The sequence below is a fragment of the Opisthocomus hoazin genome, chromosome 8 (assembly GCF_030867145.1).
Source record: "Opisthocomus hoazin isolate bOpiHoa1 chromosome 8, bOpiHoa1.hap1, whole genome shotgun sequence".
In the NCBI taxonomy this organism is placed as follows: domain Eukaryota; kingdom Metazoa; phylum Chordata; class Aves; order Opisthocomiformes; family Opisthocomidae; genus Opisthocomus; species Opisthocomus hoazin.
In genome coordinates, this window is record NC_134421.1 from 67,214,675 (window position 1) to 67,477,190 (window position 262,516).

Genomic DNA, 262,516 nt, shown 5'->3' on the forward strand with positions numbered 1-262,516 from the left:
TGCAATAGCATTTGCCACATTGATAACTGGGAATGGCACGTGCTAAGCTCCTGAGCACACCGAGGCATGCATAGCATACGATATAATAATATAATCTTAAATTTCCACTATTCCTTCAGTCCTCCATTATATTTGATAACTGTCAGCCAAGCCCTGCCATACAGGCACATCTAGAACAGGAGAGCTGTTTAAGAATTCCTACAGCAGCAACAAGGTCATTTAAGACAAGAAATGAGAAAGGATTTCACGTTGATTGAAGACCAGTGGCTGGTTATGGGAGCAGACCGCAAACCCCATGGACAAGGTATAGGGACTCTGGTGAAGGGTGTTAGCATTTTGGCAGGGACTGGCCAATGTTGGATGGTCAACACAGGCAATAAATCATCAGAAGTACAGGGCCTGCCAAACTGGAGAGTCACCTTGGGGGGGAGACAAGACCCTGCAGAGACAGACTGAGCTGCTGAGCTGCTGAGCTAAGCCCTATTGTATTGCTGCCTCCATGGACCATGATGAGTTAGAAACCATGGTTCAGTACCTTTGTCAGAGCCCATCTTTGTCACCAAGCTGTCAACTGCAGCCCAACCCCCAGGCTGGGAAGGGAGCCTCCACCCAGACCTGGACCTAAACACAGCCAGGAGTACAAAAGCCCCAGGACCAGCTGCGAGGAACATGGCTTTGAAGCCCAGTGGGATCGACACTGTCCAAAGCAGGGAGAAGCCTTCACACCAAATCTTGATTCAGATGCTCATCTTGTGTTTTTATCCAAGAGCAATTTAATATTAAAGAGAACAAGCAGCACCCACACCCAGGACTGGCAGCTTCCAGATGAGCGCACGTATTCAGATGAAAATCCTGAAGATGCCAGACCTGGAGGATAACATACGCTGATGTGCTGCAACACGCATGAACGCATCATCAGGTCTCTATGCGCAGGGTATGTTGGACAAGCATAGACAACAAATACCCAACCTGTTGAGATATAGCCTGAGGCAGGAGACATCAGCACCACTGATGAGGTGTTTGACATCTGCCAGGAGCCTTCACAGTCTCTGCACAATTACACAGGTGAGTGCAAGGAGGAGATAATACTGTATTATCTCCATACAGTAGCTTGACATGGACCTGTTGAACCTTAAATGCCAGGTGCAGGGGCTGCTCTCCTTACAGCCATGCAGGTCATCTGGGGCCAGGGTATCTGGGGAGGGAAAAGATTTCCACACCCCTGTTCCACTGAATTCACCCACGTCATGCTTATGCAGGCAATGGTTCTTCACACCTCCAGCAAAGCTTCACCATTGACAAAGCGAATGCTGCTTGGGAAGCATCCATGGAACTGGACCTTCCTGCCCTGCAAAGCAGCACAGCAGCTGGACCCATGCCTGGGGCTGGAGGGGCTCGCTTGGCATGCAGGTGAAACCCCAGCTGCAGAGCACCTTTGCTGTATGGCTGGTCCCAGGATGCCAGGCAACGGGCAACTGCCCAAGACCTCAGACACCTCTTGTCCAACTGCACCCTTGCAAGTGCAATCATGCAGGTCCAGCCTTGCAGCTACAAATGACACACAACATACAGGTCCCTCCCCAAACGCTGCTGGAGCAGATGCTGTTTGCTATGAGAGGTCAGCACGTTGTCTCAGCTACCAGCTATCAGAGTCATGGAGCAAAAGCAAGTCCACTCTCTCCACACTTGCTTACACAGCTTCCAGACCACATTCAGAAAGGCACAATATCCTTCAGACAAAGGCAGCAAATATGAAGCCATCCTGCAGTGGACACAAACCTTGCCCACCGCGTCTTCCAGGAACACTACGTGTTGTGTCGCTTTTAACGTATTTCCTTCTGATCTGGTGGGTCTGACCTCATAGGAGGCTTTTTGAACCAGGTGCAAGTGTCCTAAAATGCATGTTATGAATTCAGATGCAGCCAGCTTGGAACATCTGAGTTCTACAGCAGCAGCTAAGACAGCCCTGGTGCGGCGATTTGGTGGTGCAGGTAGAGCTGTGGGCAGCCCAGGGACAGGCGACTGGGGTCCCAGATCCAGCCCTGGTCAGCGGAGCGAGGTTAGTGCTGCACTCAGAGCACCCGGGGCAAGTACCTAGTTCTGTGCACTGACTCAGGGGGTAAACAGGCCGGAGAAAGGGAAATGTAATCACACTGCTTTAATTAAAGACAATGGAAGATTTCCAGCCACATCGTTACAGCCCATGTGGAGACAAAAATCCCTGTTCTGCTAAAGGGATAAAATAAAATGCACTGTCACGCTGGGGAACAAGCTGATCTGAACTTTCTATTCCTCATCTGCTGTGTGCTTAATTCCCCTTGTTTTCTAATTGACTCCAGATTTTCTTTGGTTCCACAACTTTATCTTCGAAGCAGACTCTTTGTATTCTTTATAGAAATAGGCTTCAGGGTATATGATCAGGGCTGGCGGGGGGCTTCATACTGCTGATAAGTAATGATATTTTCTCTGCAGCAGGAGCCAGTGTCAAGACACTGATGAGTAAGGAGTGGAAGGCAGCAGCATATTTCCAGCCATAAAACAGGGGGACATTAAGCTCTAAGAAGTTACAGGCAGCTTTGGCAACACAGAGCTCGTTAACTCAATGGGTAGAAAATGCATTGCAGATGCAGCAGCCTTGCTGGCAATCCAGTGAGGAAGAGATGGTAAGGACCTGTGCAGGCAACGGGCAGTACCCAGCAGTGATGGAGGGCAGCCACGATGACCAAGGCTGTTTATCATGATAGACAGTAGGGAGAAAATGATCCTTCTCACAGGTACTGCTGGGTCCTCTGCCTGAAATGTTTGTCTGGGCACCAAGATGTCAAGAAAGAAAAGGGGGAGGAGACAAAATTTTTGGGACATGCTCAAAGACCTCAAAAACCACAGAGATCTGGGCTCCCAGAACACAAGGGATTTTCAGGGTGTACTCTAGCCACTGGGCTGAAGTTCACTTTTGGGATCTAAGTGGGTTTTTAGGTCTTCTCCTAGATGACTTGCATGCAAAGTCGAAGTCTGAAAAGCAGGTACTGGAACCCAGGTGTTACCTTCACGTTTTACCATTTTCTTCCATCCATTCCTTTTCTGTGGGGATGTTTGCTGATGTGCTGAGTTTTCTCTTTTTGAGGACATGTATTTGTAGGAAGAGCGAATGGCACTGCAGATTGGTTTTCCAAGTTTCACTCAGACTCCGTGATACAAGTGGCAATTCAGTAGGATAAGCTCATTCCTTTTTTCACTTTTTATGGATTTCATTAAGAAGCATGAACAAGCAAAAACCCCTCTAAGCAATCATATTACCAGCCTAATTTGCTAGACTTTCATTAAAGCAATTAAAGATAGAATGATGCAATGACCCAGTTCAGGACCCAATTAAGACTGAATCAATAAATCAGTAAGTTTAAATCACCACCATAAGGCCATAGATAATCAAAACAAGTTATGAGGCTGATGCTAAACAGAATCACTGTATTAACATTGCCACAGGAGAATTTAAAGAACAAAATACTTTCCAGTCGAGGTCCCCCGCTCACTGTGTTACAAACAACTTAGTGGTAATGGGCACAGCCTGGTACAGGTCCGTAGCCTGCTGCGGAGCATCTCCTGGGTTGACAGCCCTGCTGGGTCATGTGGTAGGTGTATGTAGCCCTGGGCATGGTGGCTTCCAGGCATGGGTGGACCCAGTGCATCTCTTCAGCCACATTTGGAGCTAAATCATCTCATTGATCTGTCACCAACTCTTTTGCATGGAAAAGTAGAGCCCCCAGGTGTCCCGCTAATAAATCACCTTTAACCACAGCTGTTGGCTCTTTCTTGAAGGTCTTTGTCTTTCTTCCAGTGGAATTGCTGAACAGTTGGTTCTGTCCATAGATTTAATATGGACCATCTGTAAACTCAAGGACGTGGCATCTGCTGCATAATGTGACTTTTCTACCCCAAATGATCCTCTAGCCAGAATCACGACAAGTGGGCCTTCAGGAAAGTATTAAGACTACTGACCTTATTTGCATATTTGCACAGACGCTCATCTTCTCCATGGAAAAAAAGAAGCAAAACAGAGGGTGAAGGTTAAAGTAAAAATCTGAATTCTTTAACTGACCTGTACGTTATCTGGACTTGTTCGCAAAGGCTTGGTCAATGCTGCAGTCTGTTGCTCTGGACTAGTGAAGCCCATGACTGGAGAGGTTGTGGAGTCTCCATCCTTGGAGATATGCAAGAGCCATCTGGACATGGTCTTGGGAAACCTGCTTTAGGTAATCCTGCTTGTCAAGCAGAGGATTTGGACCAGATGACCTCCAACAGGTCCCTACCAACCTCAACCATTCTGCGGTTCTGTCTTGCGATCCCTGCAAAGCACATCAGAAATGAGCATATAGGTACCACAAATACTTAGGGAGGGAAGAGGAGTTGGAAGTCCCTCAACACGTTTCCAAGGTTGTCAGTTGGCTTGGCAGTGGACTCCGATGTTGACATCTTTGGTGGCAGTGAAGTTAAACAGCGTCTTAAGAATTCAACCCTAGCCTGATCATAGCTGAATTCCTTCTCTAGATACAGTGACCAAAAAGTACCTGAAAGATTGTCCTCTTTCTTCTTTCCAGACTTGAAACATATGAAAAAATCCTATCATTTGAGTACTGAAAAGGCATATTAGCCTAGTCCCAAACCTTCAGTTTATGCCATGTTGTCCCTCTGCTTTGGTCTGGCAGAGTAAGTACCTGTGTTATATCTGTTGAGAACAGGAGTTTATCCATCAACTCAGATTGAAGGTCAGTATGGCTTCACCATGATTCCAACTTTGGTGGCACAATTTTTCTCTGTGGTGGATGAGATCAGGAATCACTTAGGTGCTACGCTGAGCTGTGGTGGATCAGAGACTGGGGAGGAAAGCTACATTTCAGATGCTACTTTGAGCAAATGCAAACTTGAAGTAGCTCTGCTATAGACATGATATGTGACTCTTCAGTATGGAGGGTACCTGCCCAGCCGGCCTCCAACAACAAGAAATATTTATTTGAGATTTATTATGCATTTCTAGTCACTGCTAGACTGCAAGCTGAGGCAGAGATGTGAACACAGGTCTTGCTTCTGCCCTAAAGAAAGAAAATTAAAAACATGCAAGAGCCTCTATGTCACCAAAGAAAGCACAAAGCTCATGAGTTTGATGGGAATGACAAATTGCCTCTCAGCTCTATTATTATGGTTATTAATTTCCCTAAACAAAACACTTTCATGAAGAAGGTAAATGAACAATTAATTGACTGTAACTTTATCAGAATATTGCAATTATAAAAAGAAAAATAACCATAGATGAACAAAGAAAATAAACTTTTGAATTCAGGATAAGTAAACAGAATTTGGAAGTCAGGAATTTATCCCAATGTAATCCAGAAAGCTCAAACACCAAACAACCTGGAAATATTCAGTTGAATACTTGCAGTGCTGATCCAGATGGTCCTTCTTCCCCACCCACACAGTTGTAAAAAATGGTTATTATCACACTAATTCGGCATTGTTGAGAGACCCCATCAAAACAAGGACTCAGATGTGCTGGGCAGGTCACATACCCACAGCGATGAAGGTTCACCTTCTCCCTGAGGGATGTCCAGAGCTGGAAGGAAGAGTAATATGATGGGAACAGCATGTCCCCTTGTTCCTACAGCAGCTTACAGTGCCCTGGGATTGCTCTAGGGCAGCGCAGGCCCATGTTCTCTTCTCATGGAGTCTCCAGAGGGTACCTCACAAGCTTATATCTGAAAATATGGTTTTGTGGATTCATGGACAAGCTGGGAGGTGTGTTTGACCTTAATGATAAAATTCAGTGTAGGTGTAACTGGAGAAAGGGTAGGACTGTCTACACTGTGAGGAAACAAGTGCTGTGGCTGAAAGCCCTGTGCAGAATGTCTCCTCCTCAGCATCACTGGCCGTGAGGAGCCCTGAGCCGCAGGGGGTCTATCCCTGCTCAGGCTGGATGGTCTTCAAAGTTGGGCACCTGCATATGCTCTGTTTCAACAGATTTCACTCATGCAAAACTACTTTTGACTGTGAAAGAAGAGCTGCCTGTAGCCTAGTGCTGCCCATCAGAGCCCTGGTTCTAATGAAGGACAGTGCTGAAGAGCAAAGCAGCTGAGAAATGGATTTGGTAGAGCATGAAGAAAGGCTGATGCATGGCATAAGCCAGCCCCTCAGTGCATACCAACGCTCAGAAAGCCTTCAAAGAGAGGACAGTCCCCTTCCCTCCAGTGCAAACATGGCTGTGGATCTTGGCAAAGTTGCAAGCATAATATTTTCTATAGCCCCCTCTCAGTCTCATCCCTTTGGCTTCTCTGTACTGACATTTTAACTCGTTTGTTTTGAACAACCAAGAATTTGTTGCTGAGCCTGTAACTGTGAAGAAAACTTACAAAGATCAACTAAATACTGACATGACATTGAAAATCCATCTTATAGCATCAGGATTTCAGTGGTTCTGTGGTGATCTGTCCCATCTCACTGGGAGCCAGGAAAGGCTTAGTGCACACTGGGTGACCACTGAGCCTACAGAGGAACCTCTGATTTTGAAATGAAGACATGAGAAGAAGGTTTTCCTGGCTAAGATTTTAATTTCATCGTGAAATGTGGGACAGGCCTTTAACTACCGTAAGTCTGCAGAATTTGAGCCAAACCAGGAGAGCTAACTTGCACAGGTGGCACCATGGTCCTGAATGTGAAGGGGTGGATAGAGTTCAGGCTTGGCTCATATGGGAAGACTGTGGAGTCTTTCTACAGGATCTACTACTCCTGACACTGCAAATCGTGTGTCTGTGCCTCAGTGACACACTCTGCCTCCAACCCACTCCCTGACGCCATTTTTGTACATGGATGTACTTTTCCAAGCTGTAGCTTCCTATGGATGTGCTTGTCCAGAGCATAAATGGAAGGTCATGTCATCTCTCTTGGTACAGCTCACCATCTAAACCTACTTCTGTGGCCACAGTTGCATACCACAGCTTTGAAGTAGTAATCAGATTGGTTCTGGTGGTTGTTTCTTCATTCACAATATAAAGCTATTTAAGTAATTTGCCTTTCTCTTTATATTGCTATGAGTTGTCCGTTATCACTGCTGTTCATTTCAGCTTTCTTATTGAACCAGATGCCTAAAACCACCTGTCTATGACCTCAAGCATGGGTCCACCTTTCTGCTGGGTCTCCAACAACTCTTGTCTGGGTGTAGTGATTTTGCCAACTATTTTTAAAGAGGAGGATATTCTTGTGTGCCAGTGAGTGAAAGCCAGTACAGCAGAAATGAAAGTGGGAAAAATTAAGGATAAGGCTGGGGGGGGGGGGGGGGGAGGGCGTGGAGCTGGTGGAAAGCAACCGTAATACACCCTGGGAACATGGTCTGGAGGAAAAGGAATTCAATGATGAAGCGCACACAACAGCCTTTGGAGGACACTGCTGACTGCAGAAGGACTCAGAAACACTACCAAAAGTCATGTGTCCTTTCATGATTCCCACCACAAGTAAATCACCAGGACCAGCTCAAAGGGGCAGCAGTCTCCAACAACTGCATCTCCTTCGCCCAGCCCCACACAGATCTTCTCAGCCCCCAGGAGACAGTCATGTCTCTGTATGTTGACACTCAGCATCACTCCCAACAGCAGCTTTAGGAAACACCTGAAGGACAAATCATCCTTTTTATCCATTTCTCTATGGAGTGAATTGGGGAGGAAAAGATCTCTCTGTCTTCCTTTGGGACATAAAGGGACATCGTTGTATAAAACACAACAGAGCAGCGCAGCAGCCATAGAAATTATTCACTCCCTTTCTTGCACATGGGTGGAAGCTCATGCACTTAAAATCATCAGACCTCAAGTCAGGGTGATTTAATTGGATTTATTGGAGGAAAACAATTAGTCATCCCTTTAAATTGTCATTATGATAGAAATCTCGATATGTATACATGATTGTCAAGGCAGAGAACCACTTGCAACGTAGCCCCATTAACAATTTGCAGTATTGCAAACTCATTATGCAGATAAAACTTTTGCAATGCCTTAATACATGCATGGAGTAAATACACATTCTCCCTTCTTTTTGGACATGGATGCTGTTATGAACTTGTATCAATCACAAGACCTGCAATAATAGGCACACTGACATTCCTTGATTAAGATTTAAGCCTTTGTAGAAAACATGCTTGCATTTCTGTAAAAGTCAACTGAGAGATGTTTTGCAGTTGGGGATATTTGGGGAGTAACTACTCTGGGCAGACTGGGCTTTTCTTTCATTGTTTGCTGACCCAGATGAAATGACTATCTAAAAAAAGGCCCAAACTGACCAAAATGCTGTTTCTCAGTTCGAGGACAACGTACAACACGATGCTGACATTGCGTTGACCAGAAACATGAGTCACACCGTATCTCCCACTGAGCTATAAGCTTCCACGCTCTTCACTCTGGGGGTCATGCTACAGCTTGATCTAGTAAGACATAGCATGCGTGATGCCATGCTGGGCTCAGGGAATGCAGATGAGCGATGGAGAAGCTTGGAAATACCCTGAGCAACCACCCTTGGAGCTCCCACCCACCAGGAACCACAGCGCATGTCCAACTCCTCAGCACCTTGTGCTGCCTCAGCAATCTGAACTCAGGCTGATTTATAACCATTATTAATGATGATTTTTTATGTGGCCATGTAGCGCTTCAGCAATGGCACAGCATCCTGGCTGAGCACGAGCCTTGAAGGTGGGCTCGACACTTCTTAGTGCTTTCAGCCACCACGAAGCAGGTCCCTTGCATGATTTCCAAGGGCTGATACTTGCTCCCTACACCACCAGCACGGTGCTTTATCTGTAGCCCCGCTGCTTTGCATGTCCTTGCCAGGAACCCAGAGCAATATCATAGCCCTTTCAGATGGCTCTGCTCTGAGTGTTGAGAACTTGAGGATCTTCCACACCAACACGGCAACCACTCAGGAGCTGGGACCAATGCCCTGCTGATGCCCACAAGAGGATTGGGCCGGAGCTACTACAAGTACCATCCTGCACCCTTCCTAGAAAGACCAGCACAAATGAATATAGGTCAATGACTAAGGGAAGAGAAGGCAAGGGCCTGATTTCCATTTAGAAGAAGGAAAAGACCCACACCAAATTCTTCTATAGATAAATGGCGGTACTGTGTGGAGGTTCAAGTGTGAATGCAAGTATTTAGGTGGTGATGCTTTGGAAAGGATGGGATAATTAGCTCAGCTCTCTGCCCTGTTTTGTGCAGGCAAATAATCACACCATCTTGGTCCCCAAAATGCAGTTCAATCTGCAATAGGTGAGAAAGAAATATCTTGTAGGAAGAGAAAAATACTAAGAATTGAGTGAACCAGTCTACAATTGGACTAAGAAAAGCAAACCAAAAGAAAAAAGAAAAAACAGAGACACACCAGTATGTTTCTTGGTAGTCCTGAGCATTAGCAATCCAGGGAAGGAATTTTTGACGAAGATCAAATTTTTAAGCATTGTATTCAAAAAGGGACCCTCCCCTCCCCGACTCCCTGTTTCTAGACAAGTGTGTGTGACTGCTGCATAGTTTTAAGGTGCTCTGGATGGTGACTCTTCCTGTACATGCTGCAGAGCATTCAACAGAAAGACAAACTACATTACCAGGCTTTGCAGGATCTTGTTTACAAAACATCAGCTTTTGCATTTACTCAAACTTAACGATGGATTTAGAGTTACAGATACATTGAGTCATTTAAAAGCAAAACGTAGAAGAAACCCCTCGAAGAAAAGGTTGGGTTAAATGTGCATAAAGAAAAGGCTTGGGAAATACAGAAACAGTGAACAGCAGTTTAATACATGCAGTGCAGTATCATGCATTTATTGGACATTTGATGTCATCATTAGTTCAGCAGTGTTTTTTCACAACGCTTGCGAGCGTACATGCCCTGATTCAGCTCTGGCGTGTGGAAAAAATGTAAGAGCTGTTCTTATGACCTTATCATTTATGAAGAGGAGGAGAAAAATAGCTACCTGGACAGACCAGTGGCACGGCTCGTGGTGGGGAAGGGGTCTTGAAAACCAGAGTCTGGGATAAAGAGCCATAATCCTCTGTTACAAAAACTATTTACACAGCTTTGACCCAACTGCGCCAAGTCAGACCAAAAAACCTGAACCAACTCCTCATCTCCCACTGGTGGGATCTGTGATTCCTGGGGCCGCAACAGGCACATATGTGTGTGTGCACACACGTGTGTCACGGAGACAGGACCACCCCGGCAGGCAGGATGGGAAGGCAGGACCCAGCTGCAGGGATGCAGGGAAAACTGAAAGGGATGATGTAAAACTTGCTGCTAAGCAAGAAATCCGGAATGACTAATTTACCAGGGGAAACTCTGTTCGTGCAACGTTTGTGAGCAGGTTGTTGTTTCCTCACTCACCCATTGATCACAGTGATTTCCCAACTAATCCTCCGTGCTCGGTTTTGATGCCGTTTTCCTTGGATACTGTAGTCTCCATGTGTGTTTCTGCTTTTTGCTTGGATGAGCATGATTCTTAGCATCAAGTTTCTGGTGCAAATAAGCATGATAACGAAGGCAAAACTCTCTTCCTGTGAATAATTTCTGGGATGCATTCAGGCCCCAATTCAGATGGATAAATATGCATGGGAGCAAGAATGCAAGTAATACCATTAAATGGGAATTTCCATGCACATAAAGGATGATACTTCTGTACCTCAGGGCTCAGCCTTGAAACTTATTTTGCCAGTCCATGAATCCCCTGACTCTTTGGAAAGAGTAAAAGCAATAGGCTACAGTCTACACCAATTTGTTGGCAAAATCAATCTCATATTTTTATGCAGTGCTCACCTAGTGCTGCTCTGGTCTGCAGCTTTTATCACAGAGGGAAATAATAACACAGGTTACCCTATATCCAATGTAGTTAAAGCCAAGTTCACATCAATGGACAGTATTGTCCCTGCTCACCAACAACTAAAAGCTATCTGGCTTTCCCCTGGGGGCTTATTTCACTAAAAAGAGGGTCACACTTAAGGAAGGGGCAGCCTTAGGGCTGGCTGCCACTGCATTTCTTGGGCACCTTGGAGGTCCATGCTCTGGTTTGCAGAGGGTTTGGGGAGAAAAGCCAGAGGTCAGGGGCTGTGTTGGCTCCTGGGGCTGTGAAAAGCTTTGGACAAGCCCCAGAGTCCCTCAGGGCCAGGCAGGGGCCCAGAACTTGTTATAGAAAAAATACTGTCAATAGCCATGGAGGTATGCAGGACACACGCACAGCGGAAACCCTTCTCTAATGCCTACTGCAGAACTACATGGAGATGTCTACCAGGGGGGTGACACCCCTTTTTGTGGTTTGATTCATATCAGGAACAAACCTCTATCATTGCTTGGTTTTATTTCAACACCACAACCATAACAGACACAAACGGCATAGGTAAAATCCTACTTTTTTTTCTGCACCCACTACTCTAATGGCACCTGTACAATAGCAACCAGGACAGAAGAGACATCACCAGCAGAGTAACACAGTCTCAGGAAAGCATCACTGCCAAGTTTTCCCCGTGCTCCTACTTCCCCACTAGCTGTGCTGCGGGGCCAATATCCATTTCGTGCTGCAGAGGGGGTGATCCAGCAGAAAGTTAGGATGCACTGGGAATGAAGTCACATGCAAAATCAGCAGCGGAAGCCCCTGCCACTGCAACACTGACTTTCAGCTCGCAGAGTTCATGGGCAGCCTGTCCTCACAACTTCTTCTGCAGGCTAAGGGGCCAGCTGGAGGTTTTCTGGATTTTTTGTTTTGTTTTGTGTTCCCAGCAAGAGCACTGCTGTTGGCATCAGAGATGGCCTCTGTGACTCTGGAGGTAAAAATCAACAATCAAAGCTGCAAGCAAAGAAAAAGAAGGGGAAGGAGCTGAGGAAAACAAGTTACAAAGCAAAAACACATTGGTGCCAGTAAAGTAAAGCAGAAAAGGGTAACAGACAGGTGAGCTCAGGCTGAAGTCCTCATGCGAAGAGCAAATCACACATTGTTATTAGGACGGTCCTTTGGGAAAGAGCCCAGAGAGATTTTTCTACTTGCTCCTTCATGGCAAGGCCATTTGGGGATTTGTTTTAAATCTTCTACTTCAGGGCTATAAGCCCTTTCCCCACATGCACACACTGTTTACTCCCGTCTTTGCATTCATTTGTGAGAGTGGCTGAGCAGCCAGTGAGACGGGGGCAGGGGAAGGACACGGAAGGGCACTGGAGCATCCCCAGCAAGCGATGCCGGAGTGTTTGCGTACCCAGACCTTGCTGCCAAGGGGCAAACAGCTCCCACCCCTTCTGTAAATGTGGCCTGGGTGCTGCCAAGTCATCCTGGTTAATGGATTTACCCAGATTTAAACTGAGAAGTTACAGTCAAGAGATACTTCAGGACTCAATGACAAGAGAGATCTCTAAGCATGTGGTGAACCCCCGGTCAGGTCTCCAGCTGTGTTTCACAGAAGAGCTTCCCACCACCCAAAATCGTAGAAGAAAGAAACTACTTTGCTTTTAAGTGCTTCTGTTTCTTGTCTTAAGATCCCAGCAGTTGACAGCAAGCCAAAGAGAATGACAATAAATTACACAACTACAGCAGAATACCATTTCCAGGAAGGAAAACAAACCACCCTAATTCCAAGTGTGGAAGGAAAGAATACCCCTCCCAACAAAAAACACATAAAGCATCCAGCGAGGAGGGGCAGCCTATGGGAACCGACCCCCAGCTGCAGGACAGCATGTCTGCCTTTGCTCCCGTCACTGCTCTTTATTTTGCAGATAGAAATCCATTTGCTTTTCTTTTTTTCTGCAAGATACATTTGGATGCTGCACTTTGACTAGTGGCCTCAGCAACTACATCAAGTTCAAACTGGACCTCAGGTTTCAGAAGAGGAGGCAAAGAGGGAACACTGAGCCCTAATCTTTGAAACAACTACAAAGACAAAAACATTCCCTAACCAAACCCTGCTTTTGGTTGCACGCTTGTAAATGGGGGTGACTCCACTGACTCCAAACCAGGGGACTACCTGTTAACACCCATGCAACTGGAGCAGAATAGGCCAGCTGTGCTTATGTGGGTTCAAAATTACGTGAATTTCTTGGGATAGGAGCCTCTCCTAAACTAAAGCTTCCTTAATCAGGCTGGTGAAATGAAGTTGGCTTAGAATGTGTCTAAATTGTACTATACTCATTTTCAGACACCTTTGCAGCAAAACATAAAAAGCCCCGAGGATAAACACTGATAAAGCTCTTCCTACTCTTTGTCAGTGGGGCAGAAATATGGGGTGGCAGTGGCCTGGGGATGGGGACAGGAGCGTAACTTGCAGCAAGGAGATCCCTTGCCCTTTGGTTGGCCCAGATCTCAGTCAGTAGTCCTCACCGGAGAAATTATATGGAGTTTTGCTACCACTCCCCAAGAGACCACTATCTGGCATCTTTCCTAAAATGAGAAGTTGAAGTTGAAGCCCTTCTGCATGAACATCTGTGCCAGCTGCAACACGGTGGAGGGCACCAGGGGCTCCCAGGAGCTCACTCAGATGTGCCACAACCCTCTGAAAATGGGGAGCAGCTTAATACCAAGGAAACTAGAGACTTCTTGGGTGCAACAGCTTTAAATGCCACCATAGGAGAGGCTATTTCAGAGTCAATGCTCACTGCTACCTGCTTTTCCAGCATTTAGTGCTCAGAATATGATGGGTGAAATCCCACTTCTGCTGGTTGAAGCCAACCAACAGAAGCTGAAGCAGGATTTTGAAGTCTCAATGAAAAATATATCTCTTATGGCTTTTCCCAGCACAGTCACTGTTGCCTGATACATTCAGGTGTGTCTTGACTGGCTTTCAGAATTTCTTGTGCAGGATAAATGAGGCCAGCGTTGCAATAAAGCATGCTGTGGGGAATGGCTTGTGCCTCTGGGTGGGGATGGACCTGTCCGGGGTGTGAGAGGCTCACAGTGACTGGGAAAGGATGCCTGCGTCTGTCGCCTGCCTCCCTTCTCTCCTCCTCAAAGGAAAGTCACAGCTGGGAATAGTGTAGAGGTAACCTGGAGCCCTTCAGCAAATCTTGGCAGATTTGCTCTCCTATTCTAAGTTGCTTTGATGCATGGTTGCACAACAGTCACAGCGGCTGTTCCTCAACAATGCACCAGCACATGGAGCCTGGGAAGTGGATTTATTTAGTAACTGAAAAAATGGGGGAATTGAGCTTGCTCTTGTATATGAGCTTCTGGGGAGAAGGGGGAGGCAGTGCTGCCCCAGACCTGCATGTGCCCATGCCTTTTGGCAAGGCCCTGCTTTCCCAGCTCAGCGCACCTTGGCAGTCCTCGTCCGGAGCTAAGCGTGATGGAGCAGCGCTGCACCAGCTCTTGTACTTTGTACCCAAGAACCTGCCTGTGCTTCACAGAGGGGTGCAAGCACCACCCCTCTCCCAGGGGGTGAAACCCAGGCACACAGAGATTAACATCCAAACTTTTCTACTTGGCTTCCGATACTCAGTTTTGGCCACTCTGGGAGGTGTTGAGCATCAGCAACGACAGGCAAAGCCCTGAGGAGTGGTGGGTGCTCAGCACCTCTGGCACAGAGCCCTCGGGCTGGATGCACCCCGTGCCAAAGGCCAGGCTGGGAGGAGGCTGGTGAATTACATGTCCTGCTCGAGGGCAGCACAACGAGGCAGTGGCAGAGGATGACTATGACTCCTGGTCCTGCGTCTTTGTTTTCTTTCACTCTGCTCGTAGCACACAGCGACTCGAAGGAAATTAAGAGCTGCAGGATGAGACTGTGCTCTGTCTTTTTGTTTGCTCAGCTCTGGCCAGCTCCTGACTGGCACCGTGTAGATGCCTTTCCTCTGAAACAAGGGTACTGCAGATCCCCAGCACTACAGGAAAGAGGCCAAGGACAGCATGGCCTCGCCATGGCTTTCAAGGAGGAGGAGGGCAGGAAAAGCAGCAGTTTCTTAATCTGAGCAGTAACAGCTCTGCTAAAGCCAGACAGACTTGCAGTCCCATTTGAGGGGAGAGAAATGGCATGCCATTGAAATCCTCCCATGTTGCAAAGTTAACCTACCTACAGAAATAACCTATCCTCTAGCAAACTGGAAGGAAGGACATTGCTGGAAGTACTTTTTAAAAGAAAAAAAAATTATAATGCTCAGAAAAGTATCTCTATTTAAATAATCCAGTTGAGATGTTTGCAATTAATGGAAAAAAAAATACAACATATACTGTTTGCCTACGCTGAGAAAGGAGTAAATCACTGGGGAAAAGAACGAGTGTTCATTAGTTAGAACATTGCTAGACTCACATATATATATATTTATATATATATGTACAGCACCAGAGACTGTTAGATCCATTCCCCCTGGAGTCATTGCAGTTTGTGATAAATGAAACTTTTCAGAATTGCAGTATAAAATATGGCCATAAAAAATCTTCTTTCTTCTAGTCCTTCGCTGAGCGTGCACCGCAGGGTGGGATCGTGCAGAGGCAACCTGCCAGCCCAGCTGCCTGCCCGCTCCTCGCCGACCGGGCTCTCACTTGCTCCCTGTGTGCACTGTGGTCACTGTGGTGGGTCTGGGTCTCCGGTCCCCTCCTACCGCAGAAATGCCTGAAGAAGCAGATGAAACAAAACTACAGAGAGTGGATGGAGACATACCTAAAAGGAAAGCCAGAAACACAGTTAGAAATGTTATTTTTGGAGGCGGGAATGTGGGCAAAGCTGCGTTTCTTTTGTAGCATGCTACAGAGTGGAGGGGACTGTAGCTGGAGACGGTGCTCCTGCTCTTCCCGCAGTGGTGGGTTGGCTGGGTACCTCCACGGGGCATCTTCTGCCCTCCTGGCCCACGGCTGTTTGCTTACTGCCACCACCGGCAGCTGCATACACACGTCGCGATGAATAAATGTCCAACTTTGATTCGTGTTCAACCAGACCGATTCCACATTTCTGGGGCTGGAGACAAAGAGTTGTGGGATTCAAAAATCCTTCCAGCATTGTACTTGCTCAGAAGAATTTTCCTCGTGGGCATGTTAAAGATGATTAAACTTCTCATCATGGCCATCTAGCTAGATGCACAGACTGTGCACCTGGACTAAAAAAGTTTCCCCAGGCATCCTGCAAAGCTGCTGATAAAAAAGTACAGTGGGTCAAATTTGTTGATGAGTTCCAAAAAACCTAGAGGGAATGTAAATTTGTGTGACTTGGACATCATTCTAGCAAAAGCTTATGTCACTCCAGGTTTTGCTGGTATGTCTCCAGGACTTTCAGCTAAGAGACATAGGTTGACGTAGGTTGAGAAGCTGGATGTAAAATTTACCCAGGCAGTGCTTTCTGAACTACTGAAAGACTTCTGACAGATACTTTTTGTGAAAAAAAGGGGGGTTAGCTCAATTAAAATGTTTATAGAAAGTGTTCACTTCCAATGAACTCCACAACTTTAAAAAACAAAACCTTCCAAAGCATAACCCCTGAAAACCCAAAGTAGGCTGGGTTTTGAATGACAGATTGAAGATTTTGCTATTCCAGCACAACGTCAGCAGTTTCTACAGAAATCATTAATGAAGATAAATAAAATAAATCCTTGCCAGAGCTTTCTGTGGATGAACTACCACTCTCCCAGTGGCTGCTAAGACCCCACAGCGGACACCCTTAGATTCTGCCAGCACGTGCAGCTCTCCATGCAGTCTGGCAGCCTTGTAGGCAGTGATGTGCAAAAGCAGCTCCGGTGCGAGAAAAGCTGCTGAGTGGAGACCCAGCTTGGTCACCTCATTCTGCTGAGATGCAGACTCAGAGTGGTTAGAAATACAGTCCATTTTTCCAGCCTGGTGAATAAAGGATGGATGAAACCTATATTAATATATTCTCAGACTGGAGTTCGATATGGCCCCTTGACTACTCAGGATCTTTTTGATGCTTGTTACGATTTTTACCTACTTTTCCATGCTTCAAGGTGGCATTTCAACCTCAGGGATAACTATGCTGTACCTACACTTGGCCACATCCCATTTCCCAGCAGTATCGACATTTGACATCTTGGCTTCATGCTGAAATTCATCTATTACCTAAAAAATACAGAGATCTAGGTCCTGTAATTAATCTAGACAGTCCAATCATGTCTAAACAGAATAAAGCAGGCATGGACTGAGAATCAGGCCAATACACTCGAGAAATCCCAACTGATTCACTTAGACTTTCCTGGCAGGTAGCATAATCCAGCCTGATGCATCACCTCTGCTCTGCCCTAATACACGGAACAGAATTACGATGCAGCCTGACATGAACTACTCTCAGGCGAAGACTGTATTTAATTGTCTTCAATGATGTGAAATTGCTGCATATGAAACTATTTGGAGAGCTCATTAAATGTCTATTAATAGCATTAGGCAGCATTACACTTTATAATGGTGGCACAGCTGTTTCATGCAACTTGCTGCACAGGATCTTTCTCGTGCAAGACATCTGTCCCCAGAGAAAACCGCTGAGAGAGAAAGAGACAGGAGAGAGACCTCAGAGGTTTCCTTTTTCCCAGCAGGAGGTATTTGGTAGAGTACCTTTTATATGTCAGCTCCCTCTTAATGTCACTCCTTGTATTTGCTGTTGGCTCTCCTTACTGGTTCTCTGGGCTCCAGCATCTCCTAACTCTTTAATTAATTTCTTTGAGGAAGGAAAGCTCTTCTGTATTGTCTGGCAAGCCCGACTTAACCTGGGATGCTTGGAAATATTTTGATATTTTTCTGCCTTATATTTCTGACACGAAAAAAAATCGCCTATCTTTACACATCTGGTTTTACCTTTCATATCCCGGCTGACTTCTCCATCACTGCAAAATGTGGCCGGGTTCTGAACAGGGATCTGCTGGATTCTGTAGCAGTTAAACAGACTTTGTTCTCTTCCCACCCTTCTTGTCCACAGATGTTTTTCCATTACTATTCAGACTACTCAATGCCATTAATTAACACCATATGAGATTAATCTAATGGATGGATGGAGGTTAATCGCCCACCATTGTAACAGCAAAGAATGCCATCAGATGCTCTAGACCTAACTGGGGTCCAGCTTAGCCATACTGCGGCAGGAACCAAAACAAAGGCTGTTTCTCCCCTGTAAGGGGTTTTCTGGATGGCTGCATTGCCAATGCATGGTTGGAAGCGAAGCGCTTTGCTGCAGGTCAGAACTGCATCTCTCCTTTGCAGGTGCCAGATGTGTGCCAGGAGTACAGCAATGCTTTTTCAGCAGTAGCTGTAGGATTTGGCTTTGCAAATCCGGGCAATGAGCATGAATCCCCATCAGGCCCGGGATGCAGAGTGGAGGGGCTCTGCTCTGGCTCAGCCATGGCACAGGCTGGGAAAAACCTCTCACACAGCACCCAGAGGGCAGATCCCACCACAGCCATGGGGGAAACTGTGCCCACGACAGCAAGAGAAACCCTGGCTTTCATCCAGAGCTGTGGGCACTGTGGCTGGTGGCATGTCCTTGTCAAGGAGGGGTGGTAGAGGCAGGTAGCGGCACCATCCAAAATCCACCCTGAATAGCAGGTGCTTTTAGTTCCAGAATAGTGCAGGGTATAGTCTAGAAATGACCACTTCAGTCCCCAGTGAAGTAAGCACTGACTTGCAATACCATAAGCTATTAGCATTCCTGTTTGGTGCTGCACCTTAAAATAATCTCCTCTAATTGTGAAGTTCACATCCCTCCATTTTGTGATATAAAAATCTCTACAGATGGACAGAAGGGAATAAAAGAATTGATCAGAAGCCAGAGACTAAATAGGCTTCACTGCAAAGGAAGCATTTGTGTCTTGCAAATGATCCCTTTGCTGCCATGTATTCAGAAAAAATACATATCCCAAACATCTGACTCCACTGGGCAGCTTGAAAATCTCAATTATAGCACATAACAAACAAGGCAGCAGGCCAAGTCCCACTGTGATGTACAGAGCCTGAGTCCTGCTAAGACAAACGAGCCTCTTCGTGCAGGAGCTTAATTGGGCCCAGGAAGAGGGGAGCTGGGTCAGACTGGCAGGATCAGTCTCCTCCATGGAAAATGGAAAAGGAAAGCAAGCCAATTATTACAGAAAAATGTCTTATCATAATACTGGAAATGAAAACATAAACACTTCGAGTAAACTTTTTCAGCTTTGAACCAAACACGAAATATTTTTGCTGTGGGGATCTGGGTCTTTTTCCCAAATGAAAGCCTTTTTTCTCCATAAGAAACAGTATTTTTCTCTCAAGAATGCACCAAGCCAAATACTCATCTTTTTAATGCATAAACTTTGTCCAGTTGAATCATTATTTTTTTTTTGGCCAGCTAAAAATGAGGGCCTCGGTCCCTTTTCAGCCCTTACTTTAAACACCTGCCTGCACAAAGCCGAACCTACTGGCAGCGAGGACTGCAGCCTGGGGGTGAAGGAGAAAATAGGGATCCCGCAAATTTGCTCAGCTGCCATGGCAGGAGCTTTGCTGGGATGTCAGCTACTCACAATCTTTCCGGGTGGCTGCGTCGGGAAGCGGCGCGGCGAGGCTGAGGGTGCTCGACACGCTGGTGCTCGCGCTGTCCAGGCTGCTGCCGAGGTGTAACCGCCTCATGTGTCGCACGACCGCTGTGGCGTTAAACGCTTGCTGGAGCAATAAAAACACAAGAAAGAAAGAAAGAATAAAAAAATTGGAGGTGGTTTTCTGCTCCTTTCCTGGCTGCTCAGAGTTCTCAGAAGTGAATGAGTCCATTATCTTTCAAACTTTTCCCAATTTCTAGTTTCTAAGCTAGAAACGGCAACATCAAACCACATGCATTTCTGCCCTGGTCCTGCTCCCCTTCTAGCACTCCACTGGGATGTGGCAGCCTACAAGGAAAGTAATATTTGACACATCCTTCCCTGTACCAACACAGAGGGTGTCTGCGTTGCTTCATGTCCCCCTGCAATGCTGATCCCAAATCCACATATAACCACGGGTGCTTTAGCTGTTAGCAGCCCCAGTCCCATCTCCCATGCTCATTATATTGATATACTCGGTGAGTAGCATCCTCTATAAAAGGCCCTGCAGGGGACATATAACCTAAGTCTAGATCAAGTATTTTGACCAAAATTTTGTGCCACAAAAGCATGCTGAAAGGGAGGCGTTCGCAGAGTTACGTGTCTAAGTGTCATCCCTGAGGATGGGCCACTTACTCTCCATTTGCTTTTCGCAAAGTTCTTCCGGATCTGAGCGCTGACTGACTCATGGATGTTTTTGTTGAGTGCTGTATCACCAGCGATCCTGAAACAGACAGACAAGTGTTAAGAGAACTGTTCCTCTCCTTGAATACTCTTTCTTCGTCTCCTGGTTGGTTCAAGGTGTGATTGCTCCTGCAGTGATGATGGTTTCATTCACACGAGGGCTCAAACTTCCCACCGCTGTTTGTGCTGGCAGCAGTGGTGGAAAATCTGAGGCCATAAAAGCAAGCGTAGATAAGGCTTGTGGGTCTGGCAGCTACAAAGTGGTACGACCTTATTTTGTTGGCGCACGGCTCCTTGCTGTCACCATTACAGCCCTAGATGAAAAGATTCAATCTTTTTTTTTCCCTTTACATCTAAAGATTTAACATCAACAGGCTGAGACTACTTCAGCCTCCGCCGTGCAGCAGCTTCCAGAGCCACTCCAACCTGTCTGATTTCCGTTTGCACTGGAGATTTTCCTGCCTCCCTGCAATGTACATAGCCATTCATCATGATTAATGTAGATTTACAGTGAAGCAGATACATGGACGCTCACTGAAGCAGCGCAGGCTGCACAAATAACTTACACTGAACAATACTTGACCTGATAACTTCACTGATCTTGCACAGTTTCTTAGACAGATAAAGACATTCAAATCTCCAGTAAACACAATTATTTCAAGGGAATTTTATTGATTCTTTTAACGCCTCAAGGCATGAGATCTGTTGGAAGACTAGGCACCATAGTGAACTGATGTTGGGCCATGTGCTGGGGTAATTAGTGCTATCTAATGTAGGTGAAGCCAGGAAGCACAGATTGCCTCCTACGTTGTACATGATGCTTTCAGAAACAAATTTTTTAGCCACAATGTAGAAACCCAATGTCCATTAGCAACAAAAAATTATAAGAAATTGAGAATCTATCAGACACAGAGCCTCCCAGTCTGTGGACCTCCAATAAAATAATTAGAGGGTCTGGGGTTCTCAGCAGTCTTTTCCCCCACTCCAGCTCTATCAAAATAATTTTCACAGATATTTGTCTAACCAGTCCTTAAATATCTCCAAAAGATGAAGACTCATCAGGCAACCCATTCCAGTGCCCCACTATCTCCCAGAAGATATGAAAAATAGTTTATTCCCTTTGTCTTTGAAGCAACCGTTCACATATTTGAAAACTGTTATCATGTCTTCTCTCCATTTTCTCTTCTCTAGACTAAACAAACTGATTCTTTCACTGCTTCTTCATAACTCATATTTCTAATCCTCTGATCTAGTGAGCTTCTCTGGACTTTCTCCAACGAGTCCACATCTTCCTTAGAAGGCGGTACCTGAAGTGTTCACTGGTTTCCAACTAAGGCAGCGGAATGGCAGCATTGCTTTGTGTTTCTTAAAAGATGAAACTCTGCTTACATACCCCAGCCTGCTGTTTCCATTTATGTGTCCCATGGATTCGAGACATCGCTTTCATTTTGCCCAGGTCGTTCAAAACTGTAACCCTGTTCTTCAAAGCTTTTCCTACCTTCATTTCAATGGCACATCTAAAAAGTGCTCTCTGGAACCAGTCTCCTCCGAATTGTTCCCCTCCTTCCTGTTGGCAACACTCACCCAAGATGTGAGAGAAATGAGATGAACTACTTGCTTTTGGGAGTAAGGTGAGAGACTAAAGCCCCATCTCCGAAGAGTGGAGACCCACCCATCCCATCCTGTGGCAACCGAGCTATCTATGTTGGGTTATTCAAGAGTACTGGAGCCAGCAGGACTGTGGGCAGGAAGGAGAAGGATTCCTACTCTGGGTAGCCCACCTCCAACCGGGAAGGGCACTTGGCTGACTGCTACTGCCACATAACCTCTAACTCCAGTAGACAGAAGAACTGATGCCATGAGCAAAGCATAGTTCCCAAATGGCACCTGACATCCTCTCTTGGGTCCCTGTGCTGTTGATAAACGAGAGGTGTTTGACTGAGAACTGGAAGATCTTCAGATCTTCCTCTGAAGAGGTTTCCTTCTGATCACCTCTCCCACTAACAGTTAGGCAAGTTGGTATGGATTTCCCAAATGAGGCCAGGCAGCTAAAAGCTTGGTGAGCAAGCATCTAGGTTAAGCACTGTGTTCACTGCTCCATCCTCTGTCCCTTGTAGGGAATACTACCAGGCCCAGCACAGACCCTGACGGATCCCATGCAGTATATACTCTCAGATGGACACAGAGCCCACCTGGCCTTGCACCCACCATATAGTGCATTTTTTGTATTTCTCTAGCATGAAATCATCATGTGAAGTAGCTCCTACAGCTTTACCGCAGCCACACCTACATGACCCAAATGCCATGACACAGAGCATCTCTTACTGCCTCCAGGTCACTTCTATGAAGAGATGACTCGGCAGCCTGAGAAGACCCTAGTTGTGTTGCGTGCCTTGCACAGCTTGTTAGCTTAGGTGCACAAGCATGTGCAGATTTGTGCACACTCGCCTTGCCCCCACTCAGCCTTTTGGTGCAGACAGGCCCTACAATCACTCCAAAATGTTGTGAGCGCTCTGCTCTCTCTGAGGACCACTCCTTGGTGAAGGCAGGTGTCCTCAGCATGAACCAGCTGGGAGTGCTGACCATCATACTACAAATCTGCCGAATTAAGCCAGATGCTTCATATGTGGACAGCTACAAGCCGAAGTATCTGTTCAGTAACTGATCGAAAAGACCAAGCTGCAAAGAGAAAATTTACTTACATTGGCAAGGAACTTTTTTCCTCCAAAGCTAATGAAGCATTTTGCTTTGTGAACAAGTTTGTTAACAAGCTGTATAAGCACAGATCATGTTTCCCTCTTGTCAAATTTTATTTTGGAAACACGGGTAGACCAAGTTCTTGGGGTATGACACCCTTGTCAGCTCTTCCGGAAGGTCTTTCCTGCCAGACTCTACGAGGATTTGCAAATCCATTTTTGCTGTATGAAACTTTTCATTGGGCATGTAGCTCAAATACAGGCTATGTATTTTTTTTGAGTTTAGGGATAGTTTTCTGAAATGCTGGTGGTTTCTATAAGAAACTGCTGGTTCCAATAATTCATAAACTGTCTTCTACCACCACTAACTGTATGTTGATTATGCAATTCTGGTAACTCCAGAAAAATAGTCTTGGTATTTGGATGTTTCCCAAACATGGAGAACAGTAGTTGTTTACTTTACAAGGGGATGAACACTGTGAAGCCCTCAAATACTACAGTGATGGGGATCATCCTACATCTAAAGTCTCCCCCAGCAGCATTAACACCTTGCAGATGCTAGTTTTCAGTCAGAGAAAAATAACAGCAGTGCTGGGGCTAATTTAGCACAGCAGGATCCGTTCAAACACATGCTGGTATGCGGAACGGTGTGGCCCAAAACACAGCCCTGGCTGCCAAAGCTGGTTGTAGGATCATTCTCCAAGACACCTTTGAGGAACTATTCTGTTAACGGTGCAATGCTGTAACATGAGGACTCTGCTTTTATACTGTATTTTGCCTTGGAAGATCTTCAAACTTTTATAAAATATTCATGACATAACAGTGTTTCTAGTATAGTTTTACTTCTACAAAAACAAAAGAAATGTTAACATCTATTTGCTGTTGGTGTTTTGCTGGAGATGTGGTGGTTTAAGGACACAGGTAAGAGAGGTGGAGGTGAGCAGGTAGAAGTCATACCTCTTGTATGGTCAGTGGTTAGAGTCTGAAAAATGAGATAAGCTTTTAGGCGCACAAACCCACCCCAAGATCAGTATAATGAGCATCATTACATCTGAGCTGAATGTACTTAATCATGAACTTTAGTTCCCATGCGGAGAAAATAAAGCATGGAATTTAACAGACATACTGGTTTTAGAACATGTTATAATCACCCTTCCACCTTCCCATAACTCTCCACGTCCACAGGCTATAAACCATCTTGCTTTTCCTTTTATGAAAAAAAAAGTATCTTAGCACTTTTCTTTCTTCCTCCCTTTCCAGCACAACATACCCTTCTCCTACAGGAATCAGCTCCATTTTCCCTGAGAAACAGCCATCTTCTCTCTCAGAGCTGATCAAACTGATGCATATCTAGTCAAACCCTGAGCAATAGTTCTTGGCTTCATAGTTAACTGTCAGCACTGAAGCTTGTTTTTACCAACGGTACCAGTTGGCCCAGTAAAAGGCATTACTTCTACCTACCACACATGTATACAAAAAGAAAATTAACAAGTTGGAATAATGTATGAACTGTTATCATGCTGAGCATCACCCAGAACTGAGCAAGGATTGATTAGCCTAACTGGAATCTGGCTTTTCTCTCGGGGTCCCTGTTTTGCAGCAACTGAAAGCAGCTACGTACTGACAATGGTTTGGGGAACCTTGTGTTGAAGCTGGTCTTACATCCAGTTGTACATATGTAAGTGTCTCAATACACAGAACTGGATACCAAGGGCCACAATCTGACAACTCTGCATCACAAATACTTCCACTGAAGCTAAGCAGGATATTTCTCATGAATAACCATAACAAATCTGGCCCCGCACATGAGAAGAGTCTAATCTAACGATCAAATATTATTTCATAGTACCTGATTTATTTTAGCTTTCTATCTGGGTTCAAAGCTATCACAGCAATTTATCTGGCCATACCACTTCTAAGCTTTGATAGAAACCTCCAACAAAGACAAAACCAGTAAATTTCCTTTTGGACGGTTCTTTGTTAACATACTGCAAGCATATGTCTCTCGCGTCCTCCCTGCCCACGAAGGCAGGCAGAGCCTTTAATCAGTATTTTGTGAACCTTCGTACTGAAGGCAGCCAACTCAAACGCTGTGCTGGCCAAACAGTGCTTGGAAATACTCTGGAGTATGATGACAGGAAACACGGAGCTAACTGTAATGGATAATACTGAAGGATCATAACTCTTCTATACATACACACAGACACATATATATACACACAGATACACGCATGCATGCCTATAAATATACACACACACATACTGTATCAGTGATGGTCCAAAATAAATAGAGTGCAGGGATGAACTCGATAAGAGTTTGATTTAATGTTGTAAACATCAGCAGTTCCCTTCAGGGAGCCCTTTTCACACTTCAAACAACATTGTCTGAGAACGGAGCTCTTTGTAAACTATGTGCTCTCCCTGGGTGGAAATTATTATCTGGATCATGCTCTCTGGCACATAATAAACACTCAGGGTCATGGTCACAACTTGCAGAGGCTCAATCCTTGCCAAAGCTTTGCAGTTCTTCAGCGTAGGTGGGGATGGACATCGGCACATCCCAAGTATCCGCTCTCCCTCTGCACAGGCAGTGGGGAAAGGCGAGGGCCACACTCGTACCCGTAGACACAGGTGTCCAATTCAGGTGCCACAATCTCCTTCTCCCCCATACAGTCTATACAGGGAGGCAATACATACATTTGATTTAAATGTCCCAAGTTGCCTTCGATGCCATAACCGCCTTCAGCACACAGCTCTAAATCCCATTTAAGGTCACTTGGAAAATGCGTGACAGAGCAAATAAATTCATGGCATGCCTTCCAATTCCCATACTAGTTTCCTAACTGTTGGACCTTCTCCTTGCCCTCTGAGAACTGTTTTCTTTGCCTCTGACCCAAACCTGGAGGCTGAATTTGGGGCTGCAGGACTCAGGCTGACCTGACCGGGAGTGCAGTGTGATCCTATAGCTGGAAAAAATAGGTCCTCAGGTTTCTGCTACTCGCCCTCAAAACTGCAACCTGAGCAACTGCCCTAAACAGGATGTGGGTTCTGACATGGCAATATATTTAATAAACTTAATTGCTGTGATTAATATGAGCTAGGGAAGCATTAAAATCTATCAAGCTGCAGCAAAATTACCGCACTCTTTTGTTACCTTCATTTTCTATGTCCTTTTTGAAAAGTCACAGTGGAACAAGTAAGCAAAACGTTGCAGCTTTGCAACACATCATAAACAGTGCAAACCTCAGTGAAAGATGCACTATAAAATAAATAACTTTTCCAATGGAAAACGTAAGTCACCTGTATATTAAACTGGAGAAATCTGTATAAATGGGCAGACTGTACAGTCTGGGGTGTAATCATTACACCAATAAGTCTTACATATTGTACTGTTTCAGCCACCACACTTCACTGCAATTATTAACCTCTTTTTCTGCCAACTCCGAGTTTAACATACCGTCCCCCTGCCAAGGCCATTTGATTATAAATAGCAAAAACATCACGTAAATGCAGGCATGTGGGGAGCAGATACAGCACAGAAAAGTGGGCCGTTGGGAAGAAGTATTTACTTTTTTTAGGGTCTGATCCTGCACGAACATTTAGTCATGTGAATAGCTGACTGTTCTTGAGCAGTTTCCCAAAATTCAAAGAGATAATTAACCTTAAAGGAACAGATGTAGTATCCTGCAAGATCCAGTTCTTGCAAGCCCTGTTTGGAAGTTTTTAATAAAAACATGCTAATTAAAATAAGAGGTATATTTTGGAATCAGATTGTTGTTCATAAATGTTATACATTGAAACAACAAAATCTCATGGCCAGATAGCCATCTCATGCACAGTTAACTATTTTTATCACAACCAGATTATAGCCTTTCTGTTAAGTATTCATGATTTCATACATTTCTTCCTAATATGTGGCCGAGCCAAATGATCTGATACTGCAGGAAAAGATTTCACAGCAGGAAGAAAAAGGAAAAGCTGGAAAATGTCACTACATGGAGCCACCTGATTGTATATACTAATTCTCTACCATTTACACAGCACCAGTGACTTGGATTGATGTTCTGTGTTCACCTGTGGAGACAAGGAGCCAAACCCCGACTCTCACCGAAGTCAGTGGCAAAACTCTCATTAACCTCAGAATCACAGAATGGTAGGGGTTGGAAGGGATCTCTGTGGGTCATCTAGTCCAACCCTCCTGATGAAGCAGGGTCACCTACAGCAGGCTGCACAGGATCTTGTCCAGGTGGGTCTTGAATATCTCCAGAGAAGGAGACTCCACAACCTCCCTGGGCAGCCTGTTCCAGCGCTCCGTCACCCTCAGAGGGAAGAAGTTCTTCCTCATGTTCAGATGGAAATCAGGATTTCACTTCATGCAAACTATAGGGTTCAAAGATGCTTCACCAGTTACTTTGCTCTACAGGACCAATCCTGCAGACAAAAAAAATAGATGCCACTAAGGCCTATACAAAGTATAAGACTGCAAGAGCATATTGTTTGTGCGACTACTTGAAGTCTGCTCTGACTATCTTTTCCCACTAAGCCAGTAGTCTTACATATCTCATTACTTCTCATCACACACAGAGAAGACAACGCTATGTAGACACTGTGGAAGGTGATGTTGCTAATGGGCTTGTATGCTGAACAATGTGTGCTCATGTGAAAAGGTGGCATGGGATGCCCCCGTTACAAAAGATGTGGTAGCCTCTCTTTGCTGGCTGAACACTTGCATCTTTATCTCCAACTACTGCAACACTGAACACAATCACAAGAGAAAGGAACTCAAGCCTGCACTTGTTGGAAACTGAAATATGCCCAGGCTGAGAGAAGGACACAGCTGACTATTGAGAGGAAGCACAGAGCTTTCCTCCTCCTCCACCGAAAAGGCCTTCCCCTCCTTCAAAGGGGAGGGAAGGATGCCATTGCAACAGATATGATGGCTAGAATGAGAAAAGAAGCAGTAAAAACCTCATTATTTCCTGGTGTAAGCAATCTGGGTGGAAAATGCTTCTTGAGCAATGGCTTGGCAAAAGGAGAACTTAGCGCTAACTCTGAAATAACAGATAATATCTGGGTGAGTAGCCTTGGATATCCAAAAAGCCATTTTGGTAGCATTTATCACTACAGGATCCAAATCCTCCAAAAAATCACTGCACTACTCTCCAGAGAGGTCCATAACTGCAACATTTATGCTACAGGAAGCTTTTCAGAGTGAGGAGGAATGAGATATTGAGTTTTGCTAAAGAGCTCACTGGGGAGGACAGAGATAGATCTGAAGCCCTATCTTTGGAAACCTCCATGCTTTGCTTTCACTGTACAACTGCCCTGCTGTAATCCACTGGCACATATTGTCTCTGTGTCAAAGGGAGATGGATTTGGGATGTGGGGTATAAACATGACGAATATTTTAACCCTCCCTATTGCGGTGCCATTTGCGTGTCTGACATCTCAGAAGCTGACCCTGAGCCACGCTTTACGTGGTTGGGACGTAGCCCTGCAACTGAACCACTGCCTTGCAAAGTCAGCCTGGCAGAAGCAGACCCTCTGCCACAGAAATGAGGGAAAATCCTTTTTTTGGGGGCTGTTTTTAAATGGAAGATCGGATTCTGCAGAAAATATAAAAAATTATGGAGCAGCCTGTGAGTTTCCACTGGCCCTTGGCCATGACATGAAAAAGAAAAAAATAATGAGAAAAAAAAAAAAGGAATTAAAACACATTTTATCATTTTGTTCCTTTAGGAGGGCCCAGAAGCTGTGTGTGTTACAAGTGCCACGTTTCTTTGTTGCACTCCAGCAGCCAACACAGATGTAGTGGGGGCCAAGAGCTGGATGCCTACGTTTTGTGTATCTTGGATGTAAGGCTTTGGAAAATCTGCCTCTCAGTTATACAAATGGTCACCTCATTCTCTGCTGCGAGTTGCATTCCCATTGTTTATTCTGTATTTCCAATATTGACTTTTGTAACTTGTTTAATTTCCTGAGGCTCAGGTCAGTATCATATAGTTGTTGTTTTTTTTTTTCACCTCACAAAAGCTGGATTTTGTTTCCCGAATTTCCTTTTTGTCACACAGACCATGCAGTTATTGATGGGACACTGGAAAAAGGGCTGGCCCAGGTCTTGACTTCTCCTCATCTCTCATCTGTATTGATGCCAGCCACTGATGCAGCTAAAAACCATCTGTAAAATGTTTCTCACTGTCATCAGCATGGAGGATGAAAAGCAACAACCTTGCTTTTCTCAATGATTTACATTGCTTTCTGCATCCCAAGCTTTTCCTGAGACTTTATAATTGTAAAGGCTGATCCTCAGTCCTACCCTCAGTCTGATTTGTAACCACAGCGACTGACAATCTGCAGTCAAACATCTGTACATCATTCACACTCTGAAGAAATCAGTGCCACTTCACTGTATTTCTATCACTTTCGTAGTCATAACTTACTGAAGGCCTTCATGAGTGTCAAATCGTTAATTAATGATGGGGGTAATTCATTAGCCTGTGTACTGGCACAACTTTATCAGCAAGTAAGACAGAATGGTAAAAAACTTTGAAAGGATTTACTTTCCATCTAGTCCCAGGACTGAGATCAGCAGTGAGGTGAGACAAGCCAATGACAGCCTGAGAGAGGAACATAAATCCCTTGAGGCCAGACCAAAGTATTTGTTCTGTAGCTACAGCCATAAGTCTACTCTGCTTTGAAATGAAACACAGTTTTAAGCTGGGTACCAATTTCTGTCACTGCAGAGCTAGAAAGGTCAAGGAACATGTCCAAACCCCATGTCTGCTGAGGAAGACCAGAGCATCACTGACAAAGCTCCCCAACCTCAGAGGGCTGAAGACTCCATCCTCGGAAGAAATGCCTCCAGCTCCCAGCAGAAAGCAGTGCTACCTTAAAGCTCACGGACAACTTCTGCGCTTTTCTTACCACACATTTTGTACTCAGCTACACTACTCTAGGCCAATCCCTGGGCTCAAATTGCATCACCAGAATGGCTTTGCGGACCATCAAGGTGTTGAGCTAGTTATGATGATGACCCAGTTTCTTCTCTGAGAAGCTATGGACACTCAGGAAAAACTTCTGTTCCCCTGCAAATGCACAGCCTAATGCTCTTGTCCAGCCAGTGCTCCAGAAACTGCAAAAGGAAATGGTATTTGTGGTAACTGTGGCAGCACAAAAACAGTCTAATGCACGCCCAGGGTGAAAATGTCATGCCATTGACTCCTTTCTGTTGCAGCTATTATAACAACCAAAATAATAGTGACGCTCAGTCACTCACGGTTGGCCAAAAGTACATGAGCCACTCTTGTTTCGGCTACATAATTCTTCGGTAACGTTGGTGGAGTCATTCATGTCCAAAGGCATTATCTAATTTAAAGCACTTAATAGAGGTCTGAATTACAAATACACTCAGATCAGCTACTTTTCTGTAGTTACTGCAGAGAGATAGGATTGCTGTAGCCAATTCAGACTCAGCTGATCCCTCTCTAGGGTTTCCTATCTCTTCCATTCAACAAGAGAGGCTAAACAGCATGTGAAACCAGCTCCTTGCTGCAAGCAGGAGGTGGACTACCATCTGTGAAGCACCGACGAAGACCTCCTGCTTCACAGGGTGCTCTTAAGTGCTCTGATATTACTTTGGCAAGGACCTCTTGAACAGGTTGATACCCAACTTTCTGCACACCTGCAGGATCTGACCTTTTGCCCCAAAATGTGATTTCTGAGTTCAACCATTTTGGCATATCGCACTGCTGCACTACAGTCAACATATGTAATAATTCAGCATTTCACTGAATCCTTGTACAGATACTCAACAGGTTGGTGCATGAGATTAAAGACCACCATGGTTTTCTGGGAAAAGCTGGAGGACAAAGGTGAGGGTTACAAGAATAGGAGCACATAATTATTTGGTAGAGCGTAGTACACTACGTGACGGAAAAAACACTTCCATCCAGGAATGTGAAATGATGCTCTCTGTCCTGAGGGGTTCACACAGCAGTGACTGTTGCTTACCAAGGGTGCCGTGCTGCTTGCTCACAGGTGTATCTTTTATTAGGGTCCTTCTCCATCAGATTCCGAATGAAGTCTTTAGCTATAAAAAAAAAAAAAGAGACAATAATCTAAACCAATAGGGTTGATGCCCAGTTCTGCTGCAGCCAACAGCATCGACCAGGCTACCAAATGCCATCTGGCCACAGCACTAAAAACTGTCCCTGGGTCATCTGCCATTTATTAGAATAGATATAACCAAAGTGAATTAGGACTAAATCCAAGCTATTTAGTAGGGCAGATAAAAGCTGAAGGCATTTACACCTGCAGGTATATTTAGGAGTGGGATGGATAATTCAGAGTCAGCAGAGTTCAAGCCTGCCTGTTCCTAGCTCCCCGGTCAGCCAAGTGCCTTTGATCATCTTAGTGGTCTGAATATGGCCACATCTCTTGGAGATGCCAGTAAACTGAGTGGGAAAGGCAAGGAGGAGGTCAGATGCCACAGTGAGAGAAGCTTCTCTTTGCTCACTCCAAGCAATCACACACATGGGCAGCTGTGAGGACATGGTCTGTATTTAAAAACAAGTTACCAAGGAAAATGGATTCCCGTGGGCATGAGGTAGTCTGTTTTTATTCGACAAGGGGAAGGGAGATCGCAGCATGGCGTGCATCCAGCATATCAGGAGAGAGTAGCTGAATGAGTCATGGCAAAGCCAAATATGGCATGAAAATCTCTGTGCTGATTTAGGTGATATAGTTTCTCCCCAAAATGCAAAGCTGTCTGCTAGCAGACCTTCATGCTTTCTCAGAAAACCCTTATGGGCTTAAAAAAACTTCTCATCACATATATTTTTAAGCAATCCTTCACAATGATATCTGGACTGCAGATGTAAGCAGCATGAAATGTTGTTCTATGCAGAGATAACAGGATATATAATCATCTTTAAAATAGAATATTTCTTTTTATATCTCAGCTGCCTTAATCAGTAGTACTAATGAATCAGAAAATTGCATTTCTAGGGATATTTTTGTTGGATAAAATGTTCCTAGAACTCATTTCTTCTCCCGCATGAACTGGCAGATGTTCCCCCAGGTTGGAAAGAGCAAGGACACTGAGCTTGCATGACATCTTGGAGACCACACAGCATGTTAGTGGCACATGCAGGGTGCAATGCTGAACATGCCCCTGCTGTCACCTATAGATGCTGATGCTGTCAGACCATAGAATCATGGAACGGTTTGGGTTGGAAGGGGCCTTAAAGATCATCTCATTCCAACACTCCTCCCAGGGGCAGGGACACCTTCTACTAGACCAGGTTGCTCAAAGCCTCACCATGAGCCGTGCTGGAACCAGAAGCCTTTAGGCACATTTGCCAGACTGACTAGAGCAGGCACAGGCAGGCAATATGGGTTAAATATCTTCTGCACTGGGTGGGGAATTGGGCAAGTACATGGGCAGCTGTCTGGATCTGACCACGCAGTCAGTACTCCCAGTTTCTGAATCTGCTTACCCAATCATCTGGAAGCCATTAATTTCTCGAGTTTGTCTTTGCTGTATACACTGCAGACTTGCTTCGGACCTGCAGTACAGTTCTGGTAACAGAGCTGAACTAGGTTGCCTTATTATTAAGAGAGACACATAAAACATCTGCATTTTATTTGGATATGATGGAGAAGTTAAACTGCTTTGTCTTCTTGGGAGAGTTTTCTGCTATCTTCATCTTCTGTTCCAGCTACGTTTTAGTTCTTTGTGTGTAACTGGACAAAATGGTACTTAATTTGCTCTCCTGCAGAAAAAACCTCCCAAAACTATTCGAGCTAAAAGAAATGCACATTCACAAAGATTTTCAGTTAAAATGAGTTCCACACATGATGGAGGGTGCATTCTCATGCCCAGAGGAGGGCACAGGCAGGCATGCATGCATGGTTGTTGCAATTAAATGAGCAGTAGCTTCTTACCAGACTCGGAGATGTCATCCCAATATGGAGAGTCAAACTCATACTCCGCCTTAAGGATCTGCTCAAAGAGTTTGGAGTCATTCTCGTCATAGAAGGGGGGATATCCACAGAGCCTAAAAGAGAACAAGAGAGACACGTCACCCTTGGACCTGTCTTGGCCAAGAAGGTGAGAAAGAGGGAGGGAGAAGAAGGAGAAGCTCTTGTTTAAGACTTGCCCTCTTTAGCTTTCAAGCAGGCAAGCACTGCCACAAGAGAAATCTGTTCAGGGACATGAAACCACCTCTCCTATACATGTGGTAAGAGGAGTTTTCATGGGCTACACCCTACATCCACACAGCACCAGTCCCCCCCATCCCTCAGCAAAACCATTCCCCATCCAAGAGTCTTCTCCATACTGGCTTCACTGCTCTGGTTGTCCTTCCGGACTGTTCTCACCCAACACCTTACACAAGCCACTTACAGCAGCTTTACTCTCTCCCAGCTGGTGGAGAGGCATTGCAATGGCTCTGCAGGCATGTGGGCACAGCAGAGCCCTGGGAACAAAGGACACACAAGAGGTGACAACACCTACCCAGTCACCTGCATGGCATCAGAACAGGCTTTGAGCACAGCCTGTGGTGCCTATATTGTGCAAGAGATCGTAGCTGTATAGGAAGGTTTCTTGTACATCTGGAGAGCCACTGGCCACCTGCATGGGCCTCTTTTCCAGCACAACAGGGAGGAAGAGCTGGTGCAAAGCAGGACAAGGAGCCCCACAGAGCGATCAGGCAGAGGGCAGGATGCATCTGCAGGTTGTGCTGGGCTCTGTTGTCCCCAGGCACAACGAGGAGGATGTCTGGGAGTCACTCCACCTCTGCAGCGGAGCTTGCACAGGCTTCACACTGCTGCGGAGATACGCGGAGAGCCTCTTCTTTCTCACTTCTGCAAGTGATTTTGCTGCCTACATCAAATTGTTTACCTTGCCTAAGGCTAACAACAGTCTTGTCCTGGTTTTCAGTATTTATAATCAGACTTCTCAGAAAACCCAGCCACTGGACAAGCAGGACACTGAACATTATTTGCCCAATTTGAGCTAAAGCACTCAGGGTGCATCCTCCCACTGCTGCAGCCAGCAGGATAGTCACTCGGCCGAGGCAGGGATCCTCCAGCCCTGCAGACATGGGAAAACCACATCCAGCACTGTGTTAAGCAAATGCAGCAACAAAACTCGTGTGTTGGAGATCCCTCACGTCCAGCCAATGCTGCATGCAGTAGTCTGTCCCTCTCTGTGTAGACATGCCAGCAAAGATACTCCTTCTTCAGGTTTTAGTACTAATATTCCAAAGTGCCAGATTTACCTCCGAGGCTGGTCCAAGGTTTTGCCATCCTTTTCATAGTTAAACAGGCTTTTCTGCTTCTATTGTCTTCTATAGAGGTGACACATTTTTTCTCTTATCTCTAGTCTATGGTGTAAATTATTCTTTCTCATACTTCACTGATATTGAAATGATCTTTTCCCTATAATTTTCTTAAACCCTGAGTCAATCAACCTCAGTAAAGCATTTAATTGGAGAGAGACAGTCATTACAAACAGACTGAAGATATAGCTGAAACACTACACTGTAGCAACAACAGAGCAAGGCAGGGAACTGTAAGAAATCAAATACTCAAGTTATTTATAATCCAAAGCCAGCCAGCTACCCTGGAGGTTATTTGAACCAACTCAACACTTGAGGGTGAAAGGAGCAATGTTTTGTTAGCTCTGAAGAGCCAATGTGCTTGATAAATAACGTAAATGCTGAGTGAGATGTTGGTCTGCATCAGACCCATGTTGACCTGGAAGATCTCTACTGAAATTGGCAGTATTATAATAAATCCACTGTTGTTGACCTGAATCAGAAATCTCTCTCTTTATCTTGCAAAGCCAGTAAGCCAGTCCTCGTTTTTGTCCCACTGGATGACTGCCATGATCCAAAGCAAGTAAGATAACCTTATGCCAGACAAGCATTTATGTTCAGAGCAGGTCTGCATACCCACTTCAAGGGCATATGCTTGTGCATGGGGTTTGATCCAGCAGCTCCTACATGAGGCCCAGTGGTGGAAGTGGCATATGAGAAGCACCATTAAAAACGGTACGTTTAAGCAAATGCCAAAAAGCCACTATGCACCTAGATAATGAAGGAAAAACATCTGGTAACCTAATGAAGAAATTGGATCCACAACCAGGATCCTGCTCTACAGGTATCTATGAAGAACATTTACATAACTTGCTTTAATGTAATAAATATCAGCGCTCAAGTCCCACAGTCTTCGGGGGGATGCACACAAATTCATTTTTTTTCACCCTCTTCTGTCACAACCCTCAAGATTTTGGGTGCTTTACTGAGGAGTTTGGATACACTGGAGTTGGCAGCACCAGCACTGCCAGTGCTAGGATGGCCAAGGGTAGAGATGCCCAGGCTGGAGGAAAATGGCTCCTCCAAAGGCACTTGGAGCCATTGCTCCATCCCTCTTCACTGGGGGACTCAGGGGGCTCCATGTAAGACGGCTGACAGCTCTGCATTAACTTCTTGCCTTCCTCAGCACTTTCCTTAAACAAAACCAAACTGCTCTGATAAAGCATTTTAAGGCGAGCAGACAGCCCTGCACATGCCAAGGCACTGGCAGGCTGCTCTGGAGAGAGAAATAACTCTCTTAAAATGTGCACTGTACTAATTACCTTGGCAATGGTACAAGAGCACAAGTTAGGGCTGCTGTGATTTATACACCCTTGTGGCAGCAAAAGGTAGGAGCAAACTGCTGAGCAGTACAGAGCTGGTGGGCTATAACCCTGCAAGTGGGGGAGCAGAGAGTCACGAACTCCAGCAAGAGCCTCAGGTTCTCCAGAGCCTTTAAATCTCTTCATTACACACATCCAGCTCTTCCTTTGCTCTTCTGCATGGCTTGAGTATCTACATATCTGGGGTATCCACCTCTGTGTCTGGGAGGTCACCACAGAGGTGGGTGCTGGGAGGGCTGAAGCATGAGGAGAGCCAGCATCGTGCAAGTGGACTCCAGGACTGCTGGGAGCAGGGCACAGGGCAGAAAACAGCCTTGTTTGGCACTGCTTTTCCCTTGTTAGTGAGAGCTTGAGAAGTGTTAGTCGCCACTACAGGTCATGGGCAGGGACATCCCTCCAAACCATGGAGGGATGGCTGAGTGCAGGGAAGGGCTGGTCCTGGCTCAGCCAGGGATGGGGACGAACCTCCCACAAAGGGGGACCCACGGTTCCTCCAGGAGGCAAATCATCGAGGACCTGTAACAGAAAGCATGTGAGAAGGGATTAAGCTCCTTAGGTCAGAGGAGGTGGCATGTGCGAGGGGGACATCAGGGCACCCTGGCAAAGAGAGGGGCTGGGAGTCAAAATACACGCTCTCTTGCTGTCCTTTCCCTTAAAATCAGAGTGTAGGAAGACAAAGAAGTTTTAATGCTACTGACTTTAATGTTTTAGCATTACTGGCTTTGCAGTAAGGGATGAGAAACCCCCAGTAAATTAGCTCAGCATTAAATTTACGGCTGGAGGAAATCTTGCTGGACTTCCAGTAACTGGGCCACCATCCAAAGTCCATAATAAGTTTTTATATAATTCTTACAGAATCAAAATCCCACCAACTACATTTCCATCTGCTGGGACATTTCTGTGTGAAAAAAATGACCTCACTATCAGAGGTTCTGCTGCTTTTCTTTAGATATACAGAAATACAAAAATAAAATGCCTCTGTCTTCAGTTTGAAAAAATCCTGCATGTCCTGGGGGACCTTCAGTCAGCTATTAGGTTGTCATCATTTTCTCGCAGTTTCACCAAATAAAAGCTTTTCAGAATTATTTAACAACCTTATCACATCAGCAACAGATTTTCTCTTAACCTCCTCTTCCCAGTTCTGCCTTAAGAAGAATGGAATGCAGATAAGAAAAACACGGGTGGATGTACAAAAGAAAGATACTGCCAGAAGTCATTTCTAGAAGCCACCGGGAGAGCACAAGAGGAATACCAGGAACATCTTCTCCTCACCAGGCAGAGAAAGCAAACTCCTGCAAGCTCTCATTACATATTTGGGATTATATTAAAGGTTAAATAACCCATTTGCATGGTCAGTGTACAGCCTGTAACACAAGAGGCACCAGGGTTAGTTTTATAAACAATTTTATAGTGAGATCAGAGCAAAAAATTCAGTAAGTGCTCAAAGACGTGAGATGTATGGTGTGGGAAGTAGTCCAAGTGCTATTTATAGGGGTAAACCCATGTATTTCTTCTTATTTTGGGAACAGACCCTCATACTGGCTGACATTTCTGCCCTCATGAAACTGTGGACAAAGTCATATTAGCATGAGGAGTGAAAAATAGAGTAAGAAGCAAGCAATGAGGACCAGTCATTTGGGGTTGTCTTCCCAGTGCTTAACTGCGCTATCCTGAGTAACCCAACATGCCCATGTACATTGTGCTCCACTAATTCTCCTTCCAGTACCAAACAAGAACATCTTTCCCCATTTTCTTGCTTAGGTGTGTGTGTGTTGCTCAGCAGGCGGGATGACTGACCAGCTTTTCCCAATGCATGACTCCAGGATGATGGTGGAAACTTCTTCTGGAATAACATACTTTGTACTGACCCTGGTTAATCCTTCCATACAAACATCACTGATGATTTCAGACACATCTGCTTAAAAATCAAAAGAAACTCAGCAGCAAAGAAGTACAGGAAAATGTATGATCCAAGATTTATCTCCAGATAATCGTTGTTTATAAATAATGGTAACAAACCAGTAATTCTCTTGCCCTACCAATTAACAGAACCAGAAGAAAACCCAGGGCAAAATGTGTTCAGCCTAGTACAGAAGAGGCAGGAGGTGTTGAGGGTAAGTAACCAGGGGCTGAGGCAGAGCATTCTGTGTCTTTTCCAGCTTTGGAACATGATTTTCTTTGTTTGCATAAATTAACTTCATCTTCTCTATATCAGGTATGCATGCGATCAGTATTTTAGCTCCCTAAGCTTTGCAACCCCTCATGTGATGCAGACAGGTCCAAAATCCAGCTGCTGGGAATCCAGTAAAGTCTCTTGCTTTTCTTATGTTTTATGCTTTTAAGCTGAATGGGTACCAAAACTACCTTGTGATAAGTGGAAAGCTGAGCCCAACAATGAGGCTGTTTCAAATTGAGAAATATTGCAACTGGAATAACAGGAAATTTCAGGCTGCTAAAATTAGTTTGTGTGAATAATGACTTCTCATGCAAAACAGGTTTTGATAAAAACTCCGCTGGTGCAGCATCTGCAATCTGGCTGTCATTAACAAGAAGCATTAGAGACTGGCACTGAAACAGAGGTATTCTTTCCTAAGACATCCTTCACCTTGCATATCACAGAAACAAATATTTGCCTAGAGCTTCGGTGCCACAGAAACAGTTTGTTCTTCCAGTGTCATAAAATGAAAGCTTTTACATGAGACTGAGCTTGCGTCTGGAGGCACTCAAACCACTTGCAGTAATAATAGCTCAAAGCATCTATAATTTCTGCCTGGCTTCTGTGTCGGATTCCCCTGAGTTTCCATCTTCTTAAACGACAACAGCCCATTCAGAGTGGCTGTGAGGATTCATGGGAGAGGTGGGGAGGTGATGGAGGGCGATGTGCTTGGATTGCCCTATGCACAAATATGTCTCTGACTGGTTTGGGCATGTGCAAGTAGCTCCAACTGTGCTGACTGTGGAACTGGAAATGGCATAGCCAGATGGGTGTGGTGATATATTGGAATTAATAACTCCTGCTCAGGGCAGGATCAACTACCAGCACTGCAGCAGGGTGGCTGTGCTGCTGGTGCGTGCGGCATCCCAGCACCGTGCCGCACCGTGAGCACGCTGGCTCTGCCGCCTCCGGCAGAGCGGCACTGCCGAGACAGCAAACCTAGATGTTAAACCTGTGGCTGTCACTAGTGGTATCGGACACCCCAGCAGGGCTACTTCCTTCCAGCTTAGGGAAGGGTGTCTCTTCCTCTCTGTCTTTACCGTACCCCTGACATCCATCTTACAAGGCCATGTCTGTAGTTTCTGGCTATTCCTGGAAGCAAGGATGAGATTCAGTTCAATATTAGGACATGTGAGATGAGAGCTGGGTTTCTAAGCTCCCACTGCAGTCAATAGAGATGGAGTCAACAGAGACTAGAGAGTAATGCAAATGTACCATAAAGCAGATGAAACCACACTGTGAAGGCAGGCGTCTGAGTATGGAGCAGGGTGTGCTCCACTAGCCTCACCATGGGCATCTGGTGCTACTCGACACAGTCCATGGTCTCCTGCGTGGCCTCCATCTGCCACTCCAGGAAGGTCTCCACAATGCACTACATTTGACAAATCCACGTGGCAGTCCTGGACACCTCAGAGTAGCACTAAACGCATAAGCTTAGGCAACTGAAGGGCACATCCCGGTAAAATGCCTACTTGTATCGACCCAGGCTGGGTTGAGGTGCCCACACATAGAGCCCAGTGCCACTGCAGAAGCTGTTGAGGGCACACGTCCCCATCTAGCAGGTACACTGTGGGGCTCTGTGGGGCTGGACTGTCCTGCAGCCACAGTTGAGACCAGGTGGGACACTGTAGGTGACTGAAGCTGCAGTAAGTACCTATATGAGCGTAACCAAAGTGAGCCCTGGAGTGCCGCTGACTGTTACAGGAGCTGAAGGATGTAGCTCACATGCAGAAATATTCAAGGAGGTGGTTTGATCTCAGACCCAATCCCACCCAAGCAGTAACAGTCTGGCAAACACATTATCACACTCTTTCTATGGCAACGCATTATTGTCATTCATTTTGACTGTACATAAAACAAATCCTTATTACACGAAGCACAGAAACCCTCAAATAGGTTTCTTTGTCCTGCAAACAGGAATTCATAGGGACTCATTCTTACTAAACTGATTTAAGCCTTCAGGGCTGGGAATTCCCCGCACAGTAAATGGAGAATTTAGATCTGAAGAGTGTCTATGCCTTGCTTGACAAGCCCAGCACATGCTGATTTGGAAAACAGAGCAGGAAACGACTGAGCTGAACCTTGCAGAATCTCACTTAGGAAGGGGGAAGGTTTATGGGTGAGATCGAAACCTTCTACCTATCAAAGATGTGTTCACAAAACAGGTATGGAGGACATATCATTCAGCACTGTCTCACCCGAGTTCCTCAGAAGGACCCATAAAAGCAACAAGTGAAATAACAACAGGTCTGCCAGTAAAAAAGACATCTAATGCATGAGCCAGGACTGGAAGGGACTGAAAACTTGGAGGAAAGCAGAGCCACCTTTATCTTCAGGCAACCAGGATGCAACAGTTCACAGCCCTCCTGTGGGCTGCCAGATGGACACATTTTTTCATGGTCGATATTTGACAATAAACTGAACCTAGGCAATGGTCGAGCCTGGAAGTGAAGCAGCGTACAGCTGTCTTCCACTTCCATCCTCCTTCTTCCTGCTCTCTGAAGCTCGTACTCAGCAAGGTACCACAAAAGCAACAGAAAATATTCTACCTGATTGTCCTGCAATGGCTGGCAAGGACAGAAAATATCAAATAACCCAACCCCTAGGCCTTCCATGCTCAGGTTCGCTTGTGGAAAATGGTAAGTTTGGGTCAGCACACACCATCCTCATGTAAAAGAGCACTACGGAATGATGTGCAAAGCAGCTTCTGAGGTATTCTGGCATGACTGCTGTCTTCCTCACTTCTGTAGAATGTCCTGCTGGGTTTTGCCACAAAGTCAGAATCAGCACTGTTGATTTTTGCTTTGTTATGCAACAGCTTTTTTGCATCCTGCTATTGATGGTTCCTCCAAGATAAATCCGTTCTCCTGCAAAGTTTTGTACTGAAGAAGTTTTCAAATATTAATGTAGATTGCAAAACCAGTCATAGAGCTAGGCAGGACTTTATTTTAAATAAATAAACATACATGCAAATAAATAAAGCCTTCCTATACTATCTGAATATAAAGAAGCCATTTGGGGTAGCATATAACTTATGCTCATGACTAAATGAAAATGTAAGGAATGAACATTGCGCAGAGTGGATAATACAGCAATGAGGTTTGTCCTGGCAAAAATAGTTCTACTACACCATCAAAAAGTTATTCATGTTGACAACCCATGAAATGTTTGCATAAGGAGACAGGGAACAAAGTAGGAATGCTTTAATGCTGCGCCTCATTGGAGCTGCTTTTTCCTTCAGTCTTGTATAACTGTGACAGTTGTGTAAAAGGGAAAAAATAAGAAAAAGGGAAAGCACTGGTAATGCTGGCATGAAAAGACATTTGTTTCTGTGGCAGTAAACAGCTACACAGCAGCTCTGTGCTCTCTTGCACAAAAGCAACGGGCTTGTTGTGCTCTGCGTGGTCACCCTGGGTCAGCCCATGGGGAAAGCCTGACCTCTGCCCAACACCCACATGAATCGCTCCTGCTTCAAAGTCTGCTAGGCTGTGCAGACGCAACCTATGGAATTGTTATCTGAACGACATGCATGGACTCACAGACCTGCACCCTGAGCACAGACTACCCCATCAAGACAGGCCCCTAAGCTAGAGGGAGTCTTCCTACAAGTTCACAGACAACAAGTTCTGCATTTCCTTCTCAATCCAAATATTAGCAGTGATTTCATATGCTCACGCACACAGAGCTGGATTCAGATGATGGTTCCCAGAAATGTATGGATGCTCTTCTCTGGACAGCGCCATTGACCGCTGGTACCAGGGTATCCCTGTGACCACAATGACCGGGACACCTCTCCAGTCCTTCCAAGTGTTGTCAATGGAACGGCAGTTTTTTGCCCAGACTTTTAACTTTTTTGGCCCAGACTAAGTCGGCAACTGTATGGTGGGAGAGCATGTTGCATGTCCCAAAGCTACCTGTGATTGAAAATCCAGCTGATACTCACAGGATGTATGCGATGACCCCGATGGACCAGCAGTCCACGGCTTTGCTGTAGGGTTTCTGGGCCAGCACTTCAGGAGCTGAAAATAAAAAGCCAAACAAGCACAGGTTATAAGACCAAATATTTGAATGTGGTCAACAGGTAGGATCTTGAAACTTGAAGCTTCCTGAGACCTTGTGTTGCCCTCCACGTACAACCCTTGCCTTTCCTGATGATTTTGAATCTCGTATTCTAACACAGAAGGAGAAGTCCCAGAGTGGAGCAAATTCCCCATTTTCAGACTCCAAGGACAGAAAAAAAAAACAAGCACAGAAAAATGCATGAGAGGCAGAGGGCCACCACTTCCCTGTCAGGGGAACTTAGGAGACTCAAAGGAAAATGAGGCCGAGCTTTGCAGCGGTGCTGAGATGCACATTCACCCTGACAGCCTTGCAGCTCTGCCGTGCCATGCCACAAAACAGGGAATTTCAAGAGGCAACTCGGAAAGTGCAGCGTGTCAGGGAGACGATAAGTTACATCTGCAGGAGAGGAAGGAGAGCTGTCACCACAGCTCCCAGCAGGTGCCTTCTGAATCCTGATGGATGTCAGAGTCAGGGAGTCATTAGTCCTTCTGCCTCTGGGAACACAGACACCTCAGAGGGAGAGATGAAAAGTAGCAGGAATTGGACACATGCACAAAGGAAAGCCTTCTGCCTCTGTAGCTTTCAGCCATCATAGTCTGAATTTTGCTAGAAGTGAAAATCTGGGCATTTATTGAAACTCTTGGTGGGTCTGCTTTCCTTTCTTACATCAGTGAGAGTTAAAAAGGTGCATTTTTTTTTTGTTTGGGAGACTGGAATATTATGGAGTATTATGTTTTCCCTGTTTGGACCTTTCAGTGCAAATGCTTAAACCTAAATTTTAAAACCCTGTGACTCTAATCTTTTTCATGTAAAGAAGCTTTTGCTTTTTTCAAACCAAAATGTCCACAACAATGCAAGAAATAACTGCTGGTGGCATTCCTAAAGCAGACTTGCCACACTGCGTTTTAGAAAGCACAGTATTTCCTCTGTGTACTTTGGAGTTCAAATGCTCCAAAAAAATCGTGAAGGGGCAAGTCCCAGCAAAAATATTTCTTTGCTGCTACACGTTGCTCTGCTGGGAGTCTTACCAACATAAAAGTAGTCAGCTACTTGAAGAACAGTGAGAAAAAACTGTGAAGCATGTAAATATATTAAAACTTGAGCCTCACATTTAGTTGCTACATATGCTTTGGTGTACTGGGGAGGACTCTTCAAAGAGTTATCTTCTTAAGCTAGACAAATAAAGGTCAAAACTGCCAGCAAGGAAGGAAACAGGAAGCAATAATGAGAAACAGAAAAAACTTTCTGGTGCTTGGGCATGAGAGCTTCTGGAAGGGATTGAAGGAAGATGGTGCACGAGTCAGATAAGGGCATCCAGGTTGCATTTCCACAAGCAGCAGAATGATGGAAAGGGTCAAGTCACACTAGGAGACACATTGTAAAAAGGAAGAAAATCCAGGTGAATGTGGGTAAAAATATAGCAGGCAGTCAGATTATGAAGACTCCTGAAGATTGGGATATACCCGTATCTGCAGCACAAGTTAAATATTACCCCCATCTTCAAGTCATCCAGAAAACTGGGACCACTGTATGTTTAAGAACTTAAAATGATGGTTCTGTTCATATGTTGTTAATCCTAAGACACTGTTGTAATGTATGAATACTCCAACACCTCTCCACTACGTGCCAAAGTAGGTTTCTTTCACAGAATCATAGAATGATAGAATGGTTTGGGTTGGAAGGGACCTTTCAAGACCGTCTAGTTCCAACCCCTCTGCAATGAGCAGGGACATCTACCACTAGATCAGGTTGCTCAGAGCCCGGTCCAACCTTGCCTTGAATGTCTCCAGGGATGAGGCATTTACCACCTCTCTGGGCAACCTGTGCCAGTGTTTCACAGCCCTCTTTGTAAAATAGTTCTTCCTTTTATTCAGTCTAAATCTACCCTCTTTTAATGGTTTAAGACCATTACTCCCTGTCCTATTACAACAGGCAGTACTTAGCATCAACAGCTCCTAACCTGTCCCCAGGTGTCTGACAGAAACCTGCACCCCAATTCCTGAGAAGCCCCTGACTCCTTCCAGAACATGGGCATGCTGCTGTAGTCTATCAAGATAAAGCTTAAAATGTTCTTCCCACAATAGTGGACAGAGCACTGGAAATATAAAAGTCATCTTCAGTTGGCGCCCAAAATGTAAATCTTTTCCCAATGGCTGGGTCAGGGTCTGTGTGTCAGCTTGGTGCTAGTCAGTCCAGCGGGGATGGATTTGAAGAAAACCTTGGGATAAAAGAATAAAACACTGGAGACCCATCCTGTCTGGCCTGCCACTGCCTCCCAGATAACCCAGCAAGCTGGGACACTCTGGCGAATTTACATTTCTCTTGTTCCTCAGAGGAACAAACTGGGGACGTTTATTTCTCAAAGTTGATCAAGACAACCTTCCCAGACAACTCCTGTGTTCCTTAATCTGACTCTTTCCTTCCTGTTTTATCAAAATTTGCCTCCAAGTTTTCCTCTAAAAAGAATCGTTTTTCCAAATGTACATCAAATAGGGTTTGCGAGACTCAGTTTCCTTTTTCATTCCATCCCTTGTGACTGAATTTTGTGACAAAGTATGCAGAAGAAGGGAGTTAATTTTCCCCTGTCCTTAGGTGATCAGATGTCTTCCAACTCTCCAGTCCTCCCAAATTCCCAATATTTTATTCACATATCTTTTCTACCTTTGACTGTCTGCTCCTGTTTGCACTATTTTCAAGACCGGTAAACATTATACATTTTATATCCCCTGAAGAAAATATCATGCAAATAGCTCCTGAGCACCACGGATCCTAGTGAGCTCCTGACATTATACAGATATGCCACATTAGCATACCAGAAAACAAACCTGAGATGAGGGGGTGTGAACTATATACAGATTCTTCCTCTTAAAACATCAAAAGCTGTGCTGGGGCATTTCTCTCTGTTTTAAAGGAGTGAAGAGCACTGATAACAGACAGTTGCTGCTGCACATGGTAGCTGTGAAGCAGGTAAGAACACCACAGGATCAAGCCCAAAGCAACCGTGAGCCTATTACCTCCCCTTTGGTAAACTTTAATGAAGAAAGGCAGGAGGTTTAAATAATTATTTTAAGGCCAAACAGCTGCTTTTGGTTTTTTGTTCCAAAGAGCAGACATGCAACAGGAACAGGAGAACACAGCTAAGCATCATCTGTCTCTGATCTATGGAAAAGACGGAAATATTTAATGAGCTGAAAAACAAGTCAGAGGAGCTCTCAGAAATGATGGTAGATCAGTGCCAAGAGGCAAAAGCGGAGATGCAATGAAAAAAATCCAAGAGCTGACGGCATTAAAGGATCAACACAGACAGCTGAGGAGACAAAACAGCAGTAAGAAGAAGGGGAAAGTCAAAGCTTCCCTACCCGGCGCTGGGGAAATGCCAGCTGAGCAACGGCTTCCAGCATCGCACCTCCCCAGGGAATCACTGAGGGCTCTAATGCCACACAACGAGCATCCAGAGACAGGGAAGACAACGAAGCAAACCTGGACTCTTCCTCCACATCCAGGAACTGTGTGTCAGGCCAGATCAGCACTGCTACCAGGAACACGTGGCAGGTAAAATGTTGGGTAATGGTCCCAGTGCCTCATCCCACTTGCAGGGTCCTGAAGGTGTGCTTCCCAGGGTACACCACTTCCAGGCCAGATGATCTGCTGTTTTACCCTTAGGGTTTTTTTTTTTGTTAAGTTTTGGTTTTAATAAGAGAAAAAAATTTAAAAGTTTGTTTCAAATGGAGGTTTTAAGAAAAGGTACACAACAGGAACATTTGGAAAATTTTCAGAGCACGATGCCGTTACCCCCAGTGGAACAGCTATGCTAATAAGCTCCCTAAAAACGCAGCCGCTGGACGTCAAAACCAGCGATCCATGTTCAAGCAAAGAGCTCAGGTGATGGGGATTGCTCTGATACTTTAAGCCTGCTGAACAAACAGTACAAGTCATGAGAGTGCCTGTTCTTCATACCAGCCTCATACTTAAAAGCAACTCTCTTTTGCTCCCATGGTGGTGCTTACTCCCAGCAGATCTTGCTGTCTCACAAGAACAGTCTGATGCTATTTTCTGTGGTTTATATGGCTTCCCACAAGCCGCATGCCAGAAGAAATGAGACATTTTGAATAAAGGGTGATAGCTTTGAAGATCCCCATAGGAGTGACAAATCAGCAGGCTACCGTAAATGTGGGAGGAATAAAAAGATCTAAATAGGGTTAAAATAATCAGGGACCTGCTTACATTGGGAAGGGACACAGCTCAACTGGCCCAGCAAATTGGCCCGGGGCAAGCCAGGACTAGTAGTTCAGCTGGTAACTGTTTTAGTGCCAGTTTCCATCACATAGGCAGGTTCTGCAAGTGAAGAAGGGGAAGCATGAGTGGGCTGCACAGACAAAAGATGGCCATGAAAGCTGAGAGCGCAGGTGAGGAACGGGTAGGGTTTGTAAGGGACACCAAGGGGAGATTGTGCCAGCCCTCTTGCTTAGGACTTGAAGGTACCACATCAAGAAGGACAGAGACGAACAACTCTGCACCATTGAGAAGGTGGTTGGATGCACAAAGGGCCAAACCAGCCCCTCTCCTGAAGCCAAAGATGGTGCAAGAGCAGTGTGAGCTCCCCTGCTGCCATATAAAGCATCTTCCTCTTGGTGTAAACAGGCTAAGAGGCATATGAAACAACTTCACCACAAGACTAAAGTCCCTCTTCCACTGCCTCCTGGGATGAAAACAACGTCTTTCTCCCATTCACACAGTCCTCCAGTGTTTATCTTGTTCTGGTTGGCCAAGACTTTGCAGTTTGATGCTGTTTCCAAAGGACAGCAGAGTTTTGGTGCAGCTCTGCTGGCTTCTTGTGCTCCTGTTGTCCCTATTTCATGTCACTGAGTCAGATTTAGATAGCTGTCATGGAACCACATGCAAGCAAACCTCATTTCAGGATACAGCAATGGAGCTGAGCGATCGCACTGCCACGAGCTTGTGCCTGAGCAAACCGTGGTGAGAGCAGTTCCCATGCTTTCTTTTTACTTTATTACTCATATTACTGCCTAAACAACTCCCAGGGTTGCTTTTTGCTAATAAGGATATTAAAAAGGCTTATTGAATATTTTCAAACCTTTGACACAAATGATACCAAATAACTCTAAATTCAACATGGAAATCTATTGCTTACTTAAATGCTCTGGCCTTGCGCAGGGCTCAGAGAAACGTACAGCTTTGGTATGATCTGAAATTACTACTGGGTTTCTGGTACAGCTGAAAGGTGTGAAATGACTTTACATAAAAGCACTACAGAAAATAAAAACAGTGAATGAGGTGGGGTGTACAGGGACCAACCACACATCCAGGGTCCAGCACAATTCCTACAACAGGGAAACACAAGAAAATTTTACTTGAAGTTGGGTTGGGACTCAGAGCAAGAATTTTAAATCTCAGTAGGATTAAGATATCAGCCAGCCACAAACACAATTCATAATTCAGCATTTCTGCGAAAGGAGATCAGATTGCCTGAGACAGGCTTTCTAACATTTTTTCCAAACTTTTCGATGCTCTTAGGTGTCTTGCAAGTCTAAGTATACATCTGCAGAAGTAAGCAAAGCTTTTGAGAGACCAACTCTCACGGAAAGTCAGCTAGTGAGACCTAATGCCCAAACAGCCAAAATCTCTTTAGCGGAATTTGTTGAGTGACTGGAGTCACGTCCTGGTGAGTGCCCAACTTGACACACCTCAAGGATGACTCATTTTCAGGCAGTTTTTAACACCCCCTTCATCAAAATCCAGTTCTTATAAATGGTCTCATGCTGAACAGCCCAAATCTATGAGGTTTCAAATGATAAAGCACTAACAGCTTATACAGATCTAGCCCATAACCACGCAGATCACTGAGAGTTTTGAAAACACCACTTGTTCTACAGTTTAGAGGACGGGATGGGATTCATGCAAGCCAATCCACACACCTAATTTGCAATGAAATGAAACACACAAGCTGGCTCATTTTACCCAATTTGGATGCTATCTAACAGTTGAGCATCTAGTCCCAACTAGACTCCTTCCGTAGCAAATGGAGAAAGATAAGAGTGGTAAACAGATAAGAAAATGGAAGGCCTTTTCATGAGCAGAGGTTGTATTATCAGATTCCCTCTTTGGTAAGTCAACATTTAGATTTCCATTTGAACAAAAATGCCTCATTGAAGTCTAATTGTGTTAAATTATCCTACCCATCATCTTTTCACCATAGGACCAAAATCTCTGACAAAACGCCTGAAAGAATGAGATCTCTGAACTGTTGACAGGAATTTAATCTGTAAGGCAGAACCTTAAAAAGCCAATGTGCTAATGCACTACTGATTATGCACATTTTAATTTGATAAGTAACACTTTGATTTTCAGAAAGAAAACTGATATTTATTAAGAAGATTAATTAAAAGTACACCCTCCTTTATCTGATGAATTTCTGAACCACATAAACAGGAATTTAGTGTCTTGGGTACCACCAGTTTTGGAGCTGAAACTAAGAAAAGCTGAGTTAAAAATTGAAACACACAGAGTTGAAAGTATATCCTAATCAGGAAAATCAGAAGTTATGAGAGGCCTTGCATACTTTCAAATAAAGGGCAGAAGACCTGAGTTAAGATCAAGTTTGCTGCCAAGTCAGAAGCTTGTCCATCACCTTGCACAGAGGGATCCAGCTGGTTCCGTTTCTGGACATAAAGAAGTATAAATAGTAGCAGATGCTAATGACTTCTTACCCAAGCCCTGGTGTCTTCGGCATGTGCCCAATTATTTTCCAGTAATTCAAACACAAAGTGGTTAAACTAACAAAAATAACTCAGTCCTCATAATATCTTAGAAAATGGGATATTCTACATATTTTTAAAGAAAGGCACCAGGAATTGCATTGTAAGTGATGGATCCCTGTTACTTCAATGCTAGGTAAAAAGGCTGGAAAAAGACCCCAGAAAAGTTGACAGAGGGGACACTTTATGGGCCAGCACTGTGTCCTGTGTCTCCCATGATCCATACAAGAACACGCATTCATGTTGTGCAATTTAGGGCTAAGGACTCTTACATTTATCTGAAGGCATTTTAGGCAGGTGCTGCAAATTGGAGAGATGCTGGAAGCCATGAATGCTTTTGGATGCGGACAAATTGCAGACCACATTGGCAAAAGCCATGTCATCAGGTATAACACCCTCAGAGGCCGATTTCTGAGCATCACCACACTGACTGACAACAAAAATTTTCTGTGCTTGGAAAATGTTGTCTGGACAACCAATCATATTTAAAAAAAAAAAAAAGCAGCACTAAAGAGGAGATGTCTTCTGTGCAAAAAAAAGAAATAGAACAAATATTTAAAGGGGTTTTTCTCTGTGAGAGAGGGGAAAAACTCCGGTCAGCACTTCAGAAATAACCGAAATAACAGAAATGACCTCTTGAACCATGATGAGTAAATCCTCTGTTTCGTAAGGTAACAACCGGCCTGGAGGCACTTCTGGAGCTATCAGCGCCCAGACCCTGAGTAATGAGAGCTCTCGAATCTCTCAAAGCACTACAATTAGTGTCACATGCTCCAAGAGCTTCATCTCCGAAATAGCAAGTTTTCTTATGTAAATTGCTACGCGGAGAGGCCATATGAGATCACTCAGTGCCCAGGCAGAGTCACACTCCCTCATTTTCATCAGTGCTTCAGCAAACATCATCTGAGCTTCCCTGTGTCTCGCAGACTTATTCTAGTCAGTGCCCATTTCAGAAGAAAATCAGACATGTTAATTAAGGACAGAAGAGCTGACAGCAAAAATTATGAAAATTGCTGTCTCAGCTCAATTCCTGCTAGTGCTTTGGAAGAAGATCTCCAGTCTGGTGTGATTACACAAGACAGCTATTCAGGCTGTACAGAGTGCATCCTGACTCATATGTCTTAAAATAAAGAAACGATGGGCTGATGGCTCACGATGGGAAACCAAAGACATCTGTTCCTTTTCCTGATGGTATCAGGATAGAGCGTGCTCATGCAGCCTGAAGATAATGCCTGGATAAAGGTACTCCTGGGACAAAACTGGATCACTGTGTCACAACCTCATCACCTATTTGAGTTCTCATACCATGGTGTCATCAGTGCTATGAAAAAGCAGGTGAGGTGGCAGCTGCAAAGCAAAATGCGCCTCTCTCTGACTGCTGGAAAACATCAGGTCTTTCCTGCTGGAAAGATAGGAGACAAATCTGTCCCTGGGGAAGCCACCGTCATTGTAGCTTCATGGATTTCATGGATACCCCAGAGATTATTTTTACTATATCTCAGCTGACTAGCTAGGTATCATAGGAGACACGGGCTTGCCGGATCCATCTCATGCAGGAAGTGAGCCTTTTAAATAGTGTTTGCTCAAGCAGAGCCTGTCATCACCTGCTGTATAATTCCCACATTCAGTTACGTTAACTTTTTTAAAAGGATGCTGGTAAACACTCTGCTAATCAGTAGCTGGGTACAATCACTACCGAATGGACAAAAGACTAAAGAATAAATGATAGAAAACAATTTGATACCACCCAGGAAGGCCCGAGGATCTAAAGAGCTTTTGCATACCGACATCTAGGAGTCAGTAACTTCATATGGTTGTAAAAGAGGATGACTGAACACATCTGAATAAATGTAGCTCTTTCATTTTACTGTCTTCTATCAGGGAAATGTGGCAAATATTGTCCTTTGTGATTAAAATAATGTTACATTAGGTAAAGCTTCTTGGTTTTATGGGTGCTTGCAGAATCTGCTATTCTTCATGTGCTCCTAATTTAGCTACAGGCAGTGTCTTTAAGAAAACTCATTTTGCAAATGATTAAAATCATGAAAGTGAATCCCACAAATCCCGAGCTGGATTGCAGGATGGGGACCTGAAGGAGAAGAGCACACAAGGCAGAGCAGCAGCAACTTCTGAAATCTCTATTTCTGATGAACATCTGTAAAATCTCATGTGCAGCATGTAGTGGCACTAGAAAACAAGTATTATTTCCTCTTTACTATGGGTCTGTATTGCGGCTGGGAAGACTGGATAGACAATATACCCAAATCTCTTACCCACATAGCCAGGAGTCCCACAGGCTGTGGACATCACATCTCCTTTACCCTCCATCTTTGACAATCCAAAGTCACTGATCATGATTTTTGACTCTTCATCTTGGCTGTAGTAAAGCAGGTTCTCAGGCTAGAAAGGAGAACAAGCAAGGTAGGTTTTGAATATTTAAGTCCAGTAACAACATATGATGGATAATGCATTGCATTTAATACAATCATTAGTTACATCATAGATTGATATAATTTGGTTCCCCTAAGTCCTAGAGAGCTGCTCTTACAATCTATATGGAGAACCTCTCCATACTCCTTTATGGCAACTAATGGACGAAGACGACACCTTGAGCTTTGAGTAACCTTCCTGGGATAACATACTTCACCTTTGGTGCCTCAAATAAGAACTAAGGCTTGTCCCTTACTTGTGAGATGTGTCTGACATATCACTTCAGAGTGATAAAACAGAAGGATTCATCTGAAGGCAGGTAAATACAGTAAATCCAGGTACTGTAATGAAAACATTTTATACAGCATTTTAAAAAAAAGAAAAAAGGAAAACAGTAGGTGTTAGAGAATTTTTGTGTTTTCCCCACTGGAAATACACTATTATGAGAGAGGAAATGCCTTTACAGTTAACAGACTTGCAGCAATGATGTTTTAGGTAGAACTGATTAGGAAAACATGCTACAGCACTAAGCACAGCAACTTGTTTATTCTGTGAGAAAAGTAGAATCACTCCACAAAGGCCTGTGACTTTATACTGACATCAGGCAGGTTGGAGACCCCAACCAAACTCCATCTGCTTCAGCGTAGTCCTCTGTCCATATGTTCGGAATGTGCTACTGCTACACGGCAAAACTCTTGCTAGGTGCTGAGAGAGCACACTTCTTTCCCTACTTCATATCTGGGCTCACAAAAAGTTCCAGCATCTGCTGGCACTCTGAGAGCCTGGTGGTAACAGGGTGCCATTGCACTACCCAGACCTTGGGGTCTTCGTCTATAAATGTGATCAATACCCAATGTTTCAGCATGACGCTGGTGTGGACTTTTGCCCAGAAAATGGTACAAATGCCCACCTGCATGCAACACATTTTGTCTATCAACCTGCTGTGTGCTCCAGGAAATGGTAAGAAGCAGCTGGGGCCATACGACATCATCAGACTCCTTGGGACAAATACAAGCTTGGATTTTAAGGAGAAGGAATTGCCCTGCAGCAGCACCAGCATCTATCTTCCCTCGTCCACCTTGTAACCTCCTGCTCTGGGGAAAGCGGGGACAAAGAAGCACCGAGGGGTGACATCACCTCCACCCTACTCTGAGGTTCCCGTTCAGCTTCAAGCGGAGGTTAAAGCACTTTCTGTCTCACCAGTGCTAGTATGAAGCTACATAGTGATGGCTTTATGCATGGGACACGATGAACATTAGAGGATCTACAAGTTGCATCCACGGCTGTAAGCCAGCTGGGATTGAGGCAAAAAGGGGAATGATTGTGCTTGTGAAAATAATTATAAAGTTATAAGTCCAGTGCTTTAATTGGCCATTATAACCCTGACTCTGTTTTCAGGCACTGCATGAGTCTTTTTTATGCCATAGTCTGCCCTTGGTTGGAGCTAGTCCTGGTTTTTACTAGTGCACTTCTGATCTGCTGAGGGGTTGGTAGAGCTGGTATTAAGGGAAAGATAATTATTTCCCAATGATTTCCGCTACTCACCTCAGGCCGCCACTTACTCATATTTAGGAAGGCCAAAAACCCAACCCATTAAAAACTAGAACGTGTTTAAAACATGTTTAAAAGAACTCTGGTTCTTCAAGCTGGTTAATTAAAAAAACATTAATGAGGTGGCTCTGCACTAAGTGGAGCTGCTCAAGCCTTTTGGTCCTTTTATATATCCTGAACTTCCCTGAACTTCATCTGCTGCCATCTCTTGTTTATCTGCTGCTGCGTTATTTTATTAGAGACTCAGAGCACAGATCTGCTTTTCCCAAGTACAGCAAGTGCTATTTTGGTATCTGAATAACATATAATTACAATAAATAATTGTTATAGATGTTTCAAGGGTTGTATTTTTGTAGAGTGGATTCTTTCCCAGAGTTTCATTTTGGGGGATCACAATTCGAAACTTGCATTTATCATGATATTTTGAGATCATAAAAAGCCTTATTGTATCCCTATTTTTGCCATCATGGTATGTTTGTGCTAACAGAAATTCACAGCAGGTGTTCCTCATATACCATATTTTAGGAGTCATTTTAACAACTGATATGGCACTAACAAAGACTTGCAAACAAAAAGAAAGAAAGAAAGAAAGAAAGAGAAAAAGAGCTAGTCTTTGCTCCAAAATACCATTGGGGAAGTTTGGTTTGATGTAAATTCAGTATGCCCTTACATAAAATCTGAAAGCAATTTGTAGATGAATTCACTCCCCAATTACCATATCTCCTATTTTATTATAGGAACTTTTTAATAAGATTAATCTCTTTTAAAGTGAGAACTACAGCCTTCCTTTAAATTATAAAGGCAGGAATATTAAAAGTTCATACAATTGAATATAGAATCATAGCGTCATAGAATGGTTTGGGTTGGAAGGGACCTTTAAAGGTCATCTGAATTAAGAGGACTCAGACCTCCCTCCAAAACCTCTGGTTGCAGAAAGAAGCCTGGAGTCATTTCCCACAAATGCAACTTAAGAGAAAACCGGTCATGTTAAAATACTAAACAACACTTCCATACTAAAATGCAGTGGAATTCTAACAAATACGAGAATATTTCTGTGTACTTCAACATAAGAGCAGAAAATGAGTGGGAACTGAGGGCAACACACGAATGCTGTAAGAGACGAGAGACCAACCAGAGAGTTGGGGCTGTTCAGCCTGGAGAAGAGAAGGCTCCAGAGAGACCTTACTGCGGCCTTTCAGTACTTAAAGGGGGCTTATAAGAAAGATGGGGATGGGGTTTTTAGCAAGGCCTGCAGTGATAGGACAAGGGGTAATGGTTCTAAACTAAGGAAGGGTAGATGTAGACTGGATATAAGGAACAAATTTTTTATTATGAAAGTGGTGAAACACTGGCACAGGTTGCCTAGAGAGGTGGTAGATGCTCCATCCCTGGAGACATTCAAAGTCAAGTTGGACAGGGCTCTGAGCAACCTGATCTAGTGGCAGATGTCCCTGCTCATTGCAGGGAAGTCAGACTAGATGAAGATCCCGTCCAACCCTAACTATGCTATGGTTCTATGAAACCAGTGAGGTTACGTTTCCACCACTACTACCTTTGCTAAGAGGACTTGCCAAAACTTGCAAACATGCAGTTTAATATTACACCAAATTAAAAATGCAATTACTTTAAAAATACATTTAATAAAAAATCAAATTTAAGAAGTAAAAAACCGAAAACTTCTTTGTAGCTCTTGACTCTATTAATGTTCATTATGCCTTCACATAATCTGACCTGTTTTGCCGAATTCCATTGTCATTACATGGGAACAATTCAAAGCCAAAACATCAACATTCAAAGCAACTCCTGTTTGAGCCATCCCTCAAAAAAGACCCCCACAGGTGTTATTTCATTCACTGAATTCTTAATTTCTGGCAATAATGTTTGGTACAATTAACCAGCTTAGGAAATGAAAGCACAGTTTTCTTTTGACATTTGTATCTTCTTCTAATGCTTTCTGCTAATTTCTTATTTAAGATACTGAAGATGAGGAGATTTAGCTATGTGTTATGAAATCCAAGCCTTTCTGCTTTTCTTAATGACAATTTAATATACAGGAAGGAAACAATACAGAAATAATATTTTGTAGCTTTTTTTGCAAGAAAACCTGAGAGTTTTTGATGTGATAACACAGTACCGCTGAAAGGAAAATTATCTAAAAATTACACTGGCACACCATGTTCCTTAGAAGAAATCGTGCTGTTAACAGTGTCTCCAAATACACCAGTCCAAACAGCACGATAGGAAATCATTCCACTTTCCCACACTATTTATTGTTACTGATTATTATTAAGTAAAAGTAAATATAGCACAGCAAATCTGCAAGATACTTTACAACAGTAAACACACCCCAGCTGAAATGAGAATCTTGCCTTAATGTAATGTTTTGGGTCTTAATGAACAACTTTTCCCACACATGATACGTGCAAAAGTCCCATTGACAGCATGGATTGCGAAGTTCTCATTAAAGCCAATCACGATGGAAGGATAGGGAGCCTTCAGAGCACCCCTCTTGTGGTAAAACCTTACTGAAACAGCCAGTCTCCGTGGAGGCTAGACTTACATGCATTAGACTCATGTAATTACACAACCTTCATTAACTCTGCCTGGAGGACCAAGTCATGCCACAGTCGTACCTTGAGGTCCCTGTGCACGATGCCCATTCGGTGCAGGTAGTAGACAGCATCCAGGACCTGCCGAATCAGTGTGCTGGCATCCTTCTCAGTGTAGAACCCTTTCTCAACGATGCGGTCGAAAAGCTCTCCCCCAGACACTCTGGAAAACATGACGGCATGCACAAGTGGGAGGACATGCTTTGTAATGTGCTTTCTACCTCTCTAAAGCATGGTCATGGACATGCATTAGCCCCAGGCAGTCCAAACACACGTTCGTCTGGAGCTCTGGGGACTCTCCCACTGTCCCAACAAGCATTTAGTTTTGGTTTCTTCATAGTCCAAGGACTGGTCGCTCCCTCAGACACCAGAAGAGTAGCAAGGGGCAAAGAAAAGAAGTAACAGAACAAAACCAGAAATAGTTATGCTATCATGGACAGTAAAATCCATCACACATCAGAGAGTGCTCAAAGACTCACTAGAACTTGCGGAGAGAAATCACAACTCTACCCCAGCAAGAGCCAGGGGAGCAGACACCAGTTTCCACACTGTCCCACCCTAGTGAACTTTGGACAGGTGAACTCGGTCTGCTGTCCCCGCTGGTGCTGGCCCACTGAGACTGTAAGTGTCCCTCCTGGTACGAGCCCTTGGAGTTCAGTTTTCACTCCACCTACCGAAGCTTGGATTTTGCCCTGTAGGAATGGTCGCATTCTCCTTTTCCCACCAGCAAGTAAAATGCATATGGTAGTTGCTGCCAGTACCTATCAAGTGTTAGTTCATTAAAGGACTCTGGGTCTCTGGCAATTTTATATGCTCTCAGGGGTCCCCCCTTTTACTCGTACATGTACGTTCATTTATCAGCAGCCACAAACTCATCAGGCAGAGCACGGCCTCTGCCTGGCACTGTTAGCAGACAGTTATTGATGAGGGTGTGCAGATTACCAGTGCAATTAATCACCAGATGGCACAGATGGGGAAAGGATTCCACAACTCAAAGAGGAAAGAAAATAAAACCTTGACATCCCACTATTTAATGTCTGCTATATTATGCTTTTCCTCTGCCCTACTAGAAATATCACGTTCTGAACCCAATCTTAAATAAAGAATGGACACATTAAAACTCCCTGGAGGAGCATCTGGGGAAACAAAAGAGGAAAGAAATGTCTGAGTAATTGAAATAATAAAAAATACCCTACTAGGATAAATAAAAGATTTCTATTTTAACAAGCAAAACCTATTAAAAAACAAAATGTATGTGATATGTTTCTTCAGCAAGTTGCACCACTTAGCATATCATAAATAGCACAGTAAAACTTTCTTTAAAAACAAACCTAATAAAGGGAAAATAATAAATGATTACAGTCATTAAATACATATGGACTAGCAGCTTGCCATTACATGAACACTAGGTAATTCAGCCACTCCAAGCAATAATCTGCTTGATTAATGCCATGAAGTCACTTCCTAGGGAGCTTTGGAGTTTGAATGGAAGAGAAGGCTGCCACTAAAAATGAACACATTCAACTTCGAAACTGAAAAGCAATCTGGGAAGAAAAAAATAAACCAGATAATCCCTCTATTAAGTGCTAGGCAAACAAACCGAACAGCTTGCTAAAACATTGGCATTAAATCGAAAATCTGCAGTAAGGGTGAAGTTCATCCAGCATCTGAAGTCCACCCAGGAGACCCCCTGGCCACACCAGCAGCCCTAGGGCTTGCTGCTTGCTGCCGGCAAAGAGGGGCTGGAGCAGCAGCGCCGGGCTGACGGCGGGGCGAGCAAAACGCCCTTGTACCACATGGAATGGGAGAGCCTGGGACTCACGGGACAGTGGGGAAGGAGCCATAACAGGTAGAGCCTGCACCAGCAGAAGTGCACCCTGAATATCGCTCAGGAAAACTTCAGTTAAACCCCTTTTTTTCCTACTTTCTCGCAATAGGAGTTGTATTTCTCATATATGTACATATATATATATACACATACATGTATACATACGTATGTACATATACATAGGGTGTTGCTCCAAGCCGCTCTCGGTCCTAGACCCTTTCCCCAACCCATTGCGTGCCTTGCCGAGGGAAAAGGGACACATCTCTGCCTCGCCATTCGCTGAAGGCAGATACAGTTTTATTGAATCTGGCTCTTACTAGCTGACTGTCTTTTTATATTTCCCCTGCAGTCCTTTTGTTTCCTGTGGATTGATTGCAATGAAAATTGAGCCCACGCAGTAATTAATATGACTGAATACAGCACATTTCCCCATGAAAATGCTGTGCGTGCTGTTTTGTAATTTCATAGTTAGTCTTGTTATATTCAAGAGATAGACACTGCTTTAGTAGATACTGATTTATATCGCGTGCTTTCCTTCACAAGGACTCTGACGTTTGCAGAGAGTATACTTCCACAACAATTTTTTCATTAAAATGACAAAATTTCCCTCCATGTCAGCTCACTCCCCATCCCCCTTAAGCTTCATTTTTAATTGAAAGCTTTTCTTAGTCAAATTTAGTCCAGTGGATCTACTGTACCCAGGCTCAATCTGTTTACAATTTTCATTCAACACATGGAAAATATTTGCAATCTCTTCAATGACGCATTGCAAACCAGAGCTTAATCCAACGACTCAGGAGGAGCAGCCGGTAAATTCGCAGCCACCTGCTTATTCAGAGTGTCAACAGCATCCCAGGTACACACAGAGAGAGGAGGGACCTGTGCTCTTATGTATTTGTGTGGTGACTCCATGTTATGGTCCATGGGATTTGCATTACATGTTTGCACTTACCTACAGAGTCTCCCTGATGTGGGCAAGTGTTGTGACTGGGGTTCACCTCCTGGGGATGCTTTGCAACTCAGCACCCGAGGCCACAGCTACTTTACATGTGGATCTTATGTCCATATGGCTTGTCTCCTCCAAAACAGGGTTAAATCAACCATAATGTCATTGAGCATGCTGCTCCCCGTATGGTGCTCAAGGCCTGACATAAGTCAAGGCTCTTCCAGGAGCAAAGCAGCAAGGGCAGCTGTGGGAGAGCATTTGAGCTCTAAACTCATGATGGAGACATGGCCTGTTTGTCTAAAGCTGGTCTTGATCTCAACTCCCTCCATCCTGCTGAGACGGAGCTTGGCATTCTGGTCTGAACAGACGTGGGCACTCACAAAGCACTGCTGCAATTTGTTTGTTCCAGTCTCTATTATTATGGGATAATTTTTTTTTTTTTTTAATTGCAGCACCAGCCTTGCCATCTCTATGGCAATTCCGAGCAGTGCACAGGAGGCAGAGTTGAAACTGCAGGCAGTAAGGGCAGAATTAGTTCTTTGTCTTACAGAAATTTAAGACAAAATTTTCTGACCAGAAAGAGAGGGTAGGAGGGATTTCTCATTAGTGCAAGAAGACTGTTCCTGTCTTGCAGCTGGCACTGGTTCATGGAGCTGGACACAATGTCCCAAACACCAGCACAAGGAACCTTTTTCCCCCGCTGATTTTGATCTTGGTGCCCTGCAAAGAAAAAGTCAAAGGAGGAGTAGCCAAGTGCAGCTACCTGAAAAGCATTTAACCTTGGGAACAGCTCAAGTGTCATGCTGCCATCCAGGGTAGCATTAGCCCTGACCAGGGACTCAGAGCTGGGCAATAATCAGCAAAGTGGACAGATTTGCCTCTTCTGCACAGATATCTGCTGGGACAAACTACAAACTGCAAGGCATGTGTGGCTCCCTCCCTTGGACTTTGCTCAACCCCTGAACAGTGACTCGCCCCTCGTTCACCAACGGGTGTGGGGAAAGCCCAGCGCTTGGAGGGGAGCTAAGTTGGGTGTCCACATCACACATGACATCTCTAGCATGTGCCCTGCCTGGCTCCAGGAATATGGGAATCACTTTCAAAACCATGCCCAGAAGAGTCATTTATTTTAAAATGAAAAATAAAACCCCAACCATAATCATAGAATCATAGAACGGTTTGGGTTGGAAGGGTCCTTAAAGGTCATCTTGTTCCAAACTCCCTGCCATGGGCAGGGACACCTTCCACCAGACCACGTTGCTCAAAGCCCCATCCAACCTGGCCTTGAACACTGTCAGGGAGGGGGCAGCCACAGCTTCTCTGGACAACCTGTTCCAGGGCCTCACCACCCACACAGTATAGAATTTCTTCCTTATATCTAATCGAAATCTCCCTCTTTCAGTTTAAAGCCATTACCCCTTGTCCTGTCACTCCCGGCCCTTGTAAAAAGTCCCTCTCCAGCTCTCTCGCAGGCCCCTTCAGGCACTGGAAGGCTGCTGTAAGGTCTCCCCAGAGCCTTCTCTTCTCCAAGCTGAACAATCCCAACTCTCTCAGCCTTTCCTCACAGCAGAGGTGCTCCAGCCCTCAGATCGTTTTTGTGGCCTCCTCTGGACCCCCTCCAACAGGTCCATGTCTGTCCTGTGCTGGGCGCTCCAGAGCTGGACGCAGGACTCCTGGTGGGGTCTCACCAAAGTGGAGCAGAGCAGCAGAATCCCCTCCGTCGACCTGCCTGCCATGCTGCTGGGGATACAGCCCAGGATATCGTTGGTCTTCTGGGCTGCGAGTGCACATTGCTGAATCATTTTGAGCTTCTCGCCAGCCAGGACGCCCAGGTCCTTCTCAGCCAGGCTGCTCTCAATCCATTCTCTGCCCAGCCTGTATTTGTGCTTGGGATTGCCCTGACCCATGTGCAGGACCTTGCACTTGGCCTTGCTGAACTTCAGGAGGTTCACACAGGCCCACCTCTCAAGCCTGACAAGGTCTTTCTGGATGGCATCCCTTCCCTCCAGTGTGTTGACTGCACCACACAGCTTGGTGTTGTCAGCAAACTTGCTGAGGGTGAACTCAATCCCACTGTTCATGTCGCCAACAAAGACATTAAACAGCGCCAGCCCCAATACCAACCCCTGAGGAATGCCACTCGTCACTGGTCTCCACCAGGGAATACGGTTCATATTTATAAATATTAAGTTTTCACTTCTACTACATCTTTTACCTGAGGTTATGTGCCTTTAGCTCAAGCCACTGACTATCAACATGAAGAAGGCCAGAATAAACATTATTTCTGTCTTCTCAGACTTGCCCCAATGAAACAACCTGGAATTCTAGCAATGTCCTGTTGCACAAGCCCTACCCCACTAAGACAGGTGTTTTGCCATCAAACTCCAGTTTGAAGAGGGGCAGTAGGACACAGCTTGACCAAATGAAAAAGCCATTATCTGCAGTTCCAATGGAGAGACAGATTGCACTCTGGTTCCAGGTGTTCCTGAGATAAAACCCTACAGATTTAGTGTTTCATTAAGGAGACCTCATATATCAATCTTGCAGATGATGCAGATCTTTCAGAGGATCTAGCCTGGTGCTGGAGTTTGCACTAAAATCCTACAGTCCTCTAGTCTGGGGTCAGCTACAAGAAGTTTGCTCAGCTCTAATGAACATCAACAAGGAAACAGAGATAGATGTTAAAAACAGAATCAGTGTATGTTGTTATATTTTTAATCTTTTTTTTTTCTTGACTGGATTTGGCGATTTTGCCTCTTGTTTCTTCCCAATTTGGTGTTTAAATGTAGATCCAAACCTCCAGCACAGGCCGCCACACTGAATGTCTCAGTTTAGGACAGGTTGCAAAACACTTTGAAAATGCCGACGGTTTGGTGTACATGGATGAGCTACCTCGTTGTTTGGGCTGTGTGTGTGCGCACTGTTGGCTGAACACCCTGCACAGACAGTAAAAAAGGACCCTGAAAGACCTCACAATCCTCATTAGAGGCAAAGGAGAGGTCACTCTACCAGTCTCCTAAGAATTATTAAGGCTCTGTTCAAGGGTTGGTGTCAGTCCTTGTCACTACACAGTTTCAATATTTTTGCAATTTCAAACTTATACACATAACTTGGGAGAGATGAGGAAACATTTCAGCATCAGTATTACACCCTTACTTTACATTCACCCATTTCACCATCTAATTCACCAGGAAGGAGCCAAACTGACAAACAAAAAGAAAACCGCTCTGTTGCAGGTAAGGAGAAATTATGTGATCAACCTTTTTCTGAGGCATCAGGAAAGCAGAACATACAAAGTTTCAAAGAAATGCTTTGTTTAAAGATGAGCGCCAAACGAAAGCTCTTTCATAATTTAAGAGTCCTAAACTCGTAAAGAAAGAGCCAATCTCTCTGGATTTCTGATGTTTTTGCCAGTAGTGTGAAACCTGAACCTGCGTGTTGCAGGTCCCTCTGCCAGACCACCACTGCAGCGGGGCTGCCTGGCAGGGGACAGCCCTACATATGTTAGCCTTCAGGTAAATAAATAACTGAATAAAAGAACAAATAAATGCTGGAATTAAAAAGGCATTAGTCATATATTGATATTAACGTCTTCATGGTATCCTGCCTTTCTCTTGCTGGTACCATCTGTGTGTGCAGATAAATCCTCTCATCTATTCACCCCCGCATCCCCCACTGTTATCAAGTGTAGGAAACTTTCTGTTTGTTTCAGGAGCTTGAAAAATAATACCCTTTGAAAAATCACTTTGACTTCTTTGCTATTTGGCAAAACATTGATGTTTTTTATTCTGTCTCTTTTGGAGTGCAGGCTGGAATTGCTCTGGATTGTTTACTGCTTGACAGTTTAATTGCTTTTTATCAAAAGTCTTATTGATGAACTCATCAGCAGCAGATTTCTGCAAATAATCCCATCAAAGCTATTCAGAGCTTGTAGGCTTTTCCCTCCAGAAGCCCGTGTAGTTCACCTGCTGCTTCACTGTTGTTCAAGCCATGATCCAGCCTCCATTGGACAAGTCATCAAAGCACCACCACGCTGCATTAGAAGAACCAGCGTGGAAAGGCAGAGACACCCCTAGGGCCTCACTAATACTGTTTGAACCTGCAGATTAGGCATGCCTAACGAAAAGAGGGCTGATTTCAGAAACTTGGAGCAGGAGGCATCCCAGGCCATATGAGAAAGAAGTTAAATATGAGTATTACCCTACAACTGTGAACAGCTTACCAATCAGAAGTTACACGTTCACAGTTTCCTACAATATAAATCAGAAAAAGCACAAAACTCAGCCCCCAGGGCACAAAGCTGGAAGTGTGAGGTGAGATAAGCAAGACCAAAGGGACCGTTCCTGGGAAGTTCTGGCTTAGAGTATGAGTTTTCTCTAATGAAGACATTCTTATTAATACAAATATTTCCACTTTTAAAATTTATTTTGTTTTTGATGGAGGGCTTTTCTGTTTGGCCTTAAGCTTCCTCTGCATTGTGAAAATGCATGAGAACCAGAAAGCAAACCTGGCCAGCTCGCTGTTTGAAAGGAAAGAGAAATTGGCTGCCCTCATCTCATTGTTCAAATGACGTAACACATAAAAAAACCCCGAGTAAACAGATTAATAGATTTTAGACCCAGAAAGGAACATTATGATTATTCAGTTTGACCTCTTGCAAATAGAAGCAAGCGATTAAAATTCTCCTTGTGCTGATAATCTAAGATGTTAACCAGGCAGGGACAGATATTGTTATAGAAATATTGTACATCCTACAAAGACTTGCCTTATTCAGTATACATATCAGAAAATTGCACTGGCTTTCTCATTTGCAGCACATCATAAAATATACAGCTGGAACAAGGAAAGGACTTTCCTTGTTATTGTAGCTTTAAATCACCCACCTTAAAACCTGATGGTAACATAAATATATGCTCCAAGGCCACGAAAGAAAGGACGCAGGATTAATTTTGGTTTATTTTTCCAGAATACAGGTGTGTGCATGTGGTAGAGAGGGATGGATGGGTGTTAGTACCCTCTCCTTTGATAGTGCAGTTCAACGCAACGTTGCTGTGGGATTTATTCTGGGGGGCTGATGGCTCCTCAGCCCTTCACCACCGCTGTGATGGTGGCTGCATCAGAGGGCTGTCCCCAACCCTAAGGGGTTGTTTTGGAAGAGTTTGGGCAAAAATGATGTAGTCATCTCTCAAACTGAGAACCAAACTGAACAAACTAAGACCTTTTTTTCCCTGCATTAAAAGTTTCATATGACATTTGCTGAGCAGCTGTAGTGAAGCTGTGCTTTGGAGAACAGACTTCTGTTTCCACTGGGACAAGACCGTTTAGTCTCCGGAAAGCTCAGCTCAGGGACATAATGTAGTTTGGCAGTTAAAATCTTCGGAGACAACATTTTCCTTCACAGAATCCCTACTGTAGAGATCTTTTGAGGTCCATGATTTTTTTGAGGTCAATGCTTGTCTTGTTTTATTAAAAATATTATTCCATATTCATATATTCAACTTTGTATTCTAAATTTCCCCTTATTCCACCAGTGGTAAAATCTGTGACAGCACTAATAGCAACGAAATGACAAAGGACCTCAAGTTTTTAAGTCTCTTGTGACTAAACCTTACTGACTGACAGCTTATGACAGCCCTTCAAATGCCAGCAGCCCACTTGTCTCCATGTACGCTTGTCCCCCCAGGCAGTGGCGCGTTGAGGAGACCTAGGACCTGCCAGCTACGGCAACACTCCCGCGGTGCTGCTATCACTATGTATGAGGCACGTATCTGTAGTAAAGCAACCTGTGCTGATAACCCCACCATGCAATCAAATCCTAAGGAATATTGTAGCAAACTTTCACATCTCTAGCACTCTTCTGAGGTCTACAAGCACCATGATGGGCAGAAGATGGGCACATCTTTTTTCCACTCTTCTGATCTGTTATAGTTTGATTGGCACCTCCACAGGAGCCAAGGAATCATCCAGTATTAGCAGCCTGAGCACACTCAGGTGAGCTCCTTGCCATTAAAAAAAAAAAAATCTATGAACATATACGTTGGTAATTCAGCCTGTTTTTCTTCATGGCTTTGCACTAAATGAAATGGCAAAGCTGAAGCTCAGCGATGGTGACCTCCACCTGTGCCCACCATGTCAGTTTTGATGTCACCACATGTGAATCCTTACACACAATGGATTCACCACAGGTATCACTGCGACAAAACCCCCAGCATTTTAAAAAATGTCATTAAAGCATGCACAGTATGCATCATATAACTCAAAAGGTTATTTTTAAAGAAGCAGTTACTTCCTGATTCATTCATTTCTTTATGTGAGATGTCGGCAAATCAGCCTGAGCACAATCACTCTTGCTTACTGTATATGTATATATATGTATACATTTATATACACGTTGTCTCAACCTTTCTCACTTTGCTTCTAGAAAACGGAAAAGTAGAGCTCTGTAGACAAGCCTCCATACAAAATACCTTTTCCGGTGTGTTCGGACTGGAACAATGTATTTCCTAACTGCTGTCATATTCCTCCAGCTCTCCATAAAACAGGTGGATAGCTAAAATCTGGAGAAGATTCCTCACCTGAGAGTAATTTAAAAGTAGGTCATGTTTCAGCACTAATAGGTTGGGTTTGTTTTCTTTTTGACTTGTTTTCCAATGGAAACCAAGCTCAACGTCCTGGAAGAACAGACCTAAAAATAATGAGAACTGATCTAACTGGAAATGGAAATGTAAATTATGCACTGTATAGTAAACATTTATGAAATACAAGATGAATGCAGCACTAAGAAATGTCCTAAATAGAAGAAAGGACCAGAAAAAAGCATAGTAAAGTCACTCTCAGCCAGAGCTCAAACAGCCCAGCTTTTCTGCGAATAACACTTAATAGAAATTTGCTTTTGTGTGTATATTCCTTTTTCTGAGTCTGATTTCCACATGCTTTCTCACAGGTAAGTTTGCAGGCAGACGTCATTGTGGAAACAGCCGATGTTAAGATAACACTGGGTGATACTAGTCTCAGTGCAGAAAGAGCTCTGAAGCTCCTTGCATCACCTCTATCTCACATAAATTCTACTTCTTTTTCAGCTTTTCTATAGGGTGTACAACACCTACAGACTTTGATCATCCCTCTGTACTAGGTGAACACAACCAAGGAAGATTTATTTTGAACCGAAGAAAGAAATGCAGTCAACTGGTCAAGATACGTTGTTGCAAAAATTAACTTGTCCAAGCAGTTGGTAGAAAACATACATTGGGAGCTAAACATGAAAACCAAACAGACCAGCTTAACTCTAAATGACATAGGTATCTTGTCTTATCAAATTGTTACAACAGCTACATATACATTCATGTGCTCTTCAACTTTTGAGAAAGCATGAAGAAATTTGCAGCGAATTGATAAAGAAAATCACAAGATTCTAGTTGTTTATAGTGAAGTATTTATTAAGAAATCTGCAAGTAACCAAAGCAAATACAAGTAAAAACCCATTTATGGAGCATGCACAATTTTAGGATATACAATATCTATAAAAATCAGGAAACAAATATTGGAGTTATCAAGCAGAGTTCTCTTTTTGCTCTGAGGCCTTGAAAAAAGCAAGCAGAAGGTTTGGGAGAAGACTGAGTGCAAAGGAGAAAACAATTTGTCCCTCTAAACCTCTGTGGTACACTCACACCTTCACTGTTTTTGACAAAGTTCATCTCACTCAGTCTTGTGAGTGTACAGAATAAGCACCCGTATGAGAGCTACCACCCCCGTCTCCTTCAGCCAACACAAGGAAGGAGGCATTTCTTGTGTGTGATGCTTCTAAGGGCACACGTCAGGGTGCGAGGAACAGAAATGTCCACTTCTGTGTTCATTTGGACAAATCCCAGCATGAAGACCTCTATGGGAAAGAGTCCCAAAGACACTTTGGCCAAAAGTATAGTAAAACTTGGGAAAATGCAGAGAAGAAAAACAAGCAGGGCTAGCAAACTTCTCCATGAAAAAAGAGATCAGATTTACAAAGAAAAGAGATGACAGAGGAGATACAATGGTGTTCTACAAAATCATGAGAAGGATGGAACATGGAAAAGGAGATATAAGGAATTACTTCTCAGCATAGACGGGGGATCTAACGGAATTAGCAGGTGGTGGATTTAAGACAAAAGCATCTGTCATTGAAAGAACAGATGAATCTTTGGTATGACCCAATAAAACTGTGCTCAAGTTCTTATGTTTGTGCTCATCAAATTAATTATTGAATTATTCACTCAGCTCTGGTCTGAATGTGCATACCTACATTAAGCAAGTCTTTCGATTCACTCACTTAAAATCAAATATGACAGATTCATAGATTTTGAAGCCGTTATGATAATCTAATCTGACCCCAGACAAAACAAAGACTGTATAATTTCTGCTTCAGATCCACAGCTCCTGGCTGGACAAAAGACTATCGTTTAGCAGTGTAGCCAGGCTTGACTTAAAAGATACCACTAATCCCTCGTCTGCTTTGTCCAGTGGTTAATTACACGCACTGACTAATTACATTGAGGTTTTTCCGATTATAATTTCTGATGTCCTGTCATTGGATCCCTTTCAACGCTGTCTGCAGACTCTTTAGCCATATTAAAGCAACCTTACTCTTTTCAGGTTTTGGTAACTTCATTTTTCTTGCTTCTATCTGAAGTTTCTCTCAAAAAATATTATATTTAACAGCTAGTTTCACAACCTCTGTGAAGAGATAACTAGAAGCTGAGTTCATATACATCAATACTGATTTCCATTTGGAAACTTAAATTACCATGTGAGTATCTTCACTCACATCTGCACCACTAATAATGTGGCCATTCCTGGACAGAATATGGACCAGTACTAAATATCTGCATTTCAATATTGAATAAAATATAATCTGAATAGAATATAGAGTCTCCAATTATCACTCTCTTCTGAGCAACATTCATTCAGTCTACTACATCTCAAGATGTTTATCTCACTGCCGTTCGATCAAAATATCCCTGTTTTCCGCAGCAGAGAGTGAATTTCTCCAATTTTGAGCGATGTAGAGAGACATCAAACTGAATTCTTACAGCTCAGTTGCAGTCTCAGCTAAATAAAACTTACGTGACTGTTTAGAGCAATATTATATCTTTAGCCAGTAAATTCAGTTTCAACTGGAGCTGCAAGGGCACCTGTAATGTTATTGAAGGAACCAGGAGGAACAGGAATTGAATTTGGAGGCCTCAGGATCTTATGCAAGTTGATTAATCTCTTGCCCGTCATCTCTAAAGAGGGCACAGTGGACGCAGGCCATGGTGAAGGAGGATGAGTGGCATACACAAAGAGATCGAAGCTGGGAAAAGCAGTTTATGGCAAACACAATGGTCCGAACCCCACCACTCCAACCCCACTGCACACCTGGCTGTGTCCCACCTGAGACCTTCCTCCCACTTACCCTACTAACTGCAATTTTTCACATTACCCATTCTGTCCCAGCTCCATGCAGGAAGCCTCTAAGTGGACGTGATTTGTGATGCTGCTCGTGCATTGCTGACGGGCCAGGAACAGCACTCGCGACTAAAGCTTCGTGTTTATTTGCAGATCGCCAGCTGCCTTCTTCCATTAGCAACAGCTAATTTCCAAGCTGCGCCCTTTACACAGATAAGGCACACCAGGGGCCAGAAGGGCCCGCTGATTTATTGTGGTTTGGCTGGAGGGTGGGCAGCACAGATATTCTCTCACGGCCTCGAAGGAAGATTTATGAAGTACAAAAGAGGCATGTTCTTAAAAAAAAAAAAAGAGAGAAAAGAAAAGGCATCTGGTCCCAATTCCTAATATTCTCCAAAAAAACACAGAAGTAGGGCATGTGAACGACCAAAGCTCATGTCATTTCTGCTTTTCAGCTACTGTGGGATGAGCTCCTCAAGGAGATGCTGTCCATGGCATCCCCATGAGAGATGGAAAGAATGAGGTGCCACCAGCAGCCAATGAAACAACCACGCAAAACTGGCCAGCAGAAAGGACAGCCTCCAAAATTGCTGGGAAACCACAAGTGAAACCAGCTGGGCATGGAGAGGACAGAAAGGACAATCCTGCCAACACCCTGTGCTTGCTCAGTCCACGTTCACTGCCCAGCACTAAAACCAGGTGCCGCAGCCACAGATTCACTGGTTTTATTCTGTGCCACAGCTGAATTTACTGCCTTTTGAAAGAAAAGAAACACCCTTCCTGGAGGGAAAGTATTTGTTGAAAGATATCGTAGGAGCCTAGTACACAAAAGAGAGTTTCCAGAATGTCCTACATAAAACAAATGTGCCCTGGGGCTTATTTTAATAATTCTTTAATTATTGCCTTACTGGTGGCTGATTTAGTCCAGGCCATTGAGATGTTTCTAATGGAAATCATCAATTCATAATAGAGATTACTTCCAAGAATCTAATCACACAGATGAAAACAGACACATGTTCATGCTAATAATGAGGACTCCAGCAAAAGAGGGAAGATTTTATGTATCTGTTATTTTTAAGGGCTTATTTGCTCCTGCATCTTAACAAACCAGGCTGGCCGACTGCCAGGCATTCTGTTTTTTACTAGGACTGTCCCATGGCCTTAGGAGAGATTTTATATATCCACTCACACATTATTGCTCCAAGGCTGCTGTCTACTGTAACACTTTACAGAGTTTCCTTGACATAGAAAACAAAAGTCTCCAGATAATTCTTCGTTAATCAACACAAGTAGCTCACCAGTAATTTTATTTTCAAGACAGAAGAGCAAATCAACGACAACAAGCAAATCCCTATAGTTCATGCTCAGTATTTTAGGGCTTTGTGTTACCATTGTTCTGTCCATTTCTGTAACATGTTTCAACAGGTGAATTAGTGACAAAATATAAAAGCTGATGCTTGAAAAAAGCAAAGCCATAATTGATACAATAAATAATCAAACTTAGCTGGAAAAACTGAGAAAAACTCAACCAGATCGTCTCAGATGCGGTAATCTGTGGGAGCAACTTGCACCACCAAAAGCCAGTTCAAAGAATCTAACTCACAGCAAATACCTGGGTCATCTTCTCAAGGGCAGCCCACCAGTTTGAGGATGGCAGTGGTGCTGGGGCAGGACACAGTGGCACTCCTGTCCATCCTGCACAACAGCACCATAAAAATCCCCCCCCCCCCAGGAGTGGCATCCCAATGACAACTCCTGGGAAGCACCACGCCAAAGCAGAGCAGGCAAAGAGTAATGACATGGTCCTCATTTTCCTCAAGCCACTCAGCCAACAGGAGTATCTCAAAGCATCCAACAGGAGTATCTCAAAGCCTCAAAGAAAACTTGCTGCCTCCTACCATTTGCCATGCCCCGTGCACAGTTCTTCCTCGAGCTCTACCTCCTGGGGACCTTTAAGGATGCAGTTTCCCCATGTTTCACATTTCATACTTAAACTGCCCTATAAAAACCCATTCATGAGCAAGCCCCAAGCAACAGCAAAAACACAAGCTGTAAAACTGCACCAGCTTCAGATTACAGCCATCGACCTGGTCCTCCCAGCTCAGCCTTGCTGCTCTCGGGGAGGTCCACAGCAGGAGATGACCCCAAGAATGTCCTTTCTGCCACGCATGCTGGCCCTGGATGAGGTATAAGCCAGCATACATGGTTTGGGACCTTAGCCCACTTCTGGGGGACACAAAGGGTTGTGCTGATGGGCATGACGCTGAGCTGGTCTGAGCTGCCACCATAACAGCTCATCACGCGCCGTAAGAAACCCTTGGCATTACCATTTAATTGCTATGTACTTAATTTGGCCAGTATAGGATCTGACAAAATCCTGGGCATTCCTGCTGACAACATGACCTCATAATTTCGTGGATTCAGCTGTGACTTTAAAAAATAAGTTTTTAATCTTCCTTTCACATTTTATAGGGATACTCCTAAGTGTTATAAACACAGTTGTGTGAAAAACAAAGTCAAAAGCTCCTCCTCCATCCCAAACCAAAACCAATTATTAGATCAAACCCAAACAATAATCTAGCAAATACAGCCCTCACTGTGTTCCTGGGCTGTGTGATTTATACACTGACTAAAACCACCAGGATGTTTACAAAACAGCTGGATACTTAGGGTTTGTTGCTATTATGGTAGTCAGGGCACACTGCAAAAACTCGTAGACAAAAATGAAATACAGACTTTGGCTGCAGGGCTCACAAGCCCTGCGCAGCAATCCTGAGTGTCCTGCATTTGGTAACAGCATCTGACAAGTGATGGGCAGATACCAAGTGTGACAGCCCCAGATGTGCCAGTGGTGTTGCACTGATTACAACAGCAGAGGATTCCCACCCACCCAGAGTTATCTGGGGCTTCGCAAGGAAGCAAGCCCACAGCCCGTGCGGCCAGCAACCACCCGAAGATTATGAAGATGGACATGGCAAGGTAGTGATGCGATTCATCTAGCACAGCAATCAGTTTGAAGTGACTTTCATCCTGGCACAGACCATATCTGTAGGAAACACCTCTATAGTAGCTACTCCAGTCACTGTCCAGTACAGATGAGATCTGAGTATCACGGAGCCAGACACCCAATGCACTGGGATGAAGAATGCCACTGTTTTAGCCTTTAAAGAGTCTGTGCCTTGTGTGTGCATATAACACAAGAGAGCTTTTGTAGGATCCCTGCTTTTGTCAAGCAGTTGCCTCCCAGCACCTTGAAGCCTGCACATTGATGCACAAGTATTAGGGCAAAACTATCTGCGCAACTGGCTGTCTGCAGGAGAGTGATTCTGAGATTGAAAATAGAGGAATCGGTATTAAAACTCAGTGCCCTCAGCCCAGGCACTGCCAGGGAGGCACCGAATCTCCCTAAGCCAATGCATTCAAGTCAGTAAATTGCTATTATGCTGGTCCAAAGGAAGAGACCAAAGAAAAGTGCTAAGAGGGTAAATATCCATAGATAGATGGTCTGACCTCTCTGCTGCTCGGGCAAGCTTTGGTTGCCTGCATACCAAGCAAGGTCTCACTAACACCAGATGTGGCAAAGAAATGAATATTACTGCAATAATTACATCTGATACTCACAGTATGAGTGCTATCACACAACCCCACAATCCTCCACAAGACCCTCGTGCCAGCGGGCAGGGAGGTGTGAGGTGTGCAGGATCATCACAAACATGAAAGCATGGTCAATGCAAGAGCTTCAAGGTAGGGGAGCGGCATTTTACCTTTGCTCTGCCACTGATTTCCTCTGCAATCTTGGGCAAGTCACCAAAGGATGAATCTAAAAATGGACTTTGGTGCTTTGAGGGGAAATTAGGCATCTACAACCAAATGCATACTTTAGATGACCTGAGTACCACCACTGCCAGCAGGTCCCCTCCATGCAGCCAACTGTGAGCAGCAAAGCTCTCCGGACACGGGGCACAAACTCCACTCCCTGCTCTAGCTGGAAGAGAGGAGAGAGGGATTCAAGCCAGTAGCTCCAACTCTTGGGAGGCGCCCTAAACCACAGGGTGTTTTCCATACCTCCTGCTGGAAACGTTCCGCCTCTCAGAAAATAACTCATGACTCCCTCAGCGCCGTAACACTTGCTCAGCACTGTGACTGCCTTATTGATCCTAATGTCACAGGACAATAACGAGGTCCATTAAAGTACATATCAGTTGTTCCCTTAACCTTTGTAGGAAGCCAGATTCATCCCTTTATGAAATATGTTCATCCAGTCATGCTTTTAGTACATGGTAATCTTACCCCAAGTCTTTCACAACTAACTGAAAAAACAGCAAGCCAAGTTTGGTCCTGCATCTCCGGCAGGCAAACCAGGTGTATTTACGCAGTGGAAGAACCCATTCACTTTAGCCGTTTGTTACAGACCAGTACGGAAAACAGATTTCACACTGATGATTTATAAAGTGCTTTTAGACAGCCCTTAAATAATGAGCTATAACAGGTACAAACATCCAAAGCCACTGCTGAAAATGCTCTCTTGCTCTTGCTGTTATTTATGCTGCTCCGGTTGCAAGAACTCAGCTCCCTGGTCCGGCTCCTCAGCCCAGTGCCAGGACTGACCCGTCTCAGCACCACAGATGTCTGTTTTCTATTTGGCTGTGATATTCCCTGAGCAATATTAAAATGTCATCAATTCAGTTTAACAGGCCAAGTAAAGGCCTTAGTCAACCATTTAACTGCTAAGTAAAACATATGGTAAATGCATATCAGTCCAGGGACTGCATTAAAAGTTTAAGGGTTCAATTAAGAGGAATCTTGCTGGTGTGTTCTCAGGAGGTTAGGAAAACAGAAATGCCAAATGTTTCCCCCACTTGTAGCTGTTAAGCACCAGGCCGAAACCCCCTTGTTAAAGTGCTTTTTGTTAAAGTGCTATTCCAGTATGTTAAAAGCACCTCTGTATAATACTCAGTTAAAATAAACTATTTATTGGGAAAATGGAGTTGATATTTTTATGATTTGCATTTTTATTTATAATTATGGTTGTTGTTGTGCTGCAATATCCTACCTTAAGCATCCACGTTCAATGTCCCCACCTGAACACTGAGGCTGGAAGTGCCAAACCCCCCCGCAAGGCAATGCCTGATATCCCAGCACTCCCGAGGCTGAAGGCTAAGCCACAAAACCAGCTGAACTTGACTTTCAGAGCTGACCAAAGCCCTTTCTGAAGCTGCAAAACCAAGCTGCATTATTACAATTCTTTTTTTGCTTCAGCTTCTTAAGGACATGGTCACTCTGCAGAAAGAACATGTTAATGAAGTAACACGTCCCCCACACAGCAGTGTCTCCAGATTCAAGCAGGAATTGACAATAGAACGGACTGACAATACTGTTGTAGAATAGCACACATATCCTAAAACACCTCTGCTTGCAAGAACAGACCTCCCAGCTTCCCAGGGTCCAGCACAAGAGGCTCCAGGTGTTGGGTCGCAGAGAGTCTGACGTGTCCATCGCACGGCCATGGTGTGCACATCCCATATAGATGATGCAGACACCACCATGCACCTGGCCCAGTGATGAGGAGGTGGTAAAGGCATTGCAGCTGCAATTGGGTTGTTCCTGCAGTGTAGAACCCCCCTGGGACCCACAGCTTTCTGTGGCATCCCTCTTGGTCACCTGGACACCAGGACCCCCTGACTGAACAGGCAGGAGGTCAAGTTGAAATGCAATATATAGGGAGCGTGCAAAAAAGCAGCAGCTTCTTGGTGGAGCAGTCAGATCACAAGACAGAGCTTGTTCCAGAAACAGACGGCACAACAATAGTCACGATTTTTACTGCCGTCGTTATTTATAGGCACAAAAATGTAGATCATTTAGAAACTCAAGAGCGAGCTGCCAAACCAGATACGGCAGCTGAACCCACTGCCTCACAGTCAGACGTGTTTTAGGATATTCCCTTCTGCAGCAGCAGATGCAAACCCTGCAGGGCAGCAGCTCTGCAATGGGAGGATGCAGCTCTACTGGCACCTGGTCCACACCGGCATATGAGCCACCAACCCAAGGCAAGATGGCAAATTTCAATATCCATACTGAAAAAGAGCAGTGAGATGCTGAGGTCTGAATCACTGCAGTAAACGGGCATTTTCTCCCCTGACTACAAACAGGCTTTGAATTTGGCCCTAAGGTCCTCCAGCAACAGAAAGGACATGGGAGAAAGATGTGATCCCATAGATACTCTGCAAAGGACTCCAGCTGCAGGGAAAGACAACTGCAACTACCTAGAAAAAACGCACACAAGTGATTTCAGCAGGTCTCAGTACAGTGAGTCAGGTACTACAGATGTCCCATGTCTCCTCTCTGCCATGCTGCCCGCTTCTTTCACTGTGATGAAGGCTCCATCCTTCTGGCCTCTCATGGTTCAGGGTACTGATGATTCTCAGAGTTTATCCCACCACCCTGCTTCTGTACCATGCTCCACCTCCACTCACAGCTCACCGATTTTGGGAGGTCAGCTTGCCCTCCTGCCCTCATCAGCCCACCTGGGAAATACCCATCCCACCTCCACCAGAGCTGGGGGAGGGGGTTCAGACCACAAACTGCCACTGCTCTTGTAGGGGACACAACAAAGAAAATGAGAACTGGGAAGAAATAATATTTTTTTGTTTATTTTCTGTAATTTGGTACAACTAAACCCAAACATTAAAAATATTTTTAAATAAAAGCTGTACTGAGAACAGGTCATGGGGCACACTGTGAAAGCAACCAGTCATTCAGACATTAATGTGTTGTATTAAACAAACTAAAAAATTTCGATGAATACCTCAGAGTCTACAAATTATTCTCACAACTGGGCAAAACTATTTTATGTTTCAGCTTTGGGGCATTGTGTAAAATTTACTCTAGCACTGTTTTCAAGAAAAGTAAATTTATTTCACGTAAGTGGAGATTTAAGACATCAGGGAGCCATCTGGTGGTTTGATTGCCTTCTAATTAAAATCTGTCTCTTGGGCTCTTGACTTCCTCTGATGCTGAGCTAAATTGGCTGGCCCAGAGCACAAATGCAGAAAAATTAACATCGTAAGATATGTGAAAATAAAAATTAAGTATGTGGAACTTCAGACAAGACTTTGCCATTGCTTTGTAAATGTAAATGTAAATGTAAAACAAAGCACGAATGATGCATTTACTCTGATTTTTTATATATTTTCTACAAGTTTAGAAGTGGAATAAAGCTTCACAAAAATCCCTCCTATGATGGAAAAAGAAAAGCAAAGTGCTAATTAAGCTTAGGTTGCATTTCTATGGAATCAAGGTTTTGTTTCTTAGAAAGCTTGACCATCTGTCCCCATGACTTCATAGATTTTGAAAGAGAAATACATCTGTAGCTTTGGAAACACAGAAAACAAGAAGAAAAAAGGAAGAAAAAAGCAGATACTGAAAGTAAGCATTACTGCTGGTTCAGGCATTACCTGGCATTTTCTCCAGGAGAGAACCAAGGCCCCATCGCCAGTTTCGAGAAGGGTCCCCAGCCTCGAAGCTGCTATGGAAAGGGGTGGAGGTCACAGACCAGCACCAGCTCCTGGGGCAGGGGTCTGAAACGAGCAGAAGCTCCAGCTCCATTTGCTGCTGGGCCTAACCAAGTTGGTGTGTGTTAAGTGTGCCAGAGTTCAGCTGCCAAACCGAGCCCCTCCAGGGCTCAGCAGAGGAAGGAGTTTATAATTTGGCTAATTCAGTTAGTGCCAAGTTGCTCATTATTGTTCTGAGGATGGAGCAAATAACAACAGGCAACTTAGGAAGCTCTTCCCACCCTCAGGGATGGTGGCAGCTGAGTGAAAGTCTTCACGATGACAGCTTTGGATGCCAACATTTATGTACCAGCTAAGCGTAATTTTGGATGCCCAAGTTCCTCTTAGCATTTGGGCCTTACCTCTCCATCCCTGCACAGATATGCCTCTGCAAGTTTTATTCCAGAAGCTCGGGCAGGGCCAGACTAGATGTGCTCGCTCAGTCCCACCTCCAGCACATCAGATCACCATCACTGTTTGGTCCCCACCAGGGCTGACATTGGCTGTGAGAGTGCATGAAGCAGAACAGCCCCTGAAACATTTTGTTGGGCTGTAGTGGATATTTAATTTCACTCTCATGATAAATCCCAGTCTGGAACGGGGTCACTGCTGTCATTATTGGGTTTATCTGACAAACAAATCCACGTGCTTGGGTTTTTTGACCATTCCGAGACCAGCCAATTCTGCAGAGCTTCATTGCACAGGTTCCGTCAGCAAGCGTGCAAACCTCCCCTTGGACTACGGAGAAGCGTTAACTAAGAGCGGTGAAAGCTGGTGACAAGGCAGTACGTCCTCTCCAGGAGGACAGAGTAGCTGTCACTCCCAGAAAAGGTGACAGGAGTTACACCTGAGCCACAGTAGAGCGATGCTGTGCTGCTCTCTGGAAACCTGGGATGCCAGGGCTTTCCTATAGCTCAGATACCATCACTAAACTGCCTGGGTTTCCCCCAAAAAAACGCAAACCCCTAGTACCCTGATTTCAGCCTGAACCAGTGCCACCGCTTCCAACAAAAAATGCAGAGGAGAAAAGTTACTCAGAAACCAAACAGCAATTTCTAAGCACTGTAGCAAGGGGAGGACAGATACGGGTTTTGTTTCATATTTATGGAAGGGATGTTGTATGATTCATTGGTAAGACTTTCCTCCTTCACCAGTGGTTGGTGTTCCTCCTCCTTCTCCTCAGCCACTTTTTAGACCTGATTCCAGCATTTTCATCATTTGTATTTCTCCGCGATCCCCACAGGAGGAGCCTCAGTACCGCTCTAGCAGGCAGAATTTGAGATTGCCAAAGAGCTTTTGCAGTTTCACAATGTACACATGGCTGTCCTTTCAGTTATTAGTCAGGAAATACATTTATTTTTTTAATTACTCTGAAAGAGCATATTTATCAACCTGGAATGAGTTTCTATGAGTATTTTCCATAGCCTGAGATCTCTTTAGTCAGAGGCACTTGGTGCATTGGGAGCTATAATTTGAGAATGTAATTCTCAATTCTCTGCGGCGGGGATTATTTATGGGGGGAAAGTCAGCGTTTGCAGGATCACAAGATTAAATATACCTTTAACAACTCTGCCAGGAAACCACAGGAGATTTCTGAAGTGTTGGAGAGTGGCTGGTAAAACACTGGAAACATGCAAAACTAAGTTTTGAAAATTGTGCGTTTCTCTTTTGACACAACTACCAGCTCCTTCTGTGCCCTAAAGCATGTTTTTCCTCTCTGAATGCTTTCATGTTGCCTTCTGCTGTTTGTCTCATCTATGAGCTCCAGGGTTTGTGAGATCTCCAAGGCCAGAGCAATGTGTCCATGCCATTGCTAACCCTCTGGCACAGAGCATCGCAGCATCCCCAACAGCCAGGCTGTGAGCACAGACAGACCCTTCCCCATCCATGCTCTCAGGTTTTCCAACCAGCAGAGGAAGGGATGCATTGCCCCACAAACCAGGACCCACCTAGAGCACATACCTGGGCCCAGGATGCTGGGAGATGCTCCCACCTTAGGTGTGGCCTTTGTGCTAAGAAAAATCTCAGCTGGTCTCTGGTCACTGTTCTGACACAAAAAAACAGTGAAGTTCCACTTCTGCATTTAAAATTTGCTCGTAGTAGCAACAATCCCTGCAGGAACTGCTTCTCTGTGCTCTAAGACTGGTTAATTAGAAATCTGTAGATTCATGTTACATAAGAAATAACAGATCTTTTATTTTTTCAGGTGTTTAATTATTAACAAATTAATGAGATGGAAACTGAAGTGCAAGGAAAAATGGTTCTCAGTGTGAAGGAAGTTAATATAAAATCTAAAATGCATTCTATTCCAACTTATTAACTCTGAGATTGATGTAATAACCTCAGGAGGTTTTTTTAATTTGTCTCTTCTCTTAAGTTTATATTCAGATTTGCACAAAAGTAGTTTCTATATGCAAACCAGATCTTGAAAGAATTTTCTTTTACAGAGTCAATTTTCCTATTTGGGAAAAGAAAAAAGAACAAAGCCATTTATAAAATGTGGTAAAAACTGAAGAAAAATGTTACTCAGAAAATTCTTGCTCTTCAGAGAAGAATCAACCTGAAGCCCTGTTTTTCACCATTAAAAGACAAAATGTACTCTGCAAAATTTCAGGAGGAAATTCATTATATGGCTCATGCGTGACCATACCCAATGCATCTGCAATTTTAGCCGGTTTCTGTTCTAATTTTCTTGGCATTAGAGGCAATTTGAAACTGCAGAAGCCAGAAATGGGGAGAAAGACTCCTGCATCACTTTGTCCATCAATGTTTTGATTGTTTCCTCTGAAGCTGCAGGATCGCTCCCTGCTTCTCTGTCCTGTTCAGCTTTGAGTGACAGATCTCTTCACACTTCATTCGGAGAATAACTTCAAATATTAGGAAAGTGTGTCCTGATAATCACCAAAAAAATTTCCTTTTCTTTTACTCTTTTCTTACTTTCGAACCATTGCTACCCTCTGTGAGGCAGATGTCTCAAAACCAGTACCACCATGGAAACCTCAGCTTCAACGTCCTTTGAGCGGGTGGCTGTTTCCTAAGGTCTTGCACCCAGTGGGACCCTTCCCAAATTCTCCTGCTCTTCCTCTGTGAGCTACCACCGGAATCACCACTCCTGCTAGAACATAAATCCTGTCAGGAACGCCTTCGCCTCCTTCTGAAGGTGTATGGAAACCCCATCACTAGTACCAAAATCACAAACACCTCTCTTCTGTGCCACCGGGAAACGCTGAGCTGTTTACGGAGCACGTGTTACTCTCTTTTAAAATGCAAAGGAATATGTTAAAATTACCATAACTTAATGTCACAGGAGAGATGAGCTCCAAAGTTTTCTTTGGAATTCCTTGCTGAACAGAAGTTTCTGCAGACGGTATTTGCTTTTCCCTGAAGAAATGGATATATCCTTCTTCCCACCTCAGCAAGAGCCCGAATCACAGCTCACCAAGCATATGGAAGAACTCACAGGGCCTTCAATGGTTTTGAGCAACGTCCCACATGCACACGTAAGCTCTTAACTAACGTCCTTCCAGAGCGTAGTTTATCCTACACTGGGTGCTTGCTGATGTTCCTTCTCCAGAAAGAGAGAGGTTTACAGAGCTGTACTTGCTGTAGCAGGTTAACAGAGTTGCAGAAACAGATCTCCTGGCTTTTGTAACACCTGCAGTCACACTGAGTAGTCAGAAAACATCCATCACAGTTTTCCAACAGCAGCCAATTTCTGTCCCCTAGCAGTCTGCATCCACCAGATACTGTGCACAACATACCCCGTATTAATCATCGGTTCGTCAAACTAACCTCTTGAGCTCTTTTAAACTCTTCCGAGGCATTTCTGCCAGCCTCTTAAATCATCTCTGTGCTTCTTGTCACGGATAGTCTCAATATCCTAATGCTTTTTCAAACATCATGGGTGATGCATGAAACTCTACATTCCCCTGTCAAGGCCTCGAAATAACCACTCTATACTTAGAAAAGGAAACACCTCTCTGCTTCAGCCACCAGGAAATGCTGAGCTGTTTGTGGGGCAGATGCTACCGCTTTCCAAACTCACAAGAACATGTATTTCTTCCTGCTGAAGGCGCTTGTAGGCTCTCTCTTTATCAGGGAGATACCTTCACAAAACTCATAAGGATCAATTTACATCTGAAAACTCTACTCCTCCATCAAAGACATCTCAAATTAGGCAATGTTTAAAAATTATTAGAAAATATGTAGGGAAGGAACAGTAAGACCCATGTTTCTCTCCGAGAAATCAGTTTGAAATGGATGCAGTAAGTAACGTATGCAAATATACATTTTTGTGTGTGACAATTTAGTTTAGGCCTTAATTGCTTAACTGAATCACTTTCAAACTGCATAGTAAAATAAATGACTGCAGAAGCCTAAATGTACGAGTATAAATACCTTTTTAAACATCTTGAAATTTTAGACAGTGAACCAAAGAGTAACAGAAGGATGCAGTCTTATTTTTAATCACTTTCCTACAACTCAAATTGTAAGAAACAATTAAATACATCATAAGAGACATCTTGAGATATTTTGGCATGCTGCTAAACTGAAATTCAATGGCTTGACATGCTATCTCGGCTAATTTAACTCTGAAGTCTTTGCTAATTCTTCTCTGGATTATTGCCGAACATAAACTTGATTTCAAAGCTCACCCTGTTTGGTTTTGCACATCTGAACTGAGAACGACATATAACATTTTAAGTAGCTCCTGAAGAACTTTTTAGAAGTGTTATCAATGAGCACAGTGTTTGTGTGTGCTGGGATGGCCATGTGAGCACTGGAGAGCCCATCACAGGAGAGCAGAAGGGCAGCAAGGAAAGAAAATTCACTGGATGCTGTGGTGGAGATTACACCGTCTTGCTCATTTGTTGTCAGCAGCTCGAATGCGGTGGCTTGGTCCACACCAAAGGCTGAGCCTTCCAGTGGCCAACCATGCTGACAAATTCACAGTTCCCAGGGGTATGAGACAGCACACCGACACCTTCCCACCACAGTCTTCCAGCATAGCCTTGTCCACTCTGTAACACCAGGCACAGCCCTTCCGTTTTGCAGTCCTTAGACCAGGAGTCCTGTTGATTCTCTCTTCCTAATAAACATGTTTTCAAGTGTGGACTTTCCCCAGAGACCACCCGCGTGTCCTGCCTTTCCCGCCAGCTCTGACTCAGCCAGCGTAGGACTGCGAGCAGCAATGAGAGGCAGAGCTGTGACAGCTTCCTCCCAACATACTCCCTCCTCCCCTCCCTCACCGCCGAGCAGCTCTTCACACCGCCGGGAAAGCACAGGATGCTGCCTTAGCACCGACTCCTACCTACCAGCTGCTACACTTAACTTGGGATCGGCAACAGCCTCTCTGCCCTGGTAGGGTAGCAACAAGCCCAGCCTCCAGGACAAGAGACACCAAGAGCTGCCCTAAGACCCTCCCTGATCCTGAAATTGGCTGGGATGGAAGACATGCTGGTCATCTCAAAGAGGTTGTGGATTTCCTTGAGGATCTAAGGTCGCAGATCCAATTTCAGGATTTGAGGGTCTCCTTCTGCTGGGAGGGAGATGTAAGACACCTCTACAACACCAACTAAATGAAGGCCAGGAAATGAGCTTAAGCACCAAATGTGTGAGGACCATGGGTCCCCTCCTAGCTCACATCCTGGCTCTGTTTTGGATCACTACAATGAAATCTCTCTCCAACATCTCCCAGCTTCCCACACTGCTCACCAGGTCATGCAGCTCACACCCTCAGTGTCATGCTGTATAAGTGCTGTTGTGGTGGACTGCAACATGGTCCTTCATGTCCTTTGAGACACTCTGAACTGAGAAGAGCTAAGAAGCATATTGATCATGTGTGAGGACCATGATGACTCCATATGGGGCCTCAAGGAAACCAAGGGCCAAATGCTCTGTGGTGGGGATGTACCTCAGACGCAGAGCAGACTGGTCATAAGCAGAGTAGGTGCAAGCCTGTCCTAGCCACGTAGCCCCGGGGTCATGAACAAGCCCCTCACACTTTTCATTTAGCAGACTTGATCCAGCCAAGATTAGGAAGAATTCTTTGCTGTGAAGATCAGGTTTGGTCCATTCACATCCTTTCTCTAGATACTTTATCTGGGAATTTTATTTGCCAAAGTATTTTTCACTTCCTTAGCTTATCACAAGCACTATACTGTCCCACGCAATGTTGAAATTGTTTTACTTATTACAGTTCTATCCAGAGGCAAAACCTAATTTTTCGCTGATCCTATCAAACGTAGCAGAAAAAATCTAGCTGAATTCAGCAACAGCATGTTGTACGCCTAGACGTGAGCACGGACACACTCGGTCTCTGCACTCTACAGCATTGAGAAAGCCCCAGGGAGTGTCAGAGCCGATACCTACTCCTCAGCTGGCCACAGAAAGCAGATTGGTGCTGCTCGCCCCCATCTTCATCCCACTAGTCCTGTGTGTTCTCTGTCTTGCTTCCAGTCCCTCCACACAGTCCTTGAAGATCCCTTTGAGGCATTTGGTTTGTACGGTAAAAGGAGGAAGGTATTCCTTATTGAATGTAGAATGAGAATATCTAACACTCCTGGATGATCTGATGGTTGCTAATTTTTATCAGTCCATTATTTAATGCAGTTCTGACAGGACAGGCAAGCCTGTCTGCCTTTGCTCAATGCAGTTGAACCCAGGAGGCAGATAAGGGCAGAAATCACTGGGTCAATAGGATTTCAAGATACAGCTGTAACTCCTCCTCAAACTGCTGGTAAGCACTGGATCATCATAGCCACAGAACAGCCATGCAGAACAACCCTTCCCTAGTTTTTGAGGGCAAAATCTGCCATTTATGGTGGCACATACATGGCGCTTCCTCTGCATCGCACGGTATGCATGGTCACTTGCTCTGGTCATCTGAGAGATGATCTTCCTAGATGTACTACAGCCTTTAAGCCTTTCGGCGATTAGTGTCAGACTGAAGTTATCTGCCTAGGGCTTTCAACCAATCTGTGTGGTCATATGTAAGTCATTCACCAAATTGCTTGTCACCCAATTGAGAAGGAGTAGATTTCAGGGGAAATAAAGCAAGTGCAGCTCAAAATAGTAATCAAAATAGCCAAAGCTGGAATTCACTGTCCTCCAGATCAGTTCTGGGCATGATTGTTAGGTCTGGTGGGTCTGTATTCTCTGTTTTGCAGGTACCCTACAAGCCCACAAATGTGTGGTACCACCAATGTGCAGTACCACTTCTCAACATCACCTTAATTTATTTTTGTCCTATGACACGACTATAAACAACTTCTCTGCAAAAAACATATCCAGGGTATTATGAATCTTGATAATCTATGATTAATTAGATTGTGGGAGTGGGTCTCTTTTTCCTGGACAGTTTTTTGCATTTTGCATTGACTTCATAATGCACACAGTAGAAGCAAGTCTATTCACTATGCCTCAGATTTATAAAGGACTCATTGAAATGATAAGTGAAATGTTTAGAAAACGGCTGAAAAAAACCAAAGACATCAAAATCTCAGTTAATTAGCATTAGCTAACTAACTGCAGGAATAACTGAATTAGCTTATTTTCTTGCTGTAGGTAAAGATTAAAAAGTATTCAATTTATAGCAGTTTTCAAGTTGCTAAGGATTATGAGAACAATGCACACTATTTTCAGCTCACCAAGGAGAGTGAATCAAATGCAAGAGCCCAGTCTTTCAAAAACAGTCCTTCAGATGATTCATCTGCAGAAGCGTGGCTGGAACGCCTTGCATGGCCTGACACCATCGCATTGCCTCTCTGTGGAAGCCAAGGCAAAGTCCCCACCACATACCCAGACAAAAAATTAAGAGATTTTGCTTGAAAGGGAGATCTTGTTCATGTCATGTATGCTAAAGGAACTCCAAGAACAGGCAGATCACATGGCCCAGCCAGGGTGCAAAGGCTTCACTCCAGTAAAGGAAATAATTGGCGAAGGAACTTTGGACAAGTCCTGTTATGTCAAATTTAGCTGCAGGTGCTGGTTAAGCTTTGGTTCTTTGTGTCCAAAATAGGACATTTCTATTAAAAATTTTGTTATCCATTATTTATCTACATAAACAAGCAAGGAAGGAGAAGCAGGGGGGTTGCCCTCTGTGTAAAAAAAAATTGATTGATTGCACAGAGCTGTCTTTGAAAAACAATGAACAGGCCAAGACAACAAATGAAACCTTGTGCTTGGTGTTTACTAAACACCATCTGATCGAGACAAAGATGTTGATAAGGCATTCTTACTTCAGCTACAGGATGCTCCATGCTCGCTGGCTCTGATCCAGCTGGGGAACTTCAGCCACTCTGACATCTGCTGCAAAAGCAGCCAGCAAGCTCCAAGCACTCCAGGAGGCTCCTGGACTGCTCTCAGGATAATTTTTTAATCCAGGTGACAGACAGTCTAGCCAGAGGAGAAGTGTTACCAGATTTGTTGCTTACCAACACAGTTTGAATTTGGGATACTGTCCCACAATTGCCCACGCTGTCAGGGCTGCTGGCACGCTCCTCCAGGCCGGTTCACCCTGAGCCAACCATCCTGCTGGCCAGCGCCTGGACACAGCTCAACGGATAGCACCGATACAGACCTTTTTTATTTACTGGTATAGATGTAGTCAAAAAGGTCATTCATATCCACCTCCCAGAGTGGGCATAAGATGCCCAAGTACATCCAGACAACTTCCCCAGCAGGGTCGGTGGGTTTGAAGGCTTATATACCAAGTCTAAGGCTCCCATGTCCACAAGAATCCGCCTCCAAAGGCCCCTTCTGGTGTTTACTATTGAGGCCAATAAGGATTTCAAACATACAGCTGATTACTAGTTGTCTTACTTGTTACTGCAAGGCATCCTGGGGCACCCATCCCTTTGAGTTCACTTCTTTGCACATGAACGAGAGAGAGATGGGGAAGACACCCAGCATGACTTTCTTTCCGACCTGGAGGGGACCTGGGCACACTGGGGATTCCCAAACCACCCACTCCACCGTGCCCCCACCGAGATCCAGGCACACTGCCCTTTCACTGTGCGGGGGGAGCATGTCCCCAAAGCAGAGGGAGGCGATGGAGCCAGCCTGTTGTACTGTCTGCTTGAGCACATTGCTCCTTCATCCCCTTATTTGCAATAACCATTTCCACCTGCCCACAGCATAAAGAAATGGATATTAAAATTCTGGATACTGCTATTCAGTTTTTATCCAGCCTGGGTTTAAACCAATGTTTTATAGCTCTCCCTTATCAACATTTTAATTGATGCTTCTTTTTGTTGCCTTCCATCGCTGATATGATGCATTTGGCTGCACATCTATGCATACTAGGTGAAATCCTGGCTTTATGCAGGTGGATGTTTAACTTCGGATGCCATACCTCTGTTGCTTTAGATTTTCACATGTCTACACCATAAGGATAAATAAAGCTATGCAAGGATGATGGCCATCACTGGTCATGTTGTTACACAGAGTCACCAGGCATATTCTATATAGATATTCTGTATAGATTTCTGCCCAGACTTGGATGGGATAGAAGGATAAAGCCCCTGCACAGATACTGTACAGCATGGGGTAACTAGGGAAGCACCGGAGGGGATCAAGGCATGCCTGAATAGGTTTTTTCAAAATAGTTAATAGGTCTCAGCAAACAAGCCCATTCACTTTTACTCAATCCCAGCTGGACAACAGCGCTCCTTGGTGGACAATGCCAGAGGCCAGATTCCAATACTGATTTCTTTTAACAACTTACTGCATGAAGAGTAACACTGACTCGGGAAATGAAACAAAAACAATTAATCTCACCCAGAATTAATTAAGAAAGTATTCCCTTTCTGTGGGCAGGGAAATTAGAGGAGAAAATGATCTGAGGCCACAATGTAAATCAATGACAGAGTAAGACAAGAGCTCAAGATTTTCAGACCTGTGTGCTCTAACCCCAAAAACAAAGACTGGAGAGCAGCAGCCTCTGGCTCCTGTTACACATTGCTGGTAAACAGGATAGAATATTTTTCCGTAGATAGAGACCTGTCCCCTACCCACTCTGCACTGCTCCATTTTTTAGCGTGCGGAAGAACATTGCAATTCCTCTAGCAGAATACGCTCAGTCTTCCCACCACATCAGAGACGGTCTAATGAGCACCTACCACTGAGATACCTTGTCTGCTTCTACTTCTTCTACCATATGGTTCAGCTTCTGCTTTTCCCTCCTCCTCTTTCGAGCCCTGAGCTGTCTCCTCTGCCACTGTCCCTGTGGTGGCAGCCAGAGCCGCTGCTCAGCACCACACTGAAACTTGGAACCAGCCAATCCTTTCTGACTCATTAACGGCTGACAGGTATTTGCAGTGGTCCTTCACGGTGTTAGAGGCACACCATTATGCCATTTGCCTTGCCAGAGGCTGTCACACACCAGGAAAAGCAACCAAGCAATAAAATATACCTGTGCCTGCCTCCCCCCAGCATCCAAGGGCTTATAAAGTACAGAGCAGCTTCAGGTGGGCTACAGCAAAATACGAGTATCAAGTACAGTCCCCTCCGGGATGTCTCTGGCACACTATGCTGCTGCAGTTTTGGAGAGCAGTACGTCTCTCTGTGTCATGAGGGAAACCCGTAGCAAAATGCCTGGTGCAGGAGAACACCTCGGACGAAGACACGCGCAAGTGGAGCAGGCTGAGAGCAGACATGCGGTCAGGAAATAACCTCAGCCACAGGTGATAACCTGTTAAATTACTGTCTCCTGGTCACATTTAACAGCATACTCCAAGGAAAGGGATATTCGGGCCAGAGAGCAGCTCTAGACCTTCAGCTAAGTGCATAGACAGCAGCTACATCAGCTATTGGGTTTTTTTTTCTTTTCCACCCCCTTTGTTTTTTGCCCATGCTGTTGTGCAAACCATTGCCTTTTTGCACTAAACTTTCGAAAATACACAGCCACGAATGCACTGGCAAATTTCTTCAGTTAATTCGGCTCAAGAGAGGCCAGGATTATAGGAAAGACTGTTCAGTAGCACCTCTCTCCAGCTCGGTGGGAAGTGCTGCCAGCGGCAGCCCTGCCTGCTCCTGCCTGCAGGCAGCACTCCTCACTCCTGCTCCATTAGAAAATAAACTTCCCCACACAGCAGAGGAATGGTCTCTCCCCAAAATGTTGCCATCTGCTGTTTCTAGGAGTTGCTGTGGCTCTCCCAGGAGTGGCCACATCTCAATAGCGAGGAAAAGGTCTCCAACCACAATCATATTAAGCTCCTGGAGGAAGGGGATGCCAGACAAAATGCATTTCCCCATGAAATTTGTTTTTTAAAATATATTTCATCTGGTGTAAAGTATGACCCAATCTCCAGTGACAGAAGTCTAACCTACATTTCCCTTGCTACTCTTCAAACTAAGCAAGAGAGCACCAACGTGAAGCAAAACCTCTATATAGCAAATCCAGCTGCAAAACCATCTGAAAAGAGCAGATCTAAAAGCTTCTGGCAGAGTTTCCAGCCCCAAGAAGCAAACTGTCAGAAGCACTTTCTGCAAATAGCCGTGCCCCATGCTTACAGGGAAACAAGCGTTAATCAATGGGAAAGACCCTGGGCTGCGGTGAGATAAATATTCCCACATTGCCTGGTGAGCAATCACAGCAAGGTAATTTCTCTCTTCTCTGCTCAGTATCACTTAATTACATTTACACTTCTGTTGTCCAGTGGCACTGGGTAACATTTTGCAACAGGGTGACCATGAACTTTAGGCCTGAGTACATCTAACACCTCCGTCATGACAAGGAGCTTCATAACGATGGCAGGATGGATACTCGGCTCTGTTTTCTCCTAAAGGAATAATTTCTTTTCTGGAGCTGTAAGAGACTTGTGGCAGAGTTTTAATGGCAAAACCCCTAAGGCGGAGATGAACTGTTAGATCAATTTAATTTTGCTAACTGTTAAGAACATCAACCATAGTTTTTAGTAATGCTGCCTCTTCCTATGCTTATGTTGGTCTTAAAATCTCAGCTCTCCTTCAGTGGATTTCAAATTGTATTTTTGATTTCTTTTTCACTGCATTGCATTTTTGGGAGGGGTATCATTCTTCCTTAAAAACATAAGGACATTTAAAGGCTCCACTGCCTCTCACCCAAGGATGTCAGTGTTCCTTAGAGTATCATTAATTAGGAATGAAGAAAATAGAATTACAGAGTGGTTAAATGCTACTAAGCACAGAATAAGACAGAATAAACACCAAACTCCTCCAGAGCACTTTCAGGACTCTAGTACAGAAAGCCTTTTACAGCTAAGCCAGGATCACACAGTCCCAAATGGGAATTTTGTCTTGGAGAAGAAGGGAAAAGATGACTTAAGTATTTGGGTTTCTGAACACACTTTTCCTCCAATTTAAGGGAAATAATGGCCTTTACAGGCAAAGATATAACCATGTGGCATGAATCAGAATATGAGCACACATTCTATAAATGCATCAAAGAAAGGCTTCACCAGCAGCAGTATTTTCTGTTTCTATAAAATGCTTAAAAAAAGTAAAAGTTTGGCTACAGCAGACCTAACCACTGCTTCAGAAACAAGAAAAAACCAAACCTCTTCAGATTTATTTTCCTTTGAATAATTTTCCAGGGAGCATGTTTAAAGCAGAAAAGTACGGCAAGAACCTCTGCAGTCCTATGAAAATAGCTTCTGTAAGAAGAGGTAACCACAGCACTACAAAAGGAAGCAAAAACAGGTTTTTAAACAGCAACCTGTATTTCCATTAAAAATTCTAGGTTTTACACAATCCTGCTTAGAGTCCTAGCCTGCAGACCAGCCACAGGAAACTATATGAATCTCCCTGGCTTTAAAAATACGCTCTATGTAGAGTTTTGGGGGCAAGTACCACACAAAATGCAAAGCAAGAGATCTTTTCTTTCACCATGAATATGAATGGGACGATAATGCTTCATTAGCACCTCACTTAACGGGTTCTTCTTCTAGAAGTTGTACACAGAGCCTCTGGACAACGGAATATGAATGTAAGTGTAAGTTAGTCAAACACTGACTCCAGAGTCGAGTACAGACTCTTTAGCAGTGTAACATTTAGCAGAGGGCAGAGCTGAGATGTGAACATGCTGGGGAAATTGAGCCTGTTTTTTTGCCACAAAATCATTAAATGCCTTCTGGTAAGCACTGACATGTAACACTCGTGAGCCTTCTACTGCCCCCTTCACCATGCTCTTCACAACTTTCCTCCAGAAGAAAACTCGAGAGGGAAAACCAACTTTTAGTAATGGTTTCACTATGTAAAGGAATGGACTTGTGAACGCCAACGTTAATTTTGCATCTTGCTTCAATGCTGTGTTATTTCACTTCAAAGCTTTCCAGGTTGTTGTGAAAGTCCTTTTCCGTTTAAATGAGTGTAACCATTTAACCAGAATGCCTCCACGTCGTGCCTGATAGGGATCCTACCGTATCATAATGAATTCTCATACTGTGGCATATGTGGGTTTAACATTATTATCTGCCTTGCTGCAAAGCCCCTTCCTCCTGAATTAAACCCCAGCTATTTAATTGATTTTAGTGCACCACAGCGTAAATTACCAGGTATTGAAAGATGCAGAACTAAATGTAAAAGACTTATACAGTGACTACGCGAACATCAAGTAACCAGCAATGAAACTTCTGGGCAAGGCATGAAAGGAAGGAGATGGTTATCCAAATCCAACAAAATGGAGAGAAAATTGCTAGAGCTCTAAATAGGCACCCACCTGCTGTTCGGAGAGAAAGGCCTCACTCCTGCTCCGAGGGAAGCAGTGATATTATACAGGATTACTGGCAGATATATATTGCTGTCCGATGAATTCCCTATACCAGACCAAGCTATACAATACGGGCACATACGCCCCCATGCCCAGCTGCAACAGGGAGCCCTAACTGGGGAGTCAGCGAGGGAACTGCTGGTGGGCTGAAGGAAGAAACCCAAGTCAATGCTGCCAAAATTTATTGCTGTAAAAAACAACCAAGGCACATACTCTCGCCCTAAGGATTTGGTACCAGCCCTCGCTGGGGACCGGACGTTGCACCAAACAGCCCTCAGGAAGTACTTGTTTACTGTACTTGCCAGTGTAGGAAAATGATCAGATCTGCTTCTCTGATTTATGAGCCCTTCAAATCTTTCTGTAACTTTGAAGAATAATACATTAGAGCAAAGTTTATCTGGAATTTTGGCCAAACCTCTTGTTTTCCTTATTGACAACAGCAGCTTTGCAACAATAAATATATTAAAGTAAAAAATCCATTTTCATCTGAACAGTTCACATTTCTGTAAAAAACAAGCAGCATTATAGCGCTACCTGTTCAATGAAGATGTGGAAAGGTTTCTCCATTATCTCTTTACTCCCAAGGCTACAGGGAAAAAAGGTCACTCTCCATCACATGTAGCATAGTGCTTTGATTTTTAAAAAAAAACCTCAGTGTTGCCTTGCTAATGAATTCATACTGGGACACTTCAGACTAAGCTAACAATAATGAGTGCAAGCTTTGGAGCAAGGTTGTTAACAATCATCTACACCTGTTGAATATAACTACCTGTAAGTGGTTTTGGAAATCATCATGAGAAAGTCTTTTATAATCCCCAAGATGAAGAAGATTCTCATCATTCCTTTGTTGCTGTAGGAAGGCTGGACCGATGACCGTGGGCTCTAATACGTCTGCTCCTAGCCACATCTGAAGCACTTGCACATCAAATAGCACAAGGAAGCAACAGGGCTGCTGTTCAGTGCCGTTCCCAGGAAAAGGTGCTGTGGTTGGAGGGGACACAGGGAGAAGGAGCTACCAAAAGTCTCGCCAGAAAAAAAGAAAAAGAAAAACCAAAGTGCTAAGGGTGGCTAAGACCATCCAACAAGCACATTCAGACTTTCAGGATCATACACAATCCACACAATTATAGGTGTTTAGAAGTCATCCTGGAGATCACTCTGTGGTCTATTAATCTGTTACCAACAAATTGCCCATGTCCTGATTTCTACCCTGACACTAATTTTTCCTAGTACGTTTATAACCTCTCAGCCACTGGAAAAGGGGAGATACTCCTCCAACTTGAACACTCAGCAGCGTAACCCAACTGATGTAAGAATCATTTTTCCCCAAAGAAAAAGATGTGAAATTGATGCTGGATTAATAACTGCTACCCAGTTCCGAGGGGTATGATGCCAGGAGTCAGTTTATTCTGTTGTCAGCAGCTTGCAAAGCTCTAGCGGGAAAATACTGAAGTACAGTGCGATTAACTTCTTTAGCCTTTTAACAGGACGAGGTGTGTTGTTCAGTCAATTTGCCTTTGAAGATTTCGATAAGGCATGATTTTTTGTAAGATATCTTCTTTTTGAGAGATAGTGATAGACTATGCTCTGACTGCATTAAGCACTAGAAATGGGCTGCAACCCAAGCCTGTATTACACATGTCTGAATAATAAGGATGATTTCAAAATCTAGCATCCCAGTTCTGCAGTTTGGGCCCATGTCTGCAATAGGTCCATGCTGAAGGCTGTGATGGGCCCAGGATTCATTTCCCTGAGCATTTCTTCCACGATCATGGTCTGATCCTCCTAGTCATGTCACACATGCTCAACCCTGTTGCTGCTGTCTCACTCTGCTTTCCACGTTCACCAGCTGGATCCATCCCTGGAGAGCTATGCCTTCTATAGCACCATTCCCCCAGTTCAAAAAACTCTTGTCCATAGAAGCAGAAGACTTCTTTCAACCACAGGGTGTAGTTAGTGCCATTTCTTGTTCCACTGCAGTCTCCTGAAGGCTGCTTTGCCCAAATCACCAATGTTTCACACCACAAGCTGTGAGGAAATGAAGTCTTGCCTAACTAGAGCCCCTAAGTCTCTGCTCAGCTGTGTCAAAGTCCAATCAGAGCTCCTTTGGCAGCTTACAGGCTCCTTCCTGGCATGCCCAGACATGCATCAGCCTTCCTGGTCCTGTAGTTCTTAAGCAGCATTTGCTCCAAAAGCCCCTCAAACCAAGCGAACAATTTATCCAATAACCGGTTAACATAAAATTCCTGTATATTTGCTTGACCAGGAATTGGGCACAGCTCTTTTCCTGGCCCATGCATTGTGTCCTAGCCACTAAATCCCATGAGATCCACCTGCCATGCACAGCTACCACACCTCTTATTCCTGTGCAGCATGAAGAGGTGCTGGAAGCTGGAGGCTTTCAACACAGACCCAGTGCATTTCCAATAGGTGTCGGGCATTACTTCAGGGTGGCCCTTTTTAGACACCTCATCTGAGCTACGAGTGTTGGAAATGCAGAGCAGAGTCTATGGGTGTGCAGCTGATCTCCCCTCCTGTACCATGAAACAGAGTCCCTCGGCCCACGAGCATCAGCTCCAGTGTTCTTTACTGGCAGTGTTTCTCCTGTTACCATCACTGTTATTATTAATAATGATAATAACACCATCCTCAGGAAAAGGTGATGCTGAGGGGCTTCTCTCAGATGCTTGGATGCAAGTATTTTCTGCTGCTAAAGAACGCATCTTGCTTTTAGCTTCCATATAAATCCCATTGTGAATGCAGAGATGTTTCTTTCTGTCTTTTGCATAATGCTTTACAGGCACAAAAAAAAACAAGTATGGGAATAAATCTCATCGAAGGAACGCGGTGCAGAAGATCTATGTTTTGCTTTAACTAGCATCCTGATGTGATAGTGGCTTGGCATGAGTATCGCTGTTTTGTAACACAGTGCGTCCTTGCTAGACTCCTTAAGGAACCTGGCAAACACGGCACTTCCCTCCATTGTCTGTTGTTTTTCTTGGAAGCCGAATACTTTCATTGAAAGGTCACTTGCACACCCCGTCCATGCTCGGCTGCTCTGAGAGTGCGCTCAGGCATTGGGCTTTCAGAAAACAAAGGGAATTTGGCACTTAATCATGGCTTAGCACTCCGCTTACTTATTTGCAAAACCTACAGGTGAAAGACAAAATCACAAGCGGCATAGTTCCGGTAATAATAAAAACTTCTGCGGATTTTACTGCAGGTAGGCACCCGCCTGTTTGAGCTGCCTCCCAAGCCATTACAGGGTTATAAGGTACTTGTGCATGGTTGGGGAGAGCTGGTAAACAGCAGGAATGGGACACTGGGACTCTGAGCCTGCAAACTTCTGGGCACGGCTCTCCTCGGTGCGTGACTTGCACCCGGCAGGAAGGAGCTCCCAACTTCTTGGCTTTTCTGAGATGGAAATCATCTGAATAATTCAGCAGAGTTGGGATGTCAAGCTGGAAAAAAACCCTAAGGTCAGGGTTTTAGGCTCATTTTGGGCTGGGTTTTTTTACAAAGATAGGGAGAAGCTTTTCAGGGTTGACTGAACCGGGCTGCTCACCTTAAAAGCATTCTCTGAGCAGAGATGTCAAAGTCTCAAAAGACCTCATGCAGGAGAAATACTCCTCAGAGAATCAAAAACACCAGCTGACAGGATCTGCATAAAGCAGCCCTCCTGCTGAGAAGACCAGACCCATTCTTCAGGAGCACAGCCCCCGAAGAGGTGGAAAGCCATACCAGACTGGCAGTAGGGTTTTCACTTTCTTTAACTAGATTCTGGTCTTAATAGGAATTGCCCTGGATTTTGCACTGTTCTTGACTGTGGGAAAAAAGGTCAAGAGAAACTCAGAGGTGGGTGTTCAACTTCGATCATTACTTACCTAGCTACATGATTTCCAGGGCCCGTTCCTGTAACCTTTGCCCATTTGAACAGTCTTGTTATTTTCAGGAGAAAATAGAGAAATATGACTTCCAGCACAGCAGATTGGAAGACTTAGTTATTAGGAAATGCTCTATATCTGTAAGGATGTTAAGCAATGGTGTTGATTCCCTGGGGAGAGTGCGACTGGAGATTTTTAAGAACAGGTTAGAAAAACATCTGCTAAAGCTGATTGGCCAGTACAAGCAGCATATCCTGCCCTCGGACAGGTAGATGAGTTTCTTCAGTTTTGGAGGTGCCTTTTAGACCTATTTTTAGCCTGTTTTCCAGATAAAGTGAGGCAACGGCTCTCCATCCCAGTCTGCCAACTGTTAGTAACTTCTCACCCATTGGGTGAACTTCAACCAACTTTGGCAGAAGAGCAGAGATACCAAAAATATTAAGTTCCTACATAGTTTAAGCCAATATCTGGAGCCCTCAGCACTGGAAAGACACGGACCTGTTAGAGCGTGTCCAGAGGAGGCCACAAAAATGATCAGAGGGCTGGAACACCTCTCCTAGGAGGAAAGCTTGAGAGTGTTGGGGCTGTTCAGTCCGGAGAAGAGAAGGCTCCAGGGAGACCTAAATGCAGCCTTTCAGTACTTAAAGGGGGGTTATAAGAAAGACAGGGACAGGCTTTTTAGCAGGGCCTGCAGTGATAGGACAAGGGGTAATGGCTTTAAAGTAAAGGAGGGTATATTTAGACTAGAAGGAAGAAATTTTTTACAATGAGGGTGGTGAAACACTGGAACAGGTTGCCCAGAGAGGTGGTAGATGCCCCATCCCTGGAAACATTCAAGGTCAGGTTGGACAGGGTTCTGAGCAACCTGGTCTAGTGGTAGATGTCCCTGTTCATTGCAGGGGGGGTGGACTAGATGACTTTGAAAGGTCCTGTCCAACCCAAACTATTCTATGATTCTATGATACGGATGAATAAAAGAGAACAAGGAATTTCATCGATTTTTAATGTGATCATATAACCTTTCAGTGAGGCAACAGCCCCAGCTCCTGTGGCTGTGACTAACACAGGGTGCACACAAACCTGCAGGAAGCCAAACTTCACTGCTTCACATGCTTTGTGGCAGGCAAAAATTATGTATGAAGTCAGAGTCGAGTTTTGGGAATCTGCTCCGACCTGCCCAAGGAGCACATTCAGAAACAGTGTTTGCTAACAGTCCAGTAACACTTTGTCGTGGTTTAGTCCCAGCTAGCAACAAAGAACCACACGGTCGCTCCCTCACTCCTCCCCTGCAGAGAAATGCTGAGGAGAACTGGAAGAAAAATGTGAAACTCGTGGTTTGGGATAAAGACAGTTTAACAGAACAGTGAAGGGAGAAGACTATACCAACAAAAATGCTGAAAAAAAGAATATACAGAGTGCAATTTTCTCAGTGCCCAATGCTCTGCTCACTCCTGAGTAGTCAGCCAGCTCCCCCACTTAAATACCGAGCATGACATCACACGATATCGAATATCCCTTTTGCTTGGCTAGTTTGGGTCAGCTTTCCCGGCTTCTTGTGAAAACTAACCCTATTGCAGCCAAACCCAGGAGACACTCAGACAGAAAAAACGTGCTTATGTAAACCCATTTTTACGCATGATTTTCCAGCATGCAGAAAATAAATCATCAATACCTGAAGAGGCCGATTATGCCAATGAAATATGGCATAATACCTGACAATACTAACCACAACAGATTATCAGGATATTTCCCTATACTGACAAGGTGAAGTAAGGCAGATGATAGCTTTGAAGATACAGTAGGATGATTCTTGACAAGTGGTATCAATAGCAACCAAAAATCCTGTAACTGCTCACTAATAAAGTTTACTATCATACCATGACATAGTTCAATATAACTTTTATTTCTGAAAGCACTTCATTTCCCCCTGTCTTCTACAATATCCTCCAGGGAAATCTCACTCAGCATCCAGAAGGAATGAAACTTTCAGATTATTTTATTTTTTGCCTTTGTTGCCTGTGCAGGTCTTAATGGTACTACAGGAAATCGAAGTTTGGAGAGGAGCAGGTGTTTTCTTGGTTTGAAAGCACATCATCCTAATGAACATATGACAAAATCTGAATGCTTTACAGTACTCTTCTGTAGTGCCTGCAAAACTTTAGCAGCGATTATCCTACATCTGTATTCTACTTTGCAGCTGCACCAGTAATTCCACCTCATACCAAAGCTGAGCAATACTGCTTGGAGCAAAACCAGCATGGAGTTGTCCATAACCTTGCCAAACTTCGAGTCACTGGGTTAGAATATCCTGTATTTGGGGAAACAGTCATTTCTAACGAACAGGTTAACCCTTTGAAACAGCACGTGAAATTCTGAGCTGTCGAATCTGCGGATGTCCAAGCTGGACTTCTGGTCTACCTTGCACTAAGAAGATTATGACAGTTTGAACAGTTTTATGATGGCTTGTATATAAAGTATGTAAAAATAAGGTGGTGAAACCAAAGCCGAGATCAGATTTCCCCACGAACATGCCAGGAAACACACAGGCCAGATTCACCAACAGCTACACAGCCTTGGGAAGAGCTCCCAGAGGGACTAGGCAGGAATAAATGAAGTGTCAAGTAGACACAGACAGCCGTCTCTTCATCTCCCTTCCCACCAGCTCCAGCACAGACACTGCCACCTGTGCCTGCCCATATCTTTGACAGAATAAACAAGGTGCAATATTTATCCTTTAAGTTGGCCTGCTAACAAGCACAGCTTTCAAGTAAAAGTAGATGTACCACAGGGCAAACATAAACTGGGAGGCTCGGTCTACCTCCAAAAGCCTTCTCCCACAGATGTGCTGCGAGACGCTCAGGGGCTGTAATGTGGATTGGCCACAACACTGCAAGGAGTGCTTTAAAGGCTGGTAATGAAAATGCCGCCCATGCAACAAAAAAAATTTCCCTCAGGAAACATTTGTTGGTGCCCACTTAGCAAACAATGAGCCAAGCAGAAGGGCGTATTTGGATTTGAGATTTATTGTGCCCATGATACTGACCTTTGAGTGGCCCTAATTTTACATCCCCCCCTTTTTTTTATTTAAGTGCTGTTTCCTAAAAGCTGCTTGATCAGAACACCTTCTACTTCGTATCAAACCTCAGTTGTAAAGGTAAGCAACTGTTGTCTTGTTTAGGAGAAATACACAAAAATAAGAACCTAAAAAACCCACGAGGTATCTAATATTAAACAGGGCACAGATGTAAACAAATAGATACCTCATGCCGTGCAATGGTTCACAGCTATTGTATCAACAAGTTGGTGTTACCTTGGAAACAAGAGATTATCCATACATGCCTTCTCCCAGATGGAAACCAGGAAAGGAGGCACGCAAAACTGATTTTGAGTCTTCCGGACTTTGCAGAGTTGCCACCCAACTGTTGATGCCAATCGATCCAAATCCCAACCAGATTTCAATTCAGAGTCAGTGCAGAGGTTGCACCATCCTTCCTGCAATGTCCACAGCGATGAGGGTGAGTACCTGGCCACCTTGTCATAGAATCACAGAATGTTAGGGGTTGGAAGGGACCTCTGTGGGTCATCTAGTCCAACCCTCCTGCTGAAGCAGGGTCACCTACAGCAGGCTGCACAGGACCTTGTCCAGGTGGGCCACTCCACCTTGGGAGACACAACCCTTTTCCAAGACAGCACAGAAAGGTTATTCCCTGGAAATACTCTGTGGAGAGTGAAGGACAGCACAGCCTTCTCTGATTCGCAGCAGCAAGGAGGGCTAAAAGCAACGGCTTGGCACAACATCAAATGACTTTAATAAAATAAGCTTAAGCTAACATGCTGTACCCCACAGCTGAGGCAGATCAAGAGCACACATGAAGTTCGTCACACAGGCTCTCTGCATGAGTGTGAATTTGTTACAGTGCTGTCACTTGATTGCATTCAAGTGTGTGCCCATATGCAAATAAAATGACCCTGTAGTTCTGGAATATTTTTCCTGCTTTTTCTTAATAGGAATGATACAAAGCATCAATTCTGCTCCCTGGCAGATTCAGTTCAATGCATTTCTATGCAGCATGTTTCGGTCTACCTCGTAACACAGGTGCAGCTCCTCGTCGGGGCTGGGGAGTGCTCAGAGCTGCAAACCCAAATGCTGCAGATGGGTTCCTGGCTGCTGACTTCAGCTGGGCATCTCACCCCGGTGGGCATCAGCGAAGCTGTCCCCCTCTGGAATAGCTAAATGCTTGGCCCTCAGGAAATTACTTGTCTGGGTTTACAAATACAGCTATAATAGAACAAATAATTCCTTAGTAGGTGTTGAATTGTGTGTGAGTAGAAATTTATACTAATATATATTCAATGTCACCTGCAATTACAGACCTACATTTCAGATAACCCAAAGATCTGGATGTAAGAAATTTAGAAAAGTGAGGGATACACCACATTAAACAAGCTAGTCATAAGTAGGAGTAAGACTGATTTATTTTTTTCTTTCTAAAGAGATTAAACAAAAATAAGTATTTGTAAATCAATTGGTCATGAAATTGGTACTTCCCACAACCCAGCTGGTTCGTTGGAATTTGTATGACACTGATGTTCCTGTGCACATCCTTTTGCAGCACACTGGGCTGAAATTTAGGGCTACAAAAACAGATTAAAAATGTACAGGGCACTATTCTTCCCACACTGTGAACAGAACAGCTTCTAATGACATCTCTGTGCCTGGACATTACCAACAGACAAGGGACCAACAGGCTTCCCATGGAGTGTTTAACCCCAAAGCTGCCTCTATCAGATGCTCCACACTTCTTTATGACACATATGGCTCGTCCCAGCTGTGATTTATCCTTCTGCCCTGTCTGCTCTGCTCTTGCTTGAGGTGACCTCATAATTGAAAAAGAGAGAGACTGGAGCTGGTTAAGAGCAAATTTTACCTTCATATCATGTTTTTTAATTGATTTCAGAAGGAGAAAAAAAAAAAAAGCAGTATGAGTATCTAACTGTCACTTCCCTGCCAGGTGGATGTGATGGGAGGACCAGATCAGCCACAGTGTACCATGTACCTGGTGGGATCCTGATCTTCTCAGGCTCAGAGGGGGAAAATGGGGAAGAAGAGGGGCTCTGATGAGAGCGATGTGTCAAGGAACAGTGGTATGAGCTACCACTGCCACTGAGACAAGGACGACACGTTTTTTCAAATCCAGCACCCGTTCACATGGTGGCATCTCGGATCACCTCTTGCTCAGTACAGACCAGTTATCTGTTGAGTCACAGAGAACTAAATCATGGCTACCCCATATGTACAGAGCCAGTTCTGATCCCCTTAACATCTCGTCTCCACTCTGGTTTGATTTGGGTGAGGCTATTCGTAAAACACTCCAGTTTCCAATTTCACAACAACCCAGCCCATCATGGCTGGACATGTGGTTTTAACCACGTTCTGAGGATTTTGCAGACTGCAGCACACAAGACTAATACCTCCCACAGATCCCATCTTTTGGGTTACAGAACAAAACCAGAACAAGAACGGCTGGCAATTTTGACACAAAAACATCATCAGGTTCAGTACTTACAATTGCATGACCAGATATAAATGGTTCGGACTCTCATAGATGTCTTCCAGGGCAACTATATTTTCATGCTTGATCCTGAAAAAACGTAAGATAAGATGAAATACTGATTTTTATTTTTTTACGTGGCTGCAGAACATAAAGCTATTTTTAGTTAGACACTACTTGTCAGTGCTTTATTCAACATCATAAAATATGATCTTGACCAATGTAAACAGCGAGGAGTGCTTCACAGCCCAGAATACTGTTATTACTCACAGAAAATTCCTTCAGTCCTCTCTGAAGCCAAAATATTTAAGGGTTAAGTATCTGGGGCATTAGAGGTTTACAGTTCCCGTGTCAGATGCATGAAGATGGTTGGCTGGAGGTCTCAGGACAGCAGCAAAGCAGGGTGCGAGGTGGTGACAGAGGCAGGGTGCGGACTGGCAGTGAGAAGGCAGGGATCTGCCCCCACACAGAAGCTGGCACAGGCAGGCAGCAGTTGTACGACAGCCCCAAGCTCCTTCCCACTAAATTCACCCTGCTCCAACGTCACACCTGCTCTGGACACCTGAATTTCCCTGCAGCATTATTAAGCACTGTGCGGTTTCTGTGCAACGGCTCCAAGCATCTTCGTGGGTTTTCTACACCCTCACCATTCCCACCAATCATTCCCACTAAGCCTCTTGTCAAAATGCTAGCTTTAAAGAGAAAAATCATCTCTACAAGCATACATCTAATTAACTACTCAGAGCAATGCCTCTCTGGATTTGCTCCTTAAATGCTTACAAATAATTTCCAAAGCATACATTTAACTTTTGCAAACCCTAAAGGGACTACCAGTACAACTGCAGGGGCAAAATATTAATTATACGAGTTGCACACAGTTGTTTTAAGAGCAAGAGAAGCCTGGGACGTGCTAAGCAGAGACCACTAGTTAAACAACAGATGGAGACATTCAGAAAGAAAGTAAAAGTGCATTGTCAGAAAATGCAAAACTCTCTACGTGTTTCAAGGTTCAAGTAGCTTAATTAAGATGCTTAATCAAGTGTCAGAACCTCATTCTCAACGGTCCCAAGTGCCCTAATGTCTGTGTGAAGATGCTGAGAGCGGAAGGTCCCCTGTGCCTGGCAGGATCTTTCCCGTAAGAATGCAGACTAACCCAATTTCCTCTGAATTCACTGGAAAGATTGTGACTGACCTGAATTTACGTCCATAATCAGTCATCAAAAGCTGCATTCACTTAAAGACCTTCACACACAGGAAATTAACATCAACAATAAGTGAACTCAAATATAACACACTACAGGATGTCAGAACAACAAAAACATGAGTAGGCATCTCACTCCACTAAAATATCTGGAAAATCCCATGATATTTTAGCAACATTTCCAGGTAGACAGCATCACAAAGTAAGTTCTTAATATTAACAACAAGACACCTATACACCACCTGCGCGGCTTTACACAGCACACATTTGGAAACCTTTATTTTGCTGGTGCAGGTCTAGTGCCTGGTCCCTGAAGGGTTGCAGTTAGGACAAGGATGTTTTTGAGTTGTTTATTTTAGTTGAAGGTATGCTACAAATGACACTTCAAGAAATTAGTTACTTTTAATAAAAAATATTATATGTGTTTACCCGTTTTCCTTTATGCACATGCACATTCACATCATCATTTGTGTACCTCATCCCATCATGATCAAGAAGGTAGTTTTAACACAAATAATCTACTATAGCATTATCAGTTGAAAGCCTCCAACGTAGTCTGTCATACATTTTTACCATGCACATATTAATACTTTGCATTTCTATTTCTGGGAACCTCAGAAGTTCTCCAAACCAAGCTAAGCCCCTCTGAGACAGCTGCCAGCAACATCTAACTGTCACACACCGGGCTGACGGGTGGGTTACCCACAAAGGCAAACAGCCAGGGAGCAGAGGCCAGAAAACAGCTCATTCCGACACGCAACGCTGCACGCTGAGGGCTGCCGCAAGACCCTCTCCCCTTTCTGATTTGCAAACCAAACGGGCACTGCGCCGCGGTGCTCTCTGAAGGCGGATGAAGGTGCTCAGTTCTGAAGTGAAGCGGGGAGAAAGGGTTTAGTCCTACCACTGCATGGTCCTCTGTACTGAGCTAAGCTGCCCCTCTTTGCAATCAGATGCAGGATGTGAGCACGTGGGATTTAAGGAGACAGGGAATACAAAATATAACGGGGAAGAAGGCAGAAGAAGAAGCTGAATCACCCCCAAAGTACAAAGGGAGCCATCCCCATAGGGATGAGGGTATTTGGGAGGAGAAGTCCCTTTGGGAGGTGATGCCCGTGCACACCCGCCTCTCCAACTGCCAATGGCTGCTGCACTTGAAGGGCTTGCTGAGACAGGAAGGAGACATTTTTTTCCACTTTGCCTCAGCCTCCCCAAGACCAGCAGGGCTTTAATCGTGGCATTACACAGTGTTTAGCATTCTCAGTGAAGCATACATCACACGCCTGCAAATCATGCAGCTTGACCTGCACAGCATTTCCCTACTCAGACGGACTCTCAAATGACAAGCTATTTAAGGGAAAATGAAATTCAAAATTTAAAAAAGAACAATTGATGGAAATCACTTGGGGAGAAACCTATGGTTTAGATCGAGTTGCGGGTTGTGTCTCTGAAGCTGGACCGGAGCGGCCGTGGGCTTCCCAGCAGAGGTCACTGCAGCCAGCAGCAGCTCCTTTCTTCACTTTAAAGCATGGGCAAGCAATCACCTACAGCCCTGATACCCAATAATTGACCTTCAAGGCTAAACAGTGTTCATTACAATAACTCTCTGTGATTTGGGAGATTGGGTGCAGTATCCTTACAGCATTTTGTCGATACCACAAAGGCCAACGGGACTGGGACAAGTTTGTCCCACTCCTCTGTGAGCAGACTGGAGGTGCCAGACATGCAGGTAACAGACAGACAGACACTTCTGGCTTGCATGGATGATTGGGTACATCAAGAGCCGAGGTAAGCACTGTGCAGCAGCAGCTGCTTGATGGTCATGGATCAGGAGGGATTTGGGAATGGCTTAATTAACTCTGCTTTTATCCCCCCCCAGATGCACTGAGTGAATCTCAAAGGTTCAGAGGATTCATTCTGCTAAGCCTTCAAATGCCTCCACGCAGCCCCACCGGTGATCTCTCTTAGCAGAAATACTCACCGGACTATCTGGTCTCCTCAAGATCTGCCAGGATTTATTTTTTTTAAAAGGTGTTGCTCCCATTTTACAAAAGCGGAAGCGGCATGCAGAAAAGATGGAAGTTTTTCTGTAATCGCATGAGAGGAGGGAGCAGACTGTGCCAAGAAACCAGATCCCCTGACCCCAGAGTATTATCTTAACCAACGGACCATATTATTCCAATCCCTTCTTCTTTCCATCTCAGTGAGAGGATCTTAACCTCACTTCTCTGCAGCCTTTTTCTTCCCTCTGTCCCCCCTCTCCAGCCTCTCCCTCTCCCAATGTGTGTCTCCCAGGCTGCAATAGATAAACCTGCCCTGGATTAACTCTGCACAAAGCAACACATCGATATTGTCATAGTATGTGATGATGCAACATTATGGCTGTAGCAGAGGGGACATGGACATGGACTGGGGTGACAGCAGTTCTCACAAATTGTTTCCTAAGAAACAAAAAAAGCCCTGAAAGTGAACATCAAAACATAGCTTGGTTAAAGCCAATTAGATTAGATTATATAAATTGTTATGAACAAGGAAACATCCAGCTAAGGAAATCTCCCTTACCACCCTTTTAACCTCCCCTTCATCACACTTGCTATTTTCCCTGATGCCCTCCCTCCTTCCTGGCAAATCCCAGGTGCTGCTTGCCATCTTCCATACCCCAATGTGTCCTTGCCAATACCCCCATCTGTGACACAACGGGCAGAAGCTACCTCCAGACACTGCTGCTTTGTTCATTTCCATGAATATTCTCAGGCCGTTCAACAGAAAGAAGATGTCTACAAATAAAAATACAAATAAAGAGAGGCAAATACTTTAACCAATTCACTTAAGACTTCACTCTACAAGGCCCATGAGATGCTGCAATCCAGGGGACAAAGAAGAGGAAAATAAATCTAGCAGTGAGAATCAGGGAAATTTAAGTATACAAAAGTCCATGAAGAGTGATTAGTCCTGGTAAGAAACTATGAAGGAAAAGGATGGATTCACCATTTTGAGGGCAGTGCTGGTTTGGATGCCGTGCCACAGGCAGACACGAGCCACAAGGCTTGATGCAAGCATGCAAAGTTATCAGGTTTCCCCTCCAACCTTTCAGGCCTGTGATTCTGACCGTGTGCTGTTACAAAAGTGTTGGCAACACAAATGAATGGAGGCAATCTTGCAAGCTGAGCAATATTATAACATATGAGCAAATTGCCAACCAAGACTCAAAGGAGTAAACTGAACCGGGCAACCAACGACTTTGGGTGACTTTTACGAGCATGGCAGCTGTGCAAACAAGGGCTGACGGGAGAGTATTTGATCTGTTGCAGAGCACCAAGCACACACCAGTCCCCTTTGCTTGCTGTGGAGTTGTTGCGCAAGAGCATTTATAGGGGAATTGCCGCTTTTCCCTGACTGCTACAGCATCCAGAGCTGCTGTAACACAGAAATGTCTGCCTTTGAAGGAGCTGAGACCCATCCCCGAAACAAGACCCAACTTGTCCAGGAGTGCCATTTGGCCTTACGTGACAGTTTCATCACGCCAAACTGGGTGTGCTTGCGGTGTTGGAGCAGTGATGAGTACGTGGTGTGGCACTTCAGTGATGCTAAAATCCACCCTTGCCACTGGCCAGCACAGAGCCGCCACATCCTACTCACTTCCACCAGAAGGGCACAAGCCCCATAGGTCCAGAACTAGCCCTGATGGGTAAAACTCACTTCAACATTCTCCAAAAACAAAAAGAAAAATCACTGTATTCTTTGGGCTTTGGCTGGAGATTGCTTCTGAGAAGCAAAGGATTAAAATACAGAAGTTGATGGACAATAAGGGAAACTAAATCCTTTAATGAGTGAGCTTCCTGTGCATCTCTGCCGGCTCCTGAGTATCCCAGAGGTCAAAGAGCTGAAAGAACACTGGTTGCATATTGCCACGGATCATTAATTAGAGGGGTAGCACTCTGCATGGATAAAAGAGAGGACCCAGATTTTGCTGTTGCTTTGGCTGTCGAGCTGTCAGGAGAGCATGTTAAACATTCCAGCTGCAAAAACATGCTACAAACTATGATTGAATCACTTATATTAACATCTATTATATTTAATACTGAAAACTAGGATCGGTTAGAAGAATACTGTACAAAAACCTTGGGCAAACATGGGAGCCATTTAAATAGGGCAGGTTCCCTCCGTAACAACTCTTTCTGAGTCAGTGTTACATTTGCAAGACATGACATTTAATGCTGCACCGCCAGGAACAGCACATGTCACTGATAAAATGCCACAAGAAAGCACAAGTAATTTTGTGAAAGCCAGAACTAACAAAGCCTAAGTCTGTAAGGATTTGTAGCTTTGAGTAACCCAATGTCTTTGCGAATAAATGTTATTTCCACATACACCCTGCAGAGAGTTTTGCCAGCAGAACAGGGTTACTGGGCTTGATGAATTTACCAGTTGGCCAAGGGAAGTGTTTAAATCACAGCTCATGCTCTGGAGGACACTAAAAACTTACCTCTTCTCAGCTGCCTTATTGGATTGGAACAAGCCAGTAATCTCAACAGATATTAGGATAGTCTCTCACATATTCACACAGCGTGATCGTATCAGATTGCTTTCCACATGAAAGAAAACTACCAAAAAATCTTCAGGATGGCTCATAATGATGTGAGAACTCATGTGAACAAACCAGCCTGCTCCCAAGGGGAAAACACGACAAGTCTGCTAAGAGAGGAACAGCATAAGAGAGATGGCAAAGATTTGTAGAGGGAAGGAAACTGATGGCTGTCCTGGAAATGGCTGGCTGACTGCAGCAGAGCTCTGGCCACCACTCCTGGTCTGGAAAAACCTTCAAATACTGATGCTGCCCATGGCACGTGTAGTGCCTTACCTTGATGCAAGGCCTCTTATAATCAGGACCTTTGAAAACCAACCAGACATGAATGATGTGAGGTACCACACCTCTAACTCTAACCCCTCCCTTTCTTTTCCCATAGCCCCCAAACATCCTCCAAGACGGGTATTTTACAGATGGATATTCCCCATATAGCTTCACTGTTATTTACATGAGCAGAGTTCAGCATGACACTTCTCCCATCGTCCAGGTTTCCCTCCCACGTGGACTTTCTGGTGTGAAAAGAAGAAATGTAAGCTCCAGTTCAAGATATTTTTTTTGCACAGTTGGTATATTTATCAGGTCTTTCTCATCCATCAGCTCTCTGGTATCTTGTATCTTGTAAAAGGTGACTTCATAGCAGACCTTTCCCCCTCAAACAGGGCACAAACTGTCTTGTGGGATTTTACATCTCAGACTGAAACCTTTTGTCTCCTTGATGATTTCAGGTCACTCAACAGGAATGCCTTTTATACCACCACTGCATAATTAGAAAATAGTCTACTGAAAGCGCTGTACAATGACTCCAAGTAGCCAGGAGAAGTGGCCCCAAGCAGTTCACAAGAAGCAAGCCTGAACTGCATAGGCTGGAGCTGCTTGCAATAAAGTTTGCGGAGGGGAAAAAAAAGGGGGTTGGTTGATTTCATTTTATTTTGCATAAAAAAGTGAATTTCCTAGTTGGAAGATCATAAATTTAAAAATGCTTATGCCAACATGGGGATAGTACTCTTGATTACTATCATCTGAGGGTTCGGCAGCCTATGGTAAATAAAAAGCTACCAGATTCCTATCATCAAGCCAACCACCCTTCCCTGAAATGAACATCTTTGGAGACAGGTTTAGAAGAAAGGTGGATGGTTGAACGGCCACCAAGATCAACTTCTACTACTTCTTATCCAACACACTGTTCCTCCTCCGCCTCCCCCCCCAGCCAACAAGTACATGGTACTGCAGTGGTGACAGCTTCCGCGGCTACAGAAAGGGCTTTGGTCTCTACCATCTCAGATCAGTGGTCTCCCTCTCTCTCACTCACAAACACACATGCAAATAATGTGAAACTTTGTGAAACCTCAACTAGACACAGAGCAGAGATGTGAACGAAACCAGCCAGATGTCAGTTATTCTTAGCGAAGGTGGCTCTACAGAGTTTACAAAGACAAAACATCTGCTTTTCCCTCCTACCGCATTTAGAGTGCTGCCTTTTTGAAGTTATACCCTTCATTTGCTTATTGAAAAGAGCTAGAGGAATCCTAGAACCATTTAGGTTGGCAAGGACCTTTAAGACCGTCGAGTCCAACTGTTAACCTAACACGGCCAAGCCCACCACTAAACCATGTCCCTAAGTGCTGCACAGATGTAGACACAGATGTAGACACACATGCCTCCCACACCCTGTTTGTACCTCAATACCCTGCTCGTACCTCCACGGATGGTGACTGAACCACCTCCCTGGGTAGCCTGTTCCTATGCTCGACAACCCTTTCAGCAAAGAAATCTATCCTAATATCCAATTTAAACCTCCCCTGATGCAACTTGAGGCCATTTCCTCTCGTCCTATCACTAGTTACTCGGGAGAAGAGACCAACACCTGCCTCACTACAACCTCCTTTCAGCTGGTTGTAGAGAGCGATAAGGGCCCCCCTCAGCCTCCTCTTCTCCAGACTAAACAATCCCAGTTCCCTCAGCTGCTCCTCATAAGACTTGTTCTCTAGATCCTTCACCAGCCTCTTTGCTCCTCTCTGGACACGCTCCAGCACCTCAATGTCTTTCTCATAGTGAGGGGGCCAAAACTCAACACAGTGCGGCCTCACCAGTGCCAAGTACAGGGGGATGATCAACTCCCTACTCCTGCTGGCCACACTATTTCTAATTCAAGCCAAGGAGGTTTACTGGATTTAGTACTGAATATTCCCTTGCATTAAAAATGAAAGAGAACTTGTATTTATGAGCAGAAAGGTAGAAATAGTGCTGTCTCATGGCCAGATGGCATTTTTGACCTCCTCTGATCTCCTACCACCACGATACCTTTTGTTCCCACCCACATTGCCCATCTCACCTTGCTTGATCTAATGACTGGCCAAGGGAGAGCTAATTCCAGCTCAAAGCCAGATGGTTCAGTGCCTATACGCTGATTGCCTGGCCAGATTAGGTAAATCTCTGTGGCTGAAAGCCCAAGGAGTTGAACTCTGGGGTCATGTATGGTCTCCAAACCACAGACTGCTCACAACACATGAAGGAAATGAATATCTTCACTAATATCTTCAAGACATCTATGCTTCTGCCAGGTTAATTAGAGAAGATAGGAAATCTCATCATACAGTTCTGTCTGCTTTGGAAAACTGGCTAGAAGAGGAAGACCCTGGATGCCCTAGAAGATGGGACACAAAGGCAAGCGTGGAGGGATGAATCATTTCACACACCTTCCCTCAGCTGTGACTGGAGACTGTGATAAAAAGCCCCAGTGCTGGTAGCAAGTGGCTCAGAGCAGGTGTCTGAAGAAAGCAGAGGCAGCCAAAATTTAGGAGAGAGACAGATGTCCACCAAAAGACCCATTCCTACTAGCCTTACAAGATGACGATGATATTTAAATGAACGTTTTTTTGCTGCTTTACTTATTTCAGGATTTAATGCTTCAATTTGACATGTAGTTTTCTATATACAAAGAAATGAGCCAGGATGGGAATTGTCCTGAGTTGGTGTTCTAGCAGGATGCTGAGTGATTCTGCTGTCAATGCAGCTGCCTCCTCTGGGGCACACATGGGCGTATAACCCACTGCACAGAGGAGGAAGGATGGGGAGGTGTCAGGAGACCTCACACATATACAACTTGATCTCTCCATTCCATCTTTTAGACCCTACCCATCACCTCTGTGATCTCCTGTTACTCAAGGGCAAAGGCTCAGAAATCTTTCTCACAATTTAAATGGCCTTTCTTCCCTAGCACTGTATGTCTTCTATCATGAATGCCAGCCTTACATACCATGTTCATAAGATATTCTCATGAGATTTCATGGTGATAATGTCAAGTTGGAGACATTTTGCAGCTGGAAACCTGAGCTGTGTAGTGAAGCAGTAGTGTAACACTGTAACTGGCTGTGACAAAACCTACCCTCATACACCTTGCAATTTCTGATCCGTGAGCTACCTTGTGTTGTACTCCCTGGCAGTGTAATCCTTCTTTTCTAATTTCTCCAGATCCTGTGAGTGGAGACTGGTCTGGCTCCTTCACTGCCAGGGCCACTTGCAGTCTGCGTGATGGCATGCCTTCCTGCACCACTCTGCACAGTAGTGCAGCTTGAAGAAGGAGAGACTGTTTGCTCATCTTAAAAAATAGCTTGGTTCCCTCCTGGGAAGGGGAGAGAGATGCATGAACCTCCTCAGGTGCAGAGCACGTGTATTTTCCTCCTGGAGGTACTTCCTAACCATCAGGCACGGTGCAAAAGGGATGCTGGAGGCAGCATCCTGATGTTTCTGGAACAACAGCTGACTCCAGCTGTTGTACTGGGCGTGCTGCTGGGTCCATTAAGCACGCAACGAGTGAGCCCAAAGGCTCATTGCTTCCCTGAGACACAGGCTGAGGTTATGCCCTGTTCTGCCTGCTATCCAGATCACAACAGAGCTCGGACAAAGGCTGAATGTCTCCGGCACAGATGCATGGGTTTTCGCTAGGCACTGGTGGAACTTACAAGCGTAACAAATGAATACAGGCACTTAGAGCATAAAAATGAGGGATTCCTAGATTGCACACCTGTAGGTAGGTGCCGACCTTGTGTCCACTTGTCTCAAGCATTTTCATGTGAAGGCTGCTAAGTAACCTTTAAAAAAAAAAGGGAATTCAAGTTCTGTGTCTTCTATTACAATAACACAGCTCCAGCAGGAAGACTAGGACCAAACAACCTTCTGAAATGCTTGGGTTCCTACAGTAGGATCCACAGCCCATTTAAGGCAACAAGAATATCCCTGCGTCAGTGCCATCCCTGATTTCAGGAGTATCTTTGATTTCCACATGAGAAGCAGACCAAGCCATCAGAATGACGGTTTCCAAGCAGTGGATCCCAATTGGCAGTGTTCAAAAAAGCTTGCAAATCTTGAGCAAAAACCTCCAGACTGTTTAATTTGAAACACATCAAAACAAATATTAATGATGAATTAATTATTAAAGGTGAAAAAGATAAAAGTAGTGGCTGCAAGGATTTGTCTCAGCCAAAACCAGTGATCCATCTTTTAGTTGTTGGCAGCAGCCCTGTTTTTCCAGTGTGGAGGAGTGTGGATTTACATGTGCAGCCAATAATTACAGCTGATTCCCACTCCCTTGCCTGGGAGACGGGAGGAGCTACATGTAATTAAAGGTGGTGAGCAGCTCCTGGGCTGAGGTGGATTGCTCTGAAGGGGTTTCAGCAACAACAGATGAACTAAAAAGGAGGCCCTATTTGCAAAACCCTTGAAAAACATTCCCCTAAAGGGAAGACTGACACTCTTGGAAGGGTGATCTGGCTGCGGGCAGAACAACTATCCCTGTGCCTTGTCTCACAAAATGAGGAGCTCTTATTAGTTTACAGAGAATCAAGAGCTGAATAACTGGTATAATGCTCTTTTTGTAGCCTCCTGGTTCTCAGATGAGTGCAGTATGTACACACACTTTCAGTTATATCTGAAACCTGGCAGCAGATACTACACTTGTGAAAAGAAAGCTCTGCCATCCGTGAAATACTCATTTGACACAGACACAGGGATGTTGTTTTCTACTATTACCTCCTTCACTGGTTTGAATACGTACTAATGAAGGGTGAATTCTATACCACCCACAAACCTGTATAGAGAAGTTACACAAAAATGTGGATAACTGGCTATTTGGGTGAGTGCAGGACTGAAAGATGTAACAAAACTAAGTATTTCATTCCACCATATGGGAAATAAATGTAGCTATCACCCAAGAGATGTTACAGAGGTGGGACTCCCAGCTGTGGCTTGTACAGGATCCTCAGCTATTGGGTTACCCTAGCTACGGGTGAAGTGCACCTATACTGCTGATGATAAGCACAAGTAACTGCACAAGTGTGAAGATCATTTATGTACTCAGAGGACAGCGATGTAACCAAAAGAACACTTTAGCCCACAGCATGAAGCAGGGATATGCTCTAAAGTCAGATCCAACGAGGTTTATGCCTCAAAACTGCATTTTGTCCACAAGAGAAGTGGAAAAGCAAATGGGCAACCAAGCACAAATGACACCCTGATGATAAGCTTTTGGCGCTCTGATGAAGTTGATGCGTCCTTTGCATGCTCAGCTCTGCAGGTCGGGCTATCACGTGTTACTGTTGGGCAGCCCAGAAAATCACAAGCCTTGAATGAGTCCCATTAGCTTGAATGTGTACGTGATAATTAAAGCCCATTACTGTTCCTCCATGCCATGCTAGAGGCCAACTGTGCCAGATTTGGCCAGTTGCAGTTGTCTCCTTCAGTGACGAACAGCAAATGCTCTTCAAAAGTGGTGGGAGACCCTATGGGTGCAGGGGGTATAATAATAATCACTTTGCTTCTCCTAGCATGCGTGGGTTTAAGTCTTGATCAAGCCATGATGTCTTTGTGCCATGAGGACCACTGTGCATCATTTATGCTTACCTGCACCCTGCCCACTGGGCTGGCACCATGGCCACGTGCCCATGGATCAGCGGGGCCCTGCAGACAAGCGTGCTGGAGCACAGCTCTCTCAGGGCTCCTGGGCAATCCTTAGCCAGCATCTCAGCAGCGGTCTGATTCAAACGCTTGCTCTGCAGGGATGAGCTGCATGACAAACCCATCAGCAGCAACCTGCCAGAAAACCCTCTCCTTCCTATCAAGCTACTGGGAAGCCAATTTATTTTACTTATTGAGAAAGACAGAAGGATAAGTAAGAGGCTAGGCAGGTTTCCACGTTTCATCATCACTGTATTAGGACACTCCTACACAGACGACTGCTCCCCCAGTTGCCTGTGGGAAGTGCCAATAGCCCTCGGGTGAGTCATAGACACCCTATACCATAGGAGTAGAGTGGCAAAGCTCTGCACAGCGGGGGACTGATCTCAGAGGACAACCGAACCTCTCTGTGTTCATTATGAGTTACTGTCCTCAATCACAGTGCAGAGAAAGCCAAACTCAAAGGCCGATTCAATTCTCCTGACACCTGTGTGAAAGCAGTAGGACTACTCAATGTCCTGGAGCCACTCCTTTGCACAGCCGGTAATGACAGAGGAAAATGCAGCTGCAGTCCTCTGCAACTGAACCTGCCATTTTAAAGCTTAAGTGAAGGCTGCTGATGTTCAAGCTTGTTTTATCTTCAATCTTCCCAGATACTGGAGACAAAAATACACCTTCTACTTCCACTGCTATTGGGCTTGCTTTGCACGTGGTCGTCAGCAAAGAAGCAGAGGGAGAGGAGAGAAAGAAAACTACCAGCAATGGGCAGAATTAATGTGGCATAATTCGGCTGGGCCAAAACATGAAATCTTTCATCTGGCAACACTGCTGGGGGTCTGACTTGACTGGATTCAAATCTTGGCAGCATCGCTGTAGAGTCCAAAGTAGACCTGAACTTGACACACCAAGTGGCAGAAAAGTCATTTAACCAGAACAACATAATTAGCAGAAATCCTTGCTAATAAGAATGCATTTGGCTTGTGTATAACAGCTAATTGGTTTTTAACCAGCTGAGAATAGGTCTGAGAAAGTTAATCATCTCCCCAGTTTTACAAAGGATATTATAAAGGGGGTCAAATTAAAAATTCAATAGTGTTGAAGTTCATTTATTCTTGTTACTTGTATTACTGTGGAGCACAGGGACCCTATGTATAGGTTTCTATTTTTAGGAGAGAGAAACCTGGATTCACAAACGTCCCCAAAGTGTCTTTGGGGACGTAACAGAGGAGTTTAAACCAGAAGACAGACCTATACTTGCAGCTACCTGCCCAGTAAAGAGTACTATAAATTGCAGTTCCCTCTTTTCCCATGACACGGAAGTAAAATTTTTATAAACACTCACTTAGTAGTCAAGGACCAGACTCCTAAAGATTATTAGGTACCTTATGATGCAAGTAACTTCCTACAGCAACTAAGCATCAAAACACTTCCAAATATCCTCCTGGGTATCTTCAGATAATTAAATATCTTAAAAATAATTCTCCAAATTATTTCTAAAGGTGATATAGGCACTAAAGAGCTGGAAGCCTGGAATCTTTCCTAGTTTTAAACCCCTAATAACCACTGCAGATGGCATTTATGTTTCTTAAATATGTCACTGCGGCACTGTCCTGCTCCAGAGCATGGAGGTTAACAATGCCAATACTTCTGACAGTAAGAAGCAGACATCAAATTAGATGTTAGAAGACATCAAATCCTTCATGTAAAATAAATGCATATCTAACTGTAGGAACAGTTGGGCTAAAGAGCAATATTGCAATGACATGTGGGGGTTTTCTCCATTATTCTAGGTTTTACCACTATCCATTGACTTTTTGCATGTCATGATGAAGTAGAAACAGGAATGAAAATACTTTGAAAACTAGAGTTTAGAAATGTATTTCAAAGGACAATGATAGCAGATTTATCTTTGTCAATTCCTTGTTTCCAATCACTCAACTAAGAATAAATCAGTATGAAAAAGTGGGTTGTTTCATGGCATTCAAGAGAATGTTTTCTAACCAACTGACTTATCAACTACAGTGCTATAGATTTCTAATATTTTATGCAGCCAAGTCACACATACAAGTCACATACAGTGACTCACTTTTTCCTAAGCAATACATCTAATTAATTTGAAGTATTTAGAATGAAAGGTAGTTATTAGATGAAGTCTAAAATAAACGGTACTAAATACAGCCATAGAGTGGACAGACACAGGGCATTCTGGTAACATCACCCTCTCCTCTGCTGTGCTAAAAGCTGTCTTGTTCACCACAAAGAATACTGAATTCTATGATTCTATGATTTAAGCTGTATCCTTTTTGAAGCGCATCTGCCAATAGAGCTTGTCAGGATGATGCTGGAAGGCCCCTAATACAACAAATCTTGCTTCACAAGGGATGCATCAATTTTGAGCTGGGTGGAGGATGTGTTTGGGAAGAAGGCGTTCTCCAGCTCAGACTCTGAGGCTACTCAACACATGGCTTCTCCCCCCCCCCAATGAAAAAAAAAAAAAACATACAAAGCAAGGGGTGTGATTTTACAGCACTCACTCCTGCCTATTGTATTCTTCATTGGAACAATGCATTTGTTTGCAACACTTGATGAAACAGTTACCAAACTCACCTCTTTTTTATCATTACTTCAGCTTTATGTGGTGTCAACAAATTCAATGCCTTGTCACAAATTGCAAATATTTTAGTGCTTCATAGATGCTGAGCACAATAAGTAAAAACTGCTGTGAAAGGAACCAGTGATGTGATTAGCATCACAAACTTCAGAGGTTAGAAGTTCATTTCTAAATGAATGTACACATTCTCACGGGTCTTATCATCTGCGATCTGGTGATCTCTCAAGAGCTGGGTTTGGAATAAAATTTAGAGAATATCTCAATTCTAAATGCAACACAAATACAGGCACAGATGTTCCTACGCAACTCCTAATTTGCGCCTAAGCTTAAAACCTAGAATTGCACAGGTCCATATCAATTATGTGTCATCTCAGGTTTCACTCTCTCCTGTGCAATGCCCCTTCAAGTTTAACTCTAGATTGCATTGGAGTTGCATCCCCACATCCTGTCCTTTTTGCCCTGTTTTGTTGCTGTATCCACCTAGTTCTACTTCAACTTGTCTATTACTGCATTACCATGTTACTCTGTGTTCCAGTGGGATTTTAAAATAACAACAGATTTGATGCAAATAATAATTTCCTCCAGTCAGGAGGACATTTGTGTGTTCTCAATAGGACCATAAGAGAGAGGAAGCTACCTGCTGAGTTAATGCTTCAGCTCTGAGTTTCCATTAACCTCCTAACTTCAACCATTTTTCATTATGAAATCATGACCCTCATATCAAGCATACAGAAAAAAGTACATTTCTTCCCACTCACATAGCTCTGAAGTGTGACTGGAAACACTGTTCTCACCCTTTAAAAAAATCCACCTTTGAGCCAGGACCAAAAATGAAAGCTTGCAAAGCCAATGGAATTTGTTTAAGAAGTTATGAGCGTTTCAAAGGGAGCTGGAGTTAGCATGGAAACATGCTCAGGCTTCAGGCTGGCACAAGCCACGAGCAAACATTCTGAAAAATACTTTGGAAATATTTAGGAAAAAAAAATCACGAATCCGCTTTTCCAAAATGGGTTTGGGCTTCGGTGTGTGACTTCATGCCAACTAACAGGCACACTGAGAGGCACAAACAGTAGTCAAGAAACCAGCCAGAAATTTCCAGAGATACCAGACACCAAGGAATGTCTCTGTGTCACCTTATATATCTTTCTGAAAGACAGAACTGAGAGGAGCCAGTTGGTTGGAATGGGCAGAAGAATGACAGTTCTTACTTCAAGGACAGGCACTTGTAGATATCTAAAGTTAAACGATAGGATAACCAAACCTTGTGTCCTTATTCCCACTAGAGCTGGCCCACACCATGATGGAGTGGTAGTACCTCTGTGCTGGTTCTGATGACACCATAATGTGCATGGCAAGGGAGAGGCAGACTGTGAGATGTAGACAGGTTTCAGCGACCTGAAACCGGGTCTGGAATACCGGTACAGTGACATAGTCATAATTCCACGTACACAATCTGCTGAGTAATTAATATTGCATCCGTCATGCATGTGCTTGATTCAGACACAATTCACTCTTACCATCCTGATTAATACAGACTGTTGAATTATGCTTTAAAAACTACATATCAGATATGGGTGGGGAAGGTGAGGCTCTGTTTCTAACATGTCATTTTGCTTTTGACAGGCATAAATACACTTCTGAGTAGATAATCAGAGTTGTCAAATCTCACAGCACTTAACCACTCAGCATGAATGGTTAAAACACTTAAAATTAATCTCACATTAGTCTAATTATTACTCGGTGCCTCCAGGTCTGTTTGCATTTTAGTTTTTTGTTTTTATGTCTTATTTTCTTCAGCTGCCACCTCCCCATCCATTTACTCTTTGTCAGAAGACCACCTCAAGGCAGAAAGTTCTTTTCTTCTTCACAGCAGGCTGTCTCGTGTACACAAGTCATCCCTGCAGCTGCCATTAGTGCTAGCCATGCCATGTAATGACTATGGGTCACATACAGTTTCCAAAGGCTTGTGCTTCCATTTGTGCTGCCTGTGAGACCCTGCTCAGGGGAGCAATCAGGAATAAGAGAAAGGAAAGGAAAGATTCTCAAACATGCACGTTTCAGCTACTGCAATCTCCTCCTCTCCGGCCTTTTTCGTTCACTCACACCGTAGCAAAGCACATTTCCTAGTCCATGTTTTTGACTGTGCGTTTCTATGCACTATCCATTGGCTCTTATGCTATCCATTCCCACATTTCTCTCGATCTTTAATGACCTTCTTAGCCTACCCCCATCTTACCTATCTCACTGAACACTCAGCTCTCGCCTCTAACAAGGTGGTGATGCTCATCAAGAAAAGAACTAGGTTTCCAAACAAGTACATTTATGCTACCTGTTACACTCACTGGATGTCCACACGTTTCAGAGCTGTTCCTTATCTTCAGGGTGACCATCACTACAGCCCTCCTCACAACCCCTGTAGGCTCTTAAAAGCCTTTCTGAAAGGTGATAAGATGTATTAGCCAGTCTTGTATGTCCCTGCCCATGGCAGAGGTGTCAGACTACATGATCTTAAAGGTCCCTTCCAACCTAAACCATGCTATGATTCTAATAATCTGCCTGTTTTCATGTGCTCTCTTACCTGCCTGCATTTGTCTCTCATACCACTTGTTTCCCTGTGCCATGAACAATTTTTGCACCACATTTGAACACCTTTTAGCTATCAGAAATCTTTCTGCTGCTAATCTGATGTCTATAAGGCAGAGGATATAGCTACGGAGCAGGCCAGAACAAAGTTCTCCTTGCTCCAAGTCCCAACTACATGATCACACCATGGCATGGTCTCCTTCTGACCCTTGAGTCCTGCACTCCTGGTGCTACATTCATTAGGAAGGCATGAAAATACCTAAACCCAGGAGGTTCATTAGCCTCCTTGCAGGCAGCAAAGCCACCCAGAAGATGGGACTTGTGAGCTGCCAATTGTCTCATCATCTGGCCGTGTGTCCCCACCAGGTAGGGAGCACACAACCACAAGCAGTAAGCCCCTTTCAGCTGCATACCCACCTCTAGAAAGGGCTGTAGGGTCTGGCTCCAGGATGAACAGAGGCAGCTAAGGTGTTGCCCACAGGTAGGTCTCCAAGCTCCAGAGAGGGACAGGAGCTCAGGCACTGCCTTTGCCTACTAGGCAAATGTCCATCCAACATTTTGACTTTCTGGAGGCCTGCTCTCAGGTTTCCAGCTCTCTCCACGGATAATTTCCGCAGGCCTTGGACCACATTAAGACAATCTGCATCCTACCCTGGCGCTCTCAGAGTTTTCTTTTCCTTCCATACAACAATGCTGCAGTTTGAAGGTGGGACTTGGCCAAAGATCTCTGCAGATAAACAACCTCCACCTCTTTTTTACCAGAATAACAGTCCCCTTGGGAGGAAGAACACAGATGTCTAATGGTCCAAAGGAATTCAACTTTCAGTTGATTAAAGTAGAAATGGCCCTCGAAAGTGGAAAACTTCACCAAGGGAGGGAACTGCGGCCCTGGAAATGAACTGAGACCTCTCTCAGCAGGCATTGAGAGGGATATGCGAGAACAGGGTCTGGGGAACAGGGCCTAAGCAGAGCAACCTGAGCATATGCTGACTCAGCAGACTGCAAGCACAGCGCTTTTTGAAAATTTCCTCTCCCTTGCAGAAACCCCGAGGAAGGAGTTTGCCTCCTGAAAATAACTGTTAGCTGCCTCCCAGGATGAATCCACCCGCTGCATAAAGTGCTTCCTAGTCCCAGAGTTCGTCCATGTACGTGTCTGCTGAGGACACTAGCTATGGAAAGCATTTGTAAAGGTGGTTAGAAAAAGCTAGAACGTGACTGTCTGGCAAACGCTGCCAAGCTCTGCCAAGACTAAAATGTCTCCTTGCTTTCCTGCTTACTCAGGTCACCCGCAAAAAATATTAAAAAGAACTTTCAAACATAGAAATCTAAAATTAGCTACCAAACATCAAACAGGGATGTGTATGAACTGTATTTTATAACCCCAAAAGCAAGGTGATTAATACCTCCATTAAGTTTGCCAGAGACCTGGCAATTCCTAGCCTAGCTGACTCATTACTCAGGCATTGTGGTGATGGTTTGCAGTATAAAACCAGAGGACAGATGTGTGTACACCCTCTCTGCTCACTGAAGCCCCATGACTACCTTAATCCTCTGTTTCAAACAGGATTTACTTTCCACCATTTTACAAACAGGCTGAGTGGTGTTGTGGATGAAGTGTCCATCCATAGCAGGGAGTGATGCCAACAGCTGAAATCAAGAGACTGTTGTCTTTATTGAGCTTCAAATCATGGTCCAGAGTTGATACAGAAGTGCCTGCTTCCCTGTCCCTCATCATGACCATCCACTCCCAGCTATCTTAAGGTATCTCACCTACAGCTTGATCTTTTTTAGCCAAATATTCATGGATTTCTAACACAGAGACCCACGATTTCCAGGTGAATGCCACTGAAATTGGGTCTGTTACACATTTTACAATATCATTTCACTTTTTAAGACTAAGACGTATTTTAAACTTAAATAGCTTCTAAGGATTCTGTATGACTAAATAGACTGTTTGATAAAGAGGATCCCCCCCATACATAGTGCCAACCATGATGTCATCTTTCATCCAATGGCAAACCAAGCAATATAATAAGTAAGAAATTTTTTACCATGAGGGTGGTGAAACACTGGAACAGATTCTCCAGAGAGGTAGTGGTGGCCCCATCCCTGGAAACATTCAAGGCCAGGTTAGATAGGGCTCTGAGCAACTTGATCTAGTTGAAGATATCCCTGCTCACTGCAGAGGGGTTGGGCTAGATGACCTCTAAAAGTCCCTTCCAACCCAAAGCTCTGTATGATTCTATGAATATCCATCTCTTTAGGGATCCACGGCTCATATGGACCTGGTAAGATGGTACAACAGCTAGTTTCAGGCATTTGTACAGAAAATATGTGATTGCTTCTCACAGTCATGAGTTTCCACATGCTCTGGCTGATACACATAAAAAACATTCAGCATCCCACTGGCACGGTTTGCAAGCTGCTCATGCTAATAGCTGATTACATTCAGTTAGATTTTAATTCAGAAACAACCTTGTTGAAGTCAAAAAAATTAAAAAAATGTAAAATTAATGTAACTAGGAAGAGATTTAGAGCCTGATTCTCTCAACAAACAAGTTATGCTATTAGATTATTTAAAAGGAAGGTGAGCCAGTATTTCCTTGTAGTAGCATTTATTATTTGTTAACTAAAGGTCAGGCAAAATAATAAAAAATCTGTTGCCTCAGTCACTACAAAGGCAGATTTCAGGGATTGGAATTTGCTCAACTTTAGAAGAAATAAATTCACGTCAGCAGCCAGTGCACTTTGCCAAGCACTTCTTTCATCCTTCCCTGGGCTGAAGAGTGTTGGCCAAACTCTCTTGCCTTACGACTCTAATGTGCACAGTCCTTGTATTCCAGGCACCTTCACACAGATGGTCCCTCTATTTTTGGCACCGCTCAGCCTTTTTTCTGTGGCCACTGATTGTAGGAAATCACTTACCTCCCAAAAGGTCTGTGGCAAGCAAGCGAAAAGGCTGAAGCCTGGATCTAACCCACCTCGCAGATCTTCTTCCCAGCACCTGTCTCTGATGGTGATTTCTTGACAACACCGTTACCCAACCAGCCTGTGCCTTCTCTCCTCAAAGCCAGGACTGTCAGATCTGTAGCAGTCGCTTTGGTTCTCATATTCATTTTGAGAAGTTTAAGCTTTGCTAGTCTAAGAGCTAAGGAAACCTGTGTTTCTCCACTGAGAGCTCCCTCCACTCCCTGTTTATTCCAGGACATTTTCTCCTATAGTGCCTTATCTTTGCCATTGTTTCATGGTTTAATTAATTCCCTTCTGAGAACTTAATTTCATTTATCTCCTTGGAGTCAGACAGGAGTATATCAAATACGTAAACTCAGCTGTGCATGATATTCATACAAACAACAGCTACGTCCCTCAGGCTGTGTACAATTCTTGCCGTATCACAAGCAATCCCAAGTAGAAAAGGGAACGTGCATTGGTAAAAGTCACTGTTTATTGCCATTACAGAGGCTGAAACGTTTTACTGTGCAAACTCAAAGTACCGCTAGCTGAAGCATGCTACAGTTCATTCCAATGAAACTAAAATATTTTCAGATGAAGAATAAATCACCACCTTGGAAGAGTCTGAATGAAGAAGGCTCTGACTGAAATCTAACGCAAGGAAATTCTTTAAACTGTTCGTTTTCTGAAATTTAAACAGGTTTCTGGTGGTGAACTGCACTGATACATACAGTGCAGTACAGTTAAAAAAGTCTTTTTTCCAATTCTCTTTTCTTTATATTTCTGTGCTCTTTACTGAGTATCTGTCTGGGTTGGTATCTCAAGTGTTGATACACGTGCCCTGTTCCTGGACACACTGCCATGCTGTGGCTGCAGTCACTGCTAATATTACACGTGTTTTGCTGAAACGTGGAACAACAATCAGATGACAGGGACTTTTGATGAAATCTTTATTCTCTCTCTGTTAGTAATACAGACTGCAGAGATCTTGAATGTTGGGATGTTTCCTAACAGGTTGCTATTTTCAGGCATGCTGATTTCCTTTCAGAGTGTGAGGAAAAGGGTTTTATAAACACAAAATGCATAATCAAAATGACAGAAAATGTTCACACAAATAAGAGGGAAACAACCTCAACATAGATAACTAGACAGCAATCTCATTTAATAATGTAACTGATTTTTGATTAAATAATTTCAGATTTTTTTTAAGTGAAAGGATAAAGAGCATTTGGGGAATTCTTAGAGACATTTGATAAATAATACAGAGTAACTACGCAGCCACCTTCTCCAACATGCTGTACGGGAGATCTTCTAATCTTGCTGGTCAACACATGGAATAAAAAAGCCAGCTCGAATTGAAGCTGCTGTCATTATTATCCTGCCTGGAGGAGAGCAGAGAATGACGTTGCCCAGGGCCCATAACTCGCCCAGATTCGCTACCAGTGGCACAGTAAAGGTAAAGGATGGCAATTCAGAAGAACACACAGAAGTGTTCAACTACTTGGCAACTTGTCTAGTGGTCTGTTACTAAAAATGAATTGGATTAATTTCCCGTTCACAATGCAGAAATCTATGCAGCCTATTTCAAAATAAATATGTCATCTTCAAGGCCAACTAAATTTTGCAAGCTGTGACCAGGGGGAGAAGAGAGGACCAAAAGTTGGGCTTTATAATGAAAGTTGACTGCAATCTTAATTACGAAGAGATTTTGGTTGGTCTTGATTGTGCATTCCTTGAGATACAACTCTCTGATGACTGCCTGTTCTGGATCCCTTCTGCAGCCCCTGTGTGGTTAAGAGCCTCTCACAACCCTGCTGCAGAGATGGGTTTTTGTACCTCGGGCTACAGCACCTTCTGCCTCTACCACAGGACAGTCCTGTTCAATCCCCAGCTGACATCACACGCGCTCACCTGTTAAAAATATGCATGGCAAAAAGCAAATAATAAAAGCAAAAAAACATAAAGCAGAGACAAACTGGTGAGAAAACCACCTTTTTTTTTTTTCAATTTGGACAGACACTGAACCCTAAGATAACAATCTTTCCTAGGAAATATCTCACCCAAGATCTTACTAATTTTGGGGAAAGCAAAGCAGCATGCCAAGTATAAAGACAAGTCATTACAACTTCAAGACATTTTTTTCACTCCAGTGCCAGTTTGACATGTGTCCCACCCTACATAATTATTTGCTATTGCTTCTTCCTATGTGAGATCACCTTTAAAACAGTAATTAGAAGATATGTTTGTTTAGAGGAAGGCAAATGACTGCTTTGCTTGGGGGCCTGCTTAACATGCCAGGTTAGCCTGGAACCACACCTGGCTACCGGAATAAAATCATCAGTGAAAAATAAATAGTCTGTGTACAGTTTCATACAGAATGTTACACTTCCCTCCAACAGGGCTCATGCATCATTTAGTGCTTAACACATTCCCCAGAAGAGGGAAATATCTCAGATAAGCATCAGTACTTAACCATTTGAGGGCAGATATCCTATTGCAATGATGTCTTGAGTCAGGTGGGATGGTTTCCAGTTCCCAGAAAGGAAACAAAAAGACTTGATCACTACCTTGACTCCCGGTGAGCATATTTGCCTTTCCTGTCTCTGACCAAAGAGTTCACAAAGAAACTGGGCTCGCTGCCTAGTTTCATTCTCACTGTGGGTTGATCAAACATCCGTGTGCTGCATCACACCACAGTATTTCAGCCTGTGCTGGTTTCCCTCTCTGTAGGGTATCCAAGAACAGGTTTTGTTACTAACATAAAAAAATCTTACACTAAACTAAGCTTATGCTATCCCAAGGAGCATTCACCTTTCTACTAGACTCAGTTATTTCAAAAATGGCTGTCAGACACAAGAGGTTTAACAAGTCCAAGGGGATGGAAGAAAAGATATTTCAATGGCTGACTGAATGCTCTGGAAGAGCTTCCTGAAGGAGAGCAGGAGGGGACACAGTACGTTGGCAAAGTAACTTTGCCAACACAGTAATGGCAAAATTATGTTTTATTTTTCTACAGAGATTACTACTAAAGGATTTTAGTCCAGGAATGGCCCTCAAGCACCACCACAGTCCAACGGATGATTTTTACCAATACCGATGTCCTTGCCACCATCAAATCTGCTGAAAGACCTGTTTCTTCATGAACACTTTTCCCACAGACCTTAAGAAAATGCTTCCACCTCTCCACAGGCAGAGCAGGACTTTTTTGTATTTCATTGTTTGCAGTGTTGCAAACACAGTGCCAAAACACCATGGTGACAGAGAGCTATGAACCATGATGGGTAAAGGTATTGCTTTGGGGCTAAAAGATGCACACACAAAAGGGTTTATAAGATGGTCCACACCACAACGCATGTCACATCAATGACAGCTTGCATGTGGCCTTTCTGCTCATAGCAGACAAGTCAGTGGTGTGAAGAACCCCATCAACTCCAGACAAAGGAAACAGCAATACTGGAGTTCTTCATGGGAGAGCTATGCTCTACACATCCATCCCTATCGAAATAATTTGGCTTAGAGCACATTACCAGCCAGAGCCTGGACAAGAAGGCGTTAAGGTGTCTGACGGGGAGCGACAGCACTGAAATGGCTTAGCCTTTCCTAAGTCAGAAATACCACACGCAAATTACAGAAATTGCAGTGTTGTCTACTCGGTGGAGTATGTCTCCTCAGGGCATTCTTTTCTAGCAGACCGCACCATGATAAAGGTCAGCATCGTTTACAGACAAATCTATTTTGTAATACATGGTGCACACTGTGCTCTGTACGAGACAACTTACACACAAAACTAGCTTTCTCAGATTGACACAAATCCTTGTGGGCATCCTGCTGCAGAACAAGGAGGAACGGGAAATACTGGTTCAAGTAGCGGATTGCCATGGTCACGTCATGCACATCGGGCAAAACGGACCTGGGATCGCCCATGGTACAAGCACCCGAGCCCCCATTCCTCTGCAGCCCTGAGTGCTTACTGATCCCTGTTTGATTTTGTTTTTAATTCCAGCAACAAACCTCAGCAAGGTTCGAGCCCTTATCCACGCATTTTCAAATCATTTTCCAGCCATGACTATGGCCAGCATCTGGCTTGGAGTCTCAGCCGTAGGGATCCACCTCTGATGACACTTGGAAACCATTTCCTCAAGTGCAGGAATGATCTGGCACATAATTTCACCTGGATTTTTATAGCTTTTAGAGCTTACCTGTGAAATTTCACTATACATAAAATACTAAAGGCAAATTCAAACAAGCTGCAAGTTTGCAATGGGGTTCACAGTTCCCATTCGCATTCCTAGCATTTGACAACACTTTCAGGTTTTCTTCTATTCTAAATAAGGAGGAGCACAAAAAATGCAGCAGGAATTAACCATTTGGGAACATCTTTCAGCATCCAAGTTGGTGAAACATTTTCTTGAATCTTTCCATTTTGCTCCCGTATCTCCTCCATCCCCACTTACTCCTGGATTACTCAATCATAAAAGCATCCATGTGGCCATGTGTCATGTTTAAATATATTTTCTATTTAGAGAAATGTGCATGTGTTATGCCTCCTAGGGAAGGGTGGATTAGTACAAGTGTAATGATCCCAAGCAAGGAGCATTTTTGCTGTGCTATAGCACAAATAAGTCCTATTGGCAGAACTATGGAAAAGCTTCTGGTCCTACCACAGCAGACACTATGCAGCTTCTTTGATCAGCAGTATAATTCCTCAACATTATCAAAAGTAAAGAGGAGAAAGCATGGGGAAAACTGTTTACAAAACAGCAAGACAGACTACTCATGATGCTCTGTTTTATTTTTAATACAAGGAAAAGCACAGCACTGCAAAGCAGGTTTTAATTAACTGCTTTCTCCCAGCAATACTTTTGGCTCTGTATAACAATGTCAAGTACTGACATTTATGTAACTCAGTAATGGTTATGATCTTGCTTCAAAAATATTATTTCAGTGGGGCTCTGCCACTACCCGATGCACCCTGGGGCACATGTGGCTACAGGAGGAGGTCTGGGGGAGAGATGCTCTTTTAGGACCCTCAAATCAAAAGTTTAGGCTGGAATAAGCTCATAAAAATCCTACTTTCTGAGCTTATTTCTGCACGTTGGAGAAGGAAAACTGTGGCCAGGACCAAGAACAAAAACACAGACGCCAACACTCTCAGTGACACCAGCATCCCTTAACACCATCTTCTGCCCCATGGAGCAGCCACAGCACAGCAACGACTGGCTGAGATTCCTGCAAGGTTGATTAAAAATGCTGTGAGCTTAAGTACTTACTGGGGAAAAAATAAGTTAATATACAGGGATATCCATACCCAATACTAACTCCTCTGCAACTGTACAGCTACTAGAGGTACCCAGCATGGCTTGTCTGTATTTGTTTTAACATGCCACAGTTAACTTCTGCTTTCTCCTGTTTGTTTTTTCTTTTTTTAAAGATTTCTTTCCATTCATGCTTCAGAGGGGTGCTTGAAATGCCTGGAGTGAAGACCCTTGGGGATCTGTGGGCTTCACAGGGTCTGTAAAGGATAACTAAAAAAGTAAATCTGTTGTCTGTGAGTTTCAAATTAAATTTCTATGCAGGAGCTGGCCCTGCCACTGGAAAAAATTAAAGTACCTGCCTATTCAATTGGCTGAAAACCATTATTACAAAGCCATTTCCAGAATAAGCTCTTGGGCTTATGCTCTTTCATTTTCCTAAAAATGAGAAACAAATTGCCTGCAGCAGTTGGGGAGCTGATTCCCCCACAAAAACCCCTCCTTTTGCCCCATTTCCAGATATTTCACGTCTTTGGCTATGGGTCCCTGCTGTGTCTCACCCCTACAGACTCGGTGTGCTCCTAAAATCAGATCTTCCTACCTCTCATTTAACCAAATCTCACAAGGGCACTTATTTTCTAAATTAAGATAGACTCTAGATTATCACTAGATTTACTACCAAATCAAGCACACTTTTCAGGATTATCCTGCTCTGAAAATGCTGGGGTTTTCCCTTCCATGCCTCTCCCCATGAATCACCACGTGCTGTGAGAATGTTTCTAGCTGCAGAGTAAACATGAGGAAAGACCAAAATATTCTCCAGATTCCAAAGGGTGTCTACAAAGAAGAACACTACTCAATTTTGCTTAGTAAAAACAGACAGATTACATAAAACAAGTACCTATGTAGGCAGAAAATTAAAGACAGACCAGATTTTTCAACACATTGAGAAATACATTCACAAGTGAGTAAACAGCAGTTAAACCCAGGCAAATTCCCAGACAAATGGGAATAATCGAGTATTTTTTGGAAAGAGTATAGGGGATGCTTTCGCAGTTCTGGTGAATAAGCAGGAGACTCCCACGAAGCCTGGGTACCTTTCTAACCACTATGCATTAGTCAAACCCAGTTATCAAGATCTACATAGCATAAATAGATGAAATAACACAGCCCACTTGATGCAGAAGGTCAGACCAGGTCCAGATGAGTGGCTTTTTCTTTACAGAATTAAACACAGGGTTTAAAGAGTGAGCTTGTTTAAACTCAAAGTCTAGTCCAAAATAAGCCCGAACTTTTGGGCAGTTCGGGTCCTGTTATTTTTCTTGAAAAAGGTGCATTGTTTTTTCACAAGAAGGTCTTGAAGAGGTTTCAAAACAGTGCAAGACTAAGACCAGCAGAATACTGAGTCAAGTGCTCCCTCTCACACCAGAAATGTCTCTCTTGAAATGACAGGAGATGCACGATGGAGAACAGGCAGGCCACCCTCCCACTGAAGATATTTTTTACCTTGCCCATTGGAGATAAACTGCTCTGTTGGGTGAAAAAGACCCAACATTTGGAGGCTCCCAAGGTGCATATGGCCAAGTGCGACTAAAGCACCTGTGTGTTGTTAACTAAGCCAGACTTGCTACCATTATTTTTCTGTTTACCCTTTGCATGCCACAATCCAAACTGTCCTGACATGTAAAGTGGGCTAAAAATGCAAACTGTACTAAAGAGAGTGTAAACCCTGTATTTTAAGGTACTCCAGGGTATGCATTATTTCTAACCTGCTGCCTTCAGGCAAGCAGAACGCTGGGGCTGATGGCAAGAGGGATCAAAGTGCTAACAACGTCAGACCCAGCAACTGGGACCTGGGAGATAGGGCTGACATTTCTTGGTTTACAGTCCATGACAACGAAGGACTGGAAGGACAGTGACAGACTACATATGACCAGCCCCAGAGAGCAGAAAGCAGTCATCTCCCAAATGGATGCTGTAGGCATAATCATGACAGCAAATTATATAGCTGATTAAGAAAACCCATGAGATCTTCTATTGTCCCCTGGATAGGGGATTTCAATGGGATCCAGATCCCCCTCCTGGGCAGATGCTTTAAATATGTCATTCAAGTCTACCTGACACATGGATGTGACAGAGTCAACACAGGATCAGGTCTCTAAAGCTTATAAGCCTTTGCTGTGTGTAAATTGATGCAAAGCACAACCCTCTACACTCATTGACATACTCTTTCTCTTATTTACTAAATCCTCCAGAAACAGCCCTGCTAATACGTTTACTTATATCAGCTACTCAAGGAGCATACACAGCACTAAAATGAAACAAATAAAATTATGTTAAAATAAAGTGGTATAGGTGTTCTCAGCTTGAATAGTTATTTAACACTTAACTACGGGGAAAGAAAAACAGTGAAAAATTGCCAGAAATACTGAAATCAATCTTCCATTTCAAGAGAGAGCAAATCAGGGTGATTCCAAATATAGTTGGTCCTACTAAGAAAACAACTCTCGGGTAAGAGTGCAAACTATGCCGTCATAAGAAAGAAAATCAGAAACATATGCTCCTAATGACAGAAGGAATTTAAAATGAAGTCGGCAATTCAGGGCCCTAATAGTAAATCAGAGCCAAGAAGGGAGAAAATCTCTATGGGCCAACCCCATCCTTTTAGAGTGAAGTTTGGTGGTGAACTCTGTGCGTGGTCTTTCATTTTCTAGATGGAAAACCAACTTAATGCCAGCAGCAGAGCCTAGGAGGAGAAAGTCCCCCTTTGTAAGACACAGACCATGTTCTCCATCCTCTCACAGAAGTTCCCTTTTGGGTTCCCTTGTTCCAGCTCTACAGCTATGTGGAGGGAGGAGAGGGGACACGGTCAGTCCCTGGCAGATTCCCTTTCTGCATGGTGAATTCTTGCCCCAGCCACGGCAGCTTAAATCACAGAATCACAGAATGGTGGGGGTTGGAAGGGACCTCTGTGGGTCATCTAGTCCAAACCCCCGCTGAAGCAGGGTCACCTACAGCAGGCTGCACAGGACCACCTCCAGGTGGGTCTTGAATATCTCCAGAGAGGGAGACTCCACAACCTCCCTGGGCAGCCTGTTCCAGGGCTCCGTCACCCTCAGAGGGAAGAAGTTCTTCCTCATGTTCAGGTGGAACTTCCTGTGCTTCAGTGTGTGCCCATTGCCCCTTGTCCTGTCGCTGGGCACCACTGAAAAGAGCTTGGCCTCATCCTCCTGACACCCACCCTTCAGATATTTATAAGCATTTACAAGGTCCCCTCTCAGCCTTCTCTTCTTCAGGCTGAACAAGCCCAGCTCCCTCAGCCTTTCCTCGCAGGAGAGATGCTCCAGTCCCCTCATCATCCTTGTAGCCCTCCGCTGGACTCTCTCCAGTAGCTCCTCATCTTTCTTGAACTGGGGAGCCCAGAACTGGACACAGTGCTCCAGATGGGGCCTCCCTAGGACAGAGAAGAGGAGGAGGAGAACCTCCCTCGACCTGCTGGCCACACTCCTCTTAATGCACCCCAGGATCCCATTGGCCTTCTTGGCAGCCAGGACACACTGCTGGCTCACGGTGGACAACAGTCCACCAGCAGTCCCAGGTCCCTCTCCACAGAGCTGCTCTCCAGCAGGTCCGCCCCAAGCCTGTACTGATGCATGGGGTTGTTCCTCCCCAAGTGCAGGAACCTGCATTTGCCCTTGTTGAATTTCATCAGGTTCCTCTCTGAAAAATCCCCCTTTCCCACCCATCATCCAGAGACAGTGGAGAGCTATCCCTATGGAAATACTGGGATTCATTGTTGGCTTAGCTGTGCCTGAGTTCTGAGTGCACATAGGTGAAGTAACTACCTTTGGAGGAGTAAAGCCATGTATATGAGTTATGGCTTGGGGTTTTTTTTATATAGCAATTCAGGAGGCACTGGAAAGCGGGAAGGGAGGCTGTGCAGCTAGTCTGCTGTGCGTGTAGCCTGGAGTCCACACTGCATGACTGCACAAGGCAAAGCCCTGCAACCCTCACAGGCGACCTCAGCTTAGGCTTTCTTTCCACTTTTGCTTTGGGCTGAGATTCTCAAGGGAGCCTCGAAGAGTCATGTAACCAAGTTCCACGACTTTGAATTTTCCTATTGACAAGAATAGCATTAGATCACATTACCCATGTCTATTTGTTAATGACAAGTGCTCATTTACCCGTGCTGATGCCACATGGTTTGGATGTGTGTTTTGTACACCATAAATGGCAAGGATGATGCCTTCGAGATATAAACACTGTAGGAGATGCAGCAGCTCCACTCAACAGCAATTTTCTCACGTGCCCGAAAAAACACAGACGGAAAAGTTTCAAACTTCACCTAAGTTTTCAACTTCCCTCCCACCATCCCACTTGTAGTAAACATAAAAGCAGACAGCCATCACTACTAAAGTAAGATTTTATCTTTAGAAAGGGAAGAACTGGCATTTCTATACATAAGTGCCAACAAAAGCTACATCTTTGTGGATCATGCCATATCCATATATTTGTTGTGACTCACACATGACAGCATTTTAAAAAAATGAAAAAGTCCTTTTCTCTTTGTTTTCAGTTAGAAAACCCCTATTATTCTGTCTAAGAGCAAAGTTGTGAACAGTCACTGTTTTCTGTTCTCGTTACCAAGCTCACAGCAGACACTGGAGTGATCAGATTGCTTCACTCTGGAGAGATGCTTCTTGACAAAATGTATTATGTAAAATACTGCTGCTGCATGTGGACTCTTCTGCTTTTGGTGGAGGGGGAAAAAATTCTGAAATAGCTGAAAAACAACCCCACACTGATATGTATTTTTCAAACAAGTATGTCGGTAGGAGTTAACTATTGCTCTCGATGCCCGGTCCAGCAAGGTCTGAATCCGTTCCAGTTGCCTGCAGGGAACGGCTGCGTAGCTGAGGCCGTAAAGATATATATGTGTAAGTCTGAAAAGGTCCCGGTTTAATCCCTGGTGCGTCAGTCAAGACAGGAGATATCACAAAGGTATGAAGATATTTGAAGCAGGCTGTTATTCTATTTGGTGGGAACGAAACAGATTATATATAGAAATTCTGGACTAATCTCAGAAGAAGTTTGTGCTGGTGTGCAAAAATATGTCTGGCACACTTCACTGCTATGTATTGTCTGCTGTATTTCATTCACTATAGGGTTATATTAGATTATTTGCTAAAGCTTCCCGCTAATATCCCTTCTCAAAGTTATTGAACAAACTTTCATGAAAAAGAAATCAGTTCTGCTATTTACGTTTTTAAATGCCTTCAAAAAAGAACGTATTGTCTCTAAGAAAGCTTGAAATCACCTGTCTACTCTCCTGGAAAAAAAAAAAAAATAGTGGGGAAGTAAAGGAGGCAATAACATCCCTGTTTAATGTAATGCTCCATAATTTTAATTTGATAAAATATCTGGCAAAGTAAAAGCTAGCTGTCACATATCCTTAGGGAAATGATTTCATAGTCCACTTACTAATACAAATTGTCAACATTAAAACTAACCCAGAGGTTTCTGCGCTTACAGAGATTTAAGAACTGGGCAATATAGCCAGATGTCTCTGATAGCCAGAGATATAGAAACACAATGCAATCAAGGAAAATATTAGGCTTTAGTTTGAAAACTGATTTCATGAATAGGTTTAAAGTCCTATACTTGCAGAAGCACAGCCCCCTAGTACGGCCATGCTTAATTCAGAATAAAACAAATCTATTCTGATTAAGCCAATGCCTTATGAATATAAGGTAAAAATAAAAAAACCCCAGAATTTCTGATTAAAAAATAATCAATGTTCACTTTGGAGCAAAATTGTCATCACCATTTCCTTGGTCAAACTAAGCACTAGGACAGCCCACAGACGAAATGAGTGTCTGTACTTACAGATTTAGGATTTTTTACTTTTTTTTTTTTCTTCAAAACTCCTGTTGAACACAAAGTGTTGTATGACTAAGCATTATCAGAATGAGTCAACATGTATTACAGATGACAACTGCGGACTTAGTTGGCCTAATACCAATTAATTTATGCAGCTGTCAGTTCAGCATATGTTGGATATATTCCAAATATAGAGGTTGCTGTTAGGTTTAACCTGGTGCAGTTGAAAGTGAGGCGGAGCGCAAATAATTTCCCATTTTATTCTGGTCAGAGCCAGACCCCCTCTGCCAAACTCTGGTTCAAGACACCTAGAATTTTGAACTTAACGAGACACAAAATGTAACTGTGATTAATCTTCTATAATTGAAAACAGGCGGCAGAAGTTGCCAACAGTTTTTTTAAATTCACAGTGGGGGTCACACATCACAGAAACTTGCCCACCGATAATATTACTGACCTAACGTCATATAATGGAGGCCAAAATACAGCAACTCATATTCATAAACCATTTTACCATGGAACTGAGAGCAAATGACTGCTTTGGACAAGGAGTGCTCATGAAAACAGTCATTTCTGATAAGATTCCTGTTTCTACCTTCTTGAACTGACATTTTTGGAATATTTGTGTTTTCCTCCCTGTACATTCTGATCCATTTAGAAATGCATATTTAACAATTTCCACAGCAAGTGAGATTTGAGCTCAGACACAGCTGAGTATCTTGAGGATGCTTACGGCTGGCCAGCTGAATCCTACCTTGCATTTTCTTGTTTTCCTCTGTGCTGTGCTTCACAAATTACAACTCTAACTCACCACTCAGATACTCCAGTGTTTTATGAGTTATGCCATGTTTTTCAATAGTGTGAAAGTAAGATAAAGGAATATCCATTGAGGTGCTTGGACTGTGCATGTAAATAACTTACTCATCATCAAAATACAGTGATCCTATGGTTGGAAACTAACTGGCTCCCATCAGTACATCGTGATAACACAAAACACTGAATTCCTCTGTTTAATATTTCAAGATTAAGTTAGACAAGACAGGCAAAATGCAATGCATTGATAGTATTTTGACAAGGACATCTTCACTTTGCTAATGCCATGACACCTTTAATCAGCCTTTTATACTTTTTCCAAGTGAGGAAATTACTTTCACGGAAAAAAAACTTCATTTGGGACAAGAAATTCCAGATTACCTATAAAGAATCTCGTGAGAAAAAACAGAAGAGGAAGTATTTTGCCTAACGAAGCCACCTAGCACTGCATCTTCAGCAGCTTTTAAGTACTGACACAACCTTGGAGATCTGGGCTGCCAGCACTTGTGAAAATGCTTTCCCTACTAATACCGCACCACCCAAAACCGTGCATCTTCTAAACACTACATGTAGCACTGCTTCAAACAGAGCTGTTGCAATTTTTAACTCCCCACACCTACTGTGCTTCTGCGAGCTCCATAATGCCAAACCAAAGGCATGCGCTTGCAAATTAGGTAACTTCGTTTTAAACGTGTGGGTGTAACAAAGACAGACCTCATGCATCCAGATATAAAGCTGAATCATTTGTCAAGCTGTGAGATCTTGTTAAAGAGTCTTTACACATCTTAACAATTCTTTCCTTTTAGGTAACAGACAACGGCGCACATAATCAGATACTCGTACCACTGAAACACAACTGTAACCATCCTCCTGAGTAATAAATACTGGAAAACAGGGTTTATATTCATTTAGCTAGGAGATCTGAAAGGACCTCAGCTTTGTCATTCCAGCTCTGCACAGGACAGTGTCCACATAAGACACACATCTGGTGCAGAAGCAGACTCCAGCTTAGCCTTAAAAAACCATTTTGCTAATTTGAACGCATCTTAGAGCAACTATTTCAGAAAGCAGCTGTTTCTTCCACAATGCACCGAATTATTTTCCAAGCCAAAGCTCTGAGCGATGATATACTTTCATCCTTTCTGACCTGGGCCCTCCTCCCTGCATGGACAGGCCATTTTTTGAATTGAGGGTATCAGGTTACCTTGAAGAAGAACAGTTATGCAAGGGAGACTTGGTATACCATCACCACCCAGAAGAGCGTTATCACCCAGCAATTACAGTGAAATGACTTATCACACTGTAACCTACTTCAGGGAACACAACCGTCTGCATACGCAGAGCGCAAACGCAGGCTGAAACACAGAAATGCTGCGCACCATTGCTAAAGCTATTATGGAGCACACTGCATGTAAATGAAACTGTGTAAGACCAGAGAAGATACAAGGGATTTTGTTTGTGTTTACTATTTCAGAGGGGATTTTTCGCTCTCACTTAATGTATTTTAGGATTGATCTGCTTCCCTACATCTGCTTACATCTAATCTAGCATGAAATACAATCCAGGCAGTCCCGGCTGCAAAGTCTTCCCCTGCAAAGTTTCCACATCTCAGTGACCAACAATGGTGTCAGCTTTGTTTCAGGTTTCACATTTTTTCACTCTCATGAATTCTTTGCAGCAAAATGAGTTGCTTAACAAGAAATCAACTGCTAGTGCCAAGGCAGAGCTGTCCTGTGCCATACCCACATGCATAGGGTCAGATTCACTTTTGCCTGAAACCTGAGTAGGGCAATTTATCCAGTCTGCATCTCCTTGATTCAGGAGATGAGCTCATGGTCGAAAGCTGATGTCAGCCTTCAGGCATGCCCAACTGTCCCCCTGCCCTGCAATGTTTGGTAGATCCTGGCTCCTTCCCACATCCAACCTACCTCCCTAGCAGGGATGCCTGCAGTAGTGCCCAGCAGTAAGGGTGGCTCCAAGGGTGGGCACTGAGGTCCAACCAGGCACCCAGGTCAGCCCAGCATATGCATGGGGGCAATGATGAAGTCTATCCATGCAAGATGCCCTATCCATGCAAGATGCCAACAACTACATCCTTAGAGGGGCCCTACTCTTCCACCACTGACACCAACATCATTAACAGTACCACTGGGTAGCCGCACGCCCAGGCATGCCAAGCCATCCTTGGGGCCCTGTGGGGGAACCAGCTTTTGGGATGCCCTGGATTTGTGGTTGGCAGAGCTTTGAGCGCGGCCATGCGAGGAGGCCAGAGTCAGCCTTCTGTCACCCCAGCACAACTGCAATGGCATGAGCAAGCCAGGTTTTAACAAGTAAATCTACATAAAAGCTTTCTCTGAAAGTGATTACTTAATATAACAACCAGCTGTCTCTTCAGTTCTTGCTGAGGCAGCCTATCTTCTCACCATTATTCACAGAGAGGAAAAAAAAAGGGGGGAGAAAAAACAGCAAGCCTGTGTTGTCTATAGAGGAAGCAAAGCTTCAGAGAAATTATGTTACCTGACAGACAGAGATGCCAAGTGCGTTCTTTATTTTTTTCCTTTCCTAACCATCCCATCAATTTCTTCACAGGAAAAAGAGCACTTACATAAAGATGGGTGTAAAGAGGTAGTTTGTCACTAGCCCCTTAAACCCCAATCCCACACTTTTTTGTACATCAGCTACACAATGTAATTACCATCACTTGTATGTTAGCACTTATCAACACGGGATCAGAGTGCCTCCTCGCCAATTTGGGCGGCCCTGTACTCCAGTTGCATGACCTTGCACAGAAAAATAATCACCTTAGGAGAGCATTAGTGGGCATCAGCAGAGCCTCTGGACTCAGAAACTGGAGTATGGGACCATCCAGGCCTGTAAGTGCTGTATTTTTTGACCCAGAGACAGCCATGGCTTGAATAGATGGGTCTCTCCCACAGAGTCACTAAGGAACAGTCATCCAAATTAATTAAATGCCTGAATTTATGTTTAGGGCACATTAAACTTCTGCATGGCCAATTTTATTCAGAATTAATGTAGCCTTTGATTCCGAGTTAAATTGCACAGAAGAGTTTAATAAGAGGTAACTAATGGGTTTCAAAACTAAATTTGGATTCATCTTCCTAGAGGCTATTGGGTTAGCCCCAGAGGGATGAGTCCTTACAGAGACAAGAATCTGGTACAGAGACGTTTTCGGGGAAGTTTGCCAATGGGCTGCTGAAAAGGAGCAAAAAGGTACAATTTTTTAAATTACCCTTTTAATCTTCAGGTAAATCTTGAGAAGGGGTGTTTTTTTCCACATTTGTTATCAAGGGTGTCCTCTTTAATGCCATTGCCTCCTGGGATGGAGCAAAGGGCCCCTTTGACCATCCTCTGATTTATGGGAGAGCAGGAACACCCACTCTTTCATCCACTTCAGGAAAAATTTTTATTGCTGTTTGTTGTTTAGTTTTGAGATGAGTACAGCCCTGACCTGCCAGACTTCGCAGGAGGATGCCTCCCCGCCTCTCTCCCTGCTCCTTATTATAACAGCAGCTCCTGGCTGTAGGTACAGGCATATAAAGAGCGAGGCAGCTGCCAGGGCATGAATCACTGCCTGAACACTTTGTCCCACCTCATCTTCCGAGGAAACAGGAATGGAAAGGACCAGCAGAATTTTAGCTGACCTGGTAGAAACAGTTTGATCATGCTTTTTAACAGGAAAAATGGCTTCAGTCCACAATTAGGCATGGCTCTGATTTGTCATGAGGAATTTAATGGTGACTCTCCAGGAGGATCTAGGAGAGTAAAGAGAAAGGGGGTGAGAGTACGAGACACCTGAATAGTCTAGAAATAATTTTTAAAATCTCTGATCAGCAGAAACTAGCTAAGGCAGAGTATCATTTGCTAGCTAAACAGTATTTGCTTAACAAGACACTTTTCTGTGCACATTACTGCTATTAAGTAATCAATACGCCTGGGTGCAGGGCTACCCACAATTTATTGTTCCTCCCCCTGCTTTGCTCTGACTCAGCACTGAACCTGTATGATTGCGCAGGTATTACCCAGGCAGCTAGAAAGTTTCTTGTGATAAATAGCAGTGTTGCCAAGGAAAAAAAAAATCAGCCAGGCATATTTTTCTCTGTCTGACTCTTACAAGGTTGTTTTTCTTCTATTTAACTAGAACTGCAGACTGGTTCTTCTCTGCAGTTCAACTCTTCGCACCACCTACTGCCTTCAGCAACCTGTCTAACAGACAATTCATCTTTCAGCACGTTCACACCTGCACAATTACCATAAGAGGAAGAAATCTCCTCTATTCTACAGCAAACAATGCAAAGGATTGCATTTACCTTTCTGCTCTAAACCAGAAAACAGTTGCTTTCAGAGTGACTGCCTTCCCCACGTCTCGGGGCAGGAAAAGTTTGTGTTGCACGAAGGCGACCATGTGCTGTTGGTCCCCACAGCCAGTTAGTTAATCGAGCTGTGACAGTCCTGCCCTAGAAATCCAGTTTTCCTCAAACAGATTCTAAACCATAGCACATTTTCCACTGCAAAAGAAGTAAATTTTAAAGCCCTAAAATCATAGAATCATAGGTTGGAAAAGACTTCTAAGATCATCAAGGCCAGCTGTCAACCCAACACCACCATGCCTGCTAAACCATGTCCCGAAGTGCCACATCTACACGTTTTCTGAACACCTCCAGGGATGGGGACTCCACCACCTCCCTGGGCAGCCTGTTCCAATCCCTGGCCACTCTTTCAGTAAAGAAATTTTTCCAAATATCCAATCTAAATCTCCCCGACGCAACTTGAGGCCATTGCCTCTTGTCCTATCACCAGTTACCTCAGAGAAGAGACCAACATCCCCCTCACTACAACTTCCTTTCAGGCAGTTAGCTTCGCACCTGATTTTGTGATGAGATGTAATATTTTGCCCTGTGTCCAGCTACAGGCAGCCAGCACAGAATTAGAAGGAACATCAACCCTCGTCCACCAGCGCACCATCTGGGCAATAATCGAAGACATTAAGAAAACTTCCCTCCTCCTGCAGTACCAAACACGAGTGACTTTCACCCTGCTCTGAAGCATCCCTTTAGGCCTGAGTTCAGCAAGTTGAGCTTGGCCTACTCACCAATTTCACTGTAACAAATAACCATCTAAAATTAGCCTCATGCTTAAACGCTTTGTCATGCTCAGGCTCTTGGATTAACTGCAGACTTAGTCTCTCCCAGCACTGCACTCGACAGCGAGCTCCTTCCCACTCCGTCCCCACCCATCTGAGTCTTCGGGGAATGTTGCCATCGATTTCCACGGGACACAAAAGAGTCCATATTGGAAGAACCCTGTTAAGGTTGCTAGGCGTAAATATTGACTTAACGGCTCTTCCGCCTTTTTTCTTTTTTAAGAACAGATTTGTTGGCCATGGCTGGAAAAATAAAATGATGGAGTATGCATGATTCACTCTGGCACTCACACAAACATGCAGATCAGTTGGCTGGCAGCTCGCTCCTCTGTTAGCAGAACATCGCTTCTAAAATGTGTCATTTTGTTTTGGCAGCAAGAGCGTCCAAGCCCACAGACAGAGAGATAAAATCTCCTACCTTCCATGTACTTCATGTGGGGACTGCTGACCTTCCCCAACACAGAACATTTGATTAATACTTCCAACAGCTTTTCAGGTGAGACACACAGAAGGACTGACAGGACGCTGCAATCCTTTCACATAAAAGCCCAGCCCAGAAACCTCCCTTCTTGCACCCACTCTCCTGGGTCTGCTGACAGGAGAAAGGATTGCAAAACTAACTGCAGGTAAAACTTTGTATTCGAAAGTCTTTTGAATAAAGGCTGTTTCATAGACAATAAATATTGAGACAGAAGATACTTAAGGTCATATGGGAAGTCAGCAGCAGAAGTGGGAGGCGAACCAAAGATTTTGGTCACTGGATTCATGCTTTCATCAGCAGGTTCTACTTCCTATAGGACTCCATGCACAGACTTTTAAACTTGAATTTAAAAAACATTATTGAAAATACGACTTCAGCACACAACATCATCCAAACCCTTTTCCATATTGATTCTGCCAGATCTGGATGATTTGGCAGGACTGTCAGGGGGACAAACCTTCTCCAGGGCAGCCCAAGGGTACAAAATCAATGTGATACTTGTGTGTACCAGTCCTGGACAAGGACAGAACAATCTCTGACTGTCCCTAAGAACCTGCTTACCACACACAGGGGGATGAGCAGCTCATCTGAGAGCTGGCAGAGGCTACAGGGAGGATATTCAGACTCCACAGTAGACCCCTGTTTGACAGACAAGCAGGGGAGCTCAAGAAGAGTTGTACTTGGCAGATGTCTGCCAGAAAGCAAACACCTCATCAGCAGGAAGACAGAAATCTAATGATTGAACATAGGAGGAGAAAGTCCCGTGTCAGACAAGATCCTTCTCTAAAGGATCACAAGGGGTTTGCTTGCATTTCAGCTAGGCAGGGTGTGCTTTGGGATTTTTATCCCAGCAGAGTTTAAGCACCCCTCAAAGGCACGATGCAAATCCAGAAAGGGAGACCAGGATCAACACACGTGCATATTTATATTTGCTTTGCATCCATCCTTTGTGGCTCTACACCTTCCTCTCAGGGCAGAGGGACCAGTTCCTCCCACCAGGCATCCTCTGCGCTCTTCCCCTTCAGAAGTGGCAGCTGGGTGCATGGCTTGTTAAGACTGTGGCACCTCAAAGCCATGCAGGGCAGCCCAGGGCTCTGGCATCCTACCCACTAATTAGACAACACACAAACTAACCATCCCCACTCACTATTAAGCTACCAGAAACAAAAGCAAGGACACTTAGATACCTTTGGAGCTTAGCAACAGCTGCTCAGGATCCACTCCACCTCTCTCAAATCTATTTTTGCTGACAGCTTTTGAAGCAGAGAATTCATTGAACCGAGAAGCAGGTTGATATCCCCTCTCCTCAACTGTAGGCAGATCCAGTTTGTTATTTTCTAAGCGTTTCCTTGGTGGCACATACAAATTCAGTACTGTGTCTGCTAGCAAAGATGTCTATTTTCAGAATAAATACAATGACATGCAAAGTTTGTATTAGCAACAGTTAACTAGAAGGCATTAGGAGATAAAAAAACGAAAGATCTCTCTTAAGGCTCTAACATGCATAGGACAAGAGACCAAGTAGACCTAATTGTATGAAATTCAGGAATTTTCCACCCACTCACTCTCCTGCCCTTGCAGCTGGAATAGCACAGCCTGGGTGCTGCCTCCTGGTTTCTCAGGAAATTGTTTGCAGAGAACAGAAATGTTTCACAACACAAAAGCAAGAAACAGCCTCAATGATTTCTCTGCTCTATTAGCCCAGGTTCAAGGCTGATGCATGGCAATCCTTACTGCATACCAGTACTGCTGCTCTTACACCCACTCACAGGTATCAGGAGACAAACCCATACAAAGAAAGGCTGTTTCAAGCTGCCAGTTATTGGCCGTTATTACCTGGTTATGCAGATGGCAACGGTTGAGCTTTATGACAGATTCTCAATAACGCTACACAGCAAGCCAACATGACGAAGGCTTGTTCACATTGTACTGACCTGATACAGCCCCAGCAATGGGAAGGCGACTGCAACAAGTGTTTGTAGCTGTTTGGAGCCCCACTTTTGTCCCTCTACTCAAAAGGATCCCCTCTGCCTCATACTGAGATGGCTGAGTTTGCCCTTGAACCTGCTGCTTTGACTTAGGCTGTCTGAGCATTTAGTTCAGAAGTATTTAGTTAGTTCTAAAGATTTAGGGTCAGTTTTGTCACATGGTGCCCAGCTGATCAGCCATCAGCTTCTACATGACCAAGAGCTAGGGCATGAAGTCCCAGTGCAGTAGGAATCAGAGTGCCCCAGTCCAATGCAGGCTTCTGTATAATTGTACTACCTTGAATTCAATGAGAAGAGAAGGTACTGCTAGAAGTTTAAAACAAGTTACATGGACCAATCCTAAAGCAATCAATCTCTTTCCATTTCCTACAAAGAAAGTCAAGGGTGACGAGTTCAGATCCAAGTGTCTTCGGTCAGGTGAGATAAATCCCACCTTCTGGGCGTAAGATGAGGAAGAGGTAAGAATCAAGCTTCTAACGACTACACTGAATTCATAGCAGTCATCAGCATTTCTTATCCATGTATTCCAGCCACAGTCAGGAAAAAATACACACTGTGGACAACTTTGATAAAATAGAAGTTGCTCTGCAAAGGCACTTCCAGAAGTGGCAGACCTACCTCTCCACGGCACAGGTTACCACCATCTCCTATAACAAACAAATAGCATGCCATACTTTTAGAGCAATTAGTATATAAACTGTTTTAAGCACTTGGAAATAACAACCCTGGTCCTCCTCTCCTCAAAGTCAGAGACCCAACTGCTGACATTATTAGTGGATAAGGTCTTTTTAAGGCATCACTTTGCTCCAGCCTCACACCACTCCTTTTGCACTTTGAAGTCATCCGGCTGTATTAATACAAAAGAAAACCAGAGCATTTCTCAAAATTATTTCAACATCATTTGAACTCAGTTGATCTTGTCTGCCTGTGATGAGCTGTCAGTCCTATCAACAACCCGTCAGTCACACTTGTCAGTCACTGCTCCTGCTCCTTAAAAGCAGGAGTCTAATCGAAGAGAAGACGCAGAAATGAAGGCCTGATACTTACTTTCTCAGGACTGCAATTTCATTCTCTATGCTGCTTTCCTTTCCCTTCAGTGCCTTCTTGGGAATGCACTTGACTGCAAAGAGTTTCCCACTTGCTCTCTCTTCAGCCAAAACAACTTCGGAGAATGCACCCCTGAAAGAAGAAAATAAAAACCCCGGTTTTAATTGGTGCCTTTTCTTCAGATGTTAACTGAAACATAAGCATTGAATCTAGTTCTTCTAGTGTCTTTTGACAGCTGCTCTTGTTAATCACAGCAATGGCACTATGAGCATCTTTCTTTGCCTTTACAAACATATGCAGACATTCACACAAAACGTTAAAGGGTTACCAAATACAACAGTTTTAAAAAAGAACCATAGTCCAGCAGAGACGTGAGTGAAGCTTGAAAATCAGAAAGTATTTTCTGCACACATGGGCACGGATTGCAGTCCAGCTGCTGTTTTGATGGATGATGTACTTTTCCCCTTCCTAAGGTTTTTGGAGGTTTAATTCACAGAGCAGCATGAAGTCTCTGGGACTAAATGATGCACCAGTGCCAAGAGTGCTCCCAGTTCCCCAGTGACTGCAAGAGCTCAGGGCCTCTGCTTTGGTCTTCCCTGGCAGCCCAGAGCATTTCCTCACCACTGGCTCAACCCTGACTCAGACAGGGAAGCAGCATCAGAATTTCTCTGTGTACACAGAGTTATTCCACAGCACAAACTGCTGTGTGTAACCACTAAAGCCAAAGAATCAGATTAAACCACAAGTCCAAATGTCGGCCTTAATAGCAGTCGCCCTACGGTTACCCCAGAGAGGATTACACAAATAAAGAAGCTTCATCACTGCAGCCAGTCACTAATTGCCAAAAGTGGGCAGTGCCTCTCCTTCATTAGGTTATTCCATAAGAGTGTATTATTTCTTGCACTCTCATCGCTTCCTCCAAAGCATCTGGACCTTACAGGGGAGAAGCCAGGAAAGTGTTACAGTCGGTGCTATGTACACTTTCTTCTGTTCTCAGTGTTTCTGAGCATTTGAGCATCATTTGGACACTGCTGGTCTGGATGGACCTCTTTGCTCTGGCACCCTGGGGCCGCTCATATTCCAGTGCTTGTTGCTTGTTTTGTAGTGAGGTACTGGGCAAGACAGAGCATTGGCCTGATGAGGAACAGCAAGTCTTTGCCTCTGTTCACCAAAACCTCTCCCCAAAGCACCTGCTTTGTCCAAGACACCTCAGAGTCAAAGACTTGTCTAACAAGGTCACAACTGAAGGATCCATCAGCTGAAGGATCATATTTTATTTATACAAAATAAAAAGGGGCAGGACACTTCATTTTTTCCCCCCACGAATAGATTACTCTACTCTTCTACATAGCTCTGTGAAAGGAGCTCAGGAGCAGGCTGAGCAAACCCAACAACGCTCCAGCCCACTCTTAAAACATCAATGTTTGATCACAGTCTCATTTGGCTACCACCAACTTTCTTTAATTTTCGTTCCCCACAACTGTTGCTTACCTAGATGTTTGTGGATAAACAGAAGCGTTTCCTTTCCTGGCCAGGCTCTTCCTTTCTAAGTCATGCACTTTGATGACACAACCAAGCGGCTGTGACCTCACCAACGGTTCCCAAGTTGCAAAACAATGGAATGAATCATTAAGCCAGCGGATAAGTGGATAAGCAAAAGGAAGACGCTTCTGCTTTGGAAAGAAAATGTTTGTTTACCCAGAAACACTTCTGTAGCCTGCAGTGATAGGGAAACCGCGATGGGAAGTTTAGGAATGGATTAAAGAAGGCTTTTACAAACTGTTACGGTGGATGTTTGACAGCTTGCCTGCATGTGGCAGTGACCCTCTGAACCCAGAATGTTTTGCCTCGTTTTTGCCAAAAAGGACAGATTGACCACATTTTCATGACTAAGTACAGGAACGATTCACTGTTTTCTGCTTTGTGTGTAATCTACCACAGCATGTCAGAACACCAGGGGCTCCAGTTTAGAGTCCACACAACTGGTCCTAACAGCTTGCACAACGAAGAAATCAAGCCACCCAACGTGTTCTTAAAGACCTATTCTTTGCTTTCCTATCACAGACAGTCCTAGTCATTTGATTCACTAAACCAGGTTTTCATTTTGACCCTCATGCTTGGGACAGCCAGACCAGAACTGCAATAAAATCGTTTTACTGGAAAGCCCTAAAACCTCTCAGTGCTTATCAGCTTCAGTTGCAGACCAAGGTGCTGAGAAACTCACAAGACTGGTCCCAGCTACATTTCATGAACCCCTGAAGTCCCATCTGCTTAAGCTTTCAACACTGCACTTCACTCCAGCTGTGTCTTGAACAAGCTTTTTGCCTTCAGTTAAATGCCATTAAAAGCAGTATATTCTCACTGCTCGTTTACTGATCACACAGCTCTCCCAGTGTTTATGGTATTATAAAAACACGGAGAGCTCTCATCCCGATCTGGATTTCATTGCTATTCCAAGACAACAAACTAAAGGCAATCCCTTTATATCTCCCTACGCAATAAAGCCAGCTTTGGGAAACGCCTCTATTTCAGCTGGCTTCACTGTTTTGCTGGATTTTTTTCTTGATTTGCCAGGACAGCCACAGGGTTCAATGGTTGGAAATAGCCTCTGTGAATTTAAACGAAATTTTTCAGGAGCTCCGAGATACTCATAAAACCCAGTTCCATATCTCCTTAACAACCTTTCTCATTAAAGCATGAAATGAGCTGAGCCTCAGCGACAGTGTTCATTCACATGTCAACCCTTGGCACTGACAGGGCGTTTTTTTACATGGAGTTTTATATGAGGCATGGCATGAAATTGCTGGTGCTGGGAAGATCCCCCGGGCAATGGGGGGGGGAAGCGCTGGGGTGGATCTGCTGGGAAGGTACGAGGGAGATGCGAGGCGGTCTGCACTATCCTGTGCACTATACGTACTCCTGAGTTCATGGAGCAAAGGGGGTGGGAAACAAGCAACAAGGCAATGGACAAAAGAAACACAGTGAAGTGCCAGAAGGAAAGAGAGGGGGAGGAACAGATGCAAATAGGGTTCACAGAGTTAAACATAGACTGAGAGGAACCCACGGTATAGAACAAGAAGAAAAATTGTAGCAGGGAGCATCAGCAAGGAAAAGGCAGCAAAGACACTCCTGGATTCTGCTGGAGTCAGGGGAGAGTCAGAAAAAAATAGTGTATAGATGGGCAGGCAATTATCATAATTTCAAACACACAGCTGAATTCCTCCACCCTTAATGATCCAGTCCAGCCCCTGCTAAATCCCTCTTGACTCACGCATGAATAGATAAATACTAGAGAGAAACTCAGAAAGACAAGGCTGCTCATTTTCTTGCTAAAAGCAATATATGCTACAGCAAATTCTCCGCCTCCTCAAAAAAAGTTCCCCAGAACTACCGACTTGGCAGGCTTGCCAAAGAAGACTTTTTCTCCCAAAGAATTAATGTGCCCTTTAAAATGAAGACATTAATGAAGGAAGAAATTTATCTCTAAGAATTTATTACGAATCCTTTTTGAGGGTTCAAAACTGATTGTGTACAAAGCTCTTTAAAAACGTTTGGTTTTGGAAAATGTTGCATTTTGCATCACCAAAGTGACAGGACATGGTTTATATTAAGCATCATCAAGCAGTGTTACACGATTAAAAAAAAAACACAGAACAAAACGAAACAGAAGATGCTGGACAACCAGTATGCCAACATCTGCAGCTCAGACAGGGCTCTGGATTAAAACCTTTCCTCTCCCAGGAGGTACTGCAGGGTCTCTATAATGACATGATGTTCCCAAGACCTGCCATTTGCAACCCATATGCCAGTATCTCCACGGTCATAGCACCAAGCCAGAAAGAGACTCAGAAACCTCTTGGTGAATCTTGACTTTTGAATTATGAGGTTTTATCTGAAATTTTGTACATGGAAAAACACATTTTCTGTGAAGTACGCCAGCAAATGGGGGTTCAGTGAAATAACGTGGAAGGTGTTTACTCTGTGAAAATATTTGTGGAGTTTTATTCTCCTTTTCCCCAAAAATATGGTCCAAAAATTATTTTCACATTGTGATACAGATTTAAAAAAAAAAAAAACAGACAAGAAGTTAATTGATTAAAAGCTGTGATTTTAAAGGTGCCCGCAATGACTGGGATGTCCCTTTCCCTTCAGCTGGGAAAGAGGTAATTGCAACCTTTCCAACATGCCTGGGCACCCAGCCTTCGTCTCTCCGAAGAGGGGCTTCAAACCCCTTCAGGAGCTTTCCTCGTCCTGCTTGGAGATTATAGCAAACAAACAAAAAAGCACCACAGTCTTGAGGAAGAAGGGCAGCGGTGGAAATGGGTAAACGAGAAACTTGTGCCAAATTAAACCACCTTTGGCCGCTGAAATAAGTATGTGGCAACTGAGCCTATTTCTGAAAGTTTTGACCATGTTATCATTTACCCTAGAGGATCAAGTCTTTTCAAACTTCTAATCAAGGCATAGAATAATTTGATGATCTAGATCATTTTAATAGGAATTAGAAACAGCGTAGGAGAAAATAAGAGAGGTTACATGACTTGATGTGTCACATTGAGATAACGACAAATTCCAGAAGGTTTTTGAGACTCTTCACCCGTTTGCACTCTTCTGGACCATGCAGCATTCTATGAGATGTCAATCTTCTATACCTTTAATTTGTTTAAATTATTTCTCATCCAGTTATTTTCTTTAATCTAAATTTAAAGATTAGGATTTCAAGATTATCACTGGAATACGAACGGCATTCATACCAAACAGACTGGATTTTCTATTAGAAAACAACGGCTACAAGACTAGGCTATTCTGCAGATCAAAGCAAAGTAAAAGCCAAACTACGTTTTCCTTCATCTGTTTGAACTATAATTTAATATGAGCACTTAATTTCTGAAATACAATGAACAACATATACTATGACAGCAAATCTGTTCACATTCATCAAAAAAAAATTGCTGTCACAAAAAATACTGGCAAAATGAAGACAAAGATTCGATGGAGGGATAAAACTTAATTTTTCCATTTGCAGAGACCTCCATGTTGAGCAGTTTTCCACTGCATTAGCAGGTGCTCTGTCATACTAAATCAACAGACATAGTCAGGAAACAGATTTCACTTCTTCGGGCTGTGTATAGCTAATGATCTTAATTATGATACAGTTGGCTTTATGTGTGTACTTTGCCCCAGAAAAACCGTGAAAAAAAAAATAGTGAACACTCAACTTTTGAAAAATATACCATGTCCACAGTGAAGATCATCCTGATATGTGAGAGCAACTGAATCAAAGTGGGATCAACCAAATCAAAGGTCATTTTCCTAGCACGGCTTTGGTAGCCACACACAAATTCTGCTTCTTGACGCCCCAAAGAAAGGCAACTTTAAACTGCACCCCAGATAGGGACACATATGTAAGAAAAAATCTTCTCTGGCATTTTCATAGCTTTTTCCACGGGTCTCAAGGAGTTAACTGTGGCTTGAGCCCAGGCTCTGTGTAACCAGCACATACCAGGGAGATTGTGGTCCTGCAGACTATTTTCCTACTAAGCCATTTTTCTGCACAAGTCCTGTTCTATGTTTTTTTATTAAATTTTCTACTCGGTCACTTCTGTACACACATCCTCATTCTCCCAAATTCCAGGCGCATCCCAATATAAACACAAACTAAAGCTGGAAACAGAGATTTTCACTCCAATGTCATGTCCACGAATGTCCTGAGGTCTGTATGAAAATGAAATTATAATGTAATTTTCAGAATTTCAGTGATATCTGAATGCAAAGTTAACAAAACCAAAGAGTGGAGGGTATTTTTGCCCAACGAAGAGCAAAGGAGAAGGCTTTCAGGACTGTGTTACATGTGGAACAGAAGTCAAATATCCCTACACATGAATATAAATTTATGGGGAAAGAAACAGACTTCCTAATCTGGTTGCAGCCATTCACTCTTTAGAGGACAAATGCTTTTTCTAGCTATTTTCATTCATCAAGCACACAGTCCTGACCCTGCAGCCCCTTCTATGGCAATGCTTCCTCTGTCTGGGCAAGAGCAGAACCACCAGGATCTCTGTATTAACACCAGTATTTTTAGCCTCACTACTCATTTAACTTCCACCAATCCACTCAGCCACAACTGAAAATGCTTTTTTCTACCTTGGGGCCCAATGAGTGTCTACTGTAACACCAGACATGGTCTTGCCCTGGGCTGTGTCTGAACCTGGTTCTCCTTCCTAGGGCTGAACCTGATCCCCACCCCCATGGAGATGCCTGATGCCCAGGGTGGGGCTGCTATCACCCGTTACAGATGACGAACAGCACTTCCAACTGTGCCAAAAGGCTGTTGCTATAGCCCGATGGATGCTCAAACGATAACGGCAAGGGGCAAAAATACTCTTTGCTGGTTGTTCCTGTAGCAAGGAGATCCTTTCTGGACCATTGACATGTTTCTCTGTGCCCTGAGCCATTGCCCCACACCAGCACTCGAAGCATTTTGTTGAAACTAGAAGATACATTAGGAGCATTGGAGTCTTCCAATGGGCAGCCACTTCCCCACAGTGCAAGAGGAGCCCAGGAATCACCATGCCCAGGGATGGGCAGAACATCCCCAGCTCCAGATTTCATCTCTCCAGCCACCTTGCTTCTCCCTCTCTAACATGATTTTTGGGAGAGGAGAACCACATCAATAGACAGGTCTCTGCTGGGACTTGTAGCCACGACCATAACAGAGACATGTGACAATATCATACTGCAGGTAGAGCTTCTTCTTTCTACCCTTATAAACCAGTTTGGTTTTCTCCCGGCGTTACAGGGTGACTTGCTGCAATAGACTGAGCAGCGCAAAGCTTTCCTCTGGCATAGTCACCAAAAGTGTTTAGATTTGTTTGGATTTAACTTCCATTTTTTTGGGTACTATTATCTGCTATTGCAACAACAGCTTAGTGTTTTGACAGTTTTTGTCACCAGTCAGCTGAAAGAGTTTTAATGCCAATTTGAGGTTTATATTTTCTTCTGTTTTAACTATTCAGTATTTTACACTCTCAGGAACAAAAAAAAAGAAAAAGAAACAAAAACCAAATCCAAAACAAAACAAATCCACGAAACAAACCTAGAATTAAGATTGAAAATCCATGTCAGCTACTTAAAGGAAAGCTTCTTAGAGGAGTGAGACTTCTATGAAGCCAGAAAACACCAAAATAAAGTTGTACTTTATAAAGCATGAAATTATGACAATATAGTCAATGTGGTTTCCTTCACACCCTTGCCTCTTCCCCTGGACCAGAACACAACCACCTCTTTCACCCAACGAAAAATTGCTGGAAACCATTTAAACCATTCTGTAGTTGAAATTGGTTCTTTACTCCAGGATGAATTTCATGTTCACATTGTGGCATGGCACACCCCACCAGCACTCAATTTCACAGAGAAACTCTCTTGCAATGAAAGCAGGAGAGCAGAGCACTGCTGGGATGGTTTCCAGTCATGCGGACGGGAAATCCTCCAGTGCTTGGGGCACTCCTACACCAGCAGGGTGAAGGCTCTGAAGCACATGGACAAGGAGACTCCTAGGCAAAAAAAGCCATTATGTGCAGACCACAGCAAGGAATATGGGCTTCAGTACCATTAAACTTAGGTACAAAGATGAATAAAACACATAAAGCACAGAAATTTAGCCAAAAAGAAAAGTTTCTGGACAATCTCCTCCCTTTCTGAGATGAACTGATTTGTTTTAGCTGCCTGGTGTATGCTAATTTAATTGGATGCTATGCAGTCTGTTCTGAGACAGTGATGCATGGATGCTAAAAAGAGAAACTGGCCCGGCACAGATCTCCAGTCATGTTTGTTATTACAGTCTCTTCTTTCCTGAACTGCTTTCTCCTTTCTGATTAATCCTGACCCCTGTTAAAAAGGGAAGTATTGTCTTTAAAGGCCTATTACATTTACTTTACATCCTCTGTGGCAATCACAGTAAAGCTATCCAGAATCAAAAGAAAAACATACAGCTTTCTGTATTGAGCTCTTCCTTCCATTATATACTTCACAAATGAGCTATTAAGCAGTTTATTTTCTCCACTGATGATCATTTTCTTTCCAAAGTGAATATTTAAGTACCTTTTTTCCACTTTCATCTTATAAGACAAAAGGAGCTCATTGTCTCCCAAGGTTTATCTGATGGCAGCATTCTCATGAGGAAATAACCTTTCTTTTTCTAATAATGACCTCAAACCTTCCTTGAGGCATAAGTGATCTCCATAATTTTTTTCCAAAGCATTTCCCTCTTCTGACTCTGACATATGCAGGGTCTATTACCACACATCTGATTTCTGGAGATCTTATCTGGCCGTATAAAGCAGATCACACCAATTTGACAAAGCATGTTTCTTCTTCCTCCACACGGAAACTTACAAAACTATCCAGCACACCATGGCACTCTCCAAGAGGCTGGCTCAAGTAAGGAGCAACTGGATGACAGTGCACCTTTTAGAGCAAAGCAAAGGTAGTGCAGACACTATAGTTTTGCTCACAACAATTCCTATATTCCTTCTAAAGCAAAAGTCTTTAATTAAGATGAAACTAGCAACAGCTGAAAGAGCAAGTAACTCTGCAGTTGTGTCTAAATCATGCAAAACTCCCATTTAGCCAGGAGTTTTGCCTAAAGGTGTCTGCATCCTCACAAATCCAAGTTTCAGAAGTCTGCACAGCACCTCGTTCCGGTGGCTTTTATCTCTCTACAGAACAAACCCAAGTATCAGTTCTGGTGGTCATCTTCAGCAATCATAAGCAAACGATTGTATTACTTGACCTGTGATTTTCAAATACCAACCCTGTTTTTCATTAACTGTATGGCCCATTCTACAGATGAGGAACCTGAGGAACAGGAACCACACAGACAGATTCTTCTTGCTTAACGTTACTTATAAGCGAGAAACTGCACATAATATAAAATTGCACACTCCTTTTGTACTCAACGGAGAAGCATCTCCAACAGATGATTACATCCCATCCTAAAATATATTGAGGGCAGCACACTATGACTCTGTAGGACTCCTTAAGCCCTGTCAACCAAAAATCCACTGCTCCATTTGCTGCCTGACTCTGGTCAAAGTGATCATATGAGATGACCAGACATTAGCGCTGAGATGCCCATCAGGCAGCTGCAAATAATTCAGGTGACTTTCAGCCTTAGGATCTGGTCTTTCTTCAAGAGAAAACATTGTCTGACCACCCAGAATTAAACTCCTCTGACCACATGTACATGGATGTTGTTGACATCTTAGCCATTCCTCCATGTCTCCTGTTATGGGCAAAAGATGGCCAATACAGCAGTGTCATCAGTTTGCCCTGGGGTAACTATCTAACACTGATCAGATGAATCAAACCCTAAACATATCTCTTGATCTTCATTGAGAGCAAAGGGAGCCTACGGGGAGAGATGAAGATGTCCACAGTGTGGACACTTTGAAGGCTAAGGCAGACCAATCTCCTCCCCAGCTCATAGGACCTGAATACGCAGAATAACCACATATTCAAAACAAAAGTAGGATTAGGATTTGTAAGGCTTCTATGCCCATGATCACAGCACAGTTCCTGCCTATTCTAAGGACAAGTTTAGATTAGTTAATCAGACCACGAAACCAAGGCACATCTCCTAGGATCTGCCTTTTCCAGTTTAATCCTTTAGACCCAATCTGCAGCCCCCAGTCAGGAAGCACTCCCCATGAATGTGATGAGCAGCCACTGAAAGAGGAGGTCACAGGGTTCAGAGCTGTCACAAGCACAGCTGAACGATTCCCATTGTGTAAGAGCCCTTCTGTGCTGCTATGAAAATTTAATTGGCTTGTTCTCATCCTGTTGTTACCCATCCAGCCAGTCCTGCATATCTGTTTGAAATATTTGGACTAAAAATGAGGTGCATTTTGTATCCTCGCCCACTCCAAGTCGTAGCTCAGAATTTAAAAAAAAAAAAAAAAAGATACTGAGAGGCACAGTTCAGTACAATGAAATACAAATTATTTCGTAGCTCAGAACTGAGCTACGAGAGGAAAAGCTACAACAGGATATCCAGAGCTCCTTCTGCAGCCTTACCTCCAATGGCCACCTCTTAAAACACTAGAAGAGTGTTTGCTTTCCTAATTCCCAGCCTCTTGACTCGTGTATCCACATGTGGTTTCATGTCTGAGGTACATTAAGAAATCTTAGCAAACTGGTTTGCCTAGTAACCAGCAGGCTTGAAAATAAACTTTTTGGCAAAGATTATTCCAGTGTAACTGTACATGGAAGTTACCAGGAACTTCTGAAACTCACAGACACTTCTGCTAAAAGAATTGTCATACACTCTCCGAATGTGCAAGCCTAAGTCCGCTTCTCACTGAAACTTCAATGCAAAAAGGTTCTTGCTTTCAGCTTCAGTTGACGAGGAATCTCTCCATGGCTCCATGTCTAAGGTGCTGTGTCGAGACTACAGAGGTTACTCACAAAATACGTGCAACACCAGCACAACGTTCCTCCCATGAACTTACTGTCATAAGCCCCCACACTGCTCTAAAGGCACATTTTTGATGTCACGGAGTTATACTGGGATTAGCCAAAAGGAAATTCCCCAGGAGATGTAAGGAACCAGAAGCTGCACCACCTTCGATCCAAACTAAGCCCAGCCTAAGTGTTGATCTAGATAAAGCAGGAGGCATATGAGGGCTAACAACAGACGTCCTCTGGGTTTATCCCATGCTTTTGACAGCAGAGAAGGCTAGTGACACATGCAGCAATCCCATCCCCTGAGGCTGGGAACCATCCCTGCCTTCTGTTGCCTTACCCATATAATGGTAGAAGTCAGTGTCAGGAGGGACAGAGTCCCTGCAGCATGGCAGACCTGCACCAAAGCAGTTGAACCCATTAGTGAACCACAGCAGAGAAAAGGTGCTGGTGTTCCTCACATTTCGTGTGAAAGGAGGATGGATCTCAGCACTCAAAGTGTTGAGTCTGGTTCATGGAAGCCATCAGTCATTGAGATGGTCTATGGAATCCATGAGCAGTGAAACAGATATTGACATCTATGTCATATTGTCCATACAAGGCTTTATATTCCTGGTTTAATGGCAACCAGTTTAGTCTTCATAGAAAACAATCACTCATGTACTTACCAACCCTGCTGGTGAGGAGGTGAAGACTGAAGACCTCCAGATCTACTTAGGCAAGGTGCTGAGCTTCACCTGGCTTGCCAGAACCATGAGAGGCTCCAACTGCCTGTGGCTTCACCATACCCTACAAACACATGCCAGTGTTGGCCTACTTGTGCCTCAGTCTTCACCTCCCATTCCCCAATCAGCAGCAGCACAGGAGGAATTACCTCAGTGCCCTAGTCAGCTCACAAACACCAACCAAAGTCAGCTGCTGCATAGGGAAGACCTTATGTGTTGGAAAACTTCAGCAGAAACAATCTGACAGCAACGCTGATTCTCTTTATCTGAAATGTAACCATAGCACATTATAGTCTCATAATACAATGACAAGTTTCCTAGGAGATGACTGCCACGCACCCTACTTATTTTTAAAAATGAAATTTCTCAGAACTCATTTCCATCTCAGGTTGACGGGCTACACACACATTGACAAGCACTACCACCATTCTTCTCAGCTGTCATGCGGGTCCAGATAACCCAGCCCAGACCTTGGATGGCAGGTCTGAACAGTACCCTAAAATGCATGATGAGCTGGATGAGGGTGGGGAGAGGGGAACACAGTTCTTCAAGCCTGACCATAATAATTTCTGTGTTTGTTTAGAAGCTGTTACATAATTTCAAACATGAATAAAAAGGAAGCAGCATATTATCCTCCCAGGTGACATGCACCCCAGAAGATGAAGGTCCTCTGGAAGGTTTGCATGAGAGCACTGGCAAAGTGATGAGGAACAGGCAGGATTGCAGGAATCTCTCTCTCAATGCACCATAGACGTTATCTGTGGCCAATGCCCCAAAATACTACCAGCAGCAGGCCACTGGCAGTGAGTGAGGAGCTAAGCTGAGCCTGGTCCAGCTGGTAAAAGCTGCCACAAGTTGCGTGTAGTACAGATGTGCTGTGGTCGGTACATCAGCCCACAGAAGAGATGAGCTACAGAGTATTCAAAACAGGCTAAAAGTTGATTAAAAAAAAAAAGCTAGAAAGATTCCAGAACTTTGGCCTCCCGGGGACCTTCTGTTTATTGTCATTGAAAGGGCTTGGAATGGTTGGACACTTAATCCTGACAACAAGTGCACAAGTCGATCCCTGAGGTCATTTCAGGAATAGATCAAAACCGGACAGTGTCTCTCCCTGCCATGATCAGACCGGGAGGTTCACTATGAAGAAATAAGCTGAGTCCTTTAAAACATCACAGGTCAAAAGGTTGTATGTGAAACTGCTGGAATAGCAGAAAAAGCATGATACTTCCTTGGGGAAAAGAGTTTTGCTTTCTATTATGAGTAAGAGCCTAATTTGATTAGAAATTTTATGCTGTCTTTGAAACAAAGCCCTTTCCTCATTAAAAGATTTCAATTTCTAAGTGAACGAGAACTCATTCCAAGTGAACAGAGTCTTGAGGATCCTGAAATGTAAACTCACATGGCTTCCTCATGAAAAGTATCCTTTTTACCTGGTTAAAGGAAGACATGAAGCAGGCAAAAAATGCTGAACAGCATTAAGCAACAGGGTCTCCCCACTCCAGGTCCTTTCTTTAGTAACAGCCATTAACAATTATTTAAGGAAAGTGTAAGAAATAGAGCTCATACAGCATAAGACTTCCCCCTCCCCATCCCGTTTATCTCCCTAGACTCCCTGCAAGTGACAATTGCATTGGCCCATCATGTCTTAGCTACCTATCCTCTACTAAACTGTAGAATTCATTTTCTTCAGCCCATTTACACTTTAAATTTCACGGTCTCTTGTAGAACTGAGCTCCACTGAGTACAAATTACATGAGAAAAGTTCTTTTTTGTTCATTTTACATTTGCTGCTTGGCAATTTCTTTCCATAACTCTCTAGTAAAACACATTTTAAATATGTTAAGTCACTAAGTGCTTTCCCATGTCACATAATGGGTTTTAATCACAAATACACTGAATGGTTTTTAAATCAGGACTAGAGAGAGGTGCTAGAAATGATCAGCAAAAGGAGTCTGCAGAACTGAATTCCCCTTTACTCTCCACGGCAAGAAACTCTGGATCTACAGCAGGATACATGAGACAAACCCAAAGTTCTTAGGAAAGGAGGTATAACCTCTTAGACTGTGCTAAATCTTCGCTGTCATGTTTAATTTTGGAAGAAGAACTATAACAATTAGGAAACCTGTTAAACAAGGAGTGAGAAGGTCCTAGGAGACAGAATCAGAACTAAAACTTGCAGCAGGAAAAAGGACTGTTTAAAACATCAACACTGGAAACTCAGAACAATTATACAACCCACATAAAAAGAAAAAAAAATAGAGAAGTCTGGCAGACCAAAAAGCTGGGCAAGTAAAACTATGAGAAGACAGACAGCATCCTCAAATTCAGAACTTTTGTATCCAAATGAGCAAATAAAAATGGATTTTAAGTTCTAGTGGGTGAAACATAAAAACTTCAAAAGGCAAGAAAAAGCATTTGAAGAACAAGTTACAACAAGCAGAAAATTCAGTAAAGACTATTTCGTACATATCAGAAGCCAGAAGTGTGCCAGGTCACTGATGGACCAGGAAGCAATCAAGTATAGAAGCAGCATGAGTAAACCCACATGACTATAGGAAAAAAAAATAACTTTTTTGGCATTTGTGCTCACTGCAGAGAGGTTTGGGGAGGTTCTCACACTTGAAACATTCTTTACAAGTTTGGTAGAAGGAGTTATAGACTGGATTGATCCAACCATTCTAGTGGAACTTATACATGAAACTACTGGAGCTCTAAACACAGGCTGAAGTCTCTCCCTTAAAGCTTTATGGGTATCCAAAAATCAGAAGGCAGCTTACGTATGACAATTCTAAAAAAGGTGTTCAGAAGAACAATTCAGGAATTACAGGGAACTCCAGATTAGTAAATCTGACATCAGCAGTTCAGTAAATCTGTAATGAAGAACATCCCTCTGGCAAAAGATGGAATTATAGAACACCTGGAAGAATACGACAGATTGCGGAAAAGCTAATATGGCTTTTGAGAAGAGAGGCCTAGCCTCAGAAATGTACTGGAGTACTCTAGAGGGGTGAACGTGTGCGTAGATGAGGAGATCCCACTGGTGTAGGTAGTCTGCTTAGATTTCAACGGGATGCCTCAATGCAGGACCTCTGAGCAGCTGAGCTGTTAGGGGATAGGAGAAGCTTCTCACATGGATAGAGCACTGGTTAAAAGACAGAAAACAGCAAGGAATAAATGATAAATCCATTTAATATCCAGTGTCAGGGATTACTAAGAAAGCAGTCTGCCACACCCCAAACGCTTCATGCTGTTGAGATCCTCCTCCTCATCTGCAGGATATGGCAGAAGCAGGGAGGGCAAGAGGGATGATCAAAAGTGTGAAACGGCACCATTATGAGGGATTACTGAATCAACTGGTACTCTTCAGCCTGGAAGGGACAACTGAGGGGGACAGAATAAAGCTCAGAGTGGAGCAGGGCAGGTAATCACCATCCCTTCCAACACAAGGATGAGGTGACAGCACATGAAGGCAGCAAGGATCCACTTTAAAACAAAAATCTTCCAGGTTCTTTCCATAGGACACAGTGGATATTAACAAGATTCAGAAAACGACTGGAAAAATACTGGCGATAAAATCCATCTCAGAGCACTAAAGACACCATTTGTGTCTCAGGAAATGGCTACACACATCTCACTGAATGCTAGGGGAGTACTCACAATATTGTAATAAGTACATTATTGTGAAATGCTGACCTATACTTTCCTCCCCAGACATCTGGCATTGGCTGCAGGGACAGGGCACTGGGTGAGCTGCATTTTTGGTCTGATCCAGTACAGCTGTTCTTACAGTCGATTACTGCGGTGGAGCCAGCAGCAGCTGACAGCAGCTCATGGGAAAAATTGGGCATTCAAAATGCATGGAGAGTCAAGCCCATCACTGAGATAAATGGGAACTTCTTTCGGGTTAACCCACAGCAAAAAGCGAGGAAAACTGTGTGTGCAAAACACTGCCCAATTCCAACAAGACCATTTTCACCTAAGTAACCCAGTCAGGACATTCAGTAGTAAAGACAATCTCTGACATCAGGGGAATTAAACCAGCAGAGAATTACCACGAGATGTCCAGGGAAAAGCCAGCTTTGAAAGGTAACATCACATACCCACGGAGGAAACAGACTGCGGTCTTGGACTGATCTCTCTGGAATAAATACAAACCCTGTCTTCCTTTATTCTTGCTTTAAGTGAATCATGTGATGGGCCTTTCATTGTCACTGCAGATTACAGTCATCTCTTCCTTGCAGGATTAGAAGGTAGCTATCACTAATTAAACTATCCCAAGACTTAGTTATAACAGCTTAAATGGCATGCAACAATTTTCCTTTGCATCCCTTCAGCTAGAATAGCCCAAATCCTCAAAATTTCTCATGCAGTTATCTTACAACATCCTTATGGGATTAGTCAGTACCATCACATGTACGAAATACATGGGAACTCGGGCAGGGAGGGCGTAAAGCAGACAACACCCACTACTGAACTGGAAGATCGTGTTCACGCGCTACCAGATCACACTGCAGACACAGCCTCGTTTCACCCTAGACCTTTTACTTTAGCCCTCCCCTCCTCCTGTATCACAGACTGCTGTCCCCACACGAATATCATCCATGGGCTAAAGTTTAGTTTTTCCCCAGAAAAGAGATTCGCTAAAAAGCTCGCATCATTTCCTGCCATCTTGCCACGAAAATTCACAGTATCAGAAGTGTGTCTTGCTTTTTACATCACACGCTGCTTAATCCACAGGAAACCAGCAGCATCGTCAACCCAGCAAGTCCGACAGTTATGTAAACTTGTTTATTGAACCCCCATATTTGACAGTGAACACATATTCCTAACTTCAGCAGTTTAAATACACTTTGGTTGAGCTGCCATCAGAGTCTTTATAACGAAGCAAATCTCTTCTCTTTGTTGACAAAAGCTTCAGACTAGCATTTATCACACACGAATGTTAGCAGGTGTTCACATTTAACTTGTTTTTGTGGATTTTTTAAGCCTGAGCTGCATATAGTGATTGAGAATTACTGTTTATTCATTTCTGTGTAATAGGAGAAGCAGCATTTCATCTGTCTCATCCATATTTAATAGCTCCAGGCACAACAACCATGAAAGGTCTATTTTTCTCCCACTAGGGAAAATATTATTATTATTACTACTACCATGACTCCATCTGTATTCTGAAATTATTCATCCTCGGTTTTCTATATTATTTCTGTGTTATCTGTGGGCCAGGTCCTTTCCTGGTACTTATCTGAGTTACTGCGCTGATGGAGCTATACCGATTTGTGGTACGCTGAGTCACATCGACTAAGGACAGAGTCAATTCAAAGCTTCTTGGCAATGTAAGCCAGCCTGAATTTTGCTGCCCCGAGGAAGGGCAGGAACCCCTAGCAAACTACCCATTTGCTACTCCTGCTGTTACCAGCAAGGCCGTTTAGGGAGGTATCTGCTGCCATTTGGAGGTCCACTGCTGTCCCCCAGGACAAGCTCCACCATGTCTATTCAGTCTTGGCACACGCACAGGGTAAATGGTGGGGCCAGGGATGATCTCTGGCTGCTGCTCCATATGTCACGTACACCTAGAGCAGACCTCTGCTCCCAAGATGGCATGTAAATATGAAGGATGGCACCTAATTTCCCCTCAGCACTGCAGGGCAGCTCAAGGTCTGTCCTGACAGCTCAAGCAAAGCCTAGGCTGTGCACCACCCTGTCAATCCCAACCCCAAAATGGGATGCAACCCCAATAAACTAGAGGCATCCCTCCATGCATCTTCCAGTAAATCACAACAGCCTGAACTAATAAATGGTCCAGAGCGTCATTTATCTGGTTAAGCAGAAAACAGAGGAGGTATAATCAGGCAAGCAGTTTTTTCCCTTCTCAGTGATAAGGGAGGATCTCAGAGATCTCCAAGGAAACCTCTTCTTCCTCACCTGAGCCTGGACAGCCTCCAGCACACCTAACAAACATGCAGGGACAACTCCAACTGAAGAAGCAGTCAAGACATGGGTTTTTCCGGGTGTTTGTTCCTAGGAAAAAAAGTTCCCTGATAGCAAGCCATTAAAATGTTAATCATAAAACTGCTGAGGGCTCTTTCCCCAGGAGGTCACTCGTTCAAACGCAGCCAGTGTCAGCAGTTCCTGGCATGTTACCACGAGGCAATGTTTACCCAGCAAGAAACAAATTTGATAGATTCAACCTAGCCACATGCTGCAAAACCCACAAGCACAGACTGAGACAGGTCCCTTGCAACAGCAGCACTGCCAGGGAGCTGCAAACACCCGGGTGGCTTCACACGGGAGGTTTGCCTTTCCCGGGGCAGGGCGGACGAGCGCTGGCAGAACAAGCGACAGAGCTGGAGCAGTCACCAGCAGAGAGCTTTATGCCTCCAGAGTTGCCTGTTTAGTCTTAACACCAATTCAGGAACGGAAAAATAACCCCCAAAATCCCCTGCAAGGTTTTTTTCAGCCTCATATGCCTAAAGAAGCTAAAAAATCCCGTATTAAACACATTCAAGGGTTGAAGGTCATGAGAGCAACAGTGATGCAGAGGATATATATATAAGGAGGCACACATTTTTTTTTTCCTATTACTTGTAAATTCGAGATAGAACAAGATTGCGGGAAGGAACACATGTTACCCCTTTCCTCTGCATGTGTAGTTCCCATTAGGGCCAATTAGGATCATAATCACATCCGAAAGAAGGCTACAAGCCAACCCGCGTAATAAAAGCAGAATAAACACGGCTCCAGTGAGCTTAGGGAGCATAAGGCTTCTCCCGCCAAGTTCTCCAAGCTCAGATCTGACCCGGTTCAACCCAGAAAGCTCAGCCCTTTGCGATAGTTTCTGGGATGGCATCCCACCTTGGAGGGGATGAGGTGGTAGTGTGGCTCTTTAGTCACTTTTTGACACAAACCTGTCCCCTCCAAGGACTTGCTTGAGTAACAGGTCTCAGCATGCAAGAAGAGAGAAATTAATTGCTCTTTCCAGTGTTTTCTCCATACCTCGTATCAGGCATCTAAGATTTCTACATTAAGAATCGATATGTTGCTTGGGATGAAGTAAAAGACAAAATCACATCTGAGTTCGATGAAAGCAGGTCCTTCACTCAGCTCTCTAATGCCTTTTCCATCCTCCCTCCTCAAAGCAAACTGACGAGTGCAATGCTAATGGGATTGTCTGGGCGAGTTTTCTGCACATCGGTGTTACCTGTCATCCCCATCTCTAGTATCTGCGATGCCTTCCCCATCCCAGCTGCCTCCCAGGTGACTCTGTGCAATTACATTTCTAATTGTACCACAACGGTGCTCTCTCTGGAATGGTATACCACTGTTTAATTTATAAATGTCAGTTTTGAAGACAACACAATGAAAAATTACCCACAAAAGTCAGAGCAATTCCCATTTATGAATAGCTAAGATGACAACAAAAATAATTAAGTACTTAACAAAGAGGGAGGATGAGGGAATGCAGGAAACCCTCTCATGCAACCCTTCCAAATTTTACATGTGCTTGATTTTGAGCTGTTTAAACGGAAGGGGGCAGGTAACTGAGTGGCAGGTTTAATATCGGACATGACATTGCACAGTCTGTGCCTGTTTGGGAACCTATTTAATATTTAAATCTCAATTAACTAGTAGGACTGACTTGACATTTAAAAATCTAAACAAAACACTTCAAGTGTAGCTCTTTAAAAAGCATCTTTAAAAGCACCATGGACCTGCTCGTTCTTTGCATCCTGAATAACATCTCCGGGGGGGGGAATAAAAAATAAAACCATTCAGGTTTGTTGACTTCTATCCCCATTCTCGTTGCATAGATGCTCTCCAAGCAAGAGTGGGCTGAATTCTGTCCCTCTTGTATATCATCAACTGAATAAGCACAGAGATATTTGAGCTAGTTCTGAACTAGAGAAATTTCATTTTGCAGGAGAAAAACCAGCTCATACCAAGATCTGAATCACCAACGCTGCTGCTTTCGAACTACCTTGGCCTTTTACACAGCTGATCTCAAGCGACATAAAACATGAGAAGAGGGCAGATGCCCAGAGGACTGGTTGGGGAAATGTGAAACAAGGAGTTGCATGGAGCATCCTCGGTTCAGGTGACAAACATGAACCAACAAGACTTGCCCGTCAGCTATCCCAATCTGCTGCAGGCAAAGTCACAGCACTGGTTGGAGCTGGAGCTGGATCAGGGAGTTGCCTTTTCCTGGGCTGACCATGCTCCTCTCATATCAGCCCTGCAGGCAACATGGGAAAGAGTGTGAAGAGCACCAAGGAAAAGCACCAGGCACAAGACAGATTGCTTTAGGTACCAACATTTTCTCTATGGCTCCAACATCATGGATATTACTGCAGCATGGACATCCTTTCACTTACACCCAGCCAGACCGGTGCAACCCACACTGCTTGCACAGACCCACCCGTGTTTCAGCAGGGGCTTCAAAGCTGCAAACCAGGGATGAACACAAGAGCCTCTGCTCAAAGAGGGCAGTAACAAAAAGCCCCATGTTTAAACTTTCCTACTGTCTAATTCTCAGTAGCATCCCATCAAATATGCTGGTGGCTGCTGGCTCAGCTCTGCGTGCTTAGCACAGGGCTCCTGATGCCATGCCACGGGCCAGGTGACAACGACCAGGCTTGGAACCAGCCCTGAGAGATGTCACTGCTTGTCAGCCACAAAAATCTCACCCTGTATTTCTAATCATTTAACTGCACAATAGTCAAGAAATTAATACTCTGCAGATTTCAAGTCCATCTTTTTTCAAGTTTATTGCTAAACACTACATGCAATGAGTAACTCTGCGAAGGGTTTGCCCTCTTGCCCATACACTGAAAAGCGCTGATGGAGACTACCTCAATGTGCATTCACCCTGCAAGGGGAGCACTGTACTGGTTACACACACTCAGAGAAGTTAAATGAAGCAGAACAAGAGAGACAAAGTGGGTTCTGTGTCTTCCCTTTTGTCCATTGGCTATGGAAATTACAGACATGCTCAAAGACCTGCCTGTGTGGAAGGAGAGAAGATCTACCATGCTGGGTCAGACCAAAGGGCAGTCTTCTAAAATTCCCCCCCCCCGGCTTGTAACAAACATTTGCATAAAAAGCATAAGAAAGAGAGAAAATATGGAGAGATCCTTCACCTGATTCACTGTCCTGAGCTCCCAGGATCAGTGATTCGGGGGCTTCCTGCGTGGAATAGTGGCCACCTATGCAGTGACCCACTGAACATAGGCAAGCCCCTGTCTCACACACACGACACGACAGCTATTCCCATCTCCTGCCAGCTCTTCAGCCAAGCAACCCGCTGCAGCTCTGCAGCGAAAAGCCATACAAGCAAGTGCCTCAGCCGGTGCCAGCTGCGTGCCATTGATGTTAATGGATTTGTTCTGCTTTATACCAGCTGATGATCTCCCTCTTCTCCCTCTCTGCCCTCTCAACAGATTTTCTGATGCCCAGTATACAAGATATCAATTGAGAAGGTAGACTGAGAGTCCAGCACGTGCTGTGTGGTACCTGTGACACTGGTTTACATCCACTCTCTTAGAGGAAGGTGTAAGAGCATTGCCATAGGGCTATAACAGAGTACCCTGGCCCTGGGAAAACTTTGTGCTAACCCTCATTACTTAACAACTATTGGCTTATTCCTTCAGGATGGGTCTTTCTACCCTTTGAAGTCCCTTGGGCTGTTCTAATCCCTGCTAATGTAGTGCTTTACATTGTGCCAGGGGAAATAGGGTGGGACACGCTACAGACCTTCATCCACATGAGCACACTGCCAGCACTGCTCTTGACACAATGCTTCTCCATCCTGCTTTAAAGAAAGCACCTGTGCTTACTCCCAGGAAAAGCCAAGTTCATTTTACATCTCTGATAGTGTCAGCATGCTCTATTCCAGCCACCGTTTCTAACAAATCTCTGACCTCAGTGACAGGTGAAGGGAAAATCTGAACTCATTTGGAGACATTACTCCAAATTTCTGCTTCCTTTGGTTCTTTACTCTAAATCACTTCAGCCCCGTGTGCCTCCTGCCCATATTGTCATGTCCTGGGTGTGAAGCATGTGAGGACCTTCCTGCAAATGAAACGCTGATGGCATCCCTAACCAGCAGGCAGATTTCAGCAGTGCCATCACTTGCGTGGTGGCTCATTGCCTTGGCTGAGTCTATCATTTCAAGTCCTTCCAGGTTCTGTTTGTGTGTAAGAAATGCTCATGTGCTCACTGGAAAGTGTGTCCTCCACCACAGACTACGCCAGGGAAACGCACTCTGTCACATAAAAGCAGTTTTCTCATTTATTCCACCTTCTGATCAGTGAAGCCAGATGCAGTCCCCAGCTTTGATGTGCAGCGTCAGCAGGAGAGGTATTAAATATTTAGAATGGGAAGCTCCAGCATTAACCAAAAATACTTCCATGCAGGCAGGACTTAACGGGATCAACCAATGTTTGACAGCCCTCTAAACCTGCCCTGGGGTGGGATGCGACAGCAAACCAAAGGGTTTTCCCCGAATCAAAGATCCAGGGCAAAGTTCCTACTTTTGTCAGCTGCTGGGGGGCCGAGTTCAAGTTCCTAAACCGATCCGTACTGGGTGAGAGGAGAGAAGCAGCTTTTTTTTCCCACCTTCTTTCTGTGTGTGATTAGAGATGGACCCAGGAGATGTGGATTTGCTGGTGAAAACCTCCCCTTTGATCATTTTAGTGAATTATGAGAGTCTGTGGTTAAAACCTCACAGTCCAGTGCATCCCAATTAGAGATAATTGTAAAAGATACGGTTTGCATGAAGATGTGAGCTTTTTTTTGGTGCCTGGAAGGAGAAGAGAGGGAATTCCTTGTTTTAGTTACCATTGCTTACGCTGTCATATTTCTTACCAACAACTGAGGTCACATGCTACTTTCCCTTCCCATATTTTCTGAAGAAAGAAGAAAGGATGCTTTTAGAACAGAAAAAAAAACCAAGTAGAACATGGGTCAAATGAACTTTGGTGTCTGTGTTTCCCACAGGAAAATTTGCCAAAGAAATATGAAAGTAAATCCAAGAGGCAAATATAACACTCTACATGATGAAACTTTTTCTGGCTATTTTCAAGGCATAATTTGCTCATGCAAAAGGAGAAAGAGAGATAATACGACTGTCTTTGCTCCATAGGTCTGTCACTAAGGACTGTCTCAGCAAGTTTATCCATTTTCAGGCTCTCTTCCCTGATCTTTCTTTCTCGCTTTTATTATCTGTGATGAGGCTGCAATGCCACTCACTCATCGCAGAGCTGCAAAGTTGACTCACTACAGCTCCTTTTTTCTGCTCACTGATCTCATTGAATAATTGAAAAGGGCACTGTCAAGTCGGAAAGAATATATCTTCAAAAATAAAATAATTTTTCTTTCCTAAGTTCCAAATGGCAACTTTAACTATATTTTTAAGGAAAAAAATGAAAGAATTTGTAAGAGGCTCATTTTCTTAACATTAATAATGCCCTTCATTTTCTTTTTGCACATCTCAGTCCAGACAACGTAAGTTCACCATGAATTTCTAGACAACTTCACTCTCTGCTTTTCCTGGACTCGTAGTAATGATATTGCCAAGTCTCATAAGTTTTTTCTCATTCTTTGGGTATTTGTGGGCTTTTTTTGTAAAGTTTGAGCTTGTAAAGCCATGAATAATGCTGTGGCTCAGCTTTCATTTTTATTTTGTTTTATTTTGGTATCTGTCAGTCTTCAGGGTTACAGGGAACAGTTTGACTGCGTGGCTCATGTACAACTTAAAGGCTCAAAACCAAGAACCCAACTGAAACTTTTACATAATCTCACTATTTTTAGGGAGCTTTTTGTGATTCCGGGAAGACTGGACGATGGGGTTTTTTTTAACTCTGAGACCTGACTTGTCTGCAGTGTTAGATTTAGCATCTGAGTTTCTTTTAGGTTGTAGCTCCTTATAATCAACGTGCAAGTGCAAAATGTCCACAGCTCAAGACCTCTTTCCTTTTCCTTCCCTTTTCACACGACGGGGCCCAACATCTCCCTGGTTCATGGGAAACCATTGGTTAGAGCAGTGTGAGCAAGGCTGATGAGATCCCTCTACTCCTCTGTCCCTACTGACCACAGCCTCAGTTCAAGTGTGCCCACTACCAGAGCAGCTAGACTCTATAGAACTATTCATTAGACAAAATCTAATATCATTTGTACAGCCATAATTTCTCAGTAACTGTATTGGTATAAAACAACCCAAACCATAGTGGTGATATCCAGTTAAAAGACAGAAGTTGAGCTGAATGGAAACAAGCAAACAAAAAATAATGCACACTTATTTCTGTGTTAGAATTTCTGCTGGAACCTTGTTATAAAATCCAGCAGTGCATCACCTCTTCAACAAAGACTTTTCTCACAAGACACCAGCAATGAAAAAAATATACAGTTCAATCAACCTACCTCTAGGCCATATTTACACAAAGGTTTTTATTTGCCTTTCAGCTTGACATACTGTTTTCAATACCTAACTGAAAGGTAGACATATTAAATATACATTGCAGTGCAGTTTATTCCAGAAGAGCTCCACAATGCATCTTTGGCAGTGCCCATGAAGACATCCAATTACTGCTTGTGCCAAACCTGACCCTGGCTGTGTAAGTAGGGCTAAAATTTCAAGCACACAGAACAGGAATTAGCGTCTTATTTTCTACTGCAAAACTGATGCAGCAGAGAACATCCAAAGCAAACAAAAAATCCTCATCCAGGCTCAGTTTATCCTCATTTGAGAAACTCTGGGCCAGACTGTCTCTTTAAGTCCCTGTGTGAATCAGAAGCATGTGGCATATATGAAGGATAAACAACACAGACAGAAAATAAACAAAAACTGCACTGTTTTCCAGCAGGTGTGGGTAGAGGGCTGTGCTTCCCTGGGCAGGGGTACACGCCACATGCTATGGGGATTATTCAGAAATGGAAGAAACCTTTCAAGATCTTGTTTCACCTATGAATAGTAGGGGCTTCAGAGCAAAAAAAAGTAAGAATTTATTTAAAATTTGAATTTCAAATTTAGACAAAAAGTGAAATGAAAACTCACTGAAATTATCAGTGAATACCTGATGCTGGCTTTACCATGTTCACTTCCACAAGCAGCAGACACAGCTCCACCAAGGCTCTCTCATGAAGCTCAGTGCAGGTTATGTCATGACAACACACCTTCAGCAGGGATTAATTACCATATGATCATACTTGGAGGGCTCAACCAAAACCAGAGCTCAAGCACTTCAGACCTCGTGCAAACACACAGTCCCTCCATGACATGTTTAAAATCTCAACAGTCTGGCAAACAGGGTGGGGACTTACACAGAATCACAGAATGTTAGGGGTTGGAAGGGACCTCTGTGGGTCATCTAGTCCAACTCCCCTGCCGAAGCAAGGTCACCTACAGCAGGCTGCACAGGATCTTGTCCAGGTGGGTCTTGAATATCTCCAGAGAAGGAGACTCCACCACCTCCCTGGGCAGCCTGTTCCAGGGCTCCGTCACCCTCAGAGGGAAGAAGTTCTTCCTCGTGTTCAGACAGAACTTCCTGTGCTTCAGTGTGTGCCCATTGCCCCTTGTCCTGTCACTGGGCACCACTGAGAAGAGCCTGGCCAGTGAGGTTATTTCTCCCATGAGCTGGTTCATGGACCAAGCTCCAGATGTGATTATTACTGAATTAAGGCAATTAATCCCTGAAATTAATGCGATGTAATCACTGGGCTTGAGAGACGGAAGATCTTTGCCTATCTAAATCAGTAGGCAGCAGCCTTCCAGAGGAACCCCAGAATATACATCTGTCCTCCTGGCTGCACGGACTAGACTGGCATGGACAAAAACATCCTGCTATGGTTTTGCCTTAATGTGCAACAAAGAACCAGGCAGTTACTCTCTCACTCCTTCCGCCATCCCACCGGGGAGGGGAGGAGAATCAGAAGGAAAAAGGCAAATACTCATGGGCTGGGATGAGAACAGTTTAACAGAATGGCAAAGGGAGAAGAAAACAACAATCAGTAATACTGATAAAAAGCTTATACAACATGCAGTGTTCTCCCCGCCTGATGCTCAGCTTGCTCCTGAGTAGCAAAAGCCCCTCCTTCAGCCAGCTCTCCCCTTAAATACTGAGCATGGCATCACATGGTATAGAACATCCCATTTGATTGGCTGTTTGGGTCAGCCCAGCCAGCTTCTTGTGAAAATTAACTCTATCCCAGCCGCACCTGGGGCACACCCTCTCCTTAAAAGTGGTAGAGTAAATAAAGAATGCACTGAAGCCAGGGATAAAATAGCTATTGAATTTGAAGGACCAAGGTTTTCACCCTGTTTGTGTATCTTGTTAATACACACGTTAATATGCACTTGGCCCACTTGATCCCATTGCTGGTTGCAATTAGATGCTCTTAATGCAGACTTTGGCATAACACAAATTGTACCACTTGTAAAAAAATGCTCTCACAAGAATTAATATCTGTCTCCTCTTGCGCTGTCTCTCTCTACATAACCCTCCACAGTCTGTTGCCAGCTCTCATTATGTCTGGTCCTCTCATTTTAATTGCAAGCACTGTATGACAAGGACCTCCAATTTGATTTTTCGGTAGTGCAGAACGTGCAATGAAGTTACTCACAAATGACAGAGGAAAACATGCAAACATGAGGCCTCTGAAAAATGGGTAGGCATCCAAAATAAAATGATTCTCTAGAGAATGGCTGGCTATTGACTGGATAAATACTGTCACTATTCAAGTTAATAAAACAAATCTCTTGACAGGTGTGAGGTAATTTTTAGAAAAGTTACAAAGGCATCACTATAGCTAGTGTTATTCAAAGCTTTGATTAGTTATAAGAACAGGCTCATAGGTCTAAATCAAAGCTGCTAACTGAAGCTTGTGGGATAATTGATGTTCACAACTAGAAAAAAGCCTCGAATTCCAAGAAACTTTACAAAAAGCAGAGGGCACATAAGTTAGAAGCTGAGATAATATACATGACTTATCACATGCTTTCTGGTCCATCTTAAACTGTGACCCTATCAGAGTAGAGAGGGCACCTCAGTGTATGCTCAGGCTGCAAAGAGATGGCACGAGTGCTGCTCACCCAGGTGATAGCAGCTGGTCTGAGCATGGTCCTGCCTCATCGCGCCTGGGGATAAATCGCATCTGCTTTAATGTAGTTACTCTGGAGGAGAAAGTGCCATGTTTTCTAAGTGTTATGGCAGCAGAAGTAAGGTAGCACATAATAACAGAAAACAATAACAATAGAGGAATACGTATGAAGTGGGCATTGCCTGAACCACTGGCAGCACAAAGGACTTCTGCGCAGCATTTAGATGAGGCTGATTTCTCTTTGCTGTATTTATGAGTGAACCTCATTCCCTTCTTTTCAGACATTTGCATTTCACCCCTTGGAGAATCTCCTTGAAATACAGAAACAAACCCTTAGCAACAGCCCTTGCTGTGAACATGCACACTGAGACCATGCTGGCTGCAAACCCAAACCAGGTCCTGGACGCGTCCTGGTCCAAGGCTGGTGCTAAAGCAGATTATCATTCCTCAGCTGCTGACTCATCCTTCCTTGCTGCAGAGTCCACACGTTGGAAGCAAAGAAAGTAAATCCTTATGGAAGAGGGGGTTAACGCTGGCTTGTATTCTCAAAAAAATGGGTCTTCCTGTAGGGCTGGAGATCACTTAGAGACCCACATCCGAGTGCGCAGCCACTGTGACCGTCCTGCGGCCCTGCTGCCTGCACTGCTCATGAGGGCAAGCCCTGGGATGCTGACCAGGATGTCGAAAAGCATCATCCAGAAACATTTCTGCATACCCTAACTAGGCTACCAGACATTGAAGCTGCAGAAAGATTAATTTTTCCTTTAGCGGTGCATATCTGAAAGATGAACACATTGTGGAGAGACAGAGGAAAATCAGATTCTGGGAATCACTCATCCAACAAGCACAATTACTTCTCGGCCAAACCGTCTGAGAGCCCCCAGTTTTGTGTTCTTCTGAAGGGGCTGTCATCAATTTTGACATTGGCATTTAGGTCTATTTGCACCACTCTGGACACGTGGGGAGAGCTGTAATATTTGTTTCAGAAAAAAAACTAAACCGATGATTTCAGAGGTGTCTTACACTGTGCAGGACTCCATCTGAAACTCACTGATAGGTACAAACCCATGTGCAAGCAGCTATGTGCTGAAGTCTAACCTGCTGGATCAGTTAGCCATACAAGCATACAGCTGAGGGATGTATTTGGCCCCAGTTAATTTTATAAGACATTTTTACTCAACAAGTTTCATTAGACCTCAAGCAAAGAGCACTCAACCAAAGGCAAATTCACGTCAGTGTACTTGCTTAACCTTAATTACATTATTCCCTTCTTTCTGGAAAGACGTGTAACTCTCAAATACAGATGGATAAACATGTTGATGTAATATTAATTTGTACTGAGTGATATAATTAGTTACTTCTCGGTAAATGTGAACAGATTAGGAGAATCACATTGGTGTGTTCAGTTGGGAGATGGGAACCACCGCTTCCTTTCACATCTCCGAAAAATTATGGCAGCTAGCACAGCTTCCTAAACCCATTTGCCTTGATTCAAATAAACACATTAAATAATTAACCAGAATTAGAAATAACATCAAATCCAAGCAGAATAAGGAACTACAGGTGTTCTCTGAAGGCTATGTCTGCTCTGATTTTAAGATGCCCGTGACATCCTCCTCCTTGAATTAATCCCACATTGACGGAACATATGTCTCTCAAGGCATGTCTGATCCAGCACATTATTTATTTATTTTGTGTCCACTGATGAATGATCATGTCAAAATCTGTGTTTTGCTTCTGGATAAGTCTAGCTTTAGCATCACAAGAGATTGTCTGGGAGACGTATCCGACAGACTGAAGAATCCTCTATTATTCCTCGAACACCTCTGAAAAACTCTCAGCAAGCCCTCCAGGCCTAGTCTTTGGTTAGACAAACAAAGAGCTCAATTAGTTTTTAAAGCATATTTTTGAACTCTTTATTGGAATCATTTTCAGTCTACCCACATAGATCTTGCATGCCAGACCCTCCAAACCAGGCACAAAGGCACAGGTAACCAACATCCTCCTATCCCTACTCTTACTTCTTCCTGCCTTAAGACTGACAAGCTCTTGGGACCAGACCAAGCACTCAGACAAGGTCTATTCGCCCATCATGGCACTGGTGAGAGGCAGCGACAGCTTCCTACTCCACCTGCAGTGAGTCTCAAATTTCTTTTGGCAGCTGTAAAAATCAGTTTTCTCTGCCTGCTTAATGCTTAGTCCCTTTGCAGACATGGCAACTTGTCCTCCTGGAGGTGGTAGCTTTGCCCTGTGACATTCCCATCCTGAAACAAATTCGGTTAACAAACATGACATGGCGAGGACTCTTCTAGTCACACAATACTAAATGTAAATTGATGTCCTACAACAGAACAGCCAAGGAGATCAGTAATTTAAAAGATTTTAAAGCCTTATATTGAAGGCAAAGGGAAAACAATGTATCCAAATACTTGTCTGAGCTGAAGACTGATTTATGCACTCTATCTTTACCTCCAGTATTACTCAGTGTTAAAACTGAAAGAAAGCTGCTAGAAGCAGCCCGATTGGAATAAAATGGATTCTGTTGTTCTCCCATCCTGAGTACAGGATCAGTCTAATGAAACTATCAACTGAAACTCCAGAAAAACCCTAAAGTCATCACTATAATTAGATTATTTCAGCAGGTCGCTCAAATAAGGGTTCATCAAATCAGCATATTAGAGAAGTATTTGCACAGGACATTTACTTTCATAAAAACCCAATTTTTAAAGGGCAATTTTTTCTAGCAAGAAAGATTTCTTATGCCAAAAGTCATGGATGTCTAACTTCAAAAGTCAGTCTTCTCTTAATGTAACTTGAAATGTCAGAAATTGAGGCTGTCGCTTGGGCACAAGAGCAGAAAGGCATTTTGCAAATTTATTGGGTGGGATTTTTTTTAATTTGCATATGTACACATATGTATTGATACATGCATATATAACAGCAGGGCTAGTGTTTGCAAAATTCAGTCATATTCACATGTCCCTCATTTAGTTACAATGAAAAATTTAATGCATCCTATTTCACAATGGCATTGTAACTGCCTAGATATGTCAAAATTATGTTTAATTTAATAAGTGAAACTCAATCATATCTGAATCACAAACGGATAAACCTAAAGGCCATCACCAAATAGCATTGCTCTTCACCCATGTAACAATATACTTGATATCAGCAGTTGGTGAGGGATGGTAGCATCATTCATATCTTGGTACCTCTTCTCTTCCAAACCCTAGAAAAGAGCCCAAGTCAAGCTCACCCTATGCAGACACCAGAACGGATATAGACGAAAACCACAATCTCTTTCACCCTTGCCTCAGTTCTTCCATCTGTAAAATGGGACACCCAATGAAAACTGTCTCATGTGGGCTCAAGCAGAAATAGAGACTATTATTAGTCTTCACTCAATTCAAGCACTTTCTCCTTCTCATTGCTCATCTTTATCATTTATCTGGTTTTGGACCGAGTGCTTTCGTTAAAGGGCTGATTATAGGATAATTTGAAACAAGTATATTAATCTCGCATTATGCCTAATTGCATTAGCTTCAGATGTGTCCCCTAAGTATTATTTACATTTTGAAAGATGTATGACTCTTTTCTATCGTTTCCTTTAACAAGATCCAATCTCAGAGACCTCTTTCTTTTTCTTCATGCTTAGTCCTCTGTGAATTGTCTTCCTCTTAGAGATACTGAATTTCTAGGAACTCTCCCTGGGAATCTTTGAAGCTAACAAGAAGATGGCATTAAATCAATAAAACACTAAATAAAACAACCATAATTGATCGTACTTTGATTTTCTCTCATATTTTTTCTCCTTATATCTCAACACGCTTTGCAAAAGAAGGCAAATATTATTCCCTTTAACTGATGGAAAAACAGTGGCACAGACAGACCAAACATCCCATGTTAGTACCAGTGCCTACATTAAATCCAAAATACGCAGGGACAATGAGCCTCATGAGGAGAGAAGATAGGTTCATGCCTGAGGTGATGAGGCTGCACAATAAAAATAATAATAGACACCAATTTCACCTTTTTAGTCTCTAGCTTTCTCAGCATGTTATTTCTTTAAGCTATTCAATAACTGTTAATAGGTGACAGACTCTTCAAACCATTAAAATTATGTAACTTTCAAATCTGTCAGATTGAAGTATTGTTCTTCCCACCACCCATTACTTTTAGTAACTACTTCCAAACCAACTGCCTATGTGGGAGCAACTGAGGAGTCACTTCAGTTAAACAACTCTTTCAATACACTCCTTCAGAAAGATTAAGTCAGCAACACCTATTGAGTGACCACTTTTTAGTGGTGAATTCGTGAGATCCTGTCTGGATTTATTCTACAGAAGCTGCAAACCCATGAGGTCTTATCATAGTCCTCGTTCAGAGAAATTCACAGATAATATTCAGAATTTATCAGACCTCAACCATTTCCAACAAAATGGCAAATGAAGAAAATATTCACAATATGGCACAGAAATACCAGATCTCAATGTCATCAAGTAGACTAAGATTTCACTAAAACCGACATAGATGGCATGAATCATGAAGTGGCTTTAATAACCAGGGATGCCGCTGGCATCCACAAAAAGCAACACGAGCATCAAACAAGCATGAGGGAGATGTTGACAGCTCCAAGAGGAACAGCTCTATTTCACAACCCTTATCTCACCATAACTAATTCTGAAGCAAGCTGTCGTTCCCTGTGACACTTCCGCACAACTCCCAGCTCAGAGAATGCAACCTTGGGAGCCTGCTAAAGAAAGACATAAAATAAGTTCTCCCAAGTCAAATTCCTCATAACATGAGGTTTGATTACATGGGAAAGATGTCCTGGTCTGCCTGTCTCGAGTTGTTTTAGCTGTTCTACTAGTTTTCGTTGCTGGGCAGGCGCTGTCAAATCACCATAAACCCAACTCCGATGATTTTACTCAAAATTCATAAACAGAATAGTAGCAAAGCAAGTCATTTTGAGACAGCTCCATCCAACTCTCACATAACACCAATTTCCGCACTGGATTCTGCTCTTGATATGAATTTGGGTTAGCTTGCATAATGCCATGTGCTGAAAAATCTGAAAGGAAAACCTGAAATCCCAATGCAAGCTTTAGACCACGTTCGCCATGTTACTAACACTATTTTTCCAATTTACTGCAACTTTCTAATGAGCTGAGGAGGTATATCAGACTCTCCAGGGCCACAACACCTGTGAATCATCTGCTGAGTGTGAAAATCAGCTTTTACCTATTATGTTATTAATTTCACTTCCTTCCTCTCTCTGTTGGGCATGTTGTGACCCTTGGCAGTCATCAGCCTGTTTCAGGAGCTCCAAAATGTTTTAAGCATGGTAAAAGTACATTTTTAATTTTTTTTTCTCTTTCTTCAGATGGTGTAAGACCAACTATTTCAAAGCATGCAGTACTGAAAGTTGGTGGAGGGAAGATGAAAACAGGAAGAAAGCACAACTCTGAACACTCACACGCTATATGATATGCACAAGGGCCTGTGCCACCACAGCCTCAACCATCCATCCCACCAGCTAAGGCCTGGTTGCCTAAAATGAGGAGCATCCAATTTCCTCGGCAAAATTCAGGTGCTTGATTTACTCCTGGTCCTCCTTTCACTCACACAGACAAACAGAAGCACAAACCAGTCAGTGAATACTCATGGCTGAAGAAGACAGTAATGCTTCTCTATTACCAAAGATACAAACATGATGAAAACATGAAGAATGGCTGCAGGAGCTGGGACAAAGGTGTCTCCTTTTCCTTCCCTTCCTACCAAGCAGTAGCTTGTATGGGACTGAATAGAGTTTACAAGGAGATAGCCTGAAAAAAAGTTAAGACCTCCTGTTTTAAAAGCAGCATCTGCAGGCACACAGTCTGGTATCAGACGTCTTGGCCATGAAGAAACAAGAGAACTCAGTGCTAACCTGGCAGCTAATGACCCTTTTTATTTCCTACAGTCCTACACAGCAAACAAGTGTAAGTATGAACACCCAGCTTTCTTAACTTGTTATCTTAAACAGATTGTGCCCCATGAGAATTAGCAAAGCACTCAGGGCTGAATGCAGCCAAGCCCCTAGAGATACCAGGCAAACCACATACAAGGGACATGTGGGGCAATGCCTTCTCTTCTGCAGATAAATGAGTACAGAAGACAAAAAAAAAAAGTGATGCTTTACACTCTATTTCTCCTATTTTCGTTAAACAACCATGGACCAGAGAACAGAATTTAGATTTTATATGCATCCTCCTGTAAATAAATGAAAGGCTAACGTGTTCTCATGCAATGTCCATAGTATGAAGTAGCTTTTTTCCTGGCCAACTTTCAGGCCTTATCAGTTTGGCAGAACCTTTTGATATACTTGGGACACGTGTTCCAGCTGAAGTATGCCATGGGATGCTGATACTTCACTCTGTCCCAAGGTGTAAAATATTCTCCCTACCTCTGACACTCCACCAATGACATCCTCTTGATGACAGATATTTGTCCAGTTGCCCTGGTTAAAAAAGACCCCATCAGCCAACACACTTCTCCGATAAACTCACTGGGAAAACTAAATTATCAAAAGCTATAGTGTTCACTCAGGAAACAAAAAAATCCCACCAAAAATAACCATGTAAATTTCCGTTAGACAATAATAATTTTGGAAAATGGTACGGCAAGAGACTCGCCAGGAGATTTGAGACCCACAACCTAGTTCGGATTCATTCGTGTTTAGCTGAGAGGTTTGGGACCTTGTGGGTGTTGCCCCATCTGCAGAATATGCGTAAATGCACAGTTTGCTTCACAAACCCCCTGGAAATCAGGGAATGAAAAGAATTGGATAAGAGCTGTGTTATTATTTTTTGCACTGAACTTTCCTATTTTCCTTAATCTGAAATATCTTTCATTCGCAAGTCAGTATGTGATATGACTTGGAGGGGAGCACTGTCTGAGCCTGTCTGCAGGATATAGCCCAAAGGCGCAATATCAGAGATCAGACTGTAAAAGAAAAAGTAGCTTCTAAGGGGTTATAAGTACAACAGAGAGATGTACTTCAGTAACAAAAACCACAGTGATACACCCTTGACTTGTAGCTGAGAAAGTCTGCTGGAAATTATGACAATATAACCACGAAGGTTATATTCAGCACGGACCTTTTTTCCCCTTTTAAAAAATGAATCACCACACAGCACCTCTTCTCATTGGGAACTGGCAGACACTCAGCACTTAGGAAAAACTGGCCTAAAGTTTTAAATCACCACGCTGGGAAATGAAGGATGGTCTTGTGGTTGGAAGACTGAACTCAAGAGGCTCGGCTCCAAATCCCATGGGGTTACAGGTGGTCGGTAGGACCTCAGCAGTTTACCCTTGGTCTGGCACCAAAAGCTCTTTGGAACACAGCTTCTCCTTTTGTAGGTATTTACATCAAAGGGCTTTCATTTCATGTAGCTCTCTATGCACTACTTTCATTTGAGTTAAATTTGCAAGCAATACAGATGGACCTATGTGAGCACTTCTATTCTTGAAGAAAAATATCTACCAACTGTGTTTCCATCACGTACATCGAAATGCCCTGCACAAATTTCTCTATTTCTGTAATCCCTGGAAAGATTAAGGGTAATAGTAAGATACTAAATAATATGATTCATATTCCTGTTATTAAAAATAATTAATTATAGGGCTAGGCAAGAAACGAGTGCAACTATGAAATTAATCAGCAAAGCTTCTGAAGTAAATGGACAAGTGAATGCAGAACAGCACTAAAATAGGCTTAGGAGTACCTTCCACAAACCTTTGCATGAAAAAATGGATACTTCTTGACAACATTTTTAATTTCTAAACATTTCAACTACATCTAGAGAAGAAAAGCACACTAGACTTCTAACAAACTTTTCTGAGGAAAAAACGTATTAGTTTTCATTTCCAACAACAACCCACCTAAAAACTGAGGTTTAGGAAGATATTCACTGTTCTTACTACCAAGCAGCTAAAAGAGTTTTCCCTCATAAAGGGCTTATGCCACTGGGACAAAACTATCCTTCATATAACCCCGATAAAATCACCAAATTCACCAGATAAATTTGTCTTCACTTTCCTACCATACTTCTGCTTGCCAAAGAAGTCTGGTTTCCCTAAAGGTTGCCGAACATCTTCTCCCCTGGGGCTGCCCTATTTTCACTTGACACAGTCACAAATGCCCCTTTCTCCCTCTCTGTATGACATTTCTTCTCCTTGACTTGCTGGCTGCCATTGCTCATCCCCAGTAGCCTCTCCACATCATTTTCCACCCGGGACGCTACACAGAGGCCAATGAGAAACCAAACTCCGCAGCAACACATAGGGCTAAATTCTTCCCCCTGCACAAGCCCAAGTAAGTAGATTTCCCATTGGGAACCATGCTGGGACACAGGCACGGGGTGGGCTCTCCTTCACCCCGGGGTGGTGGCTGCCATGAGAGCCGCCCGTGGAAGTCCCATCAGCACCCTATGGCACGCAAAGCAAGCGCCTGTTTTATTGTACATGGCTGTGCAGGTTTGACAGGGCTGTGGTTATTAGGCACCAGCTTGCAGCCTCCTGCTCTTTGCAGAAAATGCCACTTTGGTGACACCCACCTCTGCAGAAGTGTCAGTTCGAGGGGGATCGATAGCTCAAAGCAGAGAAATGCCAGAGCACAGGGCTCCCGAGCCCAAAGCTGCTCCTTATTATCACACAGCCAAACTGCAACTATTCCAGACATCCCTGGGCTTGCTACATCCATGCAAAGGAGGTGAGATTTGCTATTAAAAATACAGGTCTCCAAAACCACTGCAGGCCATTTAGCACAAAAACTTGTGGCTAGGGCAGACAGGGACTCTGCTTCCTTCTTGAAAGCCACATCTCATGGCTGATTGTCCCCACATTCAGGGCTCTCGCATCTGCCTGCCATGGCAAAGTGCTCACTGTGGGTTTAGCTGTGGTTTTAGCTCCCATCAGTCTTCCCCTTTAAAGGCACTATTTCCCGTCACTGCGATATCTCAGTCCTGAAACAAAATTACAACAACACTCATATCAAGGCCCATGCGTGGGCTGGTTTCTTCAATCCTCCTCCTGAGGAAGGAAGTTCAGCTGGAGCCAAGAGCACGGTCCCAAGCAAAACCCTCACACACCACTAAGCCACACAATGAAAATGCACAGGCGAACTGCAGAGCTGCATCCAGCAAAGGACGTGATGGTCAAAAGGAAAGCTTTTCCACGGACTCCACACAAGTCAGCTATTCAGACCCAATGCAGACATTCAGGCAAGCCACAGGGGAGCTGACTCTTGCCTTGAGGCTGTTACTGCAAATAGAGGCATGTCCGCAGCACTGTAGCTGGGTAGGTACAGGCTGTGTGAGGAGCAAGGTTACAGGAGGGTTTGCAAACCCAGTGATCTGGGTCTGCCTCATCTACAGCACAAGTGGGGTGAAGCTAGTCGCTACAATGGCAGTCCAGAAGCATCCAAACCAGCTCTGATCCCACCGCTGTGACTGGAGGGTGGCCTGCAAGGAGAGCTGGCAATGGCTCTGATGATGGGTGTCTGGTAGTCAGGTACTGCAGATCCATCCCCGCTCCTGACCACTCCTTTCAGAAAGCATAAGCCTGTCCACTAAGGTATTGGAAGCAATGAGATTCAACATGTATCAGTGGCTGAATCAAAGGACCCTCCACCTAACACCATTAGCCAAATGCTGAGTCCAGTAGGCAGAATCAGAGTTGTGGAGAAGTTCAGGTCTGAAGACAAACTTTTTTCCAGGTCCCAACTATTGGGGTCTGATCCAACACCTCCCCATCCTCCAAATGCACCTGGAAATATGGGACTTTCATAGAACACCTCCAACCTGGAGCCAGAGCACAGGGCACCCCTAGGTCCTGGTCAGGTCTCAGCTGTCTCAGCCAGGAACAGCCATGCTCCCAGAGCCCAGGCACTGCCTATTGCAAGGTCGGTGAAATAAAACATAAAGGGCAAGAAACGGAAGACAATCTGGTGTGACAGTACACCCCAACAGCTAACACTATCTTATGTTTTCCGATATCAGATTATATATATACAGACTGTATAAATACATGGATTTATAGACTTGTATAATAAGATGCTGCATTTCAAAATACTTATTATCAGCAAAGTAATGATATAAAATATATATATGGAAGAAAATTTATGTCATTTCAAAAGAATACAAAGCCGCTGTAGGTATATTTAGCTCACGACCACTTCAGCCTTTGTGGATGGCCCCATTTGTGGCCCAACAGACAGGCAGATGACAAGAGATCTTAATCACCTGGCCCTCTGTGTAGAGCCAAAACCTCCAGAAATCGGTCGACTGTCTGTCCTGATACATTCACTGCTTTGTTGTGTGGGGCTTTTTGGTTACTCCAGACTCGTCTCCCACAGAGTCAACTCCAAAGCTCATTTCTCAAAGAAGATTTGCAGGTTGAAAGTGGTTCCTTGAACAATCCCAACCCAAGCAGCATCTGTCCTTTGCTCTCTCTCTCCCTGCAGAAGGTAAAGCTGGGACTGCTGCCGATTACTCTAGATCTGACTGAGATTTGGCATAGCAATGAACCTCTGCAGCCATGGAGCTTTCTCTTGGCGACAAAATGCCAGCACAGAAGCGAGTCAATATTAAGAATAACACCTGTAGGCTCCCACATCATTCCTAAATTATAATATCTTGCTGGGAAAGACAGAAGGAACAGATAGATGCAAGTGGACAGTTTACAACTGCTAATTCTCAGGGGTAGGTTTTGCTGTCTGTAGCAGCTGTGAATGAGGCTGTGAGGGATGCCTCATCATAATGAAATAGTGGGGCTCGGGCTTAGGTTAAGGCTCAGGAGAGAGATATTTTTCTCCACACCATCCTGCTGTGCTGTTGCTTCAGGAAGGAAGGAAAGAAAGCAGAAATTTTCAATTATTCGATTGAATGTGGAAGAAGCTTTGAAATCCTGAACCTTAAAGGCTCGGACGTCGAACATTGAACAGAAAGAATCCAAACAATATTCCTTTGCCCATACTCTCGATTTTTAGTTTCCTGACGAATTCTCTGTGAACTAAAATTCATTGTTTCTTTACTTTTTTCTTCCTATACGGAGAATCCCTTAAGGGGAAAGGGAGAACTCCAAAGTTTGCACTCATTGACACTTCACAGTGAAGCTGCACACATAGAATATGCATAAGAGACATTTAGAGGTGATTCCTACCAAGAATTGAAATCCCTTTTTAAAATAACCCAGAAAGCCTCTTTTCTGTAACACCTTCCCTGGACAAGATCCAATTCTTCTGGTATCAGCATGAAAAAAATGCAAACTCCGTCAAAGCAGTCCATGCTGCAAGGCTTTGTAGGGCTGGCACGTACAAATCCACTCTGAAGCTGGGCACTTAAAAATCACCATTCACCCCAAAACACTTCCTGAACTATAGCACTTAGTACTTCAAGTGCAACACAAACAGAACAGCGATGACTAAGTTGCAGAGTAGCAGAGATCCAGGAAACACAGTCTAAACTCTTTTGCCACCTGAAACGCCATCAGAACCTACATTCCCTGTCAAAAGCTTTGACACCTAAGTTCTGCCATTGGGCGTGCCTAGCAGAGCCACCACCTTGGCTGTCCCAAATCTGAGTCCCCTGATGTGTGCATAAGGCTGTGTGGGATTTGTGCAAGGGGTGGCCTTGAGATAAGTCTTATGCGGGGCTGCAGACCATTGGAAATACTCAGATGAAGGACATGCTCAGATGGACCAAGCTGCCCAGAGAGTTTTGGCAGCCTCCAGCCTGTAAACCAAACTGGATCAAGCCCTGAGCAATCTGGTCTGATCTCAGAATCAACCCTGCTGTGAGCAAGAGGTTGGATGAAAGACCTCCTGAGGTCCCTTCCCACTTGTGTTATCCACAATACTGAAATCGAAGTTGGAATTCAGTTTTCAAGTGCAGATGTCAAAAGTTGGTCATCTAGTATATGTATCCATATATATATGGAAAAAGAGATACTCCACCCTATTTTAAGGAAGCATAGAGGAATTAACTGGGGGGGGGGGTACATCTCTCTCCCCTTTGACCACATAAACGCAACTTGCTTAAACTCGGACAACTAACCAAGATATCTACGACAGGGGAGTTAATGCACCAGACCACTCACATGGCCAGTGGAAGATCAATATCCAATCTCACCAGCTTGAGGGATTCACACCCAAACACCTCCAGGGAGCTAATCACCGTAAAGGCAGCGCTATGGCAGCAAAACTCTTCATCCCTCTTCCAAAAACTCTGATGCTGAGCCTTGGAGACAGAGCCCACCTGGCAGCTTGGGAGGAATTGATGCTGGTCCTGGTCCCTGATCCGTAGATTATCTTTTTTTGTTCGGTTTGACTTGAACCCAGTAACTATCTCATGCAAAATACATAAACAGGTCTGCTCATGCTGCATTACACCTGGCTCATTGTTTATGGGTGAACTTTGCCTTTGCTCATATCAACTGCCATTCACATGAGCAACTCCTTTAAAGGAAGGATTTACATGACAATCAGCCTAGCAGGGGTGGGAGCCGAAATAACCCGTCTGCCAGCCCAGGGACAGTCTCTGCTCCGGTGCTTCATGAAGTACCACAAGTGCTACAGAAAGAAATGGATAATTACAATATGTGGCAGCTCCTGGGACACAGGGTGGTGGAGAGGAGGCTGGGACACCCGCCCTCTCCATTTGTTTTTGCTATTCAATTACTTTGCAACTTCGGATTCATTTATCCATTTTCTGTCTATTTAGACCACAAACTCTTTGGGGCGTGGACTGTCTCTTACCATGAAGCTGCAGAAAGACAGACAAATAAATTGTGATTCCAGCATGAACAACAAAAACAAAGCAAACAATATTCTCGGCAAGGCTCTGCTCTGCTGCTGATGACTGGCAGCATCACAAGATGAGTTGGCAAGATAAGAACCCGAGTTTTACTCTTTAAAGTCCCACATTTCTATGTCGACAATATTTTCTAAACAACTGACACTACCAATTCCCCACTGAAACATAACAACTGCAAGTCGAAAATCATCTGCCCATGCAAATGCTATGGATCTTTTCTTCTCCCTTCCCTCCCCTCCCCCTTCTCTCTGTTCTAATATTTGTTCATCAGACTTCAGCACCAAAAGCTGGAAGCATGCCATGCTGCCCTTCTAATATTTTATAGACTACTGCATTTATTTGCAATTATATTCTCCGAGTAAAATCCATGCTGCTTCAATAAATCTTCCTCAGGTGAAATTTTATGTATTCTGGCTAGCTGTTTACTGCAGAATTTTTGTAATAAATTATTCTCACTTGCATCCTGACCTTTGCAATTTTCATAACACCAAAAAAAAAATATAGTCCTTCTGCAAAAGTACCTTCACGCTCTGCTCACCTTTCTTTTCCTCTGTACTTTGCAGCAAACGGGTGTCAGGGAGGGCAGCTGCTACACAAGCTCCCCAATACACTGACCTAATAGCTTGAATGATGATAGCTGACCCTCAGGTCTGAGGGCAATCTTTCATACTCTTTCACAGAAAGCACACTTCTTTTGGACCAAAGGCCAACAAGGTATCAACCACAAGTCTCAATCCAAAGATGTCTCCTGATCTACCATTAGGTCCATATTAAAGCTTCAGGCTCACCAAAAGTTTTAACTCACTGGATGTTTAAGATGCTTTTTATAGCCTGTCAATCACTGAGGCTCTGCATACCATCCCAGGTACCACCCAGGCTGGGAGGCACAAAGCAACCCATTTCCTATCATTTCCAGACAGAAATGGGCAGAGGAGAAGGGGGAAAGAGGGAGGGACAGAGAGCTGGGAGCTCTATCGGTAAAGATGTTTGTGTTTTGGGGTATGAAGATCAGATATACTCATAGTCACAGAATCATAGAATCATAGAATGGTTTGGGTTGGAAGGGACCTTTCAAGGTCGTCTAGTCCAACCTCCCTGCAATGAGCAGGGATATCTACCACCAGATCAGGTTGCTCAGAGCCCTGTCCAACCTGACCTTGAATGTCTAATGGGATGGGGCATCTACCACCTCTCTGGGCCACCTGTTCCAGTGTTTCACAGCCCTCATCGTAAAAAAAAATTGTTCCTTATATTCGGTCTATATCCTCTTTTAGTTTAAAACCATTCCTTGTCCTATCGCAGCAGGCCCTGTTAAATAGTATTTGCACGTGCCTCTAGATTTACTCTCAAAGAACATTTTAAAAAGCAATCATACAGGCATCAGTGAATGTTGCATTTGCACGACCAAAAGCTATGGGTGGGCAAATGGAGGGTAACCACAAGTGTTTATTTGCCTCAGTCTCAGTAATTCAGCTGGGTCTTTTGGCAAGATAGAGGAGAAGACATAATTTTAAAGCTGCCCTCTGGAGCTAAGTTCTCAAAACTGCAATAATTTATCTAACTGTATAATAATACCTAATACTTTATGTAACTGTGTAATAATTTATTTGTGCACCCTGCAGAAGAAGCGTTTTCTTTTAGCCAGCTGGTCAGACTTGGAAAATGAAACGTGTTTGCTGACCACTGGGCTTTCAGTCAGACCCACTGAAGTTACAGAGCAGACCAAGACATTTTTGCTGTCTGGGTGTGCCCTCATGAAAAACACTTTTTGTTCATTGCAAAGTTAAGGAAAATTTGAAGGGTTTGTGTTTAAAACCATGTGAAGTGGTGACTGCAACATTTTCATATCCTTCTTCTAATTTCCTTCCTTCAACTTTTTCCCTCAAATCATGTTACCGGCACAAATGTTCTCATTTTGGCTATTCTAGAGCACTTTCCTGTGGGTCCCAAAGCATTTTGTAACAAAAAGATGAGTTTTATATATAATAGATGGTAACAAGAGGCTTAGAAAAGTGAAGTGACTTAACAGAGGACCTTTAAGATGAATTCTGGGAAGAGCATGGAGGGTTTACTAATGCTGCCTTAGATCATTGCTGCCTTCCAAAAAGTGCAGTGACCCCCTCAAAAACAAAATAATCAGCTTAACCATTAAGTTGTTCCATGTTTGTTATTTTAGATAAAGGAAAGGGCATTTCTCAGGGAAACCTTGGGGTTAATTTGTTGCATGGATCTTCTATGTCATGCTTTCTTTGGCAAACGATCAGTGAGCTCATTAATTTCTATATCTAACTTAGTTTCCGTTTCAAAGTACTATAAAACAGAAACAGCCAGATGCTAGTGCCAAAAAGTAAACATTAAAGAGAATGATAATATAAATGGTTACTTTTTAAATTGATTCAGATACAACAGATCACAAAAGGCCATCTTAAAACCAAATGCTCTTAAAATAAAAGTTGAAGACCTCCTTACCCTCTGCTTTGAGTAAGTATTTAAGCTAATGAGAGCTAGGAAATCAATGAGCAGATATCGAACTGCTATCTAGCCAGGCTTCAGACAGATTCTGGTAAACAAACACAAGCCTAAAAATAAATGTGCAGGGGTAAATTTTCCAGGAAATTACACATTTATAAGCAGAGAGGGGGAAAAAAGGATGGAAAGACATACTGTAAAGGTAAGTTACGTGGAAGAGATCGCACTTTAGATTTTGTCATCTATTGGAAAATCAGCTATTCTTAGATCAGTGTCCAATTTAATAACTGAGGCACATAATTGTCCATGCTGAATCTTTGGGCTACATGCCATGCCCTTGGCTCACATCTGCACACTCATCTACAGATAGTATTTAGGACACTGGAGAGGGGAACTCTATTCTCAAGAAAAGCCAACATAGATGCAACTTATTGCAAGAGAAAAGTTCTACATATCACTAATACTTCTTGCTCCAAGACCTGCTCAAAGTTTACTTTTACTTGTTTTTTTACATAACCGGTGGTTCCACTGAGGGGCTTTAGTGTTTTAGAGAGTAATCTGCATATATGTTATTACAGGAGAAAATCTAGATTTTGTACCAACATCTACTATCACCATTCTCAGTTTTGCAAAATTTTTCACTAAGCTGAGAGTTTAGACACCCCAGAATTGTGCCACACATTTGTAACATAATTAGTGCCATCATAAAGTGCTGTTCTCCTGGGTTTGTGGCCATTTATCTCCAGCAGAGAAAAGCAGTTACTGTTGGTGTTATCGTGTTATAACGATCCAGATATCGTTATAAGCAATGTTAATCCGTGCACTTTTGCTACATTCAAAGATGCACAACAGAATTTATCTCGTGATCCCTCTGGCAAACAGCAGCCACCTCCTTCCCCTCCAGACTGTGGAGTATGTAGGAAGTTTACTGCTCCCAGCCATGCTTCTTTGCCCAGGTTTGTAATACATCTCGACAACAGCATGATGACGTTGCTGAAAAGTGCTCAGCCAGAGCACGAAGCTTTCCATTTCATTTGGGAAGGCACGAGATTTGGTAACTTGCAGTAACAAATTCCATGCTTTTAATTCATATCCTGGGAAAATCCTATATGCGATGGTCGTGACTCCAGAAAAGAGTATTTGCTGCAGACACAGGGCATGAACTGGATGGGGCATTCAGCGGGGAGCCAGGGCAAAGGGCAGAAGCAGAGGCAAAATGCTCACAGGCTCACACCGGTAAACATGAAACCTGCTGGTCAATATTGCTAGTGCACACAAAATTAGGACCTTTTTCTGTGAAAATCATGCAAAGAGGTGTTCAAAAGCTGCTAAATGACTTTCCATTGTGAATTTTTCCAGAAGCTCACAAACTGCAGCCACAGTTTATAGCAGAGAGTACCAAGATTTGTACTAAGTTTTCTATCTCTGACACTACAGATTGCACGTGACTCTCCGTTCACCATATGCACAACCAAGTACACAACCACAGACTACACATGTCCGTCCTGGCACTGCTGCCAAGGAACAGGAAAGAACCATCAGACTACTTTTTTCCAGCAGCTGAAGGGGAGCTGCACTAGGAGTGGCCCCAATTCCCACACTGGCCTTTCGGAGGGCACCAGCCGGGGTAGCACAGCCACTCCTGTGCCCTTCATCTTCTCCTCCAAACAGAAGCAACAACTTGCCTATGCTTTATTTGACAGCAGAGATCAGCTTCTGTCTCCAAACTCCTTGACTGCTGCCAGACTCTCAGCTTTAATGCTGCCTTAGATCAGTCTTTAATAAACTACTATTTTGCGGGCAATTCCAGAGAATTAGATAGGGAACAAAGGCTACCAAACCAACAATAAAATTGCAGATGGAGAAAACATTATAATGATAAATATTAGATTGGCCCTAAATTCAGAATTGGTGTCTCCTCAGCCTATAAAAAGTCCATTACTATGTGCTTCTTTCTGAGATGTGAGGCATAGAGTGTAATCCTTTCCATGACAAGATAAACAAAGCAATATGCTTCAGAAAACATCTGCTTTAAATCCAAGCATTTCTACAAAGCATATTTTCTTGAAAACTGAGAAAGAGTATTCTTATGCTGTTATCTATATCCTGTTACAGACAAGTTACATAAGCCTTTAAGTACTAGCAGTGGATAAAGTTATCTTTCAAATAAAAAGGGTGACCCTGTGTAAGCAGACACTTATTTTGCTCATTGTGAGAAGGCCAGGTGATTACACCATGCCTAAATGCAGAGTAATGTAGCTTGGAAATCGGGTGGTTTTACAAGGAGATGGAAGTCGACTAATTTAGAAGTTCCTCAACTGTGCTTCTAGTAACCATGCAGACAGATACTGGAAATGCAATAAGTTCATGCTGTTGTTGCAAAGTTTTTCTTCCAGCTTTGCTTTTTCACAGAACTATATGCAATTTAATTGCATGAGCCCAAATACGTGCTTCATTGCACCATTTCCCAAAAAGGTATCAGAGCCGTCGTGAGAGAGAACCAGGATAAGACACCAACAAATACCAAACTAACTTATACCTCAGCTGACCGTCCCATGCAGGTCCAACCCTCCAACCACCCCTGCAGCTGGAGCATTTACCCAGGGCAGGGCATGGTGCAGCTCACACAGGCACTGCCAGAAACTGTGATCTCATACAGAAGTGGCTGCACTCTCCCAAAGTGCGAGGGCGAAACGGCCAGGCACAGTATTGTTTAAAAATAGCGTCTAGAAAGCTAAATGGGAGGGATTGAAGAGAAAGAAAAAAGATAACAGGATAAGTTGTTTGCAGGACACAAGCCCAGTTTTATTGCCTGATTTTTGTTTTGGCAGCTGCACGTCCCAGGGTTGCCTCTTCAGGGAAAGACTTTACTTAAAGCTTCTGCAATGTTGTGTATAGAACAAACAGGAACAAAAACATGTCTCATGGACACGTACTTTTTTAGACACCCAGAGGAAGTGAGCCATTTGTACAGCTCCCAAGCTCCTGTTGTATGATTTTGATTTCTTTTTAAGATTGGACTCATCATGATTCTTTTAACTAAAGAAACACAATAAACACAATTCCATTTTCTTTTTCTCAAGCAAGCAGTAAAAACAAATGGCAAAGCTATAAAACATTGAAAATGTAAGCAAAGAGGTATTAGTCCAGGAGAAGATAGCAACGGGTGAAAGCCACACCGAATGGGCTGTATCCCAGGCTTATCCCTCCACACCCCTGAGCCAGATGAGCAATGTTACGGAAGCAGTCTACGATGCATGTGCAGCAGACACCACTATTTGCTGGTGGCACCCAGCTCTATTTGTGAGGTCATCCCTCATCCATCCTCAGCTTCCTTGCTGGGACCACCAGGGACGGTGCCATCCATGGGTGGGTGACATCATCCAATGAGAAGGGCACAAAGGCCATGCAGGAAACATCTTTAGGTATGCTCTGAAGTTGCCATCCCTTCTCAACTGATGTGCCACCCACTTCAAGACCTGTAGTTACTGGGGTCAAGGACAGCTGAGGACAGGCACACTTCTCTCCAGCCAGTCCGGTTCCCATGAAATGGTTCATCAACCTGCCAAAGCCATGCTCTTGCATTTCAGTTATACACCTGGTCTTCCCAGGAACTTTTTTTAAACTAAAGAGGGTAGATTCAAACTGGATATAAGGAAGACATTTTTTACAATGAGGGCGGTGAAATGCTGGCACAGCTTGCCCAGAAATTTGTGGATACCCCATCACTGGAAACATTCAAGGTCAGGCTGGACAGAGCTCTGAGCAACATGATCTAGTGGCAGATGTCCCTGCTTATTGCAGGAAGGTTGGACTAGATGACCTTTAAAGGTCCCTTCCAACCCAAACTATTCTATGATTCCCCTCCACACTGTCTACTTATATTTCTGATCCCTCACCAGACTGAACCTAAAGTCCTTCCTTCTTTGGGGACACCAACCCCAACAGGTACCAGGCTGTGATGAGTCACCAAATCAATAACAACCTCCACAAACTCAAAAACATCATTGCCAGTGATTTAAGCCCACATTCTTCAATTAGTTATGAACATGAGTGGCCATATTGCACTCAGTGGAAGTGCTTCTGGGCAGAAAATGGCTTCTCCAAGCTCGACTCACCCAGACACGGGATGCAGAGTTGCAACTCCCAGTGACCATCTTGAAGATCAAAGCAGCAGCGAGGCAGAGGGAGTCTGAGCCATACATTTTTTACTTCATATACTCTTACGTAGAATTGCGTTATGTCATTAAGTGGCGTAATTACTGAGTCCAACTATGCATTTTTGCGGTTGAAGTAAGAATATGCTTAATGGTGTAATTACATCTGAAAAAGAGGTCCCATGACTAATTACATCCACCGGACGGCAAGCAGCAAAAAGCTTCGTAGTGTAATATTAGGAATTAATTATGTGTCTGGTAGTTTTCCTTCTTATTCAATGCACAGCAGTGTAAAATACTACTGGCAGGCCCCACATCTCCCTGTGCTTTCCACAGCAGCAGGATTAACACCACCAACAAGTCCATACACAGCAAAACCTTCTGAATAACAGCTGAGGCCAACTCACCTTCACGCTTCTCAGGAATGATCCCATTTCACCCCAAATGAGTAGGAATATGGCACTGCTGGGGTGTGAAGACTGTGATCAACCATCATGGCGTCACACAAGTAAGTTTATGGGTGACTAAGGGGTCTTTAGCCATGCCCCCATGTGTCTCCTACCTGTTCAACTTTCCTGTGTGCCGTGTATGTGTCTGAAGTTGATGGAAGTCACAGGGTGAATCCAAGGTGAAGACCTTGGCAAATGCTTGCTCAGGGCCACGCGCCACCTGGACTAGCCAGTGTTACAATGGCTACCAATTCCTCCAGGTAACAGTCATAGGAGGATGATCTTGGCTGGTCAACTGGAGTCATACCACAGACCATGTTACCTAAATCCAACTTCTCTCAAGCACCCACACACTACGCTCCCATCACTTCAAAGCCAACAACAGGGGAAATTGGCTCCAACCCACCTCTCACTGCCAACCTTTCCCATCCCACACTGCTCGTTAACTCAGGGTAGATGGGGATTTGGCCTTAGCCTACCCAGAAGCCACCTCCTCCAGCCCCATCAGTGAAACACTGGAAAACACAAAACTACCCAAAACATTGGTCTGAAGCCAATGAACTGTTAAAGCATTCCTCAGATCCATTTGTCTTACTGCCTGAGGTAGAGTTTATTACTAGAGTGCTGTGACACCCTGAGATTTATGGGCAATGGGCTCACTCAGTCCCAGACAGAGGCAGAACGATTAACACCACCCTGTTCCCTGATCCTATTCCCCTCTGCTTTTAGCTCGTTCTCGTCCACTTTTCTTCTTTATCCTCCTACTATAGCAATAGCGAAGTACACACAGCATTTGTCTTTTTTGCAGACAGCCTTTAAGAGACCAAAAAGCCCAAGGTGGACATTTGCTGTCCCCAGCTGCAGTCCCAGACACTCTCCTCCGCAGGAAGAGATCTGCTGCAGCCATTAAACTGAAGTCTGCTGGGTTATACCGGGAAATGCATTTTGCTTTGCTAGCATGACTCCAGCAAAGTTCATAAAATTTGGAATCTTTAATGCCTAGCAGAAAGCCTGAGTGGTTTTCTACTAGACTTTTGCTAGCCAGCCCCACCTCTCGCCCAAGTTATTTTTACAAGCTCCACTTAATGTCCACAGCCTCCACTTCCCTCGGTGCTACGCAGCTCAAATAACCCCCCTGCCCTTTCATTTCGGGAAGGATATTGAACTGCCCATGGTCAGGCTCAGAAAAACACTCTTGCAATTTGGAGAGACTCAGCACGTTTTCAGCTGAGCTGTCTGAAGAACAAGTGGGTCCGGTAAGTTGAGGAAAACATCTTGAAGAAATGAGGGTCAGGGGAAAACCAAGAGCTTCGTGACAATGACTTCAGATCAGGGCTGTTTTGATGAGTAGTATTTTGACTAGTAAACTGAATATTGTTTTGTATTTTTTTTCACTCAATAGGAGCAATGGGTGCTCCTCTTCAGGGCTCCAGAGAATTAGTTGGGAAATGTGAAATAAATCCTCCTGGGGACAGGAAGAACTCTGTCCAAGGTCAGGACACTCTGCTGCTCACAGCGCTGGAGCTTCGTTATGCTGATGCCAGGCCAGGCAGCTGTCACAAGCACAGGACAGCCCAGGTGGGAGGACAGGACACATATGCTTTGCGGGAGCAAGGCAAGACTGGGTTTGGGATTCAAAAGCAAGAGGCAAAAAATACAGGTGCAGTGGAAAGGGAGGAAAAATTCCAAAACAATTTTTTTTCCCACCATTTTTCCTGCTGACCTCGATCACAAATAAATGCTTAACATTAATCTAAATGTACATCTCTTTCCAATCCCAAATAAATTTTTGGATGTTTAATTGTTTGGTGTCCACACTGTGTTTTGAGATTTTTTTAAATAAAGGAAGTTTCAAAAGTTCAGAAAGAAAGCATCATGGTTTATATGTTTGCTTTTCCAGAACACCAGCTGCACATCTTTTCACACCAGCTATGAAGCAGCAAGAGGAGATAATAAATGTAGACATAAAGCAAGTAGACAAGAACATACATGCTGAATGTTTTAGAGCGCTCAGGTGAGGACGAGTGGATGGTTAAGCACCCAAATGAACAGATTGCATTTCCAAAATGTGAAAATTCATCTTGTGGATACTGATTTCCAGGCAAGCCCAGTTCACTTCATTCTCTAGTGCTTAGCTGCCTTTGGAGGTATTTAAGAGCCTGTCCAGAAAACATCTGCTTACTTCAGTGCTGTTTTAACCACAGGTTTTTTGTCTAGTCTGAGAGCAAGTTAGCAACACACTGACTCCAAAGAGATGCTCCAGGCTTCACTGAGACCCTTCCCCGATTTGCCTCCAGTATTGCTTTTCCAGGAACGTATTAACAAGTTCATAGCAGGGTGCAGCAGAAGGCATTTCCAGCAAGGACTGAAATTCCACCTTTGGTATAGCAAGCTCTAAAATTACTAAAAAAATTGGAGTAAAGTTAGCTTGTGCTTCTCCTCCATGCCAAGCTCTGAGGTCTCTGCACCAACCCTGCATCCACAAGAGGCAGGAGCCTGGGAGGGGCTGAAACGGGCAGAAGTGTTGGGGGAGCAGCTGACGCCTCCTGGCAGGCTCAGCAGTGGGGGCTGGAAAGCCTGTGTGGCTCCACTGGTGGGGTGTCAATAAAATGCTGTGACATTCAGCAGCATGCTGGTGTGCAGGGTGGCAGTCGGAGGCCAGCTCGAGGGCTAGGGCTCGAGAAGTGGTGATCAAAACAAGACACAAAACGCAGCATCCTTCAGCTACTTCAAGTTTCCAACGAAGCAAGAAACGCCAGGTCTAGGCTTGTTGAACAGCTGGTAAAAACCCATCCCCTGTGGCCCCATGGGAGTCATTGTCCCCCCTCAGTTCACAGGAGGGCTCCTCCACCTCTTCCCAGCCCATCCAGCCTCTGACCTGGAGGTTCTGTCCCACAGCAGATATGGTGCCACGTTGCAAGTCACTCATTCCTCACTGTACCTGTGGCTCCCACCTGCCTCGGAGACACCCTCAACCTACCCTAACCCAGACAACACTGTCCACATCACGAGCCCAGTCCCACAACACAAGCTAGGGGAACCAACAAGAGATAAAAGTTTATTCACCTCCTGGGTTTTGAGTCTTCCGTGGGATTTGTTACTAATCACGGAGTAATTTTGGTTGGGAGAAACCCCTGGAGGTCTCTAGTCTACCCCACCATGCAAAGCACATCGAACTAGATCATGCAGCTCAGGGCTATGTCCACCCAAATTCTGAACACTGCCAAGGTGGAGGTACCCCAGACTCTCTGGGCAACCACCACCAGCATTTGATCACATTGATGGCAAAAAAGTTTTTCCTACATGTAACGAGAATTTCCCATGTTGCAACTTTTCCCTGTTGTTTCTAGTCCTGTCACAAAACATCTCTGAGCAGAGCCGAGCTCCATCTTCCCTACACCCTCCTGTTAGGTGCTTAAAGACAGCAAAATTTCTTTCCTGAGTCACCTCTTCTCCAGGCTGAACAAACCCAGTCTTCTCAACTGCTCCACATGCTCCAGCCCCACACCACTTTGTTGGCCTCTGAGTTAATCAATGTTTTAGGGGGACACAGACATCTGGGGAGTCCAAAACTGGTGTTTTCCCTATGGCAATCCTAGGGCACAGATGTACACCCAGAAGTGAGAGTATTATTGCCTGGGGAGCTACGGCTGAGCTGCAGTAACCAGCTGTGTGTGCTCACTTCTCCTCTCTGAATGGGAACTGAAACCAGTCAGATAAATCCTGAAACCACCATACTGCTGACAATGCTGAGCTGCTAAACTATGGTAACACAGCCAGAACCTGCACCTTTTTTTTTTGTCCTAAATCAAACACGGACTAGACCTCTTAAACAAGCACCATTATGGGGAAGTCTTTCCCCAAAAACCTGTGTTTCTTTCCTGCAACCTTCGATTTATCAGCTACCGAAGTGTATTAATTTTCTGCCCCTTCTCTGGGGTCTACGGTTGGGTGGTGAATATTGAAAAATAACACCAAGAACAGTGACTGTGTGCCAGGCAACTGTGAAAATACAGACAGATAAAAGATCTTCTCTGCTTAGAAAGAAAGGCTGCAGGAAGAGCAACCTGCGGCTACGGAGCCTTCTTCACTCACTAAAATTCAGAACAGCTGCAGCATCTCTTTAAAGCCTGTTTAGGCTTTCAGTGAAAGTTCACGCAGCGTATTAGGGATGTCAGGACTCGCTCTGTCAGGAGGACATGATGAAAGTTGATGTTGCTGCTCTCCAGAAACTAATGTGTCTTCGTTTGCAGCACAAGTGATAAAGGGATGCCATTATTTGGAACCATTTTTTAAGAGCATGATTAGCACCAAGTAATTACTTGGAGATACCAGTTGTTTTAATGAAGCAAGCGTGACAGAGTGGTTGTTGTTCATATAAGGAGAAAGAAGGGTGAGACAACCTCACTAGGCATCATGTAATTACAGCAGCAGAGCTCGGCCTTTTCTGTTGATGAAAAGCTCCACAGTCATTCCAAAATGTGCTCAGTTGGTTTTTATTTATTACTGGCATCAGTGTAGTCTTTCTTAACGATTAGACAAAAAATGTGAGAATAATTTAAAACATCCATTTACTCTTTCATGTGTGCCTATTAATGTGTCTAAACACTGATTTATTTTTTTCTTCCCTCCATTTTTGATATATAAGCGTATCTAAACATGCGGAATGGAGACACTGAGAAAACTAGGGGGGTACCTGGCTCGAAAGCTACACCAGGTTAATAGAAGTTCTTTTCTTAGTCTTGGAAATATTTAGAAAACAAAAGATAACATTCATGCTAGGAATAAATGTCACTTGATCTTGCCACATTCAGGCACTTGACTCAGGTCCTTGATTTTGAGACCATATATATCGATTGATGCAGAGCTGAATCTAGGACTTCTTGCATGTGCCAAGGTAGGAGGAATAGGTACTTTATTTTTCCTTTTGCTGTTATTTTCTTTGGTTAACTATTTGCACAGGCTTCACTGGGTTGGTTATTAATATTCAGTTTCCTTGCTAAAGGCATTTCATTCAGCCCAGATCTCCCCCAAAGCTACTATAAATGGATTTAAATCAGACCAGGATACTGAGCCTGGCATAATGAGCCAAAGGTTTCAGTGGACAGAAGTTTTACAAAGCTTGAAGGGTTTGGTTCAATGGCACACTGGCTCCTAGAGCAAGGCTGGCTTAAAAATGTGCTATTCGCAAGCACTTGATTGTATCCCCTTGCTCTCTCTTCCATGTTGGTCCAGTGATGGTGTAAACTGCTATTGCTCCCTGCTACAAAGATTTGGCTCTTTTTCAGGAGGTAGCATTTACAGTGTTAGTTCTGCCTTGTGTCAGTCAGGAAAGTGGTCATCAAATACACATGTGCATCCTGTGTAATCTACATAATTGATCTTTTTTGCTTTGCTTGGGATTCCTTTGGTCCATTTCTTGTTTTGGTTTTGCATCGTTTCCTAAGCAAGAACAATCAGATGCTGTTTATCCCCCTCCTGTGACTTTCAGTCCTTTGGAAATGAGTGACACAGGGCTAATCCATTGCTAAATCCCATTTAAAAACCTAAGGATGCTCTGAGCAGGAGTAAATTTTACTTTTCTAAACCCATGCTGGGTTATAAAAGTCCCATCTCCACTCTAATGTAAAGCTATTGAGTTTCGCTATACGCTTCTTTCTTTTTTACAAGATATGTCATCATCAAGTGCTATATAATTAATAAACCCTGATCCTCAGTTAATAAAGAATAAGAGTACACAGATTTATAGGTGGCTGGGTGTATGCTCCACTAGTTCTGGCTTTGGCAATCAGTTCGCTTCTGCAAGCTCCCTGCGATACCGTCACAGTTCATAAATACAAGAGGCGAGACTCCTTGTTGACCCACGCGTTGTGACATGCTGCCAGTGCTCCGTGCCATTGCTTCTCCCCATTACTTTGATGTATATTTCTCATTATTTCATAAGTAACACAAAAATTAAACCGAATCAGAGGCAGCAGGGAAATCAATCTTCTCCAGAGAATCATTCCAGTTTAAAAATTCAATAAATCTTTAATCCATTCAGACTGTGTATCAAAAAAAATTGTAGCAAGAATGCACTAAAGAGAGGGCAGAAAAAAATATATTCCAAATGGCCAACATCTATGCTGCAATAATATTCTTCTTAATACATTCAGACAAGTGTTTTTAGGAAGACAGATGATGTCTAAATGTTCTTCCTTGATAATTTCTTGTGTGCTTTCAATTTTCTGGAGATAATTAGTCATTGTAACAGGAGCATTTAGACTTTTAAACACACATTTTTTCACTAAAAAATAATTCAGTCAGGCTGGTAATGTGATAACCCTCCTCTGATTAATTAAATTTTCAGCGTGAGGTATTCTATAAAAGTACATCCAGAGAGACAGTGTAACACCAAGCAGTCTTGTAGCTAATGCTGGGTCTTTGCAGATTTAAATGCTATTCTTGCAGCTGCCACACTTTGTCTGTGACTCTTGAGCTAAAATTTTCAATTTTGTATAATGAGAAACCCACATTCAGCCCTACATACCCACACAAACGCTGGTTATCAATGTACCTCGCTCCAGAAACACAGGTTTGACAATCCCAATCCATTTTAAAAAGCCAGGAGTGAAACAAAGACAGTATCTAACCTGATCAACGATAGGCACAATATCAGACCTTATTCCTCTGCTTAATTTAAAAGTTAATTTGGCAACCCCGGAGCATTCAGCTGGAGTGAGGGCAACTCATTAGCTGACAGCAGAACTTGGGGTAATTCATTTATATCCACCAAGAGAAGCTTGAGTGTCCATGGGATTAAGTAGTAGTTGAGCAGTGGTTTTAAGGACAACCATCACACCCTCAAGATGATGAACCCTGAGCCCGTTGATCCAACGGCAGCTGTAAGACACATCTACTGTGTGCAAAGCTATGTCCTGCCTCGCCCCCTGAGTTCAAGTTCTATTCCACAGAGAAAAAGGCACATATCTGACCCATCCAAACTGCCACTGCTAGGGTAGAAAATCCCACCCATGAGGGACTTTCTGCCTCTGACCTTCCCCAAAGGCAACCCAAGATGACTAGTTCTCACATAGGTATCTATCATACTTGGGCAGATGAATCTCATCCTAAGTTTCTAGAAGTTCCCAGGCCACCACAGTATGGCCAGAGCTAACATAAAACTGCCTTGTTAGGGAGCTGTAACATCCCCTTTGGCGGCCTCACATCCCTTAGAGCGGGAATCAGAGTTATTTGTATGAGTAGGCTGCATATACGCTGTGGTTCCCTACTCTTCCCAAGTGGGATGTAATGGGTTTAGGAGAAAAGAGCACTATCCCAAAACACGTTGCCCTGAATATCCACAGTCACATAACCTCAGCATTTCTGTGCATGCCTTCAGGACTGCCACCAACCCAGCGTCAAAGCATCCCAAAAGATACAGAGATGCACTTTTATTGCTGTTTTTCAGAGGGAACTGAGGCTGGCAAGCTCTGTCTGTGTCAGTAAGACTGAAGAGTAGCAGCAGCATCAAACAGCAGTGGTGCAAGCTGGGAACCATTCCCAAGGTGCAGTCTGGATGACCATTTTTCCATCTTTTGCAGCATTTACAGTTTCTTCCATGGAAACCCTGAAGCTATAGGGAGACCCTTATCTTTCCTGGCAAAGCTAGCACATTGTTTTAAGAGCCCGCCTAATGCAATATGTGGGTATTTTCTCTCTTTTCACCTTGACAGCTGCAAACTATCATCCTCGTTCCTGTTCCATTTATCCCACTGGGCACTCATAATTAAGTAACTCTTAGATAAGAGTGGGAAATTAGTCATCATAAACACGTGGGCCCTATGAAGAACTCCAGCCTTCAAACAGCAAAATAGCTTTTGCTGCAGTGCTAACACTATGATGAAGTCCACATCCACCACTCCTGACAAGATTGCTATTTTTTGTAGGGTAAAAAACTTCCAATCAGCAAATAAGAGATTCTCCCAGAAAAAAGCATTCCTGTTCATAAAGCCTGAAGAATTATTTTTGTCTTTCAAGATGACTAGGAGGTGCATAAAAAATCATTGACAGATACCATGATTTTTGATCAGCATTGTATTGTTATGCGCATAGTCCTATTGGTTTCAGCAAACGCCTCGCAGAGTCTGATCCTGATTTGCCACACAGTATCAAGGACCTGAATTCATAGATTACCTGGTGCTGCATCAAAGCCCACAGCATTTGGAAGCTAAATTGGCTTTGCACCTTTCTACCCTCAGCATTCACCATACAAAACTGCTTTCTAGCTGGAATCGTGAGCGCTTATGAAAAGACTTTGCACCTACCATCAGAGCACTTCAGAGATATTAATTCATTCAAGCTCGTAATACTCCTGTGAGATAAGTGGTGTTGTGATCCCCATTTTATTGGCACGGAAACAGAGGCGATGAACAGTCATATTTTTTGGACACGGGAATGCGAGGAACCATTGCGAGAAACAACAATAAAGCTAATATCTTCTAGCACCCAGTCTGTGCCTTCAACCTTAATGAAGCCTATCCCCTTTAAACGATGCAGCCAAAAAGAAAGAAGACGGGTTTCGTTCTGATAACCCTCCTGCCTCTTTCACACTCCAGAGCCACAGAACCACAACTTGATTTTGTACCCACACAATATGCAAAACTCCCAATTGCTCAGCTCCTGGCACTTACATGCCAGTGCTGAAGAGCGTCTCCTGCCAACTGGAATTGGCATGTTCTTGTTATTAATCATCCATATGTGCCACTGGTTCGCAGGAACCATCAGGAGTATTTTATTTATGTAATGCTTCACACTGAAAATGCCCCCTTTATCTCTGTGGCTGACCATCTCCTCTGCCTACACTTATTTTTTTCCATTAAACAATCGGATTATACCTCTCATTCCCCTATTCATTACAAGTACGCAGCAGAGAGACAGCGGTTTCTTGCTTCTGCAAACAAATGCTTCTATTAGAGAGTCTGCAAAAAAAGATGGGGCTGTGAAGCAGCAAGGAGGGATTGCACTGCAAAGTAATCCGCTGCTGAGATCCTGTCTTATAACCCTTATCTGCACTCAGACAAGGAGATATGGCGACGCTGTACAGAGAGCTTGCCTGTTTAGCTCAAACCGTAAGGAACTGCACAGGTTTATCTTCGAATTGCTACTGCAAATCCTTGGAGTCAACCAATCCTGACCCCAATGCCTCAGCCACATCGCTGCTGGGAAAACACGCCCGCCTGCTTTGAGGCTAAAGGGCCAAATTTCGACTACTTTTGCTCAAGTGAGCTACAAGACACGACCTGTCCTGCAGGAGACCCAAGGGAGATGTGAGCCAGGGCTGGCAGGGGATCCAGCCACGTAGGACACAGAAGCATCCCAAATTAATTTGGTCCAGATGCTGTTCAGCTACTTCACCTTGGGTGGGTGCCCAACCCTGCAAGCCCTTCTAGGGGCTGTAAGCAAACCAGTTTGGGGTGCTGGTGAGACTGGTGGGCCTGCGACACTTTGGTCTGCGGCACGGACAAGCTCTTGAAGTCTACGAATTATCAGGGCTTGAAGCAATGGTTTGACAATCAAGACCCTGCTCCCTTTGTGTTCCCACAAAGGTTGGTGTTGCCTCTCAGGGGCATCAGCATTCCTGAAAAGTGTGAAACCCTCAATACAGGGAAAATCTCTGCAGATGAGAAATGTTCCTGGTCAGCCTCCAAAGCAAATCCTGCGTTTGTAGCACACACTTACAGCATGAAGATCTGGTTCTCTTTCAGTATAGTTATATTAAGCCAAAAGGGACATTTGCTGAAAGATAAAAGCCCATGGAAACTCAGAAAGATAATAAAAGGAGGAATTCTGGTGCATGTGCCCCAGTGAAGAGATGTGCGTGATGAACAGTCTCTTATCTTCAGGATTTCACAGAATCACAGAATCACAGAATCACAGAATCACAGAATAGTAGGGGTTGGAAGGGACCTCTGTGGGTCATCTAGTCCAACCCCCCTGCCGAAGCAGGGTCACCTACAGCAGGCTGCACAGGACCTTGTCCAGGTGGGTCTTGAATATCTCCAGAGAAGGAGACTCCACAGCCTCCCTGGGCAGCCTGTTCCAGTGCTCCGTCACCCTCAGAGGGAAGAAGTTCTTCCTCGTGCTCAGACGGAACTTCCTGTGCCTCAGTTTGTGCCCATTGCCCCTTGTCCTGTCACTGGGCACCACTGAAAAGAGCTTGGCCCCATCCTCCTGACACCCACCCTTCTCCTGTGTTGTACACAAATGGAATAACTAACAGCCTTGGGAGAACATCAAAGTCTTCCCCAGGCACTCAGTTGACCTTGTTCAAGCCATAAGCACTCTGGTTTGCACCATTGCAGAGCACCTCCAACAACAACAGAATAGCAGCTGAGTCTACAGGACAGCCAATAATAAACAGCAATGTATCTGTGAGTCCATCATATCTTATTCTCTTATTTACTGTAAATGGATAATTGCAAAAGTGGAGAGCAGCTTCAGAGCTGAGGCTGCACTGGGGCTTCCACTTGAAGCCAGGGCTCTGCCTCTTGGTTGTTTAGTAATTTTATAATAAAACTCAAGAGATTTTGTGGTTCCATTGTTAGCTGGAAATGAATGCAAGGCAGGAAATGAGGAAGGGCTTTGCTCTGACAGTCGATTCCTCTGAATTTTGCATGAGTGATGGAAGAATAATTGGTCCAGAATTTAGAATGCCATCACAAAAGACTGTACTACAGGCAGTGAGCCTGTCTGCAGGGCACAGGAGAGACAACCAGCCCCTTTCTTCCCCCAGACTGCTAGCCTGGAAAGTAAGGTTCTGTGCTGACCTGCTGCGCAGCTGACCATGGTACAAGCATCTTCCATGTGGCCTTCTGTTAACAGCAATGCCAGTTCCAGCGATGAGTGTTTTGCAGGATGGACACCTGACTGCTACTAGCGCAGCTGTGACCTCCACATCGTTGCACAAAGGCCATCGGCTTGGGATGGCTGCTGTTCCCTGTCAGCCCAGGGCACGCTGCAACGATTTGAGAGATGAAAGGTTCGATACCCCAACCCCAGGCTCCCTTCAACTCGGCCCTTTGTCCCGTGGATGTATCAATACAACAAATGATCCACGCTTCAGTGAATCGGCACAAATGTGCTACGCAGAGAAGCAGCTTGAAGCTCAAAGAGCAAAATTTGCCGCTAAAGACACTAATGACTCAGCCTGGTTACTCTGAAAGCAGCTTTTGTGGGTGGTAAGAAATGGATGCAGGCACCGTAGAGCCTGGCAATGATGAAAAATAACCCAATACGCTCCAAGTGTTTGTGCTTGATATGGAGAAGAATAGAATTTTTGCACATTTTTCCCACATTTCTGCAAGATTCAGTTATTATAGAGCCAAACTCTGATGAGAACTGAGGTTTATAGCCTTCTGTTACAGGAATTAACGTTATTTTTAAACGTTGGGTCGAGTCAAATTGGGAGCAACTTGTAAAAGCAGCCTATAGGGTTGGAGTTGCCATTTTTTGTGTATTCTGAAAGAAACGACGCACTGCAATTCTACTGGATGTTCGCTATACGCTATACAGAGACTGCCCCTGGCCTGAAGAATTTGCAGAGCAAATAAATGCAAACAGAGCAAAATAAATGAAACAAGAGAAGGTCAGATGAACATGGGAAGATTAATGGTAGTGAGATGGGGGGAATGTTGCTAGGAGGTGGCAGCTGTATGGGAGGAAGTTAGAGCTAAATCCTGGGGGCTGGAGGCAGGACAACCAGATTTCAGTAAAAATACTGGAACCACAGGAGGAGCAAGAGATGGTTTTCTGAAACATTTTTCACTCTACTCCTCTTCCCCTCCCACATGTGCTCAAACTGAACCAGACTTGTCCACAGACACAAGGGCCTTTTCCTTCCTCCTAGCACTTGCACATCAGCATCTTGTAATGGTTGAGAGGGGCTGCACCAGCCTTGCACAAAGCTCCAGGATTTCAGTTTACCTAGGGTCTGCTATCAGGCAAAAGATCCCTCCGTCTGCACGGGGGCTACAGCACAAAACAACCTGGCACATCCTTTGTGCGCAGCCTGGAGCCATCACAGGCATCTTGGATGGGTCCCACAGAGCATCCCTGTAACCAATGTAGCACCTCAAAGGTGGCAACTGTGGCCTCTACAGAAAGCCTGACCAAGAAAGATCACGGAGCGAGGCTTCATTTTGTGATCCTTGGCTGTAAATTTACACTTTCCAAAGATGTTCAAATCCCACTGAAAACATAAAGGAAACACAGCTGAAAATTGCTGGCTGCTGAGTGATTGCAGTCTGAAGAATCCTCCACGTATAAAGGAGGGAAAATATTCTTCACTGAAAGCTTATGGATCTCACCAACCCAGTGATGAGCTTTGGGGGTCAAGCAATTTCATCTTTCACAGAAGCCCAGGAAGAAAATGACTCCTCTGCAAAAAAAAAAAAAGAACAAACTACAAATACCCATTCAGTCAGTGCCAGAAGGGCTGTATGGGCTCAGTGCACTTGACGTGTTTAACTGCTGCAGTGAAGCAAGAGTTGGCTCCTGCTAAGTACTGGCAAAAAACTTTCCCTGGCATCCACTTGTACTGCCAGAGCTCAGCGCAGAGGTTTCCATTTCCAGTCCTGGGGGATGCAAGGGCGAGATGGGGCGTAGAGCTGGGCCGAAGCAGGGAGCTGGCATGCAAAGTCCCCACCCTGCAGAGATTATTTTCTTTTCCAACATATCTATAAAATCTGTTACGTGGGGACTTCTTTTATTTTTTTCATTTTTGCAATTGCATTTTGTATTAAAAATAGACATTTTGATGTTGTTACAGTACTCATTAGCAGAGGTTGTTAATAGCTTGCAGCACCTCAGGCATGACAAAGTTAGATGGAAGACTCAGTGTCCCCAGCATCCCTGTCCCGGGGTCTGCGGATGTGGACACATTTGAGACGGTCTAATCCAGCTCTCATGCAGCAGGTAGTTGCCATCCACTTACTGCAGCTCACTCCCATTTAGTGGGAATTTTGCCTTTTTCTTTGATAGGAAACACCCCCCGGCTATCAGTCTGGGTCTTCACGTCGCATGAAGCACCAAGTGAGATATTTCAATTAAATAAAAAATGACATGTGGGAGGTTTGTGTCTCAGAGGGAAGGAGGAGATGCAGTCCTGGGATATGAGGCTTGCTATACCTCACCACCCTTGTGAGTGCGATACAGCCGGGGAGACCCTGTGTGATTATTTGAGGTCTGATTGCAAACTTATCCCATCACAGACGGCTGAGCGGTCTGCGCTCAACTCACGGGTCGTCATCTCATTCTTGTGCCGTGCTGGGTATAAACAGCAGGAAGAGCAGAAACATTAGGATCTGCCTTATTTGAGCAAACTTTGACTGCTTTGGACAAAGCGATGGAGAATATTTTGCAGGGAACAATCCTGTGGGTGGAAGGGATGATCTCATAGGTCTTTTCCATCAGTGATTTCCAGGATTTTTGTGCCTCTGACACAAAACCCCAAAATAGCAACATTAGTCTAGGTCAAGATAACACTAAAAGCTTGTGTTTAGTTTTGCTTCTGGCCAGGAGTAGATGTGCTATACAGAGGCTGCATGAGTCACTCCCAGATGCTATATACCACACTCCGAGCAAGTCCCGGGACGAGGGCTTTACATCGGGCTGATGGGAACCCACGGCATGCAACACAGTGACCATAGGTATAAACACCAGCACAGACACGGCACAAGCAGGAAAACCCCTTGACAAAATGAGGACTTAGCAAAGCCTTCATCCTGCCATGATCTCCCTCAATAACTGCTCCTACAATTTCTGACAGCTTTGGGAAAGCACAGGCACGTGCATGGGCTTGAGCCCCAACCTCATCAACCTGAGAGTGCCACAAGCCTGGTTCCTGCATCCAACACCAAAGGCTTAGAAACACTCATCTTACTTACAAATAACCTCATAAGCAAAGTCATGGGAAATACGTGCGCACTTCACCTCACCTATCCCAGCTTAATCACCTCTCCTCTCTGGCTAAGCTCATTTCCCAGCTATTGCCTCTGGTTAAGAGGACACCCATGGCCCCTACAAGAGCACGGCCGAGGAGAGGGGACTTGTTGAACCACAGCAGCCTGACTTTATGTACAATAAACCGCTTTACTTTGCAGCATCTCACATTATTTACCCACCAAACGGGCAACAAGGGATACTTGCTTTTGCCATGCACTGAAACTTAATGAAGGCACGTCTCCAAAGCACTCAAGAAAGCACCGCAGCACATCACACAACGGTAGTCACTGGAGAGCCGTGCCCCGGTGGATTGTGCATCTCAGGTCATTAACTAATCCCCTCCGTATGTACAAATAACTCTTATTATTATGAAAGGAGTTACAGACACATCAAGGGAAAACCAGACCCCTCAGGGATCAGTAACTGCCGTCTCACTGCAGTCTTGTGGCTAATACAAATGACAAACATTAGAGGGGATTGAGGCAGATCAAACAAACCTAGCCTTCGAGTGCAGCCACCGAGAAAGCCAGAGAAAGCTCAGTGGGTTTTCTTAGACACCGTGCAAATGCTTCCCTGAACGTACACAAATGAGAAAAATGTTTATTGAAATCATTAATCCACGTACATGATAAAAATGCACTTTTACCATCTGGCTTCAGTCGGTGTGTTTATTACCAGGGGATTTGAGGCAGCACCAGCACTGCCCACTCCTGTGATTCCTGGTCCTTTTCCAAACGCCCTGGCTCCCAGGGCCAGCCATCCAGAGAGGCTTTCCGAGAGGGACAGGGTGGGGAATGGGGTGCTGCTTTCTTTTTTCTTTTTCGGATAAGTTTCTGACCTCCACTGAAAAAAATTTAAAGCATGGAAATCTAAGTTCCATAGCCTAGAAAGTTGATTTGAATATTAAAAACTAAGATCTTTTTTTTTTACGTCGTGCAACTTTGAAGGCATGAGTCTGAATATTAAGGATTGCCGTAAAGAATGCCCTGGAAAAAACTTCCATTATTTTTCTTTTTCTCTTTATTTTTCTTATTTTTTTTTTTTTTTTTTAGAGAGAGGAGCCTTACAAGCGATATCTTTCTCAGTGGTCCGGTTTGATTTTGGGCTGGATCCTAAGGTTGACAGGGCTAGCAGCTGAGTTCTGCTTGTAGTCCATCCTTTATCATTACATCTAAACATGATATCACATGCTATGGGCAGTGGCGGACTCACCACCACAGAGATACAGGGCTCATTTTCCTATCAGCCGTTTTGTGTTTCAACAGCCCACAAACACAATATTGCATTTCCACCTAATGCTGACTCACCGCTTGACTTGTTTGCAGCCCCAGAGGCTCAGCACTAAACCCTTCACGCTCCCTAATGCCCCGGTGCAGGAGAAGCCAGCACCAACACCCATGGCAGACAAGAAGGACACCCAACAAGACCCAACATTGATCTGGCAGCTTTGCCCCAGGCTGCCAGTCACTGGCAGCTGGCAGACTTGCTTTTGAGTCATCCCTGCGCTTTACATACAACATACAGGCTGATGCAAATTTATGTAACTGCACACCCATCGGGTTTAGTCACCCTGTTGTCATGGCATAGACCTCCCCAGAACACAAACCCTTCTACGTGCTCTGGAAAATCCATGCAGCTCAGAAAGTCAGGGCTGGGGTCCAGCTCACCCCATCCCAGGTACAAAGGCAGCACACGGACTATTTTTGCTGGGGGTGAGAGGGTTAAGTCCAGAAACGGGCTTACTCCAAACACGTTCCCCAGATTGTTTTGAGGATTGAGAGGAAAACAAGTATTCCTTAGAGAAAGGCTGCAAATTCGTATCACTGTTTGCTAAATGACCTCTGCAAGAGATCTTAATCTGGCTTTTAATAGGTTTGACAAAGAAATCTCATATGTGGGTGCCAAGGCCAAGTTGGAGGGGGAATTAAAACCCACCTCATACAAACAGGCAGGGGGATCCCTGGAGATCCTCCTGCCTTTGGAGATACCGCAGTCTTTTCATTTATGAAATACATTCATCCTTGGGGACCTAAGCTTACCAACCACCGTTCAGGTGAACATCTGCCAGACCTGTGGTTGCGATTCAACAGGGGAAACACTCAGCAAAGCCACATATTGAGTGATGGAGACCCCAGGACTTTTCTGTGTGCCCATCTCCAACTGCAGTCTCCAGAGCTGGGGAGACACCAGCCCCCAGCTCTGCTGAGCAAAGCTCAGGCTTGCTAAGGCACAACTTGTATTGCACAAAACAGCATGGCTGAGTTTCTTTTTCTAGGGGCAGAAAATATTTTTCTTCCAACATCCTCTGTAACACTTCCTCTACTGAATGCATATTTCAAGCTCCTGGCTTAGTGTAAATCTTCGCAGCTCCATAGGGAATGGGAGCATTATATTGGCTCACATCAGCCTCTTCTGTCTTGAGGAAACCAAGTTTGGGTAATTATAATTTGCCTAATTAAACTCACCTTGTTCTTTCATTGGAAGATGAAGTTTTTCATCTCTTGCCACAACCTAGAGATAAGCAGGGCAGTGTTAAACATCTGCCTCCAGTGCACTGGGCTGAATTCCTGTGCTGGACAAAGCAAATCTTGTACATAACCTGGGACAGATGTAGCCATCAGATTCAATTCTAGATCCTATGTTCACGTTTCCAGTTCTGTGTGCTACATGTGGTTCCTCTGTAGTCTTAAGAGACTACCAATTAATTAAACAGTCCCCCGACTCTATCCCTGCCCACCGCACCTGGGCCAGAGGTACCATTTCGTTTTACAGTCTGGGCACAAGGCATAAAGAAACTGAGATTTGCTGTATCCCCCACAGGATTTCAAAGTGTAAATCCTACAGACTCGTGTTGGTGCTCCCAGATCAGGTGATATCTTCAGTCCCACAAAGCCTTTTCTCAGTGTGTCCAACTGAATTCATGGCGGAGCCATTACCACCATCCAAGTCATCCACAACCTGGGCCTGAGAAGTGATGACAGAACCACCTCCAAAACTGAAGTTAGATGAGTAAGCAGCATCCACAGTAGAAGGCTCTATATAAACAGATACTGTGACACATTGCATTCTGGAGGGTGACAATCCTTCTCCATGGTCAGGACATAGTTAGAAGATGGGGGTTGCACCGTTTGCTGCATCCTCTGCTTTCGAGGCATAGCCTGCAGCTCTCCGCAGAACCACAGTGCAGCAGCCTCTACAGACATGGTGGCTTTGCATGGGAACAACTCCTGGGGTGAGTAGAGGACCCCATCCCCATGGTGGAATGCAAACGGGCCTCCCCTTCCTTACCAGAGCTGAACACATGTCCTAGATTTGATGCACACTGCGCTCTTCAAACTCTCATTCATACGGCTCTTTCCCCAAAACAGAGCCACTGTGACGCATTCTTGAGAGCAGGGCCCTGGTGTTATGTGCATTGTGGAACAAGAGGTACCCACCACAGGGTGCATACACCCACGATGCACAGATTGACCCACAGAGGCTGTGTGCAGGCAAACTACAATGCAGCATCGCTGCCCTGCGATGTGTGGAGGACATGGGTCCAGGGATGGCCATGCGGGAGACACCAGCAGCAGACAGGGAATCCCTTCTGCCCCCGTGGGAGTGATAATTTTTGTGTGCATTTCTCAGGGCAGCTCAGAAAAGCACACAAAAATGAAGGTGCCCTTGGGAGAAGATGAGATGCCAGAGCAAACCAGAGCCTCACTGGGTCAAAGTTGTGGAGTCTGCTTATGCGACAATCTGATCCTATGGTAAAGCAGGAAGAAACGCCACGCTTGCATGATTCATTAGTTTATTATAAGCAAGCTGACTCTTACAGGAGGGCTTCCACCAAAAGCCAGACAGCTGACGAAGGTCTACAGGCAGCCAGATACCACAGACTCAGCACCCGGGGTCAGCGACAGCATGCAGGTTACAGGGAGTCAGGAGGCCTCCCGCCCCCTCAACAGAGCTGGGACCATCAAAGCTGGGCTCCTACAGCCTCTAAGGATACCCCCAACCTCAGCATCTCAGCCTCTGCAGGGAGTAAGCCTTGCCAACACAAATGGCTGTAAACTGAGGGGAGGAAAGTGAAAACAACAGGGAAAGCCAAGGGAAAATGCTGTTTTCTGGTGGCTTTCCATCCCCATCTGTTTGCCCTGATCAAACCCAGAGAGAGTCAAGTGCGAAATGAGATGCCTTTCACCTGGAAAGACACGTCAGAACATTGTAATGCCAATAAAAACACACTCATACCCACATCTACTCTTTCTCTCTTGCGCTTGCTGGCCAGTGACCTCCAAGCTGACCCTAGCATCACACCAGCAATGGCCAGTAGTGCTGCTGTTCTCCTGCTCTACATGACAAGCAACTACTGAGGCCATCCACCACCTCCACAGCCACAAAGCTGTGGGGTCTCTTCCGTAGCTTGGTCTTGGTCATCCTGAAATGCCATCCCTGTCCTAGCCACTGTGAACAACCCTTCACAATGTTGGTCTCCTGCTTCCCAACATGGTTGCTAAGCTGCACCAGAGCCCACAATCCTTTCTTTGCTGTTCTCTATTAGCACACCCTATTAAGAGCTTTCTTGTCAGGAAATTGCTTTCCTATCTGTATTAAAATTAGCTTGGGGGTGGGCGGATTTCTAATGGCTTCGCATTAGGCAGGATTCATATGTTTGCTTTTCAGATTAGACTGAGCATCAAAACAGTTTGTTTTAGGAGCCTCTAGAGCACCTAGTCAGCATGGTACCAAAATCCTGACTTATTAAGGAATCAGCCAATTCCCCTTTACTACACAACCAGATATACTGTATGTATGCACTGTAGTCTAGTGTGGGGGCAAATGGACCTGAATGCACACCACACTGGCCTCTACAAATGCAGCAGAATTACCCCCATAATACATACCTCTCGTTTTCCCTCAGCCAGCCCCACACCAGGGCTCTGCGACTCTGTCTCCATGATCTTCTTTCCCACTCTACCCTGTCCACACACTATCTCCACCCTACCTGGGGTGTTGCAATTACCGCCATGCTGTCCTAAATGCTCTGTCCTTCTCATATCGATAAACAGGGCTCTTTTCACAGCCTTTCTCCTACCACCTCCATCCTCATTTCTTTTCTGTCCTTTAGGGAAATAAGAGCAGTAATATTTTAATTTGCATGGGGCTGTTTTGTAAAGTAAAGCTGATGAGAAGGCAAATTATGCCGCAAGGCGTCAACAGCTGCCATCCTCTAGTATTTTAATTGTTAGATACAGACTGACTGCTGGCCGGTCACAGATTACAGAAGCTCCATGCATTTTCCCATTGACCCCTTTTGATTGTTTTCCTTCACAATCACTAGATTTCCGCATACTTAAAAGATGGTCTTGGCTTGGAACAATACAGCTTCAGAAGTTATGAGAGCAGAAGATAGCAACACAGACCCAGAAATGCCATCAAGGTGAGGGTTTCACATTAGGAAAATCAAAAAAAGTCATATTGTGTGAGATCAGTGGTTCATCCAGCCCAGGACTGTCCCCAGCAGAGATGCTCTTCAGGGACAGCAGGTGAGCCTGGTCTCTGCCTTCAGTCTCTTCCACTCTTACTCTTCCAGTACCTGGATTTCTTGGTTACAGGACATTACCAGGAATATCCCTGTACTCCTAGTATCATAGACCTGTTGTCATTGAATTGGTCTAATTCTCTGTTGAACCTGCTGATATCAGCAGGTTTGCCGCCTCCTGGGACAACACACTCCAGAAGCTCACCACCTGCCAAGTACAAAAAATACCTTCTTTCATCTGGATTACTTTCTTTCCTTTCTTACTTTCAGCTGGATACTTTCTTTTCAGTTAGATTAGAGTCACTGGATATTAATCCAACCACTTGCTGGTTTCAACACACCCCCCACTTTCCCTCCCCTCTCCCTGCTGAAGTCCTAGCCCATGCAATGTCCTCATAAGGAGGTCCTCCATCGCTTCAGTCATTTTAGCTCCTCTCTGGACCTCTTCTACCTCCGTCCTGAACTGCACACAGCATTGCCCTGCCATGGGTGTACCAAACCTTCCTACAGCGGCAATGTGACACCCCACACCTTGTTCTCAGCACCCTCCCTGACCACACATAGGGGCTGGTTTCCTTTTTTAGATGTCACTGTACACAGAGTGGGTAACTGCAAACGACTGCCAACCATGACTCCAAGATCTCTCCCCCAGGATGTAATTCCCAGTTCTGGAGTTCAACATCGTGAAGGCTTGGTTTTATTTTGTCTTGATGGATTACCTTACATTTATCTACACAGAAGCTCATGTGCCCCCTGTTTGACACTCAGTCATTTTTATGAGGTCTTTCTGGAGTTCCTCACCATCTGCGTGGCATCTGACTACCCAAAGCAGCTTGGCATCATCTGCAAACCCAATTTTCTGTTTACATTTGACCTGCCATGTTTTACAGCCTTTCCATTCTCTTCATTTGAACAAATTTTCCATTTCTCAGATGCCAGCCATCTCCTGTGTGATGTTCTTTAACTTTCCTACTGAGTCTGCAGGGGATTTGGGCAACAACTTTGTTTTCTTTTCTAATCGCAGCACACTTTTTATCTTAGCTTCTAATACACCATTAACAACCTCCAGGCTGCATGCAGGTTTCTTGCTTTTTGAACTGCTCCTTTTAAAGTTGCTCTCATATTTACCTTGCCACTCTCTTGAAACCAAATATCCACAGATGGGATTTATGTGCCCTGCTTTTTCCTGCTGCGATGTTAAATCTAATTGTGTTGCACTTGCTACTAGTGAGCTCTCCTGCTAATGCCTCTTGGACCAGGTCCTGCGCACCACTTCAGGCCAAATCCAGAATAGCATCTTTACTTACAGGATCTAGGATTAATCGTTCTAGGAAGCAACTATTTACTCCACCCAAAACTTTCTCACTACTTCTCATCCTGATGAGGCATTGACCCAATCTATGTATGGATAGTCGAAATCTGCTGCTATTAATACCTGTCCTAAATTTGCTACTTCTTTAATCTCACTTGATATTTCCTGCTTTGGGGGGGTCAGTACTACAATGCTAGTACTACACTTATTATTAGAGTCAGGATTTCCACCCACTAAGACACTATAGTGCTTCTGTTTTCCCGTCACACTTCTACGCTGCTGCACTTTGTATTATCCTTCACTCGCACTGTCACTCCGCCTATACATCCTACTCCGGTATTCCTATAAAGCTGGTAGCTTGGCAACACTGCATCTCTCCAACTACCTCCTTTCCACCAGGTCCCTGAGGTACCTTCTGCGCCACGGCTGTCACTAGACACCCAGCCTGCTGGTTCCCCTAATTTATTTTTTCACGGTTCCAGCACTTGGGTACAAGCACTTGTACATTTTGTCTTCGCTGCAGCACCTAATACTGTGCACATGACTCAACTGCTTTTGTAGGCAGTTTGATTTGCCTTTCCCATTTGCTCTAGTTTTGCTCTGCGCAGCCCTCCCGGACTTTCTGAATGTGCATCAACCACACCCAGCTCACAGGTTGCACCAGTCCAAGCCAGGTGCTTCTCTGCACCTTCTTCCGGCTCCCAGTTTCAATGTTGAATGCTCCTCTATGACCTTTTTATTTTTCAATGCCAGTAGTCTTGCTCTAAATCCTAATCTGTTGACAAAGATACGGCCCATCGACAGGTTCTTCCTGTACCCAGAAGCTCTCCAGTTCCTGAAGACCCTAAGTGTACACCTGACTGCGCCATCTCATCCAAGCATTGAGACTACAGATTTTTGCCCACCTCTCCAGCCTCAACTGTGGCATTGGCAGTATCTTAGAAAGTGCTACCATGGAGATCCTGGACTTCAGTTTCCCACATAGCAACCTGAATTTATCCTGCAGAACATCTCTCCCACGCTTCCCCGTGTCCCCAAGACCAGCACGGACTATCTGCTCCTCCCCTGCATCAAGCAAGAACTCACCTAGACACCCATAATATCTACCCTTGCGCCCCACAGGCATGTTCCCATGGCAATCTTCTCAGGTGTGTCTGTGTCAAACCCAGCTTCCTCTACATCTGATAGCTACATCTGCCACTGCCATCACTTGCTTCTTCCAACCCCGGGAGATCCCCTCTGCCTACAGAACAATGTTGGTACAAGAAGACACACACATGAAGAGGAGGTAACACCTGAGAGGTGAGGTCCTTCCACACCAGCAGAGCATCCTCCCCCCCTGAAGGCTCCTACAGTAATGGAAAATGGCACACCAACACCCCCTTTTCACCTCTCTGACCTTGTAATTACAACATTCTGGGTTTCTCATGCATTTATTCCCTCTATTATTATATTTTTTATATCTTTATCAATCATTATGGTTAGATACAGGACTAAAGTACCAAAGCCTAGGTCTAAATTCACATCTAGACCCAGCAGAAGAGCTATACTGCCTAATTTAAAGCCAGTTCTGAATTCATATTCAAATTTCCCCAAAGGTCAGACAGATTTGAAACCATTACTGCTATTTAATGCACTTATCCAGGAAGGAAGACTATTTAGAGTGGGTATATTATTCTACATTTTCTCATTATGTACAGCTGCCAAATGCAGTATAAGACAATAGCTCTGTACTCCATTTTTACCAATTCTGTATCACTTCAACTTTTTTCTCTACTGTCTTTCCAGGAGGAAAGAAAAAATAGGCCTCCTGTGATAGAAATTAGCTACATGATTTGTACCACTAGGCGACATCCAGCTACAACTTCAACAAACCGCACAGAATACACAGAATAGTTGAACTATAAGCGGAGACACTTAACCTGGGTATTGGAGCCAGGGGGCACAGAGATGGCTTTCCTATAGGTTTATAAAGTTGTAAAATACAATGTAGTTATGGACCACAGGCTGAGTATCTGTTCACTGAGGTGGATGGTAGGGGAAGCTCTCATCAGTGCTCTCCCAGTTCCAATCTTTAAGCACAGTTGAAAGTCTCTCCTTGCAGGCCTGGTCTTTGCAATCAAATTAAGCACTGTTAAGGGAGCAGCAGGACCGTAAATTATGCAATGGAGACCGAAAACAGACTCTAGATAGTAGCTTGCTCACCCACGACAACTTTATGCAGCATCTGCCAGGTGCCTGAGTTCATCCTAACATGAAGGAAACCTCTCTGACAGGTACCCATGACTTCTTCATTAAAAAAAAAAGAAAAAAAAAAAAAACCACAAAAACCAGACCAAAATCAGCATTATCCATTCAGAAAATCCAGCATGTTTAAGGGAGAGTGAGCTACAGCATCCTCTAGCTTTTCCCAAGATGCTCTCCCAAACAGCACGTTTTGATGGTTAGTATAAAAGGAAAACCTGACTGAAGGGAAATCATCCAAAAGTCTGGGCATCATTGACAGACCCTTTAAGAGAAATGCATTAACACAGGAGCTACCAGACTTACATCATCAAAACTGTCAGCACCTCTCCTCCTCACAGTATTTTAGTGATCTATCATATAATCCATAGAGACTTAAACCCCCACAATACAAGACATGCTTGGTTCTCTCCTAACAGAGTCCCTGGATACCAGAGGAGCAAGTTGCTTTATTTAAAATTCTGCTCAGCAAGTGGCTCTACAAAGCATGTTTGAGGAGGTAAAGAAACACTCTACCCAACTATGCAGAGTACTCCATGCTTCATGAAATGCACCTGCAACTAAAATCTCTGTAGCAGTCCCAACGAGACGAGAGAGAGTGACTCAAAGGATCTTGAAGCACTTCGGGGAGAAAAACAACAACCTGACTACATAAGTCACCAGCAAGTGACAGACCTCAACAGACAAGTCATTAACGACCCCAGTGACTGTCTCTGCCTATTAGTATAAGCTGCCTTAGGGGGAACAGAGCTGTAGGGAAGTCACAGAGATTAACTAAAAATAGTCAGAGCCACAGAGGAACAGTCTTGTTCTAAACTCTTTATGCAACTTAAGATAAAACCGACCCAGATGACCAGACGACCCATGTGTGAAGTAATTTGGCATCTCCTCATCACTAGGGAGGATGAACTCTGCTGCTGTTAAACAGACAGTAACTTTTGCACGCCACCGGGGTCCAGCCACGGTCTGGAGGGGGCCAGCTGGGGTAAAGAGTCTTGCCTCTTGTATACAACAGAAAATCTGTTGATTTAGAGAATCATTCATTGGTTTCAGTGGGGAGGGAGGTTAAAGCTTTATTTGTGATTCTCTAAAACCACTTGCTTTTAATTCACTGCCTAATCCTCAGGAGGCATGTAAACCAGACATTTTTTTACATAGAAATAAAAGAGGCCATTCAATTACACTCAGGCTGTGTTGAAAACAAATTGGAACAGTACGAAAGAGCAGACACTGCCAAATAAAGGAAATCTCTTCCAAGTGCAAGACTACCAGTTAAACACAGCCCAGAGAGCAGCCAAGGCCCACTCTTACAGGTGCCTCCCCTGTTCCCCATGTGCCGTGCACCCAAAAAGGACATCCGTGTTGTACATGTATGCGTGGATTACAATATGTTCAAGGAGTATAAATACATTGTATTTGCAGTAAGAGAGGGAGACCACGTCCAAGTCAAAAACACTGATGAGCCAAGAGCATCTGCTGGATTAAAACTCATCAGATCAAATATAAAGCATGAGCTAATTAAATATATGTCCAACTTCATAGTACTGTATGATACTACTGGGCATTTTTACAGATAACAAGACTAAGCAGAGTTACGGCTAGTGATTAAACATCTTCTGAATGCATATTAAAGGTCACATGCAGGGCTTAAGCCAGTCTTTGAAGCACAAGAAATCAAAAAGGACCTGCAGTAAGGTACAGGGAGGGATCATACCCCACACATCTGCTTTCTACACCTCCCTCCACAGCATTTGGTGCAGGCCACTGCCAGGATCCGGGACAGAGGAGAGACAATGCTGCTGAGGCTGCACTGGCAATGAAATTAATACATAAATAGCAACAGAAATCATTAGGAAATTATGCGCATGGGCAGGTCTTCACCTTTCCCTCCTCTCTCACTTGCTCATGCATACATATACAGCTTCATTCCTACTGCAGCTGCAAGTACAGCTTCATACTTCATCACACCTTTAAACTTCTTTGATCTGTGTTTGAAAGGGGAAATTTAGGAGGATGCATCAGGGAGAAAATCCTTCTTGCCAAAGACTGCGGCCATTGCTCTTCTGAAAGGCCAAACTGCTGCCTCCACGACTGGAGTCAGACCGTTGCCACCATGAGCTTGCAGTCACGTGTTGTCTTTCTGCACAGGAACGACAGCTTCGCCCATTCCTTCTCGTCTGGTCTTTATCATCCTGGATGACAGGAGATGGTCAGCATGTGTCTCGTCAAGAAGCGCTCAACAATGCAGCATTATCTTATCAACTCAACGCACATAGCTCAGGAAGGCGAAACGGTTGGTATGAAAGCAAGAACAAGAATTGGGAATAAGGCCCCAGACTTTTCACTTCTACATGTGGCCCTGCAGGCTGAGACCATAGTGGGGAGGGGTGGCTTCTTTCTAGCAGTCCTGGAGAATGAGAAACATGGACCTCTAATCATGGGTTTGAGTGTCACAAAACTGGAAACCGCCCTGTGATGGTTTCGCTTCTGCACATTTCACTCGTTCTGTTTGCCACTGCAGCACTACAGTGGCTTCTGGCCAAATTCTGCTCTCACTTACACCACTGTAAAAACCAGAAGAATAAACTCCGTTAAAGTCAATAAGCTACAGTGAGATTAGGTGCTCATGTTTCGGAAACCAGCCAAAGTTATGCCCATACAACTGGGAGCAGAATATTTTCCTCGTGCACCTGCAAGCCTGGTAGCACACAGCTCGTGGTGCTCCTCAGAAGTGTTTCCCAGCCAACTCCAAACTCAACACCACATTATCATCTCCTTGGTCATTTCTACTCAACCTGAAGCGCAGCCATGCTCCTGCACAGGGAGCAGCTGAGACCCCAATGCGTGCCCTGAATAGTGAGCACAGGCTTTTAGGCTCACAAAATCTCGGCTGAATCAAATGCAAGATTAAAATTCCTTGGGTCCCATGCAGTTCTGGAACTTCAAAAGTGCCAGGGAGAACCCTCATAGCTGATATCTTTTGCATTGCTGACAAAATAGACTTTCCATCAAGATTTACAGATAGTTATACTAATTTTAATTATTCCCTCGCCATAAAGCTCCTGCACTGACATTTTTGTCTGCGTCCCACAAAACAGGAAAACATTACACGGATAAATTGTATTCTTAATATGTGGCTTCCAAAACACACTAAATCCCTGAAACTGAGCTCATATTACACAGGCTATGATGAGGTTTTCAGATAAACATAGCTACATGCTCTAAGCAACACAAGGAAAGAAAACACAATGATGTCATGGTCCCTGCTCTGGTTCCTATGTTCTCCCTCATCTCCTCCTCCATCTCTGCCCCAGATTAGCCCACCCTGCAGTTACTGCAGTAGAAAACTACAGGCAACAGACAGCCTGTAGTCATGCAAGAAATCCTTTGTCCGCTGTGAATTTTCGTGCTTTTATCTTTAGCTCTAGCAATCTTCCGACTGACTCACAGGCATGTTTTCTTCCCAGAGGGGAGGTCTGCATGGGGGTACCCCCAGGGCTACGCAAGCACAGCCAGAAGCACTGCTGACATTTGCCAATGAAGGATCAGCCCCCATGTTGGGGTCTCAGTGCTTGGGGAAAGAGCCATGTGCTAGGTTGGGGGATGCCTGTGCAAAGCCTAGGTATGCTGGATGAAGGAAACATCACTGAATGGGGAATAAAAGCTCTTTGGAGCAACCCAAGGTCCTTCAAGGCTCTTTGCTTCATCTTCCACCGAGAAGCCAGCCCAGCCCAGCCTTCAAAAGGGAATCACGAATGCCACCCTGTCCGACAGCTCCCTAATGCCTCCTCTCAGGTTGTGACAGAGGAGTCACACGGGCAGCAGATGGGGCTCAGTGGATGCTCAGCAGTGACACAGGGCTCCAGCACTGCCGCGAAAGGAGATGGTCAGCTGTAAACTGCAGTCTGGATTTCAAACTTTCCCATATGTAGCATCTCTAGTTATAAACAAGAAAATAAATTCATCCCTTTATGTCTGGCCACATATACCGCCGTCAATACGGAAACACCCGGTAATGCCCCAGGCCATTTATGTTAGCTGAGGGTAGTGTGAACCACAGAGAACAGGGACCCGCTCCACTATGCTCACACGTGCTACAAGAGATCAAGTGGCCCTGCAGAGAAAACTGGTCTTTGCCAGCTTCTTGGGACGGGAGGTCACCCCTGTAACATGTCCATGTTCCCACTCTGCAGATCACTTCTGCAGCCTACCCATGGCATGGGAGGACAGAGGTGGGGGACACCTCTCAGCCAGCACGTGGATGAATACATCTTTCAGACTCAAACTCCACCTGAAAAGCTTAAGGGGGAGGAGTACAGCATGAAAAAGCAGATCTCTGAATAACCAGGGGCTGAAAGAGTAGGGCAGTGGATTAGCTGAAGGCGTCGGTGAAGGTCAAAATCTGATTCCCGCAATTAGATGGCCGAGAGGAACCGGGAGAGTTGGCCAACACGTCTGGCCAATATGCATTATCATTACTAATGGAAATACACACATCCATAGGAGAGATTACAGGCAGTTATAGGCAGCTGCTGCTAGCACATTGTTGATATAATTTCTGCCTGGCTGTTTTATTTATAATTAAAAAGATCTGCTAATCGTCTATCAACCCTTTGCAAGTTACCTTGAAATGGAAACTTCACACAAATTGCAATCAAATTTTCACAGCAAGGAGCTCTCCTGCAGAATCCCTCCTTGCAGTGAACAGGAGACAGCACCTGTCCAGGACTTTTTAAAGTAGAATTCAAAGCAGTTTTGAAAAGAGAAATATCCTGTTCTTTATTCTCAACTATCAGATGGAAAAAAGTTAAATTCAAAACAGTTGCAAGGGTAAAAAACAATTAATACTACATTCATTAGGCCATACTGTTTTGACGCCATCAGAACTAGTTTCAGCTTGGGAAAACAGATCACTGCTTTTTCTAAAAAAAATCAAAATTCTCCCTTTTCAAAGTAACACTCTCATTTTGCAGCACACAAAAAGGTTTAAAGAAAAGATTTATCAAACCAGGTGAATTATTTCACTTCAAAACCAATTTTTATCCAGACCAAAACTTAACAAAACATCCACCCTGCTCAAATTCACTGATCACTGCTCCAGTCTGAAGTTATTTCCCCTCTGTGTTTCCCTGCAGAGATCCTCTTTTCTGTCTGGAAATATTGTCTAAGTGCAAGAAGAGAGAGCTGGCAATTTGTGCAAAACTTTTGCTACATCCAAAATCTCGGAAGTCCTGGTCAGTATGAACTCCACACATGCAGATCACACATATCCATTAAAAAAAAAAAACAATGTACAATTCCACTCAGCACATGAAACCCCAGCTCCAGACAAGTGTAGTAAATCCATCATATCCCAGGTGCAGAAGATATACTCGGCACAGCAGACGGAGTGCGTGCATAAACGTCCCAAATGGAAATAGCAGTGCTTTAACTCACTACACATGGGCTGTTTAGGGTCTTCCAGGGAGAGGATGGCGTGGTTCTGAGCTTTAGTCATCTCTCTTCATTTACTGGGTTGTAAAGCAAATGTTTGTTGCCATTATTGCTTCTCCTTTTGCAGGACACGCCACACTAGGATCATTAAAAATGAGGGGACAGTCTATACTACAGCCTCTTAATTCATACCCAATGGACTGGAGTTTTTTGAATAAAAATTAAAAGTGAAAACCATCTGAATCCACCTAATTTCTTTCTTCCCAGCTGGCTACTGAAAACAAAAATGCAAAGGGGACCTTTTTTAGTTTTTTTTTTTTTTTCCCTGAAAAGCAATCAATTTAATCTGCTTTGAAGGGAAGACTAATTAAACTGAGCCTACAACCAGATCCAGATGAACCAGATCTGACTCCTCGGCACAGACATCGGAGCTAAGTTGTCTCAGGGTCAGACAGTCACAGCTGCTCTGCGCTCTGCGGCCGGTGCATGAAGCCACTTTCTCCCCGAGAAGATAATTCAACCCTTGCTGTTGCTGGTGAGGATAAAAATCAAAACCTCTGCAAACCAGCATGTTTGTGGCTCTCGCGCAGCCAAGCGAAGCGACCGCCCTCCCGAGGGCTGCCTCCCGGTCGAGGGGAGATGCACAGCAAATCACCGCAGAAGAACTGGCCCCCGACCCGCAACAGCTCAACACGCTGTCCAGGAAAGGAACACAAAACATGGCAAGAGGCAAGCACCGGCGGATGGTCAAAATTACTCAGCTGGTGTTTTTTTTAAAGACTGCCGTGCAGGAGATACCCGTGGATCCCATCCTTCTTCCATGTTGCTCACGAACTTCAGGAGACTCAGGAGCAGGCTGGATTTTGCAGCCTCGAACCTCATCATGTCTGCAAAAACAGTTTGTCCCTTCGCGTCTGCCTCGCTAAATGTTACAGAAGGCTTCAGCAGCTTCACTCCACCAACAGCCTCTTCAGACTTCATGATTGCGAATGCCCCAGGGTACACGGTCTGACACTTGCACTATGCAAGTTTCCCAGACGTAAAGGAAATCTTCCTAGTTGGACAGAGGAGCAGAAGGTATGGAAAGCGCTCAGCAATTACTGCTAAATCTGGAAAATAACTTTATTTCTTTGTTTCAGCCGCTGCTGCTTGAAAGCTGCACGTCTGAGCTGTCCCTGCTCCCCAGCCCCACATTACGGGTATTTAACCTTCCCAAGAAACGCCTCGAGGCTGGCTGAGCTTGGGCTATGGACACAAGGACCCATGGATCCACGTCCTCCACCACAGGGTTCAAACGCTCTGTTCTGACAAAGCTTTTCCTCTAGCCTTTCAGAACGTTCTTTTTTTTTTTTCGTTGTTTAAAGAGGGGGCTGTGCTGTAAAGCAAGGAGTTTGCACCCAACCAACGTGCAGTGCATCTTTGTGGAGTTTCGCAGACAGATGGGAGATCTTTCAGCCGTGCTCCCCGCCAGCTGGACATTGTCCAGCCCTGAACTGGAAATCATCTAACGACACGGTCAAAGCTTGCACAGCCCTGGAAATCAGGATGTTCAGTGCTTCTCACTTTCCTGCAATCCAAGAATGATCAAACTTTTTTTTTTTTTCCTTTTTCCCCTTTTTTTTCCCTGTTTTCTTTTTTTTACTTTTTTCCTTTCTTTTCCTTTTTTTTTGTTCTTCTTTTTTTCCTCTTTTTTTCAAGCCACAACACCATTTTGTGCACAGATTTTCCTTCAAAGCCACCTAAGAAGCAACTTAAACTCAGCACGTCCAGCTGTGACTCATATTTCCCCCGCTCTCCTACCTCCCTCTGGTTTTATTTGGCTAGAGATGGGGATTTGGGGGTTTGTTTTTCCGATTCTTGTGTGTTCTTACCCTCTGGCCCCCAACCATCCATAAACCCTGGGCAGTGTAATATCAGTGCAGCAAGACTTCATGCAACAGAGGGACAACACAAGTTCAAAGCCAACAGCACACCAGGCAACCAAAACCAGCTCCTGCATTTGACCGTCCCTTCACTGCAGAGGGACAGAGATTTTTCCAGCTGGAGTATGGTTCAGAGAAAATGGGGCTGAAGAAAGCCCCGCTACAGAGCTGGAGTTTCCATTTCCCACCCACCCTCACCTCCACCAACCCTCCTCTGCCAAAACTCACATTTACCCAAAGAAACACCCAGTCGAAGCCGTGCTCAGCCGCCTGAGTATCCCCCCTTGCTGATTTTACCACATGAAGCCAGAAAATAGGCTCTTCCATCAACTACTAAACCAGGAGCAAAAAATTCCTGGTTTTCTGCACAATGACCCAGAAGTAATTTCAAGCAGATTGGTTGCATTGACGTGAAATTGCAGGATCCACATCACCTTTCAGTGTAAGTACCAACTGAGACAAAGAGTAGACACATGCTTTAAAAGCTGATGACCAGTATGCACACACACACAGAGAAAATAAAAAATCCTCACAACTGCAAAGAGTAATGATGACAGCTATTTTCAAGCAAAGGTAGTTAATGTTTAATTATTCTGGATGCTGCTTTTGCAGGGCAGAAGTGGTGGATCACACAATTTTCCCACTGGGCTACAAAACCAGTATGAAATTCTCTCAACACAGGTTTTTCAGGAATACAGCTCAAGATTTCCTTGTGGGGATGAGTGTGGTTTTACTTTTTCTTTGCAAGAGCTTATTTGGAAATGACCAGCATTAAAGGAATGTCTTATTTGTGCCAAATCCAGGGAGAGAGAACGGTGCTACTGCCACCCTCAGAGAACTGAAAAAGGTCATTTTAAGTTTCCAGGGATAATTGGAAATCTTGCAAGTGAAGCAAAAAAAAGTGAAGAGAATGAAATTAGACCCAATCAAAATAATTGTGACTTTTGTCGGTGTTATTTAATAGAAGATTTTACACGCAGTAAAAGGACTGGATCCAACTGAGAAAGAAGCAGCTACTCTACCCATCCCATCCCTGGGACCCAATCCTGCACAAGCCAAAATGTCATTAATTTAATTGCCTAGCAGTAGTCCCAGCAACGTGCTGCAAGACCAGAAACATGAAACACGACCAGTCTTCTCAAAGGTAAATACAGACAAATCACATACCTACATTTTCAAGCTGGCTGTTGATTGAGGTGGCCCAGTTTGAGGTGCCTTTGGCCTAATTTCAGACAAATTAATCACCTGCAACTGAGCACCAGGGCTATCAAATGATTACTTTCACCTGTAAGACTGTGAACTGGCAGGAAAGAACCCTTATGGCAGTGTTTACCTTACAAACAGTATTTGCCCAGCTCAGTCCTCTTCAAACCAGTAGATCAGCTTCCCCACCCTGATACAATGACTCTTGGTTTATATCAATCTTGGGCTGGTTTCAGATGAGGAGGTGTTTCCATCAGCCCGTTCAGTCATGCAGAACTCTGCTCTCCCATTCTTCTCAGAACCCAAATGTCAGTGTCCAGGGATGCTACTCAGCTGCCTATAGGTATACCATATCTATATGCCATTTAATGCCATTTAAGACCCTCACTGCTATTCCACTCAGCTTTCAGCTCCTGCATGGTGCCCATCTCCAGTACATCCAGTGTCATCCCTGCCAGCGTCATGCAATTGTTTCCAGATACCCTGGGATATCCCAAATGACACTGAATGCATAAATTTAGTCAAAGGCACACAACCCTCGTAGGTGCAGTGAATCCCACCCAGCCTCTTTACTGCCTTTCAAAAAACAGTCATTTCTAGGAAATAGCAGATTTGTCAGAAAAAGCAGTATTTGTCACAATCTCTGCACATCCTGCAATACACAATGTGAAGAGGTAACGTATCCTTTCTTGTATTTCCTTAAGATTACAAAAGACCACCAAGTTTTCTACAATCTCATCAGCCTCAGATGAGAACAAACCCAAATTACAAGGAAGAAATTGTTTTTGTTCAAGGCTCAGTTTATTGCCTTGGGCTATTCTCTCTGCTACAGTCCCCTCCCCAGAAAAGCTAACGCTATCCACAAATAAAAAACCAACACATTTCCTCAGCCTGTAATGGAGGAAAGTTCTTCTTCTGAGCAGTCAGAGTTTATTTTACTTTATTTTTAAAGGATTGCTTGATTTAATAGGAACCTATTAATATGTTGAGTTTTCCTACAGCATTTTAAAGGACTTATTGCAGTTTTTATAGAATCAAGAAAAATATTTATGGTGCATCAAGAACTAGCTACGCTAAATAATTTTTTTCCCCTCTCACCCTGCCTAGATACTTCTGTGGTGATGTTTTACAAAACGACTTTGCAGGGCTCTGATTCACGCTTGCTGTGGCTCGGTGATGGGTGGGCACAGGACATCAAGGGCCAGGTGTCCCCACCAGATGCGAGGCTGCCCCATTTGTGCAAACAGGTGGCAATGCCTGTTGGCATCAGTGTCCCTGCAGGGCTGAGGTCTGATCCACAGGTCCCATCCTACCCACCTGCAGTGGCTGGGGAGGTCTCCTACCCCAAACCATGAGCTTTTACAGATGTTGCAACAAACTCTGGGTGGGATTGCAAACCTGGCCCCTTGCATCATGTAGAAATGTACAGAAATACAGAGGACAACCCCTCAGAAGGACTGTAGTCACCTTTCAGCAGTCCATACCTACCAGAAAAGCAATTAAGTACTTAACATTTTGGCTCCTGCTTAAGTCCCTTTGACTTCACACCTCTAATAGGACTTTAGCATGCACTTGGGGATAAGCACACATGGCAGTATGCATAAGCAAATGAATCACTCACTAAACAGAGTCAAGCTTAATAAACGTTTTAGTGAACTGCAATTTTCCTTAAACAACTAAGGAAAAATCACTTCAGGAAAATCTCTACGCCTATGTAAAAGTGCAGTCGTCATACGCTTTGCTAGTGGAGCAGCGGAAGTACCTTGTAAGCAGTAAAAAGCTGTGTTAATCAAAGAATCACAGAATGCTTGGGGTTGGAAGGGACCTCTGTGGGTCATGTAGTCCAACTGCCCTGCCGAAGCAGGGTCACCTACAGCAGGCTGCAGAGGACCTTGTCCAGGCGGGTCTTGAATATCTCCAGAGAAGGAGACTCCACAACCTCTCTGGGCAGCCTGTTCCAGTGCTCTGTCACCCTCAGAGTGAAGAAGTGCTTCCTCATGCTCAGACAGAACTTCCTGTGCCTCAGTTTGTGCCCATTGCCCCTTGTCCTGTCGCTGGGCACTACTGAAAAGAGTTTGGCCCCATCCTCCTGAAATAATAAAACTTCAACGGAAAGATCCAAATATTGGGACCCTAATTCAGGAAGACGTCGGTGGTTTGCTAAATCACACCTCATGCAACACATTATTTGAGAATACCCACATGGTTTCTTGAGCATGGCTGATCTCCTACCCAAGGCCCGGCTGAGCACCCTTTTCCCCAATGGGCTCCTTGCTTATAGCAGCCATAGGTTGAAGAGTGAGACCTACAGCTGTCCACCTTCCCTGCAAGCTTAAGAGAAATTTGACAGGACATTCGTCAGCTGGCACTGTTCTGCAACATGAAAAGAGACAGAGTGTTTTACCTTCCAACTATATAACTTTGCATAATAAAAATGTTTAGACTTGGAGATTTTTTCTGATGAATGCCAAATACTCTACAGCAGCAGCCTCCACCAGCAGACCTAAATCCTGCAGCTTAAATGAAAGCCTGCTTTCCAATTCTTGCACTAACTTTACTTTTTTTTCAAGAATCAGATCAAAAAATGAATGCACTCTGCCTACAAAAAGGGTTTTCAAAACAGTAACACTGTGGTGACTGGAAACACAGCTCTGTTCCTGCTGCATCTCACAGGCACCACTTTTTTCCCCCTCGTGAAGACATGGAAATGAAGACATTCCTCCAATAGCTTTGACTGTTTTTTGAAAACGTGTCAAAAAGCTTATCGCTTCAGGGTCACTGTGGCTACCTGCCATCCTGACTTCAGTTACTGAGCTGATTTCCAAAAGGTACAAATATTGTTAGACATTAAAAAACAGAACTAACTAATACATCACTAATGCTACAGATGTATCTTCGAGGCAAGACCACTCTGTCTTATCACCAGAGGGCTCTTCAGGGCAGTAGAAATCCTTATCCACTGCTTTGCAAATCCCACGCTGTTGGCAGCATGATGCTAAAACCACTGTTCTTTTCTGACTCCCACTTATAACCTGGGTTGCACAGGAGAGGAAAACTGCCTGGCAGCTTTACAGTTCTTCCCCGTTGTCTCCCTAATGTCCATCCACCAGTGAACCAATACTGGAAAACCCATCAGCAGGCTGGAGTTGAGAGCTCAGAGACATTTCTGGAACATCTTTCTGCCCTGCTGGGATTCCCAGCACACTGAAAGACAACAATGGTTTCAGAAAACAAAACTCATTTCAGTTGAGTTTACTCTCTTCTCCGATCTCTAGTGTTTTTTTGAGGTGGGGCAGTCAACTGCTTTTTGGAGTCAGTGGTATTTTTAGGAAAAGGAGCAGGTTCTTGCAGAAGCTTGTTCCACGCAAAGCATCATCTGCAGGACACCAAGTGTCACAGCCCAGTTCCCAACACACTCCGGTACATCTTACGTACAACAGGAGATTCTTACTGTATTACCATGACAAAAACAACACCTTACATAGCACATTTTGAACATCTCACCTAGCAAGCTTTAATTAGTTAGACCTCAAAGTAAGTTGCAAAGTAGGTCTGTGACTGTTTGGCAGATGGGGAAACCAGGCCAGTGAGGTGCTGCAACATTTCCAAGGTCATAAAAAGCCCAGTGGCACAGTCAGAAATGAAACCCAAGTCTCCCAAATCTTCTCCAAAGCTCAGGACTTTACAAAGTCTGACTCCCGACCTTTGATCAGCTGCAGGTACCAGTATGGGGATGCCAATACTGGGATATCAATACTGGGAGAACAGCAACAGCAAGGACACTGAGTCAAGGAAAATGGTTGGCAAAGTAAAAAGAGAACCCGTGCTTTTGCAATTACCCTCATGTGAGCTCTAACACACATGCACGGCCAGGAAGGCTCTTCATATTTGAGTTTTCTACTGAATCCTGCCTGTATGAAGTACCACAAAGATAACTCCAGCTCAAGGACAATCCAGCCCTGCTGGGATGCCAGGTATTTCAGGTCACTTCTATTAAAACACTAAGCAGGCCCTTCTCCCTGTCTTCAGTGATATTTGGGGACTCTCATCTCCCTGCATGACACTACTCCTCCTCCCTGTCACCGCCGCATGTGAGCCGCACAGGGAGCAGGAAAGACTTCACAATCGTCTCAAAATTGGTTTAACACTGCCTCATTGACATCAAAAGCCAACTCTCACTGTTTTTATTGGGAGCAGAGTTAGGCCACTACAGATAAATCCTGACCTAGGTACTTTTTGATGTTTGCCTGCACTTGTCATGACCAGAGACAGAGAGTGCCAGGAAACGGAATTTCTATTGCGTTTCACAATTCAGACACGGACACGGCAACTGCAATAAAATCTACCGTAAGTGCTGATGCCATCTAATAAAAAGGACTGAGATGAGGATGGAGAGCTAAACCCAGCATGACAGTGGGCTATACAAAAAGCAGGACTTTGTTCTGGACTCTCAGGAGACAGCACACATTTTCCTACTTGCACCCTAAGCAGACAGCTCACCCAGTGCCTGTCCAGTATTGCTTTTGCCACCAAAAACTTCATATCAGAACACACTTGGCGATGTTAAAAGCTGACAAGAAGCCCATCAACCATATAGATACAGTAAGTGATGTTTAAAGATAACTTGACGGTTGGTTAGACAGAATTTCATGTCAAGGCTTCGGGCAGAGATAAAAGTTTATTCTGTGTCCCTCTCTGTTTAAGGGCAGCTGAATATAAACTCAAAGGATGCTTCTCTCTTAGTATGAGAGCTCTGATACGTTTGCAGACACACCAACAATAAATTAAGAGAAGCCCACATGGACACAGCACCCAATTCTTGCCTGAAGCATGCCTTTTGGAATAAACTGTATTAATCTAGATTAAAACTATGCAGATATAAGGTCATCCAATGTTCAAACTCTGCTGTCATTTATTTCAGAAAAAAAAATCAACATAATACCTTGCTGAAACTCTGTAATTTGTCCTTACAGACCACAACACACACAAGTATTCCACAAGAGCCACAGCAGAAACAGATGCCAGCAGATGGTATTATCCTGAACAAAATCAATTAAGGACATTTACAGTATGTCAAAAGTGCAGCTACAAAAACAAAGTCTAGACCTGTACATCTGTTTCTTAATGAAGCCATGAGTATCTGACAGCTAGCCAACAAACCACAAGATAAAGGCTGCAGCAACACCAATAAGAGATAAGGAAATACCGGATGTATTCATATTCTTCGTCACCAGGAAATACAAGATGTTGAGCAGAAACTGCATAACCAGATACTGGAAGTCCATATGTCATGCATAAATGTAGCAAAAATATAAACATACGAGTTTTTGGTATCACAGATTTTGTAAGGACTGTGATTTGCTCAGAAATTATAGTAATGGGATCATATGGCAACGATAAGTTAAGAAATACTATTCTTTTCCATGACACAATCCTCTGATATATTTAAAAGGCTGTTGGGAACCCTGTCGCCTTGTCTGAAATAAAGAGTGCTCATGATTCTCTAGAAGCTGTTTACAACATATCTGTTGAGAACCCAGTGACATACAACGTTAGAGGCATAATGAGGTATGCAGCCAGGTACGTCGATGGCATCTTGTAGACTATATATAGAACAAAAATGGATTGAGAGAATCCCAGAGTATTTGTACAAGCAACAAAAATCTTACAAGCTTGAGTTACCTGTGGAGAAGATGAAAGGTACAAACATTTCACAGAGGGGAAAAAAGTAATCTTTTTTGTGACACAGCTTCATTACACCATGCTACACAAGCACATTCAAAGGATGGGGACTCATTTATGGAAGAAAAGGGTAAGACCGGTGAACTCCTGCTGCTGAAGATGGTATTTAGTGTCCACTGTGACAGTCCCTGTAACTCGTTGTTATCAGTGGTTTGCTGCAGAAACCCATCACTATAAACAGGCACAGGACCGTCCCAATCGCAGCTCACTGCAACGTGATGAAGGGTCTGGTATTAAAATAGATGATCGTATCACCTCCGTGTACAATGCTTGTTATTTATCTCCTAGGGAACTCATACCAAGTTTCTCCTACATTTGCTGCCAAATAAATAAAATATTCAGAAAGATTTACATTAAGTGTTAATAAGGGCTGAGAGCCAGGCTTTCTTAAGGACCTTGGAAAAATACAGCCTTCGCACTAAGTAAAAAAACATACTTGCACTGTATATCAGAGCAATGCATCATTCATTTTTACCGAGGCGCAGACGACAGTCTCATTAGGCCAGAGATGGATAAGTGAGAAATGATCTGGTGAATAATGTCACTACGGGCCATGTAGGACTTCATCCAAGGAGTACCACTGAAAACAGATGACTGAGTAAGGATTGTAAGGACAAAAACCGTAAGGCTTGAAGAATGACATTCCTGGGAAAAAAAGCACTGCATATTTATATTTAATCTGCTTTGTAAATTGATTTTTGTCATGTTACCTTGTCAAACCATTGAACAAACTGAATAATTGCTTAAGCAGCATTGATAGAGATGTGACAGATTATTCAAGCATTGTGATTCTTTGTTCTCATATATCTCATTAAGAAATGATGATTGGCTCCATTTACAGCTCTTAAGTTGAATTCAGCAACCGCTGACACATGAATTCAACCTGGCATCCACTAATTTTTTATTGTTCTCAGCCAGAAATCGTTTGTGGCGAAGGGACTCTTGCAAACCATTTCAGTGTAGTGGCTGATGATTTCTTAACAATGCAAGACAGAAGGAAAAAAGAAAAAAAGCAACTGACTTCCCTGCTGATTTATGGAATGAAAAGAAATAAAACTTCTTGTACTTTGTATTTCTCCCCTTCCCCCACCTCCTTTTTGGAGGACTATTTTTAACCTGTAAAGTTTCATCAAATAAATTCACAGCACATCCCTGCAAACAACTGGACTGGCAGAAGAGATGCAAACCGCCCCATGGCATGTGCTCAGCCCCTTCCTCTTCTGTCCTAGAACTGCAACCTCTTCCTCCACAGCCTTGTAACTTTATATTGCTGTTTGAAACACGAGTGTAAGGAGCATAAAATGCTGCTGTTCCAGTGTGCTGCTGAGTAGTATAGGCTTTTCTTGACTCCCAAAGGAAAAACTCCAAGCTGTGCACATCAAAGGCAGAATTTCACAGTCACTTTGAGTTGCTACAAATGATTTAAGAGAAAGTCAGAAGACAAACAGGCCTGGTGTGCTTTTGTGTGCTGCCCTCTGACTTCAGGAATATCCATTCAGAGTGCTAAGCCAACACACAAGAAGACCTCTAGGAAGACATCTTCCAGTCACCTTCCAAAGCCAAAACTGTTTTTATGATTATTTTTGCTACCAATCTTCTTATCTTCCATATTTTGCCTTAGTATTAAAGTACCAGAATATCTAAGCCACTGTTACATCCCTAGGGGTACTGCTTAAATAATAGCAGAAAAGGGAATTGATTGCAGAAACTACTGTACCCACCACCACAACGGCATTAGCAGGGCGGGTTTTGAATCGACACAACTTTGCAAGCCATAACCGTACAGCAGCAGAGGGCAACAAGCAGTTCCCATCACCCTGTGGGCAGTGGTGCAGACTGGAGTTGAACGTGGTCAGTGAAGATGCTTCAGCCACCCCATCACGGGCTGAGACAGACCTCCTAACATCAAGCCATTAGTTAATTCACCCTTCACTTGCTGCAGTCAAATTTGCACCTAAAAAGCTCCAACTGACTCTGCTCTGCACCGCCTTCATTTCGCCACACGAAGGGTGTATTATCTAAACAAATAAAGCCCTTAACTGACCCAGAGGAAGACACTTTGCTGTCTTCCAGCTGTGCTTCCCAGCTGTGCACACCTGCAGGATGTGACTACGGCACTGCACCCAGCCGAGGGGGTTGTGCAGGATTTAGAAAGGAGAGGGACAGAGGTGATTCAGTGTAGCAGAGATAACGCGGAGATGGAGGAGAAGAGAGGGAAGCACCATCATGCTCATACTTCTTACTGGACTGGGTTCAGCCCCATTAGCTAAATGAACAAGGGAGCACCACACAGTTCCTGTTTAAATCTTAGGCGAAGTGAGCATTTTCCTTCTGATATCGAAGAGGACCTACCAGAAGTGTCTCAGAAATAGAGGGTCATGGGGCACCTGGGGTATCACAGAGCAAAGACCTCCCACCTTAGAGAGCTTTCCATAGTCTCTGGTCACAAATGAAGCAAGGTGAAACATGAAGTATTTGAGCAGCTGTGAAGCACTACCAAAGTCTTCCCCGTTAAAGATGACAAGAGTGGGAAAAAGCCAGTATCCCCCTTCCATCGCTGAGAGCAACTGACTGGTGATCAAGAGTAGAAACACAGAGCCATTGGTTGGAACCAAGTCTTATCTCAGTAGGTGGAAGGACACAACAAGGGTACGGAAAAGCGTCTGTCAAGAAGTCACTGCATAGACAAAGGCATTTAGAAATCAGTTAAAGCCAGTTCGCATCAAAGGACAAATACCTCCTCATCTCTGCAGATATCCTCATACTGCATTTTGGATTAGACCCTTTATCAAGGTTAATGAAGCTTAGGTGATGTAAGCAAGCATGACTCTTCTGCCTTCACCTAAATCTAACCCAAATAAGACAAGAAATTCAAACTACAGAATACATTAACAATGTTCACAATGTTCTTAAACAGCTTTTACTAACTGGTACAGGTTATTCTCTATGCAGTTATTAATGAAGGCAAACAACATGCTCTGTGGCAAGAAACTAGCATTATATATCACTACATCACTATATATCACTATATAAATAGTATTTTTCATGTGTGGATTTACAGACAATATATGTATATACACACATAGACAATATATCTATTTACATGTATATAAAGGGCTCCTACGCCTTCATTGTAACCACACGGCAGTGCAAGATAAAGATGTCACAGCATCACACCAGCTCCCGAGCTAACACCGGCACTGAAGCTGCTGCTCATTTTAGTGGCCCATGACTGACAATCAGTAAGCGTTGCCTGGTGCAGTGCATGAGCTATCCAGTCCAAAGGACCCATGTCTATGAATTTTTGCAGTCGTATATCTCACGAACAAGCAGTTGTATTCATGAACAAGTAGGGGCACCCAGCTGTCTCTAGAGTCAATTAAGTCAAAAGCACACCATTTAGATGAGTCTTTCTTGGCATTTACCTGTAGCTGAATCCCATTTCTCTGTGTTGCCCCAGACCTCTCCCTTTTGGCTTTCCCCCAGTGCAGCTCCACTTACCTGAAGAACGAGGCAGCTGCCCTCAGCTTTACGACTCATTACGTTCTCTTTCATCAGTGCCAGAAGGGCACATGTTTGCTTTCTGGGCACAAATCATCTCAGCGGCCACTCAGGAATCCTTTCTTTTCTTTCCATTAAAAATATAAGATTCATCAGCGAAACTCATTCAATGAACTTGCCTACAAAGCTCTGCGAGGTTTTTTTCAGGGTCTGTCTCTTAAGAGCATAGGATTTATATCGATTACAAAAATCACTTGACTATGGCCAGGAAAATTCATCAGTAAAATTACTCCAGATACACCTTAATGTACCCAAGAGCAGAAGCCACCCTGCAGCCTGCAGCATCTGTATGTCCTGTGTCCACATGCTTTTGAAAATCCCGTTTTTTTCAGCTCATTTCTTGGCACATTCTCCCCCAACATCTAAATATACAGACCTCTGCTTACTAGAAAGCATAAGCCGTAAGTTAAATCTGTGACATGAGACATTTCCCTTCTTTCTAAGTTACTCCTCTTGTGCCCTAGTGCCTGGGTCATTCAGCCAAGAGGAGTCACATGATTCTGCTCCATAAATGTTTTTATCTAAGCATCTTCTCACAGTGCATCAAGCAACTTGGCTAACAAGCCTCATGTTGTTTGGCTCCCTCTTCTCCCCCTAAAGAAGGGCACATATGCAGCAGTCTTCTAGTAGGGGGTTTTGTGTTGTTTGGGGGGGGGGGGGTGGGGTGGTGTTTGGGAGCATTTTATATTGAGAAGGAGAGCTTGTTTGCTTTGCAATATTCAGGTTGCTATGTAATTATGCTAGAGAAGGTGTCTCAAAACACTGTGGCTTGGACTTAGAGAAGGAGGTGGTGTTTTTATGATGATCAGCAGCAGCCCATGGAGAAGCTCCACAGTGTCAAATTTTTGCCTCAAAAAATGTTGTGTCTCTTGAACAAATTAATGACACCCCTACACCAAGAAACCCCATTAATGCAGAGGTGTGAGGCTGCTGATCATGATCCCAGAGCTTTCGATAGTAGTTTAGGTATCCCAGGACCCAACTACAAAATGTCAAGAAGAGTTTGTTCAGGTACTCTGCAAGAAAAGCGGGCAGGGAGCACAAAACAGGTTTAATATGTTCACAGCATCTTCCATCATTGGCAGCGCACACCAAGCACTCTGCTATGCCTGAAATTTCCAAAACATTGCAGGCTTCATGGCTGGGGATATTATGCTGATTTACTTACACTGAGAGGCAGGAGAAGACAAGAACGAGCAGTGGGAGGAAGTCTCCAAGCCAGCTCGATGTAACAGTGAAGGATTATTCAGGGATGCTCCGGCAGCCTCTCTCAGCTACGGCTGAATTTGATTAGCAACCTGTGCCTTCCCCAGAGGAGTTTTCCACGCAGCTGCAAATCCTCTAAGTGCTCTTCTCCCCCTCACCCGGCTCCCCTTTATGTAGTTTTGTTTTTTCCACAGTTTTTCTTCCAATAGTTTCCCTCATTTTGACCTTTGCCCATCACAGGGGGGATGGCAGGGTCAAGCTAATGAGTTTGGTTGGGAAGTTGAAGCCATGTTGAAGCCTGGTCCCTTGAATTATTTAAGCTGGGACCGGGGAATGGGATCCTGCTGGAGGCAATCCCACATCGCCCCAAGAACAGCCTGGTCTGCTCCAGTTCTTTATAGCTCTGGGAAGACCTCGAGTCCTCTGAGCGTCTGTGAAACAACACAGCAGTAAAGTGCCTGCGCTGTTACCAACAGCATACAGACAGTGCTTTGCATCTTCAAACTGTAACTAGTAAAAACTATTTATATGCAATGACCCTGGGTGAATCTCATATGAATAAATACATTTTGAAGACATTGGCGCTGACACAGTGCCCACTATTAAAAGAAGCAGGATGGTCTACAGCGTAAGGCTGGAGTTAAGACACGGGCTCAGCTCTGGGTTTACAAGTGACACGCTTTCTCATCTTTAACAAAACAGTGTCAGCATTTTTGTCGTGTTTATTTAGATTATAAGTTCTTCTGGGTACGAACAGTCTTTTACTCTGGTGTTTGCAATATTCCTAGCTCAACAGTGCCTGATCTCATTTGAGGCCAATAAAAGGCATAGTAATAAAACCCCCACATATTTTAGACCCTTAATATTTCACTTGCTAGTGTCCAACACTCAAATACACACAGGCTTTTCAGCCTTTGCAAATCTTTACACTTCAGAATGAGCAGCTATGCTGTTCTACCTTGTACTGCCCTCGAGAGCCCGCCCATTTCTGCGACCAGTAACGTAGCTGGTGGCAGAAGGGTGGCCACATTTCTCAAGTGCACGTGCCATCAGGTGGGCAGGCAGGTTTTAAACATGCTGCTCAGCTAAAACACGCCAACGTCACAGAATGCCTCTGCAGCACTGGGTGGTACTGTCTCAAGGGAGACACCTGCCATGTCTGAGGAACCCTTCCCTTGGAGCTCCTCAGAAGGCCTGCAAACCTTCACATCCCACTGACAATGAACAAAATGGTATTACTCTCCTTACTCTCCAAACTGCCACACCAACCCCCTCCAAAACAAACGTGGAGGTTAAAGGCTCCCAGACCTCAAACTTTCCATGAATCCTGACCTCGCTCCACTCCCGTCAGCCACGGATGAAATTTCTAGGTCCTCTGTACTCTGACAACTGAGCAGTGGATGTAATTCCCAAATTTTGGGTGCTCAGGCTTGAAAAAGCATACCTTGAAATGCTCAGACTAAATTAGGGAGAGTGTTAAGAGCAGGACAACGAGAAGAATCCACAGCGAGCAGAAAGAGTGCAAAGGCAAAGGGTCTAGTGGAGAGATGTCACGGCGCCGCACCCTGTTGCTGCTGGGGATAAATGCTCCTGTTTGTTTGCATGGTTAAGAGCACCTCCCCTTTATTCCTCCTGGAAACTGTAAGTAGACTGAAACTGTTTAGTTTACCTCCAATTTGGAATAGAAGAAAACCACAACACAAATCAAAATAAATCCTCAATACATCTAAGCCAGCAGGTTTCCTCTCATGCACTTCCTCCCCTTTCAACTTTTGAAAAAGGTGTGTTAAGAACTGGCTTCGTGGTTGTGCAGTCCACTTGTCCAAAACTGTTGATGTTTTAAATGTGACATATGATATTGCACAGCAAAAGAGCAAGCAAAATCAGCGATATATTGTTACAGAGTATCTCCAGCCCTGTGCTCAGCTGTTCCAAAAGAGAGCTTCCCAGTAGCTTCTCCTTAGCACATCCAGTGTTAAAAAACAAAAAGCTTTCTACCTTAGCCAAAATATTCTGCTGGAGAGTATTATTTTAACTTAACCTCATACAATCTGTTTGGTGAGTAATTCTGGCATAAAACTCAATACACAGCTTTCAACATGAAAACATCAGTGAAGGGCCTTGAAAAGTTTATTAAAAATCTGTTATTTATAGTTTTCATTTTAAAAAATGATTGACACAACACTCAGAGGAAAATTATAGGAACCGCCAAGTCAGATAACAAAAAAACAAATCAGTGTTAAGATTTGATAGAAAGGTTTTAAGGAACAGTATGATTTCTAGAAAAGATAAACATTCTGATTGTTAAGCTATTTGTCATTCAATCACAGACATATGTTTGCAAATTATTGTTATTGTTGTTAATTATTATTTACAGAAAAGCACTGAAATGCAAGGTGGTTTGAATTCCAACAAAAATGACTGATCGCTGCCCCAAGGAACTTTTTATCCTTCCTTTCACTCATTACCTGTTTGCTAACGGTACCCGTTTAGTTCCAGCTTGTTTTCATGCTATCTAAAATGACTAGAAAATTAGGTCCTATTAAGTAATCATGGATGTAAACTGTGACTCACAGGTTAAGTGAATACCATTACTGGCAATAAATTCAGAATTCTATTATAAATGCTTGTTATTGTCAAGAAAACCAAAACAATACAACTTTACTCAATATTAATTGTGTCTTTGGATCCATGAAAGGATTAGATAACTCCAACCAACATTCTGCATGTAGCCAGCAGAATTGTGTGTGAAGGGCAACAAAAATAATTGAGGTCAGTCACCAAGGTAGAGAGAAAGAGACAAAAAGGGAGGAAAAAATACATAAAGAGTTATTTCAGCTCCTATGTGAAAGCAGATGGAGGGTGAAGGAAGCAGACAGGCTGCTCCAGATGGTGGGAGCGGCAGCGAAGAAGGCTCTCACACCCACTGTGTTGTGGCTGCAATGGGAAGAATAGATTTTTGGTTAAAGGATTACTATAGGACTCCAAAGAGTTGGGTTCAATTCCACCCACTACCCCTCCACCAGGTCTTCAGACCCTCTGGGTTTTGCTTGTTGCGAGATTTAGGGTGTCAGCTACCTCGGTGGCTGACAAAAAATATCAATATTTTTATGCATGCTTTGCCCTCAGCTCGGATCTACACAAAGAGCAGTTGTGGACTTGGTATTGGTGATCCCGAGGTACTAAGTAGCAATATTGAGTTTTGGACTAGGCAAGGATCACATTTTCCTAAGCCCTGTGAAAAAAATAGGGGGGGAAAAAGCCCAATACCCCATTCCAAACCTACGCAAACGTCTCGCTGTCACCTTGCCGGACAAGCACACTTGGTTGGACAGGCATGCGGGTGAGCAGGTATCCGGCAGCAGCAGGGACCTCAGACGGTACAAAGACGTACTTGAAAGGGAACGGCCACGGAAAAAGAGACAAAGCAGAGCAAAAAGAGGTAAGGCATCAAAACTAGTAGAAAATAAGGCTCACGAAAAAAGCTTGACCACGTATGTGAGGTGACAATACAGCAAGCTGTGTGTCTTCAGAATTACGTATTTACCTGAAAGCCTTTGATTATGGAGTATTTTGGAATCTTGTTTTCAGATAATGAAAGAAAATTGACCTTTATGCTATGCTGTTCCTCCAAACGAGCGCCGTCTGAAGTGCACCCCTTAACCATGCTGGGAGAGCTGTCAAAAATCCCTTCTCACCAATGGCTGCAGGTTTTTTTCCCCAATACTCTCCATTGGCCTTTGAATCCATTGGCCATCTTGCTTTTCCTTTTTCCCCATTTCAATTCCAGCTGAACGCTCAAACCCCGTTATTTTCAGTAACTGTTCAAGGGAGACCAACAATCTACACTACAAGATACTACAATTCACATTGCAAATAGTAGGGGCTCATTATTTTTAAGCCTCCAAGAATACACTGGATAGTAAACTATGCCACACGATAGCAAAACAGCATTACTTTTTGTTTAAAACAAATGTATCACCTTAACAAAGTCCTAACAGTATTTTTATGCTTGCCTCATACAGAGTGCGCAAGCCCAAACATCTGAGTTGTTTCACAGGGTCAAGTTAAACATTAATACCCAGACCCCAGCTTTCACTCCTCCTCTCACAGATGCTGGAGAGGTGCTGTAGGTACCATGCACCTCTTAGCACAAATTATCCTCAGCCCCACGTGGTTTCGAGGGTAAGATTCCCAGAGCTACAGATTTTAAGGTCAGAAATGACCACAAAACTTCTTCCTCTGTAAACATCAACAAGAGGCTCCTTCCTGGTGATTCCTGCATGAAGCCTGAGAGCTTTCAGATGGCAACTGGTTTTCTTCCAGCAAGTCATCCCAGAGGAGATGTGAACCGCTCGCCTTCACAGTTCGCCCCAGTGGTTCATCAACCTTCCTCCTGAAAACATGTGCCTTAACTTCAGCCCTCTGGTACCCTGCATTTTCTTCCCTGAAGACATTTTTTTAGCGTGAAATGTTTCTTTAGTGTAATTTCAAAAAAAAAAGGAAAATACTGAACTGAGAAAAGATGAAAGAGTCTAACAGATCCACTGCTGTCTCACTGGGGTGAGAGAGGCAGAAATTGTTGGTAACGTCAGCAGAAGCATGAAAATCAGACAAACTCTTCAATCTTCACTGAGGGTATGGAGCCAGAGAAAGCACAAATATCAACATGTTTCTTTAACTCTTGAGAATGTCCAGAATCAGAAGGGAAAAACAACTGAGTAACTTGCATGACGCCTCAAGTTAAATGGCACCCAGTTGATGAGAAGGGAAGATCTTTGACCAGAGACAACCAGATCTTGAGCCTACTGGTATCTCCCAGCACCTCCTCTCTCCACAGCAACTCACATTCATGGGGCACCTCTGCCAGGACCTGTCCTTACCACCAGCATCTTGTTGATGGTGGAAGTCAAGGCTGACTGCCTGGCGTGCGGTGCATCACCTCCATCGGCCTTGTCCTCCATGAAGGTCTGAGCAACCAAGAACAGATGAAAGCATGAGGTGGACCAGCTCATGAAAAGCCTGAGTGTCAGTGTGAGACTGCACGCAGAGGAAGATACCGTGAAGGACGTGAGAGGACAAGAACAGAGGAGACAGCATATAAGAGCTCGTGACAATGTTTGTGTGTGTGTGAGAAAGAAAACAGATGTGAGAGCAGGATGTGGAGCGACTTCATTTCACAGCACGTACGAGCATGTATGGGTGTGTAGCAGAGTCATGAAGAGTGCCAGAAGCCCATCAACTGGTGTGAGAGTGTGGAGGAGATACAGGGCACAGATGAACCAAAAATTATGGTAGAGCCCCTGAGAAAAACAGAACCACTTAGAAGTTTTCTCTGTACTGTATTTTAGTAAAGTACTGAACACATCATTGAAGCATATTTGTCTTCCCACCCGGCTCTTACTAAGTTATGGCTATATCCATGTAACTCCCTGTGTTATCATTACTAAGCTTCAAGGAATCTACTGCATCATTTTTAAGGGCAGTGCCAGTATTTCCACAGTTATTAAGCTTGAGTCTTTCTAAACATGATAACTTCATCATAACTCTAATGTCAATAAGGTCCAATGACAGACACAGACACCTTAGAAATGCAGGGCTGATCCAATTAGGCGGACCAAATGATTGGAGGCTTTCCTCTTCGGCTGGTGGATGACATGGTGTATCTTATTACTTCCTGGAATGTCAAAACCTGAGTTTTAAAATGCCTTAGACATAATATCATTGAAATATGGAGAAAAAAATGACATTTCGGTCATCACTCATCTTCTTATCAGATTTCAGCTATTGTGAAACTTTACATCTCTTAAAGGCTGGGGCAGAAATCCCGCTCTCCGGGCAGGCCTGCAAATTCAGTGGAGCTACAACAGGTGAATTTGTGGAAATTTAAAAAGATAAGCAGTTAGATCCTCTTCTTTCTTCAAGCCTACCTGTCTTGACTTGGAAGGGACTCTAAATTGCATCCGCTGAGGATCAGGCCTGCTGCTCTGATTTTATTTTATCCTTGATTTACTTTCTGTATTTCTTCCTAGCTACTTTTTCATGATCTGTAATTTCACTTTCGGTGGCTCAGCAGTGAACAGGTCCAGTTTCCAGCCGAGGCGCCCACTGAACCTGCACCCACAGAGCGTGGTTCACTGCCACGTCACTGCAGCCCCACATGGACCAGCACCGCCAAACCGAAGCAGTCCAAGAATGGATCGGGACCATTATATATATTTTATACATAACAGCGTATTTAAAAAAATTTTTGTATGTATATATTATTTACAATGCATTACATTTTCTTGATTAATATTACCAAAATGTTTTGTTGACACTCTGGTACCCAAGAGGTTGCAGCCACAAACTGAGATTGCACCTGCTTAGGGTCTGCGTAAGCACCAAACAGGGTAAGTATGGGTTTGGGTACCCTCTGAGCCAGCCAGCTTCTTTAGGAAAACACTGTTGCCCAACAGCACTGAGCAGAGCAAACAACACAGACCTCAGCCACCAAAGCAAACAATTCTTTGGGTGGAAAACACTACTTTCCTACATCTGGAAGTGACATCCAATTCTAGGTGCCTATTTCAGTATCAGTGTGGCTGGACGTGATTTAAAGGGACGTGTAAATAATTAATTCCCGCTCTGGAAGAGAGAGCTGGGTACTCATTAGAGGTTTCTTGAAGCACAAATGATATAATGATTAACTGAGTTAGGATCTTTTTAATAATTCCAGCAATTTCAACTCTCCCATGTTAAAGATCTGCTGAAAAGCTTTTATGCAGATGAAAGACTCCTTTCAGAGAACAAATCATTAACAGAGTATACACATAGATTTAACATTCACTAATCAATGCACTTGAAATAAAATTCGTTTTTAAAGTTTCTCTTTTACTTTATTCCCTGATTTGGGGGTTTAGTGCTTTCCTTTCTCTAACCAATTTTACCACAGGCAGTTCAGACTGCTGCATGAAAAAGTGCTGCTTTTCTGTTAAAAGTGCTTTTAGCACTTCGGCATCCTGAAATGAAAGGTGACAGAGAAATGCAAAATAAAGCTACTACACTAATCCAGTGCATCTCATCTGGCACGCCAAGTTTTTCACTCCAAGCCCATCCATGCTAGAGAAAAATCCATTAGGTGGTGAGATCGACCAATGGATGTCCAACACGGCTCAGCGTTACAGCGCAGGAGGGATCAAAGCAGATTTTATCTCCGCTCCTAAATAATGCCAGAGGAAAGCATTTCAGTCCAGAGGCTTTAAAGGCATTTAGACTTTTGCTTAATTCCTGCTTAAGTACTTTCCTATGAATAACTAAGAATGTGTCCCATCATTTGGACTCCTGCACCCTGTGTATCTGCTGATCGAGTCAGCGAACAGAACTCCATTGCCTCCAGTGGGAATGGAACACGTACTTGAATGATTTGCACAGCGATGGCCTAAATTTTTCAGAAGTTTCACGCCCTGGTAAGTCACACCAGAGCTGGTAGGAACAGCAGCTGCTGTGCTGGTGGGAGGCCAGGGAGACAACCAAAACTCAGATTGAAATCTTCTAATTATCTGCCTGCTCTCCAAAACTATGGAACGCACAACCAGAAGAAACCAATGTGTAGGCTGTTAAATGTGCATACATTCATAATTAATATGCCTAGTTGTGGAAAAGAGAACAGCTCTATTTTCTTTATACAGGCCCAGGTTTTTAACCCAGTAATTCTAATTTTCTAAAACTTTCTACATCGACCGTTGAGTCAAGTTTAAACACTTCACAGCTTCCACCCTCATCAGAAAGGACTTACTAACCATACTGCAAGGCTAAGGCAATGGCTAATAGTTTGAGGCACTAATTTGCTGTATTTAATGAGTTTCGTTTGCAACAGCCATGCTAATATGCATAACTATTAACTCTGACTAACTTTACCTTTCTCAGGACCTACACCTGCTCCCATTAACTTCAGTGGCCCACAACATTAATTCTTTCTGGACCTCTTCAGTGGCACAAATTCACCCTCGCAGATGGCTTCGTATACAACAACCAAGAAGATGACGCAGAGTTGTATAATGGAAACCACAGCAAACTGCCCTGCTGCTCTAACGAGTCTCTTCGCATTAAGACTTTCCTCCCCATCACCCCTTCGCTCAGGAAGGCAACTGCACACCTCAGGTGACAAGCAGGGACAGGTCTCTCCCAGAGTGAAATTCCGACAGCAAAAACTCCGTGAAGGTGGCGAGAATACGCCGTAACACTTAGCTCTCACGCTGCGCTTTGCTTCTGCAAAGACCTGAGCAGACATTCATTTGATTTGCTAAGTCAGTGTTTTTGTGAGTGCTGTGCTATCGGCTCGTCACGGCGGAGCTGCGTGGCCCACCTCCATGTTAAGTGGCCAGCTGGATTCGTACTCACGGTTCGCTCGTCAGAAATCGGTGAGCCCGGGAACCAGAAATACTCTGTTTATAGAGAGCCCTCCCTTGGAAGCAGAAAGAAACTGAAATATGACAGTCGAAACTTGTTCAACCGTCTTTTGGAAGTGGCTCACAGAGTATGAAAGGCACTACCTGGGATGAACGACGCTTCGTTTTGAGACACGTTTAAAGCTGCAATTAAAGCGGCGGGGGGACAGCAATGAAGAACGCTCCCCGTACAGCTGAACTTTAATTACAACGTACACACATACAGCAGCCCATGCGCTGACCTCCTGCAGCACACCCGGCTCTCTACCTCTGCAATATCCCATACGCGAAAATTTGTTTTAACAAAAATAAAACTCCCCGCTCAGCCAAAAAAGCGTCAGCCCGCACCGCGCTCCCTTGCACCATCTGCGCATGTTTATTCTCAGCCTTCTGAAAAAAAAAAAAAAACAACCCAACTCCAACGTTTTACTAATCTTTATGCCCCGCCACTATAAATAACAGAAATAAACCCCACCAACAGTGAAGCGTCGTCGCTAGAACACATCCAATCCACTCCGCTTATCTCTGCTCGTCCCTCCACGAATAGATGCAGCCACCAGCTTAGGGGGAAAGCGTGCAAGTCAGACCGTATTTATTTACACTTGCACTATCACGAAAAAGCCTTTCCCCGTTTCCTCGTTCTATTCATATTTTAAAACACTTTCCCCCCCCCCCTTCTTTTTTTTCCCTCTTTTTTTCGGGGGGCAAATGGGGGTGGTAGCCCAGCTCCTGCCCCACAGTTCCATTTTTCTCCGTGTTTCCAGATCGCCCCGACTCCTCGCTCGGGTGAATGAGCACCGCTGGCCGCACACGCGGAGACCCCCACCCGCGCCCACCCGCACCCACCCGCGGGGCGACCTGCGCATTCCCGCGGGGAAGTCACAGCGCGGAACCCCCCCACCCCACCGCCGGCTCCCCGCCACCTACGTCCCCAGCGTCTCCTTGAACTCAAAGATCTTCTTGATGTCCTCCGCTTGCTTCTTCCAGGAGCCGCCGCCGTCCCCGTTCTCCCGGGCCATGGCCGCGGCGCGCAGCCCCGCGCAGCCCCGAGCCGGCGTGCGGGTTTTGCTTTCTCTTCCGCCGCGGGCAGCAGCGGCTGCTGCTGTTTCTTCTTCTTTTTCTTCTCCTTCTTCTTCCTCCTCCTTCTTCTCCCTTTCCTCCTCCTCCTCACACTTCCTGCCCGCCGCCGCTTTTATTTCCTCCGCGCTCCGGCGGGCTCCGCGAGTGTCACTTTTCCTGGGCTATTTCCTCCCAACTTTCTCTGCCCCCCCCCCTTCCCCCCCCCCTTTCCCCTCCTCTCCCCTCCTCCGCGCCCCCCCGCGGAGTCACTGGCGGGGCTGCCCCGTCCCTCCCTCCCTCCCTCCGCGCCCGGCGCAGCCCCTCCCGCTTCGGGTCACTTTGGTCCCCGATAGACCCACCCCGAGAAAAAGTCCCCTTTTTTTGTTGGGGTTTTTTTTTCTTCTTTTTTTTCTTTTTTTTTTTTTTTTTTTGGAGGGAGGTCACTGTTTCTCCTTCTCCCCCCCTAACCCCACCCGTGCGGGGCCCCGTGGGATGCTCAGCCTCCCGGGCGCGGTGCGGCGCGGCCCCGCGGGCGCAGCGGCTGTGCGCGGTTGTTATGGCAATGGGAGGAGGTGGAGGAAGAGGAGGAGGAGGAGGAGGGAGGAGGGAGGAGGAGGCAGGAGGAGGCAGCCCCGCCGCTGCTCTGCTGCCTGGCGCTGCCCCTCCTGACTGAATGACTGGAGATAATTCGCATTGCACCAAAACCGCGCACGTCAAACGGGAGGGGAGGGAAAGCAAAGAGGGGGAGGGAAAAAAAAAAAAAAAAAAAGAAAAAAAGGGAAAGCGGCAGAAAAAAAAAAGAAAACGAAAAGCCACACCGCAAGCGGCGGGGCTGCGCGGGCCGGGATGCGCGGAGATGAGCGGGGATGCGCGGGGGGCGGCGGTGCCCACCTGCCCCGCACACACACACCCCTGGGATGCCACAACTCGCCCCTTGGCCAGGGCCACCCTCGCCCAGCGCAGCCCGAAGGGCACCCGAACCCCAGGGTCACCCCTGCGAGCAGCACCGAGCCCAGAGGCGGGTGGCTGCGTGCCGAGAGGCCCGAGCCCCCCACACCGTGCCCGTCCCGCCCTCCCAGCACCGGCCTGGCACAGACACGCTTGGGCCTGCTGAGATTATTGCTAAAAGCACTTTTTTTCCTCGGCGACGCTGAGACCTCTAGCGTCATCGCATCGGGCATCGCTCTGATGCGGGGTGACGGGCGGGATTCGTCGGAGACATCAGAAAAAAATTCTAGCCTAGGTTAACTGAGATACATTTATAGTTAATACCTCTGGGCTTCAGTTTCGAAACATGTAAGGCACTAAAAAAGTGCAATTCTTTTAGGACGCCCAAATTAGGTGACTAAATCAGAGGCCTGGCTGCCGGCAGGCACAGGCAATCCTGCTCCTCGGGGGCAGCTCCAAAGCTGAGCATCAAATTAGGTGCCTGGAAATAAATCCCAACAGAAGCAGCTAAATAACATTTACTTAAAAATAGATGGGATTGTATGCACGTAACTGTTTAACATGCAGAGTGTCCTTTAACAGATTCCTTAAAATTCTACTTTCGAATGTGATTTTCCAGATTCCTCATAATTTATGAGCAGAATTCACAAGGAATCAGCCCGTGAGGCTTTCCCTGGGTCTGAGCTGAGCTGTGCCTCCCAGCTCAAAGGGGATGTGGCGGAGGTGGCAGTTCAGTGATGCGTGAAGGTGTAAATTTGGATAACAGGCTGGGGTGTCTGGGCAATGCTACCCTCTGCTGGGCAGAGCCACTCGGCTTCTTCTGGGCCAGCTCCTGCAATGTGTTGCTGCACCCCTCTAATCCCATGCTTTGGTGGCCATCCTGCCACATGGGCAGCCCGAACGGCCTGGGATTTCCTGCCGTGGGTGGTTCCGTGCTGTCACGGCGTGCGCTTCGAACAGCCTGCCTTCTGCTCCTGACTTCTTCCCATCCTCTTGCTACCTTCAGGACTTCCCTCATTGCATGATCATTACAACCTGCCCCGTGGCAGCATCCCCAGGAGTCCCCAAGCAGGCTCTCCATGCCGCTGCGCACCTGGGAGATGAAAGATGTGACTGACCTAGAAAGATGCAGTTGACACCCAAACACAACCTTCCCTTCAACCCACACCACCATGATCTTTTTGCTCTTTTTCAGATGTAAATCACTTGGTATCAGAAATGCCATGCTGTGGTCTGGGTTCGCTGAATAGGACTGCCCATAATAAACTCCTGTCTCTGGGAGAAGACTTGGAGAGGTTGAGGCCAGAAAGGGCAAATGTGATCGTCTGTCCTGACCTCCAGCACAGCAGAGGCCAAAGAGCTCCATCCATCCAGAAGCCAACACCGTAAGTTATCCTGGAGCTATGGCATACCAAAACCATCCACCACTCTTATTCATGAAGTCGCGATGGTCCCTACAGCGTCACGTCGAAATCTCACCGCACAGAGAGCATCACTCACTCTCTCATTCACATTTTCAGCAGGGAAAAACTTTACTCGAAATTGCTCAAATCCTTGTCTATGCTGCAATTTCTCAGCATCAAAATTGCATCAGGTAAAGGTACATGTCAGCCTGTAAATCTAAATTCTCTTTCCCTTATTTAACCTGCACCTTTAGCATCACATGAATGTGCTTTTTTGTGATAAAATAACTCATATTTGAAGTAACTGGTAACATAGAAATCTCCAGAGCCATTACAGTTTTAATGAGAAGTGTACGAGATGCTCCTATTAGGCAGGGACCGCTGCCACAATAGACCGCAACAGCCCCTTCAGAGTCATTACAGCCTGTCATGTCAGGCTGAATTTAGGCAGTCTGTAATCTTGCTTGAGTGACAAGCTCCTGCAGAGCTATTGTAGCTATTTGAAGAACAGGTATTTTTAAAAAATGAAAAACTTACATGAGAAGTTCTCTCTGGAGTGGCTACATATAGCAGGACATGCTGCAGCTATGTGGCTCTGTACTCCAGCTGTATTCAATGTTTAATTACATACAACTAAATAACAAGAAGATTAATAGAGTGGTAAAATGAGGCATGCAGAAATGCCAGAATGAAGACTGCTGATGAAGCATGAAGCTGGGCCCTTTTTGTGGCTGCGTGGTGGCAATCTCTCATTACCTGGGCACACTCTGCAGCTCTGCCAAGGGTTATATCAGAAAGTGGCTAATGAGCAGACGTGGCTGATGCATGTATGGAATGGCTACACATGCTGCACATGCACCCAAGCACTCCATGCAACAGAAACGCAAACCCTTATAGTGGAGACGTGCAAGTTCCAAATTTTTTTATAAAGCACTTTTTATAAAGGAACTTCAGAGAAGAAATTAAAAATCAACTTCTATGTGAGATATTTTATCTGAGAAGGAAGTGATCTAATTTTTGGAGTGATATTTCATAGAATCATAGAATCATAGAATCATAGACTCATAGTATCATAGAATCATAGGTTGGAAAACACCTCAAAGATCATCAAGTCCAACCACCAACCCAACACGACCGTGCCTGCTAAACCATGTCCTGAAGTGCCACATCCACACGTTTTTTAAACGCCTCCAGGGATGGGGACTCCACCTCTTCCCTGGGCAGCCTGTTCCAGTGCCTGACCACTCTTTCAGGAAAGAAATTTTTCCCAATATCCAATCTAAACCTCCCCTGACGCAACTTGAGGCCATTGCCTCTCGTCCTGTGACTAGTTACTTGGGAGAAGAGACCAACACCTGCCTCACTACAACCTCCTTTCAGGGAGCTGTAGAGAGCAATAAGGTCTCCCCTCAGCCTCCTCTTCTCCAGACTAAACAGCCCCAGTTCCCTCAGCCGCTCCCCATCAGACTTGTTCTCTAGACCCCTCACCAGCCTCGTTGCCCTTCTCTGGACACGCTCCAGCCCCTCACTGTCCTTCTTGCAGCAAGGGGCCCAAAACTGAGCGCAGCACTCCAGGTGCAGCCTCACCAGTGCCGAGTACAGGGGCATTTAAAACTATGTTTTTACTACTTCGGTCCTTCAGAATGATGTTGGGGTTGCATGCATACGGCCCGGCTGCTCTCAGCCGCACTCACTGCTGGCCCTTCCCACGGGCACTGTGCAAACTACTTTATTCTGAGCATAAATAAAGGAGTCACGTTTGATTTCCAAGCTCTTTCACTTGCAACCTGGTTTTCTTCTGCTTAAATACTGTAATATTGGATCTCTTTCCCAGCCTTGTTTCTGAGTCATACAATATAATCTTCCTTTTCAATCACAAATCAGCGCTATTGATGCTTTTCTGCAAGAACGGCAGAAGCGTGCCTGTTGCTCGGCTGCCCAGGTCCCAGCCCCACAGAGGAGCACCCACATGTCCGTGTCCATGCTTAGGGTTAATACCCCACGTGCCAGCTGTAGTTTGCAAGGCAGCAGCCTCCAGCATCTGAGCCGGCGCAGCTTCAATGTAAAGTAAACAGCACTCAAGCACACAGCTGTTCTCTGCTGCCTTTACCACCACGTAGCAACCCCAGATAGCGGCTTTTCTGCTTGCGACGGGAAAAATTTGGGCCAACCCTAGTGAGAAAGTGGATTATTGGTTTCACACGCGTAGGTAGTTACACACGCAAACTACAGCACAGCAGGAGCAAGGTTATTTGGTGCTAGTCTTCTCCCGTGGATGTTGATAGCAACGCTACCATGCGTGAGTGTAGACGTCGTCCAGCAATTCAAAGCAAAATGACATCTCGGATGCTTTATAGTCTCTAGCGCAAGCCTAAGTTGAAACAAAATCCTGGGGCAAGGCATCTTCAAAGTCGGCAGCATGGGTTACTGTCTTAATTTTATTAGATGCCAGATCTGACTAGCATGATAAACATTCCCTCCAATCTCACCTTTTTTTTCATGCATTCACAGCATTTCTTGGCATTTTCAAGGGCGGGAATGTAGCTCCAGCCTTTGACACAAGGTGACCATTTTGGAAATTTGGAGGAAACCCTCTTGGGTATTATGCTGAGTCATGAGAGAATTAACTTATGACAAGAATTGCTTACTTAAAAAAGAGAGACAAAAGTGCTTATTTTAAATGAGAAAGTTAAATGCTTATTTAAATGAAAATATGGCCTATTTTTTAAAAATGGTTTACAGCTGTTTCTTTCATTCAATAGTAGTTAAGAAGCACTACAGTTGGAAAGGTGCATTTTGATAGGGAACCATGTGTTTTGGGTTTTCACCATAAATAAAACTAGTGCTTATGGTTGGGTTTTAATGTTATACAGGTTAGTTTTGACACCACAAATTCAGTGCAGAAAATTATAAATTCAGCTCTAAAGATATCCACAACAGCAGGCTGAACCTGCTGCAGCTAATGCCAACAGCAACGCTCCTCTGAGTTAACTGAAGACTTCTCAGTGACTTTAGGGGACTTTGACCTGGTCTGTACATCAGGAGGATGCACGTGAAGAAAAGAAAAATAATCCATGCCAAATACGAGACTTCTGCAGGCCTTAGATACACAGTGTTTTGTGCTCTTTTTAGGGTTAAATACAACCAATGTCCTTACACCACCCTTAAGCACGTTAAAGCCTTAGATCAGTTTAAGATCTTTAAGATGACCTAAGGCCCTTGCTCATCTTAGATATCTAAAACACTGTTTGAAAACATATAAAAGCAAGGGAAACGAGATGATAGATGTTTGCTGCCCGCTCTGCGTTTCTCAGAGTGAGGAGAAAGTTTAAATTGCCATAGGGTTTTTAACCATGTTTCTGAAGTGGAATAAGCAAACACTGATACAGACATGAATTCTCAGCCTGCAATTAGTTGCCTGAAGACCATCTGGTCCTTGGTTAAGCCCCCAGGTGCTGATATTCCTCGTGAGGTTCATAAATGTCAGTTAACCTCTTTAAGTTGTAACTTCTCTTCTGTGGTTTTATTCTCATCTGAATAAACCTAGGAAGTCAGAGGACAAAAGTCTTGACACCGTGGTGCAGAGGCTGCTTGTTTCTCTATGGAAAAATTGGGATTTAAGAGAATAATAACCAGGCTGAATCCATCACTTCGAGTCTGCCACGCCATGTGTGCATTGCAATAAATCTTTAGACTCCGGGTTGTAAATCACAGTCGTACAAAAGTGTAGTGGGAGGAAAAAAACTATCACTGCCAAAGCAGAAGAGAGAAGAGTAATGTGGTGGTCAAGGTGGATGTGAGCAGTGCGAGAGCTGGCAGGAGCCAGACAGGAGAGCAAGGAATAGAAGAGATACGGGCAGGATAGAGTGATGAGGGAGAGGAGATGCTCCCAGTGGCAAAAGTTACAGAAAGCAAACCCACACACCCCACTCGATTCCTGATGTTGAGCTCCAGAGTCCCAAATCTCGGTGTTTCCCTGCTGCCAAGCATCCAGTGTGAAATCCCTGGCCAAACATGTCTCATAACTTTAGAGAGCTGCATGGCTGACACAAACCTGCTTGTAGATCTCGTCTCTCAGTCCCTGAGCTGTGGACGTGGAGGTCTGGGCTTGGGATCCAATGGGCTAAGCCTCACCAACGAGCCAAGTATGGTCAAGATGAGAACTGGATCCTTTTTCAGTTGTTTGGCTGATTTTGCTTTGCAAGCTTGGCTTTTGGGGGGAGCACTGAGTTAGGACATTACATCTCCAAAATTTCCATTGAAAGAATATTAGGTGACGAGACAAGGACTCAAAAGCTGTAAAAATATCAAAAAAAGAAGTTGCCCGAAGACTTCCAAATCAACATCATAGAATTATAGAATCATTTATGTCAGAAAAGACCTTTCAGATCATCCAGTCCAAAAGTGAACTCAATACTGCCAAGCCCACCACTAAACCATGTTCCTAAGCACCACATCTACACGTCTTTTAAATACCTCAAGGGATGGTGACTCCACCACTTCCCTGAGCAGCCTGTTCCAATGCCTGATCACTCTTTCAGTAAAGAAATTTTTCCTAATATCTGATCAAGACCTCCCCTGGCACAACTTCAGGCCATTGCCTCTCATCTTATGACTTGTCACCTTGGAGAAGAGACCAACACCTGCCTCACTACAACCTCCTTTCAGGGAGTTGTAGAGAGCAATAAGGTCCCACCTCAGCCTCCTCTTCTCCAGACTAAACAGCCCCAGTTCCCTCAGCCACTCCTCACAGGACTCATTCTTCAGACCTCTCACCAGCCTCGTTGCCCTTCTCTGGACATGCTCCAGCCCCTCAATGTCCTTCTTGTAGTGAAGGGCCCAAAACTGAACACAGCACTCCAGGTGCGGCCTCACCAGTGCCGAGTACAGGGGCACGATTCCCTCCCTGCTCCTGCTGGCCACACTATTGCTGATCCAAGCCAGGATGCCAGTGGCCTTCTTGGCCACTTGGGCACACTGCTGGCTCATGTTCAGCCAATACAGGTTTACTCAGGGGTTTTGGGGGGCTTTTTCCCCCAGGATTTTTCCCTTGCTGTGAACAGCTGAGCATAGGGAATTCAGTTGCACAGTGAAGGGGCTGCCCTTAAGGGTCTCCTTCCTATTCCTGCTGCCCCGTGTAGGACACTCAGGCTGGATTTGCACTGGGAGACAGGAACGCGTTGGGAGCTGTGCTTTGGGTACACGAAGTGCAGGGAAATGCCATGTGCTCTGGAAGATCAGATCACCAGCGTTGCAAACTGAGCACCCAAAATTAGCAAGCATGTTTGATCATTTGGTCCTTAATCTCTCTGTGCCTCAGTTCACCAGCTGGTGATATCGCAGGAGCGCCGTGAAGATAAATGCATTAATATTGATCAGATGCTGAAGCATTACAGAGGCGCTCGCAAGGAAATTAATGTTGAATTCAGTGTGTGGTTTGAACAGCGTGTGTTAATGTGGCCTAGAGCAATTCACTGGATTAAAATAAACCCAAATGATAGGTGATCAGATAATTAAAGGATGCATCACATTTGATGTGCATAAAGGCCCAAATTGTGGCTGTGCAGGCTGTTTGATTCTGGCATTTCTGAGCTCCTCAGAGTTTGACTTTACACCCTTACTGTCTTCTGCACATGGGGTTTATAGTTTGTACCCTGCGGAAGGGAGGTTTATCTGATCACTCCCTCTCTCTGCACCACCTCCGTGCATGCATCTGTTGGTTTCCTCCACCCCCAATAACTTTTGACTCCCATACCCAATTCCAACCACATATAACAACTGTAGGGAAGCCCATAAAGAGAAGTTTTCTGCAAAAGAGGAAGCCAAGTAGAGAGAAAAGATCCAGTTTTCCCTCCCTGGAGAGACAGATCACTTTGCTGGACATCAGGGAACCCACAGAGGATGCAAGTGCAGCTGTGACACAAGTCCATGGGACATGGGGCTCCACTGGTCTAGCTGCCCAACACGCTGCTCTTTCATATGATAGATATATCCATCAGGGAACTGGGCTTGTGAACCTCAAAATAACATGCAGAGGCCAGACCCTACATGGTGTGAAGCAGGCAGTGCTCTCAGCTATGCTGACTGACACCGTGGAAGAGTCTCTCTTCCCTCTCCAGTCTGGACCATGCTTGCACTGGATCCATGTGCACCCTGAGGATGGATCACAACTCCTTAGCTTCATGCAATTTTATTGTTAAGGCTGTACATCTACTATGAGTTTTCATCTTCCTGAGCTTGATGTGCTCATCTGAGCCATGTGAATGCTGCATCAACACAACACACTTCCAGGGGTGACAGGCCAGAGTCATCCTGTCAAAGGAGGTGGCTTATTCTGGATGTCTCCGCCACTCGCACCCAGGAGAAACATTGACAGCCTCCAGCACTATCTCACCACACCGATGGAGTCAAATAATAAGTGGAGTGGAGAAAAAAGCTGCACAGGCAGGGGAAGAAGACATGGAAAGCCATTCACTTGCCTGTGAAGCAATCACTTTTTTCATTTAAGTAGAACACTCAGCTATCTTTTTGTATTGTTACAGGTAAAGCGCCCTTAGAAGCTGGAATTTATTTTTTTTTTAATCTCCTCATTTTCTCTCTTTCCCATTTGGTGAACATTGCTGTTTTTCTGTGTTTCACACAGAACTGAAATGATCTTGGCTCATTTTGTTCTTTCCTTCCACAGACATTAACATTGCTGAATAATGAAGAGAGAGGGAGCTTTGCTAATTATCTGCAGCCACCACCTTAAGTCCAGGGTGACATTCCACTCACACGCAAGAAGAGGTGCAGTGCCATTGGCAGGTGATGAGACAACTGACAGAGCTGAGTCTTGTTGCCCAGCCCGACCCAGAAGAGAGATGAGGTGCTTCAGTCTATCAACGGGCAGATTCCCCATCCCAATACCTTAGTTAGGCCTGCTATCAGTGGTTTCTCACTACTTATTTTTAAGCATCAGTGGATTCCAGGTTAAAATCATTATATTTATTTTCAATCATGATATGACACAGAAATATACATTTGGAGCAGTCTCTCCATTCTGGTTTTCTACATAACCTTGCTGCCTTTATGAAATGAAGGCTGAGATGGTCCTCTTGGCCTTTCACTCTAGGTGCTGGCTACCAGAAAAAAAGTGAATGCCTTGGAGCAGGCAGTGGAAAAATCGAGTTGGCAGCACTTTTATCTCTCACAGAGAGGTCTCCACGCATAGAGGGAAGCCTAATCAACAACAAGGAGATCTCCTGGGGAATACGCTCCTGCCCTTCCCCCTGCAAAAGCCCCAGGGAAGGACCAGCATCCCTGGTTAACAGGAGGCAAGCTGGGAAGCAGCTGAGACAGTCTGATCTCACATTCATTCACCCCATTTCCCTCTCCATCATGTTATTCATGCCCTGAGGGCCCAGGTGAGGTAAGCTTGGGCCATTAGCACCAGCTCCTTGGCAACAGGGTTGTGTTGCAGGGACAGTGGTGGAAAGGAGAAAGAGATGTTGCATATCCTGGCCTCTTCCAGCCCTGCAGTAGCTGGGCGGACCTTAGCAGGTCATGAGAAGCTAGACACCCCCAAATCCAGGATGGTACCCAGTAACAGCTTGTGCATGGGTTGGGAAAAAAGCTAATGGGTGAAGAGGACCTGCAGGAGAAATGGGTCCCACTGGCTTGAAAGGGAAATGTAGACTTGCGCATAAGCATGGGCTTGCTCAAATCTAAAATTTTGTTCTTTATATAAAACATGCTTTTGTGATGGATTTCAGCCATGCCCTAGTGCTCCTTGTCAGGCAAAGCCCAAATTCAGTGGACGCTTTAGAAAAAACACGAAAACTTCATACCTCCAGAACAGGGACATCAGGACTGCCCTGGGCTGTGCCCCGAGCTCAGCTTTTCCTTCGTGGAGGGTGAATATCTGAATAAGAAGCTACCAGTTGCGTTGGTAAAGGGCGACTAATGCAGTTGATAATCCTCTTCACAAGACAAGGCACGACTCATAGAGTAGTTGTAGACTTGGTGTGGGGCACTGAGATGGTCTTTTGGATTTAGGTTTAAACACCACCTTGCTTGGCACAGTCCCCATCAGCAAACAAGTGATGGAATTCAGCCAAATTTGCCCAAGGGCTGAATCAGTGCCCTCCACTCTTTGCAAGCCACACTCCATTTAGACAACATAATTACCAGATGAGTTGCCAAGCAAAGAAAGGGTCCTATTTTCAATCGTAGCCAAAAGTCTCATTCACTACCAGATCTGAACACAGAAGTTGCCAGTGTTTAGCAAAAGCAGACTTGTTTTGGAAAGTTCTACTGGACTTTCAGGATGCCAGGGCCAGTGTCAGCCAGTGTAATTCTTCCCGCTGTCCAAATCCTTGTCTGCTGGGATGTGAGCAGACTGTGAAAAGATCTCCAGAAGGTGAGTTATGCAGAGTTGGGTGGTGAGGGAAATGATTTAGTAGAAGGTTGAATCTCATTTTTCAGAGCTCTATAACTCAGCTGGAAAAATGTGCTTTCATCTAATGGATATGAAAGCTACAGCCCCACAAAGGTTGTTACATGGTGTTTAATCAAACGGGTGTCTCCAAGCCTTATGCCACAATGCAGGTGGCTTTCTCTGATGGAACTGAAGTTCACTTTGTGCTCTTTGAAAACTCATTTAATTGAACGGCTTATTCTGGCACTTTCCCTTAATTAAATTTGCATAGGCATAGAAAGCGAGGAAAGCCAGGGTGCTTTATTGAACTCTGCTCCTTTAATTTAGCAATACCCATTTTTCCCTCCACCATCAAGCTGCCAAACCCTCTCTCAGGCCAGCTATGGACTGAATCATGCCTTCACGGGTTCTTGTCGTCTTGCCTGCCCGTGTCTCCCACACATGCACGGGGCTATGAGCAGTGACCACTTTGGACAGTCTGCGCTACAGCCACATCAGGCTCCAGCAGCTGTCAAAAAGAGCCTTCTTGCCTCCACTTTGCAGTAGTTTCTGCTGGAATACGATGATCTCTGCCCCATTTGCTATCAAGGCTCTTGTCTTGATTTATTCTCGCTGCGTGCTGCTGGATAAGCATCATCATCATCCTCATTATAGAGAGGGAAATTGAGGTGAAGAGAAGCCATTGGCCTGATCATGTCACTGGCATGTTTGAATCGCGTTGAGTCTCATTGAAACTCATGCACCTTAACACAACCCTTCGTGGACACCTAAACGTCAGCCCCTAAATGTAGGTCTGTGTCTCCGACTGAAACAATGCCTGGTGTGAGAAGCAGCTCAGGAGCTTGGCTGTGCACCTCTCATGAGCTGCTCCTCCAGCCTCACTCCGTCTTGATAACAGCTTGGACCAAAGAGACTAATTAAATAGTGGTGCCCCACATCTCTCCATGGTTTCTGTGACATGCCTGTGAGGCTCCGCAGTTGGGCTGGAACCTGGCTCTGTGCAGGAGACCCAAGCAGAGCTCAGAGAAAACGAGAACAAAAGCAACTGTTTGGAAAGAGCCAGGTATGGTCGAGCAGGAACAACCTCCTGCCAGCTCCCCAGAACCCCCAGGCTGCCTTTGCCCCAGAAGTATCTACCAGACGAAGCATTCAACCTGTATTCCCACCGCCTTGCTACTGCCATGAGTGACGCTGTCAAGCTGCACCCTCATACCTTCCTCTCCCAAATCAAGCCATGGCTTTTGGTTTTTCTCCACACACTGCATCTCCCGGTGCAGCCACCGATCGCTCTCCCACCACTTTTTGAGTGGGACTGAGCTGTGTTTTGCCATGTCCGTGTATTTCCAGTGCCCGCCGACTGTGCCAGCTGTGGTGAGATAAGATCTAATCAGGGCTCTGCAGGCAGGAAAACACCAGCTAGCAGCGCGAGGTTTTACATTGTGCACCACAATATTCCTCGCTGAGCATTTCCATGTAAATTCATTCCCCTAACAAAAAACATTTTCTGCTCTATATGGCCTTTGCTTTATCCCTGTTTAACCACAATTTAGAGCTTGGCTGCTGCAGAGCAAGTTTTGTCCTGGTCCCATCTCCATGGTAAGACTTCAGTACCTGAGCAATAGTGTCCCTTCTGAAATGGACCTTGGTGGATATTCTCTATGAAAACTGAAGTATGAACTTCACCTGTCCAACTTTCTAAGTGTCATAAGCTTCGGTTTCATTTGCAGTGATAGTTTAACTTGATTCGTTCCCATGCTCAGAAGTGAATGAGCAGGTCAAGCCAGCCTTGGATGTTAACCAACCAGTTGTCAGCTATAGTGATTAGGACAAACTTGCCAGGGTTACCTGTACGAACCCAATGCCATTGCAATGATTTGTATGTTTTAAAAAAATAAAGAAAAGTGATGGGGCCCACCAGAGTAAACCCCATATAAGCTTCCATGCTCAAACTCTTTTTATTTCAAATGATGCTAATGATGCACCAGACTGCGATGTGTAGGCCCTTGGAAACATTATACCTCCTTGTTGCACTGGATGATGTGCACCACAGCCATGTTGTACAACTGTTTTTTACAGTCTTAGTTAGAAGAACCCTGGGCCAGGGTCACCTCCACCAGTAGGGAGGTGACAGAAGGGTTTGTTTGTCTGGCAGAAGTACCTTAACACAGATAGTCACAGGTTTATAGCCAGATGACTTCATCAGTGTGAGCAAAGCCTTGCAATTAGGATGAGCTCATCCTGCCCTTGTACAGCTGCTGCCACCCTTCTGGTAACTTGGGAAAACAGATAAACATCACCAAACACGGCAAGGACTATCCAGAAAGACTCAGACTTCCTGGAGATTGTGTATGCACCATATATGTTCACCCGTAGGTTTTGGGTGCATCCACTGTCAGACAAGGCCATTGCTCCCCACCAGTATGGTTCAATGGGGTAGTCACACTGTGGATGAAGCCCTGGAAAAAACATAACGCGCCTGAAATTCTCCCTAGATGCCCATGACAAAGACCTGGACCCACCTCACCTACCTTCAGCATTCAAATGCACACACCACATCTGAGCTTGCTGTCTTGCTTAGGTCCACCCAACCCACCTCGGACACCTGCCAAGGCGATGGAGGTGTCCATTGCTCAGCATTCACTGAGAAGCAAAGCTGGGCTGCTGGCTCGGCACCTCGCCTCTCAATGGCATCAAAGGTGACCCATCCAAAAGCCTCCCTTGGTTTCCATCTTACCCCGCACCTAAAAGGCCAACTGGATTCTTGTCCCCTTGCCCACCACAACCGGGGCAGGTCAGATGAGTGACTGGTTTCCAGCAGTGCCCCTGCTCCAGCAGTTTCAGACTGTTAAAGAAAAGTGGATCTACCAACGTCAATGAACTGAAAATCACAGCACAAATGAGAACAGATCTAAACCACTCCCTGTGCTAACACCTAAACAGTACTGCCTTTTCCTTAAAGCCTTAGTTATTCGCATCAGGAGGTGGATGGGAAGAGTCTGTTTGACCCAGCCTATCTGACCCTTAATTTATGCACCAAATGGGAAAATGAAGATTTCAGCAGTGGGTTTTTTTTCAACCAGGGCTGGTTTAGTTAGTGAAAAGGGCTGTTCCAGAAATGCCTGCCGTTCTCCTGGAAGGGGTAATACTGTTCTTGGTGCCACGTGTCTTATTATAGCACCGTGACATGGGTCTTCTTGTACCCTGGGTTACTCTGTGTTTGTCAGGGGCTAGAGCGCACAGGATGGCTGTTGAGACAAACAGCTCTCTTCCAGGAACCGCCGCACCAGCAAGCCTGTAATAACCATGTCCGTGATGTTTTCGACTCAGCACAGGCTCATTTATTTTTCCTGTTACCTCCCAGCACAACAACCCCGTCAGCCCCGCCACTGCTTCCCGTCCCCCAGCTCCGTGCCACTTCTTCCTCCAAGCACGAGCACACACAATGCCTTGCACTCCTTAAAAATCACCTCCCAGCCAGGAGAAAAGCTCCTGTTTGCTTGAGAATCGCTGTCTTCAGAGTATATCCTACAGAGGGGCAAAAGGGCTGTTTCCTCTTCTTTCCTCTCTTTTCCTTACCGCTCTTATTATTCCTCCCCCATCCACCCCCATGCTGCCCTACGAAAAACAGCAACAAGGTCTCCTCACCTTTTCCCGAAAGGGGAGTCTGGACTGATTTGGAAGACCCAGGCTGATAGCATGTAGGCATGCAGGTGTAGCAACAGGGGGAATATTTTCCTTTTAGGAAGTAAATTTTATTTAAAAAAAATAGGGCGGCTGTAGTTGGGGACGAGTGGATACATGAGCTGCTGATCCAGGGGTCATCTTGTAGGTATCAGTTTTGGACAGCTTCTCCTCGTATTTTATACAATATATAATATTTTATAAATCTTATATCACAAATAAAATACGGTCACTATAACAGATATTGGGTTATTGAGCAGGAAAAGAGGCTGTGAATGAAAACTCTATGAAGATACATTTGCTCCTGATGCATTTTTTTTATTGCTGTACTGCCAACTTCTCTTTAAGTGGATTCACAAGGTTTATTCGCAGCAAGTGCAGGACATTCGCTTACCCAAAGCCACGGCAGCAACCAGCGTAGCTAGGCTGGTGGCTGGGGCAGTTTCCACGCTAGTTTAATACCAGGCAACTTCACCTCAAAAAATCCTGGCTTCATCCAGCTGTGCGTGGTGGTTTCTGACTGTAGCATTCAAAGTGCAAGTGATGACCGACAAGTCTGAAGGTGGCACGTCACCATCTTCATCCCTTCTCCAGCGTCAGTTTGCAGCCAATACGGGCTGATGCTGGTAAAACTCCAGTGGAGAATTCAACAGTCAGTGGAAATACAACTATTCCTAGTGTGGCATGGGGGAATTTGTAGACGTGCAAGGACCTGAGTAAAGCAAAATTATAGAGATCTTCAGAATTGGCACTACTTTTTACCTACTGGCATTGTGCAGGAACAAGAGACATTTTGTGAAAAGTAATTAAAATTTAGTAAGAAAATACTATTCTTCAGACAGAATCCAGCATCTCTTCCCCCACTGGCCGCTCAGCCCTGGTGAAGCACAGCTGTGCAGAGACCCAAAGGGTGTCTTTCACCTTCGCAGTCCCACCGTTCAGCACTTCAGGAGCAGAAGGGACACTGCAGCAAGGGGCTTTAACAGAAAGATTTTTCTACCTGTTTTTCCCCTTTTCTAGCAATGCACTTTTTCACCTCTACGAATTTCTTTGGTTGGGCTGTTTCCAGCCTTGGTAAAATGAATCTGGAGCTAAGGAAGCATCTTTGCTGCTTAGTGGCTCGGCAGTGTGGCCTTGCTGGGGATGTTCTCCCACCCTGCTGCTTACTGATGCTAAATCAATATTAACCACAGGAGCTCACAGCAAATGCTCTCACCCAGTCTGTTTGGCCGTCTGATGTGCCCTGCACTGAACTGCAAAACCAAGCACGTCTTTCTCTCACCCTGCCCTTCCCGCAGGAGAGATGCTCCCAAACACCATTCCCAATTCAGTAGCCACCTCCAAATCCTGCCTCCAGGCCTCCTTTGCTGCAAAAGCTACAAGAAACATCATCCTAATTTTGCGGCCGAGACGATGCCGGCCTCTCTGACCAGGAATGCTTCATGAGTCCTCCGCTGAACCAGCTGCACACTCCTGCTGTCTCCTGTCTCAGCCTGGAAATGCCCTGGGGGAAAAACGTCACCTTTTTGAGCAGCACATAAAAGAAGGAGGAAAGTCAGGGACCAAGGGCTTTTTCTACAAGGCAGGTAGCATCGCACATAAAAGATAAAAACGGATGTTTTTTAAAAATTTATTTTATATAGATAAATTGAAAGCGAGAGGAAATATCTACAGTTCCAGCATGACGCCAACCGTGCCGTGGCACCGAAACACAAGCAGCCAGGCACCAGCATCAGCGAGCAGACGCCAGGGCCAGCCGGGCACTCAGGGCAGAGCTCCATCACAGGGGTGGGGAAGGATGGATCCCAAGCAGGTTGTTTGAATGCAGCACAGGGTTTGCTTCGCATTGCTTCAGGTTGCTTAGGAGCTCGGTGGGAGGGTTAAGGCATCCCTAAAGCACATCTTTTTACGCAAAAGCCCTGGTTTACATGGAGAGCTGCCCAAGGCGGCGCAGAGATAAAACGTGAGTTGCTTCCCAAAACTGCTGCTCCCTGCGCCTTCCTTGCTCCCCACCAGCCTGCAGCTAATGTTAAAAGAGCTGCAGCACTACTCTTCGAATCACTTCTGCCTGTAAAGCTGTGGTAAACACCTCCGATGGTACAAATTTGGAGCTGTGCTGATTTCTGTCAGCAGAGAATGTGGTTCTTTGGGGTTTGGGTTTTTATTGAATGAGAGAAGCAATGTGCTAAGAAGTACATTTGTTACCACTTTTGTATCTGAAATTAAAGGACTACTATTCTTGTTCAGGGAGAAAGTCTACAGGCCTGCTGGCAGCTCTCTCACAATGCATAAAATAACATTTTATTCTTCTAACCATGAGAAAACATTGGGTTTTCCCTCTTTCTCAGCACAACTAAATATGTGAATTAATGACTTCTTTGCTTCATTCTTGACTGAAAAGTTAAAAATCTATTTCTCCCTTCATCCTGGGTGCCCAGCTCTCACAGTGAGGTCAATAAAATGAAAAAAACCCCACGACCTGCTCCCCAGCAGTGGCGGGGCTGTCAGCATTGCCCATGCATTCGTCAAGACGTGCTGCAGGAAAAAAATCTTTCTGCTGCTACCACGTACCCAGCGCTCTGGAACTAACATGCCTGCAGCCCAAGGAAAGAGTGGTGAGTTTTTGCCTGACAGAGAACAATATTTCTTTCTTGCTCCCATCAAGTTTTCCAGATGTTTTAGAAACTAAAGAATGATAATGCTTTAGTAGCTCAAGGATTGCAACTGAGGCAGCCTCCAGCAGGACTGATGCAGGAATAGCTGTTATATTAGAAACTATATAACCAAGAGCCTTTATTAAAAAAGTTATTGGATCCTGAGTACCTAAAACCTGTGACTGCTTTAGTGGTTCAGTCCTTCTTCAGAGAGAAAAGCAGTACAACTGGTGCAACGGTACATCATTATATTTATATTAGTTTATATCACGCAGACAGAAAAACCACACCCACCTGAAAACGTCCATACTGCTTATAACAGCCAAGAGGGAGTTTGTGAACTATGACTGAAATCTCCTTTATCACAGCTGGCTGATAGGACCGTTCTGCCATGAGTGCCTTGCTGTGATTTCTCCACACAGCGAGGATGCACTACCAGAGCAGGGGTGCGCAGACCGAGTCCCCCCATCCCACACGGGACTGTGAGCCCTGGACACACCAGGAGACCGTAGCATCGGTTGTCCCCATGCCACGACCAAGCTGGACACCCTAAACTAAAGTGGATGTAGAGGCGAGGAAGAGGGAGACAGAGACAGAATTGCCCTGGCAGGATCTCTGGGGCTGCTGCTGCCTTGCAGGGCTTGGGCAGGAGGTGGGGGAGGCTAGGTGGTACCTAATCCCTAATCCCTGGCAACCTCTGCATCAGGTCACTGTCTGGGCAATGCAAACTCATCTTTTGATACCAAGATTTAACTTTCTGGAAACATCTCAGTAAGGCCCCATAAGCCATTGCATCCCAAGCTGAGCCCTTGGTCCAGATCCAGGTCACTTTCTGCTGCTCCAAAACTGGTTTTCTAGCAAGACACTCTGTTGTCATCCCCCTTGGTGTCTCGGACTGGCAGATCCCTTAAAAGCAAACAAGGATGTGTCTTTGCAAAGGTTCTTCAAGGAGTTCTGCACAAGAGTGGTGCTCAGGACCCATCTGGGTCTGGCCCTATACATTGAGCACAGCTCGCTGGTGCAAAGCTTTGCTAAAAGAAGGAGCCTTTTGGGTTCAGGTGGGCTTCTGTGCTGCAACCCCTCACAAAGCCTGTGAGCAGACCTGTGGGTGCCTTTCTTCTTCAGCATTCCGGAGTTAGTGGCTTTTCACAAGGAATATTGGCTTTTGTGCTCCCTTAAATGAATTTGCAGGCCCTAATGAGCTACGAATGCAATTTAATAAAACTCACATCTGGAGGACGGAAATGGTTCTGTGGAAGGAAATGAATGAAGGCGGGAAGCGGGGGGAGGAGGGCAGAGAGGTGTGTGCCCTCGGAGCATGAAAAAGCCAAAGATGAAATTGTAAGGCCTTGCAGAGTCTTCAAACTTAGAAACAGCCAGAAAGGAAAGTCAGCTTCCTCCAGTTTATTTTCTGGAATCACACATATCTGTGCTCAGCTATTGGCTCTCAAACATGCTCTAGGAGCTGGGACAGGAATGGTAGATGTGAAAAGCTGGTCTGTTACACCTGAGACCTTCGCAAACAGGCCTGATGCTGAAGAGGAAGCCACAGAGAAGTAGGCTGTGCCAAGAGTGCGGCTTTACTCCAGAATGATGTGGTTTGCTTTGCTCTGATGTGAGCAGCCACACTGCAACGTCCCGGATTGAGGGGCTCAGCCCACACCTGACTCTGTAACCAAGACAAACCTATGTAAGATGTCCAAAAAGCTGGAATCATCCCACTGTGGACCAAGCTCAGACCCAGACTCTGATGGCCTCCCAAAAAAACACCCTGCAGGCAGCCCCCAGGCCAGTCCAAGCCAGGAGCTCTGACATCTACTGTTGAAAGCTGCAGAAAGAGGTATAAAACACAGCCCCTCAGTATATCTTCTTTGGCAGCCTCTTCCAGCACAGGGCAGACTGATGGGATGTAGCTAATTGCTTAGCTGGCCTTTATTACCATAATCTACGAGGATGACGAGGGGACTGGAACATCTCTCCTATGAGGAGAGGCTGAGCGAGCTGGGCTTGTTCAGCCTGAAGAAGAGAAGGCTGAGAGGGGACCTAATATATGCTTACAAATATCTCAAGGGTGGGTGTCAGGAGGATGGAGCCAAGCTCTTTTCAGTGGTGCCCAGCGACAGGACAAGGGGCAATAGGCACAAACTGAGGCACAGGAAGTTCCAGCTGAACATGAGGAAGAACTTCTTCCCTCTGAGGGTGACAGAGCACTGGAACAGGCTGCCCAGGGAGGTTGTGAAGTCTCCTTCTCTGGAGATATTCAAGACCCGCCTGGACAAGGTCCTCTGCAGCCTGCTGTAGGTGACCCTGCTTCGGCAGGGGGGTTGGCCTAGATGACCCACAGAGGTCCCTTCCAACCCCTACCATTCGGTGATTCTTTGATTCTGTAATCTGAGCATTGGTTTTTCTGGCTCCTTCCGCTTCCTCAGTTGTCACCCTCCAGAGCAGAAGCTGGCTCCGCACACACCTAATTCACCTGATCAAGCACAGATGATGTTCTAAGAGCCAAATCGATCCCTTGGTTTCATCCTACCAATTCAGACTAAAAATATACTTTGCTTGCTTGCTTTTCTTGCCTTTTTTTTTTTATTTGGCTTTTATGAACAATAAAATAACCTACACTTTTAAAAACAAGTTTCAAGGACCAATCTATTGGGGGGCTCCATCATACTGGGTTTTGCTTTGACTGCTGCACCAGGAACTACCTTTGTAGCACATTTTCCCTCAACCTCAAGGACAAGTTCAGTTCCCAGAGCCTTTAGACTGGGTGATGCCATCTCATGGACAGCACTTCCAGCTGTCGGAAATAAAACAGACTACTGCAACTTCCATTAACACCACGTAGCACGGTACCATGTGAATTTGCTCCATTCTCCTCATTCTCCCTTGGGGCTGAATCTTGGAGAAGGTGTGAAGTTTCTGCGGAGGTTTTGGGTGCTCCAGGGTGGGGGGGCTGCAGTCTCTCTGGTTTTCCTGGGATTCCTCTATTTAAGAAACATGCTCTTGCATAACTGCGCACAAAGCTAAACACACATTCATAAAGCATCTCCACCCACATACCCAAAGCACAGCTAAAACACTCAAGCTGGAACAAAGAGTCACCTTACACTACCCTAAAGATACATAATTAGAAGTATATAGGCAATAAGGCATATTTTATGCTTCCTTTTTAATTTTTTTATTTCAAAGTACCAGACTTGGAATACTTAAGTATGTATTTGACTTGCAAAGAGTGTCACTGTTAGAAAGGCTCAGCTCAATACGTACAAACTCACCACTGCACAGAGCACGGTGTCATTGTCTACAACAGGATCCAGTTCAGTGGAAATCCTGAGCAGGGTTAACCCACATGTAAATATTTGTTAGATCAAGGTAACAGTCTCTCTTCTGTTCCACTCTCCATTTTTACCCCTGTATTCCATGCTAGTCATTTTCTGCCCCTCATTTTCTAGTCCTCCTGTACAGTCCTTCTCAAACCTAATAATATTTGAATTTCAAGCTCATAGAACTTACTGAAATCTTACATTAGACAAAATTCAGTGTTAAGTCACTGGGAATCCTAAATAATTGTCTTAATTTTCCCCAAAATCATTATATTTACCTTTGCCAAAAGATGCTCTTTGGTAAATATTTGCCTAAAAATGATATTTATTTTTTTTTAAGTGGACCTGAATGATGTTGCAATAAAAATCATCAAACAGGAAGAAAATAAGCACAGGCTAGGACCTAAATTCTATAAATTGTACTTTAATTAGAGCTGTAAAACAACTTCCTAAAGTTATCAGGTGAGTTACTATCTCATGTCTTTTGTGTTTCTTATTAATTAGTTTAATTTAAAGATGCTCTTCACTTTATTGATGACAAAACATATCTGAATTGGGAGCATTGCCTATAATTAGGAGAAACAAGTGCTGAATCTACGAATGGAAACATTTGTAGGAAATACGCAGCCGGGATTATCTTGTTTAACAAGCTGTTGGAGGCTCATGGAAAACGTTGTGAAATATTACGGGCCCAGCACAGCCTCCCTGCAAGCAGGGCTGTGGGCAGCTTGATGGATGTGACTCCAGCAGGAGCCAGGGATGGAAGAAAGATGTGCACAGATGTTGAGATGCAAAACTCATCCCATGGTTTAGCTTGGCTTCCTTCAGGTGCAGGGATTTTGTCATTGCTCTGTCTCTTCATCTTCATCACCACAAGAAGTCCGGTGGCCAATTTCCACCAACTTTGACAGCTAAAAATCAAAGATATGAAAGAGCTGCATGTTTTGTTAAAAACAATGGTTGGGCAGAGGAAAAGGAGAGTTTGAAATTAGTGCCTTCCTTAATAAGAAACAGCGTAAGGGTGACATCTGCTCTGTTTGTCCTTCTGGCTGACCAGATAGCCCATGAGCTGTGAGCCCAGGCACCACTCAAAACTACCCCTGGGAGGTTGTGTCTTGCCTTGCCCGTGGCTGAGGAACACAAGAGAGAAGCCTGACGACAAAGAGGGCACACAGGAGGGACATGAGCTTAATGCAGGCGAGCCTGTGTAGACACAGGGGATGGGAAGCCTTTGGAAACCAGACTTTGTTTTACTTTACTTATTGCGCTTCTTTGTTTTAGCCTCTGCTTCAGCTCCCTCTGGTCCTTTTTCCACAGGGGATGCTCGGTCCCGCAGTTCTTCCCCACAAATATCCTCTCCCTGAGCAGCTTGGGGTGCTGTGGGTGCGAGGCGTTTGCTGGAAGTCCTGACTCCCAAAATGGGCTATAGCAGGAGAGAAGAGTGAGCTACAAAGGAATATCCCACTGGGGAAGACCTCCTCCTCCTTGGCTACCGCTGTGGTTTTCAGCCCATCACCACGGAGTCCCTGGAGGTCCTGGGTGCATATTTTGGTGCCTGTAAGAGGCGAATAAGGCAAGCAGCACAGATTTCCCACCTGAGCTTCTGCACTTCTACTGGACAAGCTTCTGCCAACTGAGCAAGGCTGAAAGTCACGGTTTTCCCTTGTTTTACAGCAGCCTTTTTAGACCGGAGACCTGAATCTCAGCATAACATACCCATCCTACCAACATGCCTCCTTCCATTCCCTGCTTTCCTTCCAGCCTCAAGATGGATGGAGAAGACCACCTGGGGAGGTTCCTGCTGCTGAAGGACATCCCTACGGTGGGCACAGAGCATGAGGAAGAACATCCTGCCCAGGGAAGACCTCTTGCAGCCAGAAGTGCTTGTTGAAGAAACCTCAGCAGAAAACGCATCACCGGTGGCAGCACACAACGCTGTTCTCCGGCTTCAAAGGTTTCCTGCAGCTGATTAATGCCATTCCAAACAGAAACCTATTTCTCTAGCTATAAATGTCAACTGCAAGACTGATGGTTACACGTGGCAGTTGCAGGTGTCTGGAACGACTCCAGTTAAATTATTTCAGGGTTGGGTCCTGTTTTTCCCCTATGTTGATTTTAAAAAGGGCTTTGTATCCACGAAGTCACTACAGCCCTTATCTCCTGACACATGAAAGCTGTAGGCTGAATAACTTATTAGCACCCTCGATAATGAAAAACACTTCAATATTTAGGACTAATGCAGATTTTCTACTGAAAAAAAACCCCTATGTAAACAGCATCTGCAGCCATGTGCTGAAGGTAATAATTAAGGAGAATTATCTTTGCTATATGTATTAAAACAACATAATTGAAGTTAAGAAATTATATGTCCATATTGAAGAGAAGCAGATAATTTTTCACTTAGGAAATTAACATCAAGTGGAGTAACTGTTTCCATACCTAGAAGAATCTCAGGCTGAATAAGCAAAATGAGAACGAGATGCCCAAACACTACACACCCGTTTCTGTGCTCCACCCTGAGAGCCCAGCGTGGAGCAGCCGCCATCCTCGGGCAGTACTCTGCTTTCTCCCCCGAGTTCACACGGTGGAGGTTGCGTACAGTGAGGGGCTCAGATGTTATTGGGCTTATAGAAAAGGTCCTTCTCCCTGAAGCACAGGGAAGAAATCCAGGCAAAGCACTGAGTATGATCTTTGGAGCAAGAAGTAAAGGGTGGTTCACTTACTGATTGCCAAGGTATTTAAGATGTCAGGTATTTTATTTAGAGCTCCACACTGCTTTCCTAATGGCTAATCCAATAAATAAATCTCATGTGCTCTGAGAGGGAAGGAGTCATCAATCACTGCCTAGAGCCATGTAGAGCGAAAAAGCAGCAATTAACACTCATTAGCACTAATTTTCAAGTCGTCTTTATGGAAAAGGGTCATCAAAAGCAAGTCCAAAGTGTCCAGATTAAACCAAAGTTCTTCGACAGTCTCACATTTCTGACTCAAACTCATTCGAAGTTTAGCTGCTCGGTAGCAGAACGTAGGCAAGGCTTGTGCAGACCGAGGTGCTGGGGTCTGTTTCTACAGCAACTGATAAAGGAAACTCCCGCTGAAGGTTTTCCTGCCCTCAGGGTATTTCTGATAGGTTTTTCTCATCGATTCACTATGGACTGTTAGAGAAACCCCTACTGCAGCCTTTCCTTCAGGAGGGGGCTTCCACAGCATCTCCCTCTTGCCTTTCTCCATCTAGTTGCCTATTTTCATGATATTTAAAATTTTTAAGAAAGTTCTTGATCAAATGAAGTTTAAAATGGCTAGTAGATAAGGAAAGAGGCTGAACAATAAACACGCACAGAGCATTATCATCACACATGATTTTCTATAATTCAAAATTACCAGCAAATAATGTTAGTGCCTTTTTTTTAGTTCCTTGCTAAGGGCATTCAGACTCCAAAGAGCACCAAATGCTGCAAGGTAAACCCTCTGAGACAGAGGATTTCCAACACGATGCTTTCTTCCTTTTTACGCGTCTGATCCCATTCTGCATCCCCTCCTCAAAAGATCTGCTATCCCTTTCCCAGATGCAGGCGAGTACAACAGATACCAGATGAGTTTTCTTCCCCTTGCTGTGAGATTAGAGAAAAAAACGTTATCTCTGGGCAATAAAAATCTATCATCAAGCCCACTGGGTCTTTTTGCAGCTCTATGATGCCAATCAAATAGTTTCTATGAGAGACTAACTGCTATTCCCGGATTCTAGCTGACTTCAATACTTGGTGTGGATCATCACCTCCTGGAAAAGGGAGAAAACCCAAATCCAAGCCCAGTGCTGGAGCTGGATTCCCCCTCCTCTTCATCCCCGCAGACCACTGTGACCCCAAAAGAGATGGCGGTAACCATCTGCACATAGGAAAACCCCGAGGGTTTCCACCTGAAATCAGTGAAATCAAACATGGACACGACTTTGAAAGGGCACGTGGCAGGCACAGAAGAGATCAGAAATTTGAGGAAAGGTTGTCTCACTGGATAAGGCAGCAATTTTCACCACATCTTGAAGGAGGGTGAGGAAGGGTCTTAAATAAGTCTGAGCATAAGCAGTATTATTCCTGTAGGTTCCCCAGACTCCCCTTGTCGCTTGCCTTAGGGCTGGGATTAGAATACTTTTTCCTTTGAGGTCTCTCCCTGCTCATCTTTGCTATGTATTAGCTGATTTATTTAGAAACAACACAGAGCTCGGCATCTTCACCCATACTGACGGATTCAGATTTTTATAATGAATCATGTTCTCTTGTGGTAACAACGAACTGTCCCTTAAACTATTCATTTAAAGGCAGTTCTTAGTGCGTTCCTGAGGCTGAGCTTGAGCAGCCAGGAGGCAGCAGCTGAACATGCCTTGCACTCTGGCTGCTGAGACATCTTGACCCAGGTTAGGTCTGGGCAACTCCCCAGCCCTCCCAGCACAGGGCTCCTGGGCCAAGACCAACACAACACGACACGAACACGGATTAAGGAGAAAACTCCACTTTTCTTGAATGCAGAGACAGATACAAAGGGGCAGCTCCAGGGGATCCAGGGCACTCATGGTGTCTTCGTGCTGCAAGAACAGTGGGCAGGCACTTAGCCAAAATGTCCCAGACAAGCCCTGGCAAGGGGCTGTGCTAAATGTGGCCAAGGAAGGCAAAAAACCCATGGCAAGAAAAAGTCCTTCCTGACCCTAGACCCAGGGGACAAGTGGCATCGTCACGCTATAAGAGCAGCAGGCAGTTAATTAACCAAAAGTGCTTAAGGTGGCTAAGTAAGGCAAAATCCCTCTGAGGACCAGTGGCAATCTGTCCTAGGGGAAAAAAATTCCTTCCTAACTCCAGACCAGGGCACCCATGGCATCTTCATGCTGAGAAAGAAGCATCTAATTGCTGCAAGAGCAGCCGGCAGGAACCTATCCAAAATGGCCCAGAGGAGACCTGGCAAGGGACTCTGCTCTATGCTGCAGAGGAAGGAAGGAAAAAAAAAAAACTCGGGGACCAGTGCCAACCTGCCCCAGGGGAAAAAAATCTTTCCTGACCCCAGAGCTGGCAACCGACTGTTTCCTGAGCATGTGAGCAAGACCTGCCTGCCGGCCCCATGGAGTGGTCACTCCTACCAGGGCCTCCACCACTTCGCTGGGCAGCCTGCTCCAACACTTTACAATTCTTTCAGTAAAGAAATTTTTCCTAATATCCAATCTAAATCTCCCCTGACACAACTTGAGGCCATTGCCGCTCATCCTATCACTTGTTACTTGGGAGAAGAGACCAACACCCACCTCACTACAACCTCCCTTCAGGTAGTTGTAGAGAGCAATAAGGTCCACCCCTCAGCCTCCTCTTCTCCAGACTAAACAGCCCCAGCTCCCTCAGCCGCTCCTCATCAGACTTGTTCTCTAGACCCCTCACCAGCCTCGCTGCCCTTCTCTGGACATGCTCCAGCAACTCAGCAATGCTCAGCCTGGAGGAGCCCAGCGGAGCCCTTCCCCTAGGACCAAGGCAGACCCCCTTCAGCACAGGGCTCTCAGGCATTCCCCCGCAAGGCACGCTCCCTCCCCAGGGCTCCTGTGAGCTGAG

At 44.4% G+C, this 262,516-nt stretch overlaps 1 protein-coding gene across 4 annotated transcripts; it reads right to left on the reverse strand.

Moving 5' to 3' along the window:
- Window positions 1–7,863: 7,863 nt before the first annotated feature.
- On the reverse strand, window positions 7,864–236,692 carry CAMK1D (calcium/calmodulin dependent protein kinase ID). Of its 4 annotated transcripts, none has more exons than XM_075428202.1 (11): window positions 236,375–236,692; window positions 138,681–138,812; window positions 98,190–98,264; window positions 55,269–55,407; window positions 50,928–51,054; window positions 41,760–41,835; window positions 32,844–32,956; window positions 30,909–30,987; window positions 20,155–20,242; window positions 19,468–19,606; window positions 7,864–11,831 (listed from the first exon to the last, which is right to left on the reverse strand). In XM_075428202.1, coding segments are annotated over exons 1-11 (1,062 nt in total). In that variant the 5' UTR covers window positions 236,467–236,692; the 3' UTR covers window positions 7,864–11,829. The 4 variants fall into 4 exon arrangements, with proteins under 4 accessions (XP_075284317.1, XP_075284315.1, XP_075284314.1 ...); XM_075428200.1 differs by having other exon boundaries at window positions 7,864–11,857; XM_075428199.1 differs by having other exon boundaries at window positions 7,864–15,596.
- Between the last annotated feature and the right edge of the window lie 25,824 nt (window positions 236,693–262,516).

Bases quoted from the DNA above. Each gene is read 5' to 3' on its own strand.
- CAMK1D (XM_075428198.1), bottom strand. From the start codon at position 236,466: ATGGCCCGGGAGAACGGGGACGGCGGCGGCTCCTGGAAGAAGCAAGCG. The intron at 51,055-55,268 runs GTACGACTGTGG...TCTCCTTTCTAG, and splicing joins TCGTGCACAGGGACCTCAAG to CCTGAGAACCTGCTTTACTA. The intron at 15,645-19,467 runs GTGAGTAGCTGA...CTTTCCTTTTAG, and splicing joins CGCAGCCACCCGGAAAGATT to GTATGTCTCCATCCACTCTC.